Below are 288358 nucleotides of genomic sequence, written 5' to 3'. Positions count from 1 at the left end.
ATGCCACATTAAACAGCAACTAAATGGTTTATTTATTTTAATTTCGTAACAAAATGGACAGAATTTGAAATCTGAGTCTTTGTTTCATATCAAAAGTAACAAAGCACATTTGTTTTATTGAATGGCAGGCATGCTACAATATTCCATTAATTCTTCAACTGAAAACAGGATAGACTAATTGATTTGCTGGATTTAAGAATCGATATCAGTTCGTAAAAATGAGAATCGATTAAAATAATATTTTTTTTACCCAGCCCTAATAACAATGAAAATAAATTCTTGTTTGGATGCGTATATCTGCTTTGAATGCCTCATTGAGTCTTTTTAAATGTAGTTTGTATGTCACTTTGTGACTGCTTTTCAAATCTGCATTACAGATATAATCATATGCTTTAATAAGATTAGAGTCAAAGAATTATCTTGCCTGCACACTGTATGCTAAACATGCACAATCCATAAAATGTGCTCAAATAAATTACATACATTAATCTCACAACCGAAGGACATTCAGATATTTTCAAAATTTTCAAAGACACAGAGACAAGCTCTTTAGAATCAAAGCCATTTCAAGGCGTAGGCGATACATTAAGTTTCTACATGTCATTATTAGTTTCCTTGTATAATTTGGTCTCATACTCTAATCTCAGATTACAGGCCTGGATAATTTATAGCAGAGATAAACCATATGATCAGATACTAAAAAATAATGTTGCTATGATTCATTCTTATAGGGTCACTTCTGTCACCTTCAGAGATATTTATAAAACGGCTTCTCATCATGGTGACATATTTATTAAATACGGAAGCCATAAAAATTAGAGGCACTGTAAAAGTGAATGCAACCATATTAATAAGGACAAATAAAGCAGTTTTCTCAACCTCAAAAGAAAATGTGCTACATAATATTTCTATAAGGTTACTGGTTTGAAATACTTGCCAGTAGCCAAATCACCATAACTGAACATATGGAACCAATGAGCAGTATATTCATCAACCTGAAAGTGAACCAAAAATACTATGTGCCACCTCCAACCCTTTTCAAACAGAGTTTTACACACAATCACCTTTTAGTGACATTTGGTTGAACTGATGGTATTCTGTTAATTATCATTTAACAATTAAAAAAAAAAAATACTTTCAGATACTTTCAAACACTAATTAGCAAACAGTGTGTTCAGAACACACTGACACCAGATGGGCCACCCATGTCAGCCAATATCAGGAAACAGAAATTACACATTCATTAGCATTCATGTTTTGAACAACTTCCACTCACAAAAGCCTTCTCAAATGAATCATATTTTATCTTCATACCACTGGGTTTGGTATCTAAGGTTGGTCAAGTGTGTATTCGTAATATCAAGCTTTTCCCTCAGGGCAAAAAAAAGAAAAAGAAAAAAAGAAATATCCCCAGTGTGGTTCAAATAGCAAATGTAAACAGTTTTTTTTCTTCTTCTTTTTAATGTAATCGAACCACAAATATTGGTAATATCCTCTATGTGCGCCTCAGGGTTTATAGTTCTATGTCATCAGCTCGAGTTTTAATAAAAATGTTGCTCCCTCAGACACCAGTGATCTTCAATACTAAACACATTTGCCTTTGAGCAATATGTGTACATCTTCAGTAAATGTCATCAGTTCACAAATGTATTCATCATCAAACAATTCATTTGAGCACTGAAATATATCTCATATCTCTTTAGGGGATGTGGGACCGGATTCAAGAATTGTCTGCATTTCAGTCTGTAAAATTGCATTTTTTACAGTGATGTTTTAGTATAGGGGCTAAAGCATTGTTTGTTTATTTTGTTTTTTTACCAGGCAGGACACACTGAACAAAGAATTAAATCAAAACACATTCGTAAATCAGTGCAATGAATATCTAAGAATGCAAACCACTCACAGAATAATAATATAGAATAATAGTAAGTTATGGGAAGTTCTTTACTAAAACACTGTAGTCACTTTACAACAGCTTTTAATGTGGCAATGCAAACATATTTTAAGGTCAAAACGAACTTTATATATATATATATATATATATATATATATATTTTATAGTGGGATTACTTGCCTATCAGATTTCATGGTGGGCAGAGTTAGCATAATATGACGCTGTATAAATAGAAACCAAGCAAAATGTCCTTTCACTCATTTCTGTCTGGTTAACAAAAAAAACTCTGATTTACATAGGAGACACTTTTATGGGGATGGACTTGTGAATTTAGAAATTTCCAGTTAACACAAAATTTTCACAGATCACTCCACCCTTCAGCCAATTACAACACTGAACAGAAAGAAAATCTCCCAGAGACATCTCATTATTGTAAAGCAAATACAAGTCATGATATGTGTTGACTGCTCCATTTTACTTTGTGAGGATGTGGATATCCTTTTAAGACCAAATGGTTGTTAAAATCCATTGTAATGGAGTACTGCAGTAAATTTATAAATCACATATACCATTAGACCACTGATCAGTACTTTTAATCAGTATATAATAGGGGTGTAACGGTACACGTATTTGTACCGAACCGTTTCGGTACAGGGCTTTCGGTACGGTGCACGTGTGTACCGAAGCATTACATTGCAACCAATATTCACCACCAATAACCGCAATAAGCTCTGCGTTTTGTTACTTTCGATAAGAAACAGTGTCATCCTTCAAATTCTGTCCACGAAATCATGAAGTTTAAACAGAAAATGCCATTTTGACGTGCTTTGATGTGGGGTGACAGATCACTGTACAGGCGCCTCAGTTCAACCGGCAGCGCGAGCGCGGAGCGCAAGTGAATGTGTTCATCTCTTCCTCCTTAATACTAGTTACAGAATAAACATGAAAGAACATCTGAAGGTATGTTGCAAGATTCAGTACAACTTACTGAAACGGTCATATATCTCATGTAATCGCTCATTCAGTGTTTCAACGGTGGAAAGACATCAATGAAAGCTTCCGTATTCAACAATATGTCATGATGCATTTACCTCAGAAAAGCCATTCAGTGTTCACAGCTTGTTAGTTCGCTAGAGAAATGAACTCTTTCGCTTAATATATGCACTGTATTAGCCAGTATATTCATTATTTTACTTAATCTTTTAGTGATATCCTGATTAGGCTATTTAATGTATGTTTAAATAAATCTGATGTTAAAATAACAGCCACTGTGTAGAAATTATTATATTTCAACAACGAATTGGAGTAAAAACATTTAGAAGATAATGCAAAAACTGCCTTAGGTGCAGCTTACAGGTTTGCATACAATTTGTTATTTGAGTGTTGATTATTTTATCTAAAAATAAAAAGCAATTGAATTTAGGCTTATAGTTTGGGCTTCTTTCAAGTTAGGGCTCCCTACATAGTTTATAGCATTAGCAGAGATCATTTTTTTTATCCTTAAGAAACTTTTAGTTTTAATTTAATTTAATATATTTAAAGACAAAAACACAATTTGTTCAGTAAACCTCTGTTTAATAATAAAAAAAAAGCAATTTTATGTTTAGTTTTCTCTCCACCTGCTGTACCGAAAACTGTACCGAACCGTGACTTCAAAACCGAGGTACGTACCGAACCGTGAGTTTTGTGTACCGTTACACCCCTAGTATATAATCACTACTAAAGCCATCAGAAACAGGAATTATCTACATTTAAAAAAAAAAAAAAAAAACGCTGGGTTAAAAACAACCCAAATTGGGTTGAAAATGGACAAACTCAGTGGTTGGGTTAAATGCTTGCCCAACGTGCAGTTTTTATTTAACCCAACTATTGTTTAAAAATTACTATATGGCTGGCTTAAAATGAACCCAAAGTTTGGAAAGGTTGGAAATTAAAATTCAGGCACATAATTACTAGAGGCAACAAAAGGTGAACGTTTAATAAATGTCATATTACCTAATTATTATTAATTGAACTTATTAATATATGTTCATTTATTAAACATTTTATGTCCAACATAATTTGGGTTCACTTTAAGCAAGGAATACAGTCATTTTTAAACAATAGCCGAGTTAAATAAAAATACCCAGCAGGTTGGGCAAACATTTAACGGCTGTGTTAAAACAACCCAATTGCTGGGTTGTTTTTAACCCAGCCTTTTTTAGAGTGTACAGTTCATGTTCACAGACAACACTTGAACTCAGTGCAAGCAGCATGCTACTTTACTTTAAAGTTCAGTGCACTAAGAATATGTTTTGGGACATTGATATTGGTGGCTTTCCACATAATGCATCACTAAGCCATTTGATTTTCCATCTGACATTCAAACTTCTACACAACCTTCATCCATCAATATCAGTGCTCACTGAATTTATTACCTGGTATTTTCAGAGAAGTGCTTCTGATTCCAGTGGAACAATTGCGTGCCTCATTCGTCGTGCTGAGATTCGTGATAGACGTGCAGTGAAATCGATGGGGAGATACATAAGCAGCCAATTTAAATTATCTAGAGCAGTTACTCTTCAACAATAATGATTCTTCAATCTTAAGCCCAATTAATTTCCGAGCAACTATTTATATGGTTCAGGCATAATTTCAATTTCCTTGTGTTACAACCGACCGTAGTGGTCCCAGTTTGTAGGACAACCTTGAGGTAAACAACTGTAGACTTTTAGATGGCAGCACCGCCGTAAGAGCAATTGCTTCCTTTGACCTTGTTTTTTCTCCAACCACGTCCTGATAATACGTAGCCACAGAGACTGCGTGTAGGCGATAGGCACCTGCAGACATGTGAAAGCCAACATCTTTTCATGTGCGCAGTGCATGCAGAGGAATGGCATGAGCGCCGGATAGGATCAAAGGCAGCCGAGTGATTGGCAGAGTTTCCACGGGGCAGCGGCTGATTGAGTCTGCCGTACAGTGTGCCAGCGTGGCGCACAACCCCAGCTGGAACCTAGGTAAAATAAGCAATCAACAGTACGGGCCCCTTGGGAGCCTCTGGGCTCCGCGAGAGAGTTTTTGTGTTTGTGTGTGTGTGTGGAGGGAGAACAAAGGATTGATTTGGTGTTACTCTCCTAATGAGGAGACATATACCAGCCAACGCCCGTTGTGTCCTTGCCTTTAACCTTTACTCTAAATAGATTATCTGCAGCGTGACACCGTGAAGCAGAGTGTGAGGTCCCCACCTGGATGTTCGTGCTTGTCAAAAGCTTAAGGGTTTGGGTGTACCATGAGGACAGCGGGTCCGGCAGGTGCTCAGCGGTGCGTTCAAGAAATGGACCCTGATGCACAAATAGGAAACCTGCGGACAGCTTGCCGCTTCACCATTATAGAGCAGAATTGGTATGCGAGGGACACAGTTCGTTACAGCCCTGTAATTTCTGTGAGACCTTAAGATAAGCGTGGAGTGCCACCTCTTGGCTGTATGTTTTTAGGCAGCAGGACCCCCAGGCAGAAGTCCTGTAATTTCACAAGGTTGAGAGAGCACAAATAGAACTAAATAAAGACCGTCTGATCTTTCTTTGAATTAGAGTGTGACTTCCTGCTAAGCCTTCCATTACGGAGAATGGAAGATCATGCTGCATGCAGATGAAGTATATACCCCTGGCAGGAAGTTAAAAGTAGTGCCGTTCCTTCATGGTACAGTATCCTAATGTCTCTAGTGAGGATGAGATATTAAACCTCTCTCATTTCAGCATTCTGCACCACATGGGACACTCCACTGCACTATGCCCACGAGATCCATTCATTCAACCAATAAGAGATTCTGCTATCCCACCCTCATTTGAATAATATTAGAGGATAAATTACTACTATTATGAGGCAAAAACCTTATTAACGTTCTTCAATCCAATCAAAACTTTGCAGAAGTCGTGTTGTCCAAAGGACGGAAGGCTCATTAAAGCGATTTAAGTTGGGAGCATTTCCAAGATGTACAGTAACCTCCTAAGCCGGTCTTCCATGTAAATCCCTAAACAAATGGAATCAGGACAGACTGCACCAATTAGAGAAGTCAGAACTGTTGTAGCTTTCTCTCCTTCCAACACCCCTGAGGGTTCACCAAAACTTCAAAGTGCACAAATACACCACTATAATCACAGATGGTGTTAAACGTGCTGATGATGAGCCAGCTAAAATTTCACACTTGTACTTTTAAAGAAGAAGGGGTTAGAGAGAACTTAACATAGTTTAGCTAAGTTTACAGAATAGACAGCAGGTTATTAAGCATCTGATTAATTGAGTGAATTACAAATGACATTTTGGTACTCTTGAAAGACACTGCAGGACTGGGACACTACTCTTGGGGTAATTCAAAAGTTAAAAATGCCAGGGTGATACAACTGTCCTGATATCATAATGAAGAAAAAGGTTTGATTAAAGAATATTTTTAGAAGAGAAAACTTTGTTTGACATGATGCATAGTTTGGCACAATAATTTATCATAAAATATTACATTATAAATTTGTTGGGGGAAAAAATATTGCTTCACTGCTTAATATTTGAAATCATTTTTGTAACAAATAAAAACCATGCGTGAGCAATAAGCTGAAACCGGGTGTGTCTCATACGTCCTGAAAAGTGAAGCCGCGGGCTCTTTGATCGCCCCCTGGTGGCTGGATGCAGTACAAGTCATAAACCCGCCCTCTCAATGCAAACGAATGGCACTTGTCAAAATAACAAAAAAATTAATTACACATACAATAAAATTTTCCGAAAGATGGTTTTGGTCATTTAAGGTAGTTGTTATTATGCTGATATATATTCAATAGTTCATTTTTGTGATCAGTGTGATTTTTGCAAGCAATTTGGTGCTATAGAAACGGGGCGTGTCGTCACGATTTACAGTTGATTGACAGCTTCTCTGAGGACTGTCGGAGCTTTGAGGGGAGATTGAAGATGAATAAATAACTTATTTTTCGATTTCTGTGTTATTTCTCACTGACAAAAGTTGTTCAGCAGTAAACTGTACTAACCAACCTACAGATCTGACGGATCACTGAGTTTTTTTCGGTCACGTTAAATGTGGGCTTTATAAGCTAAATGTTATTAGCCAAGATAACACGGCTAATGTTAGCCATGACGGAAAAAGCAGGTGATCATAATCTGGCAGTTACTAATTATCTTTATGGGTATAAAATAATAATTATCAGGACAAAACTAATCCTACTCTAGTTAATTAAAGAGCACTGTCTAACGTTACAACAATCGATCTGCTGTAGAGTTAGTTCAACTTTACCGAGGTTTCAAAAATATTATTGCTCTAGAAACAGAATATTTTTTTACAAGTATAATTTTAATTTGTGTATAATTTATTTATTTAAAATACATCAATTACGATATGTTGTTTTGACCTAGTTATGAGTAATTTAGTTTAAAACTGAACAATGTGCATTAATAAACTTTCAAATAAATGTCAATTCCTTATTGCCAGATGTAATTAGCATCGTTTAAGCCAAATGAAAAAGGGAGGAGGAAAAGAAAAATATAATAAACAATAGATAAAACAAATAGGTGATCTGATCTTGGTGACGCAGACGTCTGGGCGGAAGTTTGATACCGCGACTCCGCCTCCGCCTCCTGGTTTCACTGACGAGTCTCTCTGCGCATGCCCAGGTTCCAACATGTCAACGCCCATCATCGTCCGTTTTACCTTCAGTTCATTACAATGGAAGGAAGCGGCGTCGCGTCGTCCATCTTTTTTTACAGTCTATGGCTGAAACTTATTAAAAATAAAACAGGACAGCTTGTACAATGTCATGTGGTCCATTTCTAAAAAAATAAATAAATAAATAAAAAATCAATAATTAAAAGAAAAGTCAATAGTCAATTTTATCCCTTAAAACTCATCTTTGATCACCAAAATGACACATTTAAACATGTTTTCTTGTAAAAAAAAAAAAAAAAAAAAAAATTCTTCATGCCTTAAAATAGCTTGAATGTAACTCTACACCCTTGCCTCATTTATTATACATGGATATATGAAAATGCACTTAGCCCCGCCTCCGCTCACTCACACAAGCTCAAGAGATCCACTCTGTGAATTTACTGAGGTAAAAGCTGCACAATGGTATCACTTTTTACAACATCTAACACATAACAGTAATTAATATGATCTAACACATAACAGTAATTAATATGATTAGCCTGATTAGCCTTTTGCTTGACTACATTATCAAACAGTTAATAATATGTTGCTAATGTTACACAAACCATGTTCCCATTCACGAGTCAGACAGCTGCCTTCTAACAAAATGCTTTGAACAACTCAGAACGTCAGTGGAGAAAGGCATATAGTTCATCATAACACTGTAATATATTTCATACACCTGCAATATTGCCAAATCTACCCGGTTTTTTATATCAACAGAAAAGTATACCAGGATATATTCTCTAGACTAAAGACTCTCCTGCTTCAGAGCAGTCATGGTTAATGAGATGCTAAAGACCATCAGGACATTGACATGACTGGTTACAAGGTAGTTTGTGACATCAGAAACACCAGCAATTTTAAACCGCGGGTCCTTTTTTCACTGCAGTTTTAAATAGAAAATACTCCGCAAAGGTGTTGACTTATGAATTTGCACATGGTTTGTCTTAATGCATATTAAAAACACCACACAGACATAAAACCATATGAAACTAACTTGTCATGAGCTCAAGTACATAACTAAGAATGAGGCTCATAATATATATCTCATATATGGTTGCATTTAGGAAGTCATTTTGTCTTTTATAGCTCATTTAAATAATTTAACAATTTGAATGTATACATTCAGATTTCTTCTTTTAGAACATTCAGATAAAAAAATAAAGTAGCAGTAAAGTACACTTTTGCACAAGAGCCAGTAATGGCCTGCTCCCTTCAGAGTGCTCATTTCAAGTGCTTTGCCCTTGAAAGTGAGTAGGACACCGTAATGCTCACTTCCGTGTGGAATTTGCCCACAGCTTTGTGCATTACATACCATACAAACAGGTGGAACTGTTACTGTTGTTCATCCATTCGTGGAGGAACTCATCCCTAGTGAGATTTGCAACGCTGCCCTTGCAAGTGCTGTCAAACTGCCCGGATATGAAGAGTTTTAAGAGGATATAACCCACAAGTGCGAAATACTTTGGTCTTGTTAGGTAAATTCAAGACAGCATTATAAAAAATACCCGTTTCTTTTACCACACAATTGTTTTTAATTCTCCTTGATGCCATGGACAGGTAAAACAGGAGAAAATACCTTATTAAAACTGTTCTTCTCACACCAAGCAGAGCAAGGCAATGATTCTCTGGCATTTAAAAGTAAATAAGAAGAGGGAGAAGGCGGCATCAGGCAGGAACGCATGGCCTGCTGGAAATTGGTGTCAGTTCCCCAAATTAGCAGATACGCAGTGAATTCGAATGGAGTCATTTGAGCTTGATCATTCGTGCCACATGATTTTGTCCTTGCATAATTTTCCCTATTCTGAGCATACGGTATAGAGAAGTAATTTGACATTTCTGGGTCAAAGCCTACTGCCAAAGCAAGATTTTCTTCATTTTCCTTTTTTTCCCCCCTTCTCCCTCAAATTGGTACAAGGGGCAGTATGGCTTCTGGCACACAGTGATTTGCTTGCAGTGTGCATGTGTACGTACAAGCATAGATAAAATACAGAACTGATGCCTCTGTGACTTTCTGTGGCGCCTTCAAATGGTCTAAGTGGATTTCATCCACTAAATCTGGCCGTAACCCAGGATTCACAGAAAAGCCCACTCAGGGCTGAAAGCCCAGCCTGACCTCTGGAGACACACAGAACTGTGTTTCTGGTACTCTGAGAGTTGAGGAGAGGCTTCCAGCCAGATTTACAGAGGTAGCATGACTAGCCCATAACTGTCAAAGGAGGCTGAGAACTGAGGACAACAGAAAAGAGGGAAATAAAACACAAATTTCAGTTTATTTTCAGCATAGATTTTGAAAAATGCTTTAAACCACAGTCTTTTATTAATACAATTTATATATATGACATACGACAATGTATTTTTAATGTTACATATCTTGTTAAATGAATGATTATTGGATTATTTTAGTGTTGTGTGTGTTATGATTTGTATTTTGTACATGGCACAGTGTGCACCTTATATATAGAGGTATTTACCTCAGCTTGTGGAAAACCTTCTTATGATGAACCGATTCATCATGTGGCTTTTTCATTACACCTGTGTTTTCTGGTGGTTGTCAGTCTATTATAAAAGTACAAATTTTAGTACTGTAAGATTGTATATAAACATTATCAGTTAAATATATGTTTTTACTGTCAGCTTTAATGTTGCTACTGTATTTTTTCAGCGATGTTCTGACAAATTTCACTGATTTTTTATAGTGAGTGCATGGTTCTTCTGGCTAGTATTTATACTATATAATGTTTTTTCCATTGTCTGCTGTGTGGATGATACATAAACACAAGATATTATCACATCATAAATATACGGCTAAATATGCTCTATTACAGTTCGATTTAATCCCAAATCTGATCAACTGACCTTGCTTTCACTGCGATTCAAAGGTTTGGTGATTTTCCACAGCCGTTCAGTCCAAAGGTCTTGTCCCAGCCCTTCTGTTGGGCCTCAGATTCAATGGCAAATAAAAGTACGTCCCTAACCATTATAAATCTGTCACTTGCAATCACTTTATCGGGGGATGCAGACTGCACCTTTCTCTTCATACAAAGAGGATGAAGGCATTTGGCAGTTCTATAGTAGTTACTACCTTTTCTATCTACTTCAGATCTATGAAAAAAAAAAAGTATCTCTTGACAAAATTCAGGTTTTTCTTATCAGAAAATTGAGGCTGTATTGCTGGGAGCAGATGCAATTGAAGGAAAAGTGGCACGTTAAAAGGGCTGAGGATACAGTGCACATGCACAATTCTAGTAAAGACAGTCAATGTATGTGCATGAAGCTTAAATGACTGACTGGCACCTATCTCAAAAGATAGATATGAGAAAATGGGGCAAAGGGCTGCAATTCTTAGCAAAACCGTTCACTAGCTTATACAATAGTATGTTTATTACCATCCATTTAGGAGCAAATTCAAGATACAGTGTGGACCTTGTACAAATAATCTGAAGTGAAATTAAGCAATTCAAATACATGAAGATGGGGTGATTGGAATCAGGTGTTTCAAGCAATTCAGGGGTCAATCCACACAATTTTGGAATTACAAAATTATTATGGAAGTACAAAATGAAGTAAATAATGACTTTTGATTTGAATGATTTCCTGATTTTAGTTGTTGATGTTTACAACATTGAAAGTTTAGGCTACATCGTTCCAACAGAAACATAAATGGTAGAAATTCTGCACACTTGCTCCTCTCCCCAGGAGAGTCCTTTGTAGATTGTTATTTTGTACAATCTGCAAGTTACAAAAACCCACTGAGTCACAGCCAGGGACCTGCTGACATCTCTTGAATATGCCTGTGTTCATCCACCTACCATCTTGTTCACATTTACTCAGTTCTTTTTATAAAATGATAGCATTAAAGAACAGTCCATTCATTCATTCATTCATTCACTCAAAAAAAAAATGAAATTGTCATTATTTACTCACCTATATGTCATTCACTGTGAAAAAGTACACTTTAGCATACTGTTTAAAAAAAGTACTTATTACAGAATTAATATACTTCATAGAATACATTGATAAATCATTTATAATAAATACTGCAATATTCCATTAAAAAAAAAAAAAAATAATAGAATTGCCAATATTGATTTCATGGTATAATTTCTATTGAAATTTATATGTCATGTATCAGGGCTCCAGACTGGGACCAAATTTGCGACCTTTTTTCCTGCCAGTGCAACTATTTTTGTTAGAGGTCGCACCACATTGCCCAACTGATGAGAGCTGCCATTTCTGTTGCAGATAATGCATATGAGAAATAGAGATCGATAGGTATATAGATTTACTGATATTTTCCCCAATATTTAAGCATTTTACCATAATCAGATATCGGTTTTGTAATCTCAGATTTACCGAGCTCACGGAGTCACATAAGATAATAAGATAATCCCTCATGTCCTGTAACAATAAACTTTACATTAATTAAATAATACAGCCATGAATGAGCACATGTTAGGAAATAAAAGCGCTGAATTTAATTCTCTCTCTGTAGTCTATGCTTATCATTAGTCTGCATTTTGTCTGCATTTTGCTGTTTACTCAGCAGGTTGATGCTCAGAAAATGCTCCTCCAGCTCGGCGAATGTCTTTTAACAAGATTCACTTGTTTAAAACACTGTAATTATATAAACATTTACTATATAACCATTAATTCGCTAATAAGCATCCAAGTAAACACAACTCTATGGAAATGAATTATTACTTCTGTGAGCGATCGCAGTTTGAGTATAGTTCTGTGTAAATGCATAGATAAACAGCGCTTTGTCAGCAGATATTTTATAATCTAGAACGACAAAAACATTATTAATTCTGATATAACATACCAGTTGAGAAATGCAATAAAATGATGTTTTGTGTTTTATATTCCAATATTCCAGAGAATAATTTTCAGTTCACTCTTTAGCCTATTAAACAGCTTCTAAATCTACTAAAACTGTAGTTTAAAAGAAGCATCACGTTTCTGCAGTTGATATGACTCCCGTCTTTAATTTATTTGAAAACATTACATAAAAAAAAAAAAACAGTGCTAAAAAGTCCTGATGTGTAAACCAGGAGAAATACTGAATATATTGTGAAATATTGAGCCATGAATGAGTTATATAAGGCTCTCCAGTTCACAAAAAAAAAAAAAAAAAGTTTCACCATGGCCACAGTAATGCTAACTGTAACCATGTTTGCAGAAATAGGCTAGTAGAATGTTTTCACATTATTCATTTCAGGGTTCATGCAGACTTTTGAGAGTGAAATTCAAGAACTTTTCAAGGACTTCTTCAAGTGATTCACACCATCCCCCACCTCACCGCTACCAAATCAGGTGCTGGCGCCACCATCTGTAGAACTTATGGCACCAGTGCCACTGCTCTCAAATATTAGTCTGGAGCCCTGATGTATTTAAATATATTTGTAATTCAAATGTATGTATCTGTCAACTCAAGAAATTAAGCGCACTTCTTTAAAGCATGACAATAGAAGAAAACAATGATTAAAATGTACTTTGAAAGTAAAACGTTTAATTTGACATTACAAAGTGCATCTGTAGTTAAGATATGAAGTACACAACAAGTGCACATTCAATACAATTAAGCGCTTTGTGAGTACCACCAAACTGTTTACTACTTTAAAGGCAATGACTGAGGACAAGATGATGTCAGCTTAAGTGTTTCATTCAGATTTTTGTCACATTGGATCAACCACCAAAATCTATGTTGTTGTTGTAGTATGGAAAAGAGCCAAGCAAGTAAGGCTAAAAAAACATTGGGGTGAGTGAATGATAACAGAATTTTTATTTTCAGATGAATTGTTACATAAAGAAATAAGGCATCCATTACTCTTCAAAAATAAAATGTCTGCTTCTTAAAAACAACTGCTTACAACTTAAAAGGAACACTCCACTTTTTTTGAAAATAGGCTCATTTTCCAACTCCAACTCTTAAACAGTTGAGTTTTACCGTTTTCAAATCCATTCAGCCGATCTCCGGTTCTGGCGGTACCACTTTTAGCATAGCTTAGCATAGTTCATTGAATCTGATTAGACCGTTAGCATCGCGCTTAAAAATGTATATTTAAAACTTGACTCTTCTGTAGTTAAATCGTGTACTAAGAACGACAGAAAATAAAAAGTTGTGATTTACTAGGCTGATATGGCTAGGAACTATACTCTCATTCAGGCGTAATAATCAAGGAACTTTGCTGCCGTTCCATGGCTGCAGCAGTCCAATGATGTTAGCCATATCAGCCTAGAAAATCGCAACTTCTCATTTTCTGTCAGTCTTAGTACACGATTTAACTACAGAAGAGTCAAGTTTTAAATAGTAAAAATATCAAAACTCTTTGGTCATTTTTAAGCGCGATGCTAACGGTCTAATCAGATTCAATGAACTATGCTAAGCTATGCTAAAAGTGGCACCGCCAGAACCGGAGATCGGCTGAATGGATTCGAAAACGGTAAAACTCAACTGTTTAACTCTAGGGGAGTTGGAAAATGAGCCTATTTTCAAAAAAAGTGGAGTGTTCCTTTAACAACTAGCTAAAACATTCTAAGACTGAGCTCAACAAACAAAGACTGTTTCCTTCGATTGAAGCAGATTTAAATACTTACACACGGAATTTAAACACTGATTGTAAACACTGACATAAGTATCAAATTACATTCATAATCGACCTTACAATTCACTACCACTGCCAAAAAAAAAAAATACAAAGTAAAAAATAAAATACAAAAGATTTCAACAAAGTTCTATACTATTTGGATATTCTCGCCATTGAAAAATGAAGAAAGAAGTCCACTCCTGATTTTGCAACTTCAAAGTTTTAGTAGAACAAAACTTACGGTTACTATTTTTATTATGACTTTGAGAAGCACCTCAAGAATAATCTGTCCAGTAAAGATTGGTCTGTGGCTTGTATGCATAGCTATCTGTTGCACCCTTGGCTAGCTGCGATAAGGCCTCACATGCGCCTGTTCTAACTCGTGTGTCTTTTATTCACAGTGGACAGCAGCACCTGCAGTAGATACGGCAGAAATCACAAGCTCCATCTCTCCTCAATTGGACTGTGCTAGCCAGAGCATAACCTCCATTAAAAATAACAAGAGCAGAATAGTAATAGAGCAGAGCGCATTGGCCAAAAATGTAAGAAAACAAATCTTTGCATGATGACTCAGACTGTTATTACCTCAACCATCCAAAACATTTATTTTCAGGACCAGACCACTGAATCAGTTCAATAGCATTTGATGAAATCACAAACAACTTAGATTGGAGAAATGAGATAAGGTAAAAAAAAACAACAACAACAAAAAAAAAACACACATGTATGGATGACGTATGGACAACTTCTCCAACTGTACAGTACATGAAACACAGTTAGCTCTGATATGCTAGATATTTAATCTCTGCACAAAAACAAAACAAAAATAATGACTTTAACATTTTGAATTGTTGTCATACGCAGTTGACGTAGCGATTGCAGTTCAGTGCTTCCATGTTCTACATCAGAACACAGACTCATTATTGGCCCGCTCCTGCGTCAGCATCACACGCATGTGTCATGCTACTCACGTGTACAGCATCGGCCAATACTGAGCCTGCGTTCTGACTTTTTGGGTGAACTAACCCTTTAAAAACAGTTAAAACCATGATGCAATATAAATGTCTTTACTGTCTTTTTTGATCAATTTAAATCATCACTGCTAAGTAAAAGTATTCTTTCAAACGAAAAAAAAACAAACAAAAAAACGTACTGACCTCAAATTTTTGAAAAGTAGTGTAGGCTACAGTATGTGTTCATTTTATTGTATCAATTCACTGGCTACAAAAGGAATTTGGACACTTAAAAGGCTGGAATACACTACACGATTTTTAAAATCTGAACAGATTTTTAAAACACTAGGCATCATACACTTGCCGACTTTGTAAATGGTTACAGAGAAAAGCTGGGCATCATACACTACCAGACTTTAAAATCGTTCGGAACACAAACAGAAACACATGCTTGGTTGCTAGGAGACGCATGACAGACAGGCGAAACAAATGCAAGAGATGAGTAGTGGAAGATGCGAGACAAATGCTTTTGGAGATAGACAGGGGTGGGTAGACACAGTCAGTATGGACAGATTACAACAGGAGTTAGAGGTAAATTGTGTAGTTTTATGAATATCCAAGTTGTTACCTATAATGTAATCAATTATCATAATCAGTCGCTATGTACATTTAATGTAATATAATTAATAATTCTTCTGGCGTAAATGTATAATAGTGATGAATATTAACATATTTAATAATGAATGAATCCGGATTTGCCGCAGAATGTGGTTTGCTAACTCTCTCAAAACAAAGCTAACAGTACAGTAGCCTACTTACTGAAGCAATTTTTCTATCATGGTGGAGCTCCACTTATTCTTCAGTGATTTATTTATTGTGTTATGCAAAAGAATTTCCGTATTTTTCAACTTGGGAGCGACGTGAGCTGTATTGACCCGACTGTGTGACGAAACTGCCGCAAACAAATATAAAACGGCAGATTATGCATTTTCTCATTCATGAATGTCATGTGCGATCTCGCGGGCGCGGCTCCATCTAGCGGCTGTAAGCGGTATATTTTAGTGTCTCAACATGATTACCATGATTACTCGTCAGGCGCCAAGCTTGTGATTCGTGCGCTGAATGAGGTAAGTTTTTCCTTATTACCCGATTTTGTACAGTAGTCTCATTTTTTTCTCGATCTTTTTGACTTTGCACCCTTGATTTGCATTGTTTGGGCAGCGTATGACTGTATCGTGTACTGTATTTATATAACAACAACACATATAGTGCACTGATGTGTGTTCTAAAATCGGCTCAAAATATCAAACATGTTTGATATCCTCCGACTGGATGGAATCAAAATCTGAAGCTAAAAAAAATCGGAGTCTATGACCATGATATATTACGCGATTTTCCATGAAATCTGTCGGCTCAAATCTGCAGACTGGATCTGACTTTTGTCAACTAGCGTCAACTTGTTCAGACTATAAATCGGGGGGAAAATCGGGGCAAAAATCGTGTAGTGTATTCCAGCCTTAAGGCATACTTAAAATAAATGCATGAAATGTATATATTATGTATGTATGCACTATAAAACAAAATATCAATTCAAGTGGCATTAAGGAAATATAACAAATGAAATATTAAACGAACTAATCGAGCACTTTTTCATTTTCAGACATTAGCAGAACATATCCACATTTAATGTGACGAACTAAAGCTGACTTACGCAGATATCTGCACTTTATACATCCAGCTAATGCAAAAAAAATTTAAGTGTGACATAAAACGTGTCCAAATACTTTTGGGAGCCACTGTATGATGCTGATGATTTGTGACATGAAAGCTTTTGGTATATACTTAACAAAAGTGTTGAACTCAAGGTAGTATGAGAGGGAATATACTATATGAATGAAGTTCAAGAGATCTCATAAAGCACTCTTAACATTCTCTAAACATGTTGTGATTGTGTTGAGTTGTGCAATGTTTTTGGAAAAAAAAAAATTGCCTACCAAATTCGATTACAAAAAAGAAAAAAAAGAAAAGCCGATTAGTACTTGTTAATGCCACAATAGTCATTAGTCAATAGTCCTTCTTTTATAAGGATGGCCCTTCTTGGACAGTGTAGAAGCACATTCAGTTTTCATTCTTCCTTCTCCTCATTAAATGATAACCTGTTTATTACTCATTTCAATCTCCTCTCCGATGCTTATGATAATTTTGCTCGATTTTATGTGGCCTTGAGAAGTTATATATCAGAGTCTTTGTAACACACCCCTTCATTAGCGTTTACAGCTGTGCTACTATAAACTTGTGGCCCTATTCATCATTGTTATGATGACATGTCAGCAAGAGAGCTCTGCGGCTGCTGAAAGGCTCTTGTAAAAGAACGTTTGCGTTGAATGGCTACCGGTTATGGAACTTTAATTGCCTGATTGTCCATGGCAAGAATAGGCTGCTGTCTTGTGAATGGATGGCCAATAAGGCCAAGACGGTCCTCTGGGGCATAAGCCTACCTATTAGCGCCTGTTTTATACCTCAACGCCAGGCCTCGTTGTCCCCCTCCGTTTGTCCATTAGAGTCTTGAACTCAAACTCAAATAAAAGTTTGGTCATTGCTCAATGAAAGTAAATGCCATATGGCAGCGATTAAATCATATCAGAACTCTAATTAGTCCCACAATCCCTCACCTTTCCTGTGACAGCTCTTCCAGATTGAAGCACACCAAAGAGGTTTACTGAATGGAATCTCTGTAGAGGGACTGTCAAAACTATTGTGATAAATGGTGATCAGTTGAGACTGGTTGAGATCATTGCTGAGTAACTATGCCTGACTGGCTGATTCCCAAAGTTGCTCATTTGTATTACGTTTATACGACAGTTCGATGGCACAAGTGTTTACAAATATAAAAACAACGGAGTGTCTTTAAAAAAAACTTTTTTTTTTTTTTTTTTGCAGAACTACTACTTTCCGCCATGGATTCAAATCTTAAAGGATTAGTTCACTTTTAAATAAACTTTTGCTTATAATTTACTCACCTCCATGTCATCCAAGATGTCCATGTCCTTCTTTTTTCAGTCGACAAGAAATTAAGGTTTTTCATGAAAACATTTCAGGATTTTTCTCCATACAATGGGCTTGAATGGGCACCAGACGGTTCAAGGTCCTTAAAGGGATAGTTCACCCAAAAATGAAAATTTGATGTTTATCTGCTTACCCCCAGTGCATCCAAGATGTAGAGGACTTTTTTTCTTCAGTCGAACGCAAATTATGATTTTTAACTGCAACCGCTGCCGTCTGTCAGTCAAATAATAGCAGTGATTGGGAACTTGAACAATGAGTCGAAAAAACTTCCATAGACAAATCCAAATTAAACCCTGCGGCTCGTGACGGCACATTGATGTCCTAAGACACGAAACGATCGGTTTGTGCAAGAAACCGGACAGTATTTAAATAATTTTTTACCTCTAATACACCACTATGTCCAACTTCATTCAACTTCCGGTTAGTAAGGTCTGATCGCGCTCTGACAACGGAAGTGATGTCTCGCGCTCATTGAAGTATATGGGCGAGACATCACTTCCGTCATCAGAACGCGTTTTTTGACCTCACTAACAGGAAGCTGAACAAAGTTGGACATAGTGGTGTATTAGAGGTAAAAAATGATATAAATACTGTTCGGTTTCTCGCACAAACCGATCGTTTCGTGTCTTAGGACATTAATGTGTCGTCACGAGCCGCAGGTTTTCATTTTGATTTGTCTAAGCAAGTTTTTTTTACTGTTATAGTTGAAGTTCCCATCTACTGCTATTTTTTGACTGACAGACGGCAGCGGTTGCAGTTAAAAATCATAATTTGCGTTCGACTGAAGAAAAAAAGTCACCTACATCTTGGATGCACTGGGGGTAAGCAGATAAACATCAAATTTTCATTTTTGGGTGAACTATCCCTTTAAGACAGTTTCAGTGCAGCTTCAAAGGGCTTTAAACTATACCAGACGATACCAGACGATCAATAAGGGTCTTATCTAGCGAAACGATCAGTCATTTAAAAAAATAAATAAATAAATAAAAGTTTTATAAGCACAAATGTTCTCCTTGCCCTGTTCTCGGATGCGCGTTCGTGACGTCACGTAATACGCAATTACGTTGAAAAGGTCACGCTTGACATTGGCGGAAGTACAGATTCGGTGTTTACAACTTGAACGTGCAAATACTAAGTCAAACGCCTTTTACAAAAAACAGGTAACGTTAAAACAACAATATCGGACGAGGAGAAGATGAGTTTTTCGCCTGCCCTACCTTTTTGAAACGGAATACACAGAGGAAGAAATTAGGCAGATGGAAGAGACTGCTGCGGCGACACACACCTCTCAAGCATCGGGCAGACGAAGATCTAACGAGACGTGGTGGTGCACATGTGGCAAATGCAAACCATAGCCAACAGAGGAAGAATCTAGATGCTGCTACGACTGGACCATTTCAATCCCGCCTTTAGAATCAGTCGGTGAGTCCCTGTTTCCATCTCGCTGCATTACAGGACAAAATTTCCACCGTTACTGAGCAACAGCATTATAAGGGGGTCGCACACCAGACGCGAAGCTCAGCGCGGAGCCACGTCTTTAAAAATCGAACGCATTGTTTCCTATGAGTATACACACCGGCGGCGACATTCGGTGCCTGTCCGCGGCGCCCAGGAAGTTGTTCAAAATCCTGCTGCGCCACAGAGCGCCGTGTACATTGTTAATATTAAATGTATATTATATTTCTCTCAAATCATCGTTATTGTACATACTGACTTCACCCTGTGCTGCAAGATACATCAGTTTTACATTCATAGTTTAACAGCTTGAATAAAGTCTAAAAATGTATGATAAATGTAGCCTTTTCTTTCTTTTTGCTTTGTTGTGCCATTTTTCCATGTACACTAACCTCAGTGTGAAATATTAAAGCATATGTAACGTTTCCCTGTTGATGTAAAACACTCCCATTGTGCAGCTCTTCTATCAGGAGTCGAGTCAAAATTGAGCTTGCGCGTATATAATATGCGCGTCTGGTGTGCGACCCCCTTTAGAGGTGTTTTTGTTCTGATGGAGAAGGGTATGACAGTCTGATGGTACTGACAACACAGGATGGAAGAACCATTAGTTGTTTTACCTTGTTTTTGTTAACGGCGTGTGTCTCAATCAGCTCCTTAGTTCAGTAGTCAGGGCACTGATCAGGGAATCAGCCACATTCACTTTCACATTGATTCACGACCTAGGGAACTAGGGAGCTGATCGAGACGCAGGGTTAGTATTTGCACGTTCAAGTTGTAAACACCGAATCTGTACTTCCGCCAATGTCAAGCGTGACCTTTTCAACGTAATTGCGTATTACGTGACGTCACGAACGCTCTTCCGAGAACAGAGCAAGTAGAACATTTGTGCTTATAAAACTTAAACTTTTTTAAATTTTTTAAAAATGACTGATCGTTTCGCTAGATAAGACCCTTATTCATCGTCTGGTTTAGTTTAAAGCCCTTTGAAGCTGCACTGAAACGGTATTTAGGACTTTGAACCGTCTGGTGCCCATTCAAGCCCATTGTATGGAGAAAAATCCTGAAATGTTTTCATCAAAAACCTTAATTTCTTTTCGACTGAAGAAAGAAGGACATGGACATCTTGGATGACATGGGGGTGAGTAAATTATAAGTAAAAGTTTATTTAAAAGTGAACTAATCCTTTAAGTTAACAGTTTAACAGTTGAGCCCAAGCCTTTGTTACTAATTCTAAAACGTCACTTCAGAACTAGAAACGAAGGAACGCTGAGCCGCTTCATTGAATGTTAATGTATTATGTAAAGTATTACGGTATTATGAGAGAGAGATTGACTAAACGAGTACTTGCATCTGATTTAGCATTCATTCTTCAGGTCGATGTCCATAACAAATGTACAAAAGTAGCACTCCTGTGAAGTTATGAAATTATATTTTCCCCTTAACCCAAATAGTTTTGTTCTGGAACAAGTAATAAATTAATAAGACCAAAGATTGACCGTTTGATGTACCCCAAATGAATTATATTTTTAACCACTATCTAGATATGAGCAAGCAGCAAATGCCCGAATGGCTGGCCGAGATGAAGCTGTTCTCTGTGGGTACATGAGCACTGAACGGCCGCTGATGGCCTGGAGCTCGCATCTGCAAAAGCATCAAAACAAATAGTAAAATAGGCGCTATGTTTATATAAGAGTCACATATTTTAGGGCTAAATAACTACATTCTCACATAAAATTCTTTTTACACAACATTTCGTGACATATCAGTTGTATTTATAAAAAAAATCTAGATTTGCTCGACCACCATGACAGTCGCCACAAGCAGAGTAATACAAATAGTAATACCAGTGCTGGGAGAACATCACACGGCTCTCAGCCGTATCATATTCGAGAACCATACTATACTATACTATACTTTACTATACTATACTATACTATACTATACTATACTATACTATAAGGGTTGGCCACTAGTGATAAATACAAAGAAACATGTATGAAGTTGGAAAGAAAAAAAAGCAGTGTCTGTGGCAAGGCATGTTTGTGGAAAACTGGAAACTAGATAGATGTCCAAACAAATAATTACAGCATTTTCTCTTTCAAAAAGGCCTGGAAGCAGAGAATATTGCAGAAATAGCAACAATACCTTCTCAACACGTTCTTTTAATCTAACAAAGACCACACAGTCTAAAACTGAAGTATGGCAATGAACTTTAATCCAAAGTGTGATTATCATGGTATTATGAAGAGGAACTCCCCACCTTCCTCAGTAATTAACTGAGTAATTGCCCTAATGATAAAATCGGTAGGGGGTTAATGTTGGATTCAGTACCTTTGGTCAGTTAATTTGATCCCATCACATTTCCTGTGGGAGACAAAAGACAGAAAAGAAAAGCAGGACTGTTCCAGACAACATCAATGCTTTATTCCAATATTACGAGATTTCAACATGTGGACTTTTACAAAGAGTGTAGTAAAAGAAAAGCATCTGCATAAAAATGGCTCTTTAGGCAGAAGGTCAGGCTAAGTTCATATAGGTAGCTCTAATTAGCATGCTGTGCTTCAGCTGTTCGTCAGTTTAAACTTTCTGAAAAGTTGCGTCATTAAATTCATACTCTTTAAAGCAGCACTGCTACAAATAGTGATATTCAGACAGACGCCTTTAGCAGTTACTCTTAATGTTACGTCTCATGCTGTATTTTGAGTTTGAAGTGAATAATGTTCAACTGGTAGTTGTACTCTTAAAAGTATATTTAAAAAACAAACTGTACAGATAATATAATCAAATAAAAACCTCTTAAGAGTACTTAAAGAGAGTACACATTTACTTTAAAGAGCATTTTTAAATCATTATGTTTAATCATTTGTCATGCTTTAAAGAAGTACACTTATTTTGATGTGTTGACTAACATGCTAAAACAATTGTAATTTAAACTGTAGTAAATTATTTGTTATTACTTTTAAGGTTAATATATTTTAAATGTAAACTATGTAACTAAAAATATATATTTAAATACATAACATACGTTTCATCAGAAATTATATTAAGCTTGTCAGTACATTCAGTAGTACATTTTACACACACTTTTTGCAGATATTTCAAAGACAGTAAAATTATGAAATTGCATATAAAAATATGAAATAAGAATAAGTCCTATACTTATGTTGGTCAAAAAGGACTAACTGTATTTAATGCCAATTTCAACTATAATACATTTACATTTAATTGCAATTAATATTATTGAATTAAGTGTCTGAAAACATTACATTGAGTTCACACTTACTTAAACATACTTTTAAAGTATAATGTCCAAAATAATCTTTTAAAGGGGACCTATTACGCCCCTTTTTTCAAGATGTAATTATTTAAATCGCAGGCGTCCCCAGATTTTGTCTGTGAAGTTTCAGCTCAAAATACCTGACAGTTCATTTATTATACCATGTTGTAAATGCCCATTTTGAGCGCATGCAAAAATATGCTCATAGGTGTGATTGGCAAAGGACAAAAAAGCAGGAAACTATACGGTGCACTTACCATGGGGACGGGGCTTTGTTATAGGGGAGGGGCTTATGGAGGGGCGTGGCTTGCTTTTGTACTTTTTTTATGATAAAGTTATGTAACAACTGCTCAGTGCTGCAAAACAGACAACTCTGCTAATGTTAACTTAATTCTATATAAACTATTAGGGGTGTGACGAGACGTATCTCACGAGACGAGACAAGATGGTGAAATACACGACTAGAAAAAATATTCTGCAGGTGTATTTGAAATGTTTTAACTAATCATCTTATAATGAATGTCATTTCAGTTCTACTTTCTGAGTATGAATTATCATATGCAGTAAAAGACAACAATACTCAAGTAATGTAAAAGGTTTTGCCACAAACTCAACTGACTGACTTCTCTTCTGTATGATTTCAGTCTCTTTAGACCTTACTGTACATGATTTATGAGCTTCTACAACTTTTGACCTCCTAACTGAACTCCTTTCCACAAACTGATCATAGAGATAAAAACAGTATAAATAAAAATGGTAACACTTTACAATAAGGTCTCATTTATTAACATTTAATGTATTAACCAACATCAACTAACAATGAGCAATATATTTGCTACAGTATTTATTAATCTAACATGTTAATGTTAGTTAATAAAAATAGTCATTCATTGTTAGTTCATGATAGTTCACAGTGCATTAACTAATGTTAACAAATGAAACCTTACTGTTTGTGCTTAATAAGCTTAAGAGAAAACGGTTATTCATTTTTATGGTAACACTTTACAATAAATGCAACCATAATCGCACTCTCTCAATATTCAAAGTGCAAATAAGAATTTTCAAAGAAAAAAAAATTCTTTGATACAGAGCTAAGAGATGGTTACAACTACACTGCCCAGCCTAAAATATCTTTCATATTGAGAGATATCTGTATTCATCAGGGAGCCGCTTTCAAATGTGGGGTATTGACATCGCGTTTGAATGCGCGCTCGCGTTTACATTCACTTTCGTGATTGCGCATTCTCTTTGAATGTGGAGCGGCAGCGACCATTATCCAACTTAAATGTTTTTTTTATTTAAAGCAAAATGACAGTGGAGGCATAATGTAAACGTAGCGGTGGCATAGTCTTTCCTAATCATCCTAACACTCTGTCATGGCAACATCACGAGACTACTTTTCGCCTCGATGCTCGTCACACCCCTATAAACTATATAACAGCATATTAGGCCTATTAGTTACTAGCTAATTACTTAGTTAATCTCGTAGAATATATACACCAAAATGAGTTTTGGCGTGCTTATGGTACGCAGTTTTTCACGTGCATATGATACGCACTTTATGGCGTGTATATGATGCGCTCTTGGTTAGGATGGGGGTGGGGGAGTGGGGGGTTCGTACGTATAATACGCCATAAAGTGCATATCATATGCACGCGAAAAACTGCGTACCATAAGCACGCCAAAACTCATTTTGGCGTATATATTCTACGAGATTACAAACTCGTACTATTGATACGCATTTTCGTGTGATCGGGCTCGAATTGGGTCAATTGCGTGAGAGTTGCCAGCTTTGCCGTTACTTTGCTAAATTAGCCCAGAATCGTTTAACATTAATGTTATGAAATCATCACAAAAAATGATCAATAGATTGGTAAAATTTTACTAGACCTGCATATAAAAATGAAAGACAATATATTGGATTTGCTTACATGAATCATCCGCGTTCACTGAAGCTGTTCACGTGAGTAGATGGTTGGGCGCGGTTGGGTGTGTGCACTTTCATAATGGTGCGCGTACACTTTGAACTTCAATCGTGATAAATGATTGGACTACGTGCGGAGTGACATGACGACATGAATCAGAGGCACAAAAAACATTGACAGCGGTGAGCGGTCATTATGTTTACCAATACTCGACCCATCGCAACCACCGCAACCCTAAATAACCCAGCCGGATTTCCGGATTTTTCCGGAAGAATCACACCCCTGATGCTTTTTTCATGCATGTGTCTTTAAATGCCAATGAGCACCAAGCATCTGAACTGGATACGCTACCAAATACTAACAAAAAATCTGCTTGGTTTTTATCGTCATCTATATCGTGATCACACTCAGGGACAGTGCAGTTCTTCTTCATCATGAAAGTTTATTATCTGCATGCGTTTTAAAGCTTTATCAGTTTAAACTTCTAATTTACCGTTTTCTGAGCGCACACATCTAAAGCACACACACAGAAAGCGGTCAGACGGCATGTCTTGTGAGTATTCACTTCTCTTTCATGTTTTGTCATGTTTAAACTGTTAAATACACAAAAGGTTATGTCAAAAACACACAAGGTTCACAAACACAGTCAGTTATGTCTGTGAACGTAAACAACAGGGACAGAAATTGCATGTGTATATTAAATCTGTGGCATGTGCCCTTCAAAAACAAAACTAATCCATTGCATCTTTAGCAGCTCAGATGTGTTGGGGGTATGGTGCCTTGCTCAAGGGTCTCACCTCGGTTGTGGTATTGAAGGTGGGAAGAGCGCTGGAAATGAACTCCCCTCACCAACAATCCCTGCCGGACCTGAGACTCGAACACATGACCTTTGGGTTACAAGTCCGAATCTCTATCCATTAGGCCACGACTGCCCCAAAACAGTATTGTTTAGAAGTTACCTTCCCTCCCGATCCTGAACAAAAATCCAATCTAGCTTGTTTAGGTGAGGTTGGACTGTTCTCGTCTTGGGCACGGGTATCCTCCTCCATGCGTTCTCCAGTGATTCATAATGACGCATCCGCGCCAAACATGATTTCTTTTAGAAATGCACTTTACCTACTATTATTTTTTTCTTGTAACACAACAATTTTATTGACATCAGTAACTGTAATCAAATTCCAAAATTTGAAATGTAATGTGTTACATTACTGCGTTATCAGGACATTTTACATTTTTACTTTGTAACGTGTTATACCCAACTCTAGTCATGAATAAATGAAGACTCTTACATCTAACAACAAAACCTCAATCACTTACGAGACATTCTTGTTGTTACAGATGCTCCAGTGTCAAGACAATGGCGGACAGTGTACAACTTGCTCAGGGCAGAAACTTCTAATACAGCAGAGTCCGTCAGCAGTCGTAGGCGGGGCCTACAGAAAATGAAAACGGCTTGTTGAGGTTTTATGGGGATTAAAGGGGTCATGAACTGCGTTGTTTTATTGTTTTATAATGTTTCCTGGGGTGCACTTATAAAGTTAATATGCTTTTTACATCCAAAGTTGTCATAATTTATAAATAAAAGGCATTTTTCCTACCATGATTTTAGCCCTCTGGTTTGAACGCTCTGTTTTAAGGGGCGTGTTTGCTGTGAGACTTCAGTGTAAACGCCCACTACTGTGATTGGCTAACATCTTTCCATTTGAAATAGCCAAGTATTACTCTCCCTTTTAGCACGTTTTTACTATTACAGCTCTCAAGCTTAACTATTATATTTAGATAGTGGCATGAAAGCAGTGATCTCGTCATTGCAACTCAATTTCTGTTCACTAACAGTGCAAACACGATATAACTAAAAGATTTGTAAAAGTTTTGCGTGTCAGTCACTGATAAACTTGTGCTGTTTGATTGACAGCTTCAGCGCATGCTGCTCCAACGATTGCAAACGGGGCTTTCTTTGATCGCTTTCTTTATAGAATTTAATCACCGTTAAATAACAGATTATTTTCATCCTTCTAAGAGAAACAATGCAAGTTGACGTTTAGTCACGGGTTTGATTACTGTCTCATGCTTATTGCTTGGTAGCTCGATCTGGTTTGGCTCCACTATGTTACTTAGGCTACCGATTATTTTGCATGTCATGCACAAATCGGTGGGCAGGGCTAAACAGTCAGTGATGAAGTAGGCGTTGATTTTCTTCTGCAGAGGCGGTGCTTGCTGCCATTTGACATCATAGATCCCCACTTTGTAAATCCTGTCGTTTGCTGGGGCAATCCTTAAAAATATTTTGGTTTGCAGTAACAGTATAAAAAAAAAAAAAAAAAAAAAGGTCGGTAGGTAGGTCTATATTTTTTTTTTTTTCAAGTTTCAATGTAAAAAAAAAAAAAGTACAATTTTGGTGATGGTGATTACGTAGGTATGAATTTAAACAAATTAGCATATCGTGAGGTCACTGACTGGGTCTTTCAACCTGTGTCTTCGCGTTTCCACTGTCACTTCCAGGGCTTGATCGTGCCTCATCGGGGCATCCTCGGGGCCAACGGCCCGGGTTTTTCGGCCCGCCGAATACATTGGTCCAAAGCGGGCCAGCTTGGGCTTGAGGAGGGAGTGGTTACGAACAAAGGCGGAGTTTATTTGTGTGTGGAGACGGAGGCGCCGATGATTACGTGTAGGTTATCAGCTAACACCAGCATTAAAGACTTTTAAAATCATTTTAGCTCAAAACTCACTTTCAGACAGCAGCAAGTGTTTTAAATAACTTGTTGGTGATCCGATGTGGATTCTAATCACCAAGACTATGCGCGCTATTACCATAGTAAACATGGTAAATACGACGGCTTGAAGAAATCAGACAAATATACGTAGGCTATCACAATCATGTAATTATTTTATCTGTCAGCACGTCTCATCTCTCAATGGGTTGAGACGAAACGAGCGCACCGGCCATAGTGTGACATCCGTTAACCAACAGTGTAAAGATAGATGACGTCATGAGTTTTTATTTAAAGAACGTAGCCTTCGTTTGTATGTAGGCCTAGGTTATTTCTACATTTACAATACTTACTAAAATATAATTAATATTATTTTATTGCTTTTGTATTAGTTGTTTGAAGAGTAAAAAAAAATAAATAAATAAAATTGGTCGGTCTTAACGCAAATTTACAACCAGCAAGTCGGTCGGACTTAAAGCAAAAAAAAAAAAAAAATTTGAGTCTGTCCTAAATTGACAGGGTCGGTCGGGTTACGGCAAACAAGAATATTTTTAAGGATGGCCTGGGTCTGGTGTCAATTAAAGCTTTTATTGGACTAACAAGGAAGTTTTCAGCTCTAAAACTTACAGGATATTCTTAAAGTATGATGACCTCTTATAAGTCAAAATCAAGGAAAATTTGATTTCTCAGTAAAAATAAATATTTAGAGCACCTTTAAGTCAGACTAGTGACCCACCCACTTGAAAATATAGTTTAAACATCACTCCAATTAAGCAAGTCTAAATAAATACCCTCAAATTTCACCTATGACCCATAATATTATAAAAAATAATCAGTAATCATCCAAATAATGGTTATGTAAGCTCACAAATCGCAGTTTCCTCCATTCAATACCATGTATTGCTGGAGATAAAGAGAGACGTGAGCAGTATTCAATGAGGGGAACAGGCACTGAGACATCGCCCTGTCTCATAGACGGCTTTGCAGTATTAGGACTGGCATATCAACTGATAGTGTGTGATGTCCCTCAGTCATCATTACAAAAGACAAACGACTACACAGGCTCTCAGCAAGTATCAAGAGAAAAGAGCTGTACTAGTATGTGCCATCATTTCTGACAATGAAATCAAAGGCACAGAGATAGTATGATTCAATGAAAGCAAGCACTGGAACGTAAGGGAGATGGTAAAATGACGCATTTGCAGCGATTCAACAAACTGTATCATAGCTCAGATTTTTTAAATCTATGTGTTATCTCACCCACAACTCTACTGTTTTGCATAGGATTCTGGGATATGGCTCATGATTAATGTTGTCCTCTGCTCTGGTTAAAAGAAAGCCATGCTCCCCTCTTTCCCCTTCTTACATCAGATTGCATTCACCCTCCCAAGTCGCTGCCACCCTTACATGCCAATTACAAGGGCCAAAATGATACCGAAGTACATGTAAATCATGAATAAGGCGTCTCTTAGTGAAGCTGGCCTTTTGATTTGTTTCACTTCTACAAACTTAGTGCAAAATTATTGACATAAGATGAATACAGCTCCACAAACAGTAGAGATAATAAGGCCCCTTAGGAGAATACACAATGTCCACTGTCTGAATGTGAAGACTAACAAACAAGGGGTACAGCATGATAAAAATCGCCACACTTTCACGGGAAGAGAGATCGAGATAATCACACTCTCACTATGGGGAAAAAAATATCACCAACACTTGCCAAAGCATGTAATTATAGAAGATACTAAACATTGTCAGACTGCATCCATCTGGGTTCAGCCAAACCAGTCTGATGCCCAATATGGTGCTAGGCTGTAATTAATGCGAACGTCGCTACATGTTTAATGAAATCGACCGTTCGGAAAAATATTGAGAACAGAGTGGGCTGAACGAAGAGAAGAGATTAGCCGTCTGCCCTTGGGGTAGCGTTAGCAAAAGAAAGATACTCTTGGACTTCTGATCTAGTTGAGAACACAACAGCTATCGATAGGCATGCTATCGGTGACCTAGCTTTGAAGAGTCTCAGATGTAGCGAGAGGTGAGGGAATAATTCGGCGTGGAGGCAGAGAGGGACAGGCGAGGAGGGGGCTAAGGGAAAGAGAGACCGCAATGCAATAAAAGGAGAAAAAGGGGGTCGAGAGAGAGAGAGTAATAGAATAAAGGCCAGACAGAGCAAAGTGATAGAGAGGCAGAGATCGAGAAATGGAAGAATTGATGAAGGCCAAAAAGAAAAAGGGGTGACTGAATGAGGGAAAGCGAACAAGCAAAGGAGCTACTAAAAAGGAGGGATGAAGAGGGCACAGCCGGAAGCTCTGAAGGAAAAGGAGCAAATGGTTTTGGCTAAAGAGAACAGACATCAAAGGGGAGAGGAGCAGCCAAGGAGTCAAGCGGGCTCTGAAAGTTAGTTAGATTGTAGGGCGACATGGCAGAGATGGAAGCTGGCAGATTTCGGCTGATGCCTGCCAATTGAGAGTCCTCTGTTCCCCCCAAGACACCGCTGAGGACAGCAGTTAGAGCCTTGGATTTAATCAGTACATTATGCACTTACATAAGTCCATAAAATTTTATGCACACTCCAGGTTATGGTCTTACGCAACATTTTTTCTCAATTTTTGAATATCAATCATCTCAGTCGCAAAAGTGGCATGGGTCATTTATTAAGAAGAAAATATTTCATCAATACTTGAAACGGCCAGTAATGTAATTCAATAATTTTATTTGATTTAACAGGTGCACGGTTTAATTGTTTCTTCATTAAAAAGATTTAGATCAGTATTATTTTACATTCTATGCTGATTTGGTGCTCAAAAAAACATTTTATGTTGTTGTTACAAATTATTATGCAAGTGACATCAGAGGGATTACAGTACAATAAACATTCAGATTTTAGTTTTTCAAAGAAAGTGTTTGTTTTATTTCTCATATCTTTTTTTTAGATAACTGGCATCAATCTCAGACAGGTTTGTTAAATAGTTTGCCAGGTCTACTTGGAAAACCTAGGATAAAGAGGTTGTTCCATGTTATTAAAGGTATGAAAATGAAAATTCTGTCAGTAGGATAAACACTATGGTAGTCAATGGGGGGCGAGATCTGTTTGGTTACTAACATTTTTCCAAATATCTTCCTTTGTGTTCAGCAGAGCAAAGACATTCATACAGGTTTGGAACTATTTGAGGGTGAGTAAATGATGACAGAATTTTCATTTTTGGGTGAACTATCCCTTTAAGCAAGTCACAGTTCTCATGCAATATGGGGAGGAAGAAAGATCTTCCTCCCCATATTGAAGGTGATGATGCATGAAATGGTGCAATGTTATGACAACTAATATTTTGCGCAGCAAAGCACCAGCAGTTTCAAATACCTGTTTGCTGCTCAACAGTTGCTTTTTTTTTTTATAGCTGTCAAATTTAAAAACAATAACTTGTTTGACAGAAACTTTCCTTAAAAGGTGCCCTAAAAAGATGGAATATATGTCTAAGGTGTCCCCTGAATGTGTCTTAAGTTTCAGCTCAAAATACCCCATAGATTTTTTTTTAATTCATTTTTTTAACTGCCTATTTTGGGGCATCATTATAAATGAGCCGATTCAGGGCTACTGGCCCTTTAATTCTCGTGCTCCATGCCCATGGAGCTCGCGTTTGCCTTGAACAGTGCATAAACAAAGTTTACACAGCTAATATAACCCTCAAATGGATCTTTACAAAGTGTTCGTCATGCATACTGCATGCGTCGGATTATGTAAGTATTGTATACTGTTATATTGTTTACATTTGATTCTGAATGAATTTGAGGCTGTGCTTCATGGCTAACGGCTAATGCTACACTGTTGGAGAGCTTCTTGAGACTGTTGTCGACGGCTCTCTTGTCTCCGTGAATACAGTAAGAAACGATGGTAACTTTAACCACATTTAACAGTACATTAGCAACATGCTTACAAAACATTTAGAAAGACCCTTTACAAATATCATTAAAAATATCATAATATCATGGATCATGTCAGTTATTATTGCTCCATCTGCCATTTTTTGCTATTTTTCTTGCTTACCTAGTCTGTTGATTCACCTGTGCAGATCCAGACGTTACTGGCTGCCCTTGTCTAATGCCTTTCATAATGTTGGGAACATTGAGATTCACCTGTTCTTCGGAGGTCTTTTAAAGAAATGAGATTTATATAAGAAGGAGGAAACAATGGAGTTTGAGACTTACTGTATGTCATTTCCATGTACTGAACTCTTGTTATTTGACTATGCCAAGATAAATTAAATTTTTCATTCGAGTTCACCTTTAATAAGCCTTTATCTGACCAAGTTCTCTTGTGCTGTAAATTACTTATAAATCTTATGATAGTTCAATAATCTCCATTCAGTTTCCACACCAACATTAGTTGTTTTTATGCCTTTTGCTTAACATTGCACCATTTCATGTGATTTCAACATCCATTCATCGCACCATTTCATTAATGATGTGGAATGACCTCTTTAAGTAGGATTTCCATTTGCCTAAGTAGACCTGGCTAACTATTTTACAAACCTTTCTGAGAATGATACCAGTTATCTAAAAAGATAACTAGAAAAACTAAAACTGAGTGTTTATTGTACTGTAATCCTACTGATGTCACTTGCATAATCATTTGGAACAGAGTACTGAATTTTAACAAAATGTAATTTGATCAATTTAATATGTCCTTGTTTAACAAAAAAATCCACCAATTTTGTATGTAAGATTCACATTCTACGCATTGCTGCAGTGAATTTATTTTCAGACGTGAAACATCTGAAGCTCTAACATGTTCTCTTTTATTGCTACACATGCAAATGCATTAAATGGATTGCTGCAGTCAGTTCTCCTGAAAAACAGTGCCAAAACAATTTAAAGCCTGAGGTCAAATCTATTGTTGCACAAATAATGCTTTCCACGTCGGTAATGAAGTATTACCAAGCTATTATTCCACGCGGAGTTAGCTCTTGAGGTTGTTTTCGTCCATTGTCAAAATTAACATAATCATATTTTTCAGATCCATAGTTCACATAATGGCAATTATGCTAAGCAAGGAAGACACAACATTCTGTCGGTTACTTTTGACTGCCTAAAACAAATAATTCATTGTAAAACACTTTCTAGTCCTCCCCCGCAGCGATGTCCCAATTCAGTGAACATGTGCCATGTATTACAGTGTATGCTCAAGAGTCTCAGATGAGAAATTTTAACCAGAAATGAACATGAATTAAACAGATCCAGGATTTAGGCGTAGAGCTGATATTAATCATTCTGTAATCTTTCTTTTTAAATGTAACTAAATTTGGTATATCAGGTTAAATTTCTATTTTTTCAATGCAAGATTTAATAAAATCGATCAAAACTATTGAAAACGTAAACAATTAGAAACGTTGCCTTTGCAACTAACTGTAGACTAAGTGTAAGATGAAGTATTTACTAAATTACTAAAACTGAAATAAAATTGAAAACTTAAAACAGAAATAATCAGAAACTAATGAAAAATTACAAAAGCCCATACACTGTAAAAAATAATTGTTGGTTTAACTTAAAAGTAAGTTACCTGGTTGCCATAAAATTTTGAGTTCATTGAAATTAAAAATTTGAGTTAGTACAGAAACTCAAAAAAATGTTATCTGAACCACATTAATTAAGTTGATTTGACAAAAGAAAAAATGTTGTGGCATTTTTTACAGTCTACCAAAATGACTAAAACTTAAAATAAAACATAAAATGTAAACTGAAAATGTAAAATATTTATTATTATATGAATAACACTAAATTAACACACTTACATATGCAATATATATGAAATTCCTTTGTACAATCAAATAATATTAATGCATGCTAACTAGTAATATAACTGCTTTTCCCTGTGATGGTCAGAAACAAAGGATTTGTGCATCTTTTCATTTCAAGGATGGTAGATCAACATTCTTGTTAAGAGTATATGGAGACGTATATATGCCACCACATTAAGTGTTCTGAATCAAGACTGACAGGTCTGATGAATATTCGCACCGAGCTAATTTCAGTGTCATATCAACAACAGCCTCATGTGAATTCAAAAGGCTCCTTGTGCAGTAAGGTCTTAAAATGCATTATATATGCTCTCGTAGACTTAATTGAAACTGAAAATGTTATGTTCCACTTCAGTAGCCTCTTAATAAGCAGGCAATCACCTACCAATGTTGTGGCACTATTACAAGCCCCCTCTGCCCCCGGCCTCGGTTGGTCGGACAGATAAGACAGCGAGGGGAGGCTCTCAACTCTACCGGGCTCTACCTACGTAAGGAGGCTGAAGTCCAGCACTAATTATTGCTGCTTTACCCTCATCCGGCAGAGCAATTCATCAACATACAGCCAATCTGCTGCGCACTGTACACAGCGACGGCATTAGGAATTGCTGGCTTTTTTTAACCACCAAACAGAGGGAAAGCAGAAGGAGGTGAAAAACTGTGTAGTCATCATGAAATGGGATTGTACGCTTTTCGGCAGCAGCAAATAGAGAAGCACATCAGTAATTGTCAGGGCTGCACCGCCACAAGCAGTGATGTAAAATGCATGAACACTGGACTTGTCGGAATGTAAATGGTTACAAGAAACCAGTGGACGAGTAGGGCAGACCTGAGAGAGGAAGTGAAGTCATTTGTGTCATTTAGTCAGCTAATCTAAAATCCTACACCGCTCTGACAGAAAGTATAACAATGGGGCAAGAGTTCAATGTGGCAGCAAGGTCAAAAAAGCACAAGCTTCAAATTTAAACCCCTCAAAGAGAGAAATATGATTAATAAATTAATTCCAATTCAAAATTTATCCGCCCTGAGCTTAGTTCGACCTTATGCGATTCACAGAAAGGTCCATTTTAATTATGATAATAAATGTGGCATTCCAAAGCCAATTGGATCTCTCTAAGGATTCTCATGGACTCTTTGATTGTTTCTCCCCTGTCTCTACTTTCAATTTTTGTTTAGTATAATAACTTATGTTATGCAGCTGTATTGCCTAGAGCAGCAAATAAATTTAGCTTTCTGTGCATTGGATTATCACATTTTCTTTGCAGTTACTAAAGTCCATCAAGGGACAGTGCCTGTGGAAACAGGAGACCATTTTACAAGCACTTCGTTAATAAAGATACCAAGTTTCTGTGTATAACATGCAATTTTAAATTCTTTTAGGGCCCTATTATTTCTGAAGTCTACATGTTCTGCGTTTCTCTATATGAATGAGTGGCACAGTTTTGTCGACTACATACTCGAGCACATGCAATGCTCATGGAGTTCTCAGCGTCTGCTGTCTCACTATTTGAGGACAGTTCATGATCACTTGAGGTGTGTGTGAAAAAGTGTTAAAACGAATAATGGTAGATTTAAACGCATTTGCCGAATAGACTGACGTAGCGAACATTAAACCCACGTGACCACCATAATTCACTCGAACAACTTGATAGAAACACACCTAATTCACATTTGTCTGTTTGTTTGTTGTTGTTGTTGTTTTTTTGTGAAATTTGGAAAGATTCGCTTCACGTTTGGATAGAAACCCAGCTATTGTTTGCAGAGAGAGATGCTGCACAGATGCAGGAAATTCACACAAACATCTCTCTGTCTCTCTCTTTCTCTCGATAATTTGCTCAAAAATGCTATAATTCATGCTTTCAAATAATCTTCCACACTACTTTATATATGTCTGTGTTTAAAGCGGGCAGAATGCTAAATGAGCCATAACTGAGGAAAATAACTGTCAATAAGGGTAATTTTTACCCTTCCACTCAAACATTGTGTTACAAACATCATTAACAGCTTTAACTTGTCAATGCTGGTAAATGACCATGGTATAAGGGGAATAATCCACGGCTAGCTGTGCATTAAACAATTTGAATGCACTCTGCTTTGAGTGGGGTGAATTTTTGCCTCCACGTCATGTATTAAAATCACTTAATTCACTTAATTGTTCAAATTTAATATTATTACATTTTAAGAGATAATATAAGATTATTTTAAGATGAAGTAAATTTCTAGAAAAAATGCATTAAAATGTTATGCATTCATTTGATTACCACTGTTTTTGATAATAAACTTGTATTAAGATTATGAATTAAATTGATTAGACATCCTTTTTGATTACTGAAATGTAATTAAACATTTTAAAAAGGAATAAAGGGGAATTAAAGGGGTAGTTCACCGAAAAATTATATTTCTGTCATTAATTACTCACCCTCATGTTGTTCCAAACCCGTAAGACGTTTGTTCATCTTCAGAACACAAATTAAGATTTTGATGAAATCAAGAGATGTTTTATCTCCCATAGAAAGCAACAAAATTACCACATTCAAGGTCCAGAAAAGTAGTGAAGACATCATTAAAATAGTCAACGTGACTACAGAGGTTTAACCTTAATGTTCTGACGTGACGAGCACAAAAAAAGAAACAAAAATAATGGATTTATTCAAGAACTTCCTCTCTACCCTGTCATTCTCCTATGCAGTTTACATTGAAGACACACTGCAGAGCTTCCATGTTCTACGTCAGAACGCCGACTCTGTATTGGTTGGCTCCTGCATCAGCATCACACGCATGCGTCGTGCTGCTCACGTGAACAGCGTTAGCCAATACTGAGCAGACGTTCGGAATTAAACACGGAAGCCCTGCATTGCATCAACTGCGTAGGAGACTGACAGGATAAAGAAGAAATTGTTGAATAAAGTTATTTTTGTTTTGTTGTGCGTACAAAAAGTATTCTTATCGCTTCATAGCATTAAGTTTGTAGTGACGTTGACTATTTTAATGTCTTTAATACTTCTCTGAACCTTGAATGTGGAAATTTCATTGCTTTCAATGGGAGATAAAAAAAAAAAAAAAACTCGGATTTCATCAAAAATATCTTAATGTGTGTTCCGAAGATAAACAAAGGTCTTACAGGTTTAGAACTATATGAGGGTGAGTAATTATTGATAGAAATGTAATTTTTGGATAAACTAACCCTTTAAAACTAAATACACCATTTTCAGATGGATTTCAATTCATACAGGGCCCTAACAAATACAGATTGAATACAGTGATGCATTAAAGCATTTGATCAGATCTATGTGTGGAAAGCAGAGAGAATTCTGCCTGACAACACTGATTTGAGGAAGATTTACAGCACTGTACATTTCTGAGTCAGTTTCACTTTTCCACAAGCTGCGAGAACCTAGACGATTATGAAATGGCGGCTATCTATTCCCACATCACACCAAGTAGGACATCATCACTGTAGTGACCTTGATTGATTAGGCCTCGGCCGTGCGCTGCATATTAATGATCCATAATGAGGCTTAATGCGCGACTTTTAATAGATATTTTTTTAATTGGCAGAAACATAACCATGCAAAATCTATTTTATGATTCATTTGGTGATTAATAAACTTCTAATATCTGGGGACTGTGGCCAATCATGATGATCGTCCATTTGCTTTGGATAAATAGGGCTTTGATGCTGCCCGACACAGACACTCAAAAGAATCACGAGAACTACTAAATCCAAGATATTTCTGTTCAAACCGGATTGTGAGACTCTCAGTATGAAGATTTTGAAATATGAAGCATTATAAAATAACTCGCTTATTTTGAAAAATGAACACTGAAAATCCAGGCCAACTAATTTAAGTACAAATGAGTGATAAAAAAATAATACAGCACTGAGCTTCAATAAAATCTCGATAAAATAACCCAACCACAATGAAATTACTATGCACTTTGTTGTCTCTAAGGCACTATATATTCTCATTTTATTATTAGCGATCATTTTCAAGCAAGCAAAGCAAATTGAAAAGGCCACAGTGTCTTGAATATTGAATAACTTGTCAATAGCAACAATCCTCTCATGGTTTATGCCTGGTTGTTCGTATGACATTAGTCAGCTCCAGCTCCTATCCTACTCGGTTATTGACGACAATGAAGTCAAGGTTCCAGAGGGAGTTGTATCATTCATGTCCTCCGTATAGCGCTCTCGTGGTCGACAAATACCCTGAATAAACCAAAGCTTCAGAAATCCAGGTGTTTGTCGATAAGTGCCACTCATGGCAAATGTTAAGTGACCCAGTGGTACATCAAACAAAATGTCAAAGGAGCTTTGTGGGAATCCCCATGGCCGGTGTTGCTTATATTTGTTATTTGCACACATTCCTTGCTTTGCTTTAGATTGAGGACACTCTAAGCTCCCCTTCATCCTTAAAGATTTTGTCAGCATAATAAGATCCATGTCACTATATGGTACAAGACCACAGACCGAGTTAAGACCAAACTGTTTTTACTCTAATTTAAGCACGGATCAGCGGAGCATTTCTGCCACTGAAGTGAAATTAGTCAGCAGATGGCACTAGCAGCCTTTGAAGACACATTGGATTTTAAACAAACGCTTGCAAATGAATCATTTGTTAAGCTATTTTCTAGAATATAGGTAGTTGATCGACATGTTTCAGCTCTCAAATGGAAGCAACCCTAATGTGTCAACAGTGCCCCCTTGTGAACATGGTGTGGAATTGTTAAAGGGTGTACCAGAATGTTTTAGGGAAATGTATATCAGTATACAGGCAAATAAGAGGCTTTCAAATTTAATCATTATTTTTCAAATAATGTTCAAATTTAGGTTAGTATGCACAAGATGACAATGCATCATCTAATATATATTATATGGAGAAATAAATTTGAAATATTAAGTTGTTATTACACAAAACTGAAAATCAACCCCTTGCCTAAGCTATTTTTCTAATGTAAAATACATATATAATTTTCAATAATGTTTTTAAAAAATGTGTCATTAATATAAAATACTAAAATCAAAATATTCTATGTAAACTTAAGTGCTTTGACAATTTAAATTAATGGTCAAATAAAAGACAAATAATAATACACACACACACAACTTAATACCAAACATATGAATAAATTCACAGATAACCAGTAGACAATTGATTATCTGTGAATTTATATATATCCTCAAAACTGTTTAGATGGAATAAATCTCAAAAGTTTTGACATTCAGATGAAAAGTCAAGAATGATAAGAGCATTCCCATTCAATAAATGTGTTGAGATGAGATTCGGTGGCTTTATTTAAAATGAATTATTTAAGATGAAGGTGAAAAACTTTATTTAAAATAAAGGTGGGGAGGAGGGGTGTCACCTTATCCTTTCTTCCCTTATAAATACTGGCTGCAAAATGATGACTGTTTTCAGTCAGGTTTCTATAAGTGACATTTACACACCTTAAAGAAACGGCTGCTACATTTACTTCTAAAAAAAGCTTCTTCAACTCAATTATAGCTGTTCATTTGTTTCTCAAGTCTGTCTCTTACAAGCTGACAAATGTTTTTGTTCATGTGTTGCTTGCATGCTCATGTGAGAGACTCTCAGAGATGCAGACAGGCTGTCTTCACACAATCTAACACCTGCGCAAAGCCACCTGTCTATTCTAACAGGACTGTGCTAACAGGCTTTTGTGGTGACATATCATCAATTCAAGAAGGGCAAAGCAGACTTTCAACGACAACAGAAGCTGACAAAAGCAAGCCGGAGAAGGACAATGTCCTCGTGTGAATTACAAAAGCTAGCACTCACAGCGGGAAGCCTTATTTTAGCTTTGCCAGGGTCGAGAAGTGCTGCTCACCTTCCCACCTTCCTGTCACAGTTTGTACCTCAGGCTCCAAAATGTACCCGAGGACTGGCATATGTCAGAGTTTGAGCAATGCTAGTCTGATGGAGGTGTCACGGGTCATACATGGCACAGTGCGTAGAGTGACAGAGTTTCACTCTCGGCACACCCTACTGCTGAGAGCACCAGATGAGATGTATGTTGTCACAATGCCGCTACACTATTGATTACTGAGTCTAAAAAGGGCAAAGGTCCTGGCTCGTCATGAGGAGATGTAGCAGGGCAATGATTTAAAGTGTTCGAAAATTGAATTTGGAGGTTTGCCTCCAGTCTCTGAATGTTGTTGTTTCATATTGTGGTAGAGCTGCAAGACAAATGATTGTGTGGTATGTTCAGCACTATTGGAAAGACTTATACATTATGTGTACATAAAAAATAAAAAACTGGGATCTAATCTAATCTAACCTAATCTAAATATTTTTATTCTAAATTTTGAAATATTGTAGTCAGAAAACACAATTCAATATACTGCATTTTATTTAGTTTTTCATTAAAACTATTTACAAGGTCACATTGTAAAGTGTGCACAGCTATTAAAGGTGCCGAAGAACATGTTTTTAAAAGATGTAATATAAGTCTAAGGTGTCCCCCGAATGTGTCTGAAGTTTCAGCTCAAAATACCAGTTTTGTTTTTTTTTTTATTCAGGGTACGCAGCCCCTTTAATTCTCGTGCTCCACGCCCCAAGAGCTCGCGCTTGCCTTAAACAACACAAAAAAAGTTCACATAGCTAATATAACCCTCAAAATGTATCTTTACAAAGTGTTCGTCATGCAGCACATATAATCGCGCAAGTATAGTATTTATTTGGATGTTTACATTTGATTCTGAATGAGTTTGATAGTGCTCCATGGCTAAAGCTAACATTGCACACTGTTGGAGAGATTTATAAAGAATGAAGTTGTGTTTATAAAATTATACAGACTGCAAGTATTTAAAAAATATAAAATAATGACAGTCTTGTCTCTGTGAATACAGTAAGAAACAATGGTAACTTTAACCACATTTAACAGTACATTAGCAACATGCTAATGAAACATTTACAAAGACAATTTACAAACACCACTAAAAATATCATGACATCATGGATCATGACAGTTATTATCGCTCCATCTGCCATTTTTCGCTATTGTCCTTGCTTGCTTACCTAGTCTGATGATTCAGCTGTGCACAGATCCAGACGTTAATACTGGCTGCCCTTGTGTAATGCTTTGAACATGAGCTGTCATATGCAAATGTTGGGGTCATACATATTAATGATCTCGACTGTTACTTCACAGTCGGTGTTATGTTGAGATTCGCCTGTTCTTCGGAGGTCTTTTAAACAAATGAGATTTATATAAGGAGGAGGAAACAATGGTGTTTGAGACTCACTATATGTCATTTCCATGTACTGAACTCTTGTTATTCAACTATGCCGAGGTAAATTCAGTTTTTGAATCTAGGGCACCTTTAAGAACTTCGCTGAACATCATTATTACCACCTCATCAGCTCTTTGAATCAACAACGGTTAACTGAAACCTTGTGGCTGACAGTCCCACCTACTGGCCAGAACAGATAATGATGCTTTAATACTGTAGTGAGCTAAATGAATGAAAGTTGCTTTTAAAGATTTTAACAAAATGCAAAAAGCACAGGGTGTCAAGATGTGTTTTTAAAAGTTTAACTTTTAACTTCACGCAGTGTTTTAAAATGCAGTACGAGAAACTGAAATGCTGCAACGGTCAAATAACACACCGAACAACCTTTTCTATTTTTCATCACCACTAGGCTAGGGTAAACAAAGTGCAAGAATTTGTATTAAAATCTATATTATCTGACATTTATTACATGAGTGACTCCTCAAAAAGATCAGGGACTTTCGATAATAATCAGGGGCTTAAGCAACCAAAGTAAAATAATCTGTTATTAACTTCTGATCACTTCTGAGATGCCTCTGAAATCCACGATCTTTCGATTCATATTTAATGGTGCTCCATTATGATCGCTGTTGATGAGGAACTTAATATGATCGCTATTTGCTAATGCGCACCATATGCGTTGCCTAATTAACTCCTCCCCCCATCAAGATCATTGTGCATACATTAGGGTTAACTTTTGAATATTTTTCAAGTAAAAGATTTCCTGTATCATAAATCACTGAACTTTTACCTAAAAACATTGAAAAACACCCTAATTCCTATAAGTTTAACTTTCTAGAACTGTTGAGAACTTTCTGGAATTTTCTAGAACAATTCAAATCTTGTTATACATGTATATAGGAAAGAGTGAGAGTGAAAGTGAAATGTAGCCGAGTATGGTGTCCCATACTCAGAATTGGTGCTGTGCATTTTACCCATCCAAGAGCACCACACACAGCTGTGAGTATTGAACACGCACGCACCTTGAACACACACCCGGAGCAGTGGGCAGCCATTTTTGCTGATTGCAGATTAAGTGCCTTGAGGGCACTTCAGTTGTGGGTAATGAGAGTGGAAGAGAGTTTATTATTCAATCCCCCCACCTACATTATATGCCGGTACAAAGACTTGAACCTGCGACCCAACCATAACTGTCCCAGACAGAGAGAGAGCTTTATGAGCAAACAAGTCAACTTGATACTTTTTGATATTTGCTTCAGAAGCAGTATATAATGGCAGGCATGATAAGTGATACTACCTTACAGAAGAACAAAGGCTATCTGGACCAGTAATCTAGTGAGATTTCAGCAGTCACATAGAAGAAGAGAAAAGAGGAAGTGTGCCTTTCTGCAACACAGTTTATGAATCTAACCTGCAGTTCTGACAGAGCTTGTCCCCCTTTTTTTAAAGGAAAAAAAAAAAAAAAGGGGATAGACATACAGGGTGCTTCTCAATATCCCTCCTCGTTTCCTCGCTCCTCCATCCTATGACCCGGATACCGATCGAGCTCAGCCATCTTGAAGGACATCTCAATTCTCTAATTGCACCACGAGGAGGCGAGGATCGAGGAGTGAGGAAGCTTCCCGAGGAGTCATGAGCGAGGATACACAGGTGCATCCTTTGCAGAAGTCTTTCTCGTTGAGAAACATGATGCATGCATAAATTCTCCTCCCCCTTCATATCTGTCACAATAATTTAAATGTATGCTTTAATGTATGCAGTTTAAATAAACTTTACATGTCACATATTTAAACAGGGCATCTTACCAAAGACCATAGAATAACACAAGACGCGTCACTCGTATCGTTTTGAATGGGAGAAAGTGTAACGTGCAATATGGCGGAATAAGTCCCGCCTTCTAAATAAGAGCCAATCGCCGACTGATAGTCATCGCGTCACTTCAGCGGCCGTTAGAATCACCGGTTTCTATAGAAACAGTCAGACGCGCGCTTCCGAAGAGACGCGCGTTTAGGTCTGCGCATGCGCATTAGCTTGATCCAGCCTGAAATGGATGGGGTTTTTTGTCATGATTCGAGCGTTTAGAAACTAAATTTATGAGCCGGTTGTTGTTAGATTTCATTGGTGATTTCAAATATGAAATTTAATCGTAAGGTTGGCGAACAGTTTTGGAGAATTTGATGTTTCCCCATTCAAAGAGATTGCATGATGCCCAGGATGCCCGAGAGGCGTTTCAAAGATGGCCGCCGAGTGAAATGACTTGTCTTAAAGGGACTTTGATCTTACTTTATTTATATTTATCATATATTTTTTAAATAAACAAACTTTAACAGCATGTGGGTAGATCCCTCGAGTGCAGCTGATTACGTTTTGAAGTGACGCTCAAGGGAGCAAGAATATATCATTTCACTTGATTCAATTCCTCTGTCCTCGCTTCTTTTCCTTGTGTCCTTCCCTCGCATCCTGAAGAGGTGGAGCTTAGATGCGAGGAAAGGAAGCGAGGAGAGGAAACGAGGATGCACAAATAAGAATAGTCAACTCACAACTTTCGATTTAACTTTCAGTTTAACAAATGGTTTGTTAAAAAACAGTACAATTCATTGAACGCACTGTACTTCTATCCAAGCCTGTAACCACCAAAGACATTGAGGGGAACTCATAATTAGAAATAGCCAAATTGCCATATTACAAATAAGGCGGGCCTTACAAAAACAAGTACAAATTTTTAATGCGAAAGTGCATGTTGTAAGGTGCAAGTAGCAAAAAATGTAATATTTAAAAAACTGTTTTATGATAGAAATGTTCAGTGACTGACAATAATATGCTGCAAACTACTCAACTGTTTTATCAAATTTCGCCATTTTGAATTGAAAATACATGATTCATGTAATTCATAACTAAATGTGATGAAGTTTGCATTTTCCAGATATTAGACATAAAAATAAGAGTGAATGTGTGCATAGTTTAAGATAAAATATTGTTTAAAAATAGTTTATATTGATTACTTCATACAACTACAATTAGTCCTTTATCCCCTTTTATTCCCATTTCCTTTTTATACTTATTTAATTCCTTAAAAATAAAAAGCCTGAAAAGACTCCCACCCGCTAAACAAAGAACTATGACCTGGAAGAGAAAACTACAATTATGGTTATAAAAAACTGTATCTGCCAAAATGAAGTGTTTAGTCAACTTTTAGGAGCACACTTGCTGCATATACGTAGATAGACTATCTCAGATCATATCTGTAACACATGGACTAATAAGTCACAATTCTGATTTCATAGGGTCATTAATATAGGCAACACTCACTTTGTACCATCTTTCCCATCCTGTCTCAGTTATACAGTGTGCTTGCAACCCAGCTCGATGCCTATCAACATTGCCCTGGGCAACAATAATTGCCTGGGCATCTGAGCAACAGAGGTGGATAAGCTGGGGATATCTGTGCCCCATCAGTCACAATCGAAGAAGAGAACTAAATATGTGGCAGCATCTCAATAAAGTGAGCTTTGAATCTCATACACATCCGATTTTCCTCTCGAAGGAAGGAAGTGAGAAAACTGGGACGCCTGCTCGCCCCACACAGCCGCACCTGAAGTCATGATAACCCTGACACTTCCCAGCACAACACCACCTAACTTTCCTTTACACCAGCGGACACCCTTACTTTATTCTCTTGTACAAAATAAACAGCCCTCCAGAGATTTTTCACTTGAACTTGTGCCTGCCTTCATCAGTCTGCCACAGCAGTGGGAACAGCTTCAGTAAACAACAAATCACGTCACATTTCTTATGCCTGATATAGGGTAAGGACAACTTTGCAATTTGTTTATTTATACGCATACAATTTTTTATTGGAATTTTCCAGAAAACAGCTCTTCAGCATGTCAAAGAATGCATGTTTGCATGTACCTGCATTTTTTTAACTGTTCTCTGAAAAAAAGAGTGTTCTCGCAGCGATTAGTAGTGACAAAGCGATCGGAAATCATTTATTTTCAATGAGAGTTCGAGATTTCCGATGATATGCCCATATCTGGCCATTTTCTCAACTTCTCAAAGCTGAAAAATGTTTCAATTTACACAGCAAATACCAATGGGTATATAAACACAGATATGATGTTTATCTAAAGTTATTTTTGCTTATTAGGTCAGCAGGAAAGAAGACAAAAATAAGTAACTTGAATTACTTATTTGAAAAAGTATTTTTCATATTTTGTTGTAAATTTTTAAGAAAGGGGCAGAGTTTAAGAGCACTGAATGATTGGAGGGGTCCAGCAAGCATCACCATTAAGAAGTCTTGTCGTTTCACCAGAAAATTACAAGGTCCAAAAAAAAAAACCAAAAAAAAAAACCATTGAAACATGCAAGGATTAATTGTTCAAAATACGATCATTAAAATGCACTTAGACTGAGTGAATTTCTATTCCTGACTTTGATGTCACTCTGAGTGATTTAATTTGTCTCTGCCCACATACTCTGATATAATCAACAAAATTCTGCATAAAACCTATCAGACTTTTTCCATTCTGAATGAGTTTGACTCATACACCCTGTTTTAGTTTCCTTCCCCTGTGTGTGTGTATATATGTGTGTATATGTGTGTGTATATATATATATATATATATATATATATATATATATATATATATATATATATATATATATATATACACACATTATATTATATATTTTAAATAACAAATCTGATTTGTTAAAACGTCTTCCTATTTTACCAGCAATACAACTATTGTTAGCTAATTTTAGAGTTGCAGAATACTGCATGAACATCTACTAAAAACTAATAGCAGAGTAATTTAATCACTGTGTGGTCAAGATCCCTTTAAGGCAAGTCAGTTTCTCTGCGGCCATATTCATAACCCCCACAGGCAGCAATTTTTAGCAATATATTATGCAAGTACAGATCTTATGTACTTGAAAGAAGAAAAGCAGAAAACTACACAACTGTCTCAAAATTACATTTCAATAAGACGAATCAAAAATAAAAACGACAATGGTATCATGAATTGTTACACATAGCCTACACACACAGGCTAGAGTAAACAATAGTGACTGCCTCTTTTAAAGGGATAGTGCACCCACCAAAAAATCATTTACTCACCTTCATGTTGTTCCACACCTGTATTTTCTTTTTCTTCTGTGGAACATAAACGATATTTTAAGAAAAAGTCTTCATGTTTTGTTTGGCCATACAATGAAAATCAGTGCTAAACTGTAAAATTGTTAACTTATCAACATATCATTTTTTTTTTGTGTGTTCCACAGACATGAGGGTTATTTTCATGATGACAGAATGTTTATTTTTAAGTGAACTGTACCTTTAAAGGGATAGTTCACCCAAAAATGTAGTTTCTGTCATTAAGTATTCACCCTCATGTCGTCCCAAACCCGTAAGACCTTCGTTTGTCTTTGGAACCCAAGATATTTTGGATGAAATCTGAGGGTATCTGATCCACACATAGGCAGCAATGACATTGCACCTTTTGAGGTCCAGAAAGGTACTCAAGATATCGTTAAAACCGTCAACGTGACTACAGTGGTTCAACCTTAATATTATGAAGCAATACTGAGCTGCCATTCGGACGTAAACACTGAAGCTCTGCAACAAATAGCGTGGCAGAATGACAGGGGACAGACGAATTTGTTGAATAAAGACATTATTTTTGTTTAGTTTTTTTGTGCACAAAAAAAGTATTCCCGTCGCTTTTTATTATATTAAGGTTGAACAACTGTAGTCATGTCAACTACACGTTTACGACTACACCACATGTTTTAGTACCTTTCTGGACCTCAAAAGTCTCAAAACCTCAAATTGCTGTCTATGTGTGGACAGCCTGGTCTCATTGTTAATACGTAGTTATCAATAAGTAACTTTACGTAATACGTAACAATACGTACATTTTTGTACGTTTTGAAAGGTGCTAAAACGTACAATACTGACGTAATTATGGCACCAAAACGTAAAAATGCTTACGTTTTTACAGCGTATAAAATGTAAAATATTTACGAATCTTTCATGCCAAAAAAATATATGTATATTTTCCCTTTTTATCATTTTGTAGATAAATGTAAGATCCCTAAACCCCACCCAGAACCTAAACATACCCATTTAATACAGAATCTTAAAAGAATAAAACATAATGGAAAGAAATGTGAGGGAAAATGACAATTTTATTAAAAATATAACATTAAAACAGTATTTTGAGGCAGTAATCCTACACCTACCCATAACCATTTCTTAAAACTACATACTGTTATAAATAAATGAATAACAGACAAACATTAATCATAATCATTTATTTTTTTGCGAAAATGTCAAAAGTGGTACCAAAAGTAGTTCAAATGATGATGAGTTCCAGTCGTAGTCCTCTCTGGCGGTAAAAGTTTTTTGTAGGGTACATATAGAGCAGAATTTAATTTATTATTATTCCATGAAATTATTAATCAGTCTTCTCTCTGTGAAGGCGCGCACTCATTTCAAATGTCAATCCACTGAAACACAGCATGTGGCAATCTGTGACGAAGCAGGTGAGAAGCAATGAGCGTTCGATATCAGTGCCATAAACCATGTCGTAACCGTCCCCGAGGGTGGCGCTATTTTCAAATTTGAATCAAAACAAGCACGGGCTTTGACTGTGACGGTCGCTGTTGCTGAGAATGAAGATGAAGATCGATGGATAAAGGGCTGAATTTGGATCTGTTCCTTGCAAATATATGGATTCTAAAGATATGGAGTACAGCAAACAAATAAAATGGATGTGATTTGTGAATTTATGTTTTGCTTTGGTGTATTTTATTTTTGTGTTGTCAGTCACTGCATAGGAGAAAATCGCACAGCAAAATATTACAAAATGGTTAAACAATTACAGAAATTTTATTCATTTTAAGGTTTCGAAGTGTAGTCCCGTTTAACATTATGTAATTCCCCAAAACAAAACGAACAGAAATGTTATTTCATATTATTTAAGTAGATGAGTAAACTGCTTTCAATAAATTAAACTAAAAACATGTATTGATATGACAATTGAATACAACAGATTTAAATCATTAAAGGTGCCATCGAACGTTTTTTTACAAGATGTATTATAAGTCTAAGGTGTCCCCTGAATGTGTCTGAAATTTCAGCTCAAAATACCCCATAGATTTTTTTTTTTGTAAATTTTTTTTTAACTGCCTATTTTGGGACATAATTAGAAGTGCGCCGATTCATGCTGCGGCCCCTTTAAATGCCCGCGCTCTCCGCCCCCCGGAGCTCGCGCTTGCCTTAAACAGTGCATAAACAAAGTTTACACAGCCAATATAACCCTCAAAATGGATCTTTACAAAGTGTTCGTCATGCATACTGCATGCATGCGTCGGATTATATGAGTATAGTATTTATTTGGATGTTTACATTTGATTCTGAATGAGTTTGATAGTGCTTCGAGGCTTAAGCTAACATTACACACTGTTGGAGAGATTTATAAAGAATGAAGTTGTGTTTATGAATTATCCAGACTGCAAGTGATTAAAAATGCAAATAGCGACGGCTCTCTTGTCTCTGTGAATTAGGGCTGGGCGATGTATCGAATGCTTTTGTCACGCGCATTTCTTCAGTAAAGCCGGTTCCCTGGTTATTGCTAAATCGCCATCACCTGCTTTCAAATGAAGCGGCATTTAATAGACAGAGCCGTAGTTCACTGATAAGACACGCAATATCGCGTATTCGCGTTATTGCATAACAGACTGGATTAGAGGCCATGATCAATTGCGTTTAAGTAAGAATTTTCTTTATAATGAATTTTACTAAATCAATGCATTAAATTGACCGCCTTAAACCGATTTAATTTTGAGAAGTTTACTTGTTGCTGACTCGGAGTTTCTGTTTGTCATTTATTAGCATATAAATCCTTTACCAGACCCCGCAAGGCCTGTCATAATTAATCACCACAAATGTGTCTGTGCTGACTCATTTATTTCATTATCATATTCTCATGAAGATATTAAACCCACTGAAAGATCATTAGCAGCTCAGTCCTCTGACCTACTTCCTACTTCACCTCTGGTGCTGAATGAGATCATCTCTATTATAGCTCATTATTTTCATCTAGGGCATAAGGATTGATTAAACGCATACCTCATACAGTGTGTGGTCAGTACTACTTACCGCATGCAATTAGTATTGATCCAGTGGGGTAGGATGAGACAATGAAAGATAAGCCTTGCTCTGGGCCGATAGCTATATTCCATTAGCTGCATAGAGCACGGAGGAAATACTATACGTCTTGACTTTCTTTGCAAATGGGAAGCTTTTTCACTCCCAGGATCGAGGTTTACAGATTGATATTTCAGACTGGACGAAGACGCAAAAATTATCGTGACTTTAGTGATTCATCACCTGTAGACCTTCCTGACTGAAACCAACGCTAGACTAGATCAGTCACTGAAGATAAACAGCTGTCAGGAGAGACCCCTAGCGGTCAAGGATAGAAACGCCCGTTTCATATGCATTCTAGTTGTTGTTGTTTTTTTTCTTTTCTTGAACAATATCAATATACAAACTCAAGTAGGGAACAGTAATATGCGTATGAGAATATACACAAATGACATGTAATTAAATCTCCATTTGTATATCTGTGGATACAAGCCTATGCTTAGATAGGTTAATGTGTATACATTAAACAACAGCATGTTAGTACAATAAACAAAAGCATAATCTTCAAACCTTTAAAATATGTAACATAAATTTATGTTAACAACTTAGTTATCATGATAAATGCTCTGATTTCTCTTCTGAGTATGGTGATTAAAATCAGAATGAAGGGGACTTTTTTGATAAAACACATATTTATCTGTGCTTGGTGTTTCATTATCAATAAAATGGAAAGAACAAACACATACAGTACATTCTTTTGTAGTAGGATATCTACTTTTGTCGGATATTTCACACTTGTTTCTTAAGTCGCTAGACATGGATGTTCTCTACTTTGTTGGTCATTTATTAAAATCTATTTATGAAAAGGACTAGAAAACATGAAATGGACTTATATTTTTCTAGTGCCTTTGACATCACAGATCATGCATGAAAAATATGCTTCCAGAACTGATTGCCCATGAACAAAGATGGCAGAATACATCCAGGACTATATCCGCCAGCCGCTACTGCCAATAAGATGAACAGGAATGCTAACAGATACACCGATCAGGCATAACATTGTGTTGGTCCCCCTTTTGCTGCCAAAACAGCCCTGACCCGTCGAGGCATGGACTCTACTAGACCCCTGAAGGTGTGCTGTGGTATCTGGCACCAAGATGTTAGCAGCAGATCCTTTAATTTCTGTGTGTTATGAGGTGGGGCCTCCATGGATCAGACTTGTTTGTTCAGCACATTCCACAGATCTGGGGAATTTGGAGGCCAAGTCAACACCTCAAACTCGTTGTGCTCCTCAAACCATTCCTGAACGCATTATACTGCTTAGGTAGGTGGTACGTGTCAAAGTATATAACATCCACATGAATGGCAGGACCCAAGGTTTCCTGGCAGAACATTGCCCAAAGCTTCACACTGCCTTCTTCCCATAGTGCATCCTGGTGCCAAGTGTTCCCCAGGTAGGCGACGCACCCGGCCATCCACGTGATGTAAAAGAAAACATGATTCATCAGACCAGGCCACCTTCTTCCATTGTCCGTAGTCTAGTTTTAATGCTCACGTGTCCACTGTTGGCGCTTTCGGCAGTGGACAGGGGTCAGCATGGGCACCCTGAGTGGTCTTCAGCTATGCAGCCCCATACACAACAAACTGTGATAAATTGTGTATTCAGACACCTTTCTATCAGAACCAGCGCTAACTTCTTGAGCAATTTGAGCTACAGTAGCTCGCCTGTTGGATCGGACCACACTGGCCAGCCTTCGCTCCCCATGTGCATCAATGAGCCTTGGCCGCCCATGACCCTGTCACCAGTTCACTTGGAGCACTTTTCATAGATACTGACCACTGCAGACCAGGAACACCCCACAAGAGCTTCAGTTTTGGAGAAGCTCTGACGCAGTCGTCTAGCCATCACAATTTGGCCCTTGTCAAATTCACTCAAATCCTTCTGCTTGCCCATTTTTCCTGCTTCTAACACATCAACTTTGAGGATAAAATGTTCACTTGTTCACCTAATATATCCCACCAACTAACAGGTGCCGTGATGAATCAGTGTTATTCACTTCACCTGTCAGTGGTCATAATGTTATGCCTGATCAGTGTATATCTCCATGTATGATAAACTGAATTGACTATAACCTTCCTGTCACTGGGAAGAGGTGAAGTAATGTTCCTCTATGCCCACAAGAGGGCGGAGCAACTTCACTAATAAATTTATAACTAGATTTTGTGCTGTGGAATCTGCCATGCATAACCTGCTTTTCTAAAGAATCGACCATAGAAGCTTTTCTGGATAACATTTCAATCATTTATCAACAAGCTAAAAAACCCAAAACCTATTAAAAGACCCCAAAATCAAATTTTAAAATTGATTTAGTCTTGAAATAAAAAACCTTTTGTCTACTGTTTATGTAACAAGCCATTAATCATTTGCCAACCCATGCTAACAATAGCTCAAATGTCTGCATCAAAAGCCACATTTGTGCAACAAAAATAGCCTTTGCTTCCAGTCTTATGAGTGATGATTTACTTTCAGCTGTAACCACAAGACTTCTAATGTTGTTTTTCACTGTTGTTTGGGGCAAAAAGTGATACTCAAGTCTGATCTAAACTTCCTTTAATACTGTGACACTTACAAAAAAACAGATGAAAATTCTGTGCTGGAAAATAATGCTAATTCATTATTACACTAATGCTGTTGTTGTCATCCTCTCTCTTAATAAAGCCTAATAGTTGCCAAGACAGTATTGCCACAATTTCATTCAATGGAAAATTCTCTGTAGATGAATGAATGGTAAATTTGAAATGGTAAGTGGGGGGAGATTTATGAAGAGTCATGTCTTTCATATAATCCTCTATTAACATCTATGCTAGTTAAGTTGTCTGTGGGTTTGCAAGTAGCTCAGTTCATTACAGCAAAAGGCCCTTAGAGACATTTGGATCAGGTGAAAAGCTTTGGGTCGTCATTCACCGCCTGCTCTCATTCTGCCCATTAGCTTCAACACACTCGCTGCAAATCAACTTCTTTTAGATCTGGTGTAAGCATGAAATTATCCATCCATCCATCCATCCATCCATCCATCCATCCATCCATCCATCCATCCATCCATCCATCCATCCATCCATCCATCCATCCATCATAAACTCATTTTTAATTAAATACAAATTTGAATACATGAATACATACTGAAAGTTTTAAAAAGAAATGACTATGAATGTGACAATGTCATTTGCTTGTTGTAAAGTTTGAGAAACAGTGCCACAGACATAAGCTCAATAGTTGGTGGAAGTTTTGACACATACTATAGCTTGGAACACTGTTATCAGTGGAGTCTAATAGGAATGGAATTGGCACACTGCCTCACTTTATGCCTTGTCATGCTGTCATCTCTGTTTCCACTGTGACAAAGACTTCCTCTTATGTCATCTGTAAATATAATTCAGTTCAATGTCTTGTGTTTACTTATTGCTTAACGGTTATAGTCATTCTGTTTGTACTAACTGTTGAGCTTAATAACCATTACGTAAGAACTATTTGCATTAGTAGGTACACTTCCACATCCAAATTAAGACTCTTAAAAAAATGTCAATTTTAAATTCTACTTTTTTCAGTGAAGAGAGGTGCATAAATATCACACCAGGATGTCAAACTAAATATTATCATATGCTGTTTCATTTTATATTGAAAGTTGCAGTTTGAAACCTGTGATTAGTGAAATTCATTATTTTATAGCAAACAATAGCAAAACCTTTGGTAAAATGGTCATATTTTTTTCGCAAGAACTTGGGTAACATGATTGAAAAAATAGAGAAAGAAAAAAACTGAAAGCTTCGCTTTCTTCGCATTATGCTCAATAAAGGATCCAGATGATGCCATTTCCTGTGTCACACTGATATGGAATCTTTTTATGCCATGTTAATTTAGTGTTATATAATGGTTAGATAATAGTTAATAGATGTCCTATCACTAAAGATTATTGGAGTTGTGCCTTTGATTAAAGTGTTTTTCAGTTGCCATTATTCAGCATGCTGTTGTGTTCAACACTTTTTGAAACTTCAAGGGTCCACTTTAGACATTCTCCTAACTATAAGTGACTTTTCAACTACGTCAACTAACTCTCATTAGAGTATTAGAAGAATATTTTCTTAATATCTGCTAACACTTTATTTTGATACTCCCCTAACAGACATTCTACTGCCTATAAGTAACTGCAACTGCAGCTCAACTTGTTCTAACCCGAACCCTAACACCCAAGTATAACCTTTGAGATTAAAATTCTCACTCTATTATGTTGTTCTTTATGAAAATCACAATGTATGATGTGTCTTTATGTGCCAGATCAACTTTAGACAAATGATTGACATTCACAATTTGTACCTAAACAACAAGCATTAAAAAATCAATGTATCATCCAACAGTTAAGGCCACACAAAGGGGTCTCCTACAGAGGCATCTGAAAGGCATTCTTTCATCTTCATGTTCTCTCCACCTACAGTGTGTGGGTGTAGAACTGTCCCTTTTCTCCTGTCACCACGTTACAATGAATGAGCTTCTCTAAACGCTGTGCAGTCACTAGTGATCTTTTGGGATTCCTGCCAACGTGTAATCAGTGACTGCATGGAAAGTGACAGAAGAGGGGAATCTAATGGCTTAAAGAGTGGGTTAATTACAGAGGGAGTACATGCTTGTCGCAGGGGGCAAACCAGTGTTAAAAGAGAAAGTAGGAGGCATTTAAACAGAGTGATATCTGGGAGAGAACTGTGGAGCAGAGAGAACAGGGGAGCACACTGTATAATAACACAACTGCTGATCTTTTATTGTTCGAGGGCAGCTGAGTTAATAAGCCCATTGAGTAGACTGTACCTTTTGTGTCTCACCTTCAACACCACGAGTGCCATTATTGCACTCGCTCTTGATAAAATAATAATGAGTTTCAACATAAACACATTCAGTCCTGAATTATTTTTGACAAGTTGAGTGTCTTTAGCTCTCAACACTCAACAACTCTCCATTAAAACTCTTCTGGAATAATATGGTAATGCTATCAGCATTCCCAATCATCATGTATATAATATTTGTTGCAAAAAATACACTGCTATGTTTTTATGGAAGTATGTGTCCGCCATGGAATTAAAAATAAAAAAGGTAATTGCAACTTTTTCAATGTTTTTCTTGCAATTTTGCATTTATATCTCACAATTCTGACTTTATAATTCGTAATTACGAGTTTTTATCTCACAATTGTGACTTTATTTCTCTCAGTAGCAATTTTATAACTCACAATTCTGCCCCTTTTTTTTCTTAAAGATGCTTTTTGCTCAACTGCAACTGTAATCATGGCATATACCAGCAGGGACTAGCTAACCAGTCAACCTTTGACCCCTTGCTCTATATACACTTTATATTAAGTGGCATTAACTACTATGTACTTACATTTAAATTAGTCATTTGATACAATGCACTTATTGTGTACATACATGTTTTTACATTGTACTTATATTTTAAAAACGCCTGCATGTAATTACATCTGTAATTAATTTCTGTAATTTAATTTATAATTACACTGTTGACCCATCCCTTACACCTTAAACCTACCCATACCACCAAAGCTTTCCCTAACCTTACCCGTATCCACTTCAATAGTAGCAAAAGTGTTTTGCAATTCAATATGAACCCAATAATTACATTGTACTTATTTTTTTATGTAAGTACATAGTAGTTAAGGCCACTTAATATAAAGTGGGACCTACATTATTAATTAGAATGCGAAGTCATGCATGAATTCATTTTGATGTATACATTACTTTTAGTCACATCCAAATTACTGTGCAAAAACATCTTGCAAAGTGCCACATCAAGTCCGTGCATGAAGCTGCATAAATCTGCAGTTACTTTCTATACTGAGACATCAAAATAGACATTTACTCTTGTACTTTTGTATTATATGATGTCATATCTTTTCATTTCAAAAGAGCATTTATCAGCCTTCATCACATCAGGCTTTTCCAGAAATTTGAAAGCTTAGTAAATCCACGTTTGAAGCTGATTAAACTGGGATGTTCCCTTCTGACCAGATAACAGCATTTATGTGGCTGAGTGCTACCCTACTTACCAGCTACCGATTAAAATCACTCCAGCATTTATTGTCTGTCTGTCCACAGTAGCCCACTCTACGAGATATTAAATCTTTATGTGAGATTTAAATAAATACTATAAATATCATAGGAACCTATTTATATAACCTATATATAGTACACACACTCACTGGCCACTTTATTAGGTACACCTTGCTAGTAACCCCTTTTGGACCCCCTTTTGCCCTTTTTCCTCATATCACAGATTCAACAAGCTGGAAACATTCCTCAGAGATGGTCCATGTTGAAATGATAGCATCATGCAGTTGCTTCAAATTTGTTGGCTGGACACCAATGATGTGTTTCTCCCATTCCACCACATTCCAAAGGTTTTCTGTTAGATTGAGATCTGGTGACTGTCATTTGAGTTCAAGAAAAGGGTTTGAGATGATTTGAGATTTGTGACATGGATTGTAATCCTGTTGGATGTAGCCATCAAAAGATGGGTACAAAGGTCATAAAGGGATAGAAATGGTGAGCAACAATTCTCAGTTAGTCTGTGGCATTTAAACGATGCTCAATTGGTACCAAGGAGCCAAAAGTGTCCCAAAAAAATATCTTCCACACCATTACACCACCAGCAGCCTGAACCATTGATACAGTGCAGGATTGATCCATACTTTCATGTTATTTATGCCAAATTCTGACCATACCATCTGAATGCCATAGCAGAAATTCAGACTCATCAGACCAGGCAATATTTTTCCAATCTTCTATTGTCCAAATTTGGTGAACCCATGTGAATTGTAGCCTTACAACGATTTATTAAGAATTATGTGCGTCATAATCTTGTCCATCTATTTATTTGTGATATTCTAAATACTCTCACTTTTTAAAGACAGGGGTTGGTGTACTTTTAATACAAAATGGCCAAACACTCATGGAAAAACATGAGATAATCTCCATTATAAGCATGGTGTATCTCACATCAGATTCTGGCAGGTCATAATACACACAATTTTAACAACATGTGGTTTTGTTTGAGCTGGTAATGTATTTTCTGTCCGTGTGTCTCTCTTCACGAGACACAAAAAAACTTTTGTGTAATGAATTCATAAAGCACACCATCACATGGAAAAAAACATAGTAGCCTAGGCCAACTCTTGACAAATGAACACCAAGTATGAATGTGGGCACCCACCGGTAGAAACATAATTCGGCACCATGATCATTATTATTATTATTATTATTATTATTATTATTTTACTACATAATCATGTAAATCTACTGCAAAGGATGTCAATGCAACCGATAGGTGAGCCATAGTGGATCAAGGATTTCTAAAATGAGGGACGGGGCACAAAAGTAGTTTGCAAAAGTGTACGGAATTGCCAAAAGTGTATGCATGGATTATGAATTTGTGGGTATGGATTGAAAAACTGAAGTTACAGTTTACAAATCGGAGCACATGGATTGTAAATTCGTGGGTACGGTTTATTAATTCATTGGCACGGTTTGTTAAACCAAGGGAACAATTTCAGAATCTGTGAGTACGGTTTACAAAGTGCAGGGACGGATTGCAAAACCGTGGCCATGGATTTGCAGGTCTTAATTTTTTTCCTCCCTCTCTCTCTCTCTCTCTCTCTCTCTCTCTCACAGGTAACTTCCCAGGCTCCGTAGTAAACCCTAGAGATAGTTGTGTGTGAAAATCCCAGTAGATCAGCAGTTTCTGAAATACTCAGAACAGCCCATCTGGCACCAACAACCATGCCACGTTCAAAGTCACTTAAATCACCTTTCTTCCCCATTCTGATGCTCAGTTTGAACTCCAGCGAGCAGATCCTCTTGACCATGTCTACATGCCTAAATGCGTTGAGTTGCTGACATGTGATTGGATGTATTTAGGATGACAAAGCTGTATTTTCAGCAGCCATTTGCCTATTCCAGTCTTCAGTGTCACACGATCATTCAGAAATCATTTCAATGCTGATTTGGTGCTCCTGTAACATATAACATCTCATTATCACAGTTGAAAACAGCTGCGCTGCTTAATATTTCTGTGGAAAACGCATTCATTCTTTGATGAATAGAAAGTTCATAAGAACAGCATTAATGTGAAAGAGAATTTTTGTAACAATGTAAATGTCTTTATTGTCACTTTGATCAATTAATTTAAGCATTCGTACTGAAAAAAGTACTGACTTCTTAAAAAATATTACTGACCCATAAAATCAATTATATTAACAAACATTTTTACATTGCATAATGCTATGGTAAACTAATCATTAGACACTGAAGGACCCGGAAGTGCCTTTGCTTGTTGTGTAATCTCATGATAATGTCATTTAGTGTATATAAAAATGAAAATTCTATTTTGATAATGGTGACGTAAGTGTTGTAAGTCAAGCGTGCACTGACCGGAAAATATGAAGTTTAAATAGGTAATGCAGTACGTATTGTGTAATATCTGAGCTGCATGTGTGGGATTAATCCTGATATAGTAGTTCAGCCAGCAACTAAGCACATCTTTACTGCTTGTTCTAGTTCTTGTTCATTGATTTGAGGAGACGGGGAGGGGATGAACACCAATAAAAATGTCATCTCAGGCCCTGTGCACATAAATGATGGCCTAAACTGTACTTTAGTAAACTGATCAAATATTCTAAAAACATTTTATACATAAACATGCAAAATGACTGAAATTAATGAATGTAAAAAGGAAAGAGAGAGAGGGGTAAAAATTGGAAAAAAAAATAATTACTGGACTCTATTGTTATGAACATTTTCTAGTTGATTAGTCATCTAGTGAGCATGCTCTCTCTTCAGCCCTAAAGAGGAAGGCTAATTCTAACATGCATGCAGAGTTTATCAAACAGCTGCTTCACAAAAGGCCCATCGTCCTTGAGAACCCACAGGCTGGCTCTCCACATCATGCACTTTGTGGGGCCATTTCATCAAATATTTTTTTTCTATTAACATAGATATTATTTCAAGTGGAACATCCTCAGCCTCACAGAAAATGCCAGGATGTAGTAACTTAGTCAAAGGTCTGTATTAGTCAACTGCCTTCAAAACAGCAACTCGATATTGTAGGTCTTTCTCAGCTGCAGTATATGTTTACAATCAGAAATGTTGTGTGGGAGGAACCCCAAGGACAAATGTGCGTGCACTCTTTAGATTGTCATGTGAAAACAAAATGATACCAAATCAGAAAGCGAGCTGACGGAAGACAGAAGTATAACACGACCCCAAAAACACTATTGCCATGTTTTTTTACTGTGAAGTCACATTTGACTCCAAGAGCTTTCGCGAGATTTTCCATGTATACAGTTGAGAAACTAGTTGTCTGTGAATAGATGTATTGGTTACATCGCAGCACTCCACAACCTGACACTATAGGAACAAAACTGTTAAAGGGTTAGTTCACCCAAAAATATTTTTGATGAAATCCAAGAGCTCTCTGACTCCGCCGTAGACAGCAGACAGAGTTCTTTAGTACCCAGAAAGGTACTAAAAAAATAGTCGACATGAGTGCAGTGGTTGAACCTTAATTTTATGAAGTGATGAGAATACTTTTGTGCACAAAAAAAACAAAACAACTTTATTCAACAACTTCCATGTCATTCTCTTGCGCTGTCTACATTCAGCGCTTCCAAGTTCTACAGCAGAATTGGCTCAGTATTGGCCGACGCTGTTCACGTGAGCATGACGCATATTTGTGATGCTGACGCAGGAGCCGGCCAATAATGAATTGCCGTTTTGACGTAGAACACGGAAGCACTGCACTGTGTTTACTACGTCAACAGCATTGGAGACTGACAGGGAAGAGAAGAGATTGTTGAATAAAGTCATTATTTTTGTTTTGTTTTTGCGCACAAAACGTATTCTCGTCTCGGCTCGTCTCAGCAAAATATCTTAATTTGTGTTTTTCCGAAGATGAAAGAAGGTCTTACAGGTATAGAACGACATGAGGGTGAGTAATTATTGACCGAATTTTAATTTTGGGCAAACTAACCCTTTAATATCTAGGGACAACTGACTAGTAACCCTTTAAATCTATGAATTTTTATTAATCATCATGTTTGTGGTCTCTCACATTTTGAAAATCTTTTAATGTGGCCCAGCCTTAAGGCAACAGTGACTCTGAAATTTTAGGTCTTTCTTAGTGGCAGTGAATAGCATCCGCTTCCTTTAGTGAAAAAGCTCTAATGAAGGCTTTGAACAATTTGACTGCAGCCTCCAATTCATGCGGCATGGCCGCTGTGCATTATTCACATGTGCCTGTATGTGTTCATATGAGTGTCTAAGATAATACAACACTATTTTGAGGAGATAATATGCCTCCAGTGGAGAACGGAGAATACCGAGTACTCAAGTAGTCAGTCTACAGCCCATACTCAGATAAGAGCCATCAAATGAGGCCAGCATGTCCCCATTTTAAACCCAGCAAGGATTTGCCACTGTGAGTGCGGGATAAAAAGGCAGCTTTGATGTCTACGCCGGCTTGATTTAGTCTCCTTGTTCCTCTCCTCAAAGGAACCCATTACCTCAGCCAAAACCTGCATGCTAGACCTCAAATTTCCCTCTCGTCTATGACATACATCCATGCAGAATAACAGTTTGACAGCATGAGACCTCGCAACACAAACATGTCATGAAAAGCCTAGACAGAGCAAAACAAAACGGCATAGTAATGCCCTTTGAATCTCCAGAGAGACCGGTGTGTTGACAAAGCCTCTCCCTCTGCTTATTTTTCTCCCCTCTCATCTCATCTCTCTCCCTCCTCTCTCTCTCTCTTGTTCCTCGCTCCCTCACGCTTTCACACCGATGAACACGCTGTGTGATGATTGCTACATGTGGGCAACAGTAGATATCTCTACACAAGAACAGAACCACGCTAAACCCGTCGGATAAAGCAGCTTCTCCAGCCTGAATCAAAGAGCTGTCATCTACAACGGCAGTGAACTGTAAAGGTAAAGGCTCCATATTCATATCCCTGATCGATTGTTGCATAAGTTGCTGCTCACACTGGCTATGTGTGTCTGGGATATTTATCATAGTGCACAGCTCTCACCATCTGTCCTTCTGTCATGTCTTCTCTTGTGTAGGGAATTGGGTGCAACAAAGACAAACAGATCATCTATTTGGCTTTCACATTGTAACATTTATAAATGATGGAAACTGCAGTTTGTGGTATTTTGATGTTTCATGATGTTGCAAGTGTTCTTTTGGTGATGTTGTTTATCCATAAATGCTAGATTTTTTAATTACAAAGTACAGGGGGAAAAATATACAATAGAACATTCATATACATTATTTGAGTTATGCTATACATTTACTATCCAGTTTACATAATATCAAATACTCAGTTACTTTGTTAACTACACATTTTTTTATTTTCTGATATGCACAATGAAAACTGTGTTTGTTGATGGGATTGGATAGCTAATCCTTCTCTCCAGCAGTAACTGTAAGAGCTTTGTAGGTTTGTAAATGTCAGCGAGGGGAAGTGACAGGGATGAGGAGAGACTTTGAAACACCCACACTCACCACCCACTGCTCTTTTTGAGATACACTGGAGATATGTTTCATTCTGCTGTACAGACACAGCAACAGCATCCATCCAGAATTGCATGGATGTTATTATCAGTCTTTGAAATGGTGAATAATACACAGCATCTTAACATTAGTTAAATTAAATCAGAAGCACAATGCACATAAACATGTAAGAGACTCATAACTTTTTGTGTGGTGTTTAATATATTAATTCCAATGGGAATTTTCTTAGCATAAACTCTTAGGGTATACTAAACTAATGCGTTACTATAATAGCATGCATCAATGACATTTTGATATTCATTTGTTAACGTTATTAAATTATAGAATGCTCAACATATTTTTAGTGAATGCACATTAAAATGGTTGAAAAATCTAATGAATTTCTTTTTTAATAGATTTTGAGTTTTATGTTAATAATTGATTATGCACAAGCTACTGATCTGTAATCCCACACTGATCTGTGTGCACAAAAAAGCTTTGCAGATTTCCACAGAATTTAAACATCCCCATCCATGTTCATTGGTTAAACATTTTGTCGAATTTTATATGTATATTTTCAATAGGAGTGTAGAATTCGCATTTTACCATGTTTAAATCAATTACACACATTTTCCTTCAAAATAAGTGTAGAAAGAGCAGATCATATTTTTTTTTATAATATCTTTAATGACTTGGTACAATCATTTATCATAAATGTTGCCCTTGTTTGTTTAATTAAACTCTTCCTTTCCCTTGAACTAAATTTTGGTGTCCTTGGATTGGGCCCAGTTAGCAAAGAAAGTATGAATATATTTAAACCAGACAGTGGCATTTGAGAATAAGAGTTCCTCATATAACTGTGCTAATGCTTATTGTTTCTGCCACATTCACACAATTGCAGTTCTATCCAATTTGTCTGAATTATGGCCCATTTGCCAGAATAGCCACTATGTGCTAACCTTTTTTAAACAGATGTCTCTCTGTCCCAGATTTAATGAGACCTCACACAGATAAGGAGCACTTATTCTCATTTTTCAGCATAATGTACAACCAACATCAAATCACATTAAATAATTTATAATAGAAAAGTGAATCAAGCCTTGCTGCTTTGAGGATACCTGAATAAAGTAACAGTGACCTTAACTTCAGAGTTTTGTTCGACCAAATGCGATTTGAGGAGACAGTAGCCATCACATTACGTAGGTGAGGACCTCAAAGAGGAAAGGGCATTGACAAAAATAGAAGAGAAAGAAAGTAGGTGGGCTGTAACCTGGATTACCCCGCAACTGTCATGGCAAAGTGTGAAGCAGGGTGTAAATTAAGGTAGTGTCTCTGGGGCACGGACGCACCTTTGCTAAAACAGGAGCTAAACCCTCACTCCCACAAACCCCTAGGAGACATGTTCTTTTAGTGGATTATAACATGCTCAAAAAACAGCTTAATTCAGCTTAAGGTGGTTAGGTGGCCACACAATTTGTTTTTGTTTTTTTTTTTCTTTTAAGATGGTCTTGGAAACCAGCTTGGTCAGGGAGACCATAGTTTAAGCCTAAAACCAGCAAACCACCTTAAACTGGGATTTTATTTATTTATTTTTTTCACAGCAACCTTTACATTTAATCATTCAGCGGATGCTTTCATCCTAAGCGACTTGACAAATGAGGAACATCACAAGCAATTTATTATACATGAGTCAACATATGTTGTCTGTAAGCGTTGCTGGAGAACTTTGATGGTTAAATATTTAAAGTCTTAGGCACTCTAAAGGTTAAATATTTACCTTGTTTATTCCAGAACATGGAAAGCAAAACTAATTTAAGGTTGGTAAAAGCAAATGCATTATTTTTTAACATGGACAGCCAAAGAGCTTGGAATTTAAAAATAGCAAGAGCGAGGGTAGAAGATCAGATGGCATAGCACATTGATAGTGGGTAGAGGAGTCTCAGCGGGAAACCTGACATCTCACTGAGCTCCATCAGACAGTAACACTACAGGGACCTTCACATGTTCTACTGAGCATGAGGGTGTGGTGCACTTTTTATGAGATGAGTTATCTGTGAGGGAACCCTCAAAAATCAATGTTTATATATTATATTATTTTATACTATTATATTATTGTAAATTAAAATATATTACATTATATTTACACAATGTGCGAATAGCAATAGATGCTATTTACACTGTAAATATAGCGATAAATGCTATTAACGCTAAGTGCAAATAGTGATAGATTCTATTTACACTATGTAAAAATAAGTGTAAAAAATAGTTAAATACGATTTACACCTCAGTATTTTAGTACATTATAAAACAGTATGCAATAATAACACATTGAGAGTAAATGATTATTAAATAAATGCCACCTTATTGGGGTAATAAAGCCCCGCCTATAGCACATCTACCGCTAACTTTACCCGATAAACATATTATTATTAACTAACCATTAGGCAATTTAATTCAACTTTTCACATATTTTCTTCATATTTATTGAAAATAAATGCCTTTCCTATCTGATATGCTATGGGAAAAGGGAGAAGAATGAGTTTGGAAAAAGGTGCATTCGAACTTGGGTCGATCGCGTCAAAAGTATCTGCAACGCACCTTACTACCTCCGCGACTGCTGCTGATAGCCCAACCAGACGTTGGTGGGCGGAGTTGGTGTAAATAGCCTCTGCCAATAAGGCGGGCTATTTGCACTTAGTGTAAATAGACTCTCCTTATAGGTGTGCCATGGAAAATTATCAAATTCCAAAATGAAAATAAATAAATGTTAAAAAAATATAATATAGTAGCTGTCGGGTGGAACCCTCGTATCTCTATATTTCTTCGTTTTTTATTTATTTTATTTTTAAAAATCAATGCTATTGGTCATCTTTTATGCCTGTATGTGGATTTTACTAATATTTAACCAACGTAAAGCATTTAAAAGAGCTTGTGACTAAATATTGTAACTTCACTGGATTATCAAACTGTCGTTCAAACATTGTAACTCCACCCACCTCCGTTTAAAATTAAGTGCATTAAGTGCTTCAAACAATGCAAGGGTAAATAAAGGGTTCGCAATGCAAGGGTAAATAAAGAACTGAAGTTTGAATAAATACATCACTTTCTTTACTCATGCACTATGTCTAAAACTCTATCCCCTGGTTTCACAGACAAGGCATAAACTAGTCCCAGACTAAAATGCAAGTTTCAGCTATTTTAACTGAAAGTAACTTGCACTGACATATCTTAAAATATGTCAGTGCCATTGTCTTGTTTCAAGATGCACACCAGCCATGTTTTTTTTGTTGTTGTTGTTTTGTTTTTTTCTGGTGAATGTTTATAAAAGCTACTTAAATGGTAAGTGAACTAAGGCCTAATCCAATATACATATTTGTAGTTTTATCATCATCAACAACATCATATAGCTACTGTACCTTTATGACCTTGTTGTATTCTTACCTGATTTAAGCTCAAGTTTCATATTAAAGGTGCCCTAGGATTAAAAATTTATCTTGGCATAGTTAAATAACAAGAGTTCAGTACATGGAAATGACATACAGTAGGTCTCAAACTCCATTGTTTCCTCCATCTTATATAAATCTCATTTGTTTAAAAGACCTCCGAAGAACAGGCGAATCTCAACATAACACTGACTGTTACGTAACAGTCGGGATCATTAATATGTATGACCCCAATATTTGCATATGCCAGCCCATGATCGAGGCATTACACAAGGGCAGCCAGTATTAACGTCTGGATCTGTGCACAGCTGAATCATCAGACTAGGTAAGCAAGCAAGGACATCAGCGAAAAATAGCAAATGGAGCAATAATAACTGACATGATCCATGATTACATGATATTTTTAGTGATATTTGTATTTAGATTGTCTTTCTAAATGTTTCGTTAGCATGTTGCTAATGTACTATTAAATGTGGTTAAAGTTACCATTGTTTCTTACTGTATTCACAGCGACAAGAGCCGTCGTTATTTTCATTATTAAATACTTGCACTCTGTATAATTCATAAACACAACTTCATTCTTTATAAATCTCTCCAACAGTGTAGCATTAGCCACGGATCACAGCCTCAAATTCATTCAGAATCACATGTAAACATCCAAATAAATACAATACTTACATAAACTGATGCATGCATGCAGCATGCATGACGAACACTTTGTAAAGATCCATTTTGAGGGTTATATTAGCTGTGTGAACTTTGTTTATGCAGTGATAGAGTCAAGAGCTCGGGAGGGGGCGGAGAGCACGAGCAATTAAAGGGGCCGCAGCCTGAATCGGCGCATTTCTAATGATGCCCCAAAATAGGCAGTTAAAAAAATTAATTAAAAAAAATCTATGGGGTATTTTGAGCTGAAACTTCACAGACACATTCAGGGGACACCTTAGACTTATATTACATCTTGTAAAAAAAATGTTCGATGTCACCTTTAAGTGTGAGTACATTTTAATATGCCATTTGAAGCAATGCATGTTTGTGCATTTTTTCTTTTCTTTTTTTCTTAGTGTCGTTGTGCCGTGGGATTTTTTTTTTTTTTTTTTTCTTATCAAAACTGTGCCATGGCAAAAAAAAAAAAGGAAAAAAAAGGCTGGTAAACTGGTTAATACACACCATTTTATACTAAAAACTGAAAACTTTTTAAACGTTTTGGCGGGTTATTTCACAAAAACAGCATTTTGGGACCTGAAAATGCAAACATTTGAAAACGGGCTTAAAAGTACAAGTTCTTGGAAACTGTACAGTTATTGTCTCCAAATAAACTACAAAACGCAAATTTGTAATAAGCATGCATATTATGTGTTCAGTCTACAGACGTGTAGTGTTTCCTTACAAAGTGACATTGCCAACTACTGGCCTGGAATACATGGAAACCATGGTAACAAACGAGAACTGAGGAAAAGAAGTGAAAATTAAACTAAACAGAACAAGATAATGAAACAAAACAAGACATGACCTTGACAATTATATAAGACTATTATATAGTATTAGACTATATTGTTTTATATTATTATGCTTTTAGTTCAACATTGTGATTATGCTACCCTGCTATGAGCTGTATTTCTTAGCTTAACTAAATTTTCAGCATTTTTCAGACTAAAATTCAGCATTTGGGAGATTCATTGCAAACCATAAGCAATCCATCTGAAGCGAGACAGGACACAACTATGAAATTACAGAAACTCGGCTTCCTACATCAAAGACAAATTGAGAATATTAAATTACGAACACTCACAAAAACGGAAGGAGAATGTTAGCAATGTTTTTTATTTCTTTGGGCATCTCATGATGATTTTATAATGGTGAGATATCAGAGTATCTTTTATTTAGCAAGCTCCCTGTAGCTCCATTTGTGCTGCATGGATGCATAGAACATGAACTGGCTTCTCCCTGCCTAGATAGATTTGTCAGTACATTTTATAAATAGCATGGCACGTGTTCTCATCCAGTCCAAGAAAATGAAAATTAAGCCTTTAAGCATCTGGCAAACCACTAAATATTTCCATCTTGAGAGAATTTGGATTGTTTGGCAGACCGCAATTAGAAATTCATAATTTCTGTGATGCTTTACCAAAAGGGGCATTCATTTAAAATGCAGGGGGCTCATTTTATTTATTTATTTCACCCAGCATGAAAAAGAGAGCATTGTAAAATAATTCACTTTACTTTAGCTCATCTAGATTTGATCCCTGAACTTTTTAACCTTTCAGTTGTAATTAGTAAAATGAAAAAAGATACAAAAACAGGGTTGAGAAATAATAATAATAAATGATATGTCATCATTTCCTTTAACTTGCACTCCATTTAGCAATATTCAGAAACAGGAATCTATTCAATAATAAACCACAAAACAAGAATAAAAAGAAATGTGATACTTGACAGAAATGAAACTGCCTGTTATGTCAAGAACTACCAAAGCTAACTTTGACATGCAAACACACTGATTAAAATATACCTTATACCTCCTCTTTAATAGTATCAGTGGTACACTGTAAACCCAAATAAGTTGGGCTAACTCAAAAAAAAAAAAAATTGAGGTAACCAGTTACATCAATTTTTTTGAGTTATGATGTTCTCAATTTTAAGTAAGAAGAACTATCAAGTTTTGAGTTTGTAGTACTCATGCATGTTAATTGCTCCTAACTTGAAGTACTGAGTTAGCTAACTCATACATTTTGATAGCAACTAACATAAAATATTTAGTTAATTCACTTTTTTTATTTTGAGTTCTTGCGAATCAAATTTGTTATTTACTTCACTGTAAACCCTAATAAGACAATTCAGAAAATGCCAACTTGCTAATATTCTAACATGTTAACAATAGCATGGTATAGCAATTACTGAATGAGTATGGCAAATTAAAACATGTAACTTACCTGCTCTCAAACCAAGCACCACTTTTCACCATGATGATAACTCTCCAAAAACCCACATTAACAGAAACTTAGCATAAAAAACATTAATCACTACTAAATCTCCCTTATTATTAATCTTGCACAAATTTTTTATAACACTTAATTTTAGCATTTACTCTCCCTTTCAGGTGCCATGGGCAAAGCATGCTGGGAAGTAGAAATCCCAGCCCAGTTTCAGTTAAACTTAAGTTAGTATAAATTAAAAGGAAATGAGTTCATACAACTCAAAACAATGAAACAGTTCTGTTTACTTGAAATATGTTAGTGCTGTGAACTCAAAAGAAAAAAAAAATTAGAAATATGCATAACAGTTCATTTAACTGAACTGTTTCAGTTAAATTAAAATTTGTTCAATTTTAGTTTGTCCTACTCAAACCATACTAATGGCTTTTCTGATTCCCATCAAAGTGTACAATAACACAAAGTCATGTTCTCATGGTTTTTTATATGTTGAGAGCAATTACTCATGCCTATTGTCTGTGGAGGAATTTACAATCCTTCAGAAAAAGAATGGTCGATTTCATGCAGTGTTCCCAATTAAAAATAACTACATGTGAAAGCAATAGGTTGCATCAGTTTCTTGGATTGAAATGGTAAGAGAGTGGAAATTTTTTATTTTTTATTTTTTTGGAAATGTTCCTTTAGAAGAACTGAACGTGCCTGGAACTGCAGGTGCAATAACAAAAGCAAAATAACGTGAGTCTCATGTTGGTCCAAATGTTTTATATTGCATCAAGGGAAAAGGTGGCATCTGGCATGCTAGTAATTGTGAGCCATGGGAATAGTGATTAACAAAATATGCTCACTGATGAGTGGTATATATACATGTAAATCTTTATCATTTTCACAGACAAATCAACACCTCACTTGTTCCTACAGTACAATCGACTAGAAGAAATTGCATTGCAAGGACAGTCAGTGAGTATATCCTCTTAGTTTATGTAAGAGTTAATGTGTGTACCTCTCTGTCTCTGGCTCTCTGTCGCGCTATCACTCTCTGTCCTGATTGATTCTTCTATGATGTAAATATACATGCAGAATTCATGATAATGCCTTTTTTAGGGCCAGGTGTGCTGTTGCATTTCAATGATTCCCATTTTGAAAGAATATTCATGCTTACAATATGGTGAATGCACATCTCCAGATAATTAGTGAACATTGCAATGGTGTGTTGTATAATGCAGGTTTACGATAACATCTGTGAGCATTACCGCAATCTAATCAGACAGCCTATTATGCACACCTGAGCTGTTGTTGTTATTATTATTATTATTATTATCATCAGTAATTTGGTATGTTCTAAAAATAAATCATCACCGGTCTCTTATGAATACACTAATGTCATTGGCAGCTGCTAATCTCTAGTTATTTAAGAGTGCTTGTGTCTTCTTTCTCTTTCCTTTTTTTTTCAGGGCCATGAAAACTAGACTAGGGTGCCTGTCTAACAAATCAGACTCATGCAGCGATTTTTCAGAATTCCTGACTCCTGCTCAGGAGAGGTCCACAAGATACTTGAAGTGAGTAATATGTTGTTCCCCTTAACAAAAAAAAAAAAAAAAAGAATAAAGAAAAAAAAAAAGGAAAATAGCTCATTAGCTGTCTCGTTTTTAAATCATGTATCTTTGGCTGTCTTAGGTTATCAAATGATGAAGTGACCAGATGGGCAGATTCATTTGATGCTCTGCTGTCCAATAAATGTAAGTCACATTAATCATGATAAAGTCTATGGGTCTAAATTATTGAGCTTATTTGTGTTATTCTTCAATAGGGCACTTTTCATTACTTGAATCTTATAAAGATCTTTGTTTCATCTATGTTGAAATATTTAGCACATAACTAATTAACAATTAAAAAACAAAAACAAAAAAAATTATAACATTTTAATTCTCTGATAAATCCCTTACATCATTATGTAAAAATCGTAAAATAAAGTACAATTTAAAATTAAATTAATTAATTAATTAATTAAAAGCTCTTTATATTATATAAAGTTGGATATTATTGATTGTTTGTATTGTAGCCAAATGTAAACTATCAACCACCTCTACTCTGCTAAATGCAATCATGAGGCATGAAGATTTTAACATATTATACAGACATTAACTTCATATACTGTAAAAATTGACTTTGATTGATTTTTTTTTCTTCACATTTTATAAATGCATTTGTGCAGTGTAACATAAGCTCAAAATCGTGACATTCTGGAAAATGTAATATTTGAACACATTGAAAAATTTCACTTATTTTTTATTTTATTTTTTAAAAAAAAAAGCAATTTAAGAGACATAATAAATGTTTTTTTAGTAATTATAATCTATATTTTAGCAGAATGATTGTTTTTATATGTATATATTAACACTGTACACCAGCCAGCACACTTCTCCAAAACATTCTTACAACAAATCTTTGAAGTATTGCAATATTGTAATATTAGTATTCTACATGTTGTCTCAATACTTGGCTAGTCAGTGAGCATTTCTGCAGAGATGTACTGTAGTTCAGCCATCCGTGATATAGTTCACCAGCAACTTATGTAAGCTTTCCATATTAATGTGAAGGACGCCATTTCCCTGTGAGTCATGCGTTTGGCTGTGACTTCTCTCGTTGATTGCTCACAAAATGACAGGCCTTATTTCCTCAGGCTTAATTCCAACATCAATTAGAACAGCGTGTGTACAGTGTGTGTGTGTGTGTGTCTTTCCTGAATCTCACAGTACTGACACCCCAGACATGCCACAAATAGCCTCTCTCGGTGCTGGACGTTTGTTCATTCTAAAGACTTCTAAAATCTGTCAACAGTAGTACTCAGATAGTAACGATAGTCAACAAACCATTCAGAAAACCTTTATTAGCAGAGCTTGCTAAAGCTGAGGAAACTCTTAACGCTAGGTCTTATGAAGTCTTGATTTTGTTTTGGGGTGTACTAGAATGTTTTCATATTTGATTGTTCAAAAAACACTATGTTTCACATATTTTATATTATTACAGTTCTTCTCTCCCAGTCTGGCTCAAATGATGAAGCCCCTTCTTCTGAAATGTGCTGTGATTGGTTAGCTGGCCCAGTGTGTATTGTGATTGGCCCCGCTTAGCGTGTATTCAGGAAATGACACACCCCTTCGCAACAGTGAGTTCTGCTCTGGTGTAAATAATTAAAGGGATAGTTCACCCCAAAATGCTAATTATCCCATAATTTACTCACCCTCAAGCCATACTAGATGTGTACAGTATGATTTCTTCTTTCAGCCAAACACAATTAGAGTAATATTAAAAAATATACTGGCCTTTCCAAGCTTTATAATGGGAGTGATTGGAGGATGAGATTTTGAAGCCCAAGTAATTAGGCGCATAGCATAGCGTAGTATGTCATGGTGTAGCATAGAACGTCATGGCATTGTGTACTACATAGTGGAAGTTAATGCTTTTTAGACGCAAGTCGAATGCATATGTGATAGGTTCTTTTTTTACTTAGGCCAACAAGCAACCAAGTGCCTAAAATGAGACAGACATGCACTGCAAGCATGGTGGAATAACGCGGTTACTACCTGAGGAAAGAACGTTGACATAACTTGCTCTGGCATATCCCATATCAACTACTCTGACAAACTTTTTGTAATGTTTGAGGAAAAACAGCTATATAATACATCCATGGATTAAAATACTTTCCTGAAACACTTATTATAACTGACTGGACTGGAGTTGTATTCAGAACAGCTTCAGATAGATTGACAAATCGAACAATGATAAATATGTGATACATGAGATGTCTGAAATATTTAAAGGTGCCCTACAATTAAAAATTGAATTTATCTTGGCATAGTCAAATAACAAGAGTTCAGAATCAGTACATGGAAATGACATACAGTGAGTCTCAAACTCCATTGTTTCCTCCTTCTTATTTGTTTAAAAGACCTCAGAAGAACAGGCAAATCTCAACATAACACCGACTGTTACGTAACAGTCGGGATCATTAATATGTACGCCCCCAATATTTGCATATGCCAGCTCATGTTCAAGGCATTAGACAAGGGCAGCCAGTAACGTCTAGATGTGCACAGCTGAATCATCAGACTAGGTAAGCAAGCAAGGACAATAGCGAAAAAAGGCAGATGGAGCAATAATAACTGACATGATCCATGATAACATGATATTTTTAGTAATATTTGTAAACTGTCTTTCTAAATGTTTCATTAGCATGTTGCTAATGTACTGTTAAATGTGGTTAAAGTTACCATTGTTTCTTAATGTATTCACGGAGACAAGAGAGCCGTCGTTATTTTCATTTTTAAACACTTGCAGTCTGTATAATGCATAAACACAACTTCATTCTTTATAAATCTCTCCAGCAGTGTAGCATTAGCCGTTAGCCTCGGAGCATAGCTTCAGACTCATTCAGAAATGTAAACATCCAAATAAATACAATACTTACATAAACTGATGCATGCATGCAGTATGCATGACAAACTCTTTGTAAAGATCCATTTTGAGGGTTATATTAGCTGTGTGAACTTTGTTTATGCAATGATAGAGATCGAGAGCTCGGGAGGGGGAGGAGAGCACGAGCAATTAAAGGGGCCGCAGCCTGAATCGGCGCATTTCTAATGATGCCCCAAAATAGGCAGTTAAAAAAAATAATTAAAAAAATCTATGGGGTATTTTAAGCTGAAACTTCACAGACACATTCAGGGGACACCTTAGACTTATATTACATCTTGTAAAAAAATGTTCGATGGCACCTTTAAAACTAACACGCAGATATAAGAATTTCAATATAAAATGTCTACCAAACACAAACTTTTAAGTAGCTTTACTCACCAGTTGCTGTTTCTCGTCCTCTGAGAAGCGAGAGAAAATGGAGTCTGATAAATTCTTCAGTGATTGTGCTGCGTAAATTCCTGGATGTTGGAAAGAGCACAATATTTTGTTCCGTTTTGTTCTGTTAGCCAAGTCTGTGTTTTTCCCATGGAATTGGGCTACATTTAAACTGTTGCCGCAGATTGTTTTTAATGTCCGCGGGTTGTAGCGACCCCAAATAACATGATATTTAGCGCCTGGAATAAGAATTTTACCAGGGGAACCCCGCTAAAAATGCATATTTTTCACCGTGGGACCCCTCTGAAATGCGATTGGGCTGGTTTTGGGCTAGTGTTGACCAGCAGTTGGGTGGGTTTTGTTGTGAAAACCTGGCACATTTTATCGCAGAATGTGGCTAAAATGTTGTGACACTCTACAGTTATAAGCACATTGTCCTACTAAATCACAAAACTCTGTTAATATAATGATGATGATATAATGATAATTATGGATGTTATGTATTTCAATGACTGTTATGGCTGTGTCTTTCACTCACTTTCAATGAATTACTAGGGTATATGCTGGCTAAAATCTCCCCTTCAGGTAGCATGATCTGTAAATAGTGTTTCAGATATAAATTACTTCCTGTGTCTGATATAACACAGGATACATGCTCAGGAGAAAATTACTTTTAAAAGAAAAAAACAAACAATGACCGCACTAAAGCAGAACATTTTGTTCGCTAGCAGCAGGAGAACATTTAGCGTCTGTACTGCCTCTTGATTGTCCTTTCATTGAATTTCCTGAGAAGCACTATTGTCTCATTTACCCACCCTGCTGTTTGTATGAACCTTAACTGAGAAGTATACCTCACACAAAAAGGATATAGAGTAAAAAAAAAATGTAAAAAAAACAGCACAAAAGACTATATGATGATCATAAAATCCAACCAGGCTCATCGGAAAAACATCCCTGTGGCAACATTTCTGCAAAATGATATTACATATCGTGACCCTTTCAAAGTGAAATGTCCAGTGAGTGACGATGAAATGTCCAATGAGAGACGATGTTGGTGTAATCTCTCATGTAATAGCACATCACAAATATGACAAGGAAAAAAATTGTTTTTGATGAATGAAAGCATCTAGCTTGGTGGCAGATCATGATTTTGTCGAGTTAGATGCGTTCCTGGGTCAAAATATATTGTTGATCCTAGAACTACATTCCTGTCTGAAAATTTAATTCTATCCCTACCCGTAAACCTAACCCTATAAATTATCTCTAAAATCAGAGGGAAATAATAGGTCAGTAGCACTGATGTAGAAACACTAAACCTGGTTGTAATCCTAAACTTGACCTTAACTGTAAACTTGTCCCTCAAATCTGATTGGTTGATTGGAATGTTGTTCCAGGATCAACAAAGATGCTGATCCAAGAACATTTGTGAAATCAGGTTCTGTTATTTGGTGTCCTTGAAATGAATTTCCTGCAGCCAGTGTGGTCTAGATATGGCATATTAGACATGACAAAGATATATTGGCTTTAATATAGTAAGATGTTTATCCGTAATCTTATTCATCTTTATTTCATAGATGGTTTGGCAGCTTTCAGAACCTTCCTCAAAACAGAGTTCAGTGATGAAAACATCGAGTTCTGGTTGGCATGTGAGGACTATAAAAAGATCAAATCCCCTGCTAAGATGATGTCTAAGGCCAGTAAGATCTACAAGGAATTTATTGACATTCATGCACCCAGAGAGGTATGTTGACTCCTTCTATAAAACCATAGCAACTACGCCTGAACAAACAGTATTTGTTTGAATCACCAAAGCTTTTAATAGTGTTGCTAAATGACATAGTTGCAAATATGTTAATATGAGCATATTAAAAAAAACATTTCAATAGCCAATGTATATATCCAGATATATCATGTCATATCTTTTGAACTTTCTATTTAACGAAGAATCCACAAAACAACACAACTGTTCATCACTGATATTAAATGATTTCAGAAGGACACTGGAGTAATGGCTGCTGAAAATGTTTATATATATATATATTTATAATAAAAATGTACAGTTTTTAATTGCGTATACAATTCACTTCCGAGTTTGAGACCCTTGCTATAAAGATTTTTCCTCCCTCAGAGTTTGTTCTTTAGCACCACCTACGCTCACTTTAGTTCTTCCCTGGATTCAAATCTGAAGATCATCTTCTTGTTCAGCATGACCTTCAGTTACTTTGTGAATCACTGCTTGTTATTCGGGAAGCACAGCACTGTCCTTAAGCATCCTGACAGTGAGGGTCACAGAAAACACAAATATAGCTCCAGTTTGGCTCCTTCAAGACGAGACGTATCTACCAAATGTAATAATCCTGCTCTCTTGGCTCAGACAGTCCACAAACTGAATAAAATTTGTGACGGTGGAGAAGCGTGAAACATGATCATCAGAGATAGTCATAGATGTTTTTGTGTGAACTTTGGTGACCACACCATTTATAGTCTCTCCACTTTGGCTGTGCTGGAAAATGTTTTGTTTGATTCTATGCTTTTATCAAGAGCAGCTGTGCAGAATTTAATATTCTCTAACTCTTATATCTCTGAAGGTTAACATAGACCACAGGACCAGAGAGGAAACCAAACAGAGGCTTCTGGAGCCAACTCCCAACAGTCTCAATGAAGTCCAAGCTAAAGTGTACAGCCTCATGGAGAAAGACTCCTTTCCTCGGTTTATAAGATCAAAGATCTATCAGGACTTACTGAACAGGACACAGATATACTGTCAGAGGAAATCTGTTTAAAAGTAAAAGTCTATGAAAGATGTCTATTTGCTTGCCTGGTTAGATGATATTGAGATATATAATATAATATAATATAATAAAGCAGACTTGAATTGTATTATATAGCATAGTCTGTGTTGAGAATACCTAGATGAGAATAATCAAATAAAAAAGGTAAAAAACGAACTAGTTCCTTGCTAGTTTGTGCATCTAAAGTAAAACATGACCCTGTACTGTACTTCTTTGCTCAGTTCTATTTGAACTATATTCTCTCCCTCTCAATTGTGATAGAATGGTCAATGTTTCTTCTGAATGCTGGCAAGCATGTAAATGTAAATCAGTCTCTACATGGCTAATATGTAAGAGTAGAGTATGAATATTTATTTTTCTTATCTTCAATGTAACTTGTGTACACATTAACAGTGATACGTTTCGATACGACAACCTAAGACACGCCTGCTGTGTTACTGCATGCAGCCTCGGCCTGCGGACATCTCTCATTGAATCTTTTGTCTTAAAATCTAAATCTAAAAATAATTACACAAACATACGCACACAATTTTTTTTTCTCTGAAAAAAAAATCTGAGTATGTGGCATAATGTATTGTTTAGCTTTATTTATTTTGTTGTTTATTAATTTATTTAAGTTTATTCTTTCAGATGCTGATGTTCTAATGGTTTACAATGACTGATGATAGATCAAGTAAAGTATGTCACTTCAATCCTGGTGTTGGTGTTTTTTTGTTTGTTTGTTCTGAAAACCCCTGGCTTAAAACCCTCTGTTCGTACTGAAGTTTGCATATGTATGCACTATTCTATGCTGTTTTATAGTATGTTTAGACAAAAAAAGAAAAAAGAAAAAGTGCACTTTAAATACCTGGATGATGCACTTTAATTAAAGGTGCTACAGAGAATCTTTTCGTCGACTGAGAAACCAAAGACTGTTAGTGAGTTTTTGAAATGAGCGCATGTGTAAGAACAACCCCCCTCATTCACAGTTTATTTCGAGGGAACGCCTCCCAAAACTCGTGCACGAGTATTGGAACACGAGTGTTTACTACCGGCATTCGCTGTGTCGTGTTAGTGGATTCATTATGTCAGACTCACCGCAGGTAACTCATAATCTGCGTTTGTTACTCCTGTTTCCTGACAAAAACATTGCATGCGGCGCCTGTGGAGTGTGGAAAGTTACTGGAGCGCGCAGCCGCGCACGTCTCTCACAAGGAACGTCACAGCAGTGATTGACAAGCCAGAGGGCCGATCATTTACGCGATCATCACGTAAACGATTGGCTGATGTTTTTAAGGCCCTACCTCGTGCACAGATGATGTATATTAATATTATTCCTTTCAGTGCACCTAATAAATAGTCTTTTATCAGTTAGTAAAGACAGTTTCAAGTAATAATGCAAAAATGTATAAAACAAAACATCCTCTGTAGCACCTTTAATGCACTCAACTCTTGCATTACATAGAAGAGAGGGAGGGGCTGTCAGACTCTTTAAAATTCATACACTACACAGTTGAGTATACAGTAAATAGTGTACAGTGTGTCATTTGGGACACAACTTGAGGCTTTTCAAATTTTCCGTTGCAGTGTTCTCTCCATATTTACGATTCTTTGCAGCCTTTAGCCACTGCCTACAATAAGCTGGATCCTTCACTGGAAACCAGAAATACTCTATGAATTCTCGCACTCATACAAGTCGACACCATTGTAACTAAGGCTGCGTTTAACTACACTTTAATGGTGCTTTTCCACTGCATGGTAGGGTTCAGTACGGTTCACTTTTTGGTGCTTCTCCACTGCATGGGATGGCTCGGTACAGAACGGTACGGCTCGATTAAATAGTCACACCTCGGTCGAGGTTCCAAGTGTGCCGTACCAATACTAAATGTGCTGTGTAAACACTGCAAATCACCAATTGGTCAGAGAGAATCGTCACTACCAGCGTCATTGGATTGATTGAATTATTGGATTTCAGTAACAGTCACCATAGTATTTTTTGTATTTTATTTAAACTTTTTTAAGCAACTTGCTTTAAATGACCGTCACACGTCGCAACTTTAAAAAAGAAATGGTTGTATCGTGGTCAGTAGACAAGGTGCAGACTCGTTGGTAGCTGAGAAGCGGATCCACGACAGTAAAGGCAGCGCAACTACACAATAAGTCTATAATCCCACCCACTAAACTGCAATGGAAAAGCAAACCCAAAGTAAAGCAAGCCGTGCTGTACCGAGCCGAGTCGTACCACGCAGTGGAAAAGTGCCATTAGACATACGCTCTCAAACTTCCCTAAGTACTCTGCCTCGGGAGAATCCCAAGTGCATTCAACTTCATCAAGTAAACGAGGCAAGTTTATTTGGACAGACCCTCGACAATCCTCAATGTTGTAATGACTGTAGTTACAAGATTTCAACTTGTAAAGCTCGTAACTACAGCTTGTAAGATGGGAACTATCTGAGAGCTCCTACTTGTACCATGTGACCACTGTACCACCTAACCGCTGTAGATTCATTTAGGTGTTGATGGTACCCACAAGTGATCAAGGGCTTAGGGTGTTAAGTTAGTGAGGGAAGGGCTTAAAAAGCCTAAAGCCTAAAAGATTTCTAAGAAGTATTTCCTACTAAAGCAAGGCAGTATTTGACTCTGGTGAAGCCTATTCAATAGAAGCACACTGGGAGTAGCCTCAGATGGCAACATGCCCAGTGCATTACAGGTGTTGAAGATTTCTTACCTATTTAGCAAAAGGGAAGACAACAGCCCTTTTTCCGTGTTTTCTCTAGTAAGATAGCGTGACTTCAAACATTTTTTTTTTTTTTTGTCTTTCTACCACAAAGCCAGAGTTTTATAGAGAGTTTATTTTGCCAACGGTGAATTATCCATTTAAGGAAACAATTACATGTTGCTACTTTTTACAGTATGGCATAATAGAATACTCTAGAATAAATAGGTACAAATGACCTCAGACAGATTGTAAATGTTATAAAAGCTCTTCAGCACACATATGTGAAGCCCTTGGCTAATTTGGTTTGTTCCAAGGGCTATAGCCCAGATGGAATAATTAGATCTTCCACCCCTTCAGATCAGTGCTCCCTGAACACAGTTTAAGACAGAGGGAACATCTGCTGGCCTGGGGCAAAGTCCTCCCTGGAGGCATCACGGATATATTCACAAGCCTCAGACACATGCCTTCCTATCAAAGCAATGTAAAGGCTCTGTTACCATGGGAGAAGTAGGGGAACCATTCAGGTGGAAGCTCAGGTTAATTACAGCCTTTTCTCTTTCTTTAAGAATTCCATTGTTCAAATTGTCAAAATGATCTTTCTAAAACTCACCATTACAGCTGAATGCATTGGGTGCTGCTTGTTTAGAGGTGATGATGAAAAGTTATGGCGTGTGCTTTCTAGTGTAGCCTAGTATGGCAATAATTTTGATACTTGTGCAGTATGCAGAACCTGATTTTATCAAGTGCAACATGTTCCTGGATCAACATCTTTGTCGATCCTAGAACAACATTCCTGTCCAAAAATGTAATCCTAACAATATCCATAACAATATCCCTACCCCTAAACATAACCATAAGTCATCCCTAAAATCAGAGGGAAATTATAGGTGAATAATACTGATGTAGAAGCACCTAACATTGGTTTTGAGCCTAAACTAACATAACTGACATAAACTGTAAACTTGTCCCTCAAATCTGATTGGTTGGTTGATGTTGTTCCATGAATCAACAAAATATGTTGACCCAGGAGTGCATCCACCTCTGCAAAATCAGGACGTGCTTCTCACTAGATGATCATGCATTGTTGAAAGAAAATGTGAAGCACTGCAACATCAGCTGAATATCAGTGCATTTTCTCCAGAGCAGGCCCTTGTTGTTAACAAGAATTATAAAAACATATAAAAGCAATAAAAATAGGATAAGCTATAGATGACTGCACATTTTTATTTGAGAATTGTTTATGTTAGCAAAGCTAAATCCATCCTTTCATTCATCCATCCATCCATCTATCATCAATCCATCCATCCATCCATCAGTTCATGAAATAACAAGCTGATGTAAAACTGATCATATTCTGTGATTGTTGTTATTGATAGATCTAAACAAAAACAGTCATTTGATAATTTGCAATTTGCCTATTAAATATTAAATATGATTCAAATATTTTTTGAATAGCTACAGTTACTCATTTTATCCTCAACGTTTAGGAGAAAATCCATTTTAAAAAGGTATTAATATTAGCAATAGCCTTGATAGTACTTAGTAAAAAGTTACTATTCAATTATTAATCATTAAAATTACTTTTTTATGGAGATTCTACATTAATTTTTAAGATTCAATATATTTATTATATATTATAAATATATAAATATATTACATTAATGATTACAAATTTTAATGTTAGGTGTGATTAATCATGATTAAATCCCAGAAACCTGTGCCATTACTTAGTAATTATATTAATCTATTCACAATTCACATATTCATTCATTCATTTGAATAGCATGGCTATTGGGGGAAAAATGTGTCATAATGGTTATTTTTGCTTTGAGCAAACAATCATTCATTGTTGAGCTGTTAATGTTAAATAGTTAAATTAAATCATTTTAATTAAAAGGTTAAATAATTAGATTAATGTAAATGTCCATGGCTAGTATCAATACGACATTTTTAGTAAGATAACCTGCAAATTTATATGTAGCATATCTAAAATGAGGATAAACTGAGCATGTAGCATGTAAGGCCTTGCACAGTTTCATTATTAAACTGTTCTAATACTATACTAGTGTATTGTGTTTTGTGAATACTAGCCAATACTCAAGGTTTTCAAAACAGTAATGCCAGGAATCATCACAGGCCTGGCCTTTACCAATAATAAGCTGATGTAGGTAGATTCCCGGACAAAATCCCCACTCATTGAGTCTCGGGGCTAATTCATTACACCTTAGGAGCATTACAGCTGACAGGAACCTCGAGCGAGAGATTTGCACTGTGCTGTGAGTGTGTTGTTTTTTCTCCCCGTACTGCCAGGAAACTAAACGTAGCATAACAAGTGAGCTAGAAATATTAGTGGGCTTTTATTCAAGGTTCTGAGTAAACATGATATAATGCAATATAATACAGTACATGATTTCACAATTTGCACTGAGTGTATATAATATTTGTCTATTGTATAAAATTACACTTAACATTTAGCTCATAATCATAAATTAAGCAGATATTGTCATCTTGTCATGAAAAATAGTACTGTTTGGACTTTATCATTTGAAATAGAAAATGATCATGAGTGATGGAAAAATACAATCTAGGACTAAAAATATGCAACATTCCAATAAAACAAGTATCCTCTGTTCAAGGATGAATCGTTCTTATCATGATAATTCTGTCATTTGGAGGGCACAGAAGTCACGGTCTGAAGAAGGCGGCTTACAAAAATGAAAAATTTGGTTACAGCTGCCTTTATGGCCTACTTTCCCAGTGTTTCCGTAACTCATGTTAAAATAAAGAGGATGGTGCTTTCCATCCTGACTTCCAGAATAATTTCAAAATCAGAAAGAAATATGTGATGAATGTACTTTGATCATTGTGTCATGTGTTATCTCTTCATTAAAGGTGCAGTAAGCGATTTCTAAAAAAACACTGTTGAAAGTTGATTGGACCAAGCACCACAACACATTTGTAGCCAATCAGCAGTAGGGGGCGTCATGATGGGGGAGGAGATAGACGTTTAAAGAAAAACTGTAGAAAGATAGATGGCCGAGAGACATTATAAAAGGTCCGAGGGATATCACTTGGGTTATGATCAGGCAAGAGCTTTAGGACCCACGTTAATATTAGAAAAGCTTTCCAGCTCTGGAGAGACCTAAGCAGGAAGGCCTGAAAATCAACGGAGAGGTTGGATTATTTCTGCTCCATATGTGAGAAACATTGGTTTTGAGTGTGTGCTGCTGGCGACAAACAACAAACTCTTGCTTGTATATACTCGTGTACTGTATATGTTAATTTTTTATTCTTCCTTGTTCATCATCTTCGATTTATTTTCCGCAAAGCGTTATTTTGCTTCGCTTCTTGTATGATAGACGTCCACTCTTGCATTGCGTGTTTGTGAATTTTAGGGACGGAACAATGAAGGGAGGGGTGTGTTTGTTTGCGTTGATTTCAAGTATCAAGTGTTCAACAATGATTCTCAGAGATCGCTAACTGCACCTTTAACAATGAAAGAGTTAGCAGCACCCTGAGGTAAGATTGATTGACTGTGTCATATAAGGTGCTTCCACTCAATTGCACCTTCTCCATTTCCTGTTCTCGTGGTGCACCAGTGGGACGCCCACTACCATCTCTATGAAGAGACCTAGCAAAAGGGTTTCATCCTGCTCTACTCATGGAAACTTCTCTGTGATGGTGTAATTGCCCTTATGCGAGGCATATTATCTGTAAGAGAGAAAAAGAAGCTGTGAACAAGATTATTTTCCCCTCTGCATGTCTTCCACGTCTCTGAAAAATTGCTTCCAGGCAGTGGGGTGAAAGTGAATGCCTTCTATCAGAGCAGACACAGAGATCTCAAGGCCAACTGATGCAGAAGTTCCCTTGTCCTCATTCAACCAGATTTGTGTTCTTTTATATCCCGAGTGTCATGTTGGGCGAGAGAAAGACCTTGATGTCTGATGACATCAAGTTATTGATCCGAGATGGGATTCCCTTCAGGTAATATATCATTCTGAGATATTAAACATAATCGAATGTTCCTCGTTCTGAGAACAGCTTGATCAAGTTAGGTACGGATGTCATGACACGGCTTGTGGATCAATGAAGCGAGATGTTTAACTTATGATAAAAGCAGGAAATATTCTCTATAAACAACAAATATGTTCTGATTGTGATTGTGTCACATCATACAGCAGTTTGGAACTGGCTTACAACTGCTAGTTTAATCAGCAATTAATAAAAATAACTAAACAATAACATTAATTTTAAAAAATCTATATATTGCATAATATTCCATGCAATATCATGCAATTAGGAACTAAGGTAAGGCCATACAGTCAGAAATTTAACCCACCTGTAGTCTAACAAACATTACAATGCCCACAGAAAAGCCTTTTTATTTTAAGAACATTTGAAAGCGGTCATGCCCATGTTCAGTGAGGTTCATGCTTAAGGCAGAGATCAGTATTTTCTGATTTACAGATAATACTAGGAAATGTATCACCACTGTTAGTTGTTTGTTGTGTAGTTCAAGCTCATCTTTTTACTTTATTAAATAAGCCATATGTGAGAATTTTTATGTATTAATCGCTTTTTGCATTGCCAATGTGTGAACAGCTTGTAACAAAACTTTTAAGACATTCCCTGACTTCTTAAGTTGTATTTGAGACAGATTTTTATGTGAAGGACTTGGGCCGGTTTCGCCAGGAAAATCCAAAGGATGTGACAGTTAAGGCCTCGCATACTTCAAACGAAATCGAAATCTAACATATGTTGTTATGATCAGATGCTTTTCTTATGCTTTCTGTAATAAATGCTTGCTGTTTTCTCATTTTTGTTGTGTTTATTTTGTTACTGTGAAGAAAGTGCACGGCACATATTTACATATTCATCTAACCGTCGCTCTCAGCAGTGTGGGCGGCGTCAGATGTTCATTTACAGTATATCGCTGGTCACGCATTTCGAACTTCGTTTTACCCCTAAACGAAGTACGAAGAAGAACTTCGTTTGAAGTTAAGTGCACTCCAGAGAACCTGTCTTCCATTTAATTATTGCAGATGTTGTGAGAAAATGCTATGATCCACCGCCTGTAGCTTCCTCACATGCCATATAGCCTACTATAAAACTCCTTTTTATGTAAACAGACGTGACGTAATGACACAAAGACCGCTACAAGCTCGAAACCCACCAGTACTGATTTTATTATAAAACATTATTACAAGCTTACCATTGTGAATCGGGCTAAGGTAAGGAGATAGTTTTGAACACTGGCTGGTTATGTACTTGCTCAAAAATTGTTTTTGGATAGGCTATATTTAACAAAAAAAAAAAAAAAAGTTATGAACTGCAGCTTTAAAGGGTTAGTTCACCCAAAACTGAAAACTCTGTCATTTATTACTTACCCTTGTGTCGTTCCGCACACATAAGACCTTCGTTAATCTTCAGAACACAAATTAAGATATTTTAGTTGAAATCTGATGGCTCAGTGTGGCCTCCATAGGAAGCAATGACACTTCCTCTCTCAAGATCCATAAAAACATATTTAAATCGGTTCATGTGAGTTCAGTGGTTCAATATTAATATTATAAAGCGACGAGAATATTTTTGGAGCGCCAAAAAAACAAAACGACTTATTTAGTGATGGCCGATTTCAAAACACTGCTTCAGGAAGATTCGGAGCAAAAATAAATCAGTGTTTCGAATCTGCTGTTCGGAGCGCCAAAGTCACTTGATTTCAGCCGTTGGCGGTTTGACACGCGATCTGAATCATGATTCGACACACTGATTCAATTTGCTCCGAATCTTCCTGAAGCAGTGTTTTGAAATCGGCCATCACTAAATAAGTCTGTTTTGTTTTTTGTTTTTTTGGCGTTCCAGAAATATTCTTGTTGCTTTATAATATTAATATTGAACCACTGTACTCGCATGAACCGATTTAAATATGATTTTAGTACCTTTATGGATCTTGAGAGAGGAAGTGTCCATTGCTCCCTATGGAGGCCTCACGGAGCCATCCGATTTTAATTAAAATATCTTAATTTGTGTTCTGAAGATTAACGAAGGTCTTACGGGTGTGGAACGGCATGAGAGTAAGTAATAAATGACAGAATTTTCGTTTTTGGCTGAACTAACCCTTTAAAGTATTTAAAATATATTAATAAAAAATTAAAAACATCTTCACACTTTAGTCAATCAGTCGTTTACAACAGTGCATGATAAGGCAAACATTTCCTGTTGCAAATTGAACCACACAGAAAAAATACTGAACAAGAGATTTGATTTTTTTAAGCCAACTGTATTTCCATAATCTTTTATTGTTTTGTCTGATGAACATAATTAGAGACCACCAAAATCATATACAGGAAAATAAATTTCTGGTAATTCACGTACTGCACGACTCTCTACCAACATCCCTCTAAAGATTCAGAGTTGGGGACATTGTTTTTTTTGTATTTATGCTTTTCAAATAATTATATTTCTGGAACAGTGTGTGAGCAGCGCAAAAGGACACTAAAATGACTTAAATTGGAGCACTTTCATTAACCACACTTGTGAACATTACCATCACTTTGGACTTTCCTGACATTTCACATACACAAATGCACAGTACACAGTACATTACTGTAGAGAGGACTTGATTATGATTGGCTGAAAGGAGAGATGACGCTCTGCTTCCTGCTCTATATAAACTCCCTCTTCCCTCTCTGCAGACACACTGCTGATAAATTTTTCTTAAGAGACCATACTGCGCAATGGATGTTTATTTCCCCTCCGGCTTTATAATGTGCAGAGGAATAACAGGGCTGTCAAACACTTGCCTGGAAAGGTATGATGCTCATATTTCCATTTTTCATGTGTTTTTTGTCTTAATAATTTATGCATGCTAAATCATTTGAATGATTAGACATTAACCTCTACTCTTTTAAATAATATCAGAAAGGGATTTTTTTTTAATCCTGTTGTGATCGCATATATTACAAAAACGTACATATGCTGTGTATTAAATAAAGGCTTTTTTAATCATCAGGGCCAAAAGATTAAAAGCATGCGTAGGTGGATTTCTGCAGAGGCAAGACTTGAGCAGCCTATGCAGATATAGAAAACCGAGGTGAGTACAGTTATTGAATGCACTGGCTCCTGCGTATTTCATAACGTTTCTTTTTGCATGATAAAGACTCCTACTGTTTCTCTTCTTACTGGTTGACATCTTTGCAGGTTGACCTTGGAGGAATGTCTGATGTGGAAAGAGTCTTTTGAGAAGCTCCTGTCCAGCAAACGTAAGTTCACATTGTGTATGGTTAAAGATGAAACCGTTTTACAATTAAAAGGTTATGAGGTAAAACAAATTATTATGATTAAATGGCACAACTATGATATAGAAAAATGATGGAATTAGGTAAAAAGCAGCCTTGCGATATATGAAAATATAACATAAAAAAAGACTGTTTCCGCTATACTATGGTTTATATTTAGAAGATGGAAATGGGGCTGCGGTGCACAGATGTGTCTGCGTGGGGGGCTTTAATCTGATGAGACACGTTACACAACTAATCCTTTCTCTCTAACCCCATTTCAGATGGACTATATGCCTTCAGATCTTTCCTGGTGTCGGAGTTTAGTGAAGAAAACATTGCTTTCTACCTGGCCTGTGAGGACTTCAAAAGCACAAAGTCTGCGACTAAGATGCCATCCAAAGCAAAGAGGATCTATGAGGAGTTCATTGGAAGTGAAGCTCCTAGAGAGGTAAATACATATCCTGCAGTATCGTTCTTACACTGAAACAAATTTGGTGTAGAAACAATTTTTTTTAAGAAATTTAGAAATTGCTAGTAAATTCCACAAATAATTACATAGAATCAACACTTAACACTTCAAAACAAACATACTACTTTTTAAATATATTGTATTTTATGGACGTTTGAATTCACTTCCCATTCGATTTCAGGTTAACATCGACTACGAGACCCGAGACATCACTCAAGCCAACTTGCAAAGCCCCACGGCATCTTGCTTCGATATGGCCCAGTACCGCATCTATATTTTAATGGAAAAGGACTGTTATCCCCGATTCCTCCGATCCGCCGCCTACCGAAATCTAGTCAACCAGCTCAAGGTGAAGAGCGCCAAGGCGAAATCCAAAAAGGCCATTGCGATCAAACCACCACATGAAGAAGAAGAACCAAAATGAAAAACGTAGGCGCATTTTGGCTCTAGAAAAGATGGACGCTCGGCAAGAAGTGGAAGGGACCGGTGCGGATCCTAAAAAAGGCTGCTTGAGGCAGTCGGAGTGCCATGAGATGAAGAGAACCATGTAATGGAGTCAGATTTTATCACTGCATTCCCAGACCCCTTTAATATTGTCCAAAAGAGGGAACAGCAGAGCTACTGGTGGAGAAAGTTGCATCTGCACATATACCTGTACTCGGCACAAAAGAGATGCTGATGGACTCTACTGAAGTATGCATGGGCCAAAAAGCACATAGCGTACTTTCAGCAAATTATGTATTTTGTTAAGTTTATAGAATGGAGAAAAGTGTTTTTGGTTATTTAATGCATTCATTTACTTAATTGATAGTCCACTTTAAACATTCTACTAACTATACTTAACTTTGCAACTACATGTCAGCTAACTCTCATTAGAGTATTAGTAGACTGTCTGCTTAATATCTGATACACTTTATTTACTGATTATAAGTAACTTTGAAACTATGTCAACTTATTCTACTAACTCGAACCCTAAAACCTAACCTCAGTCTACTAATAATCTACTACAGTCTATTAATACTCTATTGAGAGTTAGTTGACATGTAGTTGCAGTCACTTATAGATTGTAGAATGTCTAAAGTGGAAATAAAGGTACCATGGTACAGTGATGGTGTCTTAATTTAAAGAATAAAATAATATAATGAAAGCCATCATGAAAAAACATGGTTTTAAAATGGTAGCACCATGTGATTGACAATCTGCCTGGGCAGCTATGAGGCACAGAATGTTAAAAGTTGGTGTGCTAACTATTTATTTTAAGTTATTTTAGTTTTATAAGTGTTTTTGTTAAATAAATGTTCAATTCAATTGAATAAAATTTTGACATTAAAGAAATAATGTGCTTTCACATTTTGTGTGTGTATGTGATTTTACTTTTTACTTAAGACTTATAGGCCAAAACAAAAACAAGCTGATATGTTTATGAGTCATATAAGACACAAATCTAAATAGCATGTTTGTTCTGACAACAAAAAAAAAGGCTGTTTTCATTCAATGTGGACAGAGCGAAAATGTGAGGCCCCAGTGCACAGATATATCACAGATGCTTCACCACTGTGAGGAAAACAGGCTTGTTATGCACATGACTGGCCAGACTGAGCTTGTGTTTCATATTTAACCATCAATGCCCACAAGCCACGAGCAGCCTGAAGTGTAGGTTTACACAGTTGCCAAGACAACTGTTTGGGCACGGTTGCAAATCTGTCCACATGATTCTCTCAGCTCAAGATTAAACCACATCGTTCCTGCTGACAGTAATGAGAAAGTTCATCACCCAGTCAGAAAATCAAATACTGGAGTTCAGAAAGAGGAAATACATTTGATAACGAGCAGCCATAAAGATTTGTTAGCTTTTGTGTTTGCTAACACATGTAATGAAATAAAGGAAGGATGTCTGAGAGCCGTCGTTTGCTAAGTATTTGTAAATCATGTCATTGCTTGCTGTGCATTGAACTATAAAATCACCTAGACAGTAATCGCATGAATATTATTATTGATCCACAAAAGCAATCACAATTTGTTGACGAAATATGATTCTACACTGAAACATGGCTGAATATTTTAATTTCATCAGCCAAATGGGGGCTAGATGATGGTCCAGTAGATATATACACCATATATTCAACACAACATTAGAACCAAGAGCATCGGATGGATGGTCCTGTTGATTAAAGAGGGGCTACATGTACTTGAGTTTTGTGTTCCCGTAGTAATATGATCTCAAACGGGGTGATTTTTATTATAAAAAGATAAATTGTAAGGGCTAAAATGTTATGCAAGAGCATTAGTAGGCTATTAGTGTTTACGTTCCACAAACACCCAACATAGAAAGTAATAAATTAAAGAAATAAATTGCCTCATTTAAGTTTAATTATATTATATTATATTATATTATATTATATTATATTATATTATATTATATTATATTATATTATATTATATTATATTATATTATATTATGCTATATTATATTTTATTATCAGGGTTGTTATCATTACTAAAAACATAAAAAAGTTACTTAACTGAAATAAAAAAAAAAATTATATATATATATATATATATATATATATATATATATATATATATATATATATATATATATATATATATATATATATATATATATATATATATATATATATATATATATATATATATATATATATATATATATGAGAATTATACCTTGGTCTGTTTAAATACTCGATTCTGATTGGCTGTAAGGAGTGCAGTAAAACCGTTTAATGCACAAGTAGTTCCAGTCAGTTTGATTAGATCGAAATTAATCCGCCACTTTAAACATTGGTAAGTAACATAGTAACACAGTTACGCTTGCAAACTGAGTGAGAGACATAGGCTATATGAAAGTGTTTATTTAGATAGGCTAAATGGGTGATTTTATGCATATCGTTTGTATGGTGAAAATGGCAATTTTGAGAAATGGGTCCAGGCACAAGACGAAATAGAAGACTTGTAGAAGACGTTGAATGACAAAAAGCGGCACAAAGATTCAACACCGGCAGAGCTAGACCTAGAAGACGACAAAGATGAGGTCAATACGGTCAATACGAAAAAGACAACTAAATGGGCAGTTAACACTTTCAGTGATTTTTTTGCGCCAAAGACAATTGTGATGTCGAGACCTATACTCTGCTTCTCTTTTAAATGAGACATTGCGGGAGTTTTATGCTTCTGTTCAGTCTACCGCTGGACGCGAATACAGTGTTGCAAGTTTGATGTGTCTCAGAGCACGTATAAACCGTGTTTTTTTATATATTAGCTAATAGTAGCCTAAACGGTGGTTAAAGACGCCGGTTTCATTTCACACTCTACATAATGTAAATAAATGATATAGGCTATAATTTTAGTAAATTAATTAAAGAATCATTAAGTTAGCCTATGTTATCTAAGTTATATGCTTAAGCAACGAGGGGACTTCAGACTGTAGACTTTAAAGAAGAGACGCCACAGTGCAGGTATCGCGCACGCATCTCTCTCTCTCTCTCTCTCTCTCTCTCTCTCTCTCTCTCTCTGATCTTTCTCTTTCAGTTCTCTGAATCTTTCTTTTAATAATGAATTGAAATAAAAGAGATAATTCGTTAAAATAAAAGCAATACGATGGCTCTACTTTATTTAAAGCGGACGGAGTGCTAGAACTAACGAGACATAACTTAAGAAAATAACCGTCATTTTTACCCGTTTGTTAAAAAATTACACTGTAAACATCAGTTATAACTTTAACTTGTATTTAACTTGGTAAATAACCAAGGTATAAGCGGCATAATCCACGGCTAGCCATGCATTAAAGGATTTTAATGCACTACATAGAGGCAACTTCGCTTCGTGTCGGGTGGTTCTTCGCCTCTACGTTGTGCATTAAAATCCTTTAATGCATGGCTAGCATTATGGCTGATTATCCCTTACATATAAATATATTATTCCAGCTATTTAAGGAAACTTTTCTTATTTTTTTGTTTAGTTTAAGATTAAGTACTTAAATGACTAAAACTAAATAAACTAAAACTAAAAACTAACACTTAATTAAAAAAATGTATTAAATTTGCTAGCAAAATGACAAAAACATCAAAATTACTAAAACTTTAACTAAAATTAAAATGAAAACAGAAATATAAAATCTAATTTAATATATTAACAAAATCTATAATAATATATAAATAATACTAAAATAATAATTATATACACACACAGGTTTGAATTGGCTATTTTTATTGTCAAAAGAAACCCAAAACTTAAAAAAAATAACATGGCTAAAACGGTTTAATTTGATTGCATAAATGCATAAATGAGGTTAAAGTGTTGTTGATTATGATTTCCCTTTTTTAACTTTAGTGTATAATGTTGCTGTTTGAGCATAAACAACATCTGCAGAGTTACTAAAAGTTCACATCAAAGGGAGATATTTTCTTTTAAAGAAATCACTTTTTAAGGACTTCAACAAACGGCTGGACTACAACGAGCTTTTTCCTGGTTAGTGACATCACTAACCCTAAAATTTACATAAATTCTGCCCCCTGAGAACACGCAACAAAGGGGGTGAGGTCAACATAAATGCAAAAGCATGTCATGAAAGCATGATGACAACATAAGTTATTATAACTGTAATTGAACTAAACTATACCTGTTATATATTTATGCAGCATATTCTCTGGCTCTAGGCATCTTACATCTCATTTGTCCTTTGCAAGCAATACTGAATGCGTGATAGTCGGATCTACAAACGGAAGAACCAAACATTGATTCTGAATGACTGTACGTCTGTGTTTAATTAGATCCGTAAACCAACCACCTTGTTCGTCAGAAGTGAGAGCCAGTGTTAACAGGCCCATTCACACAGACTTACAGTGCATCCGACCTCAAAACAAATTTTGTGTTGTTTGTTGGCCCACGTCTATAGAAATCTTTAATAAAACATTGCGCGTGATGAGTGATGAGTCAGACAGCAGCATCAAGGTCAGTAGCATCCCGCACAGCCCTCACACTACAGCCAGATGCAGTGATGCCTCAATGCTAAGCCCTCATGTAGAGAACTCTGACGCACAAGCAGCAGCTAGTGACAATACTTCACCTTGATGAAGCTTTTCCCGTAGCCTATTTGTCAAGATATGTCAGTGCAATGAATATAACAGTCCTTAATTAGCATTTTTCTTATATATATATTATATATATTTATATATATTACTTTATTTAGAGGTAGAATTCAACCTGCTTTAGTTCCTACTTTTAATTATTTACACAACATTGCCTCCTAGTGGGAGATCAGCATCAACACGGCAACAGGATTGTTGTGTCACAGGATAAATTACAACTGCATAAATACACAATTTTACATAAAATACACTATTATGTTTGCTAGCAACATAAATCACATGTATTATTATTATGAATATGATTATGATTTATTATTAGTAATAAATGTGAAAAAATGTGAAATATATTTACATATATTTACTTTTACATATTATTAAAATATAATAATAAATATGAAATGTGTGAAATATACTTATAATATAGTATAAATATTTTATTTTATTCATTATTAGGCCACTTAAATGCATGAAATATACTTATATTATAGTTAATAATTATTATGTTAAATATTTATATTTTATAATTATTTATTTCGATTATTGGGCCTTTTAAAAGCATGAAACAAACATATTATAGTTAATAAATATTTCATTTTATTTTATTATTATAAATATTATTGCTGTTGTTAACAATAAATGGGATAATAATAATTTTTGTTTTTTATTTTATTTATATATTATGATTTATTATTAGGGCTCTTAATAATAAACGTAAAATGTGTGAAATATATTTATAATATAGTATAAATCTTTAATTTCTGATCATTTCATTACTAGGGCTTTTAAAATTGTAAAATACTTATATTTTATAATTATTTCATTTTAATATTAGGGCTTTTAATAGCAAACAATTTTAAATTGTTTTATTTTCTTTTATTGTTGTTGTTATTGTTGAAAATAAATGTAATAATATTATTAATAATAATTTTTGTTTTATATTATTTTATTTCATTATTATGATATATTATTAGGGCTCTTATAAATGTGAAATGTGTGAAATATAAATATAGTATACATATTTAATTTTAGATTATTTTATTACTAGGGCTTTTAAAATTGTGAAATACTTATATTTTATAATTATTTATTTTTATAACTGGGTCTTTTAAAAGCATGAAATAAACGTATTATATAGCTCATAATTATTTCATTTTATTTCATTTTCTTTTAAATTGTTTTATTTTATTTTATTAATTAAATAATAAAAGCACAAAATGTACTTATATTATAATCTTATATTGGGCAAAGAGTTCTTTTTTAAGGGACTGATTACCCATGAAGCAAAGATGGCATGATAACTTTTTTAGACGCCCTATAGCATCGCATTCTATGGAATTTTTAATAGGTTTTTATAATTCGTGTCAGCAGGGGGCAGCATCTTGCAAGAAAGAGGACACAGTCTAATAACAGTCTAATAATAATTAGGGGGCAGTCATGAGCCAGTATGTCATGAAAACAACACCACGATGTAAGCACAATCAACAGCTGCTGAAGATCTGAAACCCTTAGTAATTGATCAATATATATATATATATATATATATATATATATATATATATATATATATATATATATATATATATATATATATATGTTTCTGTTCTTCTGAAAGAAGAAGTGCATAAAAACCGATTGAACATTGAACACGCTGATGACTGTGAAAAACAATCACTATGAACCTTGTCAGAAGAATGCAGTCATTCTTTTGTAACAGCCCAAGATGACCCTTTGTGAGCAGGATATTAAGGGACACTGTGAACACATGCTGAGAAACACATTCCCCTGGTACCGATAAAAATGAAGCTATTCCAGGAAGATGTAACAAAAAAGCACTGTTCGTCCCATCAAGTCACTTGTGTTTATGACAAAGACACTCAGCCACTAAATCTGAGTCATTTGTTCCTCCCTGAATTCCTGACTGCATCATCAATATTCTGGCTGGTTGAGAATATACTGAGCAGTGTGATTTTATGGAAGGTTAACTGTAAACCCTTTCCTATTATTACCTGGTGCTTGTACAGATCACTTTTTAAATGAATTTACATTTCATTTATATTATAATCAAACTAATTTCTAAGGGTCAGCCCTCTGTTATTTGCACTCCAAGCGTGGGAAAAGGCTTGCTGCTGCTCCCCTGTGAAAAGGAAAAACTGTTCTGTCCACTGACCTTGTTCCTCAGGGCTTTGGAGCCTCCGTCTCCTGTGAATTAGAGATTCACAGTCAGCCCTATGCATCAGCTGCCATTTCTCATTTCTATCATGTTGTCATCATTAGAATCCTCACTGTTGTCATGGGAATTTTTCAATATTAAAAAAAAAAATGTAATAAATATAAATTTTGTGGACTTCAAAACCATTTTATGTATTTTATTTGGGCTGGGATTTCTTTATTTCCATAAATAGCTTAACAGGGGTAGTCCCTCTCTAATGGTGGTGTCCTGGTGCAAACCCGCAGCATTAAAAAGCATATTCATGCTAGTCTTCTAGCAGGGTTTGATTATTTTGAAAATGACGGAAGGGGGAAATGAATTAAATAATACTTCTGTACCCGTCCACAACTCGGTGTAAAAATTGATTGCATACTGCCTTTGGAAACTGTACCCAAAAGAGGGGGAATAAGGCCTAAAATATGAAACACAATACAGATGCATTCAAGATGTTGGTAGCTTTTCAAACCCAAGGGGTGCAGTTCTGTCTCCATTACTGTTTAACAAGAACGCAACTTAAATAATGTCATTCTGCACCGCCATTTCCACCCTTAACTATGGCACGTAGTATTTATTACATCACTTTTGTTCTTACCTGAAAAAACACCCAGATGACCACACAGCCATGAAGTTACATTTGAGCTGAATGAGCATGCTGATCTGTTCTTTAGATCTGATCCAGGAACTTTTTGACAACAAGGAATGTTCAACCTGTTTTGGCCTCAGGCAGAATAATTGAGAACACATGCTGTTTGAAAAACAACGGCTTTAAAGACATGCTTCATCATTATAATAGTAGCATGAAATGCTTGAGTGTTTTCAAGTGGAGCTGTACGAGCAGAGGGAAATCTCACGTATGCGGGAGAAATTACATCTCAGGCTCGTCATTAGGCTCTAGGGTGCATGATTGTAATTGAAAAGGATCAACAAAGCATAACATTTCTCAAACGATAAAGGCTGTAGTTTTGTCAGTTTAATTTCACATTGAAAAATTGCACAATTCACTTTTAAATCATGCATTAAATTACACTGACTGTTATGGGCAACACTTTATTTCAATAGTCCACTTTACTATTCTGTACAATTAGTAACTTTGCAACTACATGTCAGCTACCAGTCATTAGAGTATTAGTAGACTGTCTGCTTAATCACTGTAAACCCTAACGCTCAAAATAATTAAACAAACTTAAATTAAACAAATTAGTCAAATCGACTTTTAAGAGTATTTAGCACTTTCTTTTTCTTTCAGATTCAAAGAACTCATAAACTGAACTGTTTCATTGTTTGGTAACACTTTAGGGAACACATATAAACTATTAACTATGACTTTTCTCTCAATAAACTCTTAATTTACTGCTTATAATAGTTAGTAAGGTAGTTGTTAAGTTTGTAGTATAAGGTCATGCAGAATAAGGCATTAATATGTACTTAATAAGTACTAATAAATAGCCAATATTCTACTAATATGCATGCTAATAAGCTAGTTAAAAGACCCTAAAATGAAGTGTTACTCATTGTTTTGAGCTTTATGAATTTCTTTCTTTTAAGATGAACTTAAGTTTAACTGAAACTGGGCTGGGATTTCTATTTCCTAGAATGCTTTGCCCATGGCACTCGAAAGGGAGAGTAAATGCTATAATTAAGTGTTATATATGTGTGTGTTCTTGTAAACATTGTTTATGAGGACCTAAATGTGTAAAATGTGGACATGCCCTGTGTGCTCATAAACCAAATGGCTTAAAAACATTATAAATGGTGTTTTTTTGAAATTCATCAATTTCTGTGATGGGTAGATTTAGGGGTAGGGGTAGTTTAGCGGGATAGAATATACAGTTTGTACAGAATAAAAACCATTACGTCTATGGAGAGTCCCGTAAACCACATATACAAGTAAGTAAGTTCAGCAAGTATATGTTAAATGCTTTAATTGTTGCACTCATTTAGTAAGTGCTAAACCGTGCTATTGTTAACATGTTAGCAAATTAGCAAGTTAGCATTTTCCGAATTAGCTTGTTATATCTAGCTAACCTTCCACTAATAAAAATGTTTACATTGAGGTTACATAATTTTAAGTTAAATGTATAAATTAGTGTAATCAAACATTTTAAGTTAGGAATAATTAAAATGAATGAGTACAAAATTAAAAAAATTTTGTTCAATTGATTGCCTCAATTGTTTTTGAGTTTTGCCAACTTATTTGGGCTTACAGTGTAACACTTTATTTTGATGCTACCCAACAGGCATTCTACTGACTATAACTTTGCAAGCAAATCTCTACTTATTCTACTAACCCTAAACTGATAGTCTACTAATGCCCTGCTGAGAGTTAGTTTACATGAATTCGCAAAGTGACTTATAGTTAATATAGTTAACAAAGTGTAACCATGTGTCATGTAACTATTGCAAGGTCTCTTGGATGTACTATATGTGCATATTTTTCTCTAGACATTAATCACAGGTCATATGTGATCACCAAAATGCCATTATATAAATATAAATGTCTGGTTAAGAGTAGTGTATTCCCCATTTCCCTCCACTTCCAGCCAAAGATTGTAGATTAGGAAGGTCCAGATATATTTATGGTTCCCACAGTGTGTATTACGCAAACATAAGCCTTCCGTTTGCTGGCTATCGCTTGATGATCTAAGAAGTGCTAAACCAGACAGCACAGATTTTCCATGATGGATTAGCTTCAACATCAAGTTTGGTTTGGCATCTATTTATCATACAATTTTAAGGCTTTTGCTTGCATAGTCACATTATCAGAAGGACATTCCCTGTCTGCATCAATTTGCATTGTCAAAAGTCTTACATTTAAACGTGCACTCATTTTTATCTTTACTTAAATGCATAAATAAATTCAATTTTTGAAATATTTAATAGCAATATTAAAATAAAGTGAGAAGCTCTATACTAAATCAATTATGCTACGTACTTTATGCAGCCTCAATTTTTTTATTCCAAAATTTGTATAAACATTTAGTTTCCAGGTCGACTTCTCTGTAATTTACACAACTTTTCTCAGCTGAGTAATTTGTTTCTCTAAGGATGGGACGGGGTGACTTTAAGGACACATTATTTGTCCTTTTTCCACTCAATATGCAGTTATGTAATGGCTCAGATTAATTTAAAGCAAATAATTTATGCAAAGGACTCTTCCCTTATTAAGCCAGGGTCCTCCGGAAAAGCCTTCACAAATAAACGATTTAATGTAATCAATTTATGCTGCTGTGGGAACATTATTTTAATTTCCTCTCAAGTGACTTGTGCTGGTGCATTGTGTGAAGACAAACTCTCAGAGGCATCCAGCCATAGCCTGTGCCCTGCACCATGTCAAGTTCATGATGATGGAAGCTGCCATAAAGATCATAGCAAAGCTGTTTTGCTGGTTCATGTGTAACATCACTTTAAGCCCTCTGTCTAAGCATGTTCCATTTTCCATCCTAAATACAAACCAGAACATGTTTTCAAAAGGTCCTGTTTGATTCTTTTTTGTAAGATTTTCCACTGATTTTTAGCTCTTCTCCAGCACTGATGGCTCACATACAGCTTTCCAGTATAGAACCTGAAAGAGTCGGTCATTTGAGCCATGCAATATCCAACACCTGCCTCTGAAATGTTTTCGACACTGATGCTTTCCAGATACAATCAGTGCCCGTGAACTCGGCTGGTCAAGTGCACTCAGTGCACAGCATGACAGACGTGGCTTCATTACTTGGCCTTGTTCTGCAGCATCCTGTCTGAGAACATTCGTATCACAGAGTATGAGCTTATACCTTTGTGAGACAGGATAAAGGATGTGGACTATTGTAAAAACCCTACTAACCTAGTTTACATTTACAGTGGTCATGATAATACTGCCATAGGTGTGAATTCACTAAACACCACTTTTGCATTTGAGCGTCATTGTCAGCCTTTTCACTGCAAACACACTTTTTCTATGTAAATTAGGCTGAAAGTTTGGCACCTTATTCATAATAGTGAGATGTTTGCGTGCATTTTAGCAATCACTCATGAAATGATAATCAGATAACAAAATTGCATTATAACCGGCATATATCTGCCACAGTGAGAATATTTTTGCTATCTCTTTTTTCGAAGAAGATTTAAACCAGACATGATGGATTAGCTCCAATGTCAAGTTCGGTGTGCATCTCTTTATCACATTGCATAGTTGTGGTCATTGGCAGAAGAACATAATTTGCATCATTTTCATTGTCTAAACAGTGCTGAAGACATATTTGGTTTAAGGTATCCGAACATGATACCCTGCAAGTTGAGTTCCATAATTCCATTGGCGAATTGGGTGCACATATTTTGCGTTGCACATGTTTTTGTCTATCTTGACATTACAAAAGTTGCAGCTTAGTTTCAGTAAAAAATGTTTTTTTTTTTTGTTTTTTTTTTACGTTTTTTTTCACTGGGCAAGAATTTGATTCCATAAAGGATTAGTTCACTTTAAAATGAAAATTACCCCAATCTTTACTCACCCTCAAGCCATCCAAGATGACTTTCTTCTTTCTGATGAACACAATAACAGTTATATTAAGAAATATTCTGATGCACCCTAGCTTTATAATGGCAGTGAACGGGACCAATGAGTATAAAGCTCAAGAAAGTGCATCCATACAATGCAAAACGTACTCCACAAGGCTCCAGGGGGGAATAAAAGCCTACTAAAGCTATGGAATATATTTGTGTAAGAAAATTATCCATATTTAACAAGTTATAAAGTAAAATATCTAGCTAGACTGCCTTCCGTATTCAACTTATGAAGAAAGTGTAATGTCTCTAGCTACATTCTACGTTCCTACAGTAAGTTGAAGGCGGAAGGCGGTCTGGCGGAAGCTAGTTATTTTACTTTATAACTTGTTAAATATGGCTATTTTTCTTACACGAATGCATTGCTTCTCTTCAGAAGGCCTTTATTAGTGTAATGGTTCACCTTTCTTTGTTAATACGCAAGAGTACTCAAAAATGGAGATTATGTAAGAGGGTTTGTGGATTATTAAAACAGTAGAGAAACTTTGTTCAACCATATCAAAAAACCATTGTACACCAGTCCCTAGAACAATGATATGAAATAATCAGTTCCTTCCGCTGTGTGATTTCGAAGGAAATGACTTGCCAAAGCATTAGCTGTGAGTCTAAACAAACCACTTGGTCTGTGACAAAAACCTTCGATTAGGTGATAATAGTGTTTGCAGAAATTCCTGCTGGCACATCACAGAAAGCTTTGCTTGCCTTCCTGTCTGGCAAGCATATCTATTAGGTTAAAACTGTTTAATTTCACTGAAGGCAAGAGAAATTGTTGTACACATGCCCAATCATTGGACATAAATGGTATCTGAACATGATACCCAGCAGATTTTGATATGAGCTTTGCACAGGGAGAGAGCCCGTATATGGAATTTTGATCAGTACAATGATTACCCGAAAAAGACCCATTTTTATAGCAGATGTGTCAGATAGCTCTGTACAACCAAAATAACTCCATGAAAGTGCATATAGTGACTCTATATACTCAATATGCTTATACTGTATAGGCTACATATTTAAAGTAGCCTATTGCTTAAAGGTGCTACAGAGGATGTTTTGTTTTATACATTTTTGCAATATTACTTGAAACTGTCTTTACTAACTGTCAAGGTGCACTGAAAGGAATAATATTAATATACATCATTTGTGCTCGAGGTAGGGCCTTAAAAACGCATCATCGCGTAAACGATTGGCCCTCTGGCTTGTCAATCACTACCATAACGTTCCTTGTGAGAGACGTGCGCGGCTGCGCGCTCCAGTAACTTTCCACACTCCACAGGCACCGCATGCAATGTTTTTGTCAGGAGACAGGAGTAACAACTGCAGATTATGAGTTACCTGCGGTGAGTCCGACATAATGAATCCACTAACACGACACAGCGAATGCCGTTGGTAAACACTCGTGTTCCAATACTAGTGCACGAGTTTTGGGAGGCGTTCCCTCGAAATGAGCTGTGAAGGAGGGGGGTTGTTCTTACGCATGCGCTCATTTCAAAAACTCACTAACAGTCTTTGGTTTCTCAGTCGATGAAAAGATCCTTTTTAGCACCTTTAAGTTTACTGTAAATTAACATCTTTAATAATGTCTTTTTAGTTTACATTGTTTTGATATTAACATTGAACATGTTTATACAAGGCTGTATAGAAGGTACTACATTTGGTTTTGTATATAGTACAAAAAACGTGTAGTCAGAATGAAATTTGGATGTACTACATTCGCCATCTTGTCACTGTCATGTGAGCTACAGCGTCAGTTGCTTGATTTCAATGCTATTCACAAATCCTCTTCTATGGGATAGTAAAGTGTCCATTGGAGGCACACTTCAGAATCTCTAAGGAAGTAGGTCATTGGGGTACTTTTAGCATACTGTTTCATGAGTACTGCAAAGTCAGACATACTACTTGGCTCACTGTTTTTTGCCTACTATATAGTATAGAAGAAGTAGACATATTCAGACACAGAGCTTGATTCAGATTGATTGCTAATGTTTAGTGTCATCATCTATGGCAACATTGTGTCTGCGTCTGAAAGCTTAAAAATGCTGCCTTCAGAGGACGCTTTCCAAGGTAAGAAGGCAACAAGGCATGTCCGAATCCAATAGTTAGCTTCACTTCCTGTCTCCTGAGACACCTTCATCTGATCAATTTTTGAAGGCAATAAAGATGTATCCTTCGGCGCCTTTGATATCCCACAATCCTATGCTTTCCATATGACAGTTTATCCTTCAGCGCCTTTGATATCCCACAATCCTATGCTTTCCATGACAGTTTATCCTTCAGCGCCTTTGATATCCCACAATCCTATGCTTTCCATTCATTTTCATTTCATTTCATTTATTTATTTATTTAAACAGGGACAGTGTAAAATACACATTAAACCTTAAAAAGGCGAGATGCATTTTACCAGGTTGTAGCACTTGTGCTAATTTACACCTGCAGTCCCTGGACAGGCTGATGTAAACAAATCAAGCTAATAATACATTTATCCCAAAACAACATTAAAATAATCACACACTGCATCCATTCTACAACACACATTTACAAATACACTCTCACATATACATCAAATACTAAACATTATGTAAACATGTTTGTTGTGAAAGAAGCCATTTTTTGACCCGATGTGAAAAATTGTTAAAATTCACGCATGTGGTTAACTCTGTTGGCAACTTATTCCACTGTCTGATGGCTACACTTGAGAAAGCTGAGCTTGACAGTTTGGCTAAAAAATAAAGATGGTGTCTGAAAGTTATGGTTGGTCAGTAGTTTATTGTTAAATGTAAGAAATCGTATACTTTCCTACTATAGTATGCGAAAAATGCAGAAAAAAACGACAAAAAGAATAGTATGTCCGAATACATTGAAAAACAGTAAGCGAAAAGTACCCGGATGACTTACTGCTTCCGCCAAGGTTTTGGAGTGTGCATTTGATGGACACTTTACTATACAATGAGGCCGAAAGGATTTATGAATGGCAGTGAAATGATGCAACTGATGTTGGTAGGTCACATGACAGTAACAACATGGCAGATGCAGTACATCAAAATTTCATTCATACTTCCTATATTCATACTATATATAACAGTATAGAACTACTACAGTATGTGATTTCGGACACACTTCCTGATGCATCACCTTTGATTCGAACACATTCCGACTGTTTTGTATGTTATAATGGCTTAGACTTGATTACTGTAATAATGCATTATTAGCTTGTTGTCCTGCATCCTCAATAAACAAGATACAATTAGTTTAAAATGCAGCTGCTAGAATTCTTACTAGGTCAAGAAAATATGATCACATAACAGTTAAATTACCGTATCAATTATAAAGTATTGCTACTGACCTATAAGGCCCTAAATGGTTCAGCTCCTGTGTATTTAACCAATCTTCTATCACCCTACAATCCATCACGCTCTTTAAGATCACAAAACTCTGGGCTTCTGGTTGTACCTAGGATATCTAAGTCCACTAAAGGAGGGAGAGCATTTTCACGCTTTGCTCCTAAACTCTGGAATAGCCTTCCTGATAATGTTCTGAGCTCAGACTCACTTTCCCAGTTCAAATCTAAATTAATGATGCATCTCTTTTGCCAAGCATTCGCATAATGCATCTCATATCCTTGTACTCCAGTTATATCAGATCATGTACATGATTATCTTTGGTTAATGTTATGAACAGCAGCTACGCTAATTATTTTCCATTTACTTTTCTGTTGGATGCCAATCCCAAGGAAACTAGAGAGTACGTCAGCTCCAGTTTGGATCCAGCCTCTTATGAAGACTTCAGATGCTTCAACACCTGTAAAGAGATCCCCAACCCCCAGCAAGGACTTCAGATGACACCAACTCAAAATCAACATGCACCAATGCAAAATTTTTCTATTCATCCTAATCAATTGTTAACATGTATTCATTACTTCAATGAGCTCATTTTTAACAGATTTTTAGCTAACTGTGTGATTTGTATATGTACATTTCTGAAATTACATAACTTGGACACATCAGATCACTGTAAATTGTAATTTTGAAATGATTTACATTGTGAAAAGCACTTAATAAATATGAACGGAATGTATTTAATCTTAGGAGAAGCTTTAATAATATACAGGTAATATTATTATTTCATGTCCAAATATTTATTAAATTGATCAGATCGCCATGTAAAAAGTTCAATAATGTACAGTCAGCAACTGTATGTTTATTTCACACATTTTTGTACTCATTTCCAATGCATCCAAACTGCCATTTTTGTTTACCTTGTACAGTATGTTCTGACGATCTTATTTGACTGCATAAGTGCTTGACAGAACAAAGAAAGTATTGACAATGCCTGCAATTATATAATCACAAGGTCTGCCCTGTCTTAAACATACAAATCAATCGCCTACCAACTGTTCCATGTTTGCCCAATCCATGAATATTGCCACCAGCTATGTTTGCATTATTCAGCATAACATACTTGAATAATGACATTTATTTCATGCTAAATATATCTGGAGACAAAGAGAATAAGGTTAAAAATCGCTGTAGCGTGACGCTCCTATTCTCACACTTTGTTTATATTTAGTAATAGATTGCGGGGATGCAGTATGCTGGCCATATGCTACCCAGATGAAATATGCCTCATCACATTTTATAAAGGAGGTGCTGTTACAACAATAAGATTTATGTAAAATGTATGTGTTTTACTTTTGATGTTTTTCATAAACAGCATCCTTTGCATAAATCATCTGCTTCAAACATAATTTAGGTCAGTGTTTTTTCCAAATTACATAATTGTGTTTGACTAGAAGGGCACTTGAATAGCACCTTATCAACATAACCACCTGACTTATGGCATTTACCAACAAATTAAGAGTGTTGTTTTCATCAAAATGAGAGCATATATCAAAATGTCATGCTACAATAAATGGGTAATGAATGCTCAAGCCACCCTTGATTGGGACTGATTTTCTTTTTTCACCTCCCTTATTTTCATTGCATCTATTTTTTTTACTGTGCAAAGAATGTTCTAGCAAATCCGTGTAATTGAGAGTTTGTTTATCTGTCTCCAGACAAGACAATAATGTGTCCAAATTTTCCATTATCATTCCTAAGAAGGAACACCAATATTTTTGTTATACTTTACACTTGGAAATGAGGAATGTTTGAAACACAAAAAGAATATGCCTTTCTATTCTACTGATTTATTAGATATATTTATCAGTTAAAAGCAAATATTGCATTTAAGGAAAGAACTTCCAGCAGAAAGCAAATTTTGAATTTTAAAATATAGTTTACAAATGTATTATGTACATATATACAGTATTTGCAAATTATTTGTATAAAAATTGACTGGCATTATACTTTGTTATACTTTTTTTTATTGTGTTTTGTCATTTTTAAAGGTGCCATCAAATTGAAAATTGAATTTACCTCGGCATAGTTGAATAACAAGAGTTCAGTACATGGAAATGACATACAGTGAGTCTCAAACACCATTGTTTCCTCCTTCTTGTGTAAATCTCATTTGTTTAAAAGACCTCCGAAAAACAGGCTAATCTTAACATAACACTGACTGTTACGTAACAGTGGGGATCAGTAATATGTACGCCCCCAATATTTACATATGCCAGCCCATGTTCAAGGCATTACACAAGGACAGCCAGTATTAAAGGGTTAGTTCACCCAAAAATGAAAATTCTGTCATTTATTACCCTCATGTCGTTTCACACCCATAAGACCTTCGTTAATCTTCGGAATACAAATTAAGATATTTTAGTTGAAATCCGATGGCTCCGTGAGGCCTCCATAGGGAGCAATGTCACTTCCTCTGTCAAGATCCATAAAGGTACTAAAAACATATTTAAATCAGTTCATGTGAGTACAGTGGTTCAATATTAATATTATAAAGCGACGAGAATACTTTTGGTGTGGCAAAAAAACCTAAATAACGACTTCTTGATGACCGATTTCAAAACACTGGTTCAGAAAGCATCGGAGCATTGTGAATCTGTGTGTCAAATCTGCAGTTCGGAGCACCAAAGTCACATGATTTCAGTCGTTTGGCAGTTTGACCCGCGATCCGATTCATGATTTGATACACTGATTCATTTATGCTCCGAATCTTCCTGAAGCAGTGTTTTTAAATCGGTCATCAAGAAGTCGTTATTTAGTTTTTTTTGCCACACCAAAAGTATTCTCGTCGCTTTATAATATTAATATTGAACCACTGAACTCACATGAACTGATTTAAATATGTTTTTAGTACCTTTATGGATCTTGACAGAGGAAGTGACATTGCTCCCTATGGAGGCCTCACGGAGCCATCGGATTTCAACTAAAATATCTTAATTTGTGTTCCAAAGATTAACGAAGGTCTTACGGGTGTGAAACGACATGAGGGTAAGTAATAAATGACAGAATTTTCATTTTTGGGTGAACTAACCCTTTAACGTCTGGATCTGTGCACAGCTGAATCATCAGACTAGGTAAGCAAGGACAACAGCGAAAAATGGCAGATGGAGCGATAATAACTGTCACGATTCATGATAACATGATATTTTTAGTGATATTTGTAAATTGTCTTTCTAAATGTTTCGTTAGCATGTTGCTAATGTACTGTTATGTGGTTAAAGTTACCATCGTTTATTACTGTATTCACTTAGACAAGAGCCGTCACTATTTTCATTTTTAAACACTTGCAGTCTGTATAATTCATAAACACAACTTCATTCTTCATAAATCTCTCCAACAGTGTAGCATTAGCCGTTAGCCATGGAGCACTATCAAACTCATTCAGAATCAAATGTAAACATCCAAATAAATACTATACTTACACGATTAGACATGCTGCATGACGAACACTTTGTAAAGATCCATTTTGAGGGTTATATTAGCTGTGTGAACTTTGTTTATGCAATGATAGAGTCGAGAGCTCGGGAGGGGGCGGAGAGCGTGAGCAATTAAAGGGGCCGTAGCCTGAATTGGCGCATTTCTAATTAAGCCCCAAAATAGGCAGTTAAAAAAATAAATAAAAAAAAATCTATGGGGTATTTTGAGCTGAAACTTCACAGACACATTCAGGGGACACCTTAGACTTATATTACATCTTGTAAAAAACGTTTCGATGGCACCTTTAATACATTACCCTCTTTTATATTTGTAAGGTACCTCCAAAAGTCACCGTTCCAGTTCAGATTGTAACTGGTAATTGGTCAAATTTCTGTATTATGGTATTCTGTTTATGGTAACATAAGAAAGTTAGTTTGACTCTCTTAGATGATGATTATTGTTTATAAATGTTTTAAAACTATAACCCTAAAGAAAACAAAATTTGATACTACAGATGTCAACCTTATCGAAAAAAAGTGGTTTAAAGAAAAAATTAACTAAGAAATGTGATGTAAAAATTTACTTTTTATGTTTCTATAGTAAAAACCAGTTCAAGTTTCTGTTGCTAGGCATAGATATAGATCTAAAGTGCTGTGAACTGATGTTTCAGAGTTGTTTCAAACTTTGGCAAGTTTAAAATGTCCTTTCTTGTGTTGATTATCTCCAGAGCTCTCTCAGCTCCCATTGTAATTGCAAGCCAGGACTTGATTGGCTCTCGAGTTGTTGGCTTTGGGCCAGCAGACTTTTTCCATATAATAGAGGGGAGCAGAACGACAGCTTCTAAAAGAGAGAGACAACAACTATTAGTGGTGGACTAACACTGCAAACCTAAAGTGAACAGATCAGAAAATGTGTAAAGGATTAGCTGCCCTGCCCCAGACATGTCTGGAAAGGTAAGATATTTTGCATCTTGGATTAATTTAAAATTTATTCCATGTCAGATCAGTCAATTACTTTTAAATTGCCAGCCTCTTTTGGGATTCAGTGCTTGTGTATTCTGGAACAGCTGGTAATGCTACAAATGCAGTAGTTGCAGATGGGAAGACTTTTGTTATTTGGGTTCAGAGTTGTTTTATGATTAAAACTTGTATGTTTTTTTTTGTTTGTTTGTTTGTTTGTTTCTTTTTTAAGAAGAGTAGGACTTCATTTATTTTACCCCTATTTTATAATATCCATTATTTTCCACTTAGATACCTTTTGTCATAGTATCAATAGTTTCATATAGTTTTTTTTTTTTTTTTTAAGTTTTGTCTCTGAAAACATCAAGCTTCCCAAATGTTACCAAAGACCAGAACACTCTCAACTTTGTTTAGTTCTCTGTTCATAACAAGATTTGGAGGAGTATTCCTGAGAACAGATTTTAAGTTTAGCAATGAGGACATTTATTGTGAATGTTGAGCCATATTCTGATTTGTGCTATTGGCTCATTCATTGTGTAAACATATGTTTATCACTGTTCTTGGCTTTGGTCTTAAAGCTTGGCCTGAGGCCTGGAGTACTCCTGAGAAGTCTATTTGTACATCTGAAATACAGTTTTAAGGTGGCAACATGAGGTGGTTTATAATGTAGCATTACATAATTGGTCCATAAAATCATAATTTTAATATCTGGACTTTGAAAGAAGAGAAATGTGTGCATTGACGTCAGTATTTTCTGAGCAATAGATCTGTCTGTGGCAGATTGATTCACGAAACCTCAACAAATCACCAAGTTTGCCTGACGTCACTGCATCCGCAGTCATCTGGGAGTAATACGTGTTTTTGTCCCAAAACCGTATAAAAGGATATTGCATCTGCTCTTAACTCTGGAACTGTGAAATGGTTCTGAATAGGTCTGAACTGAACACCTTGAACATATGGTGTTTTATAGTGTGATCTGTCAAAATTACTGTACTGATTACAGCTGTCAATGAATAATAAGAAGTGAAGAAAAGGTTTTTGTGGCTGACCTGCCGTAATAATGACTAAATAGACCCAATTATCATTCTCTGTGTACTTTGAGAGAAGAAAATACATGTGTTAGGCTGATATTATATAATCTGTTGACAGGTATGTTGTACATTAGGAAGTGTCCTCAGTATTTGTTTTGAAATTCATTGCAGTACAAATCATACATTACATCATAGGATCGTTTATAAATGTATGTTAAAAGTGCTAATGGACATCCGTATGGGTTTGTGTTTGTGCTGTCTTCAGGGCTAAGGAGATCAAGACTAAATTGGGAACTCTGCTTCAGAAGCCAGAGAATTCCTTCGACCTTATTATCCCCTACCAAGAAAAGCCTGAGAAGAAACCAGAGAAGCTTCAGAAGTGAGTTCCTCTTGGCTCCCTCTGCCTCTCCACATTTTTTTCTCTTCCTCTCTCTTTCTTTCTTTTCCTTACTGATGAGGACTTCATATCTGCATGTGTCTCTTCACATGCCTCACACACTTTTATAGACCATAAGAGCATCTTCAAACTTGTCATCATTAATTCAAATGAGCTTCATTCAGGCATGAAAACGGGTCAGGGGTGAAAAAGGTGAGAATCATATTACCCCTCTAGGGGGGTCCGGGGGCTTGCATGGTCCCCCGTAAGAAAAATTTAAATATTCCATATTTTAAAGCATCAATCTGATGCATTTTGAGATGCCAACCTGGGGAGAGCTGAAGAAACTTAACTTCAGCCATGAGTCAAAAATTATTATGGCCTCCTTACTAAGTATTATGAAGGGGGATCGAGTGGGAATCTTTATTGGTGTCGATTTTAAGTCTCTTTTTAATGATAGGCTTTACGCATTTGTCAATCTTCCCCACTTGCTATTTGGGGGAAGAACCTAGCGCTATGATTGGTCAAACTCTTCTTCTTTTGCTGTTGCTTGATTTGAGGACTGCGCGTGAACAGAGGCATCACCAGGTTTTTGCGTAGTTTAGAGTGACAAATCGTACCAGCGTACTTTGAAGTCAAAATGCGCATCCGCTACGCAAATTGCGTACAGGTTGGAAGGTCTGCTTATTGATAGAACGGTGGACCACTTTACCTTCTGCCTTGTCAGTCCCCTCACCTCAAAATCTACCTCCTCAAAAATGGTAGCATTAGCTAATAATTTTCCACCAGAGCTTTAGTTAGCTGGCTAACGTTGCGTTCTCTCCTGCTGTGTTCAATGACTCAATTCATCAAGCTGTAGCTAACGTTAGCTAAGTCAACAGAGCTCCTGGGTAACTTAACTTAGATATACTAGAAAATATTAAAATTATTGAAACCATCACTCACCAAATTCAGTCAGGTAAATCGCCGAGGCCAGGCGTGCTTTCTGCTTCTGATGGTGGTCTGCACTGGTGATGCAAGGCCCTTCACGTTAATATTTCCATGCACTCGCGCTCCCTTCTGGCACGCACACCTGTTCGCAGTTCACTGAATATGAATACCCCCCCCCCCCCCCCCACCCAAAAAAAAAAAAAAAAGTTTCACATCGAATCTACACAATTCACGTAGGTCACCTATTTTGGTTTCAAAACGGCGAAGGTGAGGGATTTTCATGTATGTTCATTTGTTAAAATTAGTTAATGTATTAATTAACATGGACTAACCATGAGTATTTGTTAATATTTGTTAACATTAGTTAATAGAAATACAACAGTTCATTGTTTGTTCATGTTAGTTCAGTGCATTAACTAATGTTAACAAATACAGCTCTTGATTTCAATAATGTATTAGTAAATGTTTAAATTAACAATTAACAAAGAATAATAAGTGCTGTAGAAGTGCAGTTCATTATTAGTTCATGTTAATGAACCTAACTGTAAAGTGTTGCCATAGCTGAACTGATTTCAAGCAATCATTGGAGATTATTTCCACCTTTAAGTCCATACAGAACATTTTGAAAGCTCAGTTCAGCTCTGTTTTGAAATATGTAGAAAAAAGGTGAACAGTAAAGAGCAAGTAAGGGCGTCAAAAAGACAAAAATGGGAAAGGCCATGTTAGTAAATCCTGTAATGGAAAACTGCAAAGAGTCTGTTTATAATGTAAATTGTTTCTAAATTGAGCATAAAAACATTTGCAGACCACTTCAGCTCCCTTTTACTTGCGTAATGCCTTATGCAATTGTTTTTAATAGGGTTGTATTTTTTTCAGGCAGAATAGATTAAAAATTCCAATCACAGGATAGGACATTGTGTAAAGAAAACACAGTTACCTCAGTAAAAAATTTGGATAAGAGCTTTTAGACAAGAAGAGACGTGAAATAAAAAAAAAGCAATATCTTTTTTGATCATTAATGTTTGTGCTTAAATTTACTGTAACAATAAGGCTGAATATGTTAACACTTAGTAAACATTAGTAATTAGTAAATACAGTTAATATGAACTAAGAATGCAATACTTTAACATACATATATATATATATATATATATATATATATATATATATATATATATATATATATATATATATATATATATATATATATATATATATACACACACACACACACACACACACACACATACATGCAATGCAAGACTAAGCCAAAGTGTTCATTTTTGCTTTAAAACAACAGCCGAAACAGCTTGTTGTTCGTAAGCAGCTTGTTGGCCACTAAGTGAAGAAATTTGCTTGTTTTGTTCAGACCCACACCTGAAGAAGCAGCCCAGTGGCGTGAGTCCCTTGATAAGGTCCTGTCCAACAACTGTAAGTATGATGTTTATCTTAATGGCCATTTGGTTGCATTTTACATCTTAAATGTTCTTTCAGGCATGACCAATCATTGGAAGGTTTAGTTTATCAGTTGAGTCTCTAAAACACATTTTAAAACGTTGTTTATATCTGTCAGTTGAGAACCTCTAGAAATCTATTAAGTTGCACTGATGCACTTGATTCAATATGTGTAAATAGCTTGTCCTTGAATGGGCACATTAACCTTCACATGTATGAGAATGTTCCTAACAGTAGTTTACAACCATAAAAAGAAGATTCTCTCTGAGTTACATATAAACACACATTTCATAGACTTCTAGACCTCATTTTTATGTAGAGCTTACTATATTATAATTACTAGCCTATAACACTATCACTACCTTTAAAAGCCAACTTTTTGCATTGCCTTTTTATGAAATGTTTTTTTTTTTTTTTTCAATTGAGGATGTCCTCATGATATTTTTTTCTTCAGATTTTGTTACATTCTAGGGACTTTTCTTGAAATGCCACATCTAGTCCTTTTACCATCCTCACTGAAATTAAAGTTGCACTGCATGACATTGGCCTCTCTATGCCATCTGTGGATGAAACAAAAATTCCACAGATGAATCTGATGCAAGATTGCAAGAAGAAAGGCTGAGCAGCATTTGTGCTACAATAGAAGCCAGAACTTATTTTCTCATTTTACAGACATGCCATAAACACGCAAATACATAAACATGAAATATCCAACCAAATCAAACTTGACTGCTTAAAATATTAATGATTATTATAGGCTTACCAAAGTTTTAAAGCATTTGCTTCTGTTTTGCAGCTTTAAAGTGTATTCTTTGTCAGTAGTAAATTAGCAAACTTCAATACACAACTTTGACACTAATAACTTTTCTTTATTTATCATTGTAAAACTAATTTTCTGATTAATTTTTGTTGGTTCTTAACAAAAAACAAAAAAACACAAGTAAACCTATAAAGATGGCAAAAGATGACTAAATCATTTAATTATTCTGTTCCAAAGAGTTGGGAAAACATTCTTTGTTATTCATCCAATTATTTGTTTCAAAGCCAGTTTGTTATGTTTAATTGCAACAATTTGCCTTGGAAAATTTGTTCATTAAAATTTAAGAGGGAATTGTTTGCAGATTAGCCTAATTATGCCTTATTGCATTTTTATATATTCGTCGATTCAAATATAAGAGCTTATCTTTTTGTTGAAGCTAAAATATTCTCACAAACAACTGCAAGTCTAAAAATAAATCTGCATTGAATAGTGAATAATTATATTGATTAATCCACCGAGCTGAATCAGGTGGCATTTGAATGCCACATGCTGTTATACAACATAAACTGGAGCGGGATTGCATTAAGGGCTGTGTGCCTTAGGCGTGCACGGTGGTAATGTTTGGATAAGGATGTTAAGAGCCGTTGGGACTGGGGTCTCCGGTGGCAGTGTGTTGCCAACACATTAGTGCATAAAATACACACAGAGCTGTACTCACTCTAATAGCTTTTCCACATTTTTTATTCCATAGACGGCCTGGCCACCTTCAAGAGCTTCCTTAGATCTGAGTTCAGCGAGGAGAATATTGAGTTCTGGGAGGCTTGTGAGGACTTCAAGAAGACCAAGTCCCCCCTTAAAATGGCCACCAAAGCCAAGAAGATTTATGAGGACTTCATTCAGACCGGTGGGCCCAAAGAGGTTTGTTTGTTTTGTCACTGGTTTTTTATGCTAATCACAGTTAAGATAAAAAAGCAAAGTGCTTCAGAGGTACAGTAGAAGGAAGCAGTTCTCCATCAGCCCTGTTAATCATCTCCTGTGAAAATATGTTTCATATCAGTTGTTTAGATCACTGTATAAACGCTGAGGCCCATGTTCTCCCCACTGAACGTCCCCAAGGAGCTATAAAAAACTTGAAAGTAATTGAGTATCTGCAAGTGTTTTCTTTTTTGTTTTTTTTTTAAGGGAAATGAACTGATTAAAATAAATTGACCTTCAGGACACTGAGAAAGGTTATTAGAGCTCAATATTACATAGGGCTGCAACTAACAATTATTTTGATAATCGCTTAATCTGTCGATTAATTCTTTGATTTAATAGAATAATCGGTGGAAAAATACCAAAATTGGGCTGGTTTTGGCTGTGATTGGGCGGGTTTTGAAAAGCAATTGGGTTGGTTTTGTTACACAAACCTGCCAACCCTGCTTTAAGTTGATAATTTAATAATGTATAACGAAAATTATTTGGACTTTTGCAGCCAAGGTTTTTTTATTCATTCATGGTGTACGGGAAGTGCGGTCTGTAAGGTGTGGTCTCAAAGGTCTTTGTGAGTGAAAGACACCCATAGAGCTATTTCCTTGGTTTTTACAATGCATTTTCACAATGCAAGCTTTACAAATGCTGCTGTGTTTCTGAGGTTCAGTTTTGTACGTTTAACTTAAATGGGTAGGTTAAGGGAAAGGATTGGGAAAAGAATGATCAATCTTTATGTATTTAAAATGATCACGGAATGAACTGACATTTTAAATACATACAGATTGATAATTATTTTCCTATCCTAAGCCCAAACCTTTCAATAACTTATTAAACCTAACTCTAACATATTTTACTTTTCATTTTTAACAACCAAAGACCTTTCAGAATGCTGTTGCTAGACAACCAATAAAAGTCAACGGGTAAATTGTGCGTACCACATGCACATAAAATCAAAAAATGACTTTTGCATAAAGAGCTTGCCAAATGAAAGATGAAGTTGTGCTATAGATATATGCAGTGCTAACTCCCACAACAGCTCACTATGTTCTCTGCTATTTTCCAATTGTGTTTGGTCTGAAGAATTTTGATGTTCACTATTGTAAAGCGACGTTACTGGCAGAAGGTTTCCACAGCACGCAGATGCGACCAATCGATAATCAAATTTGATTCTTTTCATTATTGATTACAATCGATTTTATCGATTAGTTGGTGAAGTCCTAATATTACCATTTCTATGTAGGTACAGTTCCTTCAAGTCAGCATAAGCATTTTAAGCATATTGTTTTAACTACATGATTGTTGGTTACTTATATTTGAGATTTCAGCATCTCAAGCTGGATGTAAGCTCAGCTCATGAAAATGGGGCTTTCCACTAGAATTTAGCAAGCCCTGTTGAAAAATCCAACATAAACCAGCATGTATTCAATGCTGGTCCAAGCAAAACTGAGCTGGTGTAGCTTATCCATCAGCACTTTCCATTTTGGAGCTCTGCAAGCCAGCATCCTATGCGGGTCCCAGCATGTAAAATATACTTATTTATTTTTCATCAGGGAGGTCATTGGATCATTTATCTAATAGCCAAAATGTTGTTAAACCCATGCTGTCCTTGTAGTAAATATATGTACTATAAGTTTCTTTAGTTTAAAGTGAAAAATAATTTAGTAAACAATCATGCTATTGAAAAAATGTCTGTATCAGGATGTTTGCACAGCGGTGTGCTGAGATTTAAAGTATCTGGTATGTAATAGCCATTAGATAACATACACATACAAACTTTGATAAATGTTATCCATTTGTTTCTTAGTGACCTTAATGATTTTAAAAATCAACGAAATGCAAACATTAACTCATTGTCATCTTTTGCCAATTCTGTCATTGTTTCTTCGTATACATTTTTGTTACAGAATTTTTTCAGCTGTTTTTGTGCATTCAATATTATGATTGTGCATATTAAAATATAAAACAAAACTATTCAAATGCACATAAGTATAAAACTATAGATGAGTAGGACTTTAATAAATAACACAAGTCAAAGACTTTTGAGCCATTTTTCTAGCCCTGATTATGTAAGGAAACTGATAAGATCAGCATAATGGTCAGAGAGAAATAAAAAGAGCAGAAACCACAGGGAATCAGTCCAATTGGCATTTTCGTTCTTCTTGCAGTAGCTATTCTGGGAGGTTGACTGCTTCACAGCCCCCCTAGAGTTCTCAGACACTGCCAAAGTTGACATAATGTGTTTTTAATCATTATGTTTGTCCAATTTGCATCATCTTGTGACTGACTTTAACACACTTCTTCCTTATTACCAACACTGTGCTTTTAGGTGAACATCGACCACTTCACCAAAGATGTGACTCTGAGGAACCTGGTGGATCTTTCACCCGCCACCTTCGAGCTGGCTCAGAGCCGGATCTACACCCTGATGGAGAAAGACTCCTTCGGTCGGTTCCTGCGTTCTGAGCAGTATCAGGAACTCCTCAAGTAAACTGACCTTCCCAGCTGCAGGGAGACTCTTTTTTTTGGTCCCTTCCCCCTTTTAAAGTCTTTAATATCCACTTTTTGGCACATTTTTAAAGCTCATTAAATGATACCATAGTTATTTGGTGAAAGTGGAAAACACTGGGAACAGTTGCAATGTCTCCCTGCAGCTGACTGAAACAGCCCATTGAAAACAAGAACATCTTAACATAAATTGTCAAATTAATGTGATTCCTGCCCAGTGCTCTGAATGTCAAAGTCAAGGACTTCAATAAAAGAAGTTAATGATCAGGGTTTAATGATCAAGAGACAGTAAACATTGCTCCACATAAAAGTTTGATTTGTCATTAGCAAACATTGATTTTTTACAAATGCAAAATGCAGAGGATTTGAAGGACCTCTTAAATTCTTGTATATTATGTCCTATTAATTGGAGTCACACTATTTTCTGCCCCTGTAGACTAAATAAAGACTAAAACCCATCCCCGCTTGTAATTTATGGCTTTTTGGGTAAGTGCAGAAGTGGTTCATGTACTTATGATGAGGACATTCTGACCTGAGCATCTAAGCACCAAGTTCATCAAGGGGAAGAGGCCGGGAAATGGGAGCGTGGACTTTTTCTTGGAAATGTCTGTGTTAATATTAAAATGCCCAAATGGTAAACCAAAGGAAAACATGAGGAAACAACTCACTTAGTATTGAAAGCTCCACAATAAGTCAATGCTTAAAAAAAGTGTGACATGTTAAGATGCACTCCAGTCTCTGGGAACTTGTTGTTTGGGTTACCGCTATTGAAAGTTGCTAAGATGGGAATATCAAGTAGGAGGGAATCTCTATAAAGCACTGGGCACATAATGTTTTATTCTAAAGGAAATGTTTATTCCCATGCCACATTAAAAGCAGAACACATTTAGATTAAGTCATGGAAACCCAAAACATTCAAGTGATTTTGTTTCCTGACTTTCTAAAGCAAACATTTATCACGATAGCATAAATATATACATATTGTAAGACCTATAAACTATCATACTCTAAACAGGAATGATTACTGCAAAATGTTATTGAAGTTAACATCTATTATTTGCTCTTATCATGTGCAGCCAGTCATAATTTGTAGGAAGTATGCAAGTTTTTGCAGTCTGAATGGCATATAAAATGTATGTAACCCACAAGTGTGATATTCAGTGTCCTTTTGCATGTTTTTATTTTTTTATTTTTTTTTTATTATTATTATTTAAAGTGTGTTTCACACATACTTATACTCTTGCATGTTTCTTTATTATACAACTGTGTGTGTAGCTGTGTCACTAAATCTAATAACATTCATACATGAGTAGTGGTTGGTGCTTCCAGAAGTCCTTACTGATGCCCCACAAAGAAAATTTTTAGTTCTCTGCAGGACAGGTTTAGTTTAATATGGCTTTCAATGACTGGGCATCACCAACATAAACTAAAAAAAAAATTGAATTAATTTGACAAATTTTAAGAGCAGCAAAAGCTCTTTTAGTAAAATTTTAAAATAATTATTCAATTTTTGGTTAATAAATTATGAAACTTCTATCATAATGATTTTTTTGGGGGGAGGAATTGTCAAAATTGTCAGTAAGGACTACAGAGTACCTTGCTTATACAAGAAATCTGCATAAAATTATATGCATGTATGTTTGTAGTTGATCATATAAAATCCATAATCACATTAAAGTTCTGAAGATTTATTTATTTTTTCAGATGTACATATCAGCCATTTACAACAATTGATTTTAATTTATTTTCAGTATGATTGATTGTCTGATTGTTTGATATTCAAGGTAAAAATGATCAAGATAAGAGTGTGTCCTTTCTTTTATTTATAAAAAAAAATATGAGGCCTGAATTTGTTGTTTTCTTACCATGCAAGGATAGTATAACAACAAAATTAATTCAGACACTTAAGCTTTGGTTTATACCTCCTCTTGTTCTGAATCATCATACTCAAAGTTGCTTAAAGGATTAGTTCACTTCTGAATGAAAATTTCCTGATAATTTACTCACCCCCACGTCATCCAAGATGTTCATGTCTTTCTTTGTTCAGTCGAAAAGTCGAAAAAGGAAAACATTCCAGGATTCTTCTTTATATAGCGGACTTCAGTGGGGTTCGCTGGGTGGAAGGTCCAAATTGCAGTTTTAGTGCAGCTTCAGAGCACTCTACATGATCCCAGACAAGAAATAATGGTCTTATCTAGTGAAAAGATCAGTCATTTTCAGAAAAAAATAAAAAGGTATATACTTTTTAACCACAAATGCTTGTCACGCATTATGTTAAAAGGTCACGCGTGACGTATAGGCAGAAGTACCGCGGTAGGGCAAAAAACGTCATCTAATTTTCTCCTCCAACTTCAAAATGGTCCGATATCATTGTTTTCCTTTTTTTTTTTTTTTTTTTTTTTTGTAAAGGGCGTTTGGCTTAATCTTTGCATGTTCGCCTTGTAGAAACTGGATCGGTACTTCCACCTACGTCACGCATGACCTTTGTAATGTGATTACATCATGCGTGCGGATCGCAGAGCTAGTGCAATACCAGCATTTGTGGTTAAAAAGTATATAAATTTTATTTTTGTTTTACAAAATGACCAACTGTTTCACTAGATAAGACCCTTATTCCTTGTCTGGGATCATGTAAAGTGCTTTGAAGCTGCACTAAAACTGCAATTTGGACCTTCAACCCACTGAACCCTGTTGAAGTCCACTATATGGAGAAGAATCATGGAATGTTTCCCACAAAAACCTTAATTTCTTTTCGACTGAAGAAAGAAAGACATGAACATCTTGGATGACGTGGGAGTGAGTAAATTATCAGGAAATTTTCATTCAGAAGTGAACTAATCCCTTAATGGTACTCCATTACAGCAAGAATGGAATTTCAGTAATATTTGTATTCCCAGGAGAACATTGTTAAAATACCAAATTTGAATAACAATGCGGCTGCTTCCTGACTTCCTGTGCAGCAAGCTCTCTTAGCCTTTTCATTTAGCCACTCGAACAGAGTGTTTTATTCACACAACCATAATAAGATAGAGTGGATCAGTGTGAAGAACAGAAAGATATAAGAAGAAAGACGGAGGGAGAGGTGGAAAATTGAGATGAAGCAGATGAGCGATGGGAGGTTGCCAAAGTAAACAATGTCAGACGCAAACATGTTCACATTCATTACCACTCTCATTCCTAGAAATAGACGTATGACTCGTGACTGGGGGTCAAACCTCTTGAGTATTGCCGGAAGTGAAAAGACATTCCTTTAACCATTACTGAGTTGCATCTGAGAGCACCCTTTTCTTAAATGTCAAACAAAAGAGCATCTCCATTTTGCTTTGTCCAGACTATAGGTTAGGGTCACCAAAACAATTCTTTATTAAATGGTTTTTGTTTGTACTGCTCTTATCAAAGACATACTAGAACACAACAACAAGAACTCATTTCGAATAAACAGCACACTTCCAATTATTCTTTTCTTAAAAATATAATTACTTAAGCCCAATGGAACATTCCATTAAAAGATGATAAGAGGGCGTATAAGCATATTAAATTAAGTATAAAACCACATACAGTGGACCAAAATCTTATTCAGACACTCTTGAATGCTTGGACGTTGGAATGTATTTGTAATAGATACAAAATATCACACCAATCGCCAATTGCGATATGCAAACATACTGATGCAAGAGCTTTTCCCAGAGCTGAATTTACATTTCTGCAACAGTTTTGCAATTATGTTTAACCAGTCACAAGGTGTTTAAAGTGGATAAATACATTTTAACATGTAATTTATTTCATTGATGACAAAGCTGAATTTTTATTCAGAAATCATTCTAATATGCTGATTTGGAACTCAAGAAACATTTCTTATTATTATCAATATTGAAAAAGTGGTGCTGCTTAATCATTTTGAGGAAACCGTGATTCTCAGGATTCTTGGATTAATAGAAATACAATTTTTGGTAGCAATGTACTGTCACTTTTGCATCCTTGCTGAATAAAAGTATCATTTCTTTTTCTTAAAAAAATAAAAATCAGTCACATGTATTTATGTTCCCATTCTGCCTTGATTATTGTAGATAGATAGATTTCGAATTCATTTCGAATGATATATAGTATTATAATTTTAATAAGCTTGTATTTATTATTGTAAAATGTAATTATTGTAAAATGTTTTGCTTGAAATGTGTTTGTGCTATATTCATTTAAAATAAATGCCACGTGGTTTGATATTTTGTTATATAATGCAAAGAAATTCACGCATTACATGTTCAAATGCTTGTTAGGGCCACTGTATATCTGTTCCATTCACAAATAGCTTGTCAGTTCTCATGCCAAATTTCTTTTTATGGCAGTGCTCATTAGACACAGTTGTGGTGATGTTACCTCAGTGTTGAAACTATGTACAGCACTCCATTCCTGGGCCAAACAATATTAAATTTTATCTAGGAGTTAATGCCAATCTAAAGACAGCTTGAGCTGAAGCTATAAGTGTGTGTGTGTGTGTGTGTGTGTGTGTGAGTGCGTACGTTTTTGTGACATATCGGTTGGGGGGGGGGGGGGTGATCAGGATGCTAATCATGCCCTTTGGCTCAATAATGTTGTGCCAGCTATTTGCGCATGCACACAAATGGAAACAAATGTGGCTCGAATACACAAAAACAAAACCAGGAGCCAGATAATGACTGTGCAGTGCTCAGATGGAAGGCAAGATAATGCTCTGTAAATACTCACTTCATACGGTCATTTGCGTAGTAAAACCAGACTGCTCACATTAAAGAGACAGCTGTGAATGCACAGTGGCTACCAAGATTCGCATTGGTGGTTATAAATTCTAGGAAATTTTAATATTGAACTGGTAAGTTTGGCTTGTAAAACAGTTGTTGTTTTTCTTTTTTCTTTTAGCAAACACCTAAAAATACCAACAAATTGTGAAATTATGATTTCACTTTTTTAACTTTAGTTAGTGTGTATTGTTGCTGTTTGAGCATAAACAACATCTGCAAAGATACGACGCTCAGTTCAATGGAAAGGGAGATATTTTTAATCGCTTAACAAACGGCTGGTAGGCACTACAACAAGCTGGGTTAGTGACATCACAAACCCCAAAATTAACATAAACCCTGCATGCACAACAAAGGGGGTGAGTCCATGTTGGGCTGCTTTAGAGAAGAGGAAGAGTTGTTGCCATGCCGTCATTTTATGCCAGACTGCTTCACAAATAAGGGTCAATTCAATGCTGGATTTGCACTAAAGATTAACATGACAGCACATGCTAGTCAATGAGTTAAATCAACTCCACAGCAACTTCATAAATGTATCCACTAACCATTCAGAAACGTCCAGATGCATTCTATAAGTTGTAACTTTTTCATGAGACTGAAACTACACAGACACCAGAGACATACATCTTGTGAAAGGGGCATAATAGGTCCCCTTTAAGGTGTCAGTGTAATTATATATTTAAGTAAGTACAGGGCTCGACAATAGTGTGACTGTGAACGACGCTCGGGACAGACGGAACAGTCACTTGCCCGATCGGGCCTGTGCTGTAGGGTGTGCGTTATATATCGTCAATGATATCGGAATTGTTGATTTAACGATCTGATATTATCGAGTATGGATCCCTCACTTAACAAAAAAACAAAACAAACAAAAACACACCAATTGAGTGGACGCATGCACCTACGTAGTCTAGTAGGTTAGACTAGTGCACGCTTTCACTGCGTGATTTAGAATGCCCCCAGAATTCAAGATAAGGGGCAAAAATGCCCCTGTGTATAATTCATATTTATATAATTTAATATAGTTAATCAATATTAGCTACACAAAGAGCCCCGTTTTTATCCAAATATCAACATGATTACAAATATTGATTTTCTTCAGCGTACAGTTTAATAAACAAGAACTTAATATCAAGTGACTTACATTTTAGACACCAAATCGTCTGTTTCGCTGTATTTCGCCAACGAAAATAGTTCCAAACAAAGTCCACAGAATTGTTTTGCGTCTCTGAGCAACACTTCCTGAATTAATCAACCGCTTGAATGAATCGATTGAATCTCAATGATTCGCCCATTAACAGTGATTCGCTGACACCTACTGGCGGGTTTAATTTCATATTTAAACTGTCTTCATTTTTTTTTTTATAATTTCAAATAACAGTATTTAACGTAGTGTTGCACGATATACCGGTACTAGAAAGGTATCGCGACACCCTGCTTTTAAAAACGGTCCGGTTCTTCATTTTATTAGTGACAGGTGAGTGCCAGCTGTATTTCCTAAAGTGCGACAGCAGGGGGCAGTGTGCGTGCAGCGCGTTGCTTCTTCAGGCACTTTGACTGCGTGTTTATTACTCTCAACTGCGCAACGGCTTTTATGGTGACGAAACGAGAAGTATGGTTGTAAATACAGGTGCTCTTGCAGACCGTCCACAAATTGTTGAGAAAGCAGATGCACGAAGCGAAATATTGCATTATTTTGCTTACACTGCCGACAGCCACGGCAAGCCCACGGACACCACAAAGCCCGTCTGCAAAAGATGTTACAAAATAACGCAAGCGAAGGGAGTCAAAAGTATCTTGCCGTCAAACATCCCGATTTGTACAAAGAATTTAAAGAGCGACAGGTTAGTGAATGTGATACCGCCATTATGTTTATGCTCTCGAACATTAAATGAGTGTTTTGTTTTTTTTTTGTTTGTTTGTTTGTTTGTTTTATTTTACTCGTGCAAGCAGACCTGAGGTGTATTATTGAGTTTAAGTTTAATAAGTGATATCTGGTTGCAAAAATAAAATTAATTTAAAAATACATAAATAGCCTATGTGAAGGGTATATACAGCTATTTTAAACCAATTTATGCTTTAATGACATTGCTCTAATTATTTACAGTAATCAAATTTTTACAATAATACAAAAACACCTAAATAGCATAACAGCAAATAAGTTACAATTTTATTGGGCATGAAAATAATAAACATTAAAAATTATATTAAATCTAACTCTAACTTCACATCAATGAAGCTCAAATCCAGAATTATCAGCTGCACACTGGTGAACAAAGAAGTTCTGTCATATGATATGTATTTACTTTTCCTGCTGTTTTAGGTTTTTGCCGTAGTATCTTTTAAGTATCATGATATTTAAGTTAGGTATCGTATCGAAGTCAAAATTTTGGTATCGTGACAACACTAATTTAAAGTTTTATATTTTCAACATTAAAAACATTTGTATGCCTCTGTAACTGCTCTTGACTGATTAACTTTAATGAAGTTTAATCTATTAGTTATATAGTTATACATTAGATTACAATTAACTGAAAATCTTCTGTTTAAACCTACATGAAAAACTTGAAAAGCACCATTTATTTCATTTATATATTTGTTCTGTTGTATTTATTTGTGCTATTACTCGTAATTTGATTAATTGTTACTATTTTATTACTTACTGTTTATTTGTCTAACAATATTTAAAATACAAGTTAATCTAGTAGCTTTTGGTGTCATAACCCTATTATGGAGGTTGAATGTAACAAAGACAACGAAAACAACTATGCTCATTTTATAGGCCCATTTTCTTGTTTTGTACTTTTATTTATTTTTTGTTGTGGGGCCAGTGAAAATTTTGGTGGGGCAAGTAAATATTTGAAATTTGAACCAATTGTGCCAGTAGAAAAAATACTTAGCGCTGAGCCCTGAAGTAATAATAATTATTAATAATAATAATTAACTAGTTATATAATAATTAACTTTAGGTAAGGTTTAGGGTTTGGTTTATTGTTAGTTGCTTGCAATTATGCATAATTTGCAGTATTTACTATAGTAACTTCATGTAACTTGTAACAAGGACACTGTAAAATGAAGTGTTACCCATATTTGTTAGATACAGTGTACTTGTGTTCAAAACACTTTTGCTGCTATTGAGGTGGGTTATTCAGGTCTTTAGCGACCCTGATCTATATCTAACATCTCTACATGTCGCGATAATATAAACAACTCTGATATTAGAGTAACTATGACAGAAGAATAAAATAAAGCATACCTTTTGGAGCTTGGAAGGGCACAGTTTGAGCAGATGTTTTATGCCATCATCAATGTCCCCATCATAGCTCATTTCCCAGTACATTCAGCAAATGATAGTTTTGAGAATATGTTTGAGATGGAGAATATGAGCCCATTCGCGATCTCAAAAAAAAAAAAAAAAAAAAATATATATATATATATATATATATATAATTTTCAACATCTTCAAAATCAATATTTTTATCGCTAACCGCTTCATTAGATCCATCAAGAGACAGTGACAGTCATTATTTGACTGCGTTTGCTATGCAGTAAATCGCTGCGTCATTTCATGATTTGCTTATTCTTCCGTTTTCTGTCTGAATGAAACGTCACTTCATCATTGTGTATCAGACATTGCGACCTTGTGGAATAAAGTTGAATTGCACTTATTCCATCATCAAAGATTCAATTTTTGTTGTGCAGAAAAAAACATACATACACTGATGCAGACCTCGGGTCGTTAGCGACCACATATAATTTTTACAAAAAATGAATGGGAAAACAGGCATTCCTTAAAAAATTTTAATTTTGTTTATAATGAATTGATACTAAGGTTGATGTCTGTCTTTAAAAAATGAATGAGGAGGAGGGTAGTGAATGACCTCCCGGGTCGATAAAGACCCGAGGTATGCATTTAAGGGTTAAGGGTGAATGAAAGAGTAAGGGAAGGGTCAACAGTGTTGTTGTATATGTAATTACAGAAATTAATAATCACAGCTGCAATTATATACAGTTTAATATATATATATATATGTGTGTACAATGTAAAAAAAACATGTATGCAGTATGCACACAATAAGTACATTGTCTCAAATTTAATTGTCTCAAATTAATTTAAATGTTATTTGTTAAAGATACGTAATATAATAAAATATTTCTAAAGCATCAAACTTAATTTATGGTCATTTCTATATTATATTTTCAATATAATCATTATAATATTAACTGATACATTATTCAAATCAAAAGTTGTATGAGCTGAGTTGTGAGCTGAAATGAACTTACAATGAACAGTTGCATTTGTATTAACTAACGTAAATAAAGATCAATAAATACTGTAACAAATATAGTTCTCATTGTTAGTTGCATTAACTAAAGTTAACTAATGGGACCTTATTATAAGTGTTACGCAAAATGCATATAATCTGCAATATGCACCAGAAGTTCGTGAAGGAGTTGTGAAGGTGTGAATCACAAATTGTCAATGGTTGTGTCCGAAATCTTATTCCCTTGTTTACAGGATGTCAACAAGGGAAAATAGCACCTTGTTAAACTGGACTGGGGGAGTTTTTGCATGGAAATGCAACTCAGTTACAGTAATTCAGCCCATAGTGTTACTTGTTAAATAGGTTTTCAGATGCAGATTATAATATGGTCTATTCTTCTTTGGTTCAGGCAAGTTCAATGCTGTTCCGTGTGTATGTTTCTGCCATTTCAAAAGCTGCCCACTCCAATAACAATGATCAAACAGGCACTGCAGCACCTGAAGCGCCAGAGCAGAGTGTAATTACATCAAGCCCTGTGCTGAGCCATAATGAGCAGGCTGCTGTCCTGCAGCAAGATCCTGCTACGAAAGAGAACAGAGAACAGAGAAAACGAGATAAATCGGTCGAGAAAAACAGCCTGTTCTCTGCTCTACCAGACGCTCATTTGCTCCTCTGTAACTGCAGGCAAAGGCAAAACATGTCATGTCAGTGTAGATGAGGAGTGCTGAGAAGTCACACATTTCTTTTGGGCATGTAAAACAGCTATGTAGATAGTAATTAAATTGTCTTTGTAGGTTGTTTTTAACACAGTACGTGAGCAGATTATGGGACTCAAAAAATTGAAATGTCTACCCATCGAATGCAAAATGGGTTTGTGTCCATAATGGCAACGTCCATAATGCCCTTCACTCAAAGTCATCAGCAACATCTCAGTTCCACTTGATCTATCCTTTGTGCTGAATTTAATTGAATAGAAAGCATGGTACAAAGAGGCTACAGGCCCCTTTGGGTAAAAAGGCCATTTTCTTTCAGCAAATAGAAACAAGCACCACCACAACAACACTTTCCTAAACAACAATTTGTTGCTATTCACTGCAAAATATTACGTTACAAAAGGCTTGACTGAGGTAAGTTGAAAATAATAATAATAATAATAATAATTAAATTTAAAAATTATATTTTATTATTAATTCATATATTATATATTTATATAAAATATAAAACAATATTTTATTAATATTATTATTATAAATATAATATAAAAATATTTAAATTTATAATAAAATAATCAAACAATTTAAACAATTATTTTTTAAAATTAAGACAAAAATCATTATCGTTTAATTTTTGTTCAAAAGGATTAAATCTGTTTTTTAACATACAATTGATTAGTTTGAATTTGGAGACTGATTGTACACTATATATATATATATATAAATCAAATCTGGTTAAAAATTCCACTAGAAACACTTTACATTTAGCAGGAGATGAAGTTGGAAAATGCCTGTGTTGAAATAAATTGTTTTCCTTGAGTGACATTGAATAGACTTGTTTTGAAAGAGGCATTTATAAAATATGCTTTCAATGTTGTAGCTGCCGGATATACGTTGTTTAAGTACTAAAATCAAGAAAGGGTTTATTGCTACAATAAAGAGTGTTTTGAAATAAGCTGAAAATGGTATACAATTTGCTGAAGTTACTTTACAATAAGTATTTGAATATCTTTCTCAAAAAAATAATGCTGTACCATTTTTGTCTATATATCTATAAGCATCTACTTTATAGTTCCCCTGGGAGGTCCTGATTATTATTTATTGATTGATTGATTGATTTTAATAAATATGGGATTAAAGGGATAGTTCACACAAAAATAAAAAATTTGTCATCATTTACTCACCCTTAAGTGGTTCTAAATCTGTATTAGTTTCTTTCTTCTGTTGAACATAAAAGAAGATATTTCAAAGAATGTTGGTAACAAGGATGTAACGATACCCTCATGTCACAATTTGATACATATCACAATACTGAACTCCCGATACAATATTATTGCAATAATCCAAGACATGGTAAAAGGATAACAAAAAAATGTACTGTTGATTAAAATGCTAAATTTGGTATTAAATTGGGGGTGGAAATGAATAGGCTTGGACCTGGTGTTGGTAACCCAATGTACAGGACTACGGAGCCCTGGACATGACATGCAGGAAAAAAATAGTAGGCTAAATCGTGCGCACGATTTACTAATTCATTCCCTCGATTTACTAAAACGTGCACACAATTTACTATTTGGTTCCCTTGATTTACTAAAACATGTGCACGTTTTACTATTTCGTTCCCTCAATTTATAAATCATGCGCATGATTTATAAATTGAGGGAACGAAATAGTTAATCAGGCGCATGATTTTTTAAATCGAGGGAAGGAATTGGTAAATCATGGGCACAATTTAATTTTTTTCTTGCATATCATTTAATTTTTTTCTTGCATGGCTCCGTACAGGACAATGGTGACACCAGAATACAAATATTCATGATTGTAACTCTGAAAAACAGATTTATTTTAGATGAATATGTTTGCACTCTGCCACTGACTATAACGTAAAACACTTTTTACTGGTAACAGACATTTGGCATTTTCAGGACCCACAAATATTCCCCCATCTCATGATTATACATAATATTCAATATTATATAGTAGTTTAATGTAGTGCTTACACTAAAACTCTGTAGACTTGGATTTTTTCTCACAGTAATTTTAATTTTAGATGAACTATGCACAACACATTTTGTATTGTGATATATTGTGACACAATAAATTGTTACACCCCTAACCAGACAGTTGATTGCACCCATTGACTTCCATAGTATTCTTTTTTTTCCTACTATGGAAGTAAATGTGCGCCATCAACTGTCTGGTTACCCACATTCTTTAAAATATCTTCTTTCAACAGAAGAAAGAAACTCATACAGATTTAGATTTAAATGATGTCAAAATTTTCATTTTTGGGTGAACTATGCTTTTAAAGGCTCGCTGTCTTTATTTTTAAATGATTTTCAGTAAAGCTTTTTTGATCATTTCTCGACAGTCGCTAAATCAATCATGTTTTCAATCATCATAAACTTTGGGGAAAACATTTCGTTTGTACCCTACAGCTCTGTGTGAGATGTACAGCAATATTTCATATTAAACATTTTCACTCATCACTCCATTTGTGTTTGTTTTTTTGTTTTGTTTTTTCATTTGAATGTGCATCTTTGAAGTGTCACATCATTTGTTTACATCCCTAGATTTTTTTCTGCTTCCCACTTCAAAAGGGAAGCACAAAAGAGATCAGAACTAAATGTTCCCATCCTGTAGTCGTCTCGAAAAGAACCCACTCCAACTCAGCCTCTTTACTTTACCTTGATTACTACCAAAAAAAAAAAAAAAAACACTATCTGCATTGTTTTAAAAACAAGAGATGAGAGTGATTGGATTAAAGGAAATCTCATTTCATATATTCAAAAAGATTGTTTGTTCTCTCACAACTTTTCATCAACATCATAACAACACTCTAAATTACATCCATTTGTTTGCATGTTTGCATTTGCTAGAGTTTTCTGCACAGAAATACAAATAAATGTTTGTAATCATGATTTGTAATCATTCTTTATCAGTGTGCTTTAGGAAGGAGAAATATTGGTGTATATGAATAGAATACTTGAATGTGTCAATAGTTAATAAGTAAACTTACTGAAAAAGATAGTTACATGGTCTTGCTACGTGGTTTCAAATGGTCAAATTTTAGGAATATCTGGGAAATACTCATGAGAGAACTTATAGTTTTTGAGATATCTGAACTTCCTGTACACTTTCACTCAATGTTCTAAACATCCACATACGTACAGCAATACTCCATTACGTCACACTCAAGTTACATGGGTGCTCATTATCACGTGTTTTGGAAGGAAACATTTCAGTAATGAGAAACGTTTCAGTAATGAGATACGGATAGAAACCAAATGAAATACTGAATACTTAAAAAGTAAATACTAAAAACAATCTATACACAGCATGTGACTAGCATTTTTGTAAAAAAAATGGTTTTAAGAAACAATTTTCTTTAATATTTGACTATTTTTATTAAAAATATATGAATGACTGCAAAGTAATGTTGTCATAAATTAATCTCTTTGTTCTCTCAAAAAAACCTCAGTACATATATTCAAAATTGTTTAAGCCTAAATCTTCAATTACAATTTGTTGTAAAATGTAAAATGCAGCAGTTGTCTGTTTGATCTGTAAGTATTTCAGAGACCATTTGAATTGTATGATGTTGTTTTATTCATAAACATGACAAAAAAATAAATATGGAACCAGTAAACAAATATGTAAACAACTCACATTTGGCCGTTTATTTTAACCAGAGCATTTGTGATTTGATATGTAAAGACTGCCTTACAGTCGAGACACAGATTCACTGCGCAATGCATTGTGAATCTTTGGCAGTTGACAGGTAATACATTGCACATGCACATTTATCACATTCACTTGTCATTTTGTGGATTATGATGGATGGCCAATAGAAAAAGAAAATGCTGGAAAGTTCACATTTTAAGTAGAAAGAATTTACATCACCTGTAAAGACAAGAGAGCTTATACATAAACATATATAAATACACGTATTACATGACATTACAAGGTTAAAGAGAATACAATTGGTTATTGTTAGTGATGTCAATGGTCCTATTCTCATCGTAGCTCAAATAAAGTCTTTAGCACAAGACTTTTTCTGTCTGTAACAGTCACTTAGTTGTAAACTACAACACCGGTATTGTTTTCCCAAAGCCAATTCAAAGGAATTTCATGGTCGAATTGTAGATGCGGGTTATTTTTGTTGTCAGTAACACCACTGCCTGCATTAAACCCATTCAGAGGATGACCGTCACGCATGAGAACTCACAACATTGCTGCAAAGCTAAAATTGGGAAATAGCTTTTGTGTAACAAGTTCTGCCTCTGAGGGTCTTGACTAAAAGGTAAATGTTTTACAATCACAATGGCTGAGCCATCTAATAATATCTAGCTTGGCTCTGGTGTACAACCTTTATTATTCATAAACATGAACAAGCTTTACAGAGCCAAATGAGTGAAAGTCACATTACGGCAAAGTTCGTCATATACTTTGTTCATCTAGGAGAAGATGGGTCAGATTAGGCATAACTAGGCAGGCACTGACTGAGGTCAGAAACGTGTTGCTTTCCTTTCTTCTCTAAACTACAGGGTTTGTTGTGCATCGGTGGTTGAGAGAGTTCCAGGAACAGTTTGGATTTCAAGAAGCGCCTGTACGAGTCCTTTTCCATGAGAGTGAATATCTTACTCTGAGCCTCCTCAAAACAGGATGCTTCACATCTTTCCAGATTCTTTCTAGTTTGCTCTCTGGTTGCCGAATCCAAATTCACCTAAAAAATAATAATAATAATGGAGATTTATGAGTACATTTTACAAATGGTAGATAAGCGAATAGACCTTCAGCAATCAAGCAGTGCTCTCACCTCACTGGGGGAATCAGCTTCAACATATTGTTCAAATATCATTTTAGCTTTCATATCCATCTTGTCCACTGATGTCTGCTTGAAATCCTCACAGGCCTCCCAGAATTCAATGTTCTCCTGACTGTACTCGGACTGTAAAAAGGAAGCGAAAGCCTTCCGACCATCTGAAAGGAAAGAATTTCAGTGAGACTCAGTATACTGAATAATATATAATATAATATAATATAATATAATATAATATGTCTGAAGACATTCAAATCTACATTTAAACTCAGAGGGAGCGGATGCTGAGGAGGTTTTGGAATGAAGAGGTCAAGGCTTTTAGTCTGGGGGGATTCTCTGAGGACTGCCCTAGTGGTTAATGACCCCTGTGGCCCACCAGAGCAGAATACTTAAGCTCTTCAGGGGCCACCAGTGCAGTCTGCGGACACGTAGCACACGCTTTGGAGCGTGAGAAAAATATGGTCATGGCCTGTCAGAGTGATTAAAAACATAGTCTCCTTTAACAGAGACATTAATGAGGCCATGGGCTCTTTGACAGCAAATACAAGGCTGAATAAACAAGGGTCAGTGCAGAAGTCTCAGGCTTTCTTATTAAGTCATTAGTAAGCCGCAGCCTGTCCATCATTAACACGTGCTGGTTTCTAAGATTTAATCATAATCTGTTTTTTTATTGCATAACCAAATAATCTGGAATCTTACCATCATTTTTGATCAGGTTGTTAAATGATGTTTTCCATTTCTCAGTTTCAGCAGGAGGAATTCTAGAATCAGATGAAGAATAAATAACCAAAATGTTCAACAATAATATAATATAATATAATATAATATAATATAATATAATATAATATAATAACAGCCATGTTGCTCCAGCCTTACCTGTTCACCACTGTGACCTTTGCCTTCTCCTTCTCTTTCTCCTTCAAAGCCCTCTGCTCTTGAGTTGGATCTGGCTTTTGAAGCAGGAAGCCAATCTTATGCTTTATGTCTTTGGCGCTGTTGAATAAAATATGTAATTAAATGAATAATTTGGCTTTATAGTATCTATTATGGAAACAAAATTATGGAAAGCAAAAGTAACTTAAAAGTAGCTTGTTTTCTTTTCTTCTAATTTATTACAGACATAAAAAAGACATACTTTTCCTTTTTCCATTACTTAAAGCAAATATTGATAGGCTATCTGATACCAAAACAACATACTTTGCTATTAGTCCACTTGAGAGTATACAGAGTATAAAAACATAATATAGTCTTGAAACAAAAGTAACAATATCTCCTACAATTCCCAATAAGCATATTCATACCTTTTCAAGCATGTTGCAGGGAGGGCTGCGAGCCCTTTACACATGGTGCTGGTGCGTAATACAAATCCAACGCTAGAGAAAAAGAGTCTGTCACAAAGCAGATCTTCGCAATCTCAATGCAGTCTCCTCCTACAACTCTTCTTTTATACAGCCCCATCCTTCACAACAGAAGAGCCAGCCAATCACAGCAGAGGCAGAAACAAAGCAGATGCAAAACCAAGGTAATTTCCAAGTTTTTTTGTTTTGTTTTTTTAAAGGAAAGGAGTTTGATGTATGAACTTTCTTTTTGTTGAACCTAAATCAATTTCTGATGTAGCTATAATAAACATGTGATGGAATTTTTGTGGTGTACTTTTGCTGCATGTTTTGCATACATTAACAAAGCAAAACAAAACAAATAAAATAAAATAAAAAATAATTCAAATGAAATGTATAAAATTAAATAAATGGACTGTCAGGTTTTATTGCTTTCTGAAATCCAAAATGCATAATAAAATATGCAAAAGAGAAGTAGAACTTACAGTGGTTTTTATACGTACTATACATATACTAAGCCTCATATGGTTCTTTAGATATACTTTTTTAGAAAAACCTAAATTTATTTTCTACCTTATTTGAATTAAAATCATTCATACATCTAATGCAAATCTTATATTCTGCAAATGTCATGTTTTTCATTTCTGCAAATGCCATAATATTGCTATTATTCACCAGAGTGTTCTGAACAAACAATCACAGCACAAAATGTATTTAAACACTCTGACTGACCTCCATGACACCATGCAGCCTCTAAGGTCACAGAAACAACATTCTCTAAGTGTCAAATATTTGTGGTCTCCATGCTCAGTTTAATTTGTCTGTACCCCCCAATGCCCTAAAAAAAAAAAAAAAAAAAAAATGGATCTGTCTCAAGAAATAAATCTTACACATTAGGACCACTACAAATGAGACTAAAGCTGTGCACAAGGCAATTGAACATTTTGTTCTGTCCAAGTCTTCAATCTCAACTAAGCCTTAAAGGGTTAGTTCACCCAAAATTACATTTTAACTGTTTTAACAATGTCTTTACTACCTTTCTGGACCTCAAAAGGTACAATGACGTTACTGCCTATGTGTGCCTCAGATTTAATAAAAAAAAAACTTAATTTGTGTTCCAAAGATGAATGAAGGTCTTACGGGTTTGGGACGACATGAGGGTGAGTACCTAATGACAGAAATTTCATTTTTGGGTGAACTAACCCTTTAAAGAAATGCTTCCTTTATATCAAGAACCCATTATTATTTTGAACTGATTAAGTCATGACACAAATCTCCTCAATGGAAAAAACTAATTTACTACACTCTAAAAGGAAAGGGCAAAAGGCCAAATTCTGTAATGATCTGGAGACAGGAACAGACTCCTAATCACCGGCTGTCATAGAATAGCTATCATTACCCTGATTTATATATCAGATCATGTCATGTCTTTATTTAACAGTGTCAGATTATAAATTACCCTCTCACAGGAAATGCAATTCATTTTGAAATTATTGCAGCATTTAAATCCTGATAGCAATAATTTCTTGCAAGAAAGACATTCTAACTGCAATTTAGTAATATTAATAACATTTCACAATGTGTCATCAACATTTGGAATTATAAACCATATCTTTGTGAAAAACGTAAAAGAGGTCTCTCAATAAACTGAATGTACCCGTTCAGCAAGTAATTAAAAAACAATCGTTTTTTTATATATATAACACTGATTCAGTTACATTTCATCTTGCTCCTCACAATACAGACTTTGTAAACAAAACTTGTTTAAAAACACGTCTTTTCTCCCTCTATCCCGTTCAAACTGTTGTTGACACATCTAAAGTATTGAACCAATCAATAGCTCGGATGCCTAAAGACAAACCTGTGACATCAGAACCAAAAAATAAGCAGTACATCTATCAGGTCCAGTGCATTCAACTGCATCAGCTAGACCATACAAGGTGTGTATGAATGAATAATAGTTTAAACCAGGACAGAGTGAGAATGTGATAAGTAAGATTATATGAGATCATATTCAGGGCAAAAGTCAGCTTCTCCTTGTAGTAATCTACGCTTTTCTTCTTATCATAAGTTACCTGGTCCCAGATGTGGGGCTGTGACTCAAAGCATGCGGGCCGTTCCTTTCAGCTCCATTAGGTTTTAGATATTGGAAACCTCAGGGGTTTTCACTGATTACACATTCAATGCAGTCTCCTGTAGATAAATGATTACTAGATTGCAAGATTAATCTGTAAACAGAAACAGAATCTATTTTCACAGTTAACCACAAAAGAAGTAAAAATGCTAGTACAACTACTACAAACAACAATAATAATAAGAAGAAGAAATGCAATTTATAAAATATCATTTTGGGAAATTGTATTTATATATTAAAAAAAGATATATTGTATTTCTATTATATTCTTCTGCATCATCATATAGACGCATGCACAATTATATTGTTTATTCAGTGCATAGCATATGACCATTAGTAGTTTTGACATCTCCTTTTAACTACCTGCCAAAAAATCTGACTGAATTGCTGTGCTTTTGATTAGCCTGTTGTAAAAAAGCAAATGTTACGTACCGTCTTTATCTTGCATGCAGAGGTTAAGAAGTTGAATCTGTGCCTAGTACAGAATGTACAAAAGCAAAATTACAAAATAGGGCAATTTCTGAAAATTGTCATCTGATGGTAACATTCATGCCTCAGAGTGTAAGTACAGGCTGATTACATGCAAACATGCTTTCCTGAGATTATAGCCCTCACTGCTATTGATTTTCTTTCTGCTGGAATTAATCTGTCCAGGAATGAATAGTTCTTGTTGTGTCAATTGTTCATGGAATATTCCAGGATCAATACAAGTGAAGCTTAATCAACACCCTTTATGGCATACAGTAACAATTAAAATTCTTTTTAAAAGATGAAGAAGAAGAAGAAGAAGAAAATCAAAGTGAATTGTGAATGGTGAATGGGGTTAAATTAAGTGTATGGGGCCATTTTGGGATGAATTAAAAGCAGAAATGTGTAACTACCCAGCAAGCAATTTTGCGTGTAAAAGACGTCTAATAGCCATCCAAACACAGCCCTGATGTCTAGGCTAAAACAAGGCACAATTTGGGCTGTCAGTGAAAATTTAATTGATGTCTAACCATAGAAATGAAACCAAACACCATGTTGACTTTGCTTATATGATGGAATATCATACATATCACAATTTATTTTGGCAAAAATGAAATGTAACCAAATTCAAGGTTATTTTGGCTAGAAGTGGGTTACTCATAGCCAGACTATATTGGGTCTATAGGTCAAGTCAAGTCACCTTTATTTATATAGCGCTTTTTACAATGTAGATTGTGTCAAAGCAGCTTTACATTGATAACTGGTACATTATTTTGACTGCACAGCAGCTCTTAAAGAGTAGTGTCAATATAGGCAGATCAAAGCACTGTTGAATATTAAATGTCAAGTCAAATGTCAAGTGTCCCCAACTAAGCAAGCCAAAGGCGACAGCGGCAAGGAACCCAAACTCCAACAGGTGACATCAGGTGGCAAACAAGTGGCAAATAGGTGTTAAAATGGAGAAAAAAGCCTTGGGAGAAACCAGGCTTACTCAGGGGACCAGTCCTCCTCTGGCGAACAGTGCTTTGTTACGATTCAGGTTGCTATCATAAGTCCGATAGGTTCGCAACATTCAAAGTATTTATTTCAGTTCCATCCAGTTGAGGATCGTATTCATCACGCCGGTATGGACGGTTGTTGAGGAGCTGCGCTACTGGTTGTCGTGTTGATGAGGTAACCGAGACGGTGAAATGAATGTTATAACTTGTTATTTGAGCTGTAAAGCTGTTTAAATCATTGTCATTTTATGGTTTATGCCACAAATGCTGAAAACAGACCTTAACTCGTACTGAACCCAAAATTTATGAGTTTTAGAGGGACCGTTCACCCAAAAATAAAAATTATTTCGAAGAGTTTTTATGTTCTGTTGAACACAAAAGAAGATATTATGAAGAGTATTGGTTACTAAACAGTTTCTAGTCCCCATTGACTTCCATAGCATTTTTTTTTTTGTTTGTTTTGGAAATTATGACTATGGAAGTCAATGGGGTTCAGCAACTGTTTTGTTACCAACATTCTTGAAAATATCTTCTTTTGTGTTCAACAGAACAAAGGAACTCAGGTTTAGAACAACATGAGGGTGAGTAAATGATGACAGAATTGTAATTTTTGGGTGAACAAAAATTAACCACTGAACGAACACTTATTGGGCCCTATTATATACCTGGTGCAATGCGGCGCCAGGTGCGACGCAAGTGTTTTTTGCTAGTTTCAGCCCGAAGCAGTTATCATTTTTACGTCCTGCGCTACATTGTTTAAATAGCAAATGCATTTGTGCACCCACGGCGTGCTGGTCTGAAAACAAGATGTGTTCAGGCGCATTGTTGACTTGTTGCTATTTTGAGGCAACTCAAATAGACTGCGCCATTGACCAACTGCAATATTTCTATTATTGGGCAATTCCACGCAAAGGTCATCTTTACTATGAAAAAAAAAAGTTTTAACCAAAAGAACAAAACCCTTTTTAAATTGTCCATTTAGGTCTGTAATATACTGTATTAATGTGCTCTAACAGAAATTTTAAGAAAATTGCCTTGTTTATCCACAATATATGTGGTAAGTAACAATGCTTAAATTAAATTTTCAACCAACCATATTTCATGCTTTCAAAAAAGGGATCAAAGACCCCATTTTTTAAACTTTAATTTTAGCAGTAAGCATTGTGTAGAAAGATGGATACATGCCTGAGAAATAAATACACTCATTTAGTCATAACAGCACTGCCTGATGAATTTATAAGGGCTAGAATAAAGAGGTCAGGACGCTTCAGTGCTCTGTCACGTCCGTAACGTTTTAATGATTAAGTTTATGTCATATAACAATTATAAATGCAAATAACTTGAAACTTTATATGCAAAGCTAAATTATGTTTATGCTTATTAGGATCAACAATTCATTTCACTACGTTGCTGTGAACAACCATAATAAGCGTTACGGACGTGACCGTTACGGACGCTTCATATTAAATCCTATGAGTTTGCTTCTTTATATTGCTATCATCTGTTTCAGGCTTACCATATCAGAACATACCCAATAATCGCAATACTCTTTGTGCTTTGTTAGTTTTAATATGAAAAAGGTTTAACTTTCAAATTCAGTCGATTTTATTATTTTTTTTTTTTCAAAAATTAAACAATAGATGTCGCTCTTTAATAGCCTACGGCGTGTGACAGATTAGCTTCTGCAGCGCCTGTAAGCGGCGGATCAGGCGCACATGAACCGATCTTCTCTTCCTCTTGCCAGAGAACGAAATATGAACATCAAAAGGTAGGCCTATATGATACAGTACAACTTATAGAAGAGCATTGTGTCTCATAGGACACTTCCCTCGGGAATTGGGATGTCGCGTTACCTGTTGGTTAAAAATGAATAGCCTAGCCTATAATGATCACAATCCGCGCGATCAAACAAAATGAAAATAATACGATTGCAATAATTTTGACTTGAAATAAAGTTTGATCATTTTGACTCAAGACTCCGCTTTAAACTCTGAAAACTAGACGAAAAAAACCGTGTGGTCATTCATACACAAAACATAAAACTGACATGATTGCGATTGGCAATAGTGTCAATCGGTTCACCTGACTGTGGGGAAAACATGCGATTTTAAACTGCTTTATGATAAACATTAATATTTGTCAATGTATTTTAGCATGCAGTTCTGTAAGAAGGAAAATCATGGTCTCTAAATTGATTCTTGAACAACGCACATGCTTGTCAACATGAGAAATAGGTCTAATCTATAACCTTTTGCAATACAGAGTATAACGTTACATTTGTATAAAGTTTAGTAAAAAGTTGATCAATTGTGGAGTCTTACCATACTGGTATCCCAGATTTCAATATTTGGTGGTGTACATGCTTGCTTGAGGTCTCTGTGAAAGTTTTAAAGCAGTTTTAAAGCAGTCTTCTGTGCCGCTTTCAGACCGGTCACATCCGTAACGGAAAACTGTCACATCCGTAACGTTGTTTTTTCCTCATTAATGCGAACACGAAAAATGAAATAAAATTATTATTTTATGCTCTGTGGAGAGCCAACCCTTCTTTATTCGGTGGGCAGTATTACTTTTGGTTTGCGCAATGTAATTCACAGAATTCTTAAAAAATATGTTGTCACCCAAAACTTAGTGACTTTTTTTGTCACGTCCGTAACGCTGTATATTTCCCTCATCTAAAAAATAAAACAGTTGAGTAGACTGACATTTTTCTAATGTCTGGACTCCTTTGGTAAGGGATTATGAATATATAAATAGACGGTTCAATATGTTGCTATTAAATGCATTCTTTGAGCATTTATATTTCAAGTTTTGACTCCAAATGTCACGTCCATAACGCTGGAATTGCCCTATTATTTAAAGAGCACGTTAGTAATATGACCCTATAGGTGGGTGCACAACATGCATACACTCTGCTTATTACACACACAGGGATGCAAGGAGCACACAAACATGCTTTAGCCTCACACACAAGCAGATCTGTTTCCTTGCTAGAGAAGCGTTCAGTTTTTCAACTTGCAAACTCCGCCATGTAAATAGCGAATCTGCCATGGCATGAGCACAACTGGCTTTTAAAGGGAATGGGAGATGAGACTCTCATTGGTTTATTACACGTTACGCCTAAAACACACTCATTACTCATTAAGGGAATAGTGACAACCCTTTTAGACCATGTGCAGGGCGCACCGACCGTTCCCATCGGACACGCCCTAAGTGCACTTGCACCATGCGCTTTAGACAATGTGCTTAGATTGTTAAAATAGGGCCCATTGTGTGCAAAATTTACACTCAATTCAAGTCATAGCATGTGGTTTGGCCGAAAATCAACCCATGGCACATTTCACATGAAGGAACTAGACTCCTTCAAGCTCAATATGTCATTCATCACCTCACAAAACCTTAGTTCATACTTCAGTTGATGCAGACAGGGCATATTGATCAAAGAACCAGACTCCAGATGAAAAACAAGCTTGTGAGGTGAGATCACCGCACTTGGCTCCACAGTGTTTAATGCCGCTCTATCGCTCAGTCTATCAAATCATGGGGAAACAAAACTGAATGGTTCACCTCAGAGTAATGTCATATCAAATCAGCTCCAGCTGCTACGTTTACACAGGAAATGGAGTCATGGTGGCCTTAGGTTGTCCAGGTCATTTTTCACCATAAAACATTTATAAAATGAGGGAAGAGGATAGTGGTTAATCAAGATAAATAAATAAAACTAAATAAGAAAAAGAAGATTTGTCCACCTGCTCCATTCGAATTCATTGAGCTGCCTACAAAGGCCACATTTTAAGGAATTAATAACACATTCACAAATGTAGTCATCTTTTTTATGTTGCTTTCTAATATAGCCAATTTGAAACTAAATTCTAAGTCAGCATCACATCTACAGTATGATCTTGTTAAGTTTGACGCCACGTGTCACAGTTTTCGGGTCCAATCAGATGCCAAAAGCAAACAAACTGTGCATTCCGTGTTGGAATGTCTGTTTTCGTTCTGGTCTGTGTGATCCCGCCCACTGAGAATGTACCCAAAAGTATTTCGACACCCCATGTTGCCAGCGGAAAACAAAGAGTATTGCAGCCATGGAAGCCAGCAAACAAACTAGGTCAGAGATAGCATATTCTGCCCAACCTAAAAGTCTCAGCATCTATCTAAAAAAGTTCTATGACGTGCACAGGGGGGTTGCTCAGGTTGCCCGGGCAACTGCCAATATGCCCTTCTCGACTCACGTTGCCCTTCCGAGGTGGAAAAAAATAAATAAAAAAATCGTACAATGGATGCAGAATTTCACGCAAACTCTGTTTATGTGGCTGCAGCGCTGCACGCGACCGGCACCTGAGCTGAGCCTGCATGAGCGGCACTAGAAGGAGATTGTCGCGGTTGTCGGGCGAGACGACTTAACGTTGTCGGAAAGGTGAGTAAGGTTATAATCGTTAACGAAAACGAACGAAAAAAACGAAAACTAGGTGGGAAAAAAAACATCGTCGTTAACTGAAATAAATTGTCAATGTCTTTCACAGAGCAAACGTTCAGCTGCATTTCATTTCCCTGCGTCTCTCACTCACGCGTCTCTCTCACATACTCGCGCGCACACAGCCCCTCCCCTCCGTGCACACCGCGCCTCCATGAGAACGAGTGTTGGAAGCAAGTTCGCGAAAGGTTGGTATCGTGAAAACCTTTACACAATCACACATTAAAAAGTGGTATAAAATATTTTTAATTCTGAATATAATTTTGTCAGTGTGTTAATGTCGACCCGAGAAGCGATTTCTACTTTAGAAAGTTAACGCAAGTTTGAGGTAAAAAGCACTTGGGTTGCTGATGTCAAAACACTATTTAAGCTGTGATTCAAGTAAGGAATAATTGACGACGGGCCGTTGAATTATTAGAAAATTGGTAGGGGAGTACCCTTTTTTTTTTTAGGTCAGAGAGCAACTCCCCCTCAAAATTCCTGTGCACGTCCCTGATGACGTGGCATATTAAAATGTGGATTAATATTGGACATGCATTGAACTTTTTTCCCCCAGACCTGCTGATTGCATTTCTATAGTGGCCTATAGGACCGTGAAGTAAGTCCTGTGAAGTAGGACTGCGTATAGTGCGTACGACTTATCAGTTCCCACTGGATTTCGTCCTCGGCATATAGGCTTAATAAAGCCTGAACCTTGTCGTCGGTCCATTGATCAAACTTTTTAAACTCCATTGTTGATTCGAATAGCAAACAACTCTTACTGCACACACCGCAACATACTTTTAAAAATTGTGGTTGAAACAAAATGGAGTCAACCAATCAAAATGCAGCGTGAACTCAACCAATCAGCATGTTCAGCGCCTAAGTCCCACCCCCCAACTTTCATGAACTTTGAAAAAGTACTACCTCGAGAGCAGGTACTTTTTGAGGGGAGAATTTTTACCCGGAGCTTTATTTAGACCTTGGTTCCTGCGGTCGAAGGGGGATTCTTCTTGTGCCCTTCCATCATCCCCAGGGTTCTCGTGTTTTGTGATAGAACACAAAATTTAAAAAATAAATATTGTTCAGTAGAAATTGAATGTGTACATCTTCAATTATTATACCACGTTATGTCATTTTTAAAAAATTAAGAAATCAAATTAATTGTAATTTTAAGCCACTCGTATATGTCAGACCAAAAGTCTTTAAACAGTAAAAAAAAACAAATGTACTGCTGTTTCAATTTCAGAATCACAGAATGTACAACTACTGTGATCTATTGTGAAAATTACTAGCTTTTTGAAAAGAAACTTAGCAATGCAACATTTAGAAAACACACTGTGTTCCCGCCTTTTCCTTAATCACATCCACCTTTGTTATGCTAGAGTTACTCCATCAGTGCCGCTTTTACGCACTGCCTTCAGTACACATTTCTGCTTGAATGAGAGACAGGTGCTATTCGGGGTTTAGTCTTATCGGCCTTAGATAAAGGGAGAGAAAAACACAGTGCTCAACACTCAATCAACGTCTGACTGAACTAGCTCAATAAAATCCTGCCATGGCCAGACAACGTAATAACAGTCTTCCTTGTCAATTCAGACATTTTACTGAAAAGTCTATGAAAAGCCGCAGTGAAGAAACGTGTTTTTCAGAAGTGAAAAAGTACTGTATGTTCTGGCTTCACGGATTGTTCTGTTTTACGCTGTGTCCAAGCCACATTTTTGGTCATGCCTGTAGTAGATTGGACAGTTTTGTTCCAAAAGTAGTTTCAGAATAAGGTTGTAATTTAATAAGGAACTACAATGTTTTTCTTCAACTCAGCAAGGACGTGATTCTGTTCTTATGAGCTCAGTTATATGTAATGTCAAAACACCCATGCCCCTTTGCTTTTATGAAAACAGAAACTATTAATACTATATGTCAGGAATAGTGGGGGGAAACTTGGCCATCTTTTAACATAATGAACATAAATAAGGAGTGTCAAGCTCCAGAAAAACAGATAAACACCATAAAAAAGGCTCATAAAAATTGTGCAAGCCTTTCAAAGTAATTCTATAGCTTTGTGGGGGGAACAGACAGAAATTTAAGTACTTGAGCTGTTCATGAGAGAAATGATGTCATTTCACTGACAAAATGATCTTTTGAGGTAGATCATTTGAATCAGTTCATTGAATCTGTTAATGATTTGTTGCAGAATCTAATCCACTTCACAGATGATTCACTAACTCAATGATCTGGCTACGAAAGTTAAAAGTACATTGGACTGGAAGATTATCAGTGAATAAGAACTTGGAATATAGCACATTAGTCATATGGACTCATTTTATTTATGATATTTTACTCATATTATATTTATATTTTATGGTTATTTTGTGTGCTTTTTGAAGCTTGATAGCCTCAGCCCCTATTCACTGAAAGAACAAACAGCGCATTATTAAAAAATATATTCTGTTCAGTGCAAGAAAATGTGGAATGACACGAGGTTGAGTAAATGACAATTGTTTTCTTTTTTCAGTGCACTATTCTCTTAAGACAGGCACATCTTCAGCATACAACTGATAAAAAAACCCATCCCTGAGCGTATCCGAGTCTAAAGTTCAGCTTCTGGTTATCTGCTTTATTTCAAAGACTGATGCTGTAACTCAAGACAGATGATAAATGTATTGTAAAACAGGTGCCATTAAGCTTTCTCTAAATCACTCCCAGGACTGTGATGTTTATGGCCATTTACAACCCTGTTTCTGAATGGAAAATGGATTGTAATATTAACTGTGACAGGAAAGTGACCTCTATTTATTTTCATTTTTTTTTTTATTGTTTTTTTATAAATATTGAGTTGATGTTGATATAAAGATTTTTCTGAGTCAAACTGTTACCATAAGTTGTTTAATACTGTTGATGCGAATGACTGGTACTATTCCAGTATAAGCACATCATCAGTTGTTTCATGACACATTTAAATAATGGCAAACAAACAAACTCCTTTGTCCCCCAAATGTCTAAGAGAGTGAGAAAGTGTTTGACCAATGCAAGGGAGCATGTGTGAGGAATTAATGTGGCCGTGTCTGTTAGCGGTAACATAAATAAACGTGGAGCTACGTGCCAGGCAGCACAGAGAGAGGTGGATATTTGGCCAGATGGCGTTTGAGGACCCATTGCTCCTTTCAGCACAGACCTGGACTGCTTATGTGTGTGTTTGAAAACCATGCATGCTATCCACTATGTGTACTGAAAGACCAAAGAGATTGTTCCCTTAAATCAGAACATCTTCAGCATGCTTCAAAGCACTGAGAGAGAATGAGGTTGCGACAGGTTCAGTCTTCATCACTGTCTGATGCTGATTAGGCCCGCTGACAGAGTAAACTTCAACACCAGTGTTACGAAATCATGTGATTTGAAGTCCACAGTGTGTTTCTCCACACCACATTGTCTCATAAACACACTGCACTGTTTATGAGGGAGAGTAAAATTTGATTTAAATGTCTGTGATTAATGTTTTCGCTGAACGAACATCTGTTTTTCAGTGAAATCAAGACTGACAAGATAATGGAATTGTTTTCCAACAACAAGCCAGTCCATTTGATGAAACAGTCCATTTCTACAGGTTACAGAGGTGTGGATTCATTTATTGGTTTGAAATGATCAGAGGCTCTCTGTTTTGTGGCATGTATTTTAGTGCCTCATCTTTCAGGCCCCTGGCAGTCGCTCCCTCCATTTTATAGTAATGTGGTCCATTCAGGGCACATCTCATCTGTGCTATTAGCAGAGTGAATTGAAATGGCAGCAAATGCATCAGATGAATGAATCGAGTTGGGAATGACCCCCTTTTATAGTCATCTTGAAATTTATATAGGAGATACATTAGAGTGACAATAATCACAAAGTTAGTTTTAGGTAGTAAGTCATAAAACATTCATACCCCTGGTTTCACAGACAAGGCTTAAGCAGGTCCCAGAATAAAATGCATGTTTGAGCTGTCTTAATTAAAAATAACTTGCACTGACGTATCATAAAATATGTCAATGCCATTGTTTTGTCTCAAGACGCACAGCAGTAATGTTTTATTCTAAGGCATTTTTATAAAACCTGTTTATATATGCTAATTTAACTAAGATGTAGTCCTGGCTTAAGTTTAGCACTGTTTGTGAAACCAGGCCATAAAGTAAAGACTTCAAATTTGTAAACAGAAGTGCTGAAAAGCCATGAATTTTAGTTTATCTGGTTATGGTTGAGGAGGTTTTAAACTTCTTTTTTTATCACATAACTGTCAAAAGATAATAAATTCAGTTTGAAATATATTAATAATTATCAAATCTATTAGTTATTATCAGGGCTTAACATTAACTTTCTTGCTCACCAGCCACTGTGGCTAGTGTTTTTCAAAAGTTACTAGCTACTCAGCATTTTCACTGGCCAAAATTGTGACATCAATACCGATCGATGGGGAAAAACTACGATATTTATAATATAATTTCATAATTTGGCAGTAGATATATTAGGCTGCTGTCACTTTAAGACCTGATGCACAGATCCATTATACTGTTACACATGCATTTTCTTTCTCAATTTTTTACGTTCACTAAAAATATAAATGACTGTATACGTGAATACTCGCCAAGACAGGCATTTTGACATTATTTTGTGTGTATTTGAATGTTTAAGCACAATAAGCAGTGAAAAAGAACTCAATTTAGTACTGAGAGGTGGCTTTATATGCACGCACTTTGAGTGTGAGAACAAATTTTCTCGAAATTCAAACCCTGTAACACCAATATTCATCCGGAGCAAATGAAACGAGTGAGTGAGGGGAGGCGGGTTTGTGTGTCAACTCGAAAGCACAGCTGGTATTGTGTATCTATTCTGTGGAAAATGAGTATGGGAAGCGTTAAAAATATTTTAGTATTGATATGTATTGAAAAATTGCACTTAGTTTATTATTTAAAAGAATACAAATGAAAAATTTGTGTGTATGTATATGTGTATATATATATATATATATATTATATATATATATATATATATATATATATGGGCTGTCAAAATATTGCGTTAATTTCGATTAATTAATCTGAGAAAAAAAAAACGCGTTCTAAAAAATAACGCAGATTAATCCATTCCGTATTGACCTTTGAACCTGGAGCCGTTCTAGCCACCATTCGACTGTAAAATGAAGGAGGGAGACGACTGCTGCGATGACGGACAGAACGAGCAGAGCTCCTCCCTTGTGCGCGGCTGCGCGCGAGCTCTCTCTGTCTTCAAAGTAAGCACCGTCTTTGCACTCTCTCTACCTCACACATAATAATCTAAATCAACTGACACAATGCTAAAAGTGCAGGCACCCTGCACGTGCAGCTGACATAAACCACACTTTCAGTAAACAAAAAGAAAATCCTATCTAGTGGGAAGTGATTTCTGTGTTGACATATCTTTTGCAATGTCCTAAAAACATGTCGCGATTCGCACGAAACGCGTCATTGTATGCTAATGTCCAATTCGCGACCTAATGACTCATTTGAACAGATTCATTTTAATGAATCATGACAACAACTGATCGGTCCACACGGTCTATAATGAATCATTTACTCGAACAACTCTGAAATGAGAACATAAGTGTGCTTACCCCATTTAGCAAGAGTGGTTAGTAAAATTAGCCTTAATAATCCACAATATTTTCAGGTTATATAAATGACAATGTGTAGTAAATTAGGCCTCGCAGATCACGTGGGTAGGGCACTTTTTACTGTTTGTGTGGATGACCATGTCTGTCACCACCGAAGACCATTTTTGACCAGGGAAAAACCCTGCATTGATTCATTTGAATTGAAATATTTAATACTTTCACAGCAAAAATTATGTATGCGATTAATTTAGATTAATTAATCACAGAGTACGTAATTAATTATATTAATATTTTTAATCGATTTTTAATCGATTGACAGCCATAATATATATATAATATACATTAATATATTAGATATAAAATTAAACCCGCCAAAGTGGTTAGTAGGAGTTACTGCATTACACGCCACTGCTGATATCCACCCACATTTGGTAGGTGTTAATGTCAAGCCCTGGTTATTATAGTATATAAATTATATATATTATAGTATATTATAGTATGTAACAAATTACACTATTAATAGTGTATTCAAATATGTAAAAAAGTATTCAGGATCTGTATCCAAGATTAGTCAGGAAGAATAATTACTAATACAACAAACTGAAAAATATTACATTTATTTATTTCATGTTTATACTAGTGGTTCTCAAACAGGGCTCCTCAGCAAATTTCCAAGGGGGCCTCAAAATGATTTACAATTATTTCAAATAAGGCAAAAACTTTATTATTAATGGTGCTTGCCAAAGGCAAAGCTCCATTCTTATTCTCCTGCATACTTATTCTTCTTCTTCTGGACAAAATTTCGGCGCGCTACTCCTCCCGCAGTTTTTGTCACAGACCCACGGGTGAGGTGTCAAATCGTGTGGATTATTCGGGAATGGTGTGCTATGACTTTTATAAGCGATCGGGTGTGCGATGTTCGTCCGGTGGGCGAAAAATCGGGCGAAAAATCCCATTGACTTAACATTGGGACGAACTTTGAGGAGTCATAGCTCCTAATGAGAATTTTGTAGAAACATGTGGGTCACCGCGATTGAAGGGGCTGACAGGCTCTCTCAGACCATACCTCAAAATGGGGTTTAAGTTGTACCCCTGGGGCGCAAGAGCTGCCCAAAGTTGCCCCATAGACATACTATGGTGAAGCCGTGCCCATGAACCAGGAAGTACTGTGTTTTTTTTACTATGGTAAATTACATAGGGATTTTGTATTGAACATAACTCTGAATCACAATGACATACAGACAAGGGGGTGGGCTCATTTTACTCAGGCAACCAATCAGTCTCTCAGGATCATTGTGAAGCTATCAAGCCACGCCCTAGCAACCATATAGAGCACCATAGCAACAAGTTCCATAGACTTCCATTGAAAAATATCAATGGAATATGTTTGGATAGAAGTGTCATAGAAACATGAGGGTGGGCTCATTTGACTCGGGCCAGCAAACAGCCAATCACGAAACACCTTCAAGACTTCATAGCCACGCCCTAGCAACCATTTAGAGCACCCTAGCAACCCAAAGCATAGAGGTATATCGTCAAATGGGGGTTGGTTTATGTCATTCATACTGGCAAGCAGCCTTTGGAGTATCATCATTGGCAGCTGCCAAGCCACTCCCTAGCAACAAAACAGAGTACCCTAGCAACCGTTTAACAAGATGTATATCTCCGCATCAGAACATCGTAGAGACATGGGGGTTGATTTATATTGTCAAGCAGCCTTTGGAGTATCATCATTGATAGCTGCCAAGCCACTCCCTAGCAACCAAACAGAGTACCCTAGCAACCGTTTAGCAAAACCTATATCTCTGCATCAGAACATCGTAGAGACATGGGGCTTGGCTTTTTTGACTCATGCTAGCAAACTGGACTTCCAACATGCTACACATGCTAGCAGTGAATAGCTACATGCTAATAGTGATTAGCTTAGGGTTTAAACATGACACAAACTAGTAAAAATGTGTTAGCATCATGCTAGTGGCATGATAATTGTGTTAGCATGATGGTAGTAGCATGCTAATCATGTTAGCATCATGCTAGCAAACATGCTAATCATGTTAGCATCTTGTTAAAAAATGCTAGCAACATGGTAATCATGCTAGCATTATTTGTTAATCATGTTAGCATGTTGCTAGCATTATGCTAACATCATTAGCATCTTGTAAAAAACATGCTAGCAGCATGCTAAGGGTGTTAGCATCATGCTAGCAACATGCTAATCATGTTAGCATTTTGCTAAAAACATCCTAGCAGGACGGTAATTATGTTAGCATCATGCTAATCAAGAGTGCCGAGTTTTGCCACTGCAAGCACCATTCACATTTTCTTCAGGAAATGTACATTCTAGTTATTATTATTATTATTATTTACAGTTATAACGGACAATGGATGGGTTCTTGGAGTCAAAAAAGGTTGAGAACCACTAGATTAGATGAGTTCTGTGCTCAAGAACTGCAGAGAAGTCCTTTATACTTATGTTCTCTTAATGTAAACAAGCGTAAATGTCAACATCGTTTACAGTATATCTAAAAGGAGTAAAGTATGTCATACAAAAAATGTATGTAATCCAATCAGTCAGCCATTTCATTCCAGACTTTACTCCTGGTTGTAGGCTTTTTTAAATATTTAGTTTAATCTTAGCTGAAAGGTAACCCTATGTATAATGGCAACACTCAAATATTTAGCAGTTGTATGTAAATAAGTTCTAAGTTGTAACTGGTTAAAAGAAATCAGAAATATGAAATGCTCATGCAAGCAAATTTGTGTTGCGTGTATTTCAGTCTCACATTAAACATCTATTCCACTCAGTAAGTCAATTTATTCTTCAAGCATGTGTAAATCCTAATTTAATCCAATTATATAATATGATCATTGCAGCTACTGTACGTGTCACATGTTCCATATGGAACAGGACAAAGGGAGCACTGGATTCTTGACCCACACTGGAGGTCTTTAGGGGTCCTTGGCTGTGGGAGAGGGCCTGGAAAACTCTCTGGACGCAAAGAGGAACATCAGGCTGGAGCGTGCTCACTTACAACATGAAACCCGTGGATGACGCCAGCGCTACTATCATCCTGTACATGTCAAAAAGACATTTGTAGCCTCAGGTCATCGGCCTGGGTATTGTAAGTAATCAATATTTTATGGTAAAGATGAGTCATGGATTACATAAAAACATGAGATTAGTGTGAGAAGTTCACATTACTAGCCTTGTCACGACTCAAATAGCAAGAGTTTGTTTCTGCACCTTTAGTGTTCATGTAAATAGAGGAGAGCCACAAACATAGACAGTTTAAAAACATCACATTCATTTATAGCAATAAGGGCACCATTCCAAGAAATGTTGATATATTGTAGAAACTGTCATTACATCACTAAAAAAATTTAGTCATCATTAGCTATAATGTGATTTGTTTTTATCCATTTGACTCTCATCCACTTATTTATTTATTTTTTTTTTTTAAGGTTTACAGAGTTTCAAAACCATTTTATTCATCAGTGAATCCATTTGGTTCACAAATTGCAACGAAGCACTTAATTGCTATTAAGAGCTTTGTTCCGCTACCTTTTCCCCACATATTCCGCCCACTTGTATTCTGTAAAAACAGATTACATCGTTTCCTGTTCAGTTATTTTGTATACGTTACGTTAAATATGGAGCTGTTTTACTCAAGATGCTTTCAAAGGAGCTACCAAAGATGAGCTACCATCGCATGTGCAGATTGACATATAGAAGCTTTTTCTTCTTCTTACTAGCATTTGGATATTAAAATCAAATAAAACGGTAACAATATAAAGAACTACGTTTGCTGATTGCCTTAAAACAATCCATAGCTAGTTTATACTGCTGTTAAAGGGTTAGGTCACCAAAAATGAAAGAAAAAATAAAAGTCATTTATTACTTACCCTCATGCCGTTCCACACCGTAAGACTTTCGGTAATCTTCGGAACGCAAATTGATATTTTTGTTGAAATTCGAAGGCTCAGTGTGGCCTCCATAGCCAGCAATGACATTTCCTCTCTCAAATATCCATAAAGGTACTAATAACATATTTAAATCAGTTCATGCGAGTACAGTGGTTCAATATTAATATTATAAAGCGACAAGAATATTTTTGGTGCACCAAAAAAACAAAATAACGACTTATATAGTGATGGCCAATTTCAAAACACTGCTTGAAGCTTCAGAGCATTATGAATCAATGTTGATTCGATTCACCGTGATTCGATACACTGATTCATTTATGCTTTGAAGCTTCCTGAAGTAGTGTTTTTAAAACGGTCATCACTATATAAGTCGTTTTTTTTTTTGGCGCACCAAAAATATTCTCGTTGCTTTAATATTATATAATAGGCTATAATATTAATATTGAACCACTGTACTCACTGTACACAATAACTGATTTAAATATGTTTTTAGTAAATTAATGGATCTTGAGAGAGGAAATGTCATTGCTCCCTATGCAGGCCTCACTGAGCCATCGAATTTCAACTAAAATATCTTAATTTGTGTTCTGAAGATGAACGAAGGTCTTACGGGTGTGGAACGGCATGAGGGTGAGTAATAAATTACATTATTTTCATTTTTGGGTGAACTAACCCTTTAACACTTTCTCAGACAAGTGGATGCTAGTTTTTCTGTCTGTTCATGTTCATTCAGCATAAAGCCTATAGGCCTAGTATCTATGCGATTATTATGGTTTGGTTGAGCCTTCAAAAATGCTATTTCAAGAAATATATAAAATTTAACAGCAGAACAACAGTGACACTCTGTGACCAAACAGGCAAATACAGCCTTTCCCTGTGGAAACTAGGTTTAGATTGCATAACCCAAACACACCAATAAATCTAAATTAGACATTTGGCCTTGGCTACAATAAAGCATCTGGTTTATTAAGGCCAAATTGATAAAGCATGTCATGCCTTGCATACTTCTCTGCTCCAATGAAACCAAGCTATATACTAGTGACCAAAAGCGATGACTGATTTTATATCTAGGTCAACATGTCAAAATTTGATGCCTGAATATGGTTTACCTGGCAAATTAGCCTTGATATGTCAAACCATAGATTCATGATTTTTATTATGGTGTTTGACAGCCTTATTATAAAAACCTGTTCAACACATTTGACTTGAGCTTGACCTTTTACCAATTAACAGAGAAGCCTTCAGCATGCATAACGAGTACAGAAAGTTTAATAGCCCAGCAGTGACCTCAAAACTCAGTGATAAGTTGCATCACATATTTTGACATAACCTTGGTGAATGATATAATTGATTACGATCTGACATTTTTATTGCAATGTAGGTTAAGGGGAACAAACAACAGCTTTCTCAATTTTTTATTTTATTTTTTATTTTTTCACCTGACAAGTATCACTAACAGACAACAATATTTCTTTGTTCTTTTCACCCATAATTGGCAGATGGATAAATAAATAAAAATGTGTGCACGTGTTCAGAGTTGTCAGTGTTGTCTGTATATGCAATCCACTGTACAATCAATAAGATTTAAAATTATAGTTCTAATACAGTAGTTTATAAAAGAGATGAATGTTTTTAAGATTAATATTAACTCTCATAACAAATATTCAAATAGTTGCTCTGTTTTCACTAAGTAATAAACAACTAAACAGCTCAAATCTGGTTTTCATATACTGGCAATAGTGATAACAAAAGTTTGAAAATTGCAATATACTGTTTAAACAATAGAAATTTTTGTAATTTGCCCAAGTTTGTCCAGTTGCTTTCTTGCACTGCACTGCCCCTCTGTGGTTTATTATTGTATTGAAGTAAAGCTAGAAATGCTAGAAATTACTTTTGTTTTAAAGATCTTGCATTATAATTAATTTAAGTATAATTTTTTTAATTATTATTATTCTAGTATCATTCTTTTTCGTATTTATAATGCAGTAGGCACTGTTTTCAGAACCAGTAGTGGCCTACTTAAAATGTTTCTTTATCCTTATAAAAAGAACCTTCTGAGGAGCCAGCAGGCATAAACAAACAAATATGTCCTCAGCTACTTTGCTGTTTGTACAAGAGTGTGTTTACAGTCATTATGTTTGGGAACTGTGTGTGTTGTTTCCGCAGCTCCTGTGCCCCATATTTCTGGGGAGCCTTTATTATGAATTCAGATTAAGCATTTAAACACCCAGGCATCAAGAGGCATCTTATCTTACTGTTGACCTTCTGAACACCCACTGACATGAATTTGATTTTCATTGATATAATAAAATGCCACAGTAACTTGCCCAGTTGTTTTGCGGTTGTAGCGCATGACATACAGTACAGTAGTCCCATCATACATTACATATAATTGCATATATTTTCAGTCACAATCAGGTTCAACGAGTTCAGGTAGTACTAAAAGTCCAGACTCAAGCAAAGTCTTCATCAATTACTATTTGAAATCCCTTTTATATTTTTTAACACCTTCATAACTCTTTAAAAGAAGGAGACTCCAGCACAGACTGCAGCTCAAACAGAGCAAAGCAAAAAGAGCAGAGAAAGAATACTCTTTAAAGGTGCTAAAGAGGATCTTTTCGTCGACTGAGAAACCAAAGACTGTTAGTGAGTTTTTTAAATGAGCACATGCGTAAGAACAACCCCCCTCCTTCACAGCTCATTTCGAGGGAACGCCTTCCAAAACTCGTGCACAGGTATTGGAACACGAGTGTTTACCACCGGCATTCGCTGTGTCATGTTAGTGGATTCATTATGTCGGACTCACCGCAGGTAACTCATAATCTGCATTTGTTACTCCTGTCTCCTGACAAAAACATTGCATGCGGCGCCTGTTGAGTGTGGAAAGTTACTGGAGCGCGCAGCCGCGCTTGTCTCTCACAAGGAACGTCATGGCAGTGATTGACAAGCCAGAGGGCCAATCGTTTACGTGATGATTGGCTGATGTTTTTAAGGCCTTACCTCGTGCACAGATGATGTATATTAATATTATTCCTTTCAGTGCACCTAATAAATAGTCTTTTATCAGTTAGTAAAGACAGTTTCAAGTAATATTGCAAAAATGTATAAAACAAAACATCTACTTTACCTTTAATCTGTCTTAAAAAGAAACAAAACTATATTTTAAAAAGTCTTTATCTTTTCCTCCCCAGCCATCGTAACATCTCTCATATCATACTCATTTCTTCAACACACAAAATCACACATCAATATTTCACACAAAATCTCCTTCTTTCTCCTCTGGAGAGGCACAGAATCACAACAAAATGAAAAAGTGTCTGAAATCATAACCGAAATTACATGCTCTCTAGATTAGGTACTTTGAATAGAATACTTGTTTTGTGAGCGCTAAAAAGCATGTTCTATACAGTATGAATGTGTGTAGTAGGCTATAAATGTAATCCGGACATGCTACATTCAACATGTCATGTGACTTACCAAAACCTTTTATGCGTTTTGAACGTCATCTATATGTAATGGAGGCCAGCTAGTAGTCGCTGTGCAAGTAAACCTCACTCCTCTGATCTCAAGAGATGCTCTAGCAACTGACACTAGAGGTTGGATCCTTTAGCCTCCTTGTTAGTGCGTCTACCTCTCATGCGGACGGGCCCGAGTTCGCATCCCGCTTGGAGCGGGCAGGTGTGAACTGGAGGGGCTACATTGGTGCCGTGACCCGGATGGGAGTATGGTTTAGGGGGTGAGTTTAATGGAGGCCACCTAGTAGTCACTGTGTAAGTAAACCTCACTCCTCTGATCTCAAGAAATGCTCTAGCAACTGACACTAGAGGTTGGATCCTTTAGCCTCCTTGTTAGTGCATCTACCTCTCATGTGGACGGGCCCAAGTTTGCATCCCACTTGGAGCGGGCAGGTGTGAATTGGAGGGGCTACATATACAACAATGGCATTTTGGAGGCCTGAAAACGCAAACTTTTGAAAATTGGTTTCAAAGTGGAAGTTTTTGCGATACGCCTACTGTTATTGTCTCTGTGTAAACTACAAAAAAGCTAATTTGTAAAATCGGTGACGCACATAGTATCACCAACTACTGGCCTGGCATGCATAATACTTTTTTAATCGCTTTTGCAGATCTATGTGAACGGGGATCGTTTTGACAATGTTGTCGTCTGTACACGAAAAATGAAAAGGAAAAGGAAAAACTTTTCTGTTTTTAGTACATCATTATCTTGTAAACGCATCCTAAGAATGTCGCTGGAAGTACAGTAGAAGCTCATCCGGGTATTTTGGCCTGCTCTTGCTAACACTTTAGAATAATGGTCCATCATTACTAAGTACTATGCATGATGTAAGACTAATGTGTAGTACTACATTAAATGAAAAATTTAATTTACCTTGTCATAGTTAAATAACAAGAGCTCAGTACATGGAAATGACATACAGTGAGTCTCAAACTCCATTGTTTCCTCCTTCTTATATAAATCTCATTTGTTTAAAAGACCTCCGAAGAACAGGCGAATCTCAACATAACACCGACTGTTACGTAACAGTCAGGGTGTACGCCCCCAATATTTTTTTAAATTTAAATTTGATATTACTTACTGATTGGTTAAGCTTGTTTCTATATTAGTTAATAGCCGAAGTGTTGATGTAGTACTACTCATTTATCCTGCATTACTTCTTGCATAAGTCTTGCGCTCCTCACAACCTACAGTCTTTTATTAAATAAACAGAACTGAAGATAATGCTGTATAGGAAATGTATGAGTCAGTTTCTGCCTGCACATCTCCCCAGTGGTCATTTTGTAACACCAACATGGTTTCCAACTTTTTTCCCCATTGCCTTAAGCAATAAAACATTTTTAAAAAGGAAAGAAACCTTCTCTACTGCAACATTTAGTGTTTGAGAGGGTTGAAATGCTACATTTTTTTATGCTAAATAGAATTAGAAGCATGCTGTGGATTATGTTCATGTGCATAATAGCCTGTGCAAATGCATTTAGCTATAATAATAAATGTGGGAAACATCCTTGGTAAAAAAGTGTTAGGTATCTTATCTAAATAAAAAAAGAAATATTTGACCTGAAGCACTACAAAATTTTCCTTAGAGATTTCTCCTCTCAGCTTTCTAGATGGGAAACTAGAACTGCAATGCTTATATTGGCTGAGGTTTCAGGAAAGCAAGTCGTGAACTAGAGTTGAGCAACTATATCATGATAATTACCAGATAAGAACCATCATAATGAAAGAATTATTATTATTAAAGAACATAATGAAAGCGTATTAATAAAAGGCCAGCATCAAAGGGACCACTTCATGTTAGTGCATCAATGAATAAGCCTACTGATAATACAACAATATTGATGTGTTGTTCTAATGTACTCAGCTGGTTAAATGTCATTCAATATTGTGTTCATTCTATTGAAATAGCTTTTCTGGCCTCCTTTGTGCTTAAATAAGCACATAAATTTAAATCCAATTAGCAACTAGACTATGCATTGTGTTTTACCACAAACAATCTGTGAAAGTAGTCCATTAAAAATAAAGACTGATGAAAGCAGAACTGCAGTGTTGGTCATTCAGAACAAAAAGGAGACTTTCAACAGCAACCTTTCCAGACTCTTCAAGGTTACTGGATTGTGCTTCATAAAATAGATGGCTTTTGGACCCGAGTTGGCACATTAACATTATTTACAGTTTCTTTTGCCATGTCTGCCCATCTGTTTGCAGTTGTTCAGTCTTCAGAGGTGACAGAGTCATTGGGGCACATAATGCATTGTTACCATCTGAAGGGCAGCGTCTGCTACCAATCCACCTGTGACTTTGTATGAGAAACATTCAAGACTCCTCTACACTGTTTTGATGGCCGAATGACATCGGAACAACTCAAAATCAAACTGTTAAAGTCAGTAGGTTCAGTTCTTTTTTCTTAGAAAGACAATATTTACAATTCTGCTCCAAACTATTCAAGGTTGTATTCTAATCTATTTCTAACATACTTCTTTAAAAAAAAAAATGGACATGATGTGAGGAGAGAAAAAGTGAAAGTGTTGTTTATGTGAAATGTGTCAATGTAGAGATGATGGGAAGCTGGAAATGTAATTATATGGACAGAAGAAGGAAAAAAACAGAAAAAAGAGGCAAGGCAAGATTTGCTTATGTGGCCTGATTAGTCTCACTGAATAGTCAGACTGCAAGAACACAGGTGCTGGTAATGATTACCATATCAGTTTGATTGGTTAAGAGGAACATGCATACTGTAAAACAACAACAACAACAACAACAAAACAGTGAAATTAATTAAATGAAATGTATTAGTTTCACTCAAATAATGATGAAAGTTCATTGTACTTAATAGTAAAAAGTTGCATGAACTCAAAATTTGATTGTAGTAAGCTGAACTTCATATGACTGAGTTGCAGCAGATTTCTAATTACCATCATGCTTTGCGTCAGACTGTATAAGGAAAATAAATGCTGAAATTTAAGTGTTATTTTGTGTGTTTTTGCACAAGATTAACATAGGGAGACATAAGTTAGTGTTTAATGTTGTGTTATGTTAGGATTTTCAGGTCGTTCTGTTACGTTGGTTTTGTACAGTTACCATTGTGGTGATGGGCTACAAAACTTTTAAGACCACATGTATTGTGTTTTTTGATTATATACATGCAAGTATATAACAACAGTCTCATTGATAGTTGTAATAGCATGTTTTATTTGCTATCTAGAATTTAACCAAGATCTAAATGTGATGTTAATGTCAATGAACTGTACATAGTTAACATTATGATGAGTGGGGTGAGGCTGAGAACTGTGAGAGCGAAGGGATGCCTTTGACGTGATTGTTAATGAGAGACACCTGAGCACCACACAAGCCTTGCTCCGCCAGAGATTGTACATAATAGGGAGATAAGAGGGTCTGTATCTCTTACCATTGGAGAAAACGTAATAGCTAACTTAATCACATGCAGCACCTCACAGCCTATCGTGTAATGGCAGTGACATCAGTCGCAACATTCCCTAGTCTGCCTTCTCTTAAAAAATACATTTATATCAAGCTAAAATCTACATATATTTCCCAATGAAAGTATTGTTTAGTGTAAAACATGCTGTAGATTGGCAAACAGGCTGTGGATTAATTCAATGATTAGCTATTTCACCACAAAAGCTGTTTAATCAGCATTGTGAAGCCTCTCATCCATTGATATCCATTCAAAAAACAGCCTTTGGTCTCCTTCCCTGCGCACCGCTGGGGGCGGAGCGTTAGCATTAGCAGTTACGCTTTTTTGGAAACAGGTTGCAGCCAGGCTTGCCTTCCAGTGGCTTTGGCTCCGCTTCCACGGCTCTCGGCCCCACCCCACTTGTCACAAAAAATGTAAAGTTCTACTAACATAAAAAAGTGAGTTTTTAAATGTTTAAATGTTTTAAGGGTTGGTAAACTTTTTGAGGTTGGCGACTAACTTCTGAAAACTTTATTGGTGTGAGATTTTCATTTGTTGATTTTTTGTTGTTAAATGACAAAAAATTCTTGTGGGACTGGTATAATTTTTAAAATTGATCTTCATACAATAAATATTTAAATATATTTCACTGTTTAGATCAGCATAATTTTAAACACTGTATATTTTATAATGGATTTTCATAGTACCTGGGCATACAAACGAGATTTATAAAAGTAGCCTAATTCAAAAAGTATACTTAAAAATAAATTTTAAAAAGGAAAAACTTTTTAATGTGATCATCATAAAACAAAAAGAGGAAATGTAAATGGAAGTCTGGAAGTTGAAGAAATAATAAAGTTTGAACTCTTTAAAACAGGTTTAGCTGCAGTTAAGCAAAACAAAGAATGGCAAAGTGATATTGTTTAGTTAAAGGATTAGTTCACTTTCAAATGAAAATTTTCTGATAATTTACTCACCCCCATGTCATCCAAGATGTTCATGTCTTTCTTTCTTCAGTCAAAAAGAACTTCAATGAAGCCCAAACCGGTTGAAGGTCAAAATTACAGTTTCATTGCAGCTTCAAAGTGTTCTACACGATCCCAGACGAGGAATAAGGGTCTTATCTAGAGAAACCATCACTCATTTTCTTAAAAAAAAAAAAATATATATATATATAAGTTTTAATGCTCATCTTGAACTAGCTCTCTTCTTCTTCTTCTTCTTCTTCTTCTTCTTCTATATTAAAATTCCAGCAGTGTAGACACTGCTAAGTGTATTACTGCCCTCCTCAGGTCAAAGTTTGAACTAATTGTTATATACTTGCACAAGCATATTGTATATGGCAATTTAGTTCAAACTTTGACCTGTGGAGGGCAGTAATACACTTAGCAGTGTTCACTACACTTCTGGAATTCTAATAGAGAAGAAGAGAGCTAGTTCAAGATGAGCATTTATGGTTAAAACGTAGTATAAAATATTTTTTTTTTTTTTTTTTTTTTTTTTTTGAAAATGAGCGATGGTTTCTCTAACGTTAGATAAGATTTCCTTATTTCTCGCCTGGGATCGCTGTAAACTGTAATTTTGACCTTCAACTCTTTGGAGGCCATTGATTTAATTTCTTAATTTCTTTTCGACTGAAGAAAGAAGAACATGAACATCTTGGATGACATGGGGGTGAGTAAATTATCAGAAAAAATTTAATTTGAAAGTGAACTAACGTTAATCCTTTAATGTATCTTTCCAAATTCTCTTGGGGAAACAACATTGCCAACTCTCGTCTCAACTACCACAGTGTACCGAACTCTGCCACTAGATGCCAGCCTCCGCTCTCCTTTGAACACCATTGTTGAGTGTTGAACGCGAAGCGAGGTGTTTTTCTCCTCCTCCAAACCTGAAGCCGTGTTCCAATGAAAGCAGGTGGAATTCCCCCTTTCAACCAATGGCGCTCTGCCCTCGCAACAATCCTTTCGAAAAGGATGTGTGGGCTCGGCTATGGCGCTGGCGTGAGGTTGTTGGAAACGGAAAGCCCAGGAAGCAGGATTTTGGCACTACTACACCCACTAAAGCTTAGGGCTACCAGCTTGAATGGGAACAAGTGAGAAGATCATTCATATTTGGTCAAACGTACACCTTGGGAAGCCACTTCGGCGACGTCGGATTGAAGATAGTGATTTCTACAAAAGTTGCTCTGTCAAAAGCGAGCACGTATGAGAAATAAGAGTGACCTCTGGCTAAAAAAAGGCATGGATCGCAAGAGTTAGACTGAGTTCTGACTCCCGACTCCCTCGAGCTGTTTGTTTTTTCAACTCTGGAGAAGGACGTAAAACCGTCACCATGCCTGCCAAAACAAAATACAATTTAGTCGATGATGGACACGATTTGCGGATTCCTTTACATAACGAGGAAGCATTCCAACATGGGATTAATTTCGAAGCAAAGGTAAGTTTCTTTTGACATGAAGATGATTTTTGCAGCATATATTATTTACATCCTGTTGCAATCCTGTTTCCAGTCCCAGGATACATGTAAAGTTGTTTTGCCTTTGTTGTTGCCACTTGTTTACATTCCGTTTTGTCAATTTAATTGAGCGCGTGAATTCTGATACCACATCTAGTTTTACTAAGCCCAACTTGTCGACAGGAGATCTAATAAATCTAATCTCGTTGGCTTTGATTTCCAGTATATCGGTAGTCTGGATGTGGCTCGACCCAATAGCCGTGTGGAGATTGTTGCGGCCATGAGGCGGATAAGGGTGAGTTTTTATGGTGCTAGTTTACTTTTACTGCTTCCTAAAAGTAGAGTTGACTTACAGAGTTTACCAATGTCAGTATTTAGATGTATAGAACTGCCTTATTGGTATTCCAATAAAGCTTTACGACGTGACTCAGCCTCTATTCCGCACGGGTGGTCTTCATGCCTCGAGCAACAATCAAAAATACAAAAGCAGGACAAATCAATGAGCAAATTGCTTACAAAATGAATGGATGGGATATTGATAGCCCTGTCAAAGTTGCTTTGATAAACATACACCATAAGTTACGTCGCCTTTGGCTACCACAGTGTTTGTGGATTTTCATGTGTGTAAACAGAGAAGGGCTCTTTGAAGTGGGGGTCTTCTGAGTAAAGCACTTAAAGGGCCAGTTTTGGCGCCCACCAATCACAGACGATGAGAATGCACTGGCTTCCTATGTGGCTAGACCCCCACTTGATACAGAAATCCTGCATGTTTTGATTTATTTTTTTGATGTAATAGTTTTGAACTCTTGGTAGTTTGATTTTGTTCATTTTAAAATGGGGTCCACAAGCTACATTCTGAATCTGAGTCCCTATGTTGTGTTCACTGCTTCCTACATTCAGTAGGGGATATCTGTAAAAGTTCAATTCACTAGGCACAATTTGTATCGAAATACCATCAACTTTTAAGAATATATGATGAAGAGTTTATATAAATTGTTTCTAGCTCATCACATTTGAAACCCCAAAACTGTTTTACTTTATTTATTTATTAACTTATTTATGACAGTAGTGTGCTCTTAAGTAATAAAATTCATATTAAAAAAATGTTATATGCTTTGTCACTTACAAAAATAGAGGTAAATAGTATGGAAATAATAACTTTTAATTCCCTACCCCTGACTGGTTTTGCAAGATTTTCAAGCCAGCCTGTTGTTGTCATTTAGCTATATTAATGGCAGGTACTCAAACATTCACTACTGTATTACGGTCAGGGAGGTTTTACCTGAACATACTTCCTTTTCCTGGTACACTTTGCATTCTGTGGCCCAGATTTCGCTATTGCGGTGATAATTATTTAAGGGAAGTGTGATAAGAGGTGGTTTGAACAATTGAAAGGCTTTTTTTTTTTCTTTGTTTTTGAAACATCCTGGTTTCCAGCATGGTTGCAGACACCAGGTGCAAATGATCCTATTAACCTTTTCAGTGTGCTGGACCCCCTGCAAAGGTCTGCTGGCTAAGGGGCAATGCATTTACAACAGGGAAATATTGCGTGTTAACACTTAAACACAAAAGTTACACAAAACCAATCATCCTGTAGTGGTTAAGTAGTTTTAAGTTCAAACATTGACAGCATTATTTGAGCATTTTGTTGTTGCACTGCAGAATATTGGAGTGATAATTACTTCTCAGAACATAAATATTTTGCTGAGCAGATTGCATTTTGAGGGAAAATTTATGCAATAATGTTGACAAAAGACATCCTACTTGTTTGATTTCAAGTCCCATTCACAGTAATTTATTTGGCAAGCAGTTTCTCTGTATTGTTACTGCCTATTGTTTATTGCTCACTGTTTGTTACTATTGTGTACTTCTTTAACAAAGTACACATCATTGCATATGATAATATATTCCAACATAGAACATTTCCGTTAGTCCAAGGAGTCATGCAACATCTACAGCATGCTTTATTGCAGTTTGCAACTTTAGATTGGTCATTTCAACAAGGTGAATGCTTCATGTATAGAGAGTAGTGTGCATAAATAGTTAAATAGTTTCAGTATAGTACTTTCTGTTCTCTGGTATTTCACTTTGTGGGATCGTATGATGTGGTGTCTATAATTGAAAGGGGAACATTTCAATGACTGTCGGAAATCACTTCCGTTTAATCTGCCTTTGATCTTAATTGCCATCACCCTGATAAAGGAACTTGGGTTGAAGAGATCCTGTGAATATATTGGTTTAACTAAATCAGATAATGTGGGAGTGGAAATATTGAGGTGAGATCAGGTGCCTCCGACATTTTGGGCAATAATTATGTTTAAAAAGAAAGAAACAAACAAAAGAAACCCCAGATGCTCTTTTTGTGCAGGAAGAGGTAATTTAGAGTCCTTTCGGGAATTAAAAGCTTGAAGCCTATAATCATTGGCCATTTTCATCACCACACCCAGTTCCAATTTACTCTGTATAATGAGCTGGAGTCTGAAATGTTTATAGCTTATTTTCATGCTTTTTTTTTTTTTTTTTTTTGTGCAAAGAATGGTTATTTTAATCATCTAATAATAGATATATAAGTGTAAACAAATGTCTAGATCCCCTATAACAGCTAATCTTGCAAGACATTTGTTTACACTTATATTATTTCCTCATGATCTTTCCCAATTAGCCTGTTTTTATTCAGCATCACAATAAATGGCATCAAATCCTCTTGAGCCCAAAGCCTTCTTGACTTTTTAGGCCTTTTTAGTATCAATGATGGAGATTCCGGTAGTAGTAGTTTGTTTGATGCCAATATGTGACAAATGTCTTCATTTAAGGACAAATTTATAGGCCTACCTGAATGTTTACTCACTTCACTGTTTTACGGAATACCTAGCAGACACGTAGTAAGAAAGAACATGATCGTGACATTATCTTTGTGGAGATGATTAGCATTGAGTAGATGTTGCTGTCAGATTTGGAAAGTGGAAAATTTATGGTCTTGCAGTCCTCTTGTAAAAGCTTTTAGACTCGTTTGCATAGCCCAGCACACTTTGCTCTTATTGCTGTGTCTCAAATTTATTGCATTATATATTGTTAGCTTTAAGATGGTCAAACCTCACTCTTTGGAAAAATTGATGACCTGCACTTTAAAACGGCACCTTAATTAACTGACTGATTAAGTGATGTCACGAATGGTTTCATATCGAGGTCTCTCCTCTAACACTGTGGAAGTGGAAAAGTTGACAACTAATTTATAGGTATTGAATATCATTTTTAGGAATTTTCTCAATTGAGTCAAGCTAAAATTAGGTGATCTTATCTTGTGATTCACTGCTGTTGTAACTGGTCCCAGCTGAGCCCTGTCTGAAAAATGAATTGCCTTATGTTCATATGGCAGCATGCTTTTAAAAACATTCCCTGCATTTGAATGTGAAGACCATAGCTCCCCTTTTCCCTCAATGGATGGTTTAGAATTCTACAGGGGTTAAGAAGAGGGCTAGGGGCAACATTTAGGACAAGGCAACTCTGAAGTTATCACTGAATAGATGTTTTTCTGTTCTCCTTTAGCTATGTTGGATGAAAGCAGAAAGGTCATGAAGAGTGTTCTAATGACCCTCATTAATTCTCCCTTTCTGTTCCCCTTCATCAAACCCATTTGGATGGAAAACTTTAGTTTAACTGTTTCCGCTGGTTAATGTATAACTTTGTTATACAAAGTTATTTAAAGTCACGATGAAACAGAAGTAGAGACAGATCTTTTGTTCTGTATTGTGACATACATCTGAGTGTAACAGATTATCGAAAAAATTAGGCCGGGGACTTGGTTCTATGCATCAATTAGATTTTTAGATGTGGGCTCAAAAAGTGAACACACTTGAAGTCCCTTATACGTCACCAGAAAGAAGTCTGTCGTTTTCACTGGAAGGTCTGGTTATGGTATTTTAAATAAATATTGTATTCACAGACTAATTGTTCACAATAATATCTATAATATGCATGAATTTTAGAGCTGCATCAGTCAGAACCGGACAGTTTTTACTCCAAATACTTGATCGGCAACCAGACAGTTTTTTGTTTTATTTTGGCCGAACTCTTTCCGGCTATGCACACAAACTGCATTGTAATCATTTCCCAAAATATCATTTGTGTGGAAATATTGCAAACTCTGTAAACGGGACACACTCAAGACAGGCACAAAGATAGGAGAGAAAACTCTGTAGGCACAGCAAGCTCACTCTTCGTGATGCCTGAAATATTGGAATAAAAATATAAATATTGAATTGGGGATAAGTATTGAAGAGAACTGTCTTCAGAAAATGCCTAATATAAGATAATATAATGCCTAATAAAGTGCAGAGCTTTGTTTAGAGCGGTGAATTTGCATTTTCATTCAGTCCGTCTGCTGTTTTTGTTTTGTATGTAGCATAATTTCACAAAGCTAAAGTCAGACCATTCTGTTTTTACTTGAAATCTTGAAATTATATAATCTAATTTGAATCAAAAACAACTGCTCGTTACATGTGTAGCATCTTTGTTTGGATCGTGACTCATGAGTAAAATGGCTACAGATACTTTTTGTTTAAGACCAGTTTGGTTTGTAATAGAGCAAAATAAATAACAAATACATCTGCTTAAAGTAAAAAGAAATTGTCCCATTTGCTTGTAAAAAAAAAAAAGAAAAAAAAAAAAGATTTGGCCATGATCGGTGCATCACTAGTGAATTTTCATTTATGCTGACTTTACAAAAGGCTTTTTTGTTACAACAGGCCAGTATTTGTCTATTTTCCTTGCTGTCAATCAAATGGGTAAAAATGGATATCTTCACTGATATTAATTTTTGTTCATCTGACTTAAACTGGATGGCATTTGACTGTGTCATAAAAAATCCAGCCATAAGAAAGACTTTTGGCCAGGATCCATTATAATGACGTGCCTCATTTTGTCTCCAAAGAGCCTCTTTAGATTTAAAAAAGCTCTCTTTTCCCTCAAGAACTGAACATCCTCTGTGTAACATTGACTAGCGTCAGAACAACAAAGCCATAGGATACTCGAGCTTGTCCCCTTCTTAACCATAGTAACGGAGAACAGTAAATTGACTCATAACTCTCCTCCTTTCTCCTTGGAGTGTCTTTGCCTTGCGATCTGATATGAGGGTAGTTTTCACCCCCATCAAGCACAGAGCATCATCTTAAAAACGTGTGTGTGTGTGTATGTTTAAATGCACCTCCTTTTGAGACCTTTCATTGTTACAAATGAATATTCTGGCCTAATTTGATCCTCCTTTTTAATTAACGTTTCCAGTGGCTCAGAGGTATAACTCATTCCTTGTGATTTTCTCTCTCTCTCTTTTTTTTTTTTTTTTTCTTTCTCTGAGGGTAAAAAAGTCATTAAGCATCTCCGAGATAAATCCAGCAACCAGGTTCTGTTGCATATTGAATTTTTTTTAAAGCCAAGGCGAGCATGATTAATAATGTCCTTGATGCTAAGAAATCACTTGATAAATTAAATAGATTCAAGAAAACACCTCCACTTGATCTGGTTTATTCAAGTTTAATGGCCCCAACGCAGCATCCACTGTAATCCATCAATAAACACCACATCTATTGATCTGTGGCTTTTTTATTTAATAGTAAAATTAGTTTATCCAAACTCAGGTTTTACATTTTCCATGAAAGTCGTTCAACATAAAATATGCCCCACACAATAAAACCTCTTCTTCTGGAGTGGTTCGGTCTCTGTGAATGTCTTTAGACTGTGATTTAGTGCTGTGACACATCTTTCTTCTCTCTCCCTTTCTCTTTAAAGCTCTCTTTCTAGTGTTGTGTTTAACCTAGTTCATACATTGGGGTGATTTACTGTCTTGTTGTGTTTATTTGAATCTTTATAGCTTGAGCATTCTTTGGTTTCTGACATGGGTTGCCTCATCAGGATGTTAGAGCTGCCATTTTAAGATTGATTGATAGAAAAAATATCAGCAGTTATATTACCATAATTGTGAGATTTCAGTGTCAAATTAACATTTTTATGGCCTATTCAACCTTTTTTGACTCTGTTTGGCCTTCTGTTTTACTACACAATATTCAAAGCCCCTCATTATAAAGACTAAGATATTTCTCATTCCTGCAATTGACAAAGCTGCTTCTTTCTTTTCTTTTTTTTCTTAACAGAAACGGAGAGTGTTGAGATATTTAATTAATTAACCATGATTTGTTTTGTGATTTCTGAAATTTCAAGAATTTTCAAGTTTTTGGCGGTGGTGGGGGCGGTATGATTCATTTTAAAGTGACCCTATTATGCTTTTTAGAATATTAAATTTTATACAGTGTGTAATAAAGCTGTTTGCCTTCAAACACTGTAGTTGTAGCTGAGGCCTGGAAGAGTGTGGTTTGTGTTGTCGACTTGTTGAGAAGATGCTGTTTTTAGCGCTGTAAATCCACTTTGCATGCACTTCAAAAGGATGAGGACTCATGCTGGAATTGGAAAAATCGACGCCATCGTTCCTGTTCGTATCACTGCGTATCAAGCACTGAGGAAGCTTCCGGAGATTAAATTTAGATATGGTAATGGCCATTTCATTTCCGACACAGTAGACCAGTCACAACAGACTGGGCCATCGGACCAATCAGAGCAGAGTAGGCTGTCGGAAAGGAGGGGTTTAGCGAGAGATTTCAAACAGAAATTAGGTGATGTGCAATGATTGTTATGAGAATATTAAAGTGTTTTTTGACCTAGGATGCATGCTGTTATTATTATTATTATTATTATTTTTTATTTTTTTTTATTATTTATATTTAGTTAGATCATTTAAATATATTAATAATTTATTAATTTACATACATGAGCCATCCTGCAGCCTCCCTGAGAGTTCGCTGATGCTCCTCCTAGTTGGCCCCTCTTGGTTGAGAACCACTGGCCTATAATATATTTTATATTAATTTAATCACATTGAAGGGATATTTTAAAACATTTGCTGCACGGTTAAATAATAATATAAAAATTAAAGCTGCAAGCAGCGATGAAAGGGCCCTCGCACCCGGGCTCACCGCCAACCGTTGGCCTCAGGAAAACCGCGAACAGTGGGCAACATGCATGTAAGCGAGTAAATACAAGAGAATTATGGCAAAATCATGTAAAAGTGCCACACTTCCTGCTGCCAACAGGTGGTGCTATAGCTAACTGAACATTGTCATATAGATGTCTTTAGGCCAGGACTTTTATCAGTCATGTGAAGTTTGGGGCAGATCAGACATAGTATGCCTGAGTTACAACAGCTTCCTCTTTCATGGCGAAACATCAGACTTTGTCAGTTCGCCACAGACACGCCCTTCAATGAAAACTCAAGATCTTTGATATTTATCATCGCTAAGGTCTTAAGATTAGACTGACAACATATGACATTGATCTGATTAAATCTCTAAGAGAAGTTAATCACAGTGTAAAACATGTCATTTCCTGTTGCCCCCAGGTGGCGCTATGACTGTAACTGATTATTGCCATAGAGATGTCTTCAGGCTTGGACTCTTATAAAACATGTGAAGTTTGGGGCAGATCAAACATTGTATGCCCGAGTTACAACAACTTCCTGTTTCATGGCGAAACATCGAACTTTGCCAGGCCGCCACGGACACGCCCTTCAGCGAAAACTCTAGATCCTCTTAATTTAACGTCTCAAAGCCCTTTAGATTAGACTGACCAAATATGATGTTGATCTGATTAAAGCTCTAGGAGAAGTTTGTTAAAGTACAACATGTGGAAATGGCAAAAACTGCCAAAATTTTGTAGAGAAAATTCAAAATATCTCACTTCTTGTTGGGTTTACAAACTTTGCACACAGGGGCTTTTTTTTTGTAGGTATTAGGCTGTTACATCTGTCTACTAAATTTCCTAACTGTACGTGAAACGTAGCACGAAAGGTGCTTAATTGAAATTTTGTAGGTGGCGCTATCGAGCCATTTTGCCACACCTAATTCTGAAACCCATATCAGATGTAAATTTTCTCCACTTCTGACGCGTGTGCGTGAGTTTGAGAACGTTTAGGCCCTCAAAAATGCGATTCATTTTGGAGAAGAATAATTGGCTGAGCAATTCCAATAGGGTCCTCACACCATCGGTGCTCGGGCCCTAAATATGCTGCACATATACACTCTGTGCAAAACTATTAGGCAAGTTGATTTTCTGATCATATTTTTTTTTCCAGGCACATTTTACCAATTCCAAACCACATAAATCTTAATAACTACTATTAATTTTGTATTTAATAATTTATAAGTGATATATAATTGTTCATAAAGGCTTGAAATGAAAAATGCCTTATATTCAGGTGTGCAGAATTATTAGGCAGGTTTTCTTTTACAGGCAAAATCAGCCAAAAAAGAGATTTAACTCTAAAAATATTAAATGCCCATGAGAAGGATGAAATACTAATGCAATACTAGAAATTGCAAAGTTAAGGCATGACCATTGGACAGTGGAATGCTCATTGGGTCAGCAGGCTCAGGCAAAAACAGCTGGAGAAGAAAAGACACATATTAACTGCTAAAGAATTAAGAATTAAGGTGAAGAATTAAGTGTGAAACCATCAGGAACCCTTTAGTCTCCAGCGCCACCATTTTCCAGAATTGCAACCTACCTCGAGTCTCCATAAGTGCAAGGTGTCAGGATCTCAGAGACTTAGGTTAGGTAAAGAGTCCTGAAATATCATTAGAAGATCATTTTTATTCCATATCTGCAAGACGGACATTTCAGGATAGGATCTAGAAATGATCTTCCAAAACTAACTGCCAGATTCTGGAAGATGAATTCTTCAAAGAGTGGTACAAGAGGATGTGGTGCTGGTCCTTCAAGAGTCACTCTCAATCTGTCTGTCTATAAAACCATAAAAAAAAGTCTTTGTGTATTTTACAACACTTCAGCTTGTGATTCTTATTAAGTGGGGGTCATTTTTCAGGGTTCTTCACCTAACCTAAGTCTCTGAGATCCTGACACCTTGCACTTCTGGAGACTCCAGGTAGGTTGCAGTTCTGGAAAATTGTGGCGCTGGAGACTAAGGCTACGTCCACACGAAGCCGGAGCTTACCCTAAACCGATCTTTTTTTTTTTCCTCGTCTCAAAAAATATCTGCGTCCACATGAAACCGCTGAAACGACTCAAAACGATGTAGTATACATGCCAGACCATTATGTGGCGCTGTAATTCTGCTGCAGAAATGCACTTAAAGCAGCGAAGAAGACTTGGAGCATGCGCATAAACCTTGCGCGCTGAATACAAACTTTAGCAAAGCTTAGAAATAACACTTTATTTTGGTTCAGTAGCTTCTGCAGCACGAACACAAGCATGTAGAGTCGGCTATTGCTGTTGTTGGTGGTGGTTTGTGGTGTTAGCGCGTCTGACTAGGGTCGGCACGTGGGGTGATGACATCATCGTTTCAGAAAATATACGGATTGCCCCGTCCACACGACAACGCCAAGCCGGCGTTTTCAAATTTTTCCACTCTGGGACCCGGTTTCAAAAAATACCGGTTTCATCTTTCGAAAACGCCGGATCAGTGTGGACGAAACGCCTATCCGATAAAAAATTTGTGCGGTTTCACTGAAACGCGTCTCCGTGTGGATGGGGCCTAAAGGGTTCCTGATGGTTTCACACTTAATTCTTCAAATTAATTCTTAATTCTTTAGCAGTTAACATTTGTCTTTTCTTCTCCAGCTGTTTTTGTTTGACCATGCTGATCCAATGAGCATTTCACTGTCCAATGGTCATGCCTTAACTTTGCAATTTCTAGTATTTCATTAGTATTGCATCTTTCTCATAAGCATTTCATAATTTTTGACTTTTTGGTCTGAGTTAAATCTCTTTTTTGGCTCATTTTGCCTGTAAAAGAAAACCTGCTTAATAATTCTGCACACCTGAATATAAGGCATTTTTCATTTCCAGCCTTCATGAACAATTATATATCACTTATAAATTATTAAATACAAAATTAATAGTAGTTATTACAGTTGATGTGGTTTGGAATTGGTAAAATGTGCCTGGAAAAAAAAATATGATCAGAAAATCACCTTGCCTAATAATTCTGCACATGGTGTAAAATTAAATAAATTTTTAAGCGAATCTGAAACAGAAAACCGGTGTTGGGCCCACGTAGCCTACCTCTCATTCGCCACAAATCCAGATGTTTCCACATTTGTAATGTAATTGGTTGCTAAACTATTATTTATTATGTAAACAAGGCTTTGTACTTCACTTACGTTCCAATATCCATGTAAAAAACATCAACCTTCACATGCACAGAAATAGCACAGTGGGGCGGTGCTCACGCTGAATGCCACAGATTCTACTACGGACTACTTCAAATGAGCAGCAGTGTGTTTGGTTGACTGTTTTTTATTTTGATAATGAATGATTAGCAGTGCTAGAACTGATGTGCGTGTGTGAGGCGTCTACTCGATCACTTTTTTTGTTTTTATTATTATTATTATTATAACCGTGGAAACAACTTAAAATACACCGTCATTTATAGTCAAGAGTAAGACATCATTCGAAACTGTATGGGGTTTTGTAAAAAGGGTGCTGCTCTCTGCCATCTCAGCTTTCTTTCAGTGAACTTGTTTGTGGAGCGCGTCACAAAAATGAACCAAATCGCACAATATATATATTTTATTCTGTTTTTATTCTGTTTTACTCTGTTCACAGAAGTGCTGCAGTGAGGTGACGATGAATCCTCATATCCTATTGTTTATGCTGCTATTTACGAAACCCCTGGAAAACAAATTTTTGTATTTTTAATGGGTCACAGACACTTATCCATTTTAATTTACAGTAATTTTAATTTAATTCTAATTTAACAATCTTGCCGGTTAAAGATTAATGATCGGTAAACAAGCGTCAATTGTCGATCAGGAAAAAAACCCTGAAATGAACATCCCTAGTCCAAAATCATTCTGCCAAGTAGCCTATTTTGCCATGTGAACTATTGAGCAATTGGACAATTGTGGCATAAAGTGCTTATGCCAGTGAATGATCAGTAGGTCAGCAGTTACAAATCACAGTGACTTGAATTTTCTCAGCCCTTTGGTGTTGCTTCTCAAAAATAGAAAGCTAAAAAATAGCTGCTTCCAAAGCCTGTGGTATTACAGGCCAGTTTTGGCTACCTTCATAGGCGAAAACAGCACAGTCAATGTTGGCTAAAGGCATACTGCATTAATATTCATTGTTTGTAAAAGGCAAATGAATTGCCTTTCTTCACTTGATAGATGTTAATTTATTAAACTATCAGAAATTTGCCAAATATGTATGTGGATTTTTGCCAAGTGTTAATTGGTATTATCAATACACTTGATTCTGTATTAAGTCCTGACATGCTGTCATTAAATCAGGGAAAAGCCTTCTTACAGCTTACTACTGAAGTAATGAGCTGGTAGTCAATATGTGAACACAATCATAACAGTGCACATTGTATTCTGTCTTTCTAGACCTGTCATGTCAGACTCATTCTGTCTCTGGGGATGCAAATCTTTGCACTTGCTTTTAAAATAGCCTATTGAAGCATTAGTTGTCTGCATTGCTATAACTCTGTTTTAATAATTAGCCTAATAGATTTATTTTTCCTATTTTTTGAGTCCTTCCTCCACATTCACAGCTGGAGTCATTAGTACGGTCCCACTGTAGTGGAGCGGAGAGAGGACCCAAATGCAAAGGTGCAAATAAATGAGGTTTATTCAGTCACAAAAGAAACTTGGGCAGTCCGTTCACTGGTAGATAGGGTTGATATTGGTGGACGCAGAACTGGAGAACAACTCAGGAAAATAGGATCAGGAAACACAGGAAAATGTCCTCAGTTACAAGCAGAGACCTTGTACTCGCAGCAGACAGGTAGAGGCGAGTGAGCAGCCTCATCCGAAACACTCTGCACCACAGACAGCGTCCAGAAGGAAAACACGCTGGCAGCAGGCTACTGTTGAAATCTGAATGTTTAAGTATGAAATGAATCACTTACCAATAACTGCAGCTCACGCTACTTCTGTTCTGTTAACCATTGTGACGGCTCACACTGTGGCATGTAGATGGAAAGAGTCATTCCGAAAAAGAAAAGGAGAACAACATGTTCAGTGAATTTATTTATTTATTTTTTCAGAATTAAATATATATGCTGCACTTTAACTCAAGTTGATACAGGTTTTTGATGGTCACATGATTTTTTTTTACAATGTTTCCCATTGTGACGCTCAAACTGTGGCTCGTAGTTGGAAAAAGTAATGTAAAGAAAAACAGAAAAACATGTTCAGAAATGGTGATTTTGACTTTAAAGCAAGTTAATAAAGTTTTTGTGATTTGTATTAATATAAAAAATATTCCGATTTGACTTGCCTTTCATTGCCGTCACGTTTCTTGCAGCATTCACCATTGTGATGCTCGAACAATAGCATGTAGATGGAAAAAGTAATGTAAAGAAAAACAAAGAAAAACAGAGAAAAACATGTTCAGAAATGGTGATTTTGACTTTAAAGCAAGTTAATAAAGTTTTTGTGATGTATTAATATACAAAACATTCAGATTTGACTTGCCTTTCATTGCCTTAAGTTTCTTGCAGCATTCACCATTGTGACGCTCGAACAATAGCATGTAGATGGAAAGAGTCATGCAAAGAAAGAAACAAAAACAAAATGGTGATTTTTTTTTTTTTTCTCCAGAATAAAAAAAGATTCATGTTGCAGTTAAAATAAGTTCAGATTTGTATGTTTTTATGTCTTTCTTACCACATTTACTATCGGCTCAAAACAGTGTCATGCAGATGGAAGTCATTCAGAAAAAGAAAAGGAGAACATGTTTAGTGATTTTTCCAGAATTAAATATTTATGCTGCACTTTAACACAAGTTGATACAGGTTTTTGATGGTCACATAAATTTTTTTTACCATGTTTCCCATTGTGACGCTCAAACCGTGGCGCGTAGTTGGAAAAAGTAATGTAAAGAAAAACAGAGAAAAACATGTTCAGAAATACAGTGATTTTAAAGCAAGTTAATAAAGTTTTTGTGATTGTATTAATATACAAAACATTCAGATTTGACTTGCCTTTCATTGCCGTCACGTTTCTTGCAGCATTCACCATTGTGACGCTCGAACAATAGCATGTAGATGGAAAGAGTCATGCAAAGAAAGAAACAAAAACAAAATGGTGATTTTTCCAGAATAAAAAAGATTCATGTTGCAGATTAAAATAAGTTCAGTTTTGTATGTTTTTACATGTCTTTCTTACCACATTTACTATCGGCTCAAACCATGCCATGTAGATGGAAAGAGTCATGCACAGAAAGAAACAAAGAATATTATGAGAAATACAGTGATTTTCCAGAATAAAATGTTCATGCTGCACTTTAACACAAATATAATACAGGTTTTTGATATACAAAACATTCAGATATGACTTGCCTTTTATTGCCGTCACATGATTTTTCTTACCACGTTTAACGTTACCATTGTGACGCTCAAACCGTGGCATGTATATGGAAAGAGTCATTAAAAAAAAGAAAGAAGCAAAAACATGTTCAGAATTTTACAGTGACTTGAAAACATGAATAGAGTTTTATGATGTATTCATATATAAAACATTCAGATTGGACTGACCTTTTGTTGTCGTCAGATGTGGCAGGTCAAACCATGGCATGTAGTTGGACAGATTTATGCAAAGAAATAAATAGAACATGTTCAGAAATGCAGTGATGATCCAGAATAAAATATTTATGCTGGATTTATTTAAGGGAATGACTGTCTTCAGAAAAGTTTTTTGATAGCATTTTCTTTTTTGTCTTACCTCCATGTAATGCAGTGTTTATTAGGTGTTTATATCGCAGCTTTGTGTACAGCCGTTACCAGGGAAACGGTAGTGTACAACTGTTACCAGGGAAACTGTTGCAGTGTTTATATAGCTGCTTTGTGTACAGCCGTTACCAGGGAAACGGTACTATTTCTGCTGTTCCATAAGCGCCACCAAAGACTATAGAATAACTTTGGCGCCACCTACTGTTAAAGGAACACTCCATTTTTTTAGTTAAACAGTTGAGTTTTACCATTTTCGAATCCTTTCAGACGATCTCTGGGTCTGGCGGTACCACTTTAAGCATAGCTTAGCATAGTTCATTGAATCTGATTAGACTGTTAGCATCTTGTCATAAATGAAATGATTTAAAACTTGACTCTTCTGTAGTTACACTGTGTACTAAGACCGAAGGAAAATGAAAAGTTGTGATTTTCTAGGCCGAATGGATTCGAAAATGGTAAAACTCAACGGTTTAACTGTAGGAGAGTTGGAAAATTAGCCTATTTTCAAAAAAAGTGGAAAGAGTCACTGAGAGGAAGAGAAAAAGAGAACATGTTTAGATAACATGAGCGCCACCTACTGTTAAAGAGTGGATTTAAATTTTCAGTCAGCCTGTCTGCTGTTTTTATTCAGACCAATGCAAAAGTCTTGACAGAACTTTTAATGCACTGTTGTAAATTTTAACTTGTTAATGAAAAATAAGCTAATGTGAGTTCTAAAAATAAACCGTTTGAACAAGGTATCTATAATTATTCACCAAACGCCTATAATCATTTATTATTTTGACCTTTTCTTAAAAATGTTTTAAAGACTGAAATGTGAGGTTTATCATTTTATAAAACGTTTTTTTTTTTTTTTTTGGTCATAACTTAATTTGAACATGTAGTATGTTCATGTTAGTGTCATGTTTTTTGTAAGGAAGAATGGGGCGAGGACTCAAATGCAGTTTTAATGGGTTTCTTTATTAATAATAAAATAAAACAAAAACTACCCTGTGGGGAAAAACATGACCAGCAGCTGGGTAGGGCAGGAACAGGCAAGGCATACAGGCAACACACTATGGGAACATTTTACAACGAACTGGCACAGGACTGAGAATAAATAGGAGAGGAAATGAGGAGGAGTAACAAGGAAGAGTAGGTGCCGGTGGGGCAAATAAAACAGTAATCGGGTAACAAGACGGGCAGGGTTAAGACAATATGGAGTATGTAGAAACAAACAAAATAAAGCCATGTGCTCACACAAAACATGATATGGGCACACAGCTAATGAGAGCTCTCACAGACTGCGTGTCCACACAAAACATGATAACATGAAAGCATGCGGCCGATTTAAAAACACGAACCGAACACGACAACAAGAGCCAGTGCTGCGGAAAGGCGAAATAGACTTTCCCTCCATTTTTTTTTTTTTTTTTTTTTTTTTTGCATTTGTTTATCTGTAATGGGAACCTGACATTTTTGATTCATGTGCTCATTGTGCTTGTTTTATAAGTAGATTGAACTGAAGCTTTTAATGTTTAGGTTAAACTGAGGTAATTGATTTGATGGTTGTTCGTCATTTGAATAATGATGCCCATTATGGTTAACTGGCAATTGTGTAGTTAAGCAGTGCTAGGATTAACATGCAGTTTATGCTGAAGTAGATTTATAGAGAGGAGCTGTGGGTTTGTTGTATTCAAGCTAGTTGGGTAAATTAGCCTTTTGTTTAATTTAACCTTGAAAGGGTTGACAAGCATCTGTTACAGTATCCTTATCTCTTATGATTAATACACCAGCAGTTGAAAATTTTGATGCACCTACTCATTTAGTTTTCCATATTTTACAACAATAGTAAATTAATCAAAAATAAGAATACACATAAGACGTATAGGCATATGAGGTAATAAAAACAATCTGTTTTATATTATTCAAAGTAGCCACCTTGTTCTAATAAATATATTTCAAATAAAATTTTTATTTATGATAAACATTTAAGATCACTCAAACAGTATTATGTCATCAAGACAACTCTATTAAGTTGTATCTAACTTTTGATAATCATAAGTTCATATTCATGTGCCATATTCTTTTTCCTGGAGCAGATAAGCCTTAAATCCACTTATAATTTCAGATATTATAACTTGTCATAAGTACTTTTAAGTATTAATTATGGATTAATTGGTTTGAAATCATCATTTGTTCTTCATTCAGTTTTTGTAGTTTGTTGATAGTTTACCAGCCCCTCCCCCCATAATGTCATTCCAAACTGATTTGACTTTCTTCTGCAAAACACGAAAGGAGATCTTTTAAGAATGTTTGTAACCTCAACTTATGGGGGGAAGAACAATGAGAGATTTCTCAAAATATCTTATAGTATTTTCCACAGAAGAAAGTCATACAGTTTTGGAATTACACTAGGATGAGTAAATGATGAACTTTTTTAATTATTATTGTTTGTTTATTTTTGGGTGTGAGCTATCCCTTTAAAAATTGATGTATTAATATAAAATATCACTTTAATTAGTCCTAAATAATAAACTTGGAAGTCGATTTGAAGCCAGAATAGTATATTGTGTTTGAGCAGGTAATGAAATTGGTAGATGCTCTGTGATTTATCACATACTGGTGCCATGAAACAGTAACCACCCTCCATTTGTGCTGCCCAGCCCCCAAATCATATGCTCACACAGCACTCATAGAGGGCTGGAATATATGAGCCATGGCAGGAAAGCTTGACGGGAGAAAGGAAGTTTAAGAACAATGAGACAAACCTCACTGGGATGAAAGATGGTGTGTACATGTACCTACAGCACTGGCCTGGGATGATTATATCAGTGCTTTTGCCAAAACATCAGGCCTGTCAGGAAGGAAGGAAGGGGATCCATGGTTGGTCCATGCTTTGCTTATGTATAGTTACACCAACAATAGCAACTTTAGTACCATTTACGGAACTAAGGACCACACCTGTATTTGAAATACCAGGCACAAGGAATTGGTTTGGTTGGTGTAGAAAAGATTATAATGTTGATAGTTAACATTTGCAGTGATTGAATTTATATTCTATTGTAACTTGTTATTTCCTTTCATCTGTATCCATAACTTGCATTCCAGCAAAGTCTAAAGGCTGTGTCTTTCTCTCCAGGTATGTACTGAGATTGTTCAAAGTACAGTGCGCACTGAAGCTGAAACAATTTGCCCTCTCAGAGTAATTGGTTGAAATGAGGGATTACTGCCCTGCCAGAACTTATTGCATGTCATCTGGAAAGGTAGACAGCCTTGCTGACCCCTCAGGGTATGTGTCTACATTTAAGCGTCTCAATAGGCAAGGAAATTACAGGCACCTCTGCCAGTTCAGGAAATAACACGACCTATACATTTTAATGATGAGAAGCTCCTCAGTTCCGTGACACTCGAGGGCCAGTGGTTAGCCAGTAATTGGTGTCATTTGCACAGCTTTAAATAAAAGTCAGCCCAAAATGAAAATATTATCATTTCCTCACCTTCATGCAATTTATTTATTCCTGCTTAATTTTCAGCAGCCATTACTCCAGTGTTCATGATCCTTCAGAAATTATTATAATATGCTGATTTGGTGCTGAGGACACGTTTCTTATTCAGTGTTGGAAACAGTTGTCACTGTTTCTACTTGGACATAGCTTGGATATTCTGCCTAATATCTTCATTTGTGTTAAAAAGGATTGAGGATGAGAAAATGAGTTTATATTTTTGTGAACATGTGATCTCAAATAGTAATGTAATCATTCTCTGTTACACTAATAAGCGAGCAGAGAAGGACATTTTTTGAAAGCAGTGTAACTAAATGAGCACAAGCTGCATGGGCTCTTTTATTGCCATGGTGGATTCAGCCCTACATGCTCCTCCTGGTGTTCCTCAAATGCTAATTGATTAAATGCTTCAATGAAAGTCTCTAAGCCACAATCCAGTGTAATGTCTTGCTGAGGCCACAGTTATTACAATGATATGGGCTTGGTGTTTAACATTGATCTTAAGTTAATTGGGGAGAATGGCAATGTGACCTATGGCTTTTAACCATCGCTATGATTAATGCCTCCATATTCTCCCACTGGCATATGCTTTCTGCACAAATAGCCCCATTTACTTATAATTATTTACAGTTTCCTCAAGCTTGACTTGAAATGATGATAAAATCAGTGAAACGCATCTTGACACCATTTTAAAAATCACACTGATGTTGTGTTTGAAACTATTATACTTTGTGTCAAATTGAAATGAGGGCTTGAAGGTCTCTAACTAGATTTCAGAGCTATGCAATTAGGGTTGATAAGATTATTTTTTGTGAAAATTATTCCTGCTCTGGGAAGACAAATATTTTGTGTTGTAGAAAAAAGGTCATTTTGCCCCCTCATTGTGGCATGAATATTTCTTGGGAGACTTCGCCTTCTGGAGCCAGAGCCTGTTCTCGGCCAGGTGAACTGGAGCCTGTCGCAAATTGGCAGCGTGTGTCCACAGACTTGAGGAATGCTGCTATGTGTTGTTTACCTGCATAGTCAGTTTAAAAAAAAAACATTGCATGTCCCAGTGTTTGTGAAGGCAGTGCGACAGTTCTGTTTTGCTGCAGTGTTTACAGTACCGGGAGAGATTTCTAGTGAACTGGCAGTTTATACAGAAGTACTCTTATCTGTACTTTTCACAAGTATATTGAAATTGAAACCATTGATTCACTTGCTCTCTCACACGCTGGGTGCTTTTCGTGAGCATAGTTTTATATATTTAGATATAAAGAGCAATATAGTCTAATGTTATTAGATTGCTCAACGGCAGCACTTATTTCTTGCCTGGAACCAGTTTTTCTGCAGTGGAATGGTTTGAGAACGGACACAGGCCAGGAACCCGCACTGGAACCGTGTCAATGGAAAAGGGGTATCTGAGGGCAATGTTTGCTCTCTGGCTGCCATATAAGCTTAAATAAGCAGAGGCCTTTGCAAAAAAAAAAGGCTGTGATCAGACAATGAAATCTCTTTGCTGTGATTTCAGCCTCTGCTGTCTTTGAACTTTCCTTCAGTGCGGATTAAGCTGGATAGTTATTTTATTAAAACTTCAAACGCGCTCGAACTACAATCTAAAACTAATTTCTCAGAACTATGTAGCATGTCATTTACCCAATTAAAGCAAGTTTTATGAGTTTGGACTATTTCTGCACTTTTGATAAGGCCATAGATGTAACAATACCCAGCCATTGTTTTGGTTATCATTATATCTCCCTCTTTGTTAGAAGTACTGTAACAGTGAATTTGTAAATAGCTTGAAAAGAAAAGTCTGTTTTTGAACTTGGCCACTTTAAAAGTTGATTTCCATCTCCTGCTGAGCCTATTAATGCAGAAAAGTTTTTTATTTATTTAAATCTGCCAAAGACTTATTTTATTATTATTCATTATTAATAGGAAATGCAATTATTTATTGAACGGCTTACAGCTGTCTGATCTGCCCCATAACAGTTTGTGTCGAGTTGCAATAAATGTGTTTTTAGTTTTTAACCCGACTGGACCCAAACGTAAATGGCATTGACAGCAAATGGCAAATTTACTTACTTTATATTATTGCCTGCCCAATGGATACAAATTATTTCTGAGTTCGGCATTCAATTGTGACCAGTGGATTGTAAAAATAAACTTGATAACTCAATAAAAATTGATAGCCTAATAGAGTCATCAAAAGTACCGACTTCGGCACCAAGTTGGTACTGAAATTTTGCAGAAGCCTTTTGCCGGAGATGAGATAAATGGAGTTGCAGACATCCATGATTTATTAGGCTGTAGAGTTGCCAAAAGTATCGACTTCGGTACCAATCGGTACTGAAATTTCAAAAATGTGACTGCTTGAGTGCTGTTGAGCGGATCCGTAAACACCTCTGTTTGGCCGTTGTGTTCACGGCTTATCAGACATATCTGTGATTGGCTTCAATGATCAATGCTTCAAACACATTGTAAATAGTCATCAATGACGCTCTTCAACGAGCACTTTACAGATACACACAGGAGCATTTGAAAGCGGGCATCTATCGCGGACCAGTCCGCTGATAGACGCCTGCTTTCAAACGTTCCCGCTTTCAAAATGCTTTTAAATTCAAACACTTCCGTCTGCTTTCAAACGCTCCCGTGTGTTAATCATTGTAGCCAATCACAGACATATCCTATGAGCCGTGAACACAATGACTAATTAGAGGTGTTTGCGAATCTGCTCAACAGCGGTCAAAGCGTCACATTTTTAAAATTTCAGTACCGATTGGTACCGAAGTCGATACTTTTGGCAACTCTACAGCCTTATAAATCATGGTTTCGCTAGTGTTGTCTGCAACTCTATTTACCTCATCTCCGGCAAAGGGCTTCTGCACACAAAAAAGAAAAGCCCTGCATGAACACGTGAACACGCATGTAATAATGTGAGTGGCTTTTTCTGTTGGATCTCATAGCTAGAAGATGAATTTTGTGTGCCAGGTTACAAACGTTTGTTCCTTTTCTATGTATGTTTCTCAAAAAATGCACTTAACACGAACGCACAAGTATGCGCTGAAGTGCTGAAATGTCAATCACTCATCACTAGCTATGTTTCCATCCACCTACTTTTATGCGCATTTTGGAATATCACATAAAAAATGCTGGATGGAAACGGCAAGATGAGCATAAATTAAAAAAATTCTCGAATTAGTAGAAAATATGCGCATAAACTACGATGGAAACACTTTTACCGAATATTCCTTGATGCGCATCAAAAAAGACTTTGCAATGGCACGGCATAACTGGACCAACCAGCAGACTGATCTTGTTGCACTATGCACATCATCTGAAATGCTGCTTTAGTCCTTCTGTAATGCCTGAGCAAAGTCTGTCGTTAAAGTGGTTCAGTATTAGTCTGGGTAAACCCAGCCTGATCTGCCGGGATTTGATTTCGCTCGCCAACTCAGTCTGGAAACCCGTGCATTCATTTCTGCTGCACTGTTACACTTTTGCGGGAACCAATCACAGACTGGCTTATCCACCTTGCACGCTATTGGCGGGTATAACACGATGACGATAGAGAAGCGACGGCAAGCAGCTTTCAAACTCTATTTGATCTACCTGTCTCTCGCACAACAGTCACTCCAAAATAACAATGCACAATCACAGTGACGCCGATTGTGTTAAGCATTTACCTTATCTGAGAGAAATGTATTTTGGTGGTTTGCTTTACGATGTGAGTACAGGACTCTTTTACTTCAATGCCCCTTGATGGTAGACAATATTTTTATTATTTGCTCTATATGTTTCGTCTCCCTGCTTCTTGAATCTCGCGCCGCCTGAGCTGACTGGAATTCTTTTTGGTTGTCATGACAATGACGTAGTTTAGGGTGGCTATATTCCGCTTTCATTTACACTGAACCAGAACAGTATCAGAGTCGCCTTTTAACCTCTCGACGATGCTGAATGACTTCTTTTAGTTAGCAAACAAATTGCTCGAGTGGGTGTAAATACCGATCACTTTAATGTTTTTTTTGCACAACCTGCAAAAATCGCTCTGCCATTGCTGCTTCTGCAAACCGTGGATCAATGCTACAAACAATACAAACTAACCCTGCGTCTCAATCAGCTCGCTAGTTCCCTAGGTCGTGAATCAGTATATCATGCAAGTGAATGTGGTTGATTCCCTGATCAGTGCCCTGACTACTGAACTACATCTGATTGAGACACACGGTAAACCTGTCTGGAGTTTTCGCATCGCTCTGCAAAGTACGTCACCCGGATCGTTGATCTGATTGGTTGAAGGACTATCCAATTGCGTCACTAATGCTCGTTGATCATGCCTCTTGTGCAGTAGGAAATACATAGCAAACTCCCCAGACTAATGTTCAATTTTAAATTGAGCTTGGCCTGGTGATAGCCAGACTAGTTCAGTATAATTCCCTCCCAGAAGCGCCTCACACTAATGCGTTCACAAACACCTGCCTCTGAATGCAAGATAACATGACTGCGTTTATTGCGTTTCATCTGCGTGCTCTGAGGCTCAAGTAATTTATTATACACAAACATTATTATATACAGTGGCAGCATATATATTATATACTGCAGCAACTTCAATTTTTCTTAGTGATATTTAGCTCCAGTTTATCAGGACGAATTTGTTCTCTTACTCACTGGATGGAAACATTGCTTTATTCGCAAATGTTTTATGCGATATTCCTAATTCCCAACTTTGGATGGAAACATAGCTACTGTAACTTTATTAAGTCCTATAACTATTGGTGTAATGTTATTTACATGACCATAAGATGAGTAAAGTTTTATTTGTTGGGTCTTCTTGGGTACATTCAGAAAAAGCACATTTATTTTAAATTACCTGAGACCCGAAGCCACTAACTCGAACCAGACCATGCCCGAGGCACTCGTTGAAGTTTTGGACCTGAACCTCGGGTTTTCGATTCCAAGTGGACCCGTGAAGACCTCCTAGCCTAATAGTTAAGTTCAAGTTCACGTTTATTTATAAAGCACATTTAAAAACAACTTGTGTTGTACCAAAGTGCTGTACAGTATTACACATGATATAAGATAATAAAACTAATACATAAGATAACATATAACAACATGCAGGGTAGGCCATAAACCACTCAATAAGCCTTATATAATTCAGGCGACATCATAGGCTAAAGAAAATAAATGAGTCTTTAAGCTAGATTTAAAAGTGTCCAAAGTGGGTGAAGACCTCACGTTCACTGGAAGCGTATTCCACAACTTAGGAGCTGCAACTGCAAAAGCTCGGTCACCCTTGGTCTTTAAGCGAGACAGAGGAACCGAGAGAAGGAATTTATTGCATGAGCGGAGAGATCTTGGAGCAGAGTAAGGGTAAAGAAGATCGGAAATGTACTGCGGAGCAAGTACAGCAGAACCTTGAAGTCAACTCTGTATCTGACTGGTAACCAATGTAAGGTGGACAGAACAGGAGTGATGTGTTCTCTCTTCCTAGCTCTCGTCAGAAGTCTAGCTGCCGCATTCTGAACCAATTGCAAACGGTGTGTGGAGGATTGAGGTAGACCTATGTATAAAGAATTGCAGTAGTCAAGCCGAGATGTAACAAGTGCATGAATCACTACTTCAAGGTTTTTTTTTGAAAGAAACTGTTTTAATTTGGCGATGGACCGGAGATGAAAAAAGCTTCCTTTGACAACAGAATTTATCTGCTTATCGAATAATAAGTCAGAATCAAAGATGACGCCAAGGTTCTTAACTTTGTTTTGCAATGTTAAAGACAGGGAACTCAACTGGTTTTCCATATTAGTGATAAACAAAGGTGAACCAAAAGCAATGGCCTCAGTTTTATCCCCATTTAACTTTAGGAAGTTTTCAGACAGCCACATTTTGACTTCCTCCAGACAGGAGATGAAATTTAAAATGGAATTTCCATTTGTGGACTTGACAGGAAGATAGAATTGAGTATCGTCAGCATAACAGTGATAAGAAACCTCGTATTTCTGAAAGATAGAACCAAGAGGAAGCATGTATAAAGAGAAGGGCAGAGGACTCAGAATGGAGCCTTGCGGAACACCACATGTGATCAGTGTTGAAGATGAGTTATGTTTGCCAATATTAACTGAAAAAGTGCGACCTTTGAGATATGAAGAGAACCAACTTAATGCAACTCCCTGAATGCCAACCACTCTCTCCAGACGATGTAATTAACATATTATGATCTATCGTGTCAAATGCTGCGCTGAGATCTAAAAGAATTAAGATGACCCCGTCCCCAGAATCCAGAGAGCATAAGATGTCATTTGTCACTTTTAGCAAAGCAGTCTCAGTACTGTGAAATGCCCTGAAAACTGATTGAAATTTATCGAGCATGTTACAGTCAGCGAGATAAGCTGAAAGCTGCGAGTAGATAACCTTTTCTAGAATTTTGGAGAGAGACGACAACTTCGAGATCGGCCTATAATTATTTAAAATGTCAGGGTAAGTTTATAAGTTATATGTAAGTTAGTTTATAGTAATAGTTGATTTATGACTCATACTCTGTTTGAAAATTTAAATTCTGTATAGAGAAGATTTTGAGAGCTTTGTGGTTCATTTTACTTGGTGGAAGAACATTGCAGTATTCCTGTGTTATTTTCCCTATAAGTTAAATTTCCTTTTCGTATTGAAGCTTTTGAACTGGATTCATACATACATACATTCATGTTGTTCTCTTGTAACATTGGTATATATGACAAAGCATGAAGGTATCTTCTCCAACCATTTCTTCTCTAGATAAATTTGTGTTTTTTCCAGCGGTGTACTGTACATCTGGTGACCATTTATGTAGACCCACAAATGCATACTTGTGAACCTTATGTTAAAACAAATGTCCTCTTTATAAAGGTTTCTCTGTGTTTGATATTTTGTGACTACAGGGTTCAAGAGGTATTGAAATCTAGATGATTATAATGGGAAATGGGGAGTAACCATGGAAACCTCACAAAAGTCTGTAGAATAACAGTAGGAGTAACAGAGAACGGTGTGGAACAGCTCAAGCCTCTTTTGATTAACTCTCAAGGCAGAGACACATCATAACACTCAAGGAGAGCATTTATTCAGTAAATTTGAATGGTTTCCTCTGAAAAGGCCTTTATTCATCCGGACATGAAATGCTCTCACATTCCAGAGTCACGGTGAAGTCTCTTGATCTTGAATTACATGTACGTTTATTTGGTTTTCAATTAAAGCTTCTCACATGTTATAGCCACAAGTTTAGTATTGGTATCATTGAAACTTAACTTTTGCTCATTTAGTACTATAAAGACTTTACTCGTTTTTTTTCATAATCAACCGTTTTAGTGCCTTTCGAAGGAAACTGAGCTGTGCATATATTTAATATTCAGATAGCCATGGCTTTTAACTCAGGCTCAGTGTCAAGAGGGCTGCTTCATCCGTTTGCAGCAGGATAAATCCTGCCTGCTGACTACTTTGATACATTTACTCACTCACAGCATTGGGGGCATTGAAATGAGCTCCAATTACATGGCTTCCATTCAAAGGCTTGCATATCTTCATGCTTCGTCTGTTGTGCAGTGTCAGGGTTCCGTTTAGGGGAGAGGGAGACGAGGAGAACTGGATGACAGTATAACACCACTGGGGAATGTCTTTGTCAAGTGCTAGCCTCTCAAAGGAATTTATGGCCTCTTGGAGTTTTTCCAATAAAAGTTTGTTGTTCTAAACTCAATACAACAAGGTCCAGTTAATTGAAATAAGCCAATCAGTGGCATAACATTGGATATCAACTGGATATGTTTCATTTGCATTACATCCATGCAGCGAGATGTTTCAAAAAAGTGGAGGGGACAGTATTGACATTGGGAAAAAGTGATGGGAACATGTCTCAGCTGCAAATGATGTTAATGGAGCCAATGTTTAAATGTTAGTAGTGATTCATCATCAATGATTTTCAACTTTAAATTTTTTCAATTTAGGCTAAGATTTAGAAATATTGTTTGGTATAATTAGTGGAATCTGTATATCTTTGTAAGTATTGCACCCTCATGTCATTTCAAACCCATAAGACTTTCGTTCTGTGGATATTTTTAATATTCACTCAACATTTTTTCTCCATCCATTGAAAGTCCAGATAGCCAAATTTTTTATGCTTCAAAAAAATACAAAAATCTTCTGAAGAGACATGATCTGAAAGAAAAATAAATATTTTATATTAAAAATATAAATTTTTTGTGTGCCAAAAATGAACAAAAGTCTTATTGGCTTGGATCGACATAAGGATGAGTAAATGATAACGGAATTTAATTTTTTTAGGTGAACTATACCTTTAAATTGTCTTGTTTCTAATTATATGTTGTATTGCATTTCTTTTGAAAATTTTGTATGGTTACTTTCCAATGTTCCTGTTGCTGGAGTCAGTTAGCTTATAGCTGATCATGTTACTGCACATTCTATTATGGCATGCATGCAGTTTTGATGCTTCCACTGTAGACATAGACAACAAATTCAAGTGAATTCACACCTTAGCTTAGAACCTTTTCTGCGCGCATGTACAACTTGTACGTAATCGTTTGTGAATGAGGCTCATTTTCACATCCTTATATTTCTCTTACATCTAGCTGCATCCAAGTGGAGTGTGAGCGATTGGAGTGCAGGTTAGGCTCCTTCTCAATTACAAACAAATTATCTTGACTGAGTGTTTCTGATGAGGTTTTCAGTCTGCTATTATTTGCCTGCTATTAACCAAGATTGAAATGTGAAGATTATGTGCATCAAGATTAAAATGTTTGGAGATAAATATACATTAGCTTTTTTTTCTAATTGTTTACTTTTCCCAAGTAAGTTAAATTAAGAAGCACCTGGTCACCACTTCATTGCACTTCTTTCAGATGTGTTTTATAATTATTTGGGGCTGTAATTCATAAGAATAGCATATAGCATTCACAGCATTTCTCCAATTTGCACCAACTGTGCAATCTATTTGCAATGTGAAATTGCAAAATTTAATATTCAAAGCATCACCTTAAGTCATTTGAATTTCTGTACTCTGCCATGTGTATACGTTGCCAAACCATGTGATGATGGCACTCGAATGTTACTCTCCTCATCTGCTTATATTTCATATAGAAGTGAAACCTTTCATTTGAACTCTTTTACAGATGTCTGTGCTGACTCTTTACTAAAATATTTAACAAGGCACTTTTATCAGAAATCACTCTCCATCCATTCTAAATGACACCATTTGATGTCAGCTCACATAGCCTGGAATGCTATGTGAAAAAATTGTCTTTTAGATAAAAGTTCTTTACCTAAAAACTCTTTAATATATTGGTCTCTGGAGAATATTTGTCATAGGGAAAGTTGTTTGATTTGGTTATGACTTTTTTTTTTTTTTTTTTAAGATGTTTGGCTTCGTTCCATTATTGATTTTTAAAATGATGAATAATAACATTATTTTTAGGGTACTCTTCAGTCGTTTAGCAGCAATTTGCACAGATTCTGTCAGGTTTTTTTTTGTCTTTTTTTTTTTTTTTTTTAACTTTCCATGTCATTTAAGTCAGTTGTTAGTTTTATAAACAAAGACTGATAAACACAAACTGTGGCATTTCTTTGTCTAACAGCATATTGACTTTTGTCCTGCCTTCATTGTGTTTCCTCTGAGACACTTTTGCTATATCTCTCTTTAAGAGAGATAAGCTTGCGAATGAGGCCGGTCAGCTTCAATAATAAAAACGCCAGTTTCTCTGAACCCAGAGGGAAGGGGAATGCTGTGGTCATCATTTTCATTCCCACAGCAGATCCCTGTGGTTTTCATGGTTTTAAGTGTTGGATTTGATTTCACAGCAGAAATGTGGTGCTGTAGTGTTGAAGGGCCCTTGCTAACTTTATGAATTGCAGTAAGCAGATTGCCAATAGCCATCCAGACTCCAAACTAATAATGGCTGAGGAGACACTCAGCCTTTGTGCCAGAGGACAGATTTATTTATCCTGTCTTTTATCACTCAGCAACCATACAGCCATTGTCGCAATACCAATATTTCACTATTTGACAAACACATAGGAGAATCTATTTACTTTACATACTTACAAGGAATAATAAACAGCTGCAAGTTTATTTTGTGACATGTTGTTCAGTCACTTTTAGGCTGCTATTATAACCAAGATTTTTGAGTTTGTTATATTTATTATTATTAAATAGATGTATTTGGGTCATTGACGTGACGGGTCTTTTTTTTTTTTTTTTTTTTTTTTTGTCCAAAAGCCTTAATAATAATAAAAAACAAAGATATGACATCCAAAGTATGTAAGGTAGTACAGCTAGATCTCTTTTCAGAATCAACTAGATATCAACAGATATCAACTAGATCTCAACAGATACAACTAGAATCCAAAAGGTTTTAATTATATTTTGCTACATATAAAGGTATTTTAAAGATTTTGAAGTGTCAAAAGGTCATTCAGTTTAACCGTCCAAAAGTCAATACAGTCATTTCATTTATGTATATGTTTTTTATTCTGGCATTATTTTCTAACATCATATATCAACAGTGCAAAATGGTATTAAAATTATGTGTAGAAGTCGTTGCTTTGTTATGAGAAAGAATGTCCGGAAAAAATAATTTCATTGATGTCATTCGGAGTAACCAATATAAAGGGACCATTTTGAATCAATAACACGGTCAATAACATGTGACAGGATGTGGCATCATTCAGACACCTGCAAAGGACCATATGGTCGTGAAGCAAAGCAACTAACTCTCTTTTAACAATTTGAAAAATTCTTGTTTGTTGTGCCCATATGCATGTCCCAAAACATCAGTTCAATCAGTACAACCGCTATAAAACATGGAAAATGTTGTAATTTTTTTTAAAATATAAAACGTTTAATTGTCCTTTTGTTAGATAGATAGATAGATAGATAGATAGATAGATAGATAGATAGATAGATAGATAGATAGATAGATAGATAGATAGATAGATAGATAGATAGATAGATAGATAGATAGATAGATAGATAGATAGATAGATAGATAGATAGATAGATAATAAATAAATAAATAAATAAATAAATAAATAAATAAATAAATATATATATATATATATATATCAGCCTGTTATTGTCATTCGGTATAACCAAATTTGTTATTTGGTAAAGCTGAAATTTTGGTTAAACCGAATGACTTTTTTGGTGACAAATTTTGTCCATCTTGTAATAAATGACAAAATCAGTTTTAATTGATTATAAAAACCACATAATCTCATTAACAATTAATAAAACTTCTAAATTACTTATATCTCCATTTATGATTTTTTTTTTTACACTTTTAAAAACCTTATTCGTCAATGACCCATATACGCACCAAAAAGTTTACATTTAAATGATGATAAAATAAATTAATAAATTAATATTCATATATATTTTTAATGCATTACATTTTTAAAATGTGATAGAACATTATTGTAGCATGAAGACAGTTTAGCAAGAAATATGTCTCTAGATTATGGGGTGTATAAAGCTGAAAGTGGGCACTTTACATAAGTGATGCTTTATTACATAGCGATTTTAAAATGCATAACAATACAACCTTATGCATTCTGTCTCCCAAATAACACTTAATCTCTCTTACACTGGAAATTGAAGACAATATATATTCATAGTAGTTTAAAATGAGAAACTCATTCAGCTGAGAGGGCCATCAGAAGGAAAGAACATGGTCATTCTGTTTATATAGATAGCAGATGTGAGAGCAAGGTCAGAGGAAAGTGGTAAATTTTCATAACTTTTAAGGGAGAACGCATTTAAGAGATTATACCCAGAGCAAGATTGTGTTTGTTCTGCACAACCCTGGTCAGAATCTGGTGTACATTACGACTCCCACACAAAGAGAAATCCCTCTGGTTCCCAAGCAGCTTTTAATTGGCTATGCAATGAAGGGCTGTTATGCTGATCTTAGAGCTTTTTAAACAATAAAGGGATCCGCTTTATTTGGGGGAATTTTATCCAGATGAGCCTTATAACCTCCACTTATGAATTTATTTTGAGAGTGTTGTGAGTATGTTGTGTTGTATGAGATGCAAACCGAAGTCGTGCCCTCAATTTTGTTGCGTTGCTCACTTTCAGTGTATTTTCTGCTTATACTGCTTATCACTGGAATATTGTCATGTCATGCCTGTTTGGATACTGTTGTCCTAGTTATTTTGTTGTTGGTGAGAGTTTGAACTGAATTAATTTATTTGATTCTTTGTTTTTCTGCATTGTTTTCTGAAATTAAGGTTATATTTGTTTAATTTGTTTTTGGATGCACTGATACTTGAATTCTGTCTTTTACTAGAGCTAGAGCTGGGATAAAAATATTGATTTCTCAATTTTCTCACTTTTAATTTGATTAATCGATATTGATTCTTAAATCCCAAGAATCAATCTTTTAGTCTGTTTTCAGTTGATGAATGAACAAAATTTTCTAGCGTTCGTTGCCACCTCTCATCCAATAAATCGCAATAATTGCTTTGTTACTTTTGATATGAAACACAGTCTCAGCTTTCAAATTTTGCCAGTTTTATTCCGAAATTCAAACAGTATACTGCCTTGGCGCTCTTTAATTTTGACAGATCACTGTAGTGCCTCAGTTCAAGCATGGCGGCAGCATGGAGCGCATGTGAACTGATCATCTCTTCCACTTTACTGCATGAAATAAACATGAATGTACAACTTACCAAAATCCATATCATGTCTCATGTAATTGTTCAATGAGTGTTTCAACCGGGGAAAGAAAACAGCTCGTAAATGTCACATAATGTTACATTTACCTCAGAAAATCACCATAAATACCATAAATTTGTTGGTCAGCAAGAAAAGTGTCTGCTAAAATTTTTCTAAATATATGCACTATACATATTCATTGTATTTTTACTTGACATGTTCTACAATATTAAAGGTGCCCTAGAATCAAAAATTGAATTTACCTCGGCATAGTTGAATAGCAAGAGTTCAGTACATGGAAATTACATACAGTGAGTTTCAAACTCCATTGTTTCCTCCTTTATATAAATCTCATTTGTTCAAAAGACCTCCGAAAAACAGGCAAATCTCAACATAACACAGAATGTTACGTAACAGTCGGGATCATTAATATGTACGCCCCCAATATTTGCATATGCCAGCCCATGTTCAAGCATTACACAAGGGCAGCCAGTATTAACGTCTGGATCTGTGCACAGCTGAATCATCAGACTAGGTAAGTAAGCAAGGACAATAGCGAAAAATGGCAGATGGAGCGATAATAACTGTCATGATTCATGATAACATGATATTTTTAGTGATATTTGTAAATTGTCTTTATAAATGTTACGTTAGCATGTTGCTAATGTACTGTTAAATGTGGTTAAAGTTACCATCGTTTCTTACTGTATTCACAGAGACAAGTGAGCCGTCGCTATTTTCATTTTTAAACATGTGCAGTCTGTATAATGCATAAACACAACTTCATTTATAAATCTCTCCAACAGTGTAGAATTAGCCGTTAGCCACAGAGCATAGCCTCAAACTCCATACAGAATCAAACGGAAAAATCTAAATAAATACTTTACTCACATAATTCGAAGCATGCATACAGCATGCATGACGAACATCCTGTAAATATCCATTTGAGGGTTATATTAGCTGTGTGAACTTTGTAAATGCACTGTAATATGGTCGAGAGCTCGAGGGACAGGGAGCGCGCGATTTAAAGGGGCCGCACGCTCAATCGGTGCATAGTTAATGATGCCCCAAAATAAGCAGTTAAAAAAATTTAATAAAAAAAAATCTATGGGGTATTTTGAACTGAAACTTCACAGACACATTTAGGGGACACCTTAGACTTATATTACATCTTGTAAAAACTGGTTCTAGGGCACCTTTAAATGTTTGAATTAATCCGTCATGTTTTTATAACAGCCACCATTTAAATGTTTATATTTCAAACAGTGAGTGGAAACATAATTATGACATTAAAGTATATTATAAAGTGAAATATTATTAATTCCTTTTGTGTAGTTTGAATGTAGGTAGCCTATACAAATCAGTTAATTTTAACCTTTAATACTAATAGTAATGTATCAACTTGGGTTCTCTGTATAGTTTACAGCATTAGTTGAGAGATATTGTTTTTTCATGGGAAAATTTGCCATTTACTGTACCTCATACATTACACCGATTAATTTATATTGAAGCGGATTGAATCCAAATCCGAATTGGATCGAATTGTAAGCTTATGAATCGAAATCGAATCAAATCGTAAAATTTGTGTCAATACCCAGTCCTCCTAATGAGCTGGAAATTATTTTCATGTTAATGCCAATAACTGATAAATAATTACGAAAGGGTCAATCAAGTATGTTGGAGCTCCTGTTTACATTTGATGTGCTCTATGTATGTGTGTTGTCTTCATGTATATGTAAAAATTGTTTAAATGAATATGCACAATTAAATATTCATTATTGGACGATGCAATTAAAACAATTTTAAAAAGTGCCAGTATCTCTTATGATACAGAATATAATGTGCATTCCTACTAGTTTTGCTTTCCACTGTTTAACATTTATTGGCCTTGCTATTTGTTTCAAAACCCTTACTCTTGTGTCATTAATATTTTTTCATATTCAGAGTCATGAAATAGTGGGGAACTTGACTTAGTCATACCTCATTATACAGTCATTTCAGTTTCCTGTGGTCTTGGGAGATTCATCTTGTTTTTCTCAGAGAAGTAGTGATTCACAGCACTGCAGTTAAATATCATCTCTGCGTACCTGTCAGAGACTGTTTCTCAGATTTTCCTTGGAAAGGAATGGGTGTGAGGGCTGCAGTTCTTCCTCTTGCTGTTAAGCCACGTATATTCAACTTTTTTTCCACACAGGTTTCTTGAGAAGCTTGTCAGCTGTTTGTTTTCAGCGATGACAGCATGCTAGTTGTCTTAAATTATAATTTAAAGACTGAGGGGTCAAGCTGTATAATTCAATCCTAACTTACAGCACACCAACCTCTGATTTATTTTTCCAGCACAAAACATTGCACATTCAGTCCCATTTAGCTTAGTTTATTTGCACATGATGCTTCTATGTATTTTTGGCTTGTTTAACTAAAGACAGAACCCTCATGATGCCAACATATTTGTGTGTATGTAACAGACTGGCAGTTAGTGTTTGCTTTCAACCCATGTTCATTATGAGACTTGTTTACTCTCAATAATAACATCCCCATCACACAAATACGCACTTACTGCCTGTTCTTTGTTTTTCTGTTTACCGCAGTTGACTCGCTGCTATATCGAAAGAAATGGTAACAAATTAATAATTCAGAGGGTACAGAAAGCAGTTTTTTGATGGTTTTAAAGAAAATTTTGGCGCTTTTAAAGAACATAAATTAAGAGTCAGTAAGAGTAATCGTCTAGTCGGCCATGCTGAGTTTAAGTGATTACTTAGATTAACACTGATTGCATTTCATCTAAGAAATTTTATAATTAGTGATGGACTGAAATTGTTTTTACCCAAAGTTTTGGTGATTTGAACTTCATGGTGCCTTTTTCTTAGGAGATAAATAAAAAAACCTGTTGTAGTAAAGTTCTTCGTCAACAATCTGCCTCTTGAAATTTCAGCCAAACAAATTTTACATATTGCTACTTTAGCATCCTTTTTGGTCAAAATGAAGTGTGTTCACGAAACCAATACTGATGTGGTCAAAACAAGTCAAAAAAGCACTACTTAAATGCCACTATTCCAGCCATCCAAAACTTTTTTTTGGACAAAATGCACCTTCTTTTTTCCCCCTCTCTCTCTCTCCTTGTTTCGACAAAATATTTTAGGTTGTCAATATCCGTGCATCACTAGTTAAAATATTTTCTACAGTTAAATAAGCCATTATTTCACCAAAATGTGGCTCTATAGTGCTTACAAAACATTACTTTGTTTTTTTTGAGCATTTCAACACAGCAACATTGGCTTGACCAATGGTGTGAGCTTGGGGCAGGACTATCTGTTTGCTTGGCCAGTAAGAGATGAGGGATGGTGTTGGGGAAATCTGTTTGAATATTACTTGGACGATTTAATTTAGTAATGTGTGTTGGGATAAATTACTCACTTTCAGTTTTTGAAGTCAAGCTTTGTTAATTCTAGAATGTGTGCATGAAGATAATTTTAATACTTAATAACCCTCTGGATTTTTATATATTAGTGCAGTAACTTAATAGCTAGGCCAAATTGATTTCTTTGATTACATTTGGCACTTAGCTCTCAGACACTGTTTCATCTTGTTTTGGATTTGGATTATTTCTTAAACAGCATTTGCTTGGTGATGAAATGTGCAAGATGAAATGAGAGTGAGGTGTTTTCCACCTGGCAATGGTTTAAGAAATGGTCTTATGTTTGTAGGTCACCCTGCCATTGCTTCTGTAATGAAACAAGCTTTTGCCTGTAAGTTACAGCTGTGTCACAAGGCTCTGTTGTACATCAGCATCATCTTCATAGGTCTCTGACAGTGGTGAGAGAGAAAAAGAGAAAAGTATGAATGTGAAGAGGCTGTATTCCCCAGTGGGCTTTTATATTGAGAGGCTCTTCACAGCCAGCCTAATTATAATGTTCAGAGTCATTGTGTCATTGTGCCTCCTTCCCCCTTTTTTCATGGAAAAGTAGCTGATGAGCCAGAAGCTAGTGTTTTCTCTTTTTTTTTTCTTTTTTTTTTTTTTGTATATATAAACCATGATCTACAGTCCTCTAAAAAATAGGAAACACTAGCTTCTGGCTATAAATTATGTGTTTGAATTATGTTTGTTACATTTTATTTTTTTCTGTAGGGACCTGGGTATTATAGAGACTGGTGTTTTTTTTTTTTGTTTGTTTTTTTTGAGTTGAGCCAGTAAACAGCCTAGCAATCGTTCACAATACTCTAGCAACCACAACATGCCTCTAAAATTGTGGTGGCAACTTTTTTGTAGCATGGAAAATGTAATGTTTAGTATCATGATATTTATTCTGAAAAGATTCGGTGTATCACTTTCTGCTTTTCATTTTGCTTAGAAATGATTGTCTTTTCATTTCAGAGCATAATGAAATTAGGTCTTTTATGACATTCAGAATTGAATCTCTTTCAAAGCCATGAAACTTGGTTTACTCTATACCGATGAAATAAACTGATTTTGTTTCCCATATCTCACTGGAAGTTAATGCTAGACTAAAGGTTGGTTATTCTGGAATAGTATCCCAATCATTTTATCAGAACTCAGCAATTTATCAATTTATTTTCAACAATTTGTTTTCCTTCTGGACATCTTGAGGATATCTTTATTGGTTGCTATGGGAACACCATTCTTGATTGTATCTTGTGTAGCCATGGACACTGAACGAATCTTAATGTTGTTTCAGAACATGTCCATGTCTTTTGGTGTCATGGGAAAAAGGCTTGCTGCCAAAGTCAAAGTTTTTCCTCAGCTGTGGCAGCGAAATGTGGGCGTCGTATATCATCTGGAAATTGATTTTCAGATTAGATTCATGATCTTTTTTTTTTTTTCTGTTGTCTGCGTAAACTTGCAAGACAGATGTGCTTCTCTCCAGCAAGTACTGTCTGGTCTGAGACCTTTTTCTCCTCTTGAACCTCTACTTTTTGATAAGCTGTAGAAATTGTCACCAAGATCCTCCATGTCTGATGATTAATGCTGACACATTGTCTGTCCCATTGTGCTTCTCGAGGATTGTAGATACGGATGGCCCTGTGACTCACTTGCTGTCTAGAATGCAAAACTCTATCAAAAGAGGTGTGGTAAAAGAGCCATGAGACAGAATGTCGTGACTTCTTTTACCCTGGAAAGTACAGATCACATTGATTTCTATTCTTTCCTTCCAAGAACTGTCATAATGTAGCCCACTGTCTAATTTAGCCTTTTCCCCACACAATAGCTCAGTTTAAACATCTGTAATATCCTTTAACATCTGTTAGAATGATTGTTAGATATCAAACCTCTAAACAAAAATTGACATTCAGTGTGGCTGCAACTAACTTTTAATATTATATTTTATTGGATAATACACAAACTATTTACCTTATATAATACATATACAGTTCTTTATGTAGTGTTACAATTATAAATGGTATAAACTTCCCTGAACTTTAGTAGCCTACATTTAAACTGAAAGTAATCATTTCTGCATCAGATTTTGATTTAGAAACTGCTCTGACAGACTCAGTGAAGGATTTGTCAGACCAGTTCAGACTAGTGTTGTCAAAAGCACCAACTTCGATACCAAGGCAGTACTGAAATTTTAAAAATGTGACTCTTTGAGCAATGTTGAGTGGATTCGTAAACACCTGATTGGCCATTGTGTTCAAGCACTCATCAGATATTTCTGTGATTGGCTACAATGATCAATGCACGGGAGCATTTGAAAGCACTGAAGTGTATAAATTTGAAAGTGGGAGTGTTTGAAAACTACTTTGAAAGTGGGAGTGTTTGCTTTCAAACGCTCCTGTGTGTATCTGTGTAAGTGTTCCGTGAAGAGCGTCATTGATGTCTATTTACAACATGTTTTTGAAGCCTTGATCATTGTAGCCAATCACAGACATATCTGATGAGTGCGTGAACACAGTGGCCAATCAGAGGTGTTTACGAATCTGCTCAACAGCGCTCAGTCACGTTTTTAAAATTTAAGTACCGACTTTGTACCGAAGTTGGAACTTTTGACATCACTAGTTCAGACCAGAAACACCTTAGTTTGTGAGTCGTTTTGAACGAGTCTTTGAAAGAATCGGCTCTAAGCTGTTTTGAAAATGGGATCAAACTGATTGTGCTGTAAAATATGATTCCTTTTGTCCTGCCATCGTAGATTTTTGCTCTTTTATGAAACATTACATGAATGAATTTAAAAAAAAAAAAAATTCTATGTAAATTGCTTATTAAAGGATTAGTCCACTTTTAAATAAACTTTTCCTGATAATTTACTCACCCCCATGTCATCCAAGATGTCCATGTCTTTCTTTCTTCAGTCGAAAAAAAATTAAAGTTTTTGATTAAAGCATTTTTTTTCCATATAGTGGACTTAAATGGGCACCAAACAGTTGAAGGTCAAAATTAGTTTCACTGCAGCAACAATCACTCATTTTCTAAAAAAATAAATACATTTTATACATTTTAACCAGAAATGCTCATCTTGAACTAGCTCTGTCTACACTGGAATTCTAATAAAGAAGAAAAGAGCTAGTTCAAGATGAGCATTTATGGTTAAAATGTATAAAAAAAAAATATTATTATTATTATTTTTTTTTTTTTGAAAATGAGTGATTGTTTCTCAAGATAAGACCATTATTTCTCGTCTGGGATTGTGTAGAACAATTTGAAGCTGCAGTGAAACTAATTTTGACCTTCACCAGTTTGGTGCCCATCACTATATGGAAAAAAAATCCTGGAATGTTTTCATCAAAAACTTTAATTTCTTTGCGACTGAAGAAAGAAAGACATGGACATCTTGGATGACATGGGGGTGAGTAAATTATCAGGAAAAGTTTATTTAAAAGTGGACTAATCCTTTAATTTGAGTGCAAAAATTGATGTACAAAATGGATTTATGACTGCAGGTTGCATACTTCTGAGGGGTGCTGCATCAGTTAAGCAATTTTTGGAAATGTCAATGGATAACTTTCTCCAGACGTGTTGCATCTGCAGTGCAAAAACCCAACTAATCAATTATGAAATTCATTATTGAATTTTTCATGATCAAATTGGATTGATTAGTTAATGCATCCTTATTTTCATTCTTACCCACCCACCTCCATGATCAGACTATCAAGTCTGCTGTGTAAGTAATGTCGCCTTGGGACAAGACAAAATAAAGTGCCAGAGGATGATGGATCACCCTACCTCATGGGTGGTTCAATAATCAACCCATAATCTTACATGTTAAGATAGAATGAATGTATCGGTAGGATTAGGAAGTCATTGCACCAGTATGTGCATGTAGCTGTCATGAGTGACCCAGGATTTGATTTGTAGATTGCTGGCAGAGAGCGATGTAACCCACTGAAATCTCCTGCTCCCAGGAGAGTTGCTAAAATCCTAATCTAGCCTCAACAGCATGTGAATGTCACTTTGTTGAAAGATGCCATTTCTCAAAGGTGACCAACGTGGGATATTGTGAATGCTGTTGCAATGAGCAAAACGAGCTTGACATTTTAAAGGTGCACTGTAGATCAAATGAATGGCTTCTGCTCTGTTACTTGTGCACTATTACAGCTGAGCAATAGTGTCCTTGCTGTCTGTGAAGTTTATAATAGATAATGGCAATTATTATCCCTTAATTTTTATAGCAGAATCAACATAACTTTCAGGATCCAATGGGATTTGTAGATATGGTGCCTGCCATATTTTTTGTAAAGAGTGTACATAGTAGTCGTCAGATACTAGGTTTTATGCAGTCCAGAGCTAAAGCTATAAACCATATTGAATATCAGCTACTTGAGTCACTTTTTGTCTAAAGAATAATATGATGTCAGGAAGAATACAGTGGTTACAGGGTGATGTTTTTGCAGCAGATTCCATGAGTTGAACATAACCTGTATTTCAATGAGTATTTTGAGACTATTCATTAAAGGAGTTAGTTGTCTGTTCTATTCATTCCAAGATCCAGACCAGTGTTTCTTCCCAGATATACACTACTGTTCATAAGTTTGGGGTAAAATAATTTAATTAACTTTTGGATGATGGTACAGCACATCAATGTTCCCACAGTCATTGGAATAGTTGTATATTAACAGGACATTTTAAAATTGGGGTTTCTAGGCCTAAAATTCATTATAAATCTTTCTAGTTTTGCTCTAAAATGTTTTGTTAGATATTTTTATAGATGTAGTAAAACATGCTCACAAGCTGTAGTGATGTCCAATTTGTAAGTGAATATATATATATATATATATATATATATATATTTTTTTTTAGTTAGCTCTTTTCAATAAAAAAAACAGGTTGGTTGAATGATTCCTTTGTGAGCAATGTTTAAAGAGTAATCACAATCTTCACCAACATAACTGTAACTACATGTCTTATGAACATTATTAAAATCATAATTATTACAGAAGTTTTGGCACAAGTCACTGATAAACTTGCGCTGTTTGATTGACAGCTCCAGCGATTGCAAAGGGAGCGTTCTTTGAACGCTTTCTATTTATAATTTAATCACAGTTTAAATAACAGATTATTTTCATCATACTGAGAGAAACAGTGTGAAGTTGACCAGGGCTTGGTAATATTAAAAACAAGGAAGTTTTCAGTTCTGAAACTTGCAGGATATTCTTGTAGTATGATGACCTCTTATATATCAAAAGCTCGAGGAAAATTTTATTTCTCAGATCATGACCCCTTTTAAAAGAACCGGTTCATGAATCAGACTAAACTGGTGGTGCTTATTTTTGCATATCTTTTATAGTTTCAGGAGTTGTTTATTTTTAATACATAGTCTTTTGGTCTCATCACATTCAATGCAACTTATATTTGCTAAAGGTCTATCAGTGATTCAGTGCAGGAATAATGTTTTATCTCATTATGTATGATATAGATTGTTTTCTCAGTTGGCCTTGTAAAACAATTTAGGTTTGGCTTTGAAATCAAGCTGAAAGCACAGTTAGCTGAAAGCAACAGTTAGTTTTCTGGTCTGATTGTTTAAACTTTGCTGTGACCTTGCAGGTTCAGCTCAGAGAGGAATTCAAAATAAGCTCAATACTCTTCATTGTTTGACTCTGAATATGCAGGTCTCAACTTCGTTCTGATTTCACCATTTGATGTAAAGTTTTGCCAGGCCTGTAATTTGCATCTTGAGCAAATCCCATGATGCTGTGCCTGTGTACACCGTTCATTACTATTTAGTAGTACACAAAATAATTTTCATGTAAATATTGTAGATTTAAACTCTCCATCATTCACAATTATTCATTATTTTTTGTATGTATTTCTACTGAAAACTAATCACAGAACTTGTTTTAGATTAAATGTTTTTACTTTGTGGTTTAATCTTTAATTCATACGTCTCTACAGACAGCAGTGTCTGTGTCTTTTTTGACCCCAGCGTCTCAATACTAGATGAAATTCCACTCAGCACCTGCTGAGAGACAAGAAATGGGGTCCAGGTGGCTGAAAGAAACTCAATTAAAATGAGACAAACAGGAAGGCGTTACAGCAGAGAGGGGCTAGAAATGGAAAAGAGAGGTAAACGTGCTGTCACCTGGTAGGTGCGCGTGGCAGCCTTGACAGCTTGCTTATTAGTGATTTTTCACTTTAGTTTTTCATTTTGTTTAACATACTTTGCTATAAACCATACTGAATGATGTTTGGCTATCCATTGTATAATAAAGACCATTAAGTAAGACCGAAAGAACTACAGTAACTTTGAAAACTTTTCCCCCCCTCAGCAGCTACTTATTTACTGCTAATAATTTCTCTCTCTCTCTTGCTTGCTACACGTTTTAATGAATCATTTCATATTTAATATGACTGCATGCTGTATTGAATAATTATAATATTGTCAGTATCCTGTTGCTGTTATAATTACATTTTAAATTGTATTTAAATTAACATTGTGACTGTCACAATGAATGAATTTTCTGAAGACTGTGGCAATATTTGAGTAGACACATTATAATAGCATCTATTAATTCAAACTGCATAAATGCTGGCAGGTGAAAAGTTTAATTAATTTCAAACTATTGGTTTCAATGAATTTGATTCAAACCCTGCTTCAAAATCTTATTTGCATCCTTAATCAATAAATAAATAAATGAAAGATGGGATGTCATGTGGTATTTTACATGATTTCAATTTTACATGATTCCAAATATTTTTATGGTTTGTTTATAATGCATTGATATCTACGTGTCTTTAATTATATTAGATAACTATAACTATTTTTTTACACTGAATTTTGCATCTTGGTTTAAAAATGTAGCATCTTTGTGATCTTGAGTGGTTGTGGTTTGTCAAAACAGCCCAAAAATGGGTCATAGAATCCACTTTTTCTTTCATATGCTTGTCTGAAAGCCGGAAGACACATAAGAAGCAAACTTTCTCCTTATTTACTTATTATCTAACATTAGCTAGTGAATAAACAAGATGCAGAGTAGCTAGAGGACTACTCTGCTATATTTTCTTGACTGTGTAAAAATGTTGGCATGTTTGAAGGATGTTAGGCATGACATTAAATGTAATATAAACTCCAAATAAACTTTCCCAGTGGTCTTCCTCTTAACCAACTTAGTCTACTTTCTAACCATATTGTGTGTATATTTATTTACTGCTCATGAGTAGGAATGAAAAATGAGAACATGCTGCTCTTCATACTGTCCCTGCAGAGACTCTTGTTTACTTGTGTAAGTGTGTTTGCTCACAGTTGTTTGTAGTACCAACACCCACATCCATACATGTCTAAGCAGGCTAATGCCTCTTTGAATAGTGGAAGAGCACTGGAGCCTGCATACATCACAAAGTAAACTCAGAGCTGAGAAACCCATTTAGTAGAGAACTCGATTCAACCCAGATGCATTTCAAAGGCTTTGCTGTTCTCTTTCTAATTTCCACACTGTTGATAAGCACTTGGCTCATTTAAAAGTTTCAATCTTGCATTTCAATTGTCAAAATGTTAATGCCAATTGAGCCCGTTCTCTACAAGGACATATTTGCCAATAAAAAAGGGTGAAGTTATTGATGTTTGCAAGGACAGACCACATTATTTCTATTTAAACAGAGTTTCTGATTGAATTTAATTCCTGGAAGGCTCCTTGGGTGTCCTGGAAGGGTGGAAAATTAATTGCTCTGTATTGATATTTCTTCCCATAATGATCTCTATCTCTCCTCTCCTCTTTACAGTATGAATTTAAAGTGAAGAATATCAAAAAGAAGAAAGTCAACATTATTGTGTCCGTGGACGGGGTGAAAGTAGCGCTGCGGAAAAAGAAAAAGGTATGTTTCTGTTAATTTATTAGTTATAATATGCATAATGTAGGTTTAAAGGGTTAGGCTTTATTCTTTAATTTATTCATATTTCTTTTTATTTTATTTATTATATATATAATATATGGGATGTAGTAAGGGTAGGTTTTTTTTTTTTTGGGATTAAGTGTGTGGATTAAGTGATGTGTAAGATGATTGTTGCAAACATGGAAAATATACTGTGATGCAAGAAAAATTTCAGACATGTTCTGACAATAAAGTATATCATAGATAGATAGATAGATAGATATAGAATACTTTTAACTGAATGTTAAAGGCACAATATGTAAGATTTTTGGATTAAAATATCCAAAAAACACTAGAACAGTATTGTATATTTTGTTGACTTATATACTTACATTCTCCAAAATGTTTCCAAGAATGTTTCAATCCAGAGAAATAAGCAATTTTAACCAGGACACAGACCGTGTCTGTGCGTCGTCTATCAATGACATCATACCTGCATTACCCTCGGTTTTTGTAGAAACCATGGAAACACCAAAGACGCTTTAATATATTATACATTTTATTAGACAAAAGAACAATTGCTTGGATACATTTATAGATAGATAAACAAATCATTGTTATATAGCTCAATATGTTTAGTCTTATTGTTTGAATCTTGTTTTCTTGATTATATTCTAATATCGATCTAGCTTACTGCAGATTAATAATTGTCTCATAGCAGCCACCGAGCGAACGCACAGAGTAACATTATAACATAATTTTAAACACACTCAAATGTATCTAATATGATGAACAGCACTGCTTTACACCACATATGCTTGACTGGAAGAAGCTGCTTAATAAAATTTGTATGTCACACTCGTCTCTCATTAGCAATCGCTCCAGCTCCACAGCACTCGGCCCTGCTTTGCTTCATACTACAGTAATGTTAATAATCTTATCCATGACCATGATTTGTGTCCGAGTCCCATCCCGATTCTTTTCCCCTGGCTGTGAGGTGAAGACGACATCTTCCATATTCCGCGCTCAATCTCGGCGTCAAGCTATGCCTTTGTTTTGAATAAACGACCTCTAGTGGTGAAAAATTACATAGTGTGCCTTTAATGAAGGGTGAGGCACATGAAATGCTCCAGGATGTTATTTTCTTGAGATGTTCGAGGCTATGGAGTCTTTGCAATGATCTATAATTGTTTTTTTTAGAATGAAATGGTGTGCTATAAATTGTGTTATTGGGCTGTATAGTACAAACCCGATTCCAAAAAAGTTGGGGCACTGTACAAATTGTGAATAAAAACAGAATGCAATGATGTGGAAGTTTCCAATTTCAATATTTTATTCAGAATGCAATATAGATGACGTATCAAATGTTTAAACTGAGAAAATGTATAATTTTAAGGGAAAAATAAGTTGATTTTAAATTTCATGGCATCAACGCATCTCAAAAAAGTTGGGACAAGGCCATGTTTACCACTGTGTGGCATCCCCTCTTCTTTTTATAACAGTCTGCAAATGTCTGGGGACTGAGGAAACAAGTTGCTCAAGTTTAGGAATAGGAATGTTGTCCCATTCTTGTCTAATATGGGGTTTTAGTTGCTCAACTGTCTTAGGTCTTCTTTGTCGCATCTTCCTCTTTATGATGCGCCAAATGTTTTCTATGGGTGAAAGATCTGGACTGCAGACTGGCCATTTCAGTACCCGGATCCTTCTTCTATGCAGCCATGATGTTGTAATTGATGCAATATGTGGTCTGGCATTGTCATGTTGGAAAATGCAAGGTCTTCCCTGAAAGAGACGACGTCTGGATGGGAGCATATGTTGTTCTAGAACTTGGATATACCTTTCAGCATTGATGGTGCCTTTCCAGATGTGTAAGTTGCCCATGCCACACGCACTCATGCAACCCCATACCATCAGAGATGCAGGCTTCTGAACTGAGCGCTGATAACAACTTGGGTTGTCCTTGTCCTCTTTAGTCCGGGTGACATGGCGTCCCAGTTTTCCAAAAATAACTTTTTTGATTTGTTTGACCACAGAACAGTTTTCCACTTTGCCACAGTCCATTTTAAATGAGCCTTGGCCCAGAGAAAACGCCTGCGCTTCTGGATCATGTTTAGATATGGCTTCTTTTTTGACCTATAGAGTTTTAGCTGGCAACTGCGAATGGCACGGTGGATTGTGTTCACCGACAATTTTCTGGAAGTATTCCTGAGCCCATGTTGTGATCTCTATTACAGTAGCATTCCTGTATGTGATGCAGTGCCATCGAAGGGCCCGAAGATCACAGGCATCCAGTATAGTTTTCTGGCCTTGACCCTTACGCACAGATTGTTCCAGATTCTCTGAATCTTTGGATGATATTATGCACTGTAGATGATGATCACTTCAAACTCTTTGCAATTTTTCTCTGAGAAACTGATATTGCTCCACTATTTTTCGCCGCAGCATTGGGGGAATTGGTGATCCTCTGCCCATCTTGACTTCTGAGAGACACTGCCACTCTGAGAGGCTCTTTATACCCAATCATGTTGCCAATTGACCTAATAAGTTGCAGATTGGTCCTCCAGCTGTTCCTTATATGTACATTTAACTTTTCCGGCCTCTTATTGCTATCTGTCCCAACTTTTGGAATGAGTAGCTCTCGTGAAATCCAAAATGAGCCAATATTTGGCATGACATTTCAAAATGTCTCACTTTCAACATTTAATATGTTATCTATATTCTATTGTGAATGAAATATAAGTTTATGAGATTTGTAAATTATTGCATTCCTTTTTTATTCACAATTTGTACAGTGTCCTAACTTTTTTGGAATCGGGTTTGTAGAAAATGCAAGTGTTAACTTCCAATGTGAACATATTATATAACACATCCAGAGGCAACTTTACTCAATGTCAGGTTGCTATGGGTGGATTGCTTAGATTCTACCTCCTTTTTTAGTAACAATAACTTTCTGCAGGTCATAATTTAGATGGATATGAAGGTAGCAATCTCATATAAGCTTCAAGCATCTTTAAGCTTAAAGACTAAGGGTTTGATCCTGGAGTTTTTGAGATGAGAATAACACGCTTAACTGTCCTGCTCTGCTGTGTTCACCCTTTGGCAAGACATTTTGCCTCAAGCTGGTTTCCGGGATGGTTTTGTCCTTTAGCAAGATGCTTAGCTCAGAGTTAATGGGTACAGTCAGTCCCTGCAATTTCTGCATCTTAAATTGCCTTGTGCTGTTCATTTAAACATAAAGTATTGATTTGCACAGGTGCTTTATCTCTTGGTTTAATTTAGAGCTGGAATTTAAACGAGAAAATTGATAGAGCAAGTTTCTGCCTTGGATATATTATCATATATTAAAGCCTGGCTTGTGGTGTACTGAAATGATCACTTTGATTTCCTGCAGAAAAAAGAATGGACCTGGGATGAAAGCAAGATGATGGTGATGCAAGACCCAATATACAGGTGCGGAGCTTCATAAAATATCTCTTTCATTTTAACAGCATCCACCACTTGACCAATGTTGCTGTCAGTCCAGAGAGTAAGTGAGTAATACCTTGTGTCAGCTCTCAATTGGAGCTCTTTCAGTGGGAAAGGAGAAAAAAAATGATTGTCATGTTTACCCTTAAACTGTGCTCCTAAATAAATCACCTTCACGATCACAATGGCAGTGTTTGCAAAGTCAGTGTTTAAGATTGACAACCATTTTACTATCAAGTGTGACTTTCAGATTGTCTATATAACAGACTGTTATGATCAAATTATGTCTAAATGGATGGGCAACCGAAGTCTCTCCTTTTCTCTAACTTGAGAGTAATGCCCATATTGATAGTGAAGATGTTTGGCTGTTTTTGCATTAATATTATAATTATTATTATTATTATTAATTTTTTAATTGTTTATTGAAGTACAGATCTATGTTAGATGGACATTTTTGACTATCACCATCACCAACCCCAACCCCCCCCACCCACATCCATTTGGGTATTTGCTTTTTTTGCTTGATTTCCCTCCTCTGCCCAAGCAACATTTAACAGGAAATTTAGCTTGCTCTACAACCAAATAACACCGCTTTTTTCTTTTATTTCATAACCTGAGAGAGTTGAAAGCTTTAACTCTAGACATAGACAGCTAGCCAAACTCTCTCACTAAATTTAATTGTCACTACTGTTAATATAAGTGAGTCACTTTAGCTACAAAATGTTCTTGTCACTCTCTTACGTGACTGAATTGTTTAAGCACTCCAAACAGGACTGAAAATGTTTTTTTGCTGCTTTGTGAATGTAGCCAATGGGATTTTTCTATTACTAATGTTTTTTTTTCTCTCAGTCTAATTCTTCATTTAATTCAAACTGGTTTGCAAAAACCTGTCACATTGCACTGATGCATCATTCTTAAAGTCTGCAGTTACCATTGGCATTTCTCCACATGATGAGACTTGCTGTAACTGGCTCTCAAATGTCACACACTGTTAATGTACATTTGAGATAATAATAAAAGAAGTCAAATAAAGAACCAAATGACACGTGTAGTCAGAGCGGCATACAGTATATAACTCTGCTTCATAGGATTGTGAAAGGCTTTAGTTACTGACCAGAACAATTAAATAAATGAGAATGACAGATTTAATTGCATTCTGTTTCATTTAAGTAATTAGACAGTGGGAGGCTCAATTAACACCAGATTAGTATTTTGATTATGCAAATTTGGACATCCAGTGTTTTGCAGATTGGAAAAATCAATGTACGCAGCCTTATAAGTATATATGTTGGAGTTACTCAAGGAGAATCTAAGTGAATTTGCAGAGCAGATCAGTGTGCGTACTGTTTGCTGACTATGTCTGTCAAAGCCTGGATAATGAGATGTTGTGGTTAGATTTCAAATCTCTGGATTAGTCAAAAGAAAGCAGCAGTCTGAACCCTTGTGGTGACTGTCATGCTGTTGGGACTGCAGACAAGGTCATTGTTACCTTACAGCCATTTCACACACAGCCACTGACTGTGTTCCTCTAAGCTTTGCCGAGGAGAATGCAGGACCCAATTTACCAGTCGCTGACAGACTTAATGAAAAATGAGAGGACTACCGCGCTATGTCATCAGTATTAATCTTCACTTGCACTTACGCCCTGATACTAAGCACCAGGATGATCCAGAGCTGCCAGGGAACTACTGCATTGTCACAAAAACATCTACCAGTGATAACTGCAGGACAGTCTTCTAAGGCTTAAAGTAAAAAAGTGACAGGGAACATGTTATAAAGCTCTAAACAGCATCAAACCCTGCTGGGTCATAATCCATGACCTGATAGCCGAGATTCAATCTTTTCCTTGTATCCACAATAGCAAGCCACCTGGAATACGAGTATTTCATCTAGGATTCAGTTGTTCCATGTGTCTCGAGGGCATTCAGTGAAATACGGTCGGGTTGGTGTGATTGATTGTAAATGGCTTAGATGTACAGAGTATAAAGAAATCGTTTTGCTCTGGTTCTTTCATGAGTTTGTCTTTGGATTGGAAGCAATATGAGAAATTGATGATTTACAAGCAGCTATGGAAGTATAGGCTACTAATGAAAGAAGCTTTTAATAGCCACAAAGAATTTTGAGGTTTTTTGCATGTGTTGGGTATGTAGTTTAAGATCTTTGTATACTGTATGTATGTAGGTAGTGAATATTTCCATTTAAAACCTTTTTAGACAATTTTTTTATAAATAAATACTCACCAGCAAAAAAAGCATATTTAATATTCAGATTTTCTTAGTATTTCTTTAAATACTTTTTATTGTGTGTTTGTGTGTATACATATATTTGCATATGTATAAACGTTTTAGGTCATTAATTAATTTTTTTTTTTTTTTTAAAGGGGGTGGTTGATTATGATTTCACATTTTAAACTTTAGTTAGTGTATAATGTTGCTGTTTGAGCATAAACAATGTTTGCAAAGTTACGACGCTCAAAGTTCAATGCAGAGGGAGATACTTTCTTTTAAAGAATTCTGTTTAAAGACTACAACAAGCAGCTGGTAGGGACTACAATGAGCTTCTTCCTGGGTTAGTGACATCACTAACCCTGAAATTTACATAAACCCTGCCCCCGAGAACATGCAACAAAGGGGGTGAGGCCATGCTGGGCTGCTTTAGAGAAGAGGAAGAGTTGTTGTAGTATAGTGTTGTTGTTGTTTTTGCCATGCCGTCATTTTACACTGGATTGCTTCACAAACGAGGGTCAATTCAATGCTTGATTTGCACAAAAGATTAACATGAAATGCTAGTCAATGAGTTGAATCAACTCCACAGCAACTACACAAATTTATCCACTAACCCTTCAGAAACGTCCAGTTACATTCTAAACTTTAGCTTCATCCTGAGTCTCTCCATCGATATCCGACTCCAGTTTGAACAATATAAGGCTGAACACTGTTACTGATCGTCACTTTGGCTGTGTGAGATTCTCCAGCTTTGTTGCTGTTCAGCAACCGAAGCGCAAACTGTTAAAGCTCCGCCCAGTTCTGAAATATGGGCCAGGAGCAGCAGCTCATTTGCATTTAAAGGGACACACAAAACAGCATGTTTTTGCTCACGGGAAAATTTGACAAGCACTAATAACTGATCTGTGGGGTATTTTGAGCTGGAACTTCACAAACACATTCTGGGGACACCAGAGACTTGCAGTATATTACATCTTGTAAAAGGGGCATTTTAGGTCCCCTTTAAAGAAAATACAATCAATCAGGACACATTAAATTGAGCAAAAGTATTTTCAGTGATAAAACTTATACAAGTCAAACTGAGCTAAATTTTGGTTGCACATTTTTATTTATTTTTTATCTTTATTATTAATGCATACCAGCTTCTTACAGTGCGACTTTGATGTTATATCCATTTCAAAATCATATTTGCATTTTTGCTGCTGCATTCACATACTTTGGTGATGAAACAAAACCATAAGTAAACTTTTAGTATTGAAAAGTGTGCTAACTACTGAGCAGATATTCAGTATCAGTCTTGAATATTAAGGCATGCAATAATTTTGTTCATCAAATTTTCATCTTTCCTGGATCACAGTGGTTGGGATCAGTCCAAAGCAGTAGCCAACATATACATCAGCACTGCTGCAAAAGCCCCAGAATGCTTCATCTCCCAGGCATCATGTGAGTGCAGTGTCCCCATTAGAATATGAAAAGCTTTCTCAGTCGTCCTTGCTCAAGGGTATATGTGTGAGCACATGTGTGTTTGTTTCTGTTTGTGTGTTGAGGGCACACAAGCCATTAGTGGTTTTTTTTTTTTTTTTTTTTTTTTTTTTTTTTATGAATACACTCCCATTAGCGCTGGAGTATCCACTGCAAGAAGCCGATATTACATGACTCCATGATTAAAACTAACTCAATCATGATGGATATCTCTGGGCATCTTCATGTTTATGCAAGTTTTCCAGACGTGACATTACTCCCAAATTCATCTCTCTCGTACTGCAGGTCGCCCTTACTCTCTCTTATTGTGTAAAAATATTTTATTTTGGGTGATGTTTGGTGGTATAGATGTGATCATTCATCCAGATCCTCAATTTCCCTTTACTAGCATCATCAGTGAAATACTTTGCACAATCCCAGTAAGAGGCGGAATACATTACAGTATGTACTAGGCGAAAAGCACGTAACCTCAGGATGATAAATAATGAGTTGCTGGTTTTTGTACCTACAGGCACTGATCAATGTGTTTATGAGTCTACCGCATTGAATTGTACACCTAATCCATATAGTGTGTGTGGCTGATTGCCGTCTGAAAGAATAGACCAGCATGTGAATCAAGCCACCCATCTTAATTGTAAATCTGATCAGAACAACACAGGGACTACATTCACTGTTTGTATAGCAAACCTGCAAAGCTTCAATGATAGCTGACTGCCAGTGGCAAGTTTTAATATTTCCTGGTGCATTGAAGAGCTGAATTAAAATGTAACTTTCAGTTTACCTTACTGTAGAATGACAGGACTGTTATATGATGTCAAGGTTTGAGTCCTAAATGCATTTCTTGGGAATGTTTGTTGTCAGAAGGAAATTTCATATTTTGCTCTATGTACAATTTAAATGCACAATATATACAATTTTTGGATTAAAATGTCCAAAAATCACTAGAACAATGTTATATATTTTGTTGACTTTCTATATATCCTAATTATTGTTGATGTATTTCATTTTTCCAGGAGCTCATTGCTTCTTCCTTAAAATTAAATGCTAACAGTGTTTGTAAATTAATTGCACAAATTATTACATTATTTGCTAACTGCATTCTTCTAATATTGTAATTTTGACATGCATTCTCTGTAAAGCTGCTTTGAAACGATATGTATTGTGAAAAGCGCTATACAAATAAATGTGAATTGAATTGAATTGAATTGAATTGAATTGACTTGTGGACTTGCTTTATCCCAAATATTTCCAAGAATGTTTAAATCCAGAGAAATAAACAATTTTAACAAGGACATGGACCATGTCCGTGCGTCGCCTATCAATAACATCATACCCACATTAACCTCGATTTTATTTTGTAGAAACCTTGGAAACACCAAAGACGCTTTAATATTTTATGTTTTATTAGACAAGTGAGCAACTGTTTGGATACATTCATCGACAGAAAAAGAATCATTGTTATATAGCTCAACACAGTAACTCTTATTGTTTAAGTCTTGTTTTCTTGATTTACAGCTAGTAAAGAATGTGTTTACAGCATGTTTTACCATGCCTAATATCGATCTAGCTTATTGCAGTGTGCAACAAGTGTCTCATAGCAGCCGTCGAGCGAGTGCACAGAGTAGCATTATAACAACTTTCAACACACAAATGTATCTAATATGATAAAAAAGCGCTGCGTTACCCCACATACTCATGACCGGAAGAAGCAGAAGTGGTCGACTGCGGCATAATAAAAGAGCCACTGCTCTTGAGCCGTGTCGTGTGTTGTGCATGTCTCTCATTAGTAATCGCTCCAGTGGCCTCATTCCGCTCCAATGATTTTTTTAGCCACACCCTGCTTCATTCAGTAATGTTAATAAATCTTTAATACATTAGCTCATCCATGAATATGATTTCTGCCCGAGTCTTGTCGGATTCTTTTCCACCGGCTGTAGACGTGAATACAACACCTCCCATGATTCTGCAAAATCAAGACATCATCAAGCTACACCTTTGTTTTGAATAAGCGACCTCTAGAGTTGAAAACTACATAGTGTGCCTTTAACATCAAACCATTGTTTGCTTCTGTATTACCTGTCTAGTTAAAATGTTTTACTGTATATTTGGATAAAATGCTCATTTTAATATAATATAATATAATATAATATTGTGTCACATGATCCTTTAGAAATCATTCTAATATGCTGATTTGGAAACGTATTATTATCAATGTTAAAAACAGTTGTTTTGCTCAAGATTGTTGTGAACACTGATTTATTTATTTATTTTTATTTATTTATTTTAGTTAAAGCTGCAGTCCGCGATTTTTCCTCTTTGTCGCCATCTCTGTTTGAAACCAGCAATTGCAGTCATGTGGAATTATTATCTGTACGTGCGTTGTGCCTCGGGACAGCTCGTCAGCGCGGATGAATCTAATGTTTGCTGTCAGTCACCGCACCGGTGTAGATACTGTACTTCAGAACCACAGTCTTGAAAGTATGACCAATATAAGAATTTTCAATAATTAACCAAAAAAAAATTACGGACTGCAGCTTTAAGGATTCTTTAAGGAATAGAAAGTTCAAAAACAGCATTTATTTGAAATTGTTTTGTATTATTATAAATGTATTTACTATCACTTTTAAATGTAATGTATCCTTGCTGAATAAAAGTGTTCATTCTATTTTTTAAAATTCTATATAATTATTATTGTATTTTTGAAAGTTATTGATGAGTGTTGACTGTATGCAAGTACATATCCTTGTGATTCAAACCACCTAGTTGTGAGTGTTAAAAACTATTTTTCTCTGATTTGTGTTGTAGAATTTGGGAATAATCCAATTTGCTTAAAGGTAATATGCTTCAAGCAATTTCGAAGAATGAATGTGATGTCATTTTGAACAAAATCAGGCCAAAACTAACTTAATTTGGAATTTGTTTTGGGAGTTCGAAACAGCTTGCCAAAGCAAACTTTCCAGAAAAGTTTGCTTCAGCTGTTAAACACCTTTGTACTACCATTGGTCCTTGGTGATTATGTAATAGGTAGGTGTGTGTGGAGGCTCCGCCTTCTTTCACATGGAAATCTTTTCCGCTTAATTTCTCCTGTTCAGTCCGTGGAGTTCAGATGTCCAGGATTGAAAACATGAACGCATTGGTCAACTGCTTTATAGTAGAAAATTAAGTGAAACAAGACACTGACACTGTTTTTTGTTTAGTATGGTAAAGCTGCTTGATTTTAAGCAATCTATTGTATAAAGTGCTATATAAAAAACATGACTTGACTTTACTAGAGTGCCGAATTGCAGAGCTTTTGCAAACAAACATGTCCACGTTGCTATGATCAGATGCTTTTCTTATGCTTTATTAAAATGCTTGCTGTTTTCTCAATTTTATTGCGTTTTTGTTATTCAGCGGAAAGCCGCTCTCAGCAGTGTGGGCGGCGTCAGATGTTTGATAACACATCAGATGTTTGATAACAGTATATTGCTGCTCTGTTTTACCCCTAAACGAAAAACAAAAAAGAACTTCGCCGTGAGTATATCGGGGCCTTAACACTTACTTCGTGAAACGGCCTTATGGAACAACCCTCAGGGTCCTAAAATGCACACTCGGCCACTCTGTATTCACACCCCATTGAAGCCTGCATTGGGCTCCTGCGTTAAGGGAGCCATTTCAGAATGTAGACCACCAAAGTATTTTATTCCTCAGATTCTCTCACTGTAGTGTCGGCTAAAACAGACCATGAAAATTCAAAAAAGCTCATTCTAAATGCCATCTCATGCCTTCATAATACCTATTTTATTAGCTTCTCATTCTCATGCTGTGGACCGTAATTGGGTGGGTGTTGGAGAAAATCTTATATAAGCAATACCTCTGCTGATTGACTGTTACAAAGCAGAGACTATTCCTTTTTATTCCTTTGAGTGTTACTGTGATGATGAAGTTTCACTTAATTGTTTGCTTAATTTAATGTCCCCCACACATTAACCTGATTAAACAATCTTTCAAAGTTTTTGTTCAGTTCTAAGTTCACCAGTTATTAACATCCGTTATGGGTGATCTGATGACAGCTGGACATCAGGTTTCGAAGGGAGGGCCCTTAGGACAGTGGCTGATTGACAGGTCGGCAGGCGGTCAAGTCTGACATTCATCAGGACGGCTTTGCATTAACGCTGCAAATTGTGTGATATTTGATATGTGTGTTTATTAATATGTGGTTTTTAATTATTGGATCCGTATGGACCCAATTTACAGCTGTACTTAGTTCTTGTGATCTGATTACTGTGTAAACAAATCTGACTGTATCATAAAAAACATTTTCCCAGTGGTTTGTATTTGTGTGAGTCACTAGGGAAAGGGTGTGAAGAGCAGGTTATGGTTAGTGGCAGTTTATTTTAATTGTAAATGCAGTAATTAGGCAATGTTTCACGTCACACTCTTTTGTGTGTGCTAGTGAAATTCATGTTATTTCATTTTTAGTAACACAGACACATGGCTTTGCTCGTAAATGTTTTTCAGAACACACCCTGATAACAGTTATATTATCCAAATTGTTTTCTACACATACAACTAATGAAACTTTTGATCATCTAGTTAATCAGTGCAATGCAAAAGTAAGCTGCAACTGTAACTTTAGTTCAAAGAGATACAATTTCTATTGTTTTTCTCCTTTATTTGCTTTTTCTACTTTGCTGAAGTAGCAGCTTTTGCATTTTTAATTTGATGTTATGTAAGTGTTTTCCACTTGTTTATTACTGGTAACTACCATTCAAAAAGTTAAGGACACTTTCATTTGATCAAAAGTGACAGTAAATACATTTATGCTACAAATACTTTCTATATCAATTAAATGCTGTTCTTTTGAACTTTCAAAGAATCCTGAGAAAAATGTATCGTAAAAATATTAAGCAGCACAACTGAGATGTTTCTTGAGCACTAAATAAGCAGATCATTAGAATGATTTTTGAACACTCTAAAAAATGCTGGGTTAAAAACAACCTAAGTTGGGTTGAAAATGGACAAACCCAGCAATCGGGTTGTTTTAACCCAGCGGTAGGGTTAAATATTTGCCAAACCTGCTGGGTAGTTTTATTTAACTCAACTATTGTTTAAAAATGACTGTATTGCTTAATTAAAATTAACTCAAAGTATGTTGGAAATTAACATTTATTAATGTTCAATAAATAATTATTAAACAATAAACATTTATTAAATTGCGTATTAATAAATGTATATTAATAAACTATTAAACTATTAAATTTATATTAATAAAATATTATTATTAAAGCTTATTAAAAAACATTCACCTTTTGTCTATTATTGTTGTCTCTAATTGCATCTGGTTTTTAATTTTAGGTTAATTTTAAGCTAGCCATATAGCAGTTTTTAAATAATAGTTGGTTTAAATAAAAATACCCAGCAGGTTGGGCAAACATTTAACCCAACCACTGGGTTTGTCCATTTTCAACCCAACTTGGGTTGTTTTTAACCCAGCATTTCACAAAACTTTACAATTTAGTACAAAAAAAATGTAAATCGATGAAGCTTCAATCTTTAATCGAAATCTGTATAATGTGCGAACAAAGTTGCCATATTACTTGGCAACTGTGCACAGTTATTTAAGCTAATGAACTAAATTACTTGGCAGAGAAATAGTTTATTTTGATTCTTCTTATTAATTTGCCTATTCATTGAACTTTGGTTTGTTATATGAACAATAAGCCAGTCAGTTCCATGTGTAGTGTCCCCTCTAACTATGGTGAAGTGTAACACTGTTGTGTTGTCATTTTAACAGGTCTGTCAAGACTGACATCCATTTTCCTGTTTTGGTAGTATAATATGTACATATGTAAATGAGTACTCACAGCAAGTGTACATAAAGTACAATGTGTCTGCAATCTGGCAGGAACTGTGAGTAGCTTTCTGTTTAAGTTCTGTACAGAGATGCATAACCCAGCATGAGCTGTTGAAGAGTCAGCAATGTACATTTCCCAAAAGCTTTCTTTTATTTAGTTCACTTTCCTCAGATTTTTTCTAAACCGTTCTACCCTTTATCAGTTAAGTGTGCAAGAAAGATTGTAAGCCCTTCTGGGAAATCTTTCCATACTGACACAAGGGTCTAGTTGTCTGTGTGTTATTAAAGTTCTGACTTGTTTCCATCTACAAGGTGATCATTTAATCATTTCCTTCAGTGATTCCTGCCTCTTCTCAAACTTTCTCTAACTAGAAAAGTTAAAGACATCCCCCCCAAGTAACTTTTAGTAATTGTTTTTCTTATACTGGTACTTTTTAATTATTATTTCATATGTAGGAATGATTAATATTTCATTGCTGCAATGATGTGCATTCAGGTTTATCAAAGGTTTCAGTTAATTGCTGTTTTAGTAGTTCAATAAAAGACACAAATAACAAATGAGGTCACTTAGCTTTGGGGGAGGGGGTGGGGGGTTCACCTCAAAACTGCCCTTTTTCCCCCTTCTTTAGTAGTTTTTATTTATTTATTTTTATTTTTTTTAAACACAGATGTCCAATGAATATTCAATGTTACACACAAAGTACTACATAAAACTTAATTAGTTGAAATTTTTAATAGAGTTTTATGATATTATTGTTTTTTACAACTTTATTTTTAAGCATCTGTTTTTCAAGAGTTTAAGGTGGCATTAATATGACACTGTTTTCAAGTAAAAATGGAAAAACTTTATGCGTTTTGGACGTTTGTTTACAAAACTGCATTTTGGGAGCCTGAAAATGCAAAAAACTTTTGAAAACAGGTTTCAAAGTGAAACAATAACATTATTATGAAGAAAAAAAAAATGAATTTGTGAAAATGGTGACGTCATGCGCATGTGTATTACATGTTCAGTTTGTAGTGTTGTAGTGTTTCTTTACACTGTAGTGTTTTGACCACTGGCCTGTAAAATGTGACGAGATCTCATGTCACGAGATCTCGCGAGACTAATATGTGACGAGATTTCTCATTGAGGCGAAAAGTAGTCTTGTGATGTTGCCAATGACATAGTGGTTAGGATGATTAGGAAAGAATATGCCACCGCTACGTTTACATTACATTGTCATTTTGCTTTGTATTTAAATAAAAAAAACATTTAATTCAGTTGGATAACGGTCGCCGCCGCTCCATATTTATAGAGTTACGCGCCATCGCCAAAGTGGAAGTAAACGCCAGGTCGCATTCAAACGTGATTTCAATACCCCGCATTTTGAAAGCGGCTCCCTGATGCATGCAAATATCTCTCAATATGAAAGCTATTTTAGGCTGGGCAATGTAGTTGTAACCATCTCTTAGCTCTGTATCAAAGAAACATTTGGTCTTATTTACACTTTGAATATTGAGAGAGTGCGATTATGGTTGCACTTGTTGTAAAATGTCACCATAAAAATTAATAACAGTTTTCTCTTAATCTTATCAAGCACAAACAGTAAGGTTCCATTTGTTAAAGGTGCCCTAGAACTTTTAAAAAAAAAAATGTAATATAAGTCTAAGGTGTCCCCTGAATGTGTCTCTGAAGTTTCAGCTCAAAATACCCCATAGATTTTTGTTTTATTCATTTTTTAACTACCTATTTTGGGGCATAATTAGAAATGAGCCGATTCAGGGTGTGTGGCCCTTTAAATCTGGTGCTCCACGCCCCCAGAGCTCGCGCTTGCCTTAAACAACATAAAACAAAGTTCAAACAGCTGATATAACCCTCAAAATGGATCTATACAAAGTGTTCGTCATGTAGCATGTCTAATCACATAAGTACAGTGTTTATTTTGATGTTAACATTGATTCTGAATGAGTTTCAGGCTGTGCTCTGTGGCTAACGGCTAATGCTACACTGTTGGAGAGATTTATAAAGAATGAAGTTGTTTATGCATTATACAGACTGCAAGTGTTTAAAAATGAAAATGGCGACGGCTCTTGTCTCCGTGAATACAGTAAGAAACAATGGTAACTTTAACCACATTTAACAGTACATTAACAACATGTTAACGAAACATTTAGAAAGACAGTTTACAAATATCACTAAAAATATCATGTTATCATGGATCATGTCAGTTATAATTGCTCCATCTGCCTTTTTTGCTATTGTTCTTGCTTGCTTACCTAGTCTGTTGATTCAGCTCTGTACAGATCCAGACGTTAATGCCTGCCCTTGTCTAATGCCTTTCATAATGTTGGGAACATGGGCTGGCATATGCAAATATTGGGGGCATACACCCCGACTGTTACGTAACAGTTGGTGTTATGTTGAGATTTGCCTGTTCTTCAGAGGTCTTTTAAACAAATGAGATTTATATAAGAAGGAGGAAACAATGGTGTTTGAGACTCACTGTGTGTCATTTCCATGTACTGAACTCTTGTTATTTAACTATGCCGAGGTAAATTCAACTTTTGAATCTAGGGCACTTTTAACATTACTTCATGCACTGTGCACTATCATGAACTAACAATGAATGACTATTTTTATTAACTAACATAAACAAAGGTTAATAAATACTGTAGCAAATATATTGCTTATTGTTAGTTGATGTTGGTTAATACATTAATGTTAATAAATGAGACCTTATTGTAAAGTGTTACCATTTTTATTTATACTGTTTTTATTTCTATGTTCAGTTTGTGGAAAGGAGTTCAGTCAGGAGGTCTAAAGTTGTAGAAGCTCATAAATCATGTATAGTAAGGTCTGAAGAGACTGACATACAGAAGAGAAGTCAGTCAGTTGAGTTAGTAGCAAAACCTTTTACAGTGCTTGAGTATTGTTGTCTTTTACTGCATATGATAATTCATACTCAGAAAGTAGAACTGAAATAACATTCATTACAAGATGATTAGTTAAAACAATGCAAATACACCTGCAGAATATTTTTTCTAGTCATGTATTTCGCCATTGAGGATTTCTTAAAAATAGTGTGTAAAAATCTTGTCTCATCTCATCTCGTGAGATACCTGTCTTGTCACACCCCTACTGGCCTGGCATGCATAATACACCGTTTTTAGTTGTTATCAGTAATGAAACAAGTGAAGTGTTTGAGTGAGTCATTGAATCATTCATTCAAACCTCTTAAATAATTAATTCAGATTGATTAAACATTTTAAATAGACTGCAGCAATTAACATTTTGTCAGAACCACTAGTAAATTAGATTTTTTTTTTAGTTGACTGTTCTTGTGGGAAAATCGTGAAGCAAAAAAAGAGATCACAAAAGATTCTCAATTTATCCAGAATTATGCAGCTCTACTTTGAAGAATGTTTTTTTCCTTACTAGATGGCGGCATTTATCAGTAAACCTGTTATGTTGACTGATTGAGTGTAAGACTGTGAATATCGGCAAAAATACTGCAAGGATAATTGTGTGGCTAGTATTTTTTTTCTCACAAAAACATAGTAAATGCCATTATTCGGTTTGAATTGCAGATGTCTCTTGCGGGATGACCTTGGTGCTCTTCAAACCTCTGAACTTATTCAGAAGACATTTTCATCAGCAGAGTGGTCAAGGGAAGGCCAACAGGAAAACTGCTGACACACTGGCTGATTACAATTGATACTACATGGCATAGTTTTTGCCACGCAATGCATGCTTCTCTTACCATTGATGCAAGTGACTTGGCTTTAGCACTGCAACATATTGAGGAATGTTATTGCTAATAAAAATGTAGTTTAATTTAAAAAAGTATACGATCCTTTTCATATTGCTCTATTTTGGCATGTCCTGCCAGCTAATCATGTAAGAAAAGGCCTGAATTGCTGATGTTTTTGTATGCGTTCCTTGTGGAAAGTCACAGATGAATACTATCAATTTATGTGCCAGACGGATACGTAATTTCCTCAGCTCTGTACCCATGCTTCCATTTGCGTAAACCTCATCGCAAAGCACATTTAGCTTGTAGCGTTCCATCCGATATTCCATGAATACATAAAAGGTCCACCACATTGGTCTTCTAAATGAGCCACCGGAGGCCATGCGGGGTGTGAGGTGTGTGGCTGATTAAGTGTGCCGCGCACGTCATCTGTTTGTGTGTGATTACTGTCGGAATGCTCTGAATGGCTGTTGATAAAGCAGAAGCCGAGGCAGATATGCCCTCAGCAAGGCTTATTGCATAGACAGAGGGTTGTCTATTTTCCTCTCTTTAGTGTTAAACTCGATTTGGACTTTTGGAAAGTTGTAAGCTGTAACTTTTTAGTGGAGGGCATCCCTGAGAACCCAGCGTACACCTCCAGAACATACGTATGTGAGACTAGGCTGTTTTAAGCTAACCTGGAGGGATGCACATAAAACTTCCCAACATTCAACAGAGTTTGATCCTTAGCCAACCTTGAATTAGTTTAACTGAGCTGCTCACACAGTGTATGCGGTTGCCTGTATCGTCTTCATTTTGGTGAATTCAGTAAGTGTAAGTTGAACTTTGGAAAAGCACCTCAAGCTCAATGTATCTGAGGCTTGAGGTTGTCATTTTGTTTGCGTAGTAATTTTAGTTGCATTTAGTATGTATGTACTTAGTAAGTATGAACTTTTTACATAAAGCCAAAATGTATTTATTTATTTATATGATCCAAACTCTAGCTTGACCCAACCATTGGAGTCCCTCCTTTTACTTTCATCTGCATATCTCTGTTTTTACTGTTGTTTCGCTTGAAGTGGTTGACAACATTTGTCTTAGGAAGGAGACAGTTGTGTGTGCTTGCAGATTTCCAAGAGCAGAGAGACTAGAAAAAGGTCTCATTAGACGTGTCAGTGGGAGCTCAGAGGAATAGATGGATGGCTCTTAATTATTGACCCGCTTGGCAGCTTATGACACTGAGATTGAGACTCTTCTCGCCTTTCTCTGTTTACTGCCCTGTCAACTGTGCACCAGACACATCCATTCAGAGTCCGTCAAAGCTGCTAAAGGAAATACAAAAGTGATCACTATACAAATTCATCTATTCCTCTTAAATAATGGACATTTAAAGGTGATATGTGTTTGTACTCTACATTGAACAGGCTTTTTGATTAAAATCGGGACAGTCCAGTTATTTACATGCTGTGCCTCGCTCCCCAACAGAGGTACAGTCCGGTTGCTATTTGTTATAATAATTGGTCTGTGTTTTAGTTTGGTTGATTGATGTAGCTATTATTTTCATAATTGAAGTTACACCGGTTTGGTCAATCAAAGGAATAAATTGCCTCTTTTATTTCTTTTTATTATTTAAATTGTATTTACGCAAAGATGATACTGAATGAAACTCCATAATTAAAGTATTATAAGTCAAAAATACTGTTGATTAAAATATGAGATAAAAAGGAACATGGCAGTCTATTAAAAAAAAATCTAAGAAATTTTGTTCTTTATAGTTTTACCCACTTTTGTCAGTTTGCAGATTATTGCTAGCTATTGTTTATTTCATTTAAAAAAAAAAATATTGGCGGATTTTTGTCTATTGCATTTTGCAGTTTTCGTCAAAAAAGGGGCTAGAATAAATATGTTGTGGTGAAATATTGACTAAATATTTCTAAATATTGACTAAATATTTTTGTCAAAAGACAAGCTTAAAGGATTAGTTCACTTTGAAATGAAAATTACCCCAAGCTTTACTCACCTTCAAGTCATCCTAGGTGTATATGACTTTCTTCTTTCTGATGAACATAATCACAGAAATATTAATAAATATCCTGACGCATCCGAGCTTTATAATGACAGTGATAGGAATCAATGAGTATGCGCTAAAGAAAATGCTTCCATCCAAATTCAACCATCATAAATATGTGCTCCACATGGCTCCGGGGGGTTAATAAATGCCTTCTGAATTGAAGCGATGCATTTGTGGGAAAAAAAATATCCATATTTAAACAAGTTATGAAGTAAAATATGTAGCTTCCACCAGACCGCCTTCCGTATTGAAGTTACAAAGAAAGTGTAAACTGTCGTCACATCAGTTACACTTTTTCCGTAAGTTGAATAGGGAAAAGGCGTAGGACATAGTGTAAGCTTTGTGAACTTCAAGAGTTTTACACTTTCTGCGTACGTTGAATCTGGAAGGTGGCTTGTGTGGAGGCTAGATATTTTACTTCATAACTTAACTTTTAGTTTGTTTTTTTTTTTACACAAATGCATCTCTTTGATTCAGAAGGCCTTTATTAACAAACACAGTTATTAACTGGTCTGGTGTGACTAAAGTGAATGTTTTTGTTCACAACGGATTCAAACTTAGGGCACCCACTGTTGGGGCACATGCAATGCACGTCTCTGACCTGTCCTGATGTTTTATCGTGGCCATCTGCTCACCCTATTATCTCCCAGCTTCACGTGTGTGTGTGTGCGGATGTATGTGTGCCAATGGCACTTCAGTTTTGTTGGATGCAGAAGGGCTATTGCAGTGAATATCAGTCAACAGGCATTTTATGTATTATCTTTCAATGATCATAATTAAAGCTGCATTAATGATTGCAATTGTTTGAATAGGAAAAATCATGCATTAAAAGGGCCTTTTCTTTTCCCCATGTTTTAGTTATATGGATAGCAGAGAGAAAACAGGAAATGTTGACTAGAATAGAGGGGAGCAGGATCAGGAAATGACGCAAGTCGGACCTGACCTCTCGTCGCCCACATGGGAATGTGTCGGAACTTGCACTAACTGCTAAGACCCCAGCAAAAAACAAGTCAGCTAGTGTTTAGAGCTGTATGCTGGAAAGGCTTGTGTCATTGTTATGCTTTCATAATGAAAAGTCTAAATGACTGTGTCAGCACAAGACCTCTTTCCCTCCTTCACTGTCAAAAACGCCTTTCTACCTTTCGTTGTTTTACTTTCTCTCATGTGTCTGTAAAACAGCCAAGTCTGAAAGACAAACTAGGCTTAAATTCTCTCATCTGTTTTATAGCACTTGTAAATAGCACAGTTAAAAAAAAATGTGATACTGTTAACTGGTAGTAAATTTGTGAGCTATTGTTTAAAGAAGAATTTTATTTTAAAAAAATTGTTTGTTAATTCATAAGTTGATGGGAATTCAGGATAGATGGTGTGTATTTCAAAAGCCAGCAGTATGCTGATATTTAACATAAGCCTAGAACTTGCTTTCAGCTTCTTCCATTTCTACATTTCTTGCCATTTATTTCCTGTCACTACCATTTTATTTACTCATTCATCTCTTTCATGTATAACAGAGGTCTGCTACATGATCCAAGCATGGCGGGATACCACAGTTCCAGATTTGGCTCAGGTTTTTGTTATTTGAGGGTGCCATCGGGTTTGAGTTTGGAATTAAAGAATAATACAATTATTATTCTAAATACACTCCCGTTCAAAATGTTGGGGTCAGTAAGATCTTTTAAATGTTTTAAAGGAGTCTCTCTCATCTAGGCTGCATTTATTTGGTCAAAAATACTGTAAAAAATGATGTACAGTAGTTTTACTGTTAAATATTGTTGATTTTAAATAGTTGTTTTCTATTTTCTAAATTTTTAAATGGCAAAGCATCATTACTCCAGTCTTCAGTGTCACACAATCCTTCAGAAATCAATATGCTGCTCAAGAAACATTTCTAATTATCATCATCAATGTTGAGAACAGTTGTACAGCTTAAACCATGATACATTTTCATTCTTTGATAAAGAGTTCAAAATAACAGCATTTATTTGAAAAATTTCAAAGTCTTTACTGTCACTTTTGTTTACAGTCACATCAATTTAATGCATCCTTGCTGCATAAAAGTATTAATTTCTTAATAAAAAAATCTTACTGACCCCAGGATTTTAACCCTCAAATGAATATCACTGTATATTAGTGTTGTCAAAAGTACAGACCGCGATACCAGGTTGGTACTGAAACTTTAAAAATGTGATGCTTTCAGCACTGTTGAGTGCATTCGTAAACACCTCTGATTGACAGTTATGTTCACGAGCTCATCAGATATGTCTGTGATTGGCTACAATGATCAATGCTTAAAAAACATGTTTGAAATAGACATCAATGTCTTCACCGAGCAGGCATCTATCAGTGAAGCAGTCCGCTGATAGTCACCTGCTTTCAAATGCTCACATTTTCAAAACGCTTTCAAATTCAAACACTTCTGTGTGCTTTCAAACACTACCTTGCGTTGATCGTTGTAGCCAATCACAGAAGTATCTGATGAGCACGTGAACACAAAGACCAGTCAGAGGTGTTTACGAATACACTCAAAGGGCCCTAAAGTATAAAGCGCACGGTGCAGGTGCACTCAGGGCGTGTCCAAATCCACTTTCGCTATTTTAACGGCGGAAAAACGGTCCGTGCGCCGAGGTGCATTTTTTAAATGGGTTGTCCCTATTCTCTTAATGAGTAATGGTCGTAACGTTCAGTAAACCAATCAGAGTGTCATCTCCCATTCCCTTTAAGAGCGAGATGTGCTCGCGCCATGGCGGATTGCTATTTACATGGCGGAATTTGTTGGCGGAAAAGCTGAACGCTTTTCAAGCGAAGAAACCGATCTGCTCGTGCGCAAAGTTAAAGCGGGCTTGCAAATGCAGGCTTTCAAATAGCTCCGCGCGATGAGTCAGATAATATATATGTGTGTGTATTGGCACGATTGTTCAATTAATTAGCCAATTTCGTTCATCATTATAAGTAGTAATAGGCTGAATTGAAAATAGGTATCCTAATTCTAATACACACAATGACTATTCATCATTACATTTTTATATTTATGTAGCCTACACAATAATATTCTTTTACACTGTAATCCTTTTGTTTTTAATATTTGGCATGTTTGTGTGATGCGTATCCCTGTGTGTAATAAGCAAAGTCAACGCGCACTGTGGACGCGCCCAGAGGTGCAGTTTCTACCAACGCGCTCTAACAAAAAAATATTGCGCCATTAACTTTAGACTTTAGACCAGGTTTGAGTTGGTCTATGGCACAGTCTATTTTCAGCTCCTTAAAATAGCAATGCGCCTGAACACACCTCTTTTTTAGACTAGCACGCCCATGGGCGCACTAACTGGCGCAAACGCATTTACTAATTTAAGGACGTGGCGCTGAACGGGAAAACGCGAGCGGCGCTGGACGCAAACTAGCAAACACACTTGCGCTGCGCCTTGCGTCGCATTGCGCCGGGTGTATTATAGGGCCCAAAGTGTCACATCTTTAAAATTTCAGTACCGAGTCCATCTTGGTATCAGTGTTAATTTCGTTGACGAATAATTTTCGTCATAATTTTCGTCAACGACATTTTTTCACGGACGAAAACGAGACGATGACTAAATAAAAATGCTTTTTGAATGACTAAAACTATGACTAAAATCTACTCTAATTTTCGTCAACGAATAAAAACGAGACGAAAATGAAAGAGAGGGACGATTTGGGAAGATATCCAGTCAGGACTGCTTTCCTGTGTGGAAGATGCGCACATTTGAACTGTAATGTGCTGATCTAACCGCGGGAAACGCGGCGCTGTTGCGCGCTCTACAGGCTCGTGCAGCAGCACATCTGACTGCTGCGCAATTAATGAATAGCGCACATTTATGCCATCCGATTGCTTATAAGCTAATGTTGATGAATTATGACAATGTTTACTACACGATGTTTATATGGTAGCATGTTTTAGACGGTTGAAAGAATGCATATTTATCTCCCTCATGAGCAGCCTGCTACAGTGCAGACTGCAGACATTTCAGAATAAGAGTCACGGTGTATTTCGGGATGGTTTATAATTATTATTTTTTTCCTGGTCATTATTGTTATTTTGTTTAAACAATAAACTGTATTTAATTTATTTTCTGTTTAATTCATAGTAAACTACTGTATCTTCTGTCACAGGAAGGAAAGACTAAGAACATTATTTGACACATTATTCAATATATTTTACAAGTATTATAGTTATTAAAGTAGTTATTATAGTTAACTAAACCTAAAACCAAAGAAATCTTCATTACTTTAAATAAACATTAACTGAAATAAAAGATAAATATATAAAAATGTAAACTTATAAAAATGTAAACTTAATAGTTTCTAAGCTTTAGCTTAACCTGAGGTATTAAAATAAACAAAAAATAAAAAGTTATAGACATTTAAAAGCAAAATCTAAAAGACATAAACAAAAAATTACTAAAACTTTTAACTAAAATTACAATGAAAGCAGGAAAAACTAAAAATCAAATCTAATTTTTTTTTTAAAATGAAATCTATAATAGTAGCCTACCTCAATGATAAGTGTGTCAATCCCTGAAAAGTACTGAATTTTGCTCTTTCACGTGTTTTTGCACTTGAACGGTCAAAAACCGTCCGCTTTGGTGAGCAAAGTACAGTTGGGTGAACATAAACAGTTTGGGGAATATCAGATGTACCTATATCAGTGTATTGGATCTGTGGAAGCATTTTTATTGGAAATGCTTAATGCTTACAATTTAACTAAATTAGATTTTAGTCGACTAATTCTACTGTAGATTTAGTCGACTAAAATCTTATGATATTTAGTCGACTAAAACTAGACTAAAACTAAAACAATTTCCAATGACTAAAATATGACTAAAACTAAATGGCATTTTAGTCAAAAGACTATGACTAAAACTAAATCAAAATTTGCTGTCAAAATTAACACTGCTTGGTATCTCGGTCGGTACTTTTGACAACACTACTGTATATCTGTTAAATTGTGCCTATTACAACATGATGTGCTACAATTTGTGGTGTGGATTGGATAGGACTTTTTTAACAAGAATATTCATGTTCAATATATTCATATTACCTAGTAGATAAAGTAGATAAAGGAATAATGAACCAGCTTTTTGGACCATTAGTATTCTAATCTACTGCAATCATGCTAAAGTTAGCAATTTTACATTCATGAGCTCTTTCTGTGCAATCATAGGAATTTGACGGTAGACCCAACATGCACTTTGTATTTGCACGAACATGGTGACATTTCGCTTAGAGATACTGTAATAGCAATTGTGTACCTTCATGTATTAACTGGAGAAAACCCTGAAGAAATTAATCAATTTGGATTACATGTAATTTAGGCTGTTTAAAGTCACAGTACAAATTGTGATAGGTCGCGTGTGGCCAAAAGACAAACAGCTTGTTGTAAAAATGAAATGATGCGTGTGACAAGTTCTTCAGTGCTTTTTATTTGTGTAGCTCTGGAGAAAATGCAAATATTGCATGGAAATTAAAGTGGCAGCCAATAAGCTACAGAAAAAGGTTCTTAGAAGTGTTTGTTCTTTGCAAAGCCTTTTAGCAACACATTTGTTTCTTATGTAACTGCATGCTGATGGTAACCGTATAAACGTGCAGTTAAAAATCCTGTTTGTCTGTGTGTCCTCAGCTAATGCAAAACCGCATGAAAGCCCAATCAAAACACATTAATCATCTTCACTGAAATTCGCCGCTTGAACTTGACAACATGCCCATGAAATCCCCTGACTCATTGGATGAGGCAGCTGACATGTCAGGACAATATTTATTTTTATCTGGCAGACATGAAGACGTAAACGATTGGGGTCCAGTGGCCCTCTTGAATGGAGGCATTTCGTTTAAAAATATTTTGAGCTAGTTGAGTACAACGGATGAAAAAATATTCGCAGAGAACACTTGAGTTTGACTATGTAATCTGAACGTAGTTAAGTGTTTACAATTTTGCTATTCAGCAGCCTGCTAAACAAGGAGCAGCAACCCCAGGAGGCTTTTGACAGCTTCTGCCAGTGTGTTTGATTGCAAGCTGGAGAGACTGAATCATGTGTGTATTGGGACTCTCTAAGGATGATGGAACTGGGGAGCTCTAAAAGTGTGAAAATGCCTGCTGTTGCCCCCCGTCTGAAGAGCAATGGTGACATTTGTGTGTCTTTATTGTCACCCAGAGCACAAACTTGGCACCAGGAGCAGGAGAACTGGCCTGCTGTTATTAACAGAAATATAATAAGAGGCATCAATAATTCAGATCTCTCATTTGTTGTAAAGTGCAGAGGAAATCATGGTTCATCCATACAGTCCTCATGACCGTGTAGAAAAAGGTAATTCACCAGAGGGGCAGTGGAGTTTGGAAATGATGGTATAGAGTTATGACTTAAACACATGCAGAATGAAAAACATAATACAGAATTGCTCCAGTTATTACACATACACATATGTTTCACATACTGTATGTTTGTAAAGTTAAGGTGGTGTTGGTTGTCAGGACATTCCTAGGGTTTTCTGGTTGGTTACATAGGTGGTTGCCATGGTGGCTGTTATACAGTAGTGTTGTGAATGGTTGCTAGGGTGTTTGTGTTATTGTTATTGGTTTCTAAAGTTCTGGGTGGTTGCTTGGTAGTTGCATCCAGGCCCAAGCTGAAACAGCCCACCTCAAGTCTATGTGATATTCTGGTTCCTACAATATTGCTTTGATCCACTTTTCAAAGCACATCTTTTATGTTTTTTGTTTGTCATCCAGTAATTTGAGGTATCATTCATGCCTGTACTATAAACTGTGTGCAGGACAAATTACATGCCAACGTTTAATACTTAGTTACTGTAATAATAGCGATGCCCACCTAAGTGAACAAAAGTAATAAGTAATTCACAAATGTACATGTCCTGCATATGACTCTCACCTTGAAAAACACATTTCTTAGCTAAGATAGGTATCCCCAAAAGTAAGTACTCTGTCACTATTGATTTTTCATTGAATCTTGATGACTTCTTTGAGATTAGAATGCTAATGTATCATCACTCTAGGCTTTTCTGCCTGCTAAATGGGTGCACTTGCATCTAATTTAGAAATGGCATTACTTAGTGATTGGCGTCTTATCAGAGATGAGCATAGCAGCACTTTACATTCTGGTAATTATATTTTTAAAAGGATAGTTCACCCTAAAATGAAAATTGTCATCAATTACTCAACCTCATGTTGTTCCAAACCCGTAAGACTTTCGTTCATCTTCGGAACACAAATGAAGATGGTTTTAATAAAATCTGGAGATTTCTGTCCCTCCATTGATAGCTACGCAACTACCACTTTGACGTTTAAAAAAGTTCATAATGAGATCGTAAAACTAATGAATCGAGCAATTTTTAGTCCAAATTTTCTGACGAGACACGATCACTTTATATGATTAACAGATTAAATGTAGGCTTTTTATTCACCTTTAAACTTTAATCAGTGAAAATAAACAGAAGCTCAAACATTCTGGTTCTCACACCAGTGTTTATATGTGAATAAAAGTCTGAATTAAAAATATCTTCATTTGTGTTCTGAAGATTAATGAAAGCCTTACGGGTTTGGAATGACATGAGGGTCAGTAATTAATGACAGAACTTTAATTTTGGGGAGAACTAACCCTTTAAGATATTTCTCAAGCAGAACAACCAGTTATATAAGGCTACAGGCTTGTGTAGTAAAATCACTCTCATTCTAATTTGATGAGCGAAGTAGTGTGCGTTACATATACTCAGCAGATATTTCAGACTTGATAAATTAAAGTGGTGGTGGAAAAAAGCTCTTAAACAGCATGTGTCATCTGTGCAAATTGCTGATGCAGCATGTCTCCCTGAAGTGTCAACAGCAAAGAGAATTCAATTAATGAGTGGAATTTCTCTTCTCCCATCTGTTCAGGACTGTGCGTCAGATTGTATCCCTGAGTAGACTGGTGGGTCAATATAGTTCAGATGATCGTTGTCTAGTACATCTTTCTTACAGGGTTTATTCGATCCCTTTAGAGTCACTGCATGTGTAGGCAAGCTCTGACATGTACCATGCTGCCATTCTCAGTAGTGTGTGTTTTGGATCCATATCAAGTCCAAATGAAGACTATAGCGATAATAAATAATTTCCCAAGCTAATTCAACAACAGCACAGGACATTTGTGAGCTTTAGAAACAGATTTCCTCACTGTCAGGCTTTTATAACAAAAGGTCAGTCTGCGCTTGCTTTTCATTGGTGAGATCAATATAATATCTGCTTTCTAATGTCTCAGATAATTAGAGGAGTGGGATGCATATCATTGCTGTTATGTTTGAAGATAATTAGGAAATTATATTAATATCAAATATCAATAATGATGAAATTACAACCAATAATTTTAATTAATTTTGAATATTTTTTTCTGTGTGTGTGTAGTTTTAGAGTTTTTTTTTTGCCAAGTTAGCATGCAGTTTGTACTCTGTATTGCATTGTGTTTAGGGTCATTTTAATCGAGATCAATGCCATTTTCCGATATTCCATCGATTTTTCTTTAAGTAATAAACAAAAAGCTACAAACAAACATTTGTATATGTGTTTGTTTAGGGGACATGGGGACCCCTCTTACACATTCTTATGTTTTGTCTGCAGAACTATTTACACGAGCGTCCAGTGGATATTTTGTCACACATTTTTTATCATCTCATATCAATGAGAACTATGGTTTAACGATAGTGTCAGTCTAAAACTAAACACGTTTTCTTTTGTTAAAGGTACTTTGATAATTAAAGTAAAATACATTATTTATATAATCCATTTCAGATATTTTTCAAAATACCACACAGGACAAGGTATTTATAATGTGTACACAGAAGTGTGCAAACTTTTTCTTATGCATCATCTGCCTGGCTGCTTTACAGATATTGTACGATACACTGCATGGCTTTCCAGTCTGTGATGTTTTTGCAAGTTCCTATGATTGCTATTTTTCATTTTCATTTTTTTTTTTTTTTATTCTTAGCCCTAATTCTTTGGTCATTTTGACTATATTTTAATTGCAATTAGATAGAATGAGGAGTCTCAGGGGACTTTCTTTCATAGTCCATAGTGTGATGATTGATTTGAGTGCCATTTAGGCATCGCTGCTTCCTACTGCCATTTATTCACTCTCTGACAAACCGAAGCAGTCTGAGATTGTGTATGTGTGTTTTTTTTCTTCCTTGTCTGTCAGGGTTTAGTCAGTGAATAACAAAATACAAGGTACCACCACCAAAACCGGCACGTGCCAAACCAGCTTGCTTTTTCTTGGTGTTTGTTTCAGGTTGTCTAGCAATCTAGCTATTTGTCTATCATTTCTTTGGCCGTTTCACTTTTGAGGTTCTCTGTGGATGTGCGTGAAAGAAGTAGCAATTGACATTGATGTTTTTTATTTATCTGTGACGAAGCATTCAGACTTTTCTGCTCAGGATTTTCCTTAATGCCTTGTGACAGCTGTATTTTCATTTTATGAAGCTCTGAAGAAACGTCCTCGACTCCCTTGTGGAGGAAATTGATCCGGATTTGCAAGAAGTCAATTATTTATCTTTTGGTTTATTTAGTATTATACACTCTGATCTGCATTGCTACTTGTTTATTGCTACAAGCCCTATCTGCATTGGGGTTGATATGCTTCTGTGATTCATGTTATTGCTGCTTTGTTTTGCTACACTACAAGCACCGTTCTTGTTTAGATGCCCTACCAAAATACACAGCCAAAGGTCATTCATAAATGTCCTTTCCACACAACATTAATGGATTCTTGATAGAAGTGTGCACTCTGGTGTTTTGAACCAAAATATAGCAAGACAAATGAATCAAATGCAGAAATAAAAGTTTGTAACTGTCCCTGAAATGTTTGTGTTAATACGTTTCTCCTTTTAGCTCTTTTTGCTGCACTTGAATCTACTGTCCTTGTTATTTGGCCAAGTAATTATGTTACTTACGTTTTAACTTGCTTAATTAAATGTAATGGTTGTTGTTTTCTTAAACAAGGTTTAATATGTTTCTGAATATCTTTTCTTTTTGTTTTGTTGTTTACAGGATTTTCTATGTATCGCACGACTCTCAAGATTTGAAAATCTTCAGTTACATAGCAAGAGATGGACAGAGCAATGTGTTTCGATGTAACGTCTTTAAATCAAAGAAAAAGGTAAGGCTCTCTTGATGGATCTTCTAGTCAGGACATTGAGTGCTGATGGTTTTCCTTGGACAATGGAATTCTGTCATTGAGGCTCCAAGACAATGAAAGCTACTGTCAGTTCCTTCCCTCTTCAGCACACTTATTTTGCTTCAGGGCATATAGTTGAAAAAACCCATCAGAAAAAAAGGAAACAGCAGCCCTTGGTCACGAAACTGAAGTGCACTTTTTAGAATGGCTATTTTTTTATTCTCACTTGGTCTAGCATGCAGAGAAGTACAATGATTCAGCAGTGTAGCATGTAGATGATATACTGACAGGCCTTGCTTTTAGTTCTTAAAGCTGTCGGATGCTGATCCCTTTCAAGCTTCTGCACTGGATTTGAATCAGAGGCAAATTTAAAAGCTAAATAATGGTTTAAAGACGCCTACCACTTCTGAGAAGGATTTGACATCTAAATCTGTTTTTCTCTGCTTGACTGGTTTAAATATTTATTTTTAATATTGGCAATTAATCTACAAAATCATGAGAATCAAAATAAGAGTTTTTAGAGAGGGAAAATTAGTTTTTTTTTTTCTCTCCAATACTGGTGCCTACACAGTCTATAAATATAGACAGGAATTCAAGCTAGGAGCTGGTTGTCACAATATCATATGACATTATCGCAGAATTTTGTGTACACAAGGATCTCCGAGTGATAATGGCTTTGAGAGAAGTGTATGCAAAGACTTCGAGTATATGTAAGGCATATGCATACTGTAACGAACAAATACAGTATGACTGCATTAAGTCACTAGATCTTTTGCTGTTGTTTTTTTTCCACTCATACACTGCAAAAAATATGTACAGTAAAAAAAAAAAAAAGCAGCTCCTGTGCCAAATTCACCACAAAAATTAGTGACAATGTTTCATGTATTGCTGGATGGCATATTGGTGCCTGTAAATTGTACAACTCTCTAATCATATTTTATCATGTGATATAATGTCTATATGATTAGGTTGTTTTGTCATATTTTCAAATGTTTCATGCATTATTTTAAAGAAAATGTGATGCATCATGCAGAGACTTCTTGATATAATTTGTTTTTCACCATAAATTATATGATAATTCATTGTTTTTATTTATAAAAACCATATAGTTGACATTATGTAACGGTACAATTACATATAGGGTTCCGGTAAATTTCTGGAAACTTCTACATGGGAACTTAACCTGGGGAATTTTGGAAATATTCCAATTTGGAAACTTAACAGGAATTTATGGGAATTAATTGGAAATTTTGGGAAATTTATACAGATTTATAATATTTATATAAAATGTATCACATAAAACAAATATAAACATTTTGTTTGGTCATAACATAAAATAACAGTTATTTATTTTTCGCATTCAATTATTTCTAATTTAGTAGATATGTAAATTAAATATATTTTTATTGCAGCAATTATGTGTTATTTATTTCAGTGTCACATGATCCTTCAGAAATCAGTCTAATTTTGCTGATTTGATACTTATTTGTTATTATCATTGTTGTGTTAGCATGTTAGAATGATATCTGAAGGATCATGTGACACTGAAGACTGGAGAAATGATGCTGAAAATTCAGCTTTGATCACAGGAGTAAATTATATTTTTATGTATATAAATTATTATACAATTATTTTAAATTGTAGTTTTGTTTCACAATATTAGTTTTTTTCTGTATTTTTGATCAAATGTGCATGTTATGGACTGGGGGAATGCACAGTTCATGCAGGGGGTGTGGCCTCAATAGCCCTGCAGTAAGTAGTGCGCTGTGTGAGGAATGTGCAGGGTAAGAATTAAACTAAAATTGCATTAAATATGGTTGTTTTAACCAAAATTATGTTGCAAGATGTTTTTTTTTTTTTTCAACTACATTTAAGTACCCTGTTATAGGCTAACCTGCAATTTTGCAAATTCCCTGTTTATTCCCATTAATTCCCATATATTCCCATTAATTCCCATGGAAAGTTTCCGGAATTTTGCAACCCTACATATATAAAACTATATATGCAAATTAACATCACTTTTTTGCACTGAAACTAGTCTGTGTACACTGCGTTCCAAATTATTATGCAATTGACATATCAGTAAGATTTCAGTACAATAAACATTCAGATTTTAGATTTTCTAAGAAAATGTTTGTTTGTTTATTTATCCATGTCTTTTTAGATAATTGGTATCAATCTCACACAAAATAATTTGTCTTTTTAATCTATGGAAACCCTACTTAGAGGTTGTTCCACATTATTAAGCAAGTCACAGTTCTCATGCAATATGGGGACGAAGAAAGATCTTTCTGAAGATGAAAAGCATGAAATGGTGCAATGTTGTGCAAAAGGCATGAAAACAACTAATATTGTGTGAAACTGAATGGAGATTATCGAATTATCATAAGATTTGTGAGTGATTTTAAGCACAGCAGAACTCGGCCAGATAAAGGCTTTTTAATGAAAGTTCCTGTCAAAAAAAGTATTGTATTAAAAGGGCAGCTATAAAAAAAGCCAGTGTTGAGCAGCAAACAGGTATTTGAAGCTGCTGGTGTCTCTGGAGTCTTAAGAAGCTCTCCATGCAGGCTGGCAGTTGTGCGTAAGGATGCATTTTAGACACCACTAACCAAACCTCACAAAGAGAAACATTTACAGTGGGTGTACAAATACATTTTCAAACAGTTTTATTGCTGTGGTGTTTTTTTGCAGCATGGGATCCTCCTTTTTATACCATAGCTGAAAATGGCCAGTTATGAACTCCACATATCTTGCAAAAGTCATTTTAATACCCTCCATCTCACTTCCCAGTATTCCAGCCAAAATCATCACCCACCAGCTCCTTGCTGACATCGCAGTCTTGTTGGAACGTGGTGGCCATTCACCAACTATCCAGAAATCCATCCATTTAGACCATCCATTGTAGTATGGCATTAGTCAGTGAATAAAACTATTTAAAAATGAGTCTTCATGTATTTCTAAACCCACTGTAAATGTTTCTCATTGTGTGGTTTGGTTTGGTTTGGAGTGGCTGAAATGCATCTTTACGCACAACTGCCAGCCAGCATGGAGAGCTTCTTGAGACTCCAGAGACACCAGCAGCTTCAAATACCTGTTTGCTGCTCAACACTGGCTTTTTTTTTATAGCTGTCCTTATAATACAATTACTTTTTTTGACAGGAACTTTCCTCAATAAGCCTTTATCTGACCGAGTTCTGCTGTTCTCTAAATCACTCACAAATCTTATGATAATTTGATAATCTCCATTCAGTTTCACACAATATTAGTTGTTTTCATGCCTTTTGCACAACATTGCACCATTTCATGCTTTTCATGCATAATGTGGAACAACCTCTAAGTAGGGTTTCCATAGATCTGGCAAATTATTTTGTCTGAGATTGATATCAGTTATCTAAAAAGACATGGATAAATAAACGAACAAACATTTTCTTAGAAAAACTAAAATCTGAATGTTTATTGTACAGAAATCTTATTGATTTGTCTCTTGCATAATAATTTGGAACGCAGTGTATTGTTTGTTTTGTAAGTCTGAACAGGCCTTTCACACACTGGCTAATCTGAATACAACTTTCCAGTCATCTTCAAACTGATGCCGCATTGCTACAATTCTAAAAACTAAGAAGACTGTAAACAGTAAAAGACTGTTATTATAAAAGCCTGACACATGGATTCAATATTACCCATATTCCTGTCGTCATAAAAAATGTGGGGTTTCCACAATGGCTATTGATTATAGAGCAGAAGTTTGGCTGTGGTGAAAGGCAATCAAGACAGAAGCATTCTTTTTTTTTAACAATGATTCTTTAGAAAGAACTGCGCTCATTTGAGTCAAAAGCCCTGCTTGGCCCATTTCTCCCCGGCATCACTGTTCATTACAGACCAAGCCATTCAGAGCTGCTCTGGGTAATTGTACATCAACTGCTCAAGTGTGCTCTCAATAAACTGAGAATAGATCTGCACTGATCATTTCTCCATTTACTGTCTGCGGATTGAAACATTGTAGTCGGAATAACGTTGTCTATCCATTTCTCACCATCGTCCATCAAAATACTGTTAACAGATCTTCAGCATTTTATGGAATAGGTGATTTTTGTGCAATACTCTTATTGAGTCGGCTGACTGTTCCAGTGTTTAAATGTGCCTTGAATGATATTGTAACACTTGGATGGTCACAACTAGCAAGTTACATAAAGTGGCACTCGGAATGGGGAATTAAAAGGATAGTTCACCCAAAAATAAAAATTATCCCATGATTTACTCACCCTCAAGTCGACTATCTTCTTTCAGACAAACATAAGTTTATATTAAAAAATACCATTGCTCTTCCAAGCTTTATAATGGGAATGAATGGCGCTCCTGATTTTGAAGTACAAAAAAGTGCATCCATCCATCATAAGTAAGCCATACGGCTCCTGGGGGTTAATAAAGGCCTTCTGAAGTGAAGCAATGGGTTTTTGTAAGAAAAATATCCATATTCAAAACTTTATAAACTAAAATAATTAGCTTCTGGCAGACTGCCTACTCAAAACAACTTGTGCCAAAAGAGTAACTTCTGAAACGATTTGTGACGTAAGCTCAAAGACTATAGAATAACACAAGACGCATCACTCGTATTGTTTTGAATGGGAGAAAGTGCAACGCACCATGTGGCAGAATAAGTCCCGCCTTCTAAATAAGAGCCAATCGCCATCAAGTCATCACGTCACTGCAGTGGCCGTTAGAAGCTTCGGTTCCTATAGAAACAGTCAGACGAGGGCATCCAAAATGAGACACGAGACGCACATTTAGGATTGCGCATGCGCATTAGCTTGATCCATCCTGAAAAATATTTTTTTTTTTGTCATGATTTGAGCTTTTAGAAATTATGAGACAGTCGTTAGATTTCATGATTTTGTGATTTCAAATATGAAATTTAATCGAAAGCTTGGCAAACAGCTATGGAGAATTTGATGTTTCCCAATTCAAAGTGATAGGAGCTGCACTTTAATGCCTGAGAGGTGTTTCAAAGATGGCCACCGAGTGAAATGACTTGTCTTAAAGGGACTTCGCATAAGATGTAGGAGTAGCGTAAGCTTAGACGCCTCTCGTGGTTTAAACATATAGGACTGGGCTGGGCAACAAACTCAAGCTCCTCTTCTCTTATATTTTTCTCTTGAAAAATTCTCGTTTTAGACTTCTAATTAAATATTTCATTTTTGGTTTGAACTTAATTTCAATACATTAATAATACTAAGCTCTCCATCATTTTTCTGTAGAGCCAAGCCATGCGGATAGTACGGACAGTGGGTCAGGCTTTCGAGGTCTGTCACAAACTTAGCCTCCAGCACACCCAGCAAAATGCAGATGGCCAGGAAGACGGTGACGGTGACGCTGACAAGACATGCACAGATTCTGGAGTAGCAGGTACTGTAATGAATGGTGTCGTCGTCGTCTTTTTTTCTTCATTTAATTATCTTACTTAAAATCAGTGTAGTCCTCTTCCATGTCATATTTTTATTCTTCAGACTCAGACTCCCTCTAATTGTCTGTTTATGCCCCTTGAACTTGATGTGATGGGATTATGGATGAGTGATGTTTCTGCTGATCTCTGACACGCTTTCATTTAGCAAAGGAAAAATCCATGCAGTTGTTTGAGGTATTTTGGTGCACTCCACTGCAGTGAGTTTGAGGAAGTCTTTGTGAGCTGGGGCTTTGACAGGTAGGTAGGATGGAACAACACCTCTGATTGCTTGTGTCTGTGGGGCAGATCTCATGGTGCATGGGCCATGGGTTCAGGCTGATCATCCTCCCACAGCTCCCTCTGGACAGGTTTTCCTTTCAAATGCAAATGAGCTCGCACTCACCCACACACTCCTTCTAATCTGCACAGGAATCCCCAGCACCAACACGCTGCAGTGTCACATAGATGGGACTCAATGTTTAATAGCTCCACTGCTGGCCTAGTGTTAAGACAGGGAGCCTAAATAACTTACACAGGGGGAACAGTGAACAGGTCTCAGAACTGACACTTCACTACCAAACAAGCCTGTAACTGCTTAAATTACTACAAAACCTGCCGACAAATAAGCATTGTGCATTGCGGCCTTTGTTTATGAGTCTTAGGAGTTTTAAAAACATCTTAAATTGTTTGAGCGTTTTAATACCAGGAAGAGAAACTTGTGAGGCAGCTACAGCACATAATTCATAGCAAACACTTTTTTTTTAAATTGTTATTCATGGGTAAAATAAAGTGGCTAGAGTTTACAGTACTTGAAGTTTTGTACAATCTTTATGCCATCAAAAGCATTTTTTTAATGGTTTCAAATCTAGTTATTAGTTATTAAATATTTAATGAATTAAATTCATAGCAATATACTTACATAAATGATAATAGTTAATATTTTATATTAGATAGATGGGGAAAATATATTGTCTTGAGTCTATGTAATATTCTGTATAAAGGAACGGGATTTGTCTTTGCAATGTGTGTAATGTCGGGTGTTGTAAATAACTTTGTTTATAATAGGAGTTATCTAGTTTTGCATCATGCATCAGATTTTTTTTCTGGTCCAGAAATGCCTTTTAGCCAGTAGAAATGCTAGTGAAGATCTGTGAGGGACTGTGTGTCCCATTACATGTAGTTCAGTGTGGGGTAAATGCCTCCGACCTCAGTTCTATTTCCATTTTTAACTCTCATGTTATGTTCAGTAATACAATACAGTTTATGATCTGGGACAAATTGTCACCCTAAAATAGCCATAATCCCCTATTTTCATGTAATGATAGTGAAGTTATGTAATGATTTCATAGTTCATTTAACCATGTGTAAATTAAAATATTTATTGGATCACCCATATGTATTGATTTAATTTATTTTACATAGTCCTACAGTGACACACACACACACATATATATATATATATATATATATATAATTTTAATTGCTCAAAATATAATTATACAAGAATGCTGTTCAAAATAGTTTTAGATGTAGTATAGCATGTCACACCACAGGACACGGCTGTCACTGCTTGACACGTCATGTCAACTACCCATTTCCAGAAATACAGATCTGCTGTACAGACCGAGTAAAGGTGTGGTTGGAACATACATGGGGCCCCATATCAGTAACACAGTCCCTCCCCCCTACCGGTGGCATTATATGCAAAAAATCTAATATTCTCACTAACAGCAAAACATTGGTCCCTTCAAACCAGTTTTATTTTAGTATAATTGAGATACTATTATAGTTTTTATTAATATTTTGTGTTTAGTTATAGTAATTTTGTTGTTTTTAATCATTTTTAGTAGTTGTTTTTTTTAAATATATCGGTTATGTTTTAAAAATTTTTAGTATCAAGTTCACCCAAAAATGTAATTTCTTTCATTAACTCCCCCTTATGTCATTCCAAACCCGTAAGACATTCATGCACTGTTTACTACATTAACAGCATGAGAGAATGACAGGGAACAGAAGAAATTGTTGAATAAAGTTATTTTTGTTTTGTTTTTGCGCACAAAAAGTATTCTCGTCGTTTCATAAAATTAAGGTTGAACCACTTTAATCACGTGGACTTTTAATAATGTCTTTAATACCTTTCTGGGCCTTGAAAGGTGCAATGACGTTGCTGCCTACGTGTGGTTCAGAAACCTCTCGGATTTCATCAAAAATATCTTAATTTGTGTTACGAAGATGAACGAAGATCTTACGGGTTTGGAACAACATAAGGGTGAGTACTTAAAGGATTAGTTCACTTTCAAATTAAAATTTCCTGATAATTTACTCACCCCATGTCATCCAAGATGTCCATGTCCTTCTTTCTTCAGTGGAAAAGAAATTAATGTTTTGATGAAAACATTCCAGGATTATTCTCCATATAGTGGACTTCAATTGGCCCCAAACGGTTGAAGGTCAAAATTATAGTTTCATATAGTATATACGTTTTAACGCTCATCTTGAACTAGCTCTTTTCTTCTTCTCTATTAGAATTCCGGCAGTGTAGACGCTGCTAAGTGTATTACTGCCCTCCACAGGTCAAAGTTTGAACTAAATTGTCATATACCATATGCTAGTGCAAGTTGAAGGAAAAAAAAATTAGTGAGCTTTTTCTTTAATCCTTGTATCATGCTTTCAAGCTTGGGAATTAATATTTAGCAAGATAAATTGTTTCTCTCTAAAGGGCGGGAGCTCACAGGGGCCGAAAAGACGACTGCAGACGAAACAGACATTGATGCAGAGGAGCTTCCCCTCCCTGACAGCACAATGGACGAGTTCAGTCGCGGAGTCACTGACCTGGATGCGGCCAAGAAAGAGGAAGATGTCACCAAGGACATAAAGGTATCCAGCTGCAGCTCACTTGCCCACTTAATTATTCAATTCATATCAATAATTAACCACAATCTTCCATAATGTCAAGCTCTCATAGTAGTTTGTGATATCCGCTTTTACGCGCGCATCCTTTGCACTGTATCTTCCAATTAACTCAAGTAATCGAGGGAAGGTTATTCAGTGCGTACTCATTGTTTTGCAGATTAGGTATGTTTTATGCTCACGGCTGTGTTCAGCCTAGGGTCCAGATGCAGCTATAAGCCTATTAGCGTAATCTTGTAGTGTGAAAGCAGCTGTGCTGCAAAGGATTATGTAATGATACTGTGACCCTGACTTGCTGAGACATTCTTCAAGAGAATTATTATGGTAATAACAGTTTAGTTTTGATGAGAGGAAGGTGACAAACAAGGTGCTGGAGTATTGGTTCATCTGGATTGTCGTCATTGCATTGAATTCATCTCCATTGATAAATTTCACCATCTGGATAATTTAAATGACAAGCATTCTAATAGAGTTGGACCGAGAATTTGAGTCAGCCTAAAAATAGCATTATGAGTATTCATTGTGTTGAATGCAGGTTTTCTGTTGTCCATATAGCTTATTTGTTCTACCTCACTGAAGCCTGTTTATCTTTCCGCTCAGGCATAATTTTGTGGGTTTGTTACATCAGTGTCTGGGGCGATGAGGCTGGAATCATGTCTGAGACTGATAAGACATTCCTCTCCTCAGGAAATTACAATGTCAGAAATATTTGGGTTGTCTCTGATGATTGTTCCATGATTTATAAGCCAGTCAGAAACTTTTACTCTGCACCAGAGAAAGCTCCCATGACAGCCTCAGAGGTTTACTGTGTCCTTATTTCGTTTGGTTTCATAAAGTATTGACCCAAATGGAAATTTTGCAATCCAATATTAAACTCAAACTCAGATGAGCTGTGGTGGTAGTCAAATGTGTGAGGTCAGTGTGGTGAACAAAACTAAGGCCCTAGATAAACTGTCCTTGAGCATGACTCTTAGAATGAGCTGCTAGTCGAATATTAAAACAAATGAATACCATAATGATTTTTAACATTTTTTAAAAGACTGAATTCCAGATAGTCTTGTATGATTTTTCTTAGGTTTGGTCAATATACAGTAGTATTTAAGAAATTCATAATTGATTCAAATTCATGCAGACTATGGCTACATTCATACAAAAGAAGAATATGCTTATTCTGTTTGTTCAATACGTTTATTTAAGGAATGCTCAGTATTTGTTTGGTAACGTGATTCTGAGTTTTTAATTTATCTGTATCAGTTGATATTAGAAATATTTCTGTTGATTTGGGATATTTAATTGTTCATGCTTCTTTCCCCTATTTTTATATTTTTAATATTTCCATTACCTTTGCTATCATCTTAAATAACTTTATTTTTATATAAACAAATAATTTAAAGTGTCCCTATTATGGATTTTTTTTAAATTACCTTTCATGTAGTGTGTAACATAGCTCTAAGTGAATGAAATCATCCTGCAAGGTTTTAAATCTGAAAGTACACTGTATATAAAAGTATTGTCTCTCAAAAGTAAGAGTTGATTCTGAGTCAATTAAACGAGTCGTTTGTAAAATGAATCCCAAGCCGTTTCGTTGTGACATCACAACGAAACATTAGCATATTGACCATCCATTATTGCGCGTGCAGATGCCAGGGAATTTTTTTTTTTTTTTCAACAATACCACAGCAGTACAATCTTTTGTTGTTTATCGTCATTTTACTGATGACTGCTTCTCAAACCTCGGGGAGTTTAACGCAGGATTCACAAAACGCTTGGCTATAAAATATGGATCATTGCCCAGTTTATTTGGACCAGCTTGCACCTCTGAATCTCAGCCTGTAAGTATGATTAATAATTGAAGTTTTTATTTTATTATTACAGTAGTATGGAGCTCTATCTGTATTGTAATAGGATGTTAAGATGCTAGTCTGCACTAACTAGTTGAAGTATTCTCTCTGTAAACTGTAAACACACATTGTAATGTCATACAATGATATAGCCATTTTTCTTTGTTAATAGTTATGACGAAAAAGTCTGTGTACACATCTGGCCTAAATGTTTATCTTATGTTAGAGGTTTTCAGCTTCGCTTGGCATTCTGATACAGTTCCCACTGGTGCACCTACATAAAGTATAACAGGGACGCTGCTATCACATCTTACTTATTTTTAAATTAAATTACTAGGTGACACTTACCATATAGAAACGTCATAGTCCATTTGTGATTGTGAATTAGATTCTAGTTGATCGACTAATTCAGACGTTTCATCGTCGGACTCATGCTCGAATTGATACGGTAAAATCGATGCTATCTCTACAAGTGACTAGTTTAAAGGTGCCATCGAATGAATTTACCTCGGCATAGTTGAATAACGAGTTCAGTACATGGAAATGACATACAGTGAGTCTCAAACTCCATTGTTTCCTCCTCCTTATGTAAATCTCATCTGTTTAAAAGACCTCCGAAGAACACCGACGTAACAGTCGGGATCATTAATATGTACGCCCCCAATATTTGCATATGCCAGCCCATGATCAAGGCATTACACAAGGGCAGCCAGTATTAACGTCTGGATCTGTGCACAGCTGAATCATCAGACTAGGTAAGCAAGGACAACAGCGAAAAATGGTAGATGGAGCGATAATAACTGACATGATCCATGATAACATGATATTTTTAGTGATATTTGTAAATTGTCTTTCTAAATGTTTCATTAGCATGTTGCTAATGTACTGTTAAATGTGGTTAAAGTTACCATCCTTTCTTACTGTATTCACAGAGACAAGAGCCATCACTATTTTCATTATTAAACACTTGCAGTCTGGATAATTCATAAACACAACTTCATTCTTTATAAATCTCTCCAACAGTGTGTAATGTTAGCTTTAGCCATGGAGCACTATCAAACTCATTCAGAATCAAATGTACACATCCAAATAAATACCATACTTACGCGATTATACATGCTGCATGACGAACACTTTGTAAAGATCCATTTTGAGAGTTATATTAGCTGTGTGAACTTTGTTTATGCAATGATAGAGTCGAGAGCTCGGGAAGGGGCGGAGAGTGCGAGCAATTAAAGGGGCCGCAGCCTGAATCTGCGCATTTCTAATGATGCTTCAAAATAGGCAGTTAAAAAAATGTATTAAAAAAAATCTATGGGGTATTTTGAGCTGCAACTTCAGACACATTCCGGGGACCTTAAACTTATATTACATCTTGTAAAAAAACGTTTGATGGCACCTTTAAAATCTGGTTGTGACTCCAGTAAATTTAATCACAAGTTTGGGTGATATGTGCTGTATGTGACCCATTAATATGTGATATTTACTATTGAAATCTGACATTATTGTGGTTACAGACATTGACTTGATTGATCCACCTCTGTCTGCTGTTGTATGAATAGGACAGTTTGAGTAAATACAGTTGTCAAATCCAAACACTGACACACAACTGAAGAGAGTCTTGTAAATGTCTGGCTGTTTGGCACTGCAGAATAATTCTTGTCTCTGGTTTTTAAAGAAATGTCATTTTTATAACAGAATCATACACATGTGTACACTTGGCACTTGTAGAAAAACACTTTAAATTTAGCATTTCAGCAAATGTCTTCATGAATAAAGCCTCTGAGAGCATGCTGTCATACTCCTACATAAGCAGATCATTTTAGATTCTTGTACATTTCAGTACAGGGATACTCATGCCATCTTCAAGGACTTGTGGAGCGGAACTGGACTGGTTGTGTAGGAGTTCATGCTGTTTTTAGGGCTGGTACAAGTGTCAGAGTTGTTCAGTAAGCCTGCAGTCAGTTGTGCTTTTGGAGCAGAGAGGTTCTCCCTGTCAGCCTCTTGACTCCACGTACCTGTTGTGTCTTCTGACCATGAGCTTATAGTGGAGTAATCATTTTCTGAGCCTAACCAATTATTAGACTATACATTTCTCCCTCAGTAGATGAAACCCTGTTTTTAAATCACAGTGCATGTTTTAAAGAGCACCTTTCCCTGATTCATTGTTAGAGACCTATTTGTAGAATTGATTAGTAAGTGTTATATGAAGGAATGTTTGTAATAGTGTGCTGAAAAGCTCTTGGTCTATATTGAGGTCATGCATACTAAGTCTGAATCAATGGATATTGGTTAGTGAGAAGAATACAGATTATTTTTTGGCTGGTGTTTTTACGGTTTAATATGACCTTATCATTTTAAATGCATTTTTAATCCACATTTTGAACAGAACTGTCATATAATTATAATTTTTACAGGAATGTGAAGAAGACTCGGGGAAGAAGTGCTACTCAGTTTAACTTGAATTGAATTAAAAATTAAACTTTTGATTTTTAGAGAAAGGGGTTTGGGGATTTATTTTTATTTGATTATATTTTATTTTTATTTTTATTTTAGAACCATTTTTTACTAAACTAAATTATGTCAGTTCACCATTCCAATTTGTGTGTGTTCTTGTTTATTTAATATGCAATGCAAACCAAATTACCATGTTTATTGTGTTTCCTTTCCTGCAGACAGTTAATTAGAGCTGAAAATCTGTGTTTCACCCCACCATATTGTTTATAGGAAATTGGCAGATGCTTTCTAATAAAATGAAAAGTTTGTGTTCCTCTCTGAGCTTTGATAATGAATGGGCAAGGGACTCTTGGTGTGCACAAGTGGTTGCATCCCATTTTATAAGAGACCACAGTGTGCTTTGGAGGATTTCTGCACAAAACGGGCACTGAATAACTAATGAAAGCAATTAGTCCTCCTCCTCAACAATTCTGAATCTTACCCAATGTCAGACCTCAGTACCACAGTCCAGAAACTCTGTGGCAGGCAGCCCAAAGCTGTGGGAATTTCACATATAAAATCTAGAGAAATGAGGCTACTGTGTGGCTCTGATCTTATCAGACTATCTCTGCCAGGCAAACAGCCAGGTTCCTGCCAGGAATTAGTTCCCTTTAGTTACAGGGCACATACATCTCCTGGATGCTGGTAGAATAACTCTAAAAACCAGCCAGACCCTGAGGAGCTGGACATCACAGACTGAAAGTGGGAAAACTGTGTGTAAATATAGCCCTGTTTCTTCATTTTGAAGAAGTAGTGTCCATCCAGATCACACTGATCATGTGAAAAGTGTTTGGAGATTTTGGGCAATGGTGGTATGGAGACAGGCTCTCAAGAGCCCTCGTGTCTGAAATGCTAGATTGTGCCCAAAAGCCAGAATGAGTTTCAAAGCGATGTTGGTTTCTCTGGATAATTCATGATGAACTGAATTTAGCCCATGTATCTGTGTAAGAGGCACTTTACTTTTGCCCTTGTGCTCAATTTCAGAAAATCCTCCCCAGTGTCTTGCTGTTTGCACCAAACTGGTGGTTATAGACACTTTAGAGCAGGTAGACTAGGGATGGTAATCTTAAAGGTGGTGTCTAATGCTATTTCATGCATTCTGACTTATTTACACTGACTTATTTAAAGAGTTGGATTCTCATGCTAAACATGGCCAAAGTTTCAAAAAAATGTGTTTGACGTTTGAGTATTTCTGTGCCAAATACACTCCTTCCGGATTCTGATAAGTTTTGGAAAGTTTTTTTTTCGAGTATGGCCCTGTATTACATCATATAGGGCGGAATTCCTTTTATGGGTACTTCTCTCTGATAAGCGTGCGCACACCACCCAGAGCAAGAGCTAGAGCACGCCCATCAACGTGCTTTGTTCGGTTTACGGAAGCTGAGAGATTTTTCAACAATGTCACCAAAGAAGTGTGGTTTTGGTTGTGAGGGAAAGATTACCTTTTTCAGCTTCCCAAAGAACCCAGCGTTAACACTCTGAGGTCTGAGGTATCGCCGGCGCATTGGAAAGGAGAATGCGGCGTGGCCGCTTATGTGACGCGATATGTGAAAGCCCCCATAGAACGGCGACTTTTTCTTTGCTTATCAGTCAGGTAGCAACTAGGGAATAGTAATAATTTAGCGGGCCGGATTATGATTTATTTTTGAGATTAGTTGCGGGCCGAGTAGAGTGGGAGGGCGGGCCGTAAATGGCTCGCGGGCCGGCAGTTTGAGATCACTGATTTACACCATGACGAGATTTGAATCATAATCACAGAGGGTTATTTTACAGCCTACCTGTCTGAAAGAGCTCATTATTTATGCAGCTCATCAGAGCTCTTTATGCGATTCTTTTGTCTTCTCAGGTGAGAATCACCCATTATTCATAAGGATTCACGCCTCCACACATACTGTGTTTCTTGACCAAAAGATGTTTAAGAAAATTTAAATCTCTCTATTGTTTTATATGAAGGAGTAGGCAGCATTATTTTTACGAATAACTGATTAAGCAATTTGCTCACTGTGTTGTTTACCAGTTGGTCAACAGAAATCTAATGTCCTGGTTGCACACAATAACACAGGTGCTAGCAATGCCAAGGTCATGGATTCAACAGATATATTGGCAAAATGCTTTGGATAATAGTGTCTGCCAAACACGTACATGACTAGATTTATATAGATTTTATATATTTATTTATATTGTTTGTGTTATTTCACAGTGACAAGTCATCCTCTCTCATCGCATTCAATTCAGACTGCAAGCGCACATCTCTAAAATATAATTTGTTTTCCTGTGGCGCTGTATATTGTAGATTTTCCTTACGGCTTTGCACTGTAGTGTACCATGTTCAGTCTGCATTAATTCAATCCAATAATGAACATCTTTTTGTTTGTTTTCCTTCTTAAACCATTCATTTCATTGCAGCTGAGATGAGAAATAAAAGAACAGACTCTGAAAGCTTTCTGCTTCAAGAGCCTCTGCCGTCAGTTCAGTTTAATCACCTTGACGTTTGCCTTGCATGAGCTCTTGTGTGATCAACTCAAATCCAGCTTTGAAAAAATTTTAAGCTGCTAAGTGTTGCATTAAACACAGATCTTATAGAATAATATGCATTGTGCAGAAGAGTTGTGCAGTTTGTTTGTATCATTTTTATATTTAAACTTTGGAAAAAACTTGTATTCTTGCATACCAATGTATTAGTGTCATGAATAAAACAGAAAAACAGTAAGGTCCTTTTTTTCCAGCACCTTTACCAAAGAATGAAATTGAAAAGGAGAGATGGATAGATAGTAGAAAAGTGTTTATTTTCTTTCTGTTGTTTAGTATTCATACAGAGAGCAGCCTTTGCATCTTCTGCACCAAAACTGATATTGAATCATCCATGCTGGGTAACAATGAATCCCTAAACATAGCAAAATACAAATTAATTTCAACAGAGTAACTTTGACCATGCTCAGATGCATAGGCTAAATGCTGATAAAGCTTTGGCATTTCACTCTCAATGATCTTTCAGACATTATAACAAAGCCCTTTTGTCTTTGTAATTCATTCAGTCATAAATTTAGATCGTGTTTCAAAAGGACGCACGGTTATTCAGTGCATGATTAGTTCATTCACTTCCATCCATATGCTAATGTGTTACAGTGACATTTAACATTAGTTTGAATGCGTGGAAGACAATAAAAGCCAACAGCTTTATAGTGGCATGTAAATCATCTTTAGAGCTAGTTAGTTAGCTATTTAACAGCTTAGACCTCTTGAGAACCTCCTTCAGACTGTTTCTGACAACCATCCCAGCACACATTATTTAATGCTAACCTATATTTTTCAAAGTTCTGAATGAACCATCACAGTGTAAAACGATCCTTTATAAACTTGCTTTCAGAAGCTGTCATTTGAGATTATGTTTGATGTTTCTGGTCATTGTACTATGCTCTATAAATCCTGACATGTCAATGGAGGAAATCCATGTGGACTGTGTTTTAATAGACACACTAGTTTTGTCAGATTTTTTTAAGCTGTATTATTGTCTAGGGTGTGCCAGTACCCTCAGGCAACTTTTAGTGCCATAGCTATAACAATGAACACTGTTTTCTCTTGTGACTTTTCAGACATTGTTGTATAGAGTCTGTCATGTCAGTGAGAAAGGTAACCGTGCTCACTTACATCCTGAATGTAGTTGCTGTTAAGATCTTTCAGCATTGTATTCCAATCCCCAATGTCATGTTCCTGTCCTCAGGGCTACTCAACTTTGGAAAGCTCAGTAGCCACAAAAACCCCTCAAGATCCCTTTAGCTTGAAAGGCTGCACTCTTGATTTTTCTTATTAATGAAGCCAGTAGACTACATGTGGATTGCACATTTGAAGCACTTGTCTGTGACACAGTCTGCTGTAGGCTATAGTGTTTTAGTATTTAGTAGTTAAAGTAGTTTTTGTTTTTCATGTCAAGTAGCGTTAACTCAGGTAGCTAAGTGTTTATATTTGCATTTCACTTAAAGGTGCAATAGGTGATTCTCTACAGAAACATTTTTGTTATACTGGTTGCAAGTCTCATATCCCAGTGCTTCCCACACATAGACTTTACTTGGGCGGGCCGCCCACATATAATAACGGCCGCCCAAGTATATTCGGAGACACATTTTTGCTTTTATTATTTTTATGCTCTTATACTTTTATATCCGCGCAAGATAATGAAACCATCCGCGTTCGATTAACTAGTCATTTCGAACCTGCTCGTTATGTGTGCGTCAGAACTGTTTACTCCCACTAACATTCAAACGGGCGCTGCATTTTGCAAAGTCACAAGGGGGCGCTGTTGCGAGTTCTACAAGCTCATGCGACAGCGCTTCAGACTGCTTCAAAGTGATTCTCAATCAATGAAAAGCGCAGATTTATGCCAAGCGATTGCTAATAAACTCAAGTTGATGAAGTTTAAACTCAAGTTCATGGCCTTTATATAAAATGTTTTAGACGATTGTAAGAATCTGAAGGATCAGCCTGCAATAGTACAGACATTTCAAAATAAGAGTCCCTGTGTATTTCAGGCTTGTTTATAATTAAAAGTCACACGCTAAGTTTTTTTCTTTTTCTTTTGGGCATTATTGGTATTTTGGTTACACAATAAATTGTATTTAATTTGATTTCCATTTAATTCATAGTAAATTATTGTAGTCTCACCGACAGGAAGAAAAGACTAAGAACATTATTTGACACATATATTATTCATTTTATAAATTTTCCTTGTAAAATCTGTGTCCCATTCACTGAGAGAGACACTATGTGACAGCAAGGAGAACATAGGAAAATGTAAACCATTTAAATGCTGTAATTTTGCATAATTTACAATGCATAATAATGCATAATATTAGTATGTAATTAAATGTAATATGTTATGTAATTAAAATTAATTTCAATAAATAAAAATACTATTAAAAATCACACATTATTTGTTTGTCACATGTACTAGACCATTTTTGTGTCGTGGGTAATAGGAGGATTTTTTGCCCGGCTACCACCGCAAGTATATTTCAAACCTGTGGGAAGCACTGTATCCTGATAGCAATCACTATGTTAAACGGTCTAAATGTATTTTTTTTATAAATATATATATTGTAGGACCATAAAATGTTCATCCAATCATTATATTCAAGGCGAATGAAATAATACGATGTCCTACCTGCCTGTCAACGTTTGTTTTTGCATACCCTTGCGTACCCTGTTCACGCAGACATTATACATCATCAGCACATTTCATGCTATGCAGAGTTTATGCAGACAGACATCAGTCACAGAGCACCAAAAACAAAAAAGACACCTTTTACAGTTCCTAAAACAAGCAGCTTATGCTACGCTCATGCCATAACTACTGTAACCCGTGACGTTCTAACCAGAGCTGTTCACGTCCTCAGACTCAGAATTATGCTTATTCATGTCAACGGTATCAACACCGAAATGAATCTGCAGCAGTCAAGTACAAGCTCTCTAAGTTGCTTACATTCATTATTATTGTAATGTTATGTGCTTTGAGACATGAGGTAGTTTAACACCTTCTCTTGTGACACTTTGTCAAGAGCGAGCTGTGTGTGTGTGATCACGTGTTTTGGAGGAGGCGTGGCTTTGGACAGCGATTTGCAGGGAGGGTGGGACCGTATGCTTTCAATGCTAACAGGCTAACGTTAACATTTCCCATATGGCTTACTATACCTTTAACCACCCTTAATGTTTAATCCTGCAAGAGCTGTCCAAACCTCTCTACATGTTATTTATTATTTTGTAACCATTTAATTTTTTTATCCTTCTTTTTGACAACTCTTGTTGGTTGGGTTGTTGTGAGGTTTTGGTGAAGAATAGGAGGTTCAAGTGAACGACAGAGAAAGACATACATGCAAGAGAAAGAATAAGCCACTTTTGTTAAAGAAAATTATTAATGAATCAAAAAATATAAAGTATTTTGTTTGCATGTGCCACCCTGTTTTAATTAAAACATATTTTATTTGTAATAAAAGTGTATTTGCATTTACTTTGAAAGTAGTAACTTCATAATGTGCTTCTCAATGCCATCACTAAAAGCTGCTTGTTGGATGAATGTTGAAATCTAACTTCTCTAACACTGTCAAGGACGTCTCAGGAGAAAAAAAAATAAATAAATAGTCAATAAACAGGAGGCAGCAATCTGCCTAGCAGAAAACCCTGAGCAGAAAAGCAATGAGGGCATTTGTTTGTCCGCTAGCAAATCTCACTCAGCCCAGCTGTGAGCTGAACATTCCTCTTTTACCCTCGGTTACCCTCAAGGGCTCAGTGATCTCCACTGGGGTACAACTAACACTTCACATTCAGAACACTCGACATATTGCACAGGTTCAGGAGAGGCAATGTGTCTAGTCTACAGACATGAGTTATAGCGGTTTGCTCCCAAGCTTGTTGTATTTCATGTGCTGTTGAGTATTTCAGTGTGTCGTTTCATGTCTGACTGGAATATCAAACATTCTTTAAAAAAAACTCCTGATTTACATTCAGGTCTTTAAGTTTGTTTCTTGTATAATGAATATGCATCACTCTGTTAGACTCCTGGATTGTTTTGCCAATTATTAAAAAGACCAGCATAGTAATTGTGTGCTTGAGAAAGGCTTACGTTGTAATACTCAGCATATTTTCTTTCTCATGCAAGATGTGCAGAGGTTCTCAGGCAGCGGTGGATTAGTGTGTTGTTAAATCTAATCCACTTTTAAATGCTTTGCTTTCAAGTACAGAGCATCCATCTTGGACTATCAGAGATCTCAGCACATTTTCATCTTAGTTTTGCATGCTAGATAAGTTTATTTGATGTTTAGCAGGAATCAACATTTTTTCCAAGAAATTGCAGCTCAGGATGATAGTCAGCTTATCTGCTTTGTGAAGTTAATATACACTTTTTTTGTCAGTTTTCTGCAAACTTTCCACTGATGTCTAATATATATTTTTCATGCTGCTAACTACACATTGCAAAGTTTCTGGATCGACAACCATGTAAATGCACGACTGAATCCAATTGACAGTGATAACCATAGTAATGGATGGAACAAAACAATCTGATAGCTTTTATGTCAAATGATCTGTGCAAGTCTTGGAGTGTAAATGCAAAATAATAGAACTGGCATTTTTTCTCTGTAATGTTACTTTGTTTTTCACTTTACAGATCAGACACACAGACTTTTTACATTTAAATTGACAGATTTTTAATAAAATAGTTCTAAGCACATTTGTTTTATGATTAGTGCTGACAGTGATTATTTTTAATTTCACAGGAAAATAGGATGAGATGAGTTAATATTACAAACCTTTTCTTTGCATTTATTTTAGATTTATTGTCAGTACTGGGCTCACAGTTCACGCATGTTGGGTATTTTGAAGGAAATTTCTAGGTTGGAAGTTGTGTTCAATTTCAAGACTAGGACTAGGTTCAAGTTGTGCAGAGGAAAAAAAGTGGAAAAGAAGCTTAAGGCTGGTTGTCAAAAGTTTGTATGACATAAATCTAAACCTTCGTGAGTCGAGAGTTTCTTACAGTTAGTTTAATATACTTGCCGTCAATCAACTGTCTCTGTGAACTTTTTCCAACAGTTGAAAAACACTCAGCAGCCACCGTAATAATGGCTTAACATGGGCATAGATGAGAAAATTAGAGCAAAATATCTTCTGATATTGTTATTTTCCACCTTGAGGTCTGAAAGATTGAATAGGCTTAAAGGTACAATATGTAAAATGTTTGCAGTAAAATATCCAAAAACCACTAGGCTAGTGTTATATATTTTGTCCAGCTGATTACTAACAATATCTCTAATGTTTTCAACTACTTGTAAATCATGAGAAAATTCCCATTCTAAACAGTGACACGGGGCAGTGCAGTCGCCTGTCAATGACGTCAGTTACCTTTGTTACCGCCTTTACTGACGTAGAAACCACATGACAACAGTGCCGTGGACAAATGCGGAAGTAGTGTCTAGCGTCCAGCAAACCACTAGCTCGCTTCAAGCAGTTCCTTATTTACTTCTTGCACATTTTATGGTGGATTTTGTTACTTATTTATGGAACATAATTACTGTTTACCATCTGCCGCTGGTTCTGTCGACAAGGACAGCTCCCGTAAACTCATGACCGGAAAAGCGGAAGCGGCGCCGGCGGCTGTGTCATAATAATACTAAATAATACACTTTATTTAGGCTTCAAAATGTATAAATGTTGTGTTAACTTGTAAAGATTATCTTGATAGACAAAACGTGTAAGTGTCATAACCCTTTGTTAAACACAGAGCTTATTTTCTGCGATTTTCCAAAAGTCTATGGGAAAAATGCATAGGCTTTCAACCGAGGGATGCGCCGCTAACTTCCGGGTTGGCCTACAATAAAACGTCATCCCTGGGGTACTCTATTGCCTCATTCCACAGGAATTTTGTAATCCAATAAAATATGAGATAATTTGCACTCTAATTGCTCATCTAGCAGATACTGCTGCTTAGTTTCTAAACTTTTCTGTCCTTAGCAAGTAGTGATTTTATTTTTTTCTGATTTTGAGGTCATACTTTGACGTTAGTAATTAGCACAACTGATTTTTTTTCATTGTATCGCTTTACAAGTCATCATAAGGAATCTTCTGGTCAACAGAGTTGATTTGTACAGCATGGCAGGCATTTCCATATACCTCCCCTTTTCTGCCACTATAGGTCCGTATTTGACCCAGATAAAAACCTCATTTTTAAATTGATCCTGATGACACTGATGATACTTGTCGTTAAAGTAGCACTACAGACTTTAAGTAGCTGCTGTTGATTACACATCCATCACATAATCACAGATGAAGCTAATTAGGTTTTTCTGCAGCAGCTAATTGAAAGCACTCAAATGAACAGTACTTCCCTTGATACCTTTTTAACAGATGTGTTTTCTTTCACCTATTACCAAAGTCTGTTGAACCTTTTATTTTGTTACACGGCAAAAAAAAAAAAAAAAAAAAGAAAATTTCAGAACAGATGATAGTGTAATTATTCCCTGTGGAGTGATGGAAATATTCCACTAACCACCAAAGATAAATTATATTTGCATTTCCAGAAGGAAATGCTGGTGCTTGCTAAGCAGAAAAAGCTTAAGCCGTGTATAAATGAAATGTCAAATTCGAACAGTCATAAACTTTGTTGCTGTCATAATAACCTATGTCTTGTTTTTTGTTGGCAGTGCATAGTAATCACACACACAGCACAGTTTCTTTGCCACCTTTGCAATGTAAACAGCTTTAGATTGTTAAATATATGTTGAAGACAGATCTCAATTCAATATGCAGATAAATCCAATGAAGACGACCAGTTGCAAGTATTATATCTTTGATTTTGATTGGATTTTGAATAGCAGACATTAATGTTATGTAATTTTGCTAATACCAACCTTGTTACATATTGTAAAGAATTTTGATTAGAATATTTTTTAGATAATTTGCCTCATTTTAAATAAAATTCCAGGGAAAAAAGTGGTGACAATTTAATAGATGGAGCTAAAAATCAGATTAAACCATCATTGTAGTATAATTCTATACTTAATCATAGATGAATGCTACATAGGCAAGGATTATAACTAACTGTTGTCTGACTGTTGACATGCTGAGTTACAGCAAGAAAGACTTTCTGTAAGAGTATGAAAGAAGCAGGATCCTTTATTTCATAATTTCTGTAGCTTGTTTTGTCTAATGTCTCAAGAATCATTGACAGCCCTTTTAGTGTGTCTCACACATCAGGGATCTGTTTCTGCAGCATTTGTTGAGCTGTGAAGTAGGATTTTAAGTGTGTTACATATTCATGTGCTAATTCATTAAGAAAATATTCAATAAGCCCATCCGAACTTCTTCCTGCAGTCAAAGTTTTTCAGATACTTGTAGTGTGCTCAGTCCAGACATTCTGTTCATGACAAATGATTTCATACATGATTTATACTCTATGATATGATGACTTCAGACTTGCACAGCACAAAAGTAGCAAATATTTTATCAACAGATTCATGCTTATCTTCAATTTTTTTTTTTGTTTACATCAGAAGATGAGTAGTAATATCATTCACAGAACATTTCCCCCCAGGCGCACTATGCAGATTTTTCAAGCTATGAATTCAGTGGATGTCACCGGTCTCTCCGGCTGAGGTAGATGCACTGTGAGAGCAGGTGTTGTTTACAACGTGCCATTCTGCAGCACTGCCCAAATAAACAGCTGTCAATAGACAAACACAGAAGGAAATCCTCATGCAGCCAACCTGAATAACATGTGAGAAATGAAAAATATGAGAAGCTGAGGTGAACATGTTTTCCAATATACTGCTCGCAATCTTGTTTGACATCAATTTTATCTTAAGTAAAAATTCCTTTACTGGGTGATTTTCTGAGAAAACCATTTCTGAGATTTTAATTCGCCATTGATCAATAATTGTTTAATGGTGAAGCATGTTATTTCTCTGTCACTAGAGCCAGCAAAAGGAAATAAAAGGCTTCATCCACTAATAATTTCATACAATTTGTATTTTAGGATAAACTTGTGCCATTCTCAATGACCAGTTAAAGGGATCATATAATGACACTTTTACAAGATGTAAAATAAGTCTCTGATGTCCCCAGAGTGTGTATGTGAAGTTTTAGCTCAAAATACCCCACAGATCATTTTTTCACAGGTCATCACAGCAAAAACGCTCCTTTTTGTCAAGTCAAGTCACCTTTATTTATATAGTGCTTTTTACAATGCAGATTGTGTCAAAGCAGCTTTACATTGATAACTGGTACATTATTTTGACTGCACAGCAGCTCTTAAAGAATAGTGTCAATGCAGGCAGATCAAAGCACTGTTGAATATCAAATGTCAAGTCAAATGTCAAGTGTCCCCAACTAAGCAATCCAAAGGCGACAGCGGCAAGGAACCCAAACTCCAACAGGTGACATCAGGCGGCAAATAGTGGAGAAAAAAACCTTGGGAGAAACCAGTCCTCCTCTGGTGAACAGTGCTTTGTTACGACTCAGGATGCTATCATAAGTCATATAGGATCGCAACATTCAAAGTATTTATTTCAGTTCCATCCAGTTGAGGATCGTATTCATCACGCCGGTATGGACGGTTGTTGAGGAGCTGCGCTACTGGTTGTTGTGTTGATGAGGCCTTCAGTGTGGATGATCTAGTTGACTCGATCTCTGCTGATACTTCAGGGCTGCGTTGTGGTCGTGTCAAGGTGGGAGGTAAACAGAGGGATAAACAGAAAGACCAATATTAGCGTAGATGCCATTCTTCTTCTGATGTAACGAGTACATCTGCTATTTTGTGTGTCCCTTTAAATGCAAATGAGCTGCTGCTCCCAAGAAGAGGGCGAAGTTTCATGAGCTCGTGTTAGCAGCACCAATAAACTCACGCAGACTCAATTAAAGTGTCAGAAACTGTTCAGCCTTTTATGTTCAAACCGGAGTCGGACAATGATGGAGAGACTCAAGAGGAACTGACAACATGTAGAATGCAACAGGACGTTTTTGAATGGTTGGTTGATGAATTTATGTAGCTGATATGGAGTTAAAGTCATTGATTAGCATTTTCTGTCATGATAATAAAAATTGCTTGTGTGGGAACTGTAAGATGCTGCATGAAGATAGAACAGGTATAGTTTAGTTTAATTACGGTTATAACTTGTCATTTTGTTATCTTGCTTTTATGACATGCTATTGCATTTGTGTTACATACTGTATTGCAATAACATGGCCTCACCCTCTTTGTTGTGTGTTCTCGGGGGCATATAAATTTAAGGTTAGAAATTTAAACCCGAGAAGAAGCAACCCGGCTGTAGTCCCTACCAGCCGTTTCTTGTAGTCATTAAACACAGAATTCTTTAAAAGAAAATATATTATATATAAATATATGCATTTAGGCATGTTATTTATTTATTTTTTATGTTTTATTGTTACTTAGAAATAATTAATGCTTTTGTTTAGTCAGTTATTGATAGTTTTATACACTACTGTTCGAAAATTTTAACAAATTAATACTTTTCTTCAGCAAGGATACATTTAACTGTTCATAAGTAACTGTAAAGACTTTTACATTACTGCAAAAAATCTATTTCAAAGTCAAAGAATCCTGAGAAAATGCATCTGTTTCCAAAAAATATTAAAGCATAAACTGTTTTCAGTATTGATGATATGAAATGTTACTTGAGCACCAAATCAGCATATTAGAATGATTTCTGAAGCATCATGTGACACTGAAGACTGGAGTAATGACTGATGAAAATTCAGCTTTGCCATCACAGGAATAAATTACATTGTAAGATATAGTCATATATAGAAATGTTATTTGTCATATTTTACAATATTTCTGTTTTGCTGTATTTTTGATCAAATAAATGTAGCCTTGGTAAGCATAGGAGACTTTCAAAAGCATTAAAATACCTTTCCAACACAAAACTTTTGAATAGTAGTGTATATTTAACAAATAGCTTAACAAATGACACAGAGTAAAAATTCTTGTAAAAAAAAAATGTGGTTTTAGTAGGTTCTAAATTTGATCACATAATTAACATAGAATTAACAGAATATACACCCCATTCTTTCCTTTCTGACCTGCACTGTCTTACATTGTTGAACAAACAGTAGTCCTGCCTGGCTTTGATGTCGGACTACTCCAAAAGCAGTGTTGTGAAGCATGACAGAATCAGCTTATGGACAGCAGTCTTGTCATTGTCCCTGCAAATTAAACTGGGATAGTAGAGCATATTTAACTTTGAAGAAAAACATGACACTTGAAATGCATGCTTTAGGGTCTCCATACCAGATGTACATCTAGTAGATGCTCAAGTTAGATTTTTCAAACGACTGAGCTTTAGTTTGGTGCGTCTAGCCCCTCGTTTAGTGATTCAGCACCAGGCAATGCCAGAATATTTCAAAGGGCTCTTTGCAGCACATCAATCTCAGCCAAAATCAGTCTTATATCTGGCCGCTGCTGCTGAAGCTTTCGTTCTCAATTCCTCATTCTGTACGTGGGAGGTCAATATCTGACAGCTGGCATTACCATATTTTCATCCCGGTCAGGGTATAAATAAGTTGGCCGTGTAGGGTAAAACTAACAATTCGTCACGGTTGACTGCCTTCCATCCCTCTGAGTTTGTTTGCACAGCTACTCAGACTGCAAACGCTACTGTAATTAATATCTGAGCCTCAGCAGGCAAAGAGACATCTTTGACCACAGCTGGTCAGAGCAGAGCATTGTTTTCTAATAGCAAGCTTGCAGTTGTTTTAAAGTTAGCTCTGGCATGAAGCGTAGGAGCTGAAATGGAGCTTGTCGTACACTAATGACTTCTAAACCAGCTTGTATTGTTATTTTGCTCATTGTTAAAGACCTCTGCCAATTCTCTATTGTCTGTTTTTAATGCTTTTTCTACTTTTTCTGCTTATTTCATGTTTTTATTTCTGTCCTTATTCTCAGACAAAGCTTTTTTATTTTTTACTCTTAGTGGTGAACATGTGGATTAATTACTGATCTCGACAAAACAACTGTTCTCTTTCTTTTTCTCCAGCCCTCTGAGGAGCCCAGCATCCTGCTGGCTTCCCCCAAGTTGCTGCTTCCTTCAGGCAGTCAGCTTCCAGCCAGCACTCCCCTGTCGGTGCACCACCAGCTCCAGCTGCTCCAGCAGCAGCTCACCCAGCAGCAGCAGCAGACACAGGTGGCCGTAGCCCAGGTGAGATGGAGTCACTGCACTTTAAATGGACAATTTATAGACTTGTAGAAGTAGAGGGATTTAGTGTGCTGCAGCATTAGTGTAAACATGAGAGCTATTGTGGTTATTTTTGTGCACATTTTTCACAAAGTATCAGACATGTTTACACATAACCGTGTGTAAATGCACATTATATACACATAAATGCACATTACCGTTCAAAAGTTTGGGGTTGAGATGATTTTTGAAATAAGTCTCTCAAAGTCTGCATTTATATGATCAAAATACAGTAAAAACTATATAATATTGTGAAATAATATTATTACAATTTAAAATAACTGTTTTCTAATTCTAATTAATATATATAAAATAATAATAATCATAATATATGAATTTCTCCTGTCATAGCAGAGCTGAATTTTCAGCATCATTAGCTATGCTTCCATTCAAAGCTGCAAATTTAACTTGCACGCAAAATTGGAATATCGCATAAAACATTTGCGAAAAAAGTAGCGTTTCCATCTAGTGAGCTGAAAAGAACAAAAAATATCAGAATATATGAGCTGCAGTTGGAGAAGCCACTGTATATAATAATTTTAATATATAAAAAATTACTTGCTCCTCAGAGCACGCAGATGAAACGCACTAAACGCAGCCATGTTAAAGCCACAATATGTGAATTTTCGCCGCTAGAGGTCGCTTATTCAAAACAAAAGCATAGCTTGATGACGCCTTGATTTTGCGAAATAATGGGAGGTGTTGTCTTCACGTCTACAGCCAGTGGAAAAGAATTGGGATGGGACTCGGGCAGAAATCATGTTCATGGATGAGAAATATTAACGTTACTATAGTATGAAGCAGAGCAGGGCTGAGTGCTGTGCGAGCAGAAACAATGGCCGCTGGAGCGCTTGCTAATGAGAGACGAGCGACACACGCTTCGAGAGCTGTGGAACTTTTATTCCGTTTCTTCCGGTCATGTGTATGTGGGCCAACGCAGTGCTGTTTATCATATTAGATACATTTGTGCTTAAAGTTGTTATAATGCTACTCTGTGTTCGCTCCGTGGCTACTATGAGAAACTTGTTGCACGCTGCAGTAAGCTAGATCGATATTAGTCATGGTAAAACGTCGTACTTGCTATAAATCAAGAAAACGAAATTTAAACAATAAGACTTACTGTGTTGAGCTATATAACCTGATTAGTTTTCTGTCAGTGAATGTATTCATCCAAACAGTTGCTCACCTGTCTAATACAACACATAATATACTAAAGCATCTTGAGTGTTTCCATGGTTTCTACAAAATAAAACCGAAAACTGAGGGTAACACGTGTATGATGTCATTGATACAGACACAAGACATGGACACGGTCCGTGTCCTAGTTAAAATTGCATATTTCTCTGGATTTAAAGGTGCCCTAGAACGTCTTTTAAAAGATGTAATATAAGTCTAAGGTGTCCCCTGAATGTGTCTGTGAAGTTTCAGCTCAAAATACCCCAAAATACCATAATTTTTTCTCTGCCTATTTTGGGGCATAATTAACTATGCACCGATATATAGGTTGCGGCCCCTTTAATTCTCGTGCTCCCCCTCCCCCGGAGCTCGCGCTTGCCTTGAACAGTATAAACACAGTTCACACAGCTAATATAACCCTCAAAATGGATCTTTACAAGATGTTCGTCATGCATGCTGCATACATACGTCGGATCATGTGAGTATAGTATTTATTTGGATGTATTACATTTGATTCTGAATGAGTTTGAGGCTGTGCTGCATGGCGAAATCTAACATTACACACTGTTGGAGAGATTTATAAAGAATGAAGTTGTGTTTATGCATTATACAGACTGCAAGTGTTTAAAAATGAAAATAGCGACAGCTCTCTTGTCTCCATGAATATAGTAATAAACGATGGTAACTTTAACCACATTTAACAGTACATTAGCAACATGCTAACGAAACACTTAGAAAGACAATTCACAAAATTCAATAAAAATATCATGTTATCATGGATCATGTCAGTTATTATCGCTCCATCTGCCATTTTTCGCTATTCTTGCTTGCTTACCTAGTCTGATGATTCAGCTGTGCACATCCAGACGTCCTGCCCTTGTCTAATGGCTTGAACATGAGCTGGCATATGCAAATATGCCAGCATACATATTAATGATCCCGACTGTTACGTAACAGTCAGAGTTATGTTGAGATTCACCTGTTCTTCGGAGGTCTTTTAAACAAATGAGATTTATATAAGAAGGAGGAAACAATGAGTTTGAAACTGTATTGTGTATGTCTTTTCCATGTACTGAACTCTTGTTATTCAACTATGCCAATATAAATTCAATATTTAATTCTAGGGCACCTTTAAACATTCTTGGAAACATTTAGGATAATGCAAGTACATAAGTCAAAATATATAACATTGTTCTAGTGGTCCAAAAATCCTACATATTGTGCCTTTAACTTGCTTTCTGAGGCAAATGCCTGCTGTTTGGGAACGCAGTCGTGTAAGACAGTTCTGGGAGGTAATTATACCAAACCACTTTGATGACAGACTTTGCTCAGGCTTTTCAGAATTACCAAAAACAGCATTTCAGAGGCTGTGCAAAGATACGGTCCAGTGGTTGATCCAGTTATGCCATCGCGTCACAAAGTCACATGACTTTTTTGATACGCATCAATGAATTTATTCAGTTTCCATCATAGTTTATGGGCTTGTTTTCTTATTGGATAAAAAAATGTATCGGACTCAGTTGTTCACATAAGTTAAAAATGTATGTGCATCTTGGCATTTCCATCCAATGCGATATCCCAAAATGCACATACAAATAGGTGGATGGAAACAAAGCTATTAATCCAGTCTTCAACGTCACGTGATCCTTCAGAAATCATTCTAATTATGTTGATTTAGTGCTCAAGAAACATTTATTATTATTATCAATGCGGAAAACAGTTGTGCAGCTTAATATATTGGTGTCAACCATGATACTTTTTTCAGGATTATTTGATTAATAGAAATTTCAAAAGAATTTATTTAAAAATAGAAATATTTTGTAACAAATGTTTTAACTGCCTATTTTCATTAGTGCATCCTTGCTGAATAAAAGCATTAATTTCTTAAAAAAAAAAAAAAATCTTACTGACCACAAAGTGTTGAACGGTAGAGTTTACAGAAATATAATATTTATTTATATATTTAATGTATTAATTTGGGGGGTGTTTGTTTAGAGTTTAAAAAGCGCAGCTAGCTCACCTCATTTGCCAATATAATTACATGTATTGTTCTTTGAAGGACTGTTTTATTAATTCGCATTGTGCATTACGCAAATGTTTTTTATTATGGGTCAGGTGAGTCCAAATGTTTTGTTTGTTCAAACAGATAAACACAATATAAACAACAGCTGTTCTGCAGGAATTTAATTCAGTTCCTCCAGTTTATTTATGAGCAGAAAAATATGTTCCTACACTGATGAATCTGATATTTTTGACCTCAACTGGTTCTTTTTTAAATAATTGAACTGTTTTATCAGACAGTTTGTTTGATATATTCTTAAAGTGTGAAATGTATGCGTTCACCCACCTTTTTACACCGTTAATCTGTGAAGAATGTCTATTTGTTGTCTAAATAGCAATTAAAAAAAAAAAAATAACTGTTACCATTAATGTGAACCACAACATGACAACACAACAGAACTGATTATGGATAGCTTGGAGTGCAAAAAAAAACCTGCAGTCCTGTGTGTTTTAAGTGTTTTCATTGTCTCCGGCACTAGACTGGTTTATTTATTCAGCCTTTGAGAGCCTGCGGTTTGCTTGTTTAGCCACAGATCTACACCAAGTGTTTGGCAAGAGGAGAAAGCAGTTGTTTTTCATAAGCATAATGCTCAGCCAGAGGGTATGCTCTCCCTTAAAGTGTTTTTATGTTTTTTGTTTTGTTTTTTTGCATGGAAGACACTTCACTCTTCACAGGTCTGAGAACAAGCTCACAGGGGGTGGAATTTTGTTCCACGCTCTTTTGACCCACGTCTTTGTTGAACGAGCATGGCTCCTTGTTGCTTTGAGGTATAGGGTAGTCATGGATGTCCGTCCTGTAAGAACTTTGATAAGCGAAGCTATCCACTGCAAAGCAGACCCTGATTTGCAACACAACACGCTCAAAGAGAAACAAGCTGTGGCTTTGCTCTGGCTTCTGTGATGTCCTCAGTCACTGAAGAAGAAGAGACACTTTGAAGCGCGCTATCAAAGAGGCACATGCGAGTCAGTCGTCGCTTATTAATTTATTTCTCCATTTGTTTTGCAGTGGCCCTCATCCTTAGGGAAAATGATCGGTAGATGAAACGATATTTGCTTTTCTGAAGTCACGATTGGTGATAGTGGTGGAACGGGTTATTGCGGAGGAAGGTGTTTGTGTGTTTTGTGTTTCTTTTAATCATATTCTGGTGGAATATTCTCCTTGAGACAGTTCAGTTCAGATAAAATGAGTCAAAAACATTTAGCTACTGCCACGTCCAGAAAACAATGCCTACATCAGATCTCCAGAACATCAGATTTGCATGTCTGCATTTCAGATGCTTTATGAGATCAATTTAGGCTAAATGTATTTTGAATTGAGTGATTGAGTTATAATTGTGCATGTAGAGTTAAATGTGATTTCTCTCAAATGGAAGCCTTATTATGGTTGCTGGAGTGTTTTTTTTTTTTTCTGTATAGAAAAATGAGATATATCTGGGTTTATGGAGAGTTTACGCACATCCACGTCCAACAAAACTGCAAGAAAAAGGGCTCTGCATGCTTTTTGTTTTGTAGCACTGCTTGATTTCCATTGCCCTCTTGCAGCTTTCAATGGGCTGTCTAAGGAAAAATCAGCACTGAAATATTTGATGTAATTACTTGGTGCAGTTTGAGGGCAGCAACAACGGAATACATAGTCATATTAAAACCTTGTAATGACTGCAGTGCAGTGGAATAAAAAAGATTACCTTTGTGTTTTGAAATTACTGTGGCCATGAAAGTCTCCACTTTAAATATGTGTGATTAAATGGATTGTTAGAACATGAATCACAAATTACCTCTTCTTTTTTTTTAGAACTCTCTAGGTTATGTTGGTGAAAGTGAAAGTTGGTGACATACATTGTAGTGTTAAATTTGTCCTGAGAAAGCATGAAAAAAGGTTTAGAAAATAGTGGGTTTTGGTTTAGTTTAGTTTGTTTGGTTTAGTTTGGTGTGGTTTAGCTGAGTTTAGTTATTGGTTTGGTTTAGATTTAGTTTGGTTTAGTTTAGTTTGTTTTGGGTTTGGTTTAGTTTTGTTTTTTTGTTTTAGTTTTTATTTTGGTGTGGGCTGGATTAGCTGGCTAGCAGGTAAATTTCAGATTAGTTTGTGCCAATCCTGGGTTTTAGGTACCATGAAAGTGACACTATATAGTAAAAACAAATAGCCTGGATGCCAGCTGAACTTAGCCCCGCCCACAACATTTTGAGGTCGGGGAGTTCGGTCTGGACTCGATCCGTAGAGGAGTAATTATGCCCCAACAGAAACTGTTCGGACCAATCACATTGTCAGGGCGATGATTGACAGATTATCACCAGAAACGTAATCAGCCACGTCATCAAAGAGCACTTGGGGAGTTTGATTGACAAGCGATCTAACCAATCAGAACGCCGCATCCGCTATTTTGTCCGACAAAGCAGTCAGGAGTTAGAAGATTAACATTGGTGGAGTTAAACTTGAAAAATTGTGCATATTGATGTCTTTCCGCGTTTGAAACAACATTCATTCTCATGTTCATTCATGTTTATTTGATGTTATAAATGGACTAGTAAGAAGAGATGATCGGTTTACGAGCCTCTTGAGCTGAGGCGCTACAGCAATCTGTCACAACACATTAAAGAGCCACAAAACGTTTTTTATTGTTTGAATTTTTTTAATAACTACACAGTTTGAAAGCTGGGACTTTGTTTAATATCATAAGTAACCTGCTCTGTCTCGTCTGTCGATGTGTTGTCAGTTTCTTCTTTGCTCCGCGATGTATTTTCCACTCTGTGTGGCGTGACAGCGCCACGGCTTGTCGGACAAAGTAACAGTAACTAAGCGGGGCGAGTCTTTGCGAAAGGTCAATTAGTTTACCACAATGATGGCTGTTGAAGAACTGAGATGTGTAGATTCCGCCATCGTGTCCGTTATAGAAGATATCGACAGCGCATTAATTTTAAAAGAGGAACAGAGGACCGTAGTTCACTGACAAGTTACGCAATATCACGTTCATTAACGAAGGTGATTCATCTGCGATATGAACGTGATATTGCGTGGCTTGTCAGTGAACTACGGCTCTGTGTATTAAATGGCGCTCCTTTTGAAAGCAGGTGATGGTGATTTAGCAGTAACCAGGGAACCGGCTTTACTGACGAAATGCGCGTGACATTCGCATGCGATATATCGTGCAGCCCTATTATTCATCCATTATACACAAGCAATTTTAGTTTAACGGTTATTATTAAGCATTTAGTTTAAATGAATATTAATATATACAAATCATATGCAATATAAATAAGCTGTAGAATCAATAGATAACTCTTTAAAAATTACTACATGTGACCTTACATGTTTGAGTCTATATCGCTGTATATTAGAAACTATATAAACTAACTTCACAAGTTTCACTTGCACTGACTTGCACATTTTTTTTAATTTGTCCTTTTTCATGGACAAGTATTTTCTTTAGTGTAAATGCGTTTAAATTCTTCATTTTCTTCAATCTCTTAACCTTAAGCAAAAGAGTTGTGAATTGTGCTGGCTCTCTTGCGAGAAGTAAATCACAGTTTCTCTCTGTTGCAAGGCATGTGATTGGCTGTTTGCCACTGTCACACATTCATGTGCACGCGCTCCACAAACTCAGGATCAAAGCCTGAGCTGACAGAGAAAGTTGATTATCAGCATCATGGTACCAACAAAGCCAGATTGGAGTAGTTTGGTTTTGTCAACTTGAAACTAATCCTATAACCCTGAGTTTGTTCAACTACCATTATGGTACAGGCCCATGGTGTGGTTTAGCTGAATTTAATTTTTGGTTTAATGTAGTTTAGTTTAGTTTAGTTTAGTTTAGTTTAGTTTAGTTTAGTTTAGTTTAGTTTAGTTTTTTTGTTTGGTTTTTGGTTTAGTTTGGTGTGGTGTGGTTTAGCTGAGTTTAGTGTTTGATTTAGTTTAGGTTTAGTTTATTTTAGTTTAGTTTAGTTTTCGTTTTTTGTTTTGTTTTTTGGTTTAGTTTGGTGTGGTGTGGTTTAGCTGAGTTTAGTGTTTGGTTTAGTTTCGTTTGGTTTGGTTTGGTTTGGTTTCCATTTAACGGTTCATTTAGTTAAAAAAAATGTTTTCAGAGGTACTTTTTTAAAGTTGAATTTGGGGTTTAAATAGTAACTAAAACTTGTCATTTAAGAACAATTAGGTTTGTTTCAACCAGTTTCGAAATACTATACCATGATAATGCAGTAACATGATAATAACTTGAGCAGATATCAGGATATGAACAATTGATACCAGCACATTACTAATTGGACTTCACCTTAGACTTTAGACCTGACTGGAGTTTCTGTTTCATGATGTCACAGGCTGTTTGAAAACTGAAACATTCCTGGTTAAATTGTTGAAATTCATGTCCTTGATGTTGAAATTGCTGCATTTATTCTTCATAAACCTATGCTTTTTTTACCACAGCAATATAGCAAATATTTGTCACTATATGCTAATGTTAATGCCAACAATAATCATCAATCGTTCCCTTCATACAGTCAGATAATACTGTTCTCACTCTTTTCATTTTCCAGACGTAATTGCACAGTGAACTTTTAATTGTTTAATTAGTAGACTTGAAAATGAAATGAAGAATAACTGATTGCAATGGCAATACATTGACGTTAAACAGTTCTTCGTTGCTGCTTTTGTTGTTTACTTTTTTTAAGACAATAATGAAATACTGAAAAAGAAATACTGCTTTTTAATGCCATCAAGGAAAATGATGATCATGAAAACATTTGAGCTCCAAGATTTACCCTGACTGATGAATGTGTCCCACTTAGAGTGAGATATAAAACTATGACAGTATGAAATATGAGGCTTGTGTACATTTACATCCTATATCCTTTGGAAACAACATCTTTTGTCATGGTAGACAGCTCTTTTCCCAAAGACAATCACTCTTTGTCAAAACACGCACACACACATACATAGAAGCATGTAAACTCAAGAACTGATGGCAAACGGCTCAACCTGAACTAAGCTTTCAGTCTACATTTACAGTATGGTAATTTTTCCCCTCAATTTTTTGCACTACTCCCTGCTGGCCTGATCTTGACGGCTCATTGGCTTTGTCTGGAGAATGTATTGTTCTTAAGGACATGCAGCACGAGCAGGCACGCTGATTAAGCTAGGTCATAAATCACCCAGGACCCCTCGAAGGGTGGCCGCTGTGGCTTTAGGAGCAAACAGACGCTTAGACGGTCCTCAAGACAAGCCACTGGCGGAAATGGATTCGCCCATCTATCGCTGCAGAATCTTAGGACTTATGAAGGACACTGAAGTGCATCATAATCGCTTTGGATATCTTTATAGCTGGCACCGTTTGACATTAGCAGGACATACCCAGCAGTATTTCATAACAAAACTGCCCTATGTGTCTATTTCTGGAATTTATGGAAATGGTGGACTGTTTGTTAGACTATTATAGATAATTTATTTATCTAGGTTGATTTAAGTTAATTATTAATTACTTGACCAAACAGCTGAAAACTGAACCAAACAGTATTTGGTATTTAGTGAAACAAACAGCCGTAATATGTCATTTATTTATGCAAAATGTTTTTATGTGGCAGAAAAATATGACTCTGATTTAATTATAAATTAGATAACTGGATAGATTAACTGGATAATTAAAATGAATCTAATAAATCTAAATTTATTATGTTATTCCCAGTAAACACCATATTTTAATCTGCACTAAATGTGAAAACACCCAGAGAATGAAGCTGGTATTAGATTCTTACCTTCCGTATATGGTGTCAACATTAAAGTGGATGTGATGAGATTTGAGATTTAACAGGCATTTGTCCTTCTATTGTTGCTCTTCAGCTGTATTTTAAGAGTAATGATGAATCGATCTGGTGACAGGAATGTAAAAACAGCTTAAAGGTCTTTCATGATTTGGTGTTAAAGAAGCTTTTTGAATGAAAGTGCTCTTTAATTTGCATGAATGGCAGCTACCCACACAGTAAATGAGGTGACCTTCTTGGTAACACTTCACAAAGATCATCATCATTTTTTCATGTTCAATATAAATGCATTCAAAATATATTAAATAGAAATGCATAACAACATGCATGAAATGATGCATTTAGATACAGAGCTTTTGGAGATGACATTAAATATATAAATCATTTCAAGTAGGACTTTGAAATTGTCCAGAACAGTGACACAATTCTAATGCTATTGAAGCCCAGGCAGAATCCAGTGTGTTCAGACATATTCAGACATAGTTAAATCAAGGCTAATTCTGAAAGTATTTATGAAATAATGGCTTAAATGTTTAATCAAATGAAAAGCTAAAACTTTTCCTCCTTTTATTTATTTATTAATTTTTTTTAAGTATAGCTTTAAATTTGAATAATGTTTTCAAGCTCCAACTTGAAAACATTATTCAAATTTAAAGCTATACTTTAAAAAATTTACTGAAATTGAAAAGTGGGGAGAGTGAGTTTTTTGTTCCTAGCAAAGACGACTCTAGGAAATATGGCTAATTAACTGCTGGATGTCTCGGTGTTTTTTGTTTGCTAATATGTTCTAGTGTCTGCTTATCTATCTATAGGGTGTACTGAAACATGCATAATATCACTTTTGTGTTCCTCAGGTTCATCTGCTGAAGGATCAGCTCTCCGCAGAAGCTGCGGCAAGGATTGAGGCCCAGGCTCGAGTTCACCAGCTGCTGTTGCAGAATAAGGACCTACTGCAGCATATTTCTCTACTGGTCAAACAGGTTCAGGAGCTGGAGCTCAAACTGGCTGGACATGGCTCTAGTGAGTATGATTTCCTGTGTTCAACTTGTGTTTTGTGACCGAAATTAATTGTGCCTTATTTAATGCCTATAATAATAATGAGAGTCTGTGTTTCATTAAAACATATTTTGTTGATTTTTTTTTTTTTTTTTTTTTTTTCATCCATTAAAACATCTTTATTAGATAATTTGTTATCTGTATATTTAAAAAAAAAAAAAAAAAAAAAAGAAAATGAATGCATTTAAAATCAAACACATTTTGATATGGAAATATTTATTTATAGTCAGTCTTTTTTTTTTTTTTTTTTTTTTTAAGTAAGATTGTTTTTTGAGATACTAAGTAGAAAATGGTCAGCAATAAATAATTAGTCTAGCTCACCTGCTAGTTAGGTGTGTAGGATAATAGGCTATTGTTAAAAAACCCGATACATAAACTAGAAAAAGAAATCCTGCACACTATCCCAACTTGCCAAAAATATCAAAATATATTTGGCAGCGTGTCAGTCCCATGACCTTCATCAGGCATTTACATTTTACCTTAATGCTGCTTTACAATGTGGTCAAGTTAAACCCTCAAAACTTTGTGCAAAACACTGAAAAAAGTGTTTTGAGTTTGTTTTTATGAAGACCATAAATTATAAATATTTACTTTAGATGTATTTTAAATTAGTCTATATATTTTAAATTATATATTAAATAATTATGTCATGTCTACAGATCTATTTATTTATGCAAAACTTATTAGTAGTATTAAATGTAATGGTTCAATATTAAATTATTTTTTTTTAATGCTTTGATATTAATATTATTATTTTAAAGAGGACAAAAACACCCAGTGAATGAGGCTGGTGTTTGCTTGTAACCTTGACTGCAGAGCAGTATGTGGTGTCATCATTATAGAAGATGTGAGAAGAGATTTGACAGTCGTTTACTGTCATCTCTTACAGGGTGACAGTTGGGACAGTCAAGGATGGGAGCTCGGCATTTAATTGTGAAAGACGGCACATCTCAAGATGCTGCTTGTCTATATGAGTGTCCTCAAATGAACTGCTTTAAAATAAGCTTGAAATTAACCCATGTGGAGTGCACATCCATGATGGGAGAAATTTATAAGACAAAGTGAAATTATATGTGAAGGAAAGAGATAGGAGGGGAACGGATGGGAGGGTCTGAGAGAAAAGAGGAAAGAGGGTAAGAAAGTGCTGAAACACATCAGATATATTCAGAGAGGGTAAGTGAGGATGTGTTGCAAGGGTAAGAGCACTGTTATAAACCTGCTAGAGCAGAAGAAAATGGAAAAAGTGGAGCAGAATGACATCATAAAGCATTATGCAGATGACATCCACAGAGAAGAAAGAATGTAAAGACTGAAAACCAGTTTTGGGGAACATTTCTTTGAAATAGTAGTTTGAAAAGGTACAAGCAACTGTAGTAGTGAATTAAAATTTTAAAACCTAAGAATGTCTTATTGATTAGTTATCTAGTTGCCAGCAACTTACTGTCGACTGCATTTAAGCTCATTCTGTTGGAATCTTATAACATGTCTGATGTAAACACCAAAGACTATAGAATAACACAAGACGCGTCACTCGTATTGTTTTGAATGGGAGAAAGTATGACGCGCAATATGGCGGAATAAGTCCCGCCTTCTAAATAAGAGCCAACCGGCGATTGGTAAAGTCATCGCGTCACTTCAGCGGCCGTTAGAATCACCGGTTTCTATAGAAACAGTCTCTTCGGAGGCGCGCGTTTAGGTCTGCGCTCGCACATTAGCTTGATCCAGCCTGAAAAATACAGGTTTTTTTTGTCATGATTCGAGCGTTTAGAAACTTAATTTATGAGCCAGTTGTTGTTAGATTTCATTGGTGATTTCAAATATGAAATTTAATTGTAAGGTTGCCAAACAGTTTTGGAGAATTTGATGTTTCCCCATTCAAAGAGATTGCATGATGCCCAGGATGCCCAAGAGGCGTTTCAAAGATGGCCGCCGAGTGAAATGACTTGTCTTAAAGGGACTTTGTAAACACTCCAAAGCCAGCCTATTTATACAGGGATTCCTTAAGAATGATTGGTCAACTAAACAGGGTTCAGGCAGCCCACTGACTAGTCAGTTTTGAAAAGTTCAAAAGTTTGTGGTTGGCAAGTTTTTTTTGTTTGTTTGTTTGTTTGTTTTTACACTTTATTTTAGTGTCATTGTTACGTTACATGTAGTTACTACAGTAATAATTAGAAATTATGCATAATTACATGCAATTAACCCTATAGTAAGTTCATGCAGTTAATTATTATTACTCAGTATTTAAATGTGTAATTACACTGTAATACTGACACCTTAAAATAAAGTGTAACCGCAATTTCTTATGCTCACCAAAGCTGCATTTATTTGATCAGAAATACTTTAAAAGCTGAAATATTGTAAAATATTATTAAAATAACTCTTATCTATTTGAATATATTTAAAAATGTAATTTATTCCTGTGATGGCAAAGCTGAATTATAAGGCTGTCATTACTTCAGTCTTCAGTGCCACATGATCCTTCTGAAATCATTCTTATTTGCTGCTCAAGTAACATTTTATCACAGTTGAAAAGTTGAGATGTTATATTGTGCAAACTGTGATATACTTTCAGGATTTTTTGATAAATAGAAAGTTCAAAAGAACAGTACTTACGTTTTTGTTTAGTTTTTTGTAACGATGTAAATTTTTACTGTCACTTTTGAACAATTTAATGTATACTTACTGAATAAAATATTAAATTCTTACTGCCCCGAAGCTTTTAAAGAGTAGTATTTTACTTATTTATGAATGTATTGTATTTTCCCATCTTTTTTCTTTATACTTTTCAGTTTGCTTTAAAGTTACTTTGAAGCATTAGTTTAAAATTCATGTAAGCCGCTCTCAGACCCTTGAAACGAGTCCAGTGTGAAAATGCCCTCATTTTCTTCCTCTCTCTCAACAGTGGGATCTCAAGACAGTCTCCTTGAAATCACTTTCCGTGCTAACGTGCCCCCGGTCCTATGCGACCCCACCACCCCAAGACCAGAGGACGCCATCCTTCCTCAACTCAACGATGGGACACCGCTCTCCCTGCCGCTGGGCAGTCCAATAGGTAGGGACCAGTGCTTGATCAAGTTTGAGTGTTTCCGCTTTCTCCCCGGACCACCCCAACAGGACGAGAGCCCTGACACGCCATCCCAAGACGTCTCGCCCTCATCACGAGATGAGATTTTGAGTAGCCTCGAGCTGCTAAAGTTTCGCGAGTCAGGAATCGCGTCTGAGTATGAGTCAAACACAGATGAGAGTGATGAAAGCTGGGGACAGCAGGACGAGAGCACCCTGCGTCTACTCAATGTGCTTAACAAACACGGCCCCTCTGACTGCTTGGAGGACGAAATTGCTGTTTAATGTGATTTTGTGCACATGGCTTAGAAAACACTGCTTGATGTTCTGCTTAAACGGTTCAAAGTCAATGAATGTCAAAATTGTCAAACCATCTACTGCTCTTTGTACTGCTGATGATTCTGGGAGACCAAGGTGACTTCAACCATTTGGTGGCTGTTTTGTTTGTTACCTTTTGTGTAAAATATTGAAGAGCAAACAGTCCCAAAGCATAGTAAATGCTGTTGTCTTCATTTTGAAGTTTAGGGACACACATCAGATGTCTGAATGGAACGTTTACACAATCAGCGATTCTAGTGGCAGTATTGTTGGTCATAATGGCCTACTTCCAAACAATTCAGTTACAAGTGGGACATACAGTAAGATTCACTCTAATTTGAATTAATTGAAGAATGTTTTCTTGCCACTAAAAGTTGACATTCTGTATATAAATTGGAGCAGTGCATAATGCATAATATGAATAAGATAGATCATTTTGACATGTTTTTCAGTAAGTTTAATTAGTTAATTCATTTGGTATCATGAACTAACAACTAATGCTTTTCATTATTTTCGGAATTATTAATATACATTTGACATTTCAACATTGATGTCATGAATTTAATTAAAGTACCCCTATTATGCCATTTTTAAGGTTCCTAATATTATTTCGGGTCAAAATACACTTTCGTTTTCTCATAATATACATTTAATATCACCTCATTTCTCAGAGATTCTTAAACAATTTATTTGAAGCAGTTCTGAGATTCAGTCTCTCTAAACCCCTCATTTCCGTGAGCCTACTCGGTTCTGATTGGTCAGATGGCCCAGTCTCTTGTGATTGGTCTAACGCGTACAGTGTTTGTCGTAAATGAAACGCCCATTGCCATAACTGAATTACAGCTCCGGAGGCTTATCAGTTCCAAAGACTATAGATATAGAAAAATGGTTCACTCCTATTAGTTATGAATGGGAGAAACTGCAATGCGCAATATAGCGAAATATATCCCACCTTCTAAATAAAAGATCCAATCGCTGATCGGTAAAGTCATTGCTTCACTGCAGCTGCCATTAGAAGCGTTAGACTCGTGCTTAGGACTGCACTTTGGCTAGTCTAGCCTGAAAAATACGCTTTTTTAATGCTATTTGAGCACAAGAAACAACATTTATGGGACAGTTCATGTCAAATTTTGTTGCTGATATGAAATATGTTATTTAATTGTGAGTTCGCCAAGCAGTTTTTGAGAGTTCAGGATTCCCCCATTCAAAAAGATAGGACTTGGTCTTGGATGCCCGGAGGCGTATGTGGGTGTCTGTTCATTCGGCAAATATGGCCACCGTATGAACAGACTTTCTTTGAAAGGGACATTCAGTTCTCAGGAGAATGTATACAATGTATGGACAGAAAAGATGGAATCAGTTTAATTATCAATTCGAGCCTGAGTCCGACGATAAAACTCAATTGTAAGCGCGACTGGAGCAGGACGTTTCTCAGTGTCAACTTAGTGGTATGTTATAAGACATTAATCAACATATTTTTAGACAATAGTGGACCCACAGCTGATTAGCAGAACCACAATGGTTAGCCGGAGACCTACAGCTGCACTGAGTGTACACAACATAACATACAAAACTATGTATTTTGAACAATCGAAAGAAAATATAAAAATCAATTATTAATCATACTTACAGGTTGTGATTCAGAGGAGCAAGTTGGTCCAAATAAACCGACGCATCTTTTAAGAGCAAGCGTTTTGCGAATCCCGCGTTGAACTACAAGATTTGAGAAGCAGTCGTCAATAAAATGACGGGAACACAACAAAAGTTTTGGATTGTACTGCTGTGGTATTGTTGAAAAAATGCATTTTAACCACTGATTCTTAGCAGCCTCGTCATTCGGAAATGAAAATAAAACACATTTACTTTCACTGCATAAAACACAGCGTCTTCCCGACATGGTGTTAACCACACGAAAAAGCTACAGCGTTTGAGGGTGGGTCAAATTGTTCATAAAACATTGTCGAGCATTAGGCAAATGTGTTACCTAGTGATGTGTACCCATCATGAAAGTGGGATTCGAATTCCCGATGACTCATTTAGGCGGTTCTTTTGACAATAACTTTATTTATTGTGCACTTTCCGCTTTACAACTTTGCAGATGGTTTACATTCACAGGCAGCTACATTACACATTGCATGAAAGGTAATATTAAAAAAAAAAACGCATAATTGGGGCACTTTAACAAAGAGTAATATATATATATATAATTTTTTTAAGAATAATATTTGAATGGTTTATATATAAATTAACAAGTTTAACATTATTCTAAAATCGTAACATTTTATATCTCTGCATGTGGCAAGTGACAAATCTAGAAAAGTTAAATCTCTCCCAGAAGGTGGATCATGTCAGACATCACATTGATACTCTTTTGCATAAATTTCTAAACTTTGTTGCATCCCTGAAAACTCCCATCTTCCAATCGCCATCATTGGCGAATCGCTGTACGTGTGTTGACGTTCCTTTAGAGCCCACAAAGCAATTGCTGGTTATTCACAAATAACTACAATCTATATGAAATTAAATTTAGAACAAATTTTATACATCAGCCTGTGATATTCTCTATATCTATAACATCAGTTGTACAGTTGCAGGTTTGTTTCTGGGCAGTATTAGGCATGTATGCACTGATATCCTCAGCCACTTAGATCACCTTTCATCAGAAGTGCTCAGAAAAAAGACAATTACCCAGCAACATCTGTTTCAGCATGCACAACAGAACAGACTCTTAATTGAATGACTGCGGACTGAGGACGCTAAGCTAATTATACCCTAAGGGTAACGAGGCGTCTAAACCGGTCAGATCTTTACCAACAAGAACCCCAATTAATGTGTCAGAATTTTCACAACCCACATCTTTTGTTCATTATTTTCATACTCAGAAGAGCTTGTCGTGTCTGACTGCCTCACGTATGAATTTTTGTACACATTTGCTTTCTTGCATTCAGTTTCTTCTGTGCTTCTAAAAAGTGATATTTCAATGTCTTACCTGTACCTCTCTGATAAACTACTCGCCTCTTTAACCTCTGTTTCTATTTTCCTGTTTTTCCCTCTCCCTCTCTCTATTTCTCTCTGTGTGCCCAGTGTCATTTAGAGCCAGACAAGTGCACACGATTAGCTTGGTAATAATAGGGTGGTAAGCAAGTCTTCCCACACATACAGGACATTGAAAGCATTTCTGTTGTTGGTTTAGTCTTAAATGTCTGTATTTTCCTTGATTTATGCACTATGCAATATCTTTTTTCTTTAAACAAAACAAAAGTTATTTACCATCTTTAAATCTCCCTTAGGCTTGTAACGAAATCTTCCCACAGATTCTTCGTTGCATCTCTGATGAGGGATTCATGACCAGTCGTGTTGTCTCGCAGCAGGTCTGGAGGCCAAGACCCAGCTGTGAGCTGTGGTCTAAATCTGAACACAAGAAGACTGGTGTTTTTTTTTTTTTGTTTTGTTTTTTTTTTTCTGATTTCTCCTCCTTCAAGGACACAGTACATTTGTATTAGTTGTGTTTGCTTAAGGCGCCAGCATCACAACATTACATTACTGTTATACACAAGTTAGGGATTTGAGTCAAAATAAGTATAATTAATGCATAAATCATCCCACATAATTTTTGTTATGGGCATGATTGATAACTTAAATCATGCAGCTTTTTGAGGAGAAGTGTGCAGTTACTTTTCTCACCAGTCGGATGATTTTTGCAAGGTGAACAATAAAATATCCCATAGAATTACATTAAAGTCTATATTTCATAATATCAATGCTCGTTGCCCGTCACTTGGAATGGGCGCACAGCCTTTACACGTCGATTGTAGTCTGATAAATGTCTATAGATGCTGGTTGAAGCTGATTTATCTACAATACACTTTAATTTTCTAGGTCTCGTTGTCTAGCTTTGCAAAAACCAAACTGGCTTGATTTTTGTCAAACTAAAGCTTTTTTACATTACCTTTTTTTTGAAAAATGTAATGTAAAAATTTTTGAATTCACCTTATTTTCTAAATGCATGTTATTGAGCTTGTGAACAAATCATCCATGCATATTTTCCTTTTTTCAGAGTGTCTTTTTACACTAAGTGCAAATATTTACACTAGCTCCACCCACCAATGTCAGGTTGGGCCACTCAAGTTTAAAAAAACGTGCAAAATTCAACTGACTTTTACCATGATCGACAACGGTTTGAATCCGCCTTTTGCCGTGCTCGCTCTTCTCAATTTTCCCATCACATCAGAAAGGCATTTATTTTCAATAAAAATGAAAATAATGTGGAAATTAACTGCCTAACGAGTGTTTGATAATATTAAAAGTATTTGTGTAGGGTTAGGGGAAGGTGTAAGGTTTTTATTCTCTCAATAAGGAAGCATTTATTTAATAATTTTAATAAATATAGTAATTTTCACTCAGATATTAGTGGTGTAAATAGCATCTATCGGTATTTTCACTTAGTGTAAATAGCATCTATTTCTATTTGCAAATAGCTGCTGCCGCATTTTTTTTTTTTTTTTTTTTTTGAAATTTAATCAAAATATCATTTTCTAACTCTTTTTTTTTTGGTGACGTATGCCACCTTACAATGGCTGCCGCTTACGCATGTCTGCTAAGTCCAAAAGACTGTAGGGTGTCCCATTTGTCCATTGCAGAAGGGTGCTCGTGAGCGCCCTCTTTGCAGTTGATATGCGCACTCGATTCACATTTTTGCCCAGTTCGCACTGAAGTGAGCTCCGCAGCAGACTTCTACCAGACAGTCAAAGCGCCGTTACGTCACAAAAGTGTGGGCTCAGAGGAAGATCGCTAGGGCTTAGGGTGCCATTTGGGACAGGGCCTGCAAGTGCACATTCAGCTGATCGTCCTCCATTTAATCAACAACTTATTGATGGTATAGATTTTTAATTTGATTAAATTTAAAAAAAAAAAAAATGATAGTCTGTTCACTCAATGTGTGTCACAATATGAAAAAAGGTCTGTTGCTGCTTCAGTTTCATTGAGCACATTTACATGCACACTGATACACTGATACACTCCCAAAAATCAGCATCTTGAAATAACTTGTTTTCCCGGTTTATATGTAAACCTTAACTAATAGCCCTACAACATAAGTAAACTTCGCTTACAAGACTTAAATCAGGTTATTTCCCGGTAGTGAGGTCAAAACATGATCATTCGTGTATCTGACTCAGAGTATTTCATATGCTATGTCGGCTGTGATGTTAAATAAAGCATTAAAATATTCCAACATGTCAGCAGGAAATTTATGCACTCATATATTATACTCTCATGCAGTTACAGAAGCAGCATTTTGACTAAACACTTCGGCTACATGAGATGAGAGCACATTTTCATCATTTTTTGAGTCAAGAAAGAGTCTGAATTTGTGATAAATATTTCCTTGAAAGACTTGATGTGCTTAAATCTGCAGTAAGGATGCTTTCCTGTCACATTTCACACATGCGCACTTCAGTAAGCCGGCAGAACGCAGCTTAATGTGTTAAAAATCAGAGTAAGGTGCAAAAATGATCAGTTTAAGCTTAAGCCATTTATGGCCTTACTCTGATAAAGGAAAACAGGTTAACGTGTTTACATGACCAAATGCATTGTCGACTTATTAAGCATATTTGGGTTAAGAACGTGTATGTAAACGTGTTCACTGTGACTTTAAAGTTTGTGTGAGCGCATTTATAGAACCTTAGTGTTGGGCTCTTTTGATTTGAAAAATAATTTGCTTAGATCTACCCACAAAGCTCTAGCAACTCCATAGAAATGCTATGGAAAGCATTTAAAACACAAACAAATTGGCAGTACATTTTTACACGAGCATACTCTACTAAAAGTCTTTTATTTGATACTGATGCCTGAGGAAACATTGCTAATTATTTCATATTAATTATTTTTGCCATTGATCTTGTCCTTGAATCCTAGCCACTCTTAAGTGTTTGAGGGAAAGAAAAAAAAAGAGTCAATGATTATTCTACACAAAACAGCTTTTGGTGTCATGAATAATAAACCATAACTTGTCCCTCCTGTAGGTTTTCAAAGTATATGACTCATTTCAAAGCTGTTAAAAACGAGCTCTATCATTTTTAAGAGCCTTGCAGTTGACACCGTGTGACTGTGTAACCGTTCATTCAATGTTAGTCATTGTCATTGAATGTTCAGGGAGTTGAATTAAGTTGAATTACTGGTTCAAGGTTCTTTAGCTTTTAAAAATGGTTATACAAATTGCCATCACAGCCACCTCTAAGTGTACACTTTAAGTTAAACGTGAATATTACAGTTGATTGACTTTCCTAGTTAAGCTGAGGTCCAGTCGTTCTGCGATTCCAAGAATCGCTGGCACACAAATGGAACCACTTCGGATGCCATATGCAAGCACAGCTGCTTCAAGAAATAGAAATAACCACTAAAATGTGTGGAGCTCACAAAACCAGCAAGTGCAGAGAACACCATCTGAATCGCTGTGTAATTTAACGGATGCTCTGGAGCATCGCTGTCTCATCTTTGCACGCTCAGGGAAACGAGCGGCTGTCGGATTGATCCTTCTCCCTGCGGCGTAATTGAAATTGCATAACAATATCACATCTCATTTTAGTACAGCTGCCGCTTCTGAGAGAAGCTGTTAAAAACTTGGGGCCTCTGAATTAGGCGCTCAAGCCCGGGCCAACCTGCTCACTTTGTAGAGGAGGCTTTTGAGAACATTCTTTCTCCTGAAGTTTGCACGCTACTTTGGTTTAAAGTGTTCAGCTACATCTATTGTAGAGACTGTAAACCTTTTAGGCTTCGAAAATTAGACATTAAGACCTACAAGGATACTCAAGGAGATGTGAAATGAGAAGTTCGGGGTCTATTTCTATTGTCGTTGCGCTTGGCTGGAAAAAAATCCTTTGTGTTATAAAGTGAACTCCAATGCAGATCAGTTGATTTGAACCTATTTATGCCCAAGAAGGGTGACGCACCATGAAATTAAAACTGCCCTTTAAAAAAATGAATTAATTAGCTATATTTCACAGAATGCACTGTTACACGCCTTTAGTCCAATCTGGTTCCAATGATTTAATCAAAGACGCATGAGCATCGATCAAGTGGATAAGCTGTCATTATCTTGCATCACCGTCATTATCTTGCATTGCATTCATGATACTGCTTGACATTGATGTGGCAGAGTCTTTGATTAATTATTGATCTGAGATTTGAAGTCAAAAGAAAATGGGGGCATTGTCTTCCATTATGCTCAGTGTTTTGTTTTGTTTTTCTCTCCAGCAGCATAACGTTGCCATAATATCATCCCCACATCTATATTTTATGTGTTCAGCGCTGTTTTTGCTCTCACCTTAATTTTAACACTGTTCTGACTTAGTTTGAGATTTATCGTCTTTCAAAAATAAATTTTTTGCCAATTCATTTTTTAAAGTGCTGGTGTAGCTTCCAGCACCCTATTTAACATACAGCACAAATAGTTATTGACCAGAAGGGTTGTCATGCCATTTATGGTTTTTGGTGGGGCTGCTTTTGTTGCCCTTTTGAGGTTTTATTAATTTATTTCCTTTCTACCCTTATATGCGCTACAGTATATCTACAGTACCAAGGAGACTAGTCAGCCAGCAGTGCTGTTCAACAGAGATAAAGGTAATGGATAGTCCTAACAGTGCAGTTTACTTGTGGAGTTCTCTGCCCTTTTCATTAAGGAGTCCTGAGATTGATGCTTTTATTCTGGACTGCTGCACCATTATAGTGCTCCACCTCGTTTGTGTTAATGATGGAGTTGATAACAGGGAGTCAGATGGTTCAAATGCATTCAGACCCTCTGATCATGTGTTATCCAGGGATAACTTGTTTTCCCCATCCCCCTGCCCTTGTGTTTAAAGATTCATGTTAGAAAGGGGGTTCAAATGAAATATTGATGTTTCACCCATCTTCTGCTGACCTGAACATCTGCTAGGTCAACCAAGTTGAAGATAATGGGTTAAAATGCTTTATTTATTGCTATATTCCCCAAGTGTTGGAGATGGTAGTGTTTTGGCTTGGGGTCTAAATATATTTGCTCTTTGCTCATTAGTTAATTTTTGATTCTTTACTAAATGATGCAGTTCATCATGAAATATAAAATCTGGTCAATTTTTGGTTTCATTATTTTTGTATGGTTCATAAATGCAGGGGTCTTGATCGTCAGGGTTCCCCTGGTAATGGAAAACCTAGAAATATGTCTTCAGGCCTGTAGAAGTCATGGAAATAAAAAATTAAACAAATAATAAATTGATAATAAATCAAATTAATAATGCATGTATGAAATATATTCTGCAAATTTAGAAAGTACAATTTTAATAAAAAATGTATTGTATTGTATTATATCATAATGGATAGATAGATAGATAGATAGATAGATAGATAGATAGATAGATAGATAGATAGATAGATAGATAGATAGATAGATAGATAGATAGATAGATAGATAGATAGATAGATAGATAGATAGATAGATAGATAGATAGATAGATAGATAGATAGATAGATAGATAATTTCCTTTTATAAAAGATATCAGTAACATTGTATATTAAATAGCATGTTTTTAAAGCAAGACTTAAATTTATAAAGGCTTAATATTATAAACTAAAATATATAATCTGTTAAAAACATTAAAATGAAAATTATTAGTCTCCCTGCAGTCAAAAATACCATCCCTTAAAATCACCAAAATTACATAATTAAGTTTTTCCTGTGGGAAAAAAAAAACAAAAAAAACAACTCATGCCTTAAAATAGCTTGAATGTAACTTGCTCGCACAAGCTCAGATATCCACTTGGTCAGCTTCCTGAGGTAAACGCTGCACAATGGTATTTTACAAAGTCGGACACATACCAGTACTTGATATGATTAGCCTTTTGCTTGTTATCAAACAGCTAATAATGTGTTGCTAATGTTACACATACCATGTTCCCGTTTGTGAGTCAGGCAGCTTCTAACAATCAGTATCCTTAGAAACGCTTTGAACACTTTAGAACGTCAGTGGAGAAAAGCATATAGTTCATCATAACATCATAATATACATCATATACATAATTCACCCGCTATATAGCTTATTGTACCCGATTTTTCATATCAACAGAAAAATATACTGAGAAAACCTTCTCTTGAGACTCCCCTGCTTCAGATCAGTCATAGTTAATGATATGCTAAAGCTCGCCGGCACGTTGACATGATTGGTTACAAGTTTGTAATGTCAGAAACACCAGAGATTTCAAACCACATTTTTGAAACTGAGTTTAGAAAGTTTGCAGTCACTGCAAGTTTAAAGAGAAAATACTTGGCAATGCTGTTGACTTATGAATTAAAATTAAAGCATATTTAAAAACACCACATAGACATATAAACCACTTAAAAAAACTTGATTTTCACCATAAAATCCTTATGTACTAAACTTGAATGACTGGATATATCATAGGAATTAATTGGTCAAATAGAGTGGGAACCATGTACCATGCAGCGTGTGCATGTGTGGGCTGGACACCCTTTGGTCCAGAGGTTTCCTGCTGGGACACATCAGGAGCTCATAAACCAGCCCAGAATAGCAGCGTGTCAGACACCCTCCTAGCATTTGCTACTGCGGTGGAGCCTCACTGAGGTATTTTAAACTGCTGCCGCGAGCTACACGATAATGCCCGGCCCTGTGGAGAAGGATCAAAACCGATGATCACTGCTCCACGCTCTAATTTGAAAGCTGATGATTTGCTATACATCTTTTTCTCATTCTCACCCAAAATCACTCAATCTCAGACCCATACTTGTGATTTACATCATCATAAAGTCTTATTTTGCACTTATTCTGGCTAAGAACTACCCACTTAGGACTAGACTGTCTGAATAATATGTAACCAACCAACCACAGATTGCGGTTTGGGGATAGATAAATCTGAAATGGATGATAGCAGATGATATGGAACTTTTTAAACATGATTTTAAATTCTCTAAAGTTGCTTTGCAATCAGTCTAATTGAAGCTTTCGATTTTCATGTGTTTTCCAGTTTTGTGTGCAATATGCATCAGACAGTCCGTGAAGAAACCGTGGGCAGTCCGTTGGCCTCCTGAGGCTGATACTACACAAACATAGTAGAACTAGTCTGGGTATTGTAACATTACCAGATGAAATAACATGTCAGCCGTTAAAGGGGATATTAAATGATCTCTTTCAGATGTTAGATGGCTTCATGATACACTCATATGAAACCACAAACAAGTGGCTACTTTTCTCCTGCTCATTTCTCTCCAGAGTTCATCATAGCAGCATGTTGTGCTTGTTTAAGCCTCATAGTAAAATTGACAGATTACGCCATTATTCTGCGAATTACTTCAACTGATCTTGTTACCCAGTGGTGTACCTGGAAAAGAAAGGCAGACCCAACACAAATGGCAAGTTGTGGGTTTTTTGTTGTCAATTTATTTATTTTTTTCCTGATTTCCATGACAACAACATGCTGTTTTTGGCACACAAACTTCCCTCATTCATCTGTTTGCCTTGCCTGCAGAGCCAAGACATTGTCAGCATCAAAATAACTTCCCTTTGTCAAATATTTGTGAAGAAAAGCCTCTCTAGTCTCGTTTGTGGCCCCGTGTTTGTCGTCAACGAGAGACTGTCACCAGCTAATGAGAATTCTTACTCCTCCATGAGCAAGTGTTGAAACTGTTTGCGTTTAACAAGCTGGAAATAACTATGCCACATCAAATGCCATCAAGAGTTTCTTGAAATCACATTTGATTAGAGCCAGCCTAATATACAGCTTTTATTGTAAACGGCTTTGAATGGCCTAAATTGAGGCTGAGTTTGAAGTGGAACACCAAGTCAGGGCTGCTTTTGTTGGCAAATTGCTGTTTCTATCTTTCCATCTTTATCACTGTCAGTCTCCCTCTCTTCGGTCACCTTTTAAAAGGTAAAAGTTCATTTTTTTTTATATTGTGATGTAAAAATGTTTCACGTTTGAGTATTAATATACTGTTTATTAAGAATGTCTGTGTAGATGCAAACAATGAATCATGCTTTCTTTGTCACTTTGTATGCTAACCATGAAATAATGCTTCTGAGGTAAGAAACATGACCTGTTGTGATCTCCCCAAATGCTTTTATTTCCTTATGATGGGCATTTTCTGCCTATGTTGGTATCATTGTGGTCTTTTTTTATTTGTTTGTTTGTTTGCATGCATGAATTTGTACATTGATATATAAACTGCTTCACCACTGCATGAAATTAGGAATGCGCAATATATCGGTATCATATCGTTTAAATGTATTAGTTTTTGTTTTTTTAATTGGTATCTGTTTCTATTGTTAATATATTTCAAGCAACATTGGATATTTAATTGTGCATGTTTTTACATTTATATTACATCTGCCATCACCTAATGCTCATTTGTAAATTAATTTCACTGTAATTATTAGCAAATCTCAGAATGAGTATTTTTGGTGGTGCCTAAATCCATTTGTACCATTTAGAATGATTTACAAGATCATTAATAATTGTAAATAATAATAGAGAAATGATTCATCCAGAATTATATAAACCCAATATAGACCCAATATTGAGATGGTTGAACAAATTGGTTGAATGAACACCGTCCTGCAGTGTTGCACTTTGAGTTTTAAACAGTCATGCATTTAAGTCTGTACAAAAGCTACTGAAGACACAGCTCACCTTTAAATGGTACTTTAAATTCAGTAAAGATCCCCAGAGCCTCACTTTGTCTGAAAACCATTTTGTTGTTTTGTTCTTTAGTGGACCAAAGCATGTTTGAGAACTGCAATGCAGCGGAACAGCCAAAGCTGTACTTTCGTCCAGCAAGCAGCACCGTGAGTCCAGCAGGCTCCACAGACACATCTGCCCTGGCAGGATCAAAGACAGGAGGCAGCCAGCATCTAAAAAACGCCCTGAACTTGGGCAAAGCCATGGGTGCGAAGGTAAACGACTTGCTCCGCCGAAAAGATCCCAACAGCCTTGGAGACATTGGAGTCACAGAGGTGAATAAGAACGTGGAGCCAGTTTGGTCCAGCCTGACTGAGATGAGCCACAGTACAGCAAAAAACAGGTAAAGATTTCACTCTCGCAGCTGCAAACAGCACTGACCTCAATACGGCATTATATCCAATTGACTTCATGTGTAAGAATAAAAATGCTAGGAAGTTGTCAGCCGCAGCACTTGCTTTTGACATTTAAGGACAATAGTGCTTCTACAGAGATGGGTTCAAGGCTGGACTGCGTAATGTCCCGATCTGATACTTCCTTTTCACTATCCTGTCTAATAAATGTCAAATAAACAAGGGAGTAAACAAAATATTCCTCTAAACGTGGGTTGATTGTTGATCTGGTTCCAGCACACTTTCATCCACTGAATGAATGTATTCACATTCACATCTCTTTCAGCAGTGATTGTAAAAATAGAAAAAAAAAAATGTCTTTGAAGACTGTTATTATATGAGAACTCCATGAGTTAACGCTGAGATTTGACTGACATCTCTTTGAGGGAAGAAAGGTTTTTATGCAGGCAGGCACAGCAACTGTATCCACCATCATTATCAGCAGCCTTCAAGGGAATGTACATGTGTCTATTTGAGTCATGGTGTATGTGTTGCATCAGGCAAACTTTGACTTGTGTCAAGGGTTTGGTTTAATTGGCTGAAATCTTACCAGTTGTGTAACATCTAGTATACACATTCCTTCCAGCTTTTTTATTATACTGTATCTGCTTGTAAATTTTATGGAAAAAAATGCATTTATGTTCATAATTGGTAGTGCTTGCTAAGACAATTGTTGAAAGACATTACAAGGGCTAATACATGGTTAGTGCTTTAAACAAATGGCAACTTTTAATGCTAGGCATTTTTCACCATTCATGTAACAGACATGAATGATGTTAAAATGAATTGAAAAAAAAGTCCCACAGACTTTGACTCTCATTAACAATCATATCAACAAACCTAGTGCAAATTCCAGTGTCATAAAATAATAAATGAAATAATGCATTTACAAGAAACCAACTTCTTATCATAAATAGTAAGGCTATTATTGCATTGATATGCAACATTATTGAGGGAATTGTGCAGTTATCATGGGAGATTTATGGGAAGTTCACTGTTACATAGACAAGAATTTGACTAAATGACTATGAGTGTCTCACATGAATTGAGAGGACCATGACATCATTGCATCTAATGTTCTTGTCCATGGACCAATATATCAACATATTTATTGTGCTCTATCTATCATTCAAACGCTTGGGTGAATAATTCATTTATTTATTTTGTTTTTAAACAAGTCTCTTATACTCAACAATCAAAAAATACAGTAAAAATTAAAATAACTTTTTTATTTGAATATATTTTAAAATGTAATGAATTTTCAAAAAATGGCAAAAATGAATTTTCAGCAGCCTTTAATCCAGGTGATCAAGAAACATTCTTATCAATGTTGATTTTTTTTTTTTCTTTCTTTTTTTCTGTGATGTGTATTTTTCCAGGATTCTTTGTTGAAGATGGTTTAAAGAACAGCATTTATATGAAATAGATATATTTTTTATATTTCAGACAAAAATAAAATAAAAAACTTCTGACTTCTTTTAATTGGTAGTGTCTATGTATGGGACATTTAAAAAGTTAAAGTAAAATACATTTATTTATTCATTAATTAATTTACATTTTTAATTTTTTTCAGTAAGACTGTTTTGCAGCAAGCTTGATCTTTGCTATTAAATTGACCTTTTATTAAGATTTATTCAAATGAAGTGTACTCTTGTTGGAGCTCGCGCTTGCCTTAAACAGTGCCTAAACAAAGTTCACACAGCTAATATAACCCTCAAATGGATCTTTACAAAGTGTTCGTCATGCATACCTCATGCGTCGGATTATGTGAGTATTGTATACTGTTATATTGTTTACATTTGATTCTGAATGAATTTGAGGCTGTGCTCCGTGGCTAGCGGCTAATGCTACACTGTTGGAGAGATTTATAAAGAAAGTTGTGTTTATGAATTATACAGACTGCAAGTGTTAAAAAATTAAAATAGCGACGGCTCCTGTCTCCGTGAATACAGTAAGAAACGATGGTAACTTTAATCACATTTAACAGCACATTAGCAACATGCTAACGAAACATTTAGAAAGACAATTCACAAATATCACTAAAAATATCATGTTATCATGGATCATGTCAGTTATTATTGCTCCATCTGCCATTTTTCGCTATTGTTCTTGCTTGCTTACCTAGTCTGATTCAGCTCTGCACTTGTGTAATTTCATAATGTTGGGAACATGGGCTGGCATATGCAAATATTGGGGGCATACACCCCGACTGTTACGTAACAGTCAGTGTTATGTTGAGATTCGCCTGTTCTTTTGAGGTCTTTTAAACAAATGAGATTTATATAAGGAGGAGGAAACAATGGAGTTTGAGACTCACTGTATGTCATTTCCATGTACTGAACTCTTGTTATTTAACTATGCCAAGATAAATTCAATTTTTCATTTGAGGGCACCTTTAAAGAGATTATTCTAATATCCATAACCATTTGGAAGTCTGCACATATAAGGAATGGGTGGTATCTCTCAGTTCGGCATCTTGGAATTGTCAATTTATTTGCATTCCTCATCTGTCAATCTGTAAGCTCCTCCCTGAGGGGGGATAGCAATGCTCAGAAGCTAGACCTGTATAACTTTCTGACAAAGTCAAGACACAGTTGCAAGAGTACATAGTACAAGGTGTCTGAGAGCATTTCTTTAATTGACGAAGATCAAAAAGCTTTCTGTTGGCTGAGGTCAACATGTGATCCACTTGACTATTCCATCTCAAGTCATTCTGTAATTACAGATGGAAATGATGTAATCTTACAAATCTTTTTTTATTTTTTAGTAGTATCATTTTGGACAACCATGCGAGAGAGTTAAATAAATTCAGACCACATATTTGCTCTGATCTTTCCTTGTCGTTCTGTCTTGCATGATCACATTGTGTCTTTGCTTTTTCTTTCTCTCACACAGTCACATTTCTCTGGACTCCTTCCCTCGGCTAGATCCCCCACCTCCCACTGGTAAAAAGCGTCTCCCACGTGCTCTGAAGACCACCCAGGACATGATGATATCCTCTGACCCCGTGGTAGCATCCCCAGAATCCTCTTTCGTCTCCTCACCTGAAAAGAACTCCAAAGATAAAGCCGAGATTAAGCCTGGACCGAGCCTTGAAGAATCCGGCCTTGAGAAACCTTCAGAACCCGGCGACCGTGTCGTCAGCCAGATGGAGAATAAGCCCGGATTAGAACTAAAAAACGAGCCCACAGCAGTGGTGACGCATGAGAAAAATTCGGAGGAGGTCGATCAGTCACAGCGGCTTCTTTCTGTTCCAGATCTCATTCACAAAGACAATCTGGACCCAAAGAAACTGGCCAACTCGGAAACTAGAATGGCCTCCACCCCGTGTCCAGGGAAAGGGGGCTGCCGCATCAGCGTCACTGAGGGGGAATTGTTGGGGAACGGCACTGTGGATTACCGAACCCTCAACTTGGAGAACGAAGAATCCCACCCTGACCTGCTGTCATTTGAATAACACATTTGCCCCTCCAGATCATTGATTCTCCAGGCTTCCACAATGACAAAAGAGAGGCCAAAGTGGCTTGAATCAGTCATTTAGACTGATTTCATTCTACATTTCAGATTTTTCCTTTATAGCAAAGTACCACTGATTGTACTTAGTTATTTCATAGATATAATTATCCAAATGATGAAAATCACTATAGTTTTTTTTTTTAATCGTAGCACCATAATTCTTTGAAAGATTGTATTTGTGGACCTGTAATCAAAAAACCATGATGAATCAATTAACAGAAACCAAAGTCAATACTACACTGCAAAAAAAAAAAGTTTTTAAAGTATTCCAGTCAAATATTCCAGTAAAATTGACTGATAAATTTACTTGAAAAGCAACTCTGCATAAGATATTAAGACTTCTTCTCATTATATCTTAAATATTAGTGTATTTTTCACTTAAAGGATTAGTTAACTTTAAAATGAAAATTATGCCATGATTTACTTACCCTTAAGCCATCCAAGTATGTCCTAGCCATGTATATGACTTTCTTCTTTCAGACAAATACAATCAGTGTTACATTAAAGGGATAGTTCACCCAAAAATTTGATGTTTATCAGCTTACCCCCAGTGCATCCAAGATGAAGGTGAGCCGCAGGGTTTCATTTGGATTTGTCTAAGCAAGGTTTATGCACTCTTATAGATGAAGTTCCCATCTACTGCAATTATTTGAATGACAGAGGGCAGCGGTTGCAGTTAAAAATCATCATTTGTGATCGACTGAAGAAAAAATGTCACCTACATCTTGGATGCGCTGGGGGTAAGCAGATAAACATCAAATTTTCATTTTTGGTTGAACTATCCCTTTAATAATCCCCCTGATGCTCCCAAGCTTTATAATTGCAGTCTATGGAAACTACCTGTTTGAAACTCAAAAAAGTGCATCCATCCATCATAAACGTACTCCACACGGCTCCGGGGGTCTTCTGAAGTGAAGCGATGTGTTTGTTTAAGAAAAATATCCATATTTAACAAGTTATAAAGTAAAATATCTAGCTTCCGCCAGACCGCCTTCCTTATTCAACTTAAGAAAAAGGTGTAACACCTCTCGCAGTTCAAAACGCTTATGCTACGTCCTACGCCTTCCGTATTTAACTTACGAAACAAGCGTATTTTCCTAACTGTCTTTTTTCCTAAGTTGAATACGGAAGGCAGTCTGACGGAAGCTAGTTATTTTACTTCGATAATAATACTAAATGTTTCTTAAGCACCAAATCAGCATATTAGAATGATTTCTATAGGATAACTATAGTGACACTGAAGACTGGAGTGTGATGCTGAAAATTTACCTTTGCGATCACAGGAATGAATTACATTTTAAAATGTATTAAGATAAAAAAAAAAACAGTATGTTTCTGTTTTTGATCAAATAAATGCAGCCTTGGTGAGCATGAGACTTCCTTCAAAAAAGTCTTACCAACTGCAAAATTTTGAACAATAGTGTACATTCTTGAAAATAAGTCTTATGTAGTGTTGTAAAATTTGTCTCCAAAAAGTGTCTTCTTTGAAGAGTTATTCAATATTTTTACTGGAAAATTAGACAAAAATACTCATTAAGAATAGATTTTTTTTTTTTTTGCAGTGGTACTGTAATACCTCCAAAGCTGTCTTTTGCCGTTTTATAAGTGGGCAGCATTTCATGTCTTATATATGTTTTTGTTTGCCTCCTATGAATTTTACAGGCTTTATAGATGCTAGTGTTGTGTTTTATGAGCACATCTCTGACCTTGTGCTCAATGTCATAATCACATGGCCTTGGGTCGGTCTATGAAGCATTATGCACCTAACGGTATAGCAGCATGTACTGCTTCCGTGTTGTTTTTGACACTATATGACCTCTAGAGCAACTTTCACATTCTCAGAGAGAAAGTCTAAGGTCCTACCTTTGTAAGAAGCATCATAGCGATGATCGTCAAGGTGCTGATGGCTCGAGGAATGTCAGTAATGAGGCTGTCAACATGAAGGTATGCAGAAGGGTTCTGAAATTCCCTGGAATGCCATAACTCAACACTAATCTCGATCTTCCTCGTCCTCTTGTTTATGTAGACAGCCCGACTCCCATGACATTCTCTCAGGCCTGGTCTTTATTCCACACAATGGCTCCTCTGGAGAGATTTTGGGCTGTTCCATTGCTAACAATGCCGCTATTTACGCTCTCATTATTTATAGAGATATACTGTTAGCCTGCATATATGTACAGATGTACTGAGATGTCGATTGTAGCTCAAAGCTGCAAGATCTTGGCATAATATAGCTGTTATGCATCATGAAAGATGGTTGGAAGATGTGAGTTATCATGTATGTATTGGCATCATAGCATTAAACCTCTATGCGCTTTATGAATGTTTTTCCATACCACGTTTTGGTTACGCTACCATTTCCATATGTGCAATCATGCATAATAACTCAAAAGTATAAACACTAAATGAGAATTCAGAGTGGAGCAAGTTCATGTAGATACATTTGCAGGTTATGAGTTAATATGGACCACTTGTACTGTGTTACTGGATCGTTAAATATGAAGTCAAAGTATTTTATGAAAAGCCTTTATAACTTCTATGTATAATTGCTGGCAAAACAACAGCTGAATGAATGAATGAATGAATGAAATAAAAGGATATTTATCTTATTGTATTAGCTTTTTTAGACATTGTTTAGAATTGAAAAGATTCTTGATGGGAACTTAACATGATGGGAATGTTACTAATTTTTCTGTGATGATTTATGTATTTTAATTTCAAGTCAAAGTGGTCGCATCATTGTCACAGTTTGTTTGAATGAAGAAAAATGAATGTTGAAGGAAAAACGCATGTATATGAAGGCTTTATGAGTGCACTGAAATGTATTTTGAGAAGCTGGGTATATTAAAGTGATTTCCCATTATACAAACTGTCTATTTATGACACAGTTTGTGTCTGGGTGTTGTTATTTTCAGGAAATGGATTTTATGCAACTTGCTTTTCATTCAAGGCAATTTATAGAAGAGAATTTACTGGGTCTGCGCCACTGGAAATTAATGTAACTGCAATAAAGCAGGACTATGATTGCAGTGCCTACATGAAACTAAAAGTGCAAGCTTTTGTTTATCAGCACTAATTCTTAACCATGAGTCTACCATCACCCCAAATCCAGACAAAACCATATTTCAATCCACCCTACCAACCATGTTCAACCAGGGGCAAGGCCAGATATGTTCAAGTGGGTGGGACTATCCAATTGAGGCTTTTTATTGACATTTTCAAATGCAACTCCACAAACATGCAAATCTTACTATTAGGTCCTTACATAGTATATTGTGGGTGGGGTTAACTGAAACTGACAAATCATATTAAAGGGTTAGTTCACCCAAAAATGAAAATTCTGTCATTAACTACTCTACCCTCATGTCGTTCCACACACATAAGACATTCGTTCATCTTCAGAACACAAATTAAGATATTTTAGTTGAAATCCGATGGCTCCGTGAGGCCTTCATAGGGAGCAATGACACTTCCTCTCTCAAGATCCATAAAGGTACTAAAAACATATTTAAATCAGTTCATGTGAGTACAGTGGTTCAATATTAATATTAATAAAAGCGACAAGAATATTTTTGGAGCGGCAAAAAAAAAGATAAAGACCAAAATAAAGACTTATTTAGTGATGGCCGATTTCAAAATACTGCTTCAGAAAGCATTGGAGCACAAATGAATCAGTGTAGCAATCCGAATCATGATTCGACACACTGATTCATTTGTGCTCCGATGCTTCATGAAGCTGTGTTTTGAAATCGGCCATCACTAAATAAGTTATTTTGTTTTTTTGGTGCACCAAAAATATTCTCGTCGCTTTATAATAATATTGAACCACTGTACTCACATCACTGATTTAAATATGTTTTTAGTACCTTTATGGATCTTGAGAGAGGAAGTGTCATTGCTCCCTATGGAGGCCTCACGGAGCCATCGGATTTCAACTAAAATATCTTAATTTGTGTTCTGAAGATGAACAAAGGTCTTACAAGTGTGGAACGGCATGAGGGGGAGTAATAAATGACAGAATTTTCATTTTTGGGTGAACTAACCCTTTAAACTTCATTCTGACAAGCATATGGCATGCACCTATAGGAAGATGGGAAACTAGGAGCCTGCAATTTACCATCGCATTTAATCATTCTTTGAATATATAAAGTTATAGTGTGATAAGACATAATAATTGTTTATAAAGTTATTTCATGATCTATTTGGAAAATGACCAACTTCTGCTTGGGTGGGCCACGATTCAACCCCACCTGTAGCTTCGCCACTTTGGCCAACTCAAGAAATATTTTGTAGATTCACGCACAAGGACATTGCAGAGCATTTTCAGATCACCGCAATATAGTCTACTTTTTTTTTATTTGTCCTCAGCTCACAAGAATGTGCCATTTTCAAACACTTTAAAGTTTAATTTTAAAAAGTGTGGTTGTCTCCAGAGTCACTCCATAAACCGTAAAATATAATATATTGAATTCTAGTTTTAGACTGAATTCTGGTGCTGTTTACAGTTTTATCTTCCATTCAGCCTTTGTTGAAAAATTACTGTTAACAAGAAGCAAGATGATAGAAATACATTTTGATATTGAATTTGCGCCAGTGGGTGTCTCTCTCTATCCTCTAGTTTCACTGTCTATTGTGGTCATATCCTGTGTTTTATGGTTTCTTTTCCTATAACATAACCGTGTGTCCGATTGATCTCTGCCAGCCAGACATCCTGTTTAGATTGACTACTTTAAGCATGAAGCTTTTAAGCTGAAGAAAAGGTTTTGTCATATGGGTAGTATAATGGATGACAATGGAGTTTTGGAATTTAATTGTCAGTATATATTTCTGATTGTTACATCAGCCCAGATACTTTGCTTTGCTCCAAACATTTCTGTGCAATTCGATCTGTTCATCATTGCCATTGTTACTAGTGTTTTACACCTAAATGTACTTGTGATTCACTACATAATGAAATAAAGTGTGATTCAGGCAAAAGGCATTCTGTTGCATTTGATTTATTCTGCCTTACATTGTGTAATACTAGTATATACTGTTCAAAAGTTTGAGGTTGGAAAGATTTTTCTTTTTTAAAGAAATGTATTCTTTTAGTCAAAAAGGACATTAATTTCATCAAAACTGACAAAAACATTTACATTGTTATAAAATATATTTTTCAAATAAATACTGTTCTTTTGAAATGTCTATTCATCAAAGTATCCTGAAAAAAATATTCAGCAGCACAACTTAATTAACAAAAAAATATATTTCTTGAGCACCAAATCAGTAAATGATTCCTGAAGTATCATGTGACATTGAATACTGGAGTAACGGCTGCTGAAAATTCAGCTTTGCCATCACAGGAATAAATCTTTTTACTGTATTTTTTGATGGAGCACAGTAGAGTATGAGAGATGTCTTTCAAAAACAAAAAAAAACTTAACGACTTTTGAAAGAGCTTTTGGACAAAATGTCACTTCAAAGAATTGCTGATGTTGAGATTTTAGATCAAATGAGACATTTTTCCGATTGGCTGTATTGTGTAGCAGGAGGAGGAAGAAGGGATACTTTAATTTAGTGCTGGATTTCTTGCAGGATGTGAAGAACACATTGTCAGAATTCATTTGGTGTCCTTGTACTTCACTCTGCAGATTTTTCTTGTCTCTTTTGCAGTCCTATTTACCCTTGAGTATTTAACTTTCTGTATCCCAAAACATTCTGCCCTGAAACAAGCCTGAAGGATCCCTATACAATGTTTATAAAGTACTACTAAGTTACTACTAATAATTTACTACTATTCTTCCAGTATCTTTAAAAAAACACTTGAATCTTTGGTCATTTGTTCCTCGTTTAAATGTTTTTCAATTTTAATGTGTTTGAGGTATTGGGAAATTATCTTTGTTATCTGCACATAATAAGTTTCTATAAATGATCACCATTTTTTGTTGTTGTTCTTTTGCACATTGTATTCACTGAGAAATGTTTGTATATTTTATGTTGTTATGGGATAAAAAAATACACAAACACAGAGTTGTAACCAAGTTTCCCAGTATAGCCAGTCAGCGGGGTCCCAGGAAATGAGAAAAGGAGTCAAAAAGACCACAATTATTTACTATGTTGGCTAAAAGAGCAGATTTTGTGAGGTGAGAGAAAGTTTTCCAACAGCAAAACTCACAGATCTAGAATTAATATGTCACTCACCTGGAGCTTCTGGCAGTTCTGCAGGCATTTTCCGCTTCCATCCTTACGTCCAAGTGCTTCCTGTTGCTTACCACACTTGCTTTTGGCAATACAGAGAACAGACACCATCTCTATTTGATGTCATCTAACAAAAACTTCAGTGTAACATGGTTCGTAAATGTGGGAAGAAGGAGGCGGAACCGGCGAACATCCAACAAAACTTTCATTCAAAATAAACGAATACAAAAAAGGAAAGTAATGCCGGCAGACCCTCGCGGACGTCTGCCGGCCACACAAACATAATAAAACATAAAATAAAGTCCAGGCCTGGTCCTCTCTCGTCCTTCACTGTCTCGCTCCTCCATTTATGCTTCCGGAGCTCCTCCGTGAGAAACTCAAGGCTGGTGCGCCTCCCAGGTGGAGCTCATTAACTCTCGCGCCACCGGCCTAGCGCCGTTCCCTCACGGCTCTCGCCTGCCCTGGTCGCCACATTCAGATTCATGTGATGAACCAAATTTTTGCATCATTTGCAACTTGCAGGTCAGCACCCGAAGAAACGGGGAAAACTGTAATACACATGGCATAGGAGGTCTGAAAAAAGTGTTACAGTCGACATGAAATGTAAGTTTCGATAATCTTTTCTTCCCTGTTGTGACGTATATCTGACTGAAACAGCTTCTCGAACAAAAATGTAAAATGGAAGTTTTAGATTATAGTACACTTAATGACACTTTCAAAATTAAATGGTTAATAGAGTTTATGAAGAATAGAGAAAATCCTTGGAACATATTTCCTAATTATATATTTAATATTCTTGGAGGCATAGACTTTTTGTTGAAATGTAATTTTTCTGTCGACAAAATTCCTGTTAAATTGGCTGGTTTTCACAGACAAGCCTTGCTAGCATGGAAATTAGTTTACAAGCACAATTTCTCACCCCATAATTATGTCATATGGAATAACAAAGATTTATTTTTACAAATCATTATTCTATCATACTTGGTTCAATGAAGGTATTATGTTAGTAAGACAGCTGCTTAATTCCCATGGGTATTTGTTGTCATATACAGAATTTCTGCAAAAATTTTAATTTCCAGTTAAACCAAGAGAGTTTGCTATTGTTCTTGATGCGATCCCAAAGAGTGTGACATTACTTTTAAAGAATTCTA

The 288358-nt window shown here is 36.1% G+C and overlaps 5 protein-coding genes across 6 annotated transcripts; 4 read left to right on the top strand and 1 right to left on the bottom strand.

The window, feature by feature from the left end:
- The first annotated feature begins 59700 nt into the window (after nucleotides 1-59700).
- Nucleotides 59701-74370, top strand: rgs8 (regulator of G protein signaling 8). Its single transcript, XM_067373607.1, has 6 exons — nucleotides 59701-59798; nucleotides 67629-67696; nucleotides 68191-68295; nucleotides 68414-68475; nucleotides 73162-73328; nucleotides 74176-74370. The coding sequence occupies exons 3-6, from the start codon at nucleotides 68195-68197 to the stop codon at nucleotides 74368-74370; spliced, it is 525 nt and encodes a 174-aa protein (XP_067229708.1). The 5' UTR covers nucleotides 59701-59798; nucleotides 67629-67696; nucleotides 68191-68194.
- Nucleotides 74371-83814: 9444 nt separating this feature from the next.
- Nucleotides 83815-86038, top strand: rgs16 (regulator of G protein signaling 16). Its single transcript, XM_067373434.1, has 5 exons — nucleotides 83815-83888; nucleotides 84090-84170; nucleotides 84278-84339; nucleotides 84639-84805; nucleotides 85008-86038. The coding sequence occupies exons 1-5, from the start codon at nucleotides 83815-83817 to the stop codon at nucleotides 85248-85250; spliced, it is 627 nt and encodes a 208-aa protein (XP_067229535.1). The 3' UTR covers nucleotides 85251-86038.
- Nucleotides 86039-104298: 18260 nt separating this feature from the next.
- On the top strand, nucleotides 104299-116700 carry rgs5a (regulator of G protein signaling 5a). The gene is made up of 5 exons (XM_067373014.1): nucleotides 104299-104447; nucleotides 105750-105863; nucleotides 108160-108221; nucleotides 109757-109923; nucleotides 112304-116700. Exons 1-5 carry the CDS (start codon nucleotides 104404-104406, stop codon nucleotides 112463-112465), a joined length of 549 nt encoding a protein of 182 aa, XP_067229115.1. The 5' UTR covers nucleotides 104299-104403; the 3' UTR covers nucleotides 112466-116700.
- Nucleotides 116701-125813: 9113 nt separating this feature from the next.
- rgs4 (regulator of G protein signaling 4) lies at nucleotides 125814-128551 on the bottom strand. Its single transcript, XM_067374247.1, has 5 exons — nucleotides 128356-128551; nucleotides 127931-128047; nucleotides 127754-127815; nucleotides 127052-127215; nucleotides 125814-126958 (listed from the first exon to the last, which is right to left on the bottom strand). Exons 1-5 carry the CDS (start codon nucleotides 128397-128399, stop codon nucleotides 126710-126712), a joined length of 636 nt encoding a protein of 211 aa, XP_067230348.1. The 5' UTR covers nucleotides 128400-128551; the 3' UTR covers nucleotides 125814-126709.
- Nucleotides 128552-154891: 26340 nt separating this feature from the next.
- Nucleotides 154892-284426, top strand: nos1apa (nitric oxide synthase 1 (neuronal) adaptor protein a). Of its 2 annotated transcripts, XM_067373645.1 has the most exons (12): nucleotides 154892-155361; nucleotides 155603-155674; nucleotides 196500-196592; nucleotides 199981-200039; nucleotides 225436-225544; nucleotides 230818-230965; nucleotides 233722-233879; nucleotides 251785-251946; nucleotides 261816-261981; nucleotides 264920-265069; nucleotides 277156-277465; nucleotides 280410-284426. In XM_067373645.1, exons 1-12 carry the CDS (start codon nucleotides 155257-155259, stop codon nucleotides 280969-280971), a joined length of 2094 nt encoding a protein of 697 aa, XP_067229746.1. In that variant the 5' UTR covers nucleotides 154892-155256; the 3' UTR covers nucleotides 280972-284426. The 2 variants fall into 2 exon arrangements, with proteins under 2 accessions (XP_067229746.1, XP_067229747.1); XM_067373646.1 differs by lacking the exons at nucleotides 277156-277465; nucleotides 280410-284426 and having other exon boundaries at nucleotides 264920-265983.
- Nucleotides 284427-288358: the final 3932 nt, after the last annotated feature.

The sequence above is a fragment of the Chanodichthys erythropterus genome, chromosome 21, assembly GCF_024489055.1.
Source record: "Chanodichthys erythropterus isolate Z2021 chromosome 21, ASM2448905v1, whole genome shotgun sequence".
Taxonomy (NCBI): Eukaryota; Metazoa; Chordata; class Actinopteri; order Cypriniformes; family Xenocyprididae; genus Chanodichthys; species Chanodichthys erythropterus.
The sequence above is the reverse complement of the archived record's forward strand: the minus strand, read 5'-3'. Positions and strand labels throughout refer to the sequence as shown.

Bases quoted from the DNA above. Each gene is read 5' to 3' on its own strand.
- rgs8 (XM_067373607.1), top strand. From the start codon at position 68,195: ATGAAAACTAGACTAGGGTGCCTGTCTAACAAATCAGACTCATGCAGC. The intron at 68,296-68,413 runs GTGAGTAATATG...TGGCTGTCTTAG, and splicing joins AGGTCCACAAGATACTTGAA to GTTATCAAATGATGAAGTGA. The intron at 68,476-73,161 runs GTAAGTCACATT...TTTATTTCATAG, and splicing joins TGCTCTGCTGTCCAATAAAT to ATGGTTTGGCAGCTTTCAGA.
- rgs16 (XM_067373434.1), top strand. From the start codon at position 83,815: ATGGATGTTTATTTCCCCTCCGGCTTTATAATGTGCAGAGGAATAACA. The intron at 84,171-84,277 runs GTGAGTACAGTT...ACATCTTTGCAG, and splicing joins TGCAGATATAGAAAACCGAG to GTTGACCTTGGAGGAATGTC. The intron at 84,340-84,638 runs GTAAGTTCACAT...ACCCCATTTCAG, and splicing joins GAAGCTCCTGTCCAGCAAAC to ATGGACTATATGCCTTCAGA.
- rgs5a (XM_067373014.1), top strand. From the start codon at position 104,404: ATGTGTAAAGGATTAGCTGCCCTGCCCCAGACATGTCTGGAAAG. The intron at 108,222-109,756 runs GTAAGTATGATG...TTTATTCCATAG, and splicing joins TAAGGTCCTGTCCAACAACT to ACGGCCTGGCCACCTTCAAG. The intron at 109,924-112,303 runs GTTTGTTTGTTT...CTGTGCTTTTAG, and splicing joins AGACCGGTGGGCCCAAAGAG to GTGAACATCGACCACTTCAC.
- rgs4 (XM_067374247.1), bottom strand. From the start codon at position 128,399: ATGTGTAAAGGGCTCGCAGCCCTCCCTGCAACATGCTTGAAAAG. The intron at 127,216-127,753 runs GTAAGATTCCAG...CTTTCCTTTCAG, and splicing joins CAACCTGATCAAAAATGATG to ATGGTCGGAAGGCTTTCGCT. The intron at 126,959-127,051 runs GTGAGAGCACTG...ATTATTTTTTAG, and splicing joins AAGCTGATTCCCCCAGTGAG to GTGAATTTGGATTCGGCAAC.
- nos1apa (XM_067373645.1), top strand. From the start codon at position 155,257: ATGCCTGCCAAAACAAAATACAATTTAGTCGATGATGGACACGATTTG. The intron at 200,040-225,435 runs GTGCGGAGCTTC...TGTTGTTTACAG, and splicing joins ATGCAAGACCCAATATACAG to GATTTTCTATGTATCGCACG. The intron at 261,982-264,919 runs GTGAGTATGATT...CTCTCTCAACAG, and splicing joins ACTGGCTGGACATGGCTCTA to TGGGATCTCAAGACAGTCTC.